At 36.8% G+C, this 214,417-nt stretch overlaps 7 protein-coding genes across 14 annotated transcripts; 4 read left to right on the forward strand and 3 right to left on the reverse strand.

Moving 5' to 3' along the window:
* Positions 1-6,635: 6,635 nt before the first annotated feature.
* On the reverse strand, positions 6,636-14,605 carry six6b (SIX homeobox 6b). 2 transcript variants are annotated; one of them, XM_058756100.1, is made up of 2 exons: positions 13,786-14,605; positions 6,636-6,719 (listed from the first exon to the last, which is right to left on the reverse strand). In XM_058756100.1, exons 1-2 carry the CDS (start codon positions 14,355-14,357, stop codon positions 6,644-6,646), a joined length of 648 nt encoding a protein of 215 aa, XP_058612083.1. In that variant the 5' UTR covers positions 14,358-14,605; the 3' UTR covers positions 6,636-6,643. The 2 variants fall into 2 exon arrangements, with proteins under 2 accessions (XP_058612083.1, XP_058612082.1); XM_058756099.1 differs by lacking the exon at positions 6,636-6,719 and adding an exon at positions 11,770-12,485.
* Positions 14,606-50,650: 36,045 nt separating this feature from the next.
* ppm1ab (protein phosphatase, Mg2+/Mn2+ dependent, 1Ab) lies at positions 50,651-57,430 on the reverse strand. The gene is given in 4 exon segments (XM_058756554.1): positions 50,651-54,977; positions 55,654-56,127; positions 56,129-56,527; positions 56,975-57,430. Coding segments are annotated over 3 exon segments (1,002 nt in total). The 5' UTR covers positions 56,513-56,527; positions 56,975-57,430; the 3' UTR covers positions 50,651-54,833.
* Positions 57,431-63,511: 6,081 nt separating this feature from the next.
* Positions 63,512-96,896, forward strand: rtn1b (reticulon 1b). Its single transcript, XM_058755739.1, is given in 10 exon segments — positions 63,512-64,212; positions 76,970-77,695; positions 78,824-79,155; positions 79,158-79,623; positions 93,087-93,294; positions 93,369-93,507; positions 94,849-94,918; positions 95,062-95,108; positions 95,201-95,259; positions 95,831-96,896. Coding segments are annotated over 10 exon segments (2,313 nt in total). The 5' UTR covers positions 63,512-63,989; the 3' UTR covers positions 95,874-96,896.
* A 130-nt stretch (positions 96,897-97,026) lies between these two features.
* Positions 97,027-114,457, forward strand: rd3l (RD3 like). Of its 4 annotated transcripts, XM_058755743.1 has the most exons (5): positions 97,027-98,037; positions 101,289-101,416; positions 111,073-111,345; positions 112,540-112,899; positions 113,207-114,457. In XM_058755743.1, exons 3-5 carry the CDS (start codon positions 111,080-111,082, stop codon positions 113,217-113,219), a joined length of 639 nt encoding a protein of 212 aa, XP_058611726.1. In that variant the 5' UTR covers positions 97,027-98,037; positions 101,289-101,416; positions 111,073-111,079; the 3' UTR covers positions 113,220-114,457. The 4 variants fall into 4 exon arrangements, with proteins under 4 accessions (XP_058611726.1, XP_058611724.1, XP_058611725.1 ...); XM_058755741.1 differs by lacking the exons at positions 97,027-98,037; positions 101,289-101,416 and adding an exon at positions 109,992-110,196; XM_058755742.1 differs by lacking the exons at positions 97,027-98,037; positions 101,289-101,416 and adding an exon at positions 109,992-110,196 and having other exon boundaries at positions 112,540-114,457.
* Positions 114,458-114,852: 395 nt separating this feature from the next.
* On the forward strand, positions 114,853-122,318 carry atp5mj (ATP synthase membrane subunit j). Its single transcript, XM_058754946.1, has 4 exons — positions 114,853-114,984; positions 115,583-115,706; positions 115,990-116,013; positions 122,174-122,318. Exons 2-4 carry the CDS (start codon positions 115,583-115,585, stop codon positions 122,185-122,187), a joined length of 162 nt encoding a protein of 53 aa, XP_058610929.1. The 5' UTR covers positions 114,853-114,984; the 3' UTR covers positions 122,188-122,318.
* A 527-nt stretch (positions 122,319-122,845) lies between these two features.
* On the forward strand, positions 122,846-182,549 carry ppp1r13bb (protein phosphatase 1, regulatory subunit 13Bb). Of its 4 annotated transcripts, XM_058755649.1 has the most exons (20): positions 122,848-123,270; positions 123,790-123,885; positions 134,039-134,103; positions 151,581-151,728; positions 153,588-153,707; positions 155,318-155,388; positions 165,855-165,956; positions 169,329-169,503; positions 170,168-170,364; positions 170,745-170,909; positions 171,099-171,288; positions 172,550-172,699; positions 174,539-174,663; positions 174,757-175,237; positions 176,526-177,262; positions 178,905-179,042; positions 179,130-179,263; positions 179,368-179,534; positions 180,703-180,902; positions 181,317-182,549. In XM_058755649.1, the coding sequence occupies exons 4-20, from the start codon at positions 151,581-151,583 to the stop codon at positions 181,356-181,358; spliced, it is 3,342 nt and encodes a 1,113-aa protein (XP_058611632.1). In that variant the 5' UTR covers positions 122,848-123,270; positions 123,790-123,885; positions 134,039-134,103; the 3' UTR covers positions 181,359-182,549. The 4 variants fall into 4 exon arrangements, with proteins under 4 accessions (XP_058611633.1, XP_058611632.1, XP_058611631.1 ...); XM_058755650.1 differs by lacking the exon at positions 134,039-134,103 and having other exon boundaries at positions 122,846-123,270; positions 170,745-170,885; XM_058755648.1 differs by lacking the exon at positions 134,039-134,103 and having other exon boundaries at positions 122,849-123,270.
* Positions 182,550-184,582: 2,033 nt separating this feature from the next.
* ckbb (creatine kinase, brain b) lies at positions 184,583-189,196 on the reverse strand. Its single transcript, XM_058755922.1, has 8 exons — positions 189,095-189,196; positions 188,119-188,323; positions 186,841-186,995; positions 186,628-186,760; positions 186,325-186,496; positions 185,338-185,461; positions 185,060-185,249; positions 184,583-184,986 (listed from the first exon to the last, which is right to left on the reverse strand). Exons 2-8 carry the CDS (start codon positions 188,309-188,311, stop codon positions 184,808-184,810), a joined length of 1,146 nt encoding a protein of 381 aa, XP_058611905.1. The 5' UTR covers positions 188,312-188,323; positions 189,095-189,196; the 3' UTR covers positions 184,583-184,807.
* Positions 189,197-214,417: the final 25,221 nt, after the last annotated feature.

Consider the following 214,417-nt stretch of genomic DNA (forward strand, 5'->3'; position numbering starts at 1 on the left):
GTCATAGTTATACTTGGTTAATAGTGAGAGTTAGACCTTAAAATAAAGTGTGTAATATATTTTCAAATATAATTTATTTCTGTGATGACAAAGCTGAATTTGCAGCAGCATTACTGCAGTCTTTAGTATCACATGAGCCTTCAGAAATTATCATAATATGCTGATTTGCTGCTCAAGAAACATTTCTTATTATTATCAATGATGCTGCCTAATATTTTTGTGGAAACTGTGTTACATTTTTGTCAATTCTTAGATGAAAAGAATGTTCAAATGAACAGTGTTTATTTCAATGATTTTATATTGATATTATTTCATAAATATTGTTATTATATCATAAACGTCACATTTGATTAATTTAATGCACTCCTGCTGAAAAGTAGTAATTTCTTGGTAAATGTATTATATATATATATATTTTGTTTTTACACACACACACACACACACACACACACACACACATGTGTGTGTGTGTGTGTGTGTGTGTGTGTGTGTTTCTGTGAATTTTGGAGACTTTCCATAGACTTCTATTACTTTTACACTCACCAAACGATATTTTTGTCCCCTAACCCAACCTAACCTTAAACCTACCTAACAGAAAACCTGTTTGCAATGTTACACTTTCAGATAAACATCATTTACAATTTTTAATATTTTTTTCCCCTCGTGGCAACCACAGGGCGGCCCTCACAATGTCAAAAATTTCAGCTTTTACTATCCTTGCGGGGACATTTGTTCCCCACAATGTAGCATAAACAAGTACACACACACACACACACACACACACACAAATACACCACCTCCACTTTGTTTCTATGCATTCTTTCCTTGTTAAAGTCACTAACATTTTCCATTCTTTTTGTCCATCCACTGGCCTGCCATCAATCGCACACCTGTGGCCCCTCTATTTCAACGTCAACAACAACCTGTGTCATATAAAACCTGCATATCTCCTATTGTACATTGTATTGACACCAATTTTAATATAATAGTTAATAGTTCATTTTTTAATACTATATTGCAGGATTACAAATGATCAATTAACATTTTTGTGCATATATGTTTGAATACATGTCAGCCCAAAAAAGTGAACTTCCTCATCTGATTTTTAGTTCCTTCTATGCCCTTTAACATCTAGGAACTGAATTAATTATAGCTATTTCCCTGCAATGTCAAAAGAATGAGACAAAGCCTTAATGCCACAGTGAGTGTTCTTCACTCAGATCCCCACGGAAGAGGCCGCTTTAGCCTCATTAGCACCCGGTCTCATCTAAAGGCCCGCCGGGTTCAGTGTGTGGGACGGGGATAATAATGAAGAGGACAGAGATTCAGCGGCTCAGTCTGCATCCGCTGCTCCTCGACCAGAATTACTGGGTTGCATGAGGGTTTAACACACCTTAACCAGGATCTGTTTCACATTGCAAGATAAGCTTCAAATTATGGATACAGGAAGAAGTACAAATGAAAAGTAGCCGAGTACCTATCTTTACAGAGACTGTAAAGAAAAGCTAGTATCAGGTCTTTCTATGATGAGCCACAATTTGCATCTCCTTTGAATATATTCATAATTTGAAAGCAGGATGATATAGAAGTGTCCTATTCAAAGAATAGATTCCATTGATAAGAATCTTTGAATATATTCAAAGATCAAATATATTAAAGTCAAAACCCACAACAAATGGTCTTAATGCACAGTCCATGAGGGACTTTACGCTTTTCAGTGGCCTTTTCTTTATAACAGGATGTTTTCTGGTCTTGGATGACTCTACAAGCTATCCAGTACACCAGGACTTGTTAGGGTTCACAGACCGTCCTCAGAGAGATGCAAGGAGCAGGAATTAACTATGGTGACAGCTGCAGAAACCAGAGACCAGAGTTATTTATAAAACCCTACTGTAACATTTCAAGTCAGCATCCCTCCTCAGACAAGCGCACTTATTAACTGGTGCCACTCATCATGTGAGGAATCTATACATTTTGCTCAGAGAAAAAAAAACTAAAATCCTGAGCATGCATGAAAGTTTGTATCATATTGGTATATTTTCAAACAAAGTATCAGAGAGAGCACAACCAAAAAATAAAAACAAAAAAGCCATTAATCTTTTTAAATAATAAAATATAGAAAACAAAAAATAAGCACTCTTGTTTCCTCATTTTCCATCAGTTCATCTGTTGTGGGATCAATTTTGTTTTCAAGACTGGTCACTGCATCATTCATGTGCTGCCATACTAACAAGAGCACTAAAGCCACATGCCATCTGGACATGCAAAAAAAGGAAGAGTTTCTGCCACTCTAAAAATTACCAGAGTCATGTTACATCTTTTCATTAAGATCAAAGAGTCAATATGCATATAGAGCTTGTTTACAGGGGAGTCATGGGATTAGCTAGTGCTGTGCATCACTTGTTTCTCATCAGCCATTCAGTGACAACCAGCCATTGTGTTTTTCATTTGTCATTTGTTCATTTTCATTCAGCCATTTGTCATTTTCATATCTGCCTTACTGTATGATTAGGTGTCGTGGTTAGTCGTTACAGTCAGTATGTGAAAAACTGTTCATTATAAAAATGCCCAGAATTTGACAAACACCTTTCAAACCATGGATATGGAACCATGGACCATACAGACTGGGAAAATGTAACAAATATAGAAGCAAAGTGTTTGTTAGTTTCCACTCCCCCATCATATCCAAATTCTTGGACTTGGCCAAATTCTCAGAAGCCAATAGTTAGCCAAATCATTGGTAGATCTCCATCTTTGGGTCATTACTGAGTATTACAATAGAGCTTAGATTTTGTTACATTTGACAATTCCAGATATGAGCAAAGTGACGCATTAGGTTGAGGTGTGTGATCAGAGTGACGCACAAACCATGCAGTTTATAAAGTATTCTGACTGAGCACTTTATTAATTATGTGAAAGTGAAATAACGTTAGAAAGAACCAGGTTTGGTAGAGAAGAAATCGTGAAAGTGCAGCATTTTGCTATATTTGTCGCTCTCTAGTGGACAGAGTTTATATAACAGTCCACATAATATGCTTAACCGCTTACAACTGTGGGAAGAGAATTAGTGATAAATCATACAACACAAGAAAGATCTGATAAAAAAAATAAATTCCAATTATATACAGAAAATAAGAACATTCATTTTATATTCATGAATAACCTAGTAAGTAATTTTAATTAAAAAATATACCGTAAAAAATAGAAATAATGTATTTTTCTATGTTCGATTAAGAGCGTATAGGCCTACTTATTTAGTAACTGTAGCTTTAATGCGTAACTGATATGTTAAATGTAAAGCAGACTGTTTCTGGATTTACCTTTGATTTAATTTTCACAGAGAGTAAGTCTGTTTTGTAGATGAATGGTGGAGACAGTAACTTTCTAGTTGCACTGATCCCTCTACTTCAGACTACACTACAACAAGAACGGTAACTAACATTACCTATATTATTGTCTTCTACACCAAGACACAATAATGTTCTGTGCACGTCCTGCAGTTAAGTTGTCTGCCACTTTAAAAGCTCGGGATCTTTAAAGCAGGATAGATTCTGATTGGCTGTCAAATTTTTTTAATCCTTCCTAAACTGGAAAAAAAAAACGTTTTGAAAGTGATTCCGACTATATCGTTCCTCTGTTTTAAAGCTGTGGTGTGGACTCTGCTATTCTTTTTAATTCAGAACGATTTTTAACGATCTTTATCGATGTAGTTATCGTCTTTTGTGTGAACGGGCCTTCAGACAAATGCACATGATTGTAAGAGCACTGTAGGAAAAAAAAAAAAAACATATGAAGATTGCACAGGCACTGGCCATGGTGCTGAAATTGTGAAATTGTACAAGACAAATGAGCTACAACAATGGGGAGAGTAGATTTAAGTAATGCGATTCTGCATTGCAGTACAAGTATGTTTGATACAAATATCTGTTATATATTTGGAACTGCACAGTCTGTGTTACTTTTTAGTCCCATCAATAATGTTCTAAAACTACATTTGTAATTCTTTAGATAGCGTTTTTCTTCTTGCATTAGGCCTACTAAGAGGACAAGGCCATCAGAGCATGAATTTAAATAAATTGCTATGTTAGTTGTAACATAAATCTGAAAATAATATAAAGATTTCCTACCTGAGGCACCTTATCCCACATCTGAATCTATAATATTCATATAGGCCTATGTAATTTCTGTTATCATTTCGAAATTGTTAATAATGTAAAATTTTAAATTAGAAATGTAACATAACAAATAAAAAGTTATATATATATATATATATATATATATACCGTGGGTACGGAAAGTATTCAGACCCCCTTAAATTTTTCACTCTTTGTTATATTGCAGCCATTTGCTAAAATCATTTAAGTTCATTTTTTCCTCATTAATGTACACACAGCACCCCATATTGACAGAAAACACAGAATTGTTGACATTTTTGCAGATTTATTAAAAAGAAAACTGAAATATCACATGGTCCTAAGTATTCAGACCCTTTGCTGTGACACTCATATATTTAACTCAGGTGCTGTCCATTTCTTCTGATCATCCTTGAGATGGTTCTACACCTTCATTTGAGTCCAGCTGTGTTTGATTATACTGATTGGACTTGATTAGGAAAGCCACACACCTGTCTATATAAGACCTTACAGCTCACAGTGCATGTCAGAGCAAATGAGAGTCATGAGGTCAAAGGAACTGCCTGAAGAGCTCAGAGACAGAATTGTGGCAAGGCACAGATCTGGCCAAGGTTACAAAAACATTTCTGCTGCACTTAAGGTTCCTAAGAGCACAGTGGCCTCCATAATCCTTAAATGGAAGACGTTTGGGACGACCAGAACCCTTCCTAGAGCTGGCCGTCTGGTCAAACTGAGCTATCGAGGGAGAAGAGCCTTGGTGAGAGAGGTAAAGAAGAACCCAAAGATCACTGTGGCTGAGCTCCAGAGATGCAGTCGGGAGATGGGAGAAAGTTGTAGAAAGTCAACCATCACTGCAGCCCTCCACCAGTCGGGGCTTTATGGCAGAGTGGCCCGACGGAAGCCTCTCCTCAGTGCAAGACACATGAAAGCCTGCATGGAGTTTGCTAAAAAACACCTGAATAAGATTCTCTGGTCTGATGAGACCAAGATAGAACTTTTTGGCCTTAATTCTAAGCGGTATGTGTGGAGAAAACCAGGCACTGCTCATCACCTGTTCAATGCAGTCCCAACAGTGAAGCATGGTGGTGGCAGCATCATGCTGTGGGGGTGTTTTTCAGCTGCAGGGACAGGACGACTGGTTGTAATTCAAGGGAAAGATGAATGCGGCTAAGTACAGGGATATCCTGGACGAAAACCTTCTCCAGAGTGCTCAGGACCTCAGACTGGGCCGAAGGTTTACCTTCCAACAAGACAATGACCCTAAGCACACAGCTAAAATAACGAAGGTGTGGCTTCACAACAACTCCGTGACTGTTCTTGAATGGCCCAGCCAGAGCCCTGACTTAAACCCAATTGAGCATCTCTGGAGAGACCTAAAAATGGCTGTGCACCAACGTTTACCATCCAACCTGACAGAACTGGAGAGGATCTGCAAGGAGGAATGGCAGAGGATCCCCAAATCCAGGTGTGAAAAACTTATTGCATCTTTCCCAAAAAGACTCATGGCTGTATTAGATCAAAAGGGTGCTTCTACTAAATACTGAGCAAAGGGTCTGAATACTTAGGACCATGTGATATTTCAGTTTTTCTTTTTAATAAATCTGCAAAATGTCAACAATTCTGTGTTTTTCTGTCAATATGGGGTGCTGTGTGTACATTAATGAGGAAAAAATGAACTTAAATGATTTTAGCAAATGGCTGCAATATAACATAGAGTGAAAAATTTAAGGGGCCTGAATACTTTCCGTACCCACTGTATATATATATATATATATATATATATATATATATATATATATTATTATTAAATCACACTTGTAACAACATGCCATTTTTATCGTTTCAAAAACATTTTTACCCCACAAATCTAAATTAACATCTGTATAAATAAATAAATCTAACAACTGTTGTGAATATAAAAAGTCGAAGAGAAGCAATAATGTGTTTATTGCGATTTAGTGCCATCTATGGCCAAGAGGGAAATTAAATATGAGGGGGACGTCTTACACCAGGGGGCGTCTTGTACAATGAATGTGCATTTAAATAAAATAAATTAAAATACATAATAAAAAGAGTATAAATCGCATACCTTGCTCGCTTCACTTAGTAATGTATGCTGCGACTTCTGGTGAAGTTGACCAATGACAGTTTTGGGAGGCCATCTGCTAATTACAAATGACAACACTAAAACTAATCAGTATCCTAATTTTTTACATTTCTTTAAAAATCCAGCTATCCATCCAGTTCCGAATACTGGGGGAAAACATGGATATAACAATGTTTGTTTACTCCAGAACTGAACATATTATTTAAACCACACTGTCATTAACAAAACGATGAGACTTTGAAGTGTTTCATTATTTTTGCTTAGGTTTAAGTTTTTGCTCACGTTTAGCTGTTTCTTCGGTTGGTCCCATAGTCATCAATGGTCTTGGACTTTATACTGACAGCTACTGGCGTGGATGCATGAAGTCTGTTTACTAACAGCGATGTAATAGTGTGTGCTGGTCCTACCCACATCTCGTATGACACCTGACTGATGCTCTGTTTATCTGCGGCTCCTGTGACTGATGTGATGAACACCTGCTGTTATTGAGAAATACAGAAGTTGATGTTTTATTGGTTAAAATGAGGCCACCATCATGGAGATCAGTGTTTGCTTTAGTTGGGCTCTGGACCCTTGACTTCCAGTCTTAGATATCTCTCTGTAGCAATGCATGTGGTGCTGTAAAGCAGAGAGATCAGTGCTATGCAGTAAGCAGATGTTAACTGTTTTCATATGATAAGATCGTGAGTTGGCCTGGTTACAATCAAAATAATTTTTTCCCCTCTTTTTTTCATTTATATGTTTAGGTTTTGCTTAATCAACTCTGTGAAACTACAGCATGCAAGCGAAGTGCTGCTCAAATAGTTATAGTGAAATCATTTTAAATCTATGTAACGCATATAAAAATTTGAACTCTTGTATTATTTAGACACACACAGACATCAAGAACCAACATATGAATCTCAACAATGGTGACAATCAACAAAATGCTTCATGCTGCAATGCATGCTGGGTAACACCATAGTAAAAACTCCCATCATGCACTGCAGTATGAAAAATGATTGTCACCACTGTTGAGGATCATATGATAACTGTGCATGTCTAAAAGCCTGAGCCTATACAGTTCTCTTTTTTTCAATATTGAAGCATTATGGTGGTATTTGTTTAATAGGACTTTTTTTTTTTTCCAGTTCAATGACAGCTGAATGTCCATCAATAAACCAAAGAGAGACCACATCATGATGTTCATTCAAATGAGTTTTCATTTTCAGAAGCTGAAAGCAAAAGTTAATCTGCTACTTCAAGGTTTGATTCAGCAATGCACAAATATTTGGGTCACACTTTATATTAGATGGCCTTAACTACTATGTACTTGCATCAAAAAATAAGTACAATGTACTTACTGTGGTCAAATTGTATTGCAAAACACTTCTGCTGGTATTGAGGTGGTATGGTTTGGTGGTATGGGTAGGTTTAAGGGTGGGTTAAGGTGTAAGGGATGAGGCAACAGTGTAATTATAAATGTAATTACAGAAATTAATTACAGATGTAATTACATATATGTATTTTTAAAAATATTAGTACAATGTAAAAACATGTATGTACACAATAAGTGCATTGTACCAAATGATTAATTTAAATGTAAGTACATAGTAGTTAAGGCCACCTAATATAAAGTGGGACCAATTGCAGTGAAACAATATTGCAATTACTTAGAAGCAAATTACTTTGAGTTACTAAAAGTCTAAAGAGCCCAACTAAAGAAAACACTGACCACAATTATGGTGGCATTGTGTTGTTGTTGTTGTTTTTTCAGTTGATTCCATCCAAGGCTGCGGCTCAAGTCATATGTTCTTGTGTTTCTCTTTTCTTTAGTGATGTTGCTTTCTTCAGTCACTTAATTATCTCATTAACTCTTCGAGGACATCGGATTTGGCTTGCTTGTGACTTGAAAGGAATGACTTGGTTCAAAACAAGTGTGAAAAACAAGTGCACTTCCATAATGTACTTAAAGTGCTCTATTTTCGCGCACTAATTTTGTACTTAATATACTAAAAATGATTCTTTAGTACTTCTTAAGATAAACTTAATATCATCTAAGTGTACTCAACTGTGCTATTTTGAGACACCATGAATATGAACTAAAATGCACTTTTAACATACTATCTCTGCATTTAAAAAATCTATTTAGTTACCACTTGTAGTACACTTGAACCCATCTTTCATTCACTAGTAACTAAATACATTTTTTAAATACAAAGATAGTATGTTAAAAGTGCATTTTAGTTCATATTCATGGTGTCTCAAAATAGCACAGTTGAGTACACTTAGATAATCTTAAATTGAATTTAAGAAGTACTAAAGGATCATTTTTAGTATATTAAGTACAAAATTAGTGCGCGAAAATAGAGCACTTTAAGTACATTATGGAAGTGTACTTGTTTTTCTGGTGAAATCAGCTGCTGAGTTCATGGGTGGAGTAAACATATGGCAGGACTTTTACTTTCTGACCCCTGGACTTTACACCTCTGCCAACCGCTGGATCAAAACAACCCAACCGCTGGGTTTGTCCCTTTTTAACCCAGCGCTGAGTTATATTTAACCCAGCATTTTTTAGAGTGTAACCTTGGAACCTTGGAATGTATTCTAAAAAATGTTAATTTCACAAGAAATGAAATCCTGCAACTGTTTTACAATAATGCATTAATATTACTTGCATATAACTTGCGCATTTATTTATTTATTTTCACATTTTCATATTAGCCTATTGTTTTGTTGTTTGTGTTTAAGGCTAACCAAATCATCAAAAACTAAAACGTGTTGAAAAACATGTTTATAGTGGTTCTGCCCAAACTGATAGCTGCTTTCAAACAGAGAGTTTCTTTTCAACTGTTCTTTAGGAATCATTCAGGGCCATGGTGTTGGCAGATTAATAAACGACTTTTAACAGCAGAGGGCGCTAAACTCTAACAAAACCAAACATAATGTATTTCCCTCGACTGTATCCTTGTTCGACAGATAATAGAATAGCCCTACATTCCCACACAAGGACCTTGTCCTTTTCAAAAAAAAATTAAAAGTGTGTGTGTGTGTGTGGGGGGTGTACATTGTCATTGATCATTTTAACAGTGAACATTGACACTGTACCCACACCGTCTGTTTTTTTTTTTTGTACCAGGGGTTAAAACGTGACATTGTAAACAATGTAATGCAAATCGAGAGGATATGTGTTATTGCAATGTTGTATTGTTTAATAGCCTACATGTCATTTGTACTGTGTTCTGCTCCACTCTTCAAAAAAAAAAAAACAATAAAGAGAATGTTGAAACGAATTAATTATGTGCAAATTTGCAGCACAGTGGTAAATTTTTAACGCCAAATGGCAAATGTAGGGCATATTCTGACAAATAATTGCAAAGAGTGGGTGTAACTATTTTTCCACAGAAACACCCGAGTCATTTTAACTGTAAAACCATCATAGCATCGTCTGTTGTGCAATTACGAGTATTACAATAAAGAAATTGCTGGACTGTACAATCAGTCCTCCAACATCTCACGAAGAATTTTGACTTAGCTACAATGTTTAAAACAGGATCGCTACATAAAAGTAGCCTACAGAAATAAATACACAACAAATTATTATTAGCCTATCCGAATTAATTATGTGAAACAAAATAAAGCACATTTTATGTGTTTATTTCACATTTATTTCACGTGTATTTATTGTGTTTTTTTTTTTTTGTTTTTTTGTAGGCTATATAATCGATTTTAAGTGAAAGTGTTGTACCCACTGTATCTAGGCCTATTGGACCATCAGTTTATGTGTTTACATGTAATCCTTAATATCTTACTCGGGCCATAGGACACTATAGGGGTGCTTGCTTTGATGCATCACATCACCCAGCCTCATTAAGGCATTTTAGTAATTACAATTGGCGGTCCTTTGTTTGGTAACCTGCAACGATAATTTATATTTTAAGACGGGATAAGATAGAACCCATACAGAGAAAGTGATAGCATTATCAAAGATACTTTTGCTGTTCCAAACATAATTTTTTTATAGGCTATCAATTGCATGTGCTCTGGCCTTGAGCACGACAAATGTATGTCATGTTCACAAAAACCCATGCCAGTTGTTAAACACCCAGGAATTCCAAATATATTCATATAGCCTCAAAGACCTCATTTTTGTTTAGTTACAGTGAATGCAAGTCCCTGCTCAGTTTTAATAGTGATATTTAGAAAATGAAAATCTCATTCGAGCCAGCTATACCAAATATTTTTGTTAAAAAATAATTGGCCATGTTTATTTAAATATAATTGTCGGTGGTGTACTTGTATCTGCTAATGATATGAATACCATAATGCTATTAACACACACATTATTTACAGTATGTTTTCTATTGTAATAAATGTGCACTGAAAAAGTATTCTAGGAGCACGTTGGGGGAGAAAGCACCCCCTTAACCCCAACAGAGCTTTGAAGAGCTCACTATTGTTCCAGTTGGGTTTGAGAACCGGTCATTACCGCTGATTAGCGCTGAAGAGTTTGACAACCTTATTGACTGTCAGAAACACTCTTTTCACCTAATCTTTCCGCTTTTGTCCCTTTGCTCACTCAATGGCGTGCTCTCCTTTCCCCTACCACATCTATGGCTCTTTTTTTCCTTCAATAACAATTTGTCAGCCAAGCATTATTAACAGACTTTAAACATACAGTTTGTCCATCCTTCCCTTAGCAAAAGTGATAGTAAAAGAATTTAACCGTGATACAAAACGAAAAATAAAAGTGGTAGGCTAAACAATGGCATAAGATGTGTTTTCATAATAATAATAATCAAAAAGTGTACACCAAAAAAAAAAAATTAGATGTTTAAATTCATAGGGGTTTGAGGTTTTGATTTGACCTTGAAAATGAAAAAGAAAGAAAAAAAAAAACGTAGCAAAACGCAGTAAACGATCACAATTCCGCAGTATTTCTGAAAGCAATTAAAGCACAAATTAACAAGTAAATTGGTCAATAGATTATAGCATTGGCTTATGCATTTTACAAAGTTTTGGATGCTTTTTCTCTCTATCTTTCTCGTTTTGAAACCAAGGCGCTTCGCCCTCTCGTTGACCTTCTCCTGTCAGAAAACATTACTGGACGGCAAAGCCAATCACACGGTGCGGTTAACGCGTCTGGACACGCAGTAAGCTATCAGGTTAAACACACCACTATAGCCTACATTTACCGATTACTGGCTGTGCGTGAACCTCACACCATTTATACCAGGAATACAGAGGCAAAAGTTCAAGTGATTTGTCTGCCTAAATGAAGGGTGAATGCAGACACAACATATGCTAATGCTATTAAGGCTAACAAAATAGAAAGCAGTCTAAAATATGATGAAAAAATCCAACACACAATAATAACTATATAGGCCTAATAATAATAATAATAATAATAGCCTAATAAATTATAGCCTAGTTTATCAACAAAATGGCTATCGGAAATAAACATGACTTTGGTTTAATATTGGTAATTGACGAGAATAAGTCTGTATGGTTACTTTGAGCATCAAAGTTTTATTAGCGGTAAGTCCTTAATTCACTAATATCTTCACTATCGGCGCACATGCTCGATCGGCACAAAGTCGATCGTTTAACACCGAAAATGACCAGACTTGAAATGACCAAGCAAATAAAAATCAGATTCTATAAGAGCAACAATTTAATGCGTAAACACCTTAGAAAACCTGGGAGGTAAAATGTTTCACCAAGAAGTCCTTTTCAAAATTAACAAAAAGTGTGAATATCATTTCCGTAGGGGCACCTATTTGCTTGAGGCAATCGGTTACAAAAGTAGTTTTAATACAGATAGTATTTTTTTTTTTTTTTCGCGCTTGCCCCCACTTTGCTCTCACAAAAAGATAAATACATTTTAAAGATAAAGCATTCCATGAATCCCACGATTCCGGGCTGATGTAACAGCCTCCAAATAAAAAATAAAATAAAATAAAAACACGGCCTCTGATACGTTAAGGCAGGCACTAATGTGCTTGTTTATCTTGCTGATTGTCTGTCTCGATTTCCTTCGTATGTGTTAATTTTCTCATAGTCTTCCCGTATAGCCCGCGGGCCGGATCGTGGTGCGATGTTAGATGTCACATTCGCTGTCACTTGAAGTGATGGAGATAGCCGACGCAGCGGCTTTGCTCGACAAGCTCGCTTCAGGGCTCGACGCGTTCCCCAGTCGGTCTACAGCACCATCCTCTCCAGTTAGGGACCGAACCGAGCCATTAGACAACACCTGCTGTTGTAACCTTTAAAAAGTAAAAGGATGAGGTTTAGATGAAGGGTTTTCTATTAAAACTATCCTAAATAAAATCGGTGATTAACAAGAGTAGATTTTTCTGCATTTTTTATAATAAAAACGTGCAATGAATGCAAGAACACGTAAACTACTTGGGAAATAAATGAAAATAGCCTACTGTAAACGTTATGTATGAAATCTATGAAGATATGAAATGATGCTCTGCTCATTCCAGGCTCCAGGTTTAGCCTACTGACGGAATGCCCCGGAAGAACACGAAATGCGAGAGCATCTGAGCCAGTGCGCGTTTAGCCTAAATCTGTTATCTAGGCTTCGTTTAATAAAATGAATGGCAATGTAAAACATGTATTCTTAGTTTATTAGTCTAAACACGTTTTAATCAAAAATAGAATGATTTTAAAAAGATTTACAGTTTTAAAATAGGCTACTACTAGCCCAATTTTAACGGTGTTACTATTAGCTTTATAATTTAAACTTAAAACGAAATATAGAACACAGTTTGACAGAGGTAAATTATTATTATTATTATTAGTATTATTATATTATTATTTGTGAGAAACGGTCCTTGTTCGCATCACTCCAGCAAACCTTGCATAGCAAAAAGCCTATTGACAACACGGTAGAATTTCTTCAATTCTCAGCTAAACTGTCGAAACCAAGCAAGATTAGTTATCGGGCTAAAATGAAAAAGGGCATAATTTATGCGATGTAGCAGTTTTTAGTCATGGTTAGCTGTTATTTGGCATATCGAAAAGGACTTTTACTCAGTGATGCAGACTAGGCCCAAGCCATAATAAACACACTAAAGCTAGCCATTGCTTCTTGGTCAAAAGTGAAGTATTTTGTACATGGGTCGACCCCTTTTGCGCTGTTTTTTCCGTCTTTTTTCTTTCTTTCTTTGTTTAAGTGAAAATGAAATAATAATAATAAAAAAAAATTCTAGCAAATGTCGGCTTTAATCAGAAGAAAAAAAACAACAACAAAAAAACGCATTGCTCCGGTTAAACTACAGCTACAAATAATAACCGGTCACATCTGTAGATTAATCGATCTATATATAGGCTATATTTTTTTTACATTTAAACAGGCTACTGTTGGTTTATTTGTTAACCTGACTTGGACATTTAACATTGACAACATGTTATAGCCTACTTTAGCCTAGCCTTTCCTTTATTAAATCTGTAGACGTTCGTTTAGATTTTATCGATATATCAGTTTGTACCCATTTTAGCTAAAACATGAAATATTTGCTCACTATAAGCTCCATGATTGAAATTGGGAAAACACACCTGTTTTTAGCGGCTGCGGCTCTGTCCCTTTGTCTTCGATTTTTAAACCAATTCCCCACTTGAGTGGGAGTGAGTCCCGTAGCTTGTGCAAGCTCTCTCTTTTTACTTGGGTTCGGATAAGGATCCTGGAGGTACCATTCTCGAAGTAAATGCCGGGTCCTTTCTTTAAAGCAGTGAGTCTTTTGTTCTCCATCCCAAATTGTTTTAGGCAGAGGGAACTTCTTCCGTACCCGGTATTTGTCCACTGGCCCCAGCGGGCGGCCTCGGAGCTTCTCTGCCTCCTGGTAGTGTGACTCCAGCCAAAGTGCTTGCAGTTTGGAATGGGACTCTTTGGTGAACTTGTGGTTCTCCAGAATGTGGTAAAGCTCACGGAAATTCCCAGTGTGGAAGGCTACGATAGCCCGAGCCCTTAGCACAGACTCATTTCTGTTGAGCACCTCGCAGGCAGCGGGTGCGACGGGCAGCGACCACAGGAATCGGCCGAGACGCTCGATGTCTCCGCTCTCTTCCAAAGTCTCGCATACCCCCGCTACCTGCTGGGGACTGAAATTCAAGATTGGCAACTGAAACATGAAGGCTTCTGTTTCCCCCTCGGAGTCCTCGCTACCTCAAGCACAGCTTCGTGCTTTCTGTGGCTTTTCTCTGTCTCCCCCAGTCGAATCCAGACAAAAAGGCAATTCCAGAGTCAGCCGATGAACGTAGACGATGCAGAGAAATAGAGATGTCGCTCTGTCGGTCTGAGGCTGCCTCGGTTGGAGACACCGAGAGTTCGAGGGCACAAGAATGAAGATGTTTTTTGAGGAGGGAAAAGACGTGCTGCCCGCTTCTGTTTTTCTATTGGACTTGGCAGATTGGTTGCGTAGTTTCCACCGACGCCTGTCAATCACTGTCAAGCGTGCCAATCACGCGGAACTGAGCTCGAGTAGATTTCAGCACCTCCCAGACCTCGACAGCGCCTTTTAGAAAGTAAACATCAGCGACCTCTGCTTTTACCGAATCCCCGCCAGTAATTATGCTCGATTGCGTGATTTACGCACATTTTAAGTGACGCTTATGCGACCTAAACTACTTTCTGAGAATTTTAAACCCTAATAATGGAAACACAGTTCGCGAAATGTTATATTTAAGCGTGACTGGCTTTTTATCGTTTCGAATGCGCGAGCGCAGACGTATCCGAAGCGTATTGCGACGCGCGAATGGTTCGGATTGAAATGACAAATGACATTAAATAAGATCATCCGTTTGTTGTGTGGATTTTCAGTGAAGAAGTCAGTCGCCAGCCTCGGAGTCTCACTTATGAATAATAACGGCCGCTGACACAAAAAGGAAACAAATTAAGAAAGATTCGTTCAGTTACGCATTCCACGATATGAGCTCGTAGACATCTGACAGCTCAGCGTAACAGTCATTGGCCTGTCAAATTTAATATCGCGCTGTTTAGAATGAAAAGAGTCTTAACTGGACAAACCATTCCGCCTTCCAGCTGCACGTGGACACGAGTCTGCTGATATTTGGTTACCAGCAGGCTAAAGACCCTATTAACAGCTTACATAAGCAGTTATAATCGACCATTTCAAATATAATCAGCAAAAACAAATATTTTAAGCAAATATTTTCGTCCTAGGTATTTTAACTGCTTTTTTATTTATTTTATTTTGATTTTCTTAAACTACAGTGTTTTCATAGCTATCACAGCCCTTTGCGTCAGTGAAATATTTTGAGCTCATTTGGGAATTGATAAGGATTTGAGAGGGGTATCAATGGACAAACCTGTCACCGCATGCGGTTTGCGGAGAAGCCATATTAATGTAAAAATTGTGGTATAGTATCAGCTACAGCTCGCAATAAATAAGAAGACGGATGGATAGCGCAGATGGTTTGAAGTGTCGGGTCAGATTATTTCACGGCTGGCTACAGTGGAAAAGTTCATTCTGACGGAAAGCCTCTGATATTATTTTCACAGACCCACACAGTTCATTTGAAGAAAACCCTTTGGGCCCTTTTTGCATGATGTATGAGCTGCCCGTAGCTCCGATTATAGAACTACCGTCTGTGTGCAGAAAGCTGCTCATTTTCATGCACTGCAGTCATGTCACGGAGACTGATCCTTCTTTACACCGTCAAGATCTAGATTTGCACCATTACCTCGGATACAAATTAACCTGCACACGATTAACAGCAAGCTACATTCGAAACAACATAATGCTGATAATAATAATAATAATAATGCAAATCAAACAATAATTTGGGCAGTATTTCATAATAAATAACATGTAAGGGCAAAATATAATAAAACTGTCATATGGACTTCTGATGCATTTATTACTTAGCCTAATTGCTAAATGGTTCATTAATGTTTAAACTTTTAAAACGGGAGAAAATAGATAAGAGAAGCCAGTTCGTTTAACATTTCAATAGTCTATATTTGTCTGGGAAACAATGAAGATTTCATCAGAGACATGTTTGCTATTTTATAGGGTTTGGATTGCCCCGTACTCCACACTGCGGGCCGTACGAGCATATGAAACAGGAAAAACGGTGTTTCAGAGGCCTGACATGTTTAAGCCTTCAAACATTTACAGGCCGTTTAATATTTTATATTCTGTCTTGTAAGTTTGAAATAGCCTCACAATTGCTTTTGTGTTGCTCCAAAGAATGAGAAAAGCGACACTGTGGCCTAGCTGAGGTTCAGTTGTGAAAAGAAGTTGCAGACGTTCCTGCAATAATTTCAAAATTGATAATATTTTCAATTGATATTTTGACTGATTCAATATTTTTTTGAAGGATTTAGGTAAATTATTAAATTAAATAAGCTCGTCATTTGCAGTCAAATTCATAAGTTCATCATTGAACGTTTTAAGGGGTGTAAAATTTATTTTACATTTTACATTTCTGTTAAGTATATCAATCACCGGAAAAATGTCATGAATTTATATAGACATAAATTAATAAATAGTCTACTTTCATACTACTGCGTGGAGTTGAGCAAGATGATTGCTTGTCATTAATAGCGTGTTTTATTAAAATACAAGAAAAAAAAATGTAATATTTGATGGGCGTTAATAAACTCTTCTCGTGGCTTTCAGTAACATATCTTTTGAATGTATTTTCTTTTTAATTTATGATGTTTATGATTACTAGCATCAGTTTTTCATGACCCTGATAATGATTAGAAAAGCAAATTGAAAATATTTTACAATTGAACATTATTATTATCATGTTGCAGTTGCTATTTTTAATGCTTTTAAATCACAAAGGTCTAATTAAAAAAAAAAAAAAAAATCTCTTCAACCTTTTTCTTGTGAGACAGTTAAAGTCATCCGTTGTGGACCACAGATTCCCACGGTGTGGGGTCACAGCATGCCCCACAGCAAAAAAAAAAAAAAAAAAAAAGGAGAGAGAGAAGGAGTGAGAGAGAGCAGGAATCGTGGGTGAGGGGCCATTAGATGCCCCAGATTCCTCTGGATGAGCTGTGCAGCCTACAGACTGTATGAGAGTATGCTCTCATTTCTCTCTCTCTCTCTCTCTCACTCTGTGTTATCTATACCTCTGTTTCCCTTTTTCTAAATCCATCATAACACTAATACTTGTTCATACACCATCCTGGCTTTACAGGCCTCCAGCTAGTGTCACAGTATCATGCTTTTGTTGTTCAAATGGCCTAGAGTACACGTCTGGCTTTGTTTAGCCAAACTAAGGATTATCGTTCATCAAACATGTTGGATCAGTGACCATTAGATTGTGAATTTTGAAATATCCATAAGGGAGCAGATTAAGCAAACACAGGCCTAATTTTGTCATGGCACCACCGAATTTTCAGAAAGCATGGCTACAATCTCAGAGGCCAGAGAGCAATTGCTCTGGCTGGATTATATTGTAATTAAGGTATCATGCCAGCAGTCATATTAACAACCCCTCTGGTGGTCTAAATATGCAATGGTTAAGCTGTAAATGGGCATTTAGAGTGACAGGGATCCCAGGATCATTTGGACAGTTGAGGATAATGTAGTGGATAAATCTGCTGCTCTGGATGGTGCCATACAGCATTAGAAGAGCTGACTTCTGTCTTTTTATAAACCATAATCTACGGATGTACAGTAACAGAGAATATCTAATATCCATAGCACAGCAGATACACATTTATAATCAGACAAAAAAAAAAAAAAAACACACACACAGGCTCACAGGAAAATTCATGGTCATCCGGCATGCCCAGTACTTTGTTTTCTACAAAAATGCACTAAAGTGGCATTTACTTTTATATACTTTTATTATATAAATAATTTTTTTAAAATATGATATTTTTAATCAACAGTCAAAATCAAAATGAAGAAATCAGCATGTCAATTAAAAAAAAGAAAAAGCCTAATCGAAAATATCAGACACAGAAAATAATATTTTTATGACAAGACAAGGTTGTAAAATGTCATGTGGTGCAACTAATAAAGAAAATAAATATTTTTGAATTACTAATTGTTTGAATTAGTAAATGTTTATGGAAAAATATTTTTTTCCTTTAAAACATAGGTATTGCCTACTTTTTTGTTTATTTATTTTTAAAATAACATTTAAGGTGTCCCAGACTAAATGAAATATATTTTACTTTATGGTTAGACGGTTGGAGTCATTAAATTAAAACGTTTTTTGAAAATAGTATAAAAATCAACATATATAAATAAAGTGTTTTAAATTACATTTTATTTGTTTGTTTGTTTTAGTCTGGCATTCTATCGCAGCGGTGAACAACAGTTATTTTATTTTATAATAATGATAATAAAGTAGTTTAGTTTAAGTTGTAGGCTATAAAAGCGTAATAAAAGTGATAATTTACCTCATATTGAAAATAAAGGAAACAACTTTAACTTCGAACTATAAACACTATTTAGGCTACATAAACTAGCCTACTCCAATGACAAAGACTCTATCAGTCTATCAGTGGTTTACTTGCAATACCTTGAAGTACTGCGAGAGCAGTGAATTTACAGAGAGCCCGCCCACACGCTATTACGATTGGTTGTGATTTGATTGACGTTGTCGCGTTTGGTGTGGACATACTAATTTTTCGTTTCTCGGTTTGGCGTCAATTACCCATAAACAGCAGCAGCTTTCGGCGTAGAAACAACTTTTAACTTAGAAATTGCTAATACATTTCGGAATTAATTACAAAGAAACGGCAAGTAGCACATTTGAATTAAATGTGAAATTTTGACATAGAAAGACTGAAATAGTAAAACGTAGCTACTCCAGTAATCTTTGTTTTGTTTGTAACTAATTTCTTTGCAGAGCTATAGATTAATACATAACCTATAGATTTAACATGAAATAAAAACTATTTTAAACAACGTTCCATAAATGTGTAGTAGCTAGATGTAGAGGGGTGGTTGTGTTGTCTTGTTTAAATGCTACTGCTAAAATTACTGTAAGCTTTGGCATCATGCATAAATCTTTCCACATGAACACACTGTTGTATATAACCTTTTCTGTCTGCACACACATACACAAACAAACAGCCCAAGGTGAGAGTGAGTGCACTTTCAGTCTGTTGAGTAGCAGGCCTTATTAGGAGGGGAGCCCAGAGGGTGGGAGGAAGGTGGGTGAGGAAGATGGGAGTTCCCAGCAGTCTGTGCGTGATGACTAAACCATGTTTAACGTTATGATACAAGACACAAGAGAGGGCAAAGCTTCCTCTGGCTAATCGGCTTATTGGGAACAAATGTAAATCGGCTCAGAAGGCGCAGTTGTAAATATGACTTGTTTGGCTGGAGGGTCAGGCTATCTTTCTGTGCGAGAGAGATTTTGTGTTTCTCTTGTAGAGGTTCTGAAGAAGTGATGATTGGATTAGTTGCAGGAAGGATGTTCCTTTGCATAAGGCTGACTTATGGTTTGGTGTTGGTTTGTGAAATTCTTCTGGTATTACAATCTGTTCTTTTCTCCGCTTATATTTATTTCTCTCTTTCTGATGATTCATTTTTGTATTTTCACACAAGAATTGCATGTGTGTTAGTTAATTCACTGAAGTTGTTTTGATGTGCAAGGCTACTGCTTGACCTGCTTCACTATATAGTCTGCCTGTTTTGTTGCCTTAACAGATCACTCATATACTGCAAAAATTAAATGTTCATCATGACTAAAAAAAATAATACAATTGCATTTTTGTATTCACTGATTGTAAAATTGAAGTTGCCATAGCTTTGTATTATTTTGCTATTATTGCATATTAAGAGTAGGAAATATAAGTTGCATTATTTTTTGCAACCTGTTATTTTTAAATATTATGTGCATCAACAATCAACAAAACAATTTTGTGCAGAGAAACAAGTTCAAAGCATTAAGCATTAAGCAAAGCTTAATGTGACAAAAGTAAAGCTGTTAACAACTGCAATTTTTAATGCAATTTTTAATTATTTACTGATATTACACACACACACACACACACACACACACATATATATATATATATATATATATATATATATGAAGAGTTTATTTGTAAAAACAGATAACTACATTTTGTAAAATTTTCAAAAAATCTTTTTTTTTTATTATGTTATCATGGTTTTATTGTGTTTTATTGTCTTAGTTAGCTGTATTTTTTAGTTATTTTTTAACTTAATCAAAATAACCCAACTGCAGTTTGATTGAGATTAATTGGAATGCACAATTAAAAAACATGATTTTTGTTTTAAATTGTTAAAATATACATATAAAACTTTCACTATTATTTATAGGACAGTAGAGTGTAGATAGCAAAGTAAGGGTGACAGCAAGGGCATGAGAAACCTCTGTGCCTGGAGCCAACTGAAAGAGCAAGAGCAGTGCCACAGCTCTGGCATATTTTGCATTTAAATTCTGTTTGTAGAATTTATGAATATCAAGTAAAAAGCCCATTCTTTAGTATAGTGTACTGTCAAGAGCACCTCAAACTGTCGTAATCACACTGAAAATTGACCTGCTCAGCAACAAATTTTTTTGCATTACACCCCAGTGAATCCAACACCATTGCTCACAGATGAGCACTTAATTGATGTTGTAGTTGTAAATGTCTAATACACTCAAGCTGTACAAAGTTGCCCTCAAGATTAATGACACACTCGCTTGACCTTGAGCCCAGGACCTTTACAGACCACTGCTATTCACACCCACGCAGACAGCTAAGTGTCCACACACAGCCCGCTCATCCAATTGGAGCCTTGAGCGTCCTGAGAGTCTGAAAGGTATTCACCAAAGTAGATCATGCTCTATTTTAAACTCCTAAAGTGCATGTTCTAAAGACGGCCCAATCTGGCAACTATAAAGAAGTGACTTCTATTAAATGCTGCAAGCAGACGAGATTAGGGTTATAACCAGCCCATGGGGATTCCAAGAACCATGATAGGTGCTATAAATAATGTTTGGAAACAGTTTGTTGTGCTTGGCCACTAATATCACCACATTTTAAATATAGAAAGGATTATTAATAGAGCATAGTAGCTCTAATGTAAGGAAAGTACTTTTATTTTAATTTTTTTAATTTTAAATGAATATTTACTTAATATTTACATTTTATACACAGTACAGACTAATCTACAAAAATTAGCTAGATTTTTAGTTCATTATTAAACAAGTTTATTAGCTTACATGGATTTTCAAGGAAAATATTTGTAATTTATATATATATATATATATATATATATATATATATATATATATATATATATATATATATATATATATATATATAGTGTATATATACTTATAGTGGCCTAGATGGATTCTCAAGGAATATATATATATATATATATATTTTTTTTAATATGTATATTTTCTATATAGGACACGTCTTATTGTTTTAATGTTTATTAAAATTGATTTCAAACATTCAAAGTTTGATTTTTAGCTTGTTTTGTTAAGCTTTTGTTATTAAGCAAGCTTTTAAATGACAGAACAGAAATAGTTTGTAATGACATATTTGCTACAGAATTATTTATCAGTGTTTGGTATATTGTAAGTGAACAGCATGAATTATAAATTAAATAGAAAATGGTAGAACAGCACTGCCTCTATAAACGGAACAGCCCAATTTCCAAGTATAGGTCAGGATTTAAGAGCCTCAGCTAGTAAGATTTAAGTAATCTATTTTAGGACTTGCCAGCTACAAATAAATCATGGGACATTTTTGAACCACCACATAACACTTTAAAACAACAGAGGATATCCTCACACTGCATTAACATGGCTTTGTGGCATTATGCACTGTAAAAAAATGACGTGATTTTAACGGTAAAAAACTGTGAAAATGCTACAGTAAAAACCTGTTAAATGGTTAACGGTAAGTTCCCCTAATATATACGGTGAAAAACTGTAATAGACATTTCAGACAATTTTACGGTGAAATACCATTTTTGGAAGTGAAAAAGAATGTAAAATTTACAGCGAAAAACCGTAAATTGATGTTCCCAGAATTCCCTGCGTTGCATTTCAAATTTTGTTTGAATTTGTTTTTTGTTTTTTATTTGAAATAACCATGTTTCTTAGTTTTTTCTTATCAGTTATGTTCATTAGGGTTGTATGTTACATCTAATGTTGTTAAATTAATGTTTATTGCATATTTAGTTTAGTGTTTGTGTGAATGACACTGTGCAACTTCTATATATATTACTATTTAAAAGCTGCTTGTGATGGGCTTTGGTTCATCATGTGACTTTCTCATCACCACCTGCATTTGGTGGTTATCAGTGTATTTCAAAGGTACAAAATAGATTTCAGTACTTCAGTAGGTTGGAATCGTAAAACCTAAAATGTTGCTACCGTATTTATTACGGTAGAATTCCGGCAACTACAGCTGCCGGTTTTTTACCGTAAATTTTACAGTGACAGTGTGGAATAAATACAAATGAAACTGGTGTCTTATTTTGGAATTTCAATAGGTTCAAATAAATCTTCTCAATAGATATCAGATGTCCTTTTTCTCAGGATCACTGGAAGCTGTGATAGTCTCAGCTCTTCCCATGCAGTGATCTGGTGTGCATGTTTAATACTAAGGAGAAAGTGCTGTCACCGAGGTGCCGTGTGTGGATATGAAGCCGTTGAATAATGAAGAGGGCCAATGGCACCCATGCAACTTTCATGATGCCTGCTCTCCATGTCCGTGCACAGGGAGCGTCGAGACCATCTCACGAGTGTCAGCTTGTCAGACCGAGAGGACAAGTGAACTTTCATTTCCGCCTCGGTGAGCAAAACTCTCTCTCTCTTTCTGCCCCCACAGAATCTCTCTTGCTCCTGCACACACACAAACACACACCACTTGACTACACTCTCTACCTGTTTCCACATTATATATATGCTTACTTGGCTCTTTTTCTGCTGCGTGTCAGTCTGAGCTCAGACTTATGAATTCAGCTTGTAAGAACAGCATCTTTCATAGGCAAAAAAAAACACAAGCTTGCATTGCATTTGCATAGACAGAGGATGCACGTAAATATTGTTTTATCATTATTACTTTATCAGTGATAAGGTAATAAGGATGCTAGAACAGCAAATGCACAGAAAACTAAAATTCTAGAAAGTTCTATTATGTGTGATTTCCCCCAAAATGGCCATCAATACGATTTCACTTGTTTCATTTGTTAAATTGCTCATTGTTTGTTCAAGCTAGTTTATATGTATTAATGTTAACAAGTGAGACATTTTTTAACTACATTAAATGAATGTAGGCTATAATTGTATAATATAATTGTTAATTTCAAATAATGAACTTTTAAGCACTATATTTGTGTAATTTATTTATTTATTTTTTCCAAATCCCATCAACATATCCAGTCATATCTTTAAGTAAAGACACATACACAATCACAAATATAGACTGCAATATATTAAACAGTACTGAACTTTTCCCAGAGTCCCCTTGTCAGGTTGTTTTAACTTTGTTTTACTTAGATGAGTAATCTGCTGTTGATCTGTGTAATCTGTACTGTATACCCAGGTGTCTTAGTAGGTGTAGTCTCTCAGGGAATAGAAATATACAGTATCTGTGTTTATGCAAATAGCCATCACGTGTTTGAGACCCTTTTGAGACCCTGAATAGATCCTGAATACGCTCCTAATAGAAAATAGTGATGTCACAAAGATGTTAAATGCTGACTGTGAATATGTACTTAAATTCCTTCTACATAAATTCTCAACATTTTTATGCAATGGCTGTTTATTTTACTTTAGTTTTAAATTAAAAGAAACACTGCTGTTGCAGAGGCCGAGCAAGTGTTTAATCAGTTGTTTTGGGTGGCTGGCTGCCCTTCTGTTACCACTGCACAGATTGACCTCATGTGTGACACATGTCCAGGCGGCCAACAGTAATGCCATCTTAGTGCTGCTGAGCCTCTTATAAACTCATAAAGTTCAGGCCTGGGGGAGATGGGAATCAGAAAGGGACCTGTAATCCACACCAGCTAAAATGACCATTTGGAAATATGGTTAAAACACTGGATATGGTCATACCTTATATATAATTCTATAAATAATTAGAAAATAAATGAATAACAAATTAAAATAAAATAGCAAAATAAAACAAAATTTGCACATTCAGAAAAATGTGGTGGCCTTTCATCCTTGCGCATAAAGATGAAAGCTTAAATGGCTTAAATCCACAAAATTAATTCCATTTCTCCAGCTTTAACTGGAGACTGTCACTTTACTACGGTGTGTACATGGGAGCATGGCTTAAGGATGGATTGCAAGGAGGGAGTGTGGACATCGCTTGCTAATATGATCAGTGAATCTTAAGCAGATGCACGAGTGGCTCGGGGCATAAGCCCATAAACGGGGCATTATTGCCTAATCACTTCTGCAGATACCTGGGTAAGCCATACACAACCGCAAGGTAAAGGTGCTATATATAGTAATGTAAGAGATTTTTATTTCTTTATTTTTATAGTTTTTTACACACACACACACAAAATAAATAAATAAACAAACAAATAAATAAAATAGCAAGCATATACTTGTCTGCTAAGCAAAGGAAACCATTACTGGTATACACTATTTTCTTGTAAAACATACTAATAATCTTTGGTTTATGTACAACTGTATTTATTTATTTAACAGTGTACCTAGTTCACTCTTAAAAATAAATGTTCTTTATTGGCATATACCATATATTATATTTCATATATTGACATATATTGGCATAATTATGAAACATTGTGGATGCACAAAAGGTTCTTTATACTGAAAAAAGGTTCTTTAGATCATGAAAAATTCTTCACACTAAGAAAAAAACGGTTATTTTAAGAACTGTTCACGGAATTGGCATTACTGCAAAAACGTCCTTTTGGAACCTTTATTTTTAAAAGTACATGCGAGTTTAAATGCTACTTAATTAATTAATTTCAAATAAATAAATGTATTTTTTTAAATAAATGTATTTATTTAATATGTATTATTTTTTATTTTATTTATTTTTAATTGTACATTTGTTGAGATTAAACCAAAAAGCTATTGTGCATCCTTTTATTTACTTATTTAATTAATTTATTTTTTTCATTTTTGTGCCAAGGAGGTCATCATGTTGATGAAATGTGTAAGATTTCACAAGCTTAACAATGAAAGAAAATGCTGAAATATGTGTTAAAACACCTCTCACGGTAGGCAGGGATTTTCTGGGCATGGAAAGGACAGATGTCACAGTGGCCTACATCATATCAGGTCACTTATAGGCACTGGTCCAGTCTTGTGTTGCTGGCTGGCACGTCAAGGTTGATTTAGCTGGTCAGATGCTTGCTGTCACCAGACCGGGTGGAGGAGCTTAGAGTCCCTCTGGAACCTGTCTTAACATGCATGTGTAACGTAAAGTGGAGCCAGTGGCGAGCACTGCTGTCCACATGCAAATACGAAGGCGAGAAGACAGTGATATGCAAGACCTAAGAAATCATCCTGACCTCTGTGATCATCAGTAACCCCACACAAAATCCTTCATGTGTCCTCAGGATGTTACATCGTATTGCACGTTATAGTGTGATTTGTCTGAAAATGATGTCTGATTTATGCATTGGGTGGACTGGGCAGAACTGATGCTCTGTATATGACAGTAGTGCTCTGAGACCTCAAACAATGCAAGCCTTAAGATTGTGATATCATGCCATGAGCTCGGCGATGGCTCCACACTGAAGAGCGTGATGTCATCCAACTAGCGACAACAGAAGCTGTTTATTTTTCTTTTTTTTCAGGATAAAGAGAGATGACTTATGATCAGATGTCAAAAATCACGTTCAACCAAATATGCTGGAGAATGAGAGCTGGCAATTGCTTTAAGCATATGACCTTTAATCAAAACTCAATGACACATTTGCAATCAAAGCATGCAAAAGAAAAGCATTCATAATTAATCATTGTAGAAACACTACGGAAACATGAACCCTTGTTTAATCTGACAGTAATCTTGACGTCTTCACAATTCTTCTTCACTTCTATGCAAAATCAAATTTCTATAACACAGTTGAACTATTGTTAAGATAATGTAATGAAATCATAATAAAATAATGATAAAAATTATCAAGAAAAATAAATTTGGGTCAAAAACAAATCTTGCAATTTGTCAATAATAATTGAAAACATTTATTTGTTTTATTGTTTATTTGTTTGTTTGTTTATTCATTCATTCATTTTTACATCATATTTAAGGAATTGACATCATAAATCATAATACATTTCTGACCACGATTCATATGTAAATTACTCTCACACTTTTGATCAATAACTGAATGAGTGAATAAATGAATGAATGCATATTGTGTAAGAAAAATTAATAAATGGACAAAACATTTGAATAAATATTACATAAAGTATTTATTATTTCAATAAATCAAAAAAGGATTTTTACAAATAAACAGCAGATATGCAATATTGTGCAGCAGTCAGTGTTTGCATTCATTAAACTGTAAAACTATATACTAAAAATATTTTAAAATTTAAACCAAAAAACATGAATTTATCATGATAATACGCTGTGCAAAGTGATAGAATATAGCAAATTTAAAAATGACAACCTTGGAGAGCATTAAGCGCACAGTTACAGCAAGCATTTGGTGCTTCATTGTGCTGAAATATTGTGTTCTATTAGTTAGCTGTATAGACAGAGTTTTTGTTCAATAGCCTTCTGAGAATCACTCTATAGGGCACAAATAGCGCAAGACAATTTTTTTCCCCTCTCTGGGAACTCTTTATTTCAGAGTAAGTGGACAGGATACTGCGAGGAAAAGAAAAAAAAAAAGCAATCTGGGAGCAGAACGGAGAATTGAACAGCGCATAAAGGAAAAGAAAAAGACGGACACGCAGCGGTTGTTAGTCACCTAGCAACAAGTCTTCCATCAACACCCCCCTCGTTCCCTCAGCCTCTCGTCCAAAGTCTTCCCACTGTGCTCCTTAATTCAGCAAATGTGCTACGGATGTACTCCACCTCCTCCCCTCGCCCCCTGCTTCCCCTCACCCCGACAAAGCACGTTCCGAGGTGCGCTGAAGGACGTGAGCCTCCACCTCACACACAACCACTCAGCCACCCCATTGACCGCTGAGGCCTTTCTCCCGGAGCACAAAGGGGCAAGGCACAAAGCCCTGAAAAGAGGGGCAGGCCCAACAGGGAAAACATTTGCTTCTAATTGTGATTGACTGCATAATTAAAATGATGTTCTTTTTTTGTGGGGGGGCTCTAAATGCCGAGGAGGGGCAGAAGGATGCTTGTTAAAGCCAACACTTTGTCACCAAGTAATGAGGAGAAAGCATTCCTGCTGGGTAGAGTGGGCAAATATTGAGATTGCGCCTGGAACAACTCAGAGCGCCTCTTCAAGTGTCTGTACAATGAGAACAGAAAAGTGCTGTGGTCTCACACATGTGCGCACTATCAGACCTGTATTTAAGCAGGCAGTGGGATAGAAATATGAACGCAGGCATAGAAAACTCACTGATACACGATACATTGGCTCTGCTCTCTTAAAAATATCTGTAAGCTATGCTTCCGCGAAGAACCTTTAACTTCCATGGTGCCTTTCCATTGCACAAAACGTTCTTTATAGTAGAAAAAGGTTCTTCATCACACTCTTAAAGGCGTAGTTCACCCCATTAATTAGTAACCATCATGTCGTTCCAAACCCGTAAGACCTTTGTTCATCTTCAGAACATAAATTAAGATATTTCTGATGAAATCCGAGAGCTTTCTGATCCTGCATAGACAGCAAGGGAACTACCACGTTCAAGGCCCAGAAAGGTAGTAAGGACATCGTTAAAATAGTCCATGTGACGTCAGTGGTTTAACTGTAATTTAATGAAGCTACGAGAATCATTTTCGTGTGCAAAGAAAACAAAAATAACGACTTTATTCAATTTCTTCTCTCCCGTATCAGTTTTTGATGTCCTTACTACCTTGAACGTGGTAGTTCCCTTGCTGTCTAAAGAGGGTCAGAAAGCTCTCAGATTTCATCCAAAAATATCTTAATTTGTGTTACGAAGATGAACGAAGGTCTTACAGGTTTGGAACGACATGAGGGTGAGTAATTAATGACAGAATTTTCATTTTTGGGTAGACTATCCCTTTAAAAATAAGGGATCTTTATTGTCGTTTATGCTTCCATGAAGAACCTCCATGGAAACTTTCCATTGCACAAAATGTTCTTTATAGTGGAAAAAGGTTCTTTAGATGTTCTTCACACTAGAACTGTTCAATGAAAGGTTCTTTCAGGAATCCAAAATGGATCTTCTATGGGCATCACACTGTTAAAAATAAAAGTTCATTGATGGTTCCATGAAGAAACTTCTTTTTGGAACCATTATTTTAAAGAAAAAGTAGCTGAAAACATAACTAATTTGTGGATCTTGACATTTTCACATTAAGTATGTTGTTAATTCTGCAAAATACATGATATTCTTCATACACGCACACACAAATAATAATTCAAGAACTGAAAGGTTCTTTGAGGAACCCGAAATCATTCTTCACTCTTAAAAATAAAGGTTCCAAAAGGGTGTTTTTGCAGTGATGCCATAGAAGAACTATTTTTGGTTCCCAAAAGAACCTTTCAGTGAACAGTTCCTAAAAGAACCATTTTGAAGAACATTTTAAATATCTAAAGAAACTGATTCAGCTATAAAGAACCTTTTCTGCATTTGAAAGGTTCCATGAATGTTCAAGGTTCTTAATGGAACCATTGATGCCAATAAAGAACCTTTATTTTTAAGAGTGTTCTATGGTGTAATTTGCGAAAACCTCCTTTTTGGAGCTTTAGTTTTACGAAGAAGTAGCCGAAAGCATCCCTCATTTGTGGATCCTGAATGTTAACGCATTGAATACAAGATGGTTTCTGTCATCAGAAAAGCCACATTGCAATTCAGACTTCTACACAGGCAAATTGGAGGGCATTTGCCATCAGAGGTCCCACCCAGGGTGCCACAATAGACATATTCAAACCGCCCCCCAAAGGTCAACTTGTTTTCATTGCTTTTGAATTTCAGAATCACCTTGGTGACCATTCTCCCCTCACCTCCATCAGTGGATTGCCTGCGCTGTCTCTTCCCTTTGTCTCCTGGCTCAGCGGGTATATGCTGGGTCATGTGCTGTAAAAAGAAACAGGAGAGTGGCAATCATGTAGGAGTCCAATAGGGAATCTTTCGAAAAATGCACAGTAAAGCGTATAGGTGCTGTATGTATTGGGCTCCTGAGTTTTCCTAAATGATCATTTTTATACCTATCTTTTGTATGTTTGTACAAAGAGATATACTTAACAAGGTTGCAAATCTCTCTAGATTAGACAGCTGTAGTTGTATGCTTACACTAATAAAATCTGAACAAAGAGAATATTAAGGAACGTATCATCGGTCCCCGATCATACTGAGATTGAAATAATTGCTTCTTGAAATAATTGAGTCTTACAATACAGAATATACATATTTATATTTTACTTATATTAATGGTTTCATCAAAGGTTTAATTTAGTAGTGTAATAGTAATTGCCACGGCAGGTAGGTCTCAGGATTCAAGGAAAGGGTCAATATTGAAGTCATTCTCAGGAGTTGGTGCCATTTGTGCCTGAATAGTTTAATTTAAAAAGGTTATTGCTGAACTATAAATCATTTCCTCACTGGAAAAAAAAAGAAGGTTGCACCGAACCTCATTTACATTAAAAAGTATTGTGCTTTTTGCCAAGGACATTTTGAAAAATTACTTTTTCACCTAAAACCACATAATGCGACAAGGGAAATATTAGTGTAATCATAATAAAATACAAATAAAAACTATAGAAATTACCTTTGTTCTTCACTTAAATCCCATGAAACATAATTTTAAAGGGATCAGAAAATGGGGCACTACGAACGTTAAAAAAACAAAGCATGAAATTGTTATTTCTATGAAGTCAAAAAATACATTCTAATTTTGCAAATAATCCATTAACATTAGAATTATAGAATTCAAATTTTCTATATAATCCATTAAAATTGAATGATACAATACTAAACAAACAAACATTTAAAAATACAAATTACGATTTGTTCTTTTTCTTTCTTTCTTTCTATATATCTATATAGAATATAGATACACACACACACACACACACACACACACACACATATATGCATTGTGGCTGATTCAGAGAGTAAGAAATAAGAAATACTTTTATCTGATCTCACCTTGATACCTTTGTTGTTGAAACAAATGTTGATTTGTTGTCTTTTTCCTTTTTTATCACTCTTGTTGAAAAGCATCTAAATTATTAATAATAACTGAATAATAATTTATTATATTCTTTTACCCTTCAGCACTAGATGTAAATTTCTCAAATAAAGTCAATGAACTGCAGTGCCCTGTTAATATGTATATAGTTGTAAGTCATGGAGATAAACATGGTACACAAATGACACTGTTTCCTCAGAATGTCCCTTCTACTGCAATATTAAAATCAGACTTTGTGTGAGGATCAGTGTTACACTAGCAAAAATCTGACAAAATAATTTAACAATCTGTTATGCAGTTCATCATATATACTATATTATATTATACCAAACAAAATGAGTTGTTTTTGTATACCATTGCACGGACAATAAGACAGTATTTTAAGTGCTTCATGAGTATATTTTGGGATTGTAGCCCAATTGTGACTGTAAATGGTCTGTCTTGAAATAATAAGCTTGACTATGTATGACTGTGTTTTCCAACACAACATGGAGGTGAGTTCCAAGGCAACAATCTAGTTTGAGGCCCTCACGTCACCTTTAATTTTTCAATGATTTGATGAAGAGCAGGGACTCATCATCCAAGGCAAATCCAAGAAAGTAAGGCCCAGTCACGGATGCCCTCTTTGCATAGCAAAAGTGGTTTGAAAAAAGGTCACGAAGACTGGCTGTCCTCCCAGAGCTCCTCGATGTGTCTCTCGGCTGCAGAGACTCTAAGCTGACACCAATTAAAGAGATTACATCTCAGTTTACGAGGAAAGCTGAAGTCCTCCATGCTGGTGATCTTATCTGACAAGGTTACCAGATGCCAGGCAGGGAGGGCATGACCTCCAAGGCTTTCAAGTGGCCTCTTAAGAGTGTTTTCACCACTCAAAACGTCAGTACCCACAGGCCAGTGGCTGAATTTTACACAGAAAATTTTGCATGTGTGAATGTCCCTTGTGGTGGTATACATTTATTTTCTGTCACATGAAACCAGCATCAAAATAAGTTTCAGATTTGTGATGATGGTATACGCCTTTACCGTCAATGCATTTCTGAAACTAACTAATATATATATAGTCTAATTACCATAAATTTAGAAAAAGGTGTAGACAAATAAAGTGCTTTGCAAAAGTATTCAGACCCTTAATCAATCCTTTCTTTGGAAAATGTGGTAATTTGAATTTGGTATAAGAAAAATAACTGAAATATACTATTTACATTGGCATGTTGTGAGTGTAACCCTCCCATGCAAGTGCTATGAAGAGCTCTCGATTGGTTCACCTTTATTCTCAAGCCAGTGAACTCTGAACTCCTTCAGAGTGATTCTTCACCTCACTGTGGCCTTACTCAGGACACTTGAGAGAGTTTTGAGGGACCAGCTTTAGTAGGAAGTGTCAGGTGGTGTTCTGAAGCTAATACTTCCTGATATGTTTGCTGTTCAACATGTTATTCCAACTACATATTATTTTTTTCTGCCATGAAGCAAAAAGACAACAACATAAATTCAGTTGCCTTATAAATGGCCTTGTGCAACATTAACACAACTTTCACACTGGATAACCCATAGGCCTAGTAATTGGAGAAGTGCACTCACAAATATAAATTTTGTTTAATTCATTTTCAATTTCCATTTTTGCCCTCATCCATTAATTTCTGTGAAATACAACATAAGACTTTAAGCAGAATGTTCAAGACTCAAAACACCTTTTTTTGTATGGAAAACAGATGCTTATGTCGTGATTCATAACGTGTGGTCAGAATGATGACAAAATATGTTTGAGCAAAATATTCCATTAACTAATGTTAAAGTTGTTTTAATGTTGTGCAAGCCGGCCAATTATAAGGCAACCAAATTTTTTCTTGTATAGCAGTTGGTTTGGTCTGCACAAGTTTTTGTATCAGTTTAAAGGACTGGGGCAAGCTATCGCACCTTTTAAAGAAATTGTTGCTGCTGTTTTAAAATTTTTTATTATGATTATTATTGTAAGCTTTATTAATTCAGTTCTGAGAGACGTCGATTGCCACATATTTGGTTCCCTGCTGTTAAAGCATGGATGATTTCCCTATAGTTGCTTTCAGATTTTTTCTTGCTTTTTTGGTTCATTTAATTTTAGTTCATTATAATTAGTTTTTATAGTTTTGTATTCTGGTAACATTCCACGTGTCTCTCTCTTTCTTTTAATATTCCATAGTTCTGTCAGATTCAGTCACACTGATGTTATTTTAACAATCTGAAAGCCACGGAAGAGACTGGTAATTGTTTTTATGGTAAGGGTTTTGTCAGAGGACTGTATACACCTTTTTCATGATATGAAAAAGGAAGTCAGGAAGTTCCTAAAATCAGGAACCAAGGGGTGAATAAAATGTTCAGTGAAAGCCTGATGATTTAGTTGAAAAGGCAGAGAGACTTCCAGTCTGTATTGTTTTAAATGAGAATTCAGAGGATGCTGTTGATTTGTTTGGATGTTTGAGGCAGCTCAGCTCTTTATCTGTCTTCCTGCCCTTAACTGAAGAGTAACTGACCAGCTGCAGAAGTCAAGCCCACCCACCAACCCCTTTTCCCCAATCACAGAGTAAAGAGTTTTTCTGCTTTACCATCAGAATCATCACGATGCCCAGATCACATGAGAAGCAGGTGCAGATGAGGTTTGTTTGTGTGTGTGTGTGTGTGTGTGTGTGTGTGTGTGTGTGACGAACAGGTGCAGAGGAACTCGTGTGGGGGCTTTGCTTTCACAGTAGCCCACTGACTTGATGTCTCTATAAGAAAAAAGTTGAAGGTTACCTATTCTATAAAAGCTGAATTTGAGGAGGCTTAAATATGACTTTGTTTGTGTGAAAATTATTAGGTCTAATTTTTCCAAGAAAATTGGATTGCAAATCTAGCTCAAATGAAATTGGTGGAAGTATGGGTATTCAATAGACCATCATTTCTTTTGCCATTATGGGCTGAAGTAGGCCTTTTTCCAATTTCTGCAGTGTTTGAAAAATAAGCAACTGACAGTCATTGCTTTAAGCAAACTCAGAGATTCCATTGCAATGGTTGAAATTGAAATCAAAGTCAAAATGTCAAAATGAATGCATTCGGCATTCAAATAGTGATAACCAATGTTAATCAAAATAATATTAAGCCTGTTAATGTCAATAAACTTTGTGTTGTATGGTGAATTACTGTACTAATTTCTCTCATCATAATGCGATTATGTATTTCCTTGGATTAATGATACTGAATTACTAGGAAGATATTGAATAATATAATTTGATACTTGCATAGAAATGTTCAGTTTATTGTTGAATGAAAGGATTGACTAAATAGATTTTAACACTAACTAAAAAGATAATAAATGTAATTGATTTACAATATTAAATACATTAGTCAATTTGAGGAAAACACAGCATAGGCTGTAGTATATTTGGAGGTCTTTACAATCAGCAAGAATCAGTGTCTATTAAATAAGATCATGGTAATTTTGTTCATGTATTCATCCAAGGTCACAGAATGTGTTAGAATCACAGCTGAGACAAATATCTGAGTCTCTCCGGCATATGGAGCAGAAAAAATAAGAATCATTGCTGACCTTGTTGCACCAACATGAAAGGAATCATGTTAATTTGGTTACTTTTTAATCACCCATGAAAAGGGGTTGGAAAATTCTTTTAATGATCATATTTTATTTTTTAAAGTCATCTCATTAATGCTTTTAGTAACCTTTGCCAAAATAGCAGTGCTTTTCTCTAAAAACTGCAAGAGTCTGTCTAATCAGCCAGTCACTTTAACTCCCATTGTGGATTTAACTGGAACATTCACCATGGCTTTGCTTCCAAACACTATGGTTTTTCAGAATAACGCTGAATGGGAACGCACTCTTGCACAGCTGTGTCCTGGTCTGTCAGTGTATGCTCTGTGTCGGTGGGTTGGTGCATGTCTTTATAAAGGGTCTCATCTAGTTCATTCAACCCTAAAGAAGAATCATTTTAATTTTTTAATGGAAACACTTGTAAACATCTACAAAAACAAAAAACAGCACCTCATTTAGTGTAGGACAACCTTGAAAATATGGTCAATGACGCAACAGACATTCAAATAAATCACTAAATCAGCTATCCCATAGCCCATTTTATTTACTTACAAGAGAAATATACCTGAAAATAATCAAATCTATCTTTGTTCAGTGAAAAGGGGGATTATGGTGTCATCTTTGTGTCTTTCAGAGTTGCTGCCACTCTTTATCAGTTCAGACGTTTAAACATCACTGTTATTGTCGCATAGCGGTCCCACTTTCCCTCATATCTAAAAAAACAAACAAAATAAAAACCCTGAAGCCACAGGTTAGGGCCTTGAGAGAAATGGTACCTCTGTTGAACCTGAACTCTCAATACAACCACAAAACAAAGACTTTGTACTGACAGTATATATATATATATATATATATATATATATATATATATATATATATATATATATATATATATATATGAAGGTTAGAGAAGGGGAAAAGTCAGCTTTTAAAAAACAAACACCAGTGGAATGGCAGGGACAAATCTAATTGTTGAAAAGAATCGATTGCAAAGTAAAAGCCAGATTCCAGAAATCAATAGCACTGTATGATACATAAAGAAAAGAGAGCATGAAATGGAGTGGCAGCAAATTTTCAGCTCAGAGACATATTTCGACAAGGACACCATTCAAATGCAACCAAAAGAATCCAGTGGCATGGCCCAATTCGAGGACAATGTACATTTATCATGTATTTGTTGTTGATTGAAACAAAGCAGCAACATTCATTTGTAAAACAATGATTGCATGACATGAGATTTAGTTTAGGCAATAATGCAGGGATTTATTTTGCGAAAAATATTGGCTTGATTTTCCCTGCTTATTATACAACTAAACATGCATACATACATACATAAATGTGGACATAATACATTTCATTTGGGTTGAAATTATTATCCTAAAGCTTTTGCTATATGTAAAAATAGTCTTACAGTATAATTATATTGAGGCTGATAAGTGAGATGAAAGATGGCAGCAGTGATTTCACGGTGTGATGCTCATGACAATGACGAATATTAGGAAATATCTGACTTCTGTGTGCTGCAATTGACAATCACAATCAAGTATTTCAGAGAGCAGAGTGATAATTAAAAAGTAAAGGTTTCGTGTAACAATCGCTAGCAGATATGTTAAGTTACACTTTATTTTAAGGTGTCCTTGTTACAGTATAATTTTACTTTTAAGTACTGAATAATATGAATGAACTATTACTTATAGGGTTAGGCTTAGGGTTGCTCGCATGTAATTATGCATAATGTATTGTTATAATAATAGTAAATGCATGTAACATGTGCAACAAGGACACCTTAAAATAAAGTGTTACCTTATTTATTTTCCTAAATCATTAATTCAGAACCCACTTGGAATCATTAAAACATAGTGTGCTTATGTACTCTTGAGTGGATGAAGGATGTTTTCAAACATTATACTAAAAACTATATCATTTTTGCATAGTCTGAGGAACACCAACAAGTGAACTCAGTTAATCAAACTAGGGCTCTCTTCACTTTTAAATTGTTGCAAATTAATTAAAAAAATTTCCCATTTCAACTTTATATAAGCATCTCTGTGGAAATCACTTTCATTCAGACAATTCTTGAATACAGAGTTCAACAAATACCTTACTTGTATTACAAAACATTACAGTTATTTAGCAAATATCAAGGCCACTATTCCTTATAGTTCAGATTTTCATCATTATTATTATTCTTAGAAAAAATATTCTAAAAAAAAAAAAAGAGAAAACATTTTTTTTCTTCTTCTTCTTTTTTGGTTGTAAGTGGTTAGCTTGGACAAACATGAGATCGTCTTTTTGTGTGGTGTGAGGACCATTCAGACTGTGCATTTAACTGGAACCAATCAGTGTTGAGTTCATGCCTGAATGGTGGAAAGCAGGAGCAGGAAACACACCAGAGCAATGCTTAATGCAGCATTGCTGTAACACTGGGGGTCAATAATTTGCCCTCTGCAGAAGAGGAGCATGAACAAATCATTTGCACCTTTAACATATATAAATTGTTAAAGGTGACAGTGATATATAAATTCAGAGATATATAAAAGATGGTGAAAGAGAAGGCAGTGACTTCAATGAAAGTGATATGGCATCCAATGAAACGGTATGGTAACCTAATTTCTCTAATCTGTTGAGATTAATTTCTTCATGTGTAAAATGCATGTGATATAAAAATAATCATTTCAAAATTAACCAGTTATTTTCCCTTTAATTATGTTCAACATTACACTCTTAAAAATAAAAGCGCTTAAAAGGTTCTTCACAGTGATGAACCATTCAGTTTCTTTAAAGAACTATCTCCTTCTTACCTTTTTATAATCTGAAGAACCTTCTTTTGCCACAAAGAACCTTTAGTGAAACAAAAAGATGTTAAAGGTTCTTTAAGGAACCATTTAGACAAAAAGGTTCTTCTGTGGCATCGTGAAGCTTTATTTTTAAGAGTGTAAGTCAAAATAAATTTGTATTTGTATTTCTTTTATATGGTATCAACACAGCTAACATTTTTTACTTTATGCCTCCAAAGAATATCAAAATGAATTTTAATCATAGAAAAGATGTATTGAAATGACTGAATTGCATTTTTCATTTACTTTGTAATAAATACATGGATTGAGCCAAAAAATAATGAGTCATAAACCTGATCTAAAAAGGACCCTCCAAGAGAATGTGAACGTTATATTCCCCATATATGTTACTCAGCATGACCTGCAGCTAACAGCAATATTTGTTGCTCATCTCCCGCTCGTCAGCGTGCTCAATAAGGCGGCCTTTAACCCTTCCGTGGCCTGTCAGTCACAGCCCGGCTCAAGCGGGCCCATGCGGGCAGAGCAGACAATGCCAGCCCAGTTCCAGATGGACCGCAGCTGTGGTTCAGTGGAGCGTGGACAAACTGCCCTCGTCAGCTGCCTGCATTGCAGCTCTGCCGCATGTTATGCAAGCCGCTCATTCGCTCTCTCTCCCTCTATCTCATGCGTGAGGAGGAGGGCTCTTATTGGCACCCCGGTGACTCGGGGGAAACACAGAGCAAGCTCTTTTACCCAGCAAGCGCTGTAACAGATTCCTCTGTTACCATCAGAGCATGGCAAGAGGCTCAAAAGCACCTCAATCGTTTCTTCTCCGACACAATGAGCAAAAGTCACATCCCTGTCAGGATTATTTCATCGCATTCGTTCACAGAAAAACTAGAAAGAGACAAAGAATTGAAGTCAAAGTGGAAACAATGTGCTTGACTACATTCAGCCACGTGTAACATGGGCCATCATCCGGAACAATAGCTGTTGCTAGCCTACAGTCAAATATTAAATAGAGAAATCATAAGCGGAGGAAGCCGAAGTGAATGTAAACGATCAGAGCGAAGACTCTAAGAAATGCAGCCTCTGTTTCTGCTAAGCAAAATGAGGTCAACTGACATTAAATATGAACTGGGCAATTTAAACAATCTGGGTGAAGCTGCAGGCTGGGATGTGGTGGTTGCATAAAAATGCCTATAAAAGAAATACATTAGCAGAACTAGAGATAGAGGCAACAATCCCCGCCAGCGATTGAAGATGTTCCATGGATATGGAGCAAGCTGCAAGTCAGTGGGTCACCACCACGTAAAGGTCACATTTGGGTGCAATCATAACATTTTCATTGTTGACCTTGAATTAGACATTGATAGTGTTTGGCTTAGAGGCGGGGTGCCAGTTGACTGTCAATAAATAGTCATACAAGCACATTCTAATAGGCAAAAGACACTGTAAATGACGCACACACATACGCATTCATCCCATTCTCCATTAAAATGATATAATGTATCCCAAGACTGGAAGTAAACTGCAGGAGAGAGGGCTGACATCAGATCCCTGGGCCTCAGGGTGGTGCAGGCTAACTGCTGCACGGTCGCGTTAGTCACACTTAATGGCCTCAGTGAGATAAACAGAGCATGATGACATGGGCTAAATAACACATGCAGCCCCAGCAAGGGCCAACGCTCTGCTGATACGGCTGGTTTTAAAGAGTGTGGTGCAGGGGAGGATCACCCCACCAAACTTTGACTTTTCCAAGCAGAAGTGCTGCCATGGCACAAGGGTTTGTTGATGTTTAATTGAAAAGAAAATGTATTTAGGTTTCTTCTAATGGAATGAAATGAATGATGAGATCTAAAGAAGTCATTGCCTGATAATCTCTGCAGAATTAGAAAAGAAATGCTCTGGAGCTCCTTTAATATGTAAAGATGCTTTATTTGTATAAGTGCAGAGAAGTTTTTCCTAACCTTTTTTTTTTTTTGACTCCCATGCCAAAACTAGGAGAGTGTCAATGGATTCATTTAAAACAGCTTTTTTTATATAATTAATTCAAAATTCCTGTTGTTGTTTGTCATTTGTGACCCTGGAGCACAAAACCAGTCATAAGTCGCAGGGGTATGTTTGTAGCAATAGCCAACAATACATTGTATCAAAATGATTGATTTTTCTTTCATGCCAAAAACATTAAGTAAAGATCATTTTTTTTGCACCCTCAGATTCCAGATTTTCAAATAGTTGTATCTCAGCCAAATATCGTCCTATTCTAACAAACCATATATCAATGGTAAGCTTGTTCAAAATGGTTTTATGACTGGTTTTGTGGTCCAGGGTAATGTTTTATAAATAATAGGCCTACCACATATAGGTCACACATCAATCAACACATTACAGTTGTCAGTTCTGTTTCAGACTGTTTAATGTGGTTATGTTCACACACATTTCGGTTATAAACGAGAGTACCAATAAACCGAATTGACGCCGCAATCTCACTGCAGATAAATTCTGTCATCTTAATCTGTATAGTTCGACTACTTAAGGAACTGTTCTGTTAATAAATTAATTTGAACAAGCAGATGATGTATTCAAAAGCGTCAAATGTGTCTCTCACAGGGAAAGAGGTAGGCTATTATCGACGCAAACTTTTCTTTTACCTGTAGTAGTTATCCTCTCAGTCTCGAGAAAACCCATAATAGGCTATTATTGTTTCAGAAGCAACAGTTTTACGCGTATGAAAAAAAAAAAAAAAAAATGGCGCCTCTGTCGAAAGCAGACTAAAGATTGACGGATATAGATCTCCGTTGTTCAGTCAAATTTCAAATCTCCATGTAGCCTAAGTTTAAAAAATGACGAGAAAAAAAAATTGTAGCTACGAAATGAGGTGTGCATAATGATAATAAGTTATAATAACCTAGTGAAAATAAGTATGATTAACTCAAATACAATAAAATACCAGTTGTGCAAAATAAAATATAAATTAAGTAAAATGAAATAAACAGTGCAGGACAATCAGAGTAAACTAAAAAAAAAAACTAAATAAAAAAAAAGAGAGAGAAGGCTAATCAGTTTTAAACTTGAGTTAAATTTAAATAAAAATATTAAAAATAAATATTAATTGAAAAAAAAAGTAAGATAAACCAAGATTATCAAAAAAGATAAGCAATGAGCATGTTTAGGGATAAAACAATTTCAGGAGAAATCTACATTTTAGTTTGAAATGTCTAAGGAGTTGGATATTTTAAGAAGAGTTGTAAAAGAATGTGGAATGTAGTTATATAGTGGTTATACAGACATTTTAAAGGGTAAACCAATAGATATATAATGGTACAGGTAGTGCAAACCATTGCAGTGGGAAAAGAAAACATGGCTAAAGTGACTGCCATTCCATACGTCCAATGGCGAAGATAAGGGAATTCCAACTTCCATTTAACCAAAATGCACTGCAGCTAATGAAGGACCTATGTGGCCTGTATAACAGCAACAGTGTAGAGTAAACATCAATTATAACGCATTAGCCTCTCTCGCCCACTCTCTTAAACAGCAGTTCAGCGTAATGAGAGTGCTAGCCTTAACTAATCTAATTTGTGTCTCTCCCTCTCAGTCCCAATGTTACCTCCAGGAAAAAGCAGTAATGTAATATCTTGATATGTATTTTTTTCCTATCTATTCTTTATGTGAAATGTAAATTGGACAAGCTTTTATTGACTTCACCCTGTCTCAGTGTACAGGTTACAGTCAACCATCTGACTCTTGTGAAATATGTGTATAGAAGGCATTGCGGTGTTATTGTAGCAGTCTTCAATAGTTCGCCTTTTAGGTTAAACAAGGCTGAACATATCTATACAAGCACATAAAACCCACCTATATTGAATCACACCAAGCCATGGAATTACTTAGAAGAAGGGCCATCTCATTTATGCAGGAAAGAAATGAAGAGAAGGGGAAAGCATGGTTTTGTTCTCAGTGGTACTCCAGAAAGAATCGTGAAATAAAACACTTTCACATGTCAAGGAGAAAGTAAAACAAATCAGAGTAGTGGCACAGAAAGAGGTAAATCAGTTTAACCAGTAAGAGCAGAGGAGAAACGGATGAGAAAAGCTCTGGTGCCCTCTAGCCACAGTAGATGGTAGCGCTGTCTGACAGTTACTGATGTGGTAGGAGAACTGTGTAGGCTATTTCTAATACTGTGGCTTAAACGTGGGCTTTAAGTCTTTAATAAAAGAAAAAATAAATACAATATGACCTGTTATGCATTCACTTTTACATATTCACTTTATTTTATTCTATCAATCTTATTTTGCCACGCGGAAGTAAGCTGTTTCCTTTGAATGTGCGAGACTTCCGATTTATTACAGTAGCGAGTAGCCCCTCACTGCAGAACAGAGATCCAGGGGGCGGAGTTAATTGGATCCACATCTAGGGGGTGGAGTTTGGTAGGTTTAGGGGTGGTTATGGGTGGGTTTAGGGATCAGGGGGTGGAGACGGGTAGGTTTTGGTATATGCAAGGTGGGAGGAGCTGGATCTGGATCCAACCTCGCCCCCTGGATCTTGTGTTCTGTAGGGAGGACCATCTCATTTATTAGTCGCTATAGGCAAACGCAGTAAACGATAAAACTATTTGCGCTACAATCCTGTGTGTTTATGATTATGTTTATGATAATGAATTAAAATAATATGATAACAAACACCAGTTTGCAATATCAAGCGGCATGAGGACTGTTTTGGGAAAATATGCCTAGTTGGAATATGCCTCAGACATTCAAAATGGCCACACCTCAAATTATAAGGTGGATAATGTATAAAATAAATTAAAATGGATTTTTGGTTATGAACATTGGTTATGTTCATACCACCATTAACTAAAAATCTGCTGATATGTAGTAATAAAATTTCAAGGCCTATAATCATATTCTTCAATGCCACCAGATGTGTTTGTGTGAGTTTGTTTGCACTGCTATGCTCGATCTCTCCCTCTCCGCTCGCTTCAGGGGAGTGCCAAGTCGAGCTAACCACCCCTCACTAGGCCGCCATATGGCCATCCAGATAGCACGGCGTATAATGCATGAGTGATTGGTGAAGCTGCTAATGCTGTAATTAGACAGGCACGTCCAGGTCAGTTGATCCGCGTGGTTGAGACTCCTGACTATCTTATCCTCATTAGTGATACTGAAAACAAAGGGGTCCTCAGAGAACAGCAGCACCACAAATATATTAACCCAGGGGCCCCATTTACATACTCTAGACAGCAAACTGGGAATAATCGAAGCTCATCAATGTCAGTTTAACTAACAGTAACATTTTTTTGTTGGGTGTCCAGTTGGCTTTGTGCTGATGAAATATGACAAGAGACACCAGGCAGAAGCGAAAGTAGGAAGCCAAACAATACATCAGGTCTTAATAAACATTGATATTCAACCTTTTCAGTCAGATTTTATTATTGTGCATGAAGTTACAAGAATAGCTGATATCGGACAAACAATTTGTCTATGGACAAACAAAATATTAAGTTAATAATAAACACTTTAGAATCAAAACTAAATTTATACGTTTTAATGCTGATTAAATATACAATTTATTGCATTTTTTAAATTGAAAATATTTTGGAGTTGAAGATTGGTGCAAAAATGGCTAATTATGTATGTGCTTTGTGACAAGAACAATAATTCAGTTAAAAATCAATCTCTATTCACCATAACAGAGCTTGATTGAGCTCGATGAGATCAGCACAAACTGTTCAAAAGTTTGGGGTTGGTAAGATTTTAAAAGTTTTGTTAAAGTTAAAGTTATGCTTACCAAGGCTGCATTTATTTAAATTAAAAATACAATTAAAACAGTAATATTGAGAACTATCATTACAATTTAAAAAACTGTTTTCTGTTTTAATATATTTAAAAAGTATCATTTATTCCTGTGATGGCAAACCTGAAGCCATTAGTCCAGTCTTCAGTGTCACATGATACATAAATCCTTCAAATATGCTGATTTGGTGCTCAATAATCAATTCTTATCCATCAGTGTTGAAAACAGTTGTGCTAATATTTTTGGAAGACCAACAAGCCCCCCTTCCCAAGATTCACTGATGAATAGAAAGCCTTTACTGTCACATTTGATCAATGTAATGCATCCTTGTTGAATTAATATATATATATATATATATATATACAGTGGGTATGGAAAGTATTCAGACCCCCTTAAATTTTTCACTCTTTGTTATATTGCAGCCATTTGCTAAAATCATTTAAGTTCATTTTTTCCTCATTAATATACACACAGCACCCCATATTGACAGAAAAACACAGAATTGTTGACATTTTTGCAGATTTAGTAAAAAAGAAAAACTGAAATATCACATGGTCCTAAGTATTCAGACCCTTTGCTGCGACACTCATATATTTAACTCAGGTGCTGTCCATTTCTTCTGATCATCCTTGAGATGGTTCTACACCTTCATTTGAGTCCAGCTGTGTTTGATTATACTGATTGGACTTGATTAGGAAAGCCACACACCTGTCTATATAAGACCTTACAGCTCACAGTGCATGTCAGAGCAAATGAGAGTCATGAGGTCAAAGGAACTGCCTGAAGAGCTCAGAGACAGAATTGTGGCAAGGCACAGATCTGGCCAAGGTTACAAAAAAAAATTCTGATGCACTTAAGATTCCTAAGAGCACAGTGGCCTCCATAATCCTTAAATGGAAGACGTTTGGGACGACCAGAACCCTTCCTAGAGCTGGCCATCTGGTCAAACTGAGCTATCGGGGGAGAAGAGCCTTGGTGAGAGAGGTAAAGAAGAAACCAAAGATCACTGTGGCTGAGCTCCAGAGATGCAGTCGGGAGATGGGAGAAAGTTGTAGAAAGTCAACCATCACTGCAGCCCTCCACCAGTCAGGGCTTTATGGCAGAGTGGCCCGACGGAAGCCTCTCCTCAGTGCAAGACACATGAAAGCCTGCATGGAGTTTGCTAAAAAACACCTGAATAAGATTCTCTGGTCTGATGAGACCAAGATAGAACTTTTGGCCTTAATTCTAAGCGGTATGTGTGGAAAACCAGGCACTGCTCATCACCTGTCCAATACAGTCCCAACAGTGAAGCATGGTGGTGGCAGCATCATGCTGTGGGGTGTTTTTCAGCTGCAGGGACAGGACGACTGGTTGCAATCGAGGGAAAGATGAATGCGGCCAAGTACAGGGATATCCTGGACGAAAACCTTCTCCAGAGTGCTCAGGACCTCAGACTGGGCCGAAGGTTTACCTTCCAACAAGACAATGACCCTAAGCACACAGCTAAAATAACGAAGGAGTGACTTCACAACAACTCCGTGACTGTTCTTGAATGGCCCTTGAATAGAAAAAAGTGTACAAGCAATAGGGATAACCGCACCCTGGAGAGGATTGTGAAACAAAACCCATTCAAAAATGTGGGGGAGATTCACAAAGAGTGGACTGCAGCTGGAGTCAGTGCTTCAAGAACCACTACGCACAGACGTATGCAAGACATGGGTTTCAGCTGTCGCATTCCTTGTGTCAAGCCACTCTTGAACAACAGACAGCGTCAGAAGCGTCTCGCCTGGGCTAAAGACAAAAAGGACTGGACTGCTGCTGAGTGGTCCAAAGTTATGTTCTCTGATGAAAGTAAATTTTGCATTTCCTTTGGAAATCAGGGTCCCAGAGTCTGGAGGAAGAGAGGAGAGGCACACAATCCACGTTGCTTGAAGTCCAGTGTGAAGTTTCCACAGTCAGTGATGGTTTGGGGTGCCATGTCATCTGCTGGTGTTGGTCCACTGTGTTTTCTGAGGTCCAAGGTCAACGCAGCCGTATACCAGGAAGTTTTAGAGCACTTCATGCTTCCTGCTGCTGACCAACTTTATGGAGATGCAGATTCTATAGATAGAAAATCTATGGGGTATTGTGAAGAGGAAGATGCGATATGCCAGACCCAACAATGCAGAAGAGCTGAAGGCCACTATCAGAGCAACCTGGGCTCTCATAACACCTGAGCAGTGCCACAGACTGATCGACTCCATGCCACGCCGCATTGCTGCAGTAATTCAGGCAAAAGGAGCCCCAACTAAGTATTGAGTGCTGTACATGCTCATACTTTTCATGTTCATACTTTTCAGTTGGCCAAGATTTCTAAAAATCCTTTCTTTGTATTGGTCTTAAGTAATATTCTAATTTTCTGATACTGAATTTGGGATTTTCCTTAGTTGTCAGTTATAATCATCAAAATTAAAAGAAATAAACATTTGAAATATATCAGTCTGTGTGTAATGAATGAATATAATATACAAGTTTCACTTTTTGAATGGAATTAGTGAAATAAATCAACTTTTTGATGATATTCTAATTATATGACCAGCACCTGTATATACTGTTGTGTAAGTGTAAAGAAATAGTGAAAACACTTTATGAGAAACTTCTTTTGACCATATGTATGTATCTGATGGCAGTATATGATGGCAGAAATATCAAAGCAGCTTAACAGACATCATGAATTTTTATAATTTTTATTCTACATAACAAATTATAATGTAATTTCATTAATTACACATAAGTTAAATCTATCAAATAATATATGAGCAAGTCAATAGTACACAAAAGCCACAAGTTACAAAGAATGACCAATGTATGTGTGCTCAGGTTTTATTAGCAGGATTTAGACGTCTAGTATTGATATCGCCTTGAAAATACTCATTTGAAACAAGCCAAACATATATGAATAGATTACAGAAAAGCATCCACAATATGATTCACTCATAATTCCCTAAATTAATTGGTTGGTTTGTTTTTCAGCAGTGTGATCCCTCATGATGACTCTTTTGTTAAGTAAATAAATAAAAAAATAAAAGAGATGTCAACGTGTAACATCCTATGATGTTTCAAACCATTTTCCACAAAATCAATGAACAAATATTTCCAAGACAAAATGCAATACATTATATATATAAAACATGGCAGTGCATGCAGAACATTTGCTTGTCAGATAAACATTTTGTTGACAGCTGATTTTGGACACCCAGTCCAAATGATATTTGTGATATTTGTCCCAGTGATATTTGCTCCCCAGTGTCAGGCTCTAAACCAGAGCTTTGCTGTGTATCTCTGTGCTCTTCTGATGGATCCAAACAAAAAATAGGCCCTACAACAGACAGCCAAATGAGGGCCAGAGCATGCCAAAACAATCTCTGGTCTGCAGTTTAACAGCCAATGCCAAATACTGTTTAGACAGTGCACCTGCAGGGAATTAATGTTACACACATGCATACACACAAAGTTTTTTTTTTTTTTTTTTGTACAATTTACTTGTACAAGCTAATTCAGAATAAATAACAATTTTAACAAAATTATTAACCTTTTTCATGTACATATTACAAATGTTTATTAGAAATATATACTATTACTTATATAATTAAAAATAATTTTAACCAAAAGGTGAATACAGTATTAAGCCTCAAACAGACATCTCCAGCACACATTCAAAGCAAAGCTGGTTCTATTTATGTTCTCTGTACCAGGGACACTTCCTTTGATCCTCAAAGCAAAAGGGTCAGCAAACAGATGCAGGATGATTCCTATGATGCTCTGAACTGACCAGCACTCAATATATCTGAAGAGGCAGCCAACAGTTACTGATCAATGTTAATAGAACTGAGAAAACAAACAATAGGAAGAGTTCTGTTGACGTAGAAATAGATGCAAGAAACATTTGATTGATTTTATAGAAATACTTTTTTATAAATTCTTGTATAGAGGATATAGACCAATTGTAATATAATATAAGATAATAACATTAATTTTTTTCAGAATAGCATAAAAAGATAAAGATAAAAAAAATCAAATTAAGTCCTCTGTATATGACCTTTTGAAAAGTTCCCATTATAAGCAAAAACAACAAAAACATTATTATGCACAAGGGGGTTCAACCTCACCTGTAACTTGTCGCAGTAAAACATTCATACACGTATATAAAGGCCATCCACTGATTCATACTGAGATTGGTAATGAATAGTCATGGCCAAAAGTATTGGCACCCTTGGTAAATATGATCAAAGGAGGCTGTGAAAATTAATCTGCATTATTAATCCTTTTAATCATTTATTTAAAAAAATATAATAATAATCACACAAATCTAACCTTTCATTGGATAATAAGAATTTTAAATGGGGGGAAATATCATTATGAAATAAATGTTTTTCTCTAATACACATTGGCCAAAATGAACGGTACCCTTTTATTCAATACTTTTTGAAACCTCCATTTGCCAGTTTAACAGCTCTAACTTTTCTCCTATAATGCCTGATGAGGTTAGAGAACACCTGACAAGAGATCAGAGACCATTCCTTCATCCAGAATCACTCCAGACCCTTTAGATTCCCAGCTCCATGTTGGTGCTTCTTCTCTTCAGTTCACCACTCATTTTCTACAGGGTTCAGGTCAGAGGACTGGAATGGCCAGCAGAAGCTTGGTTTTGTGCTCAGTGACCCATTTTTGTGTTGTTTTTGAGGTTTGTGTTTGGATTATTGTACGGTTGGAAGATCAAAACATGGCCCATTATAAGATTTCTAATGGAGTCAGTCACTTATTGATTTTTTATCTGTTGGTATTTGATAGAATCCATGATGCCATGTGTCTAAACAAGATGTCCAGGACCTCCAGCAGAAATATAGGCCCACAACATCAAAAATACAGCAGTATATTTCATTGTACACATGGGGTACTTTTTATCCCTGTGTTCACCAAACCCATCTTGAGTGTTTGCTGCTAAAAAACTCATTTTTTAGTTTCATCTGACCATAGAAGCCAGTCCCATTTGAAGTTCCAGTCATGTCTGATAACTGAATATGCTGGAGTTTGTTTTTGGATGAGCGAGGAGAATTTTTCTTGAAACCCTCCCAAACAACATGTGGTGATTGATGTAGGTGCTGTTTTTAAGGTTTTCTGACCCCGAGACGCAACTATTTTCTGCAATTCTCCAGCTGTGGTCCTTGGAGAGTCTTTAGCCACTCAAACTCTCCTTCTTACTGTGCATTAGGACGATACAGACACACGTCCTCTTCCAGGCAGTTTCGTAACATTTTATGTTGATTGGAAATTCTTAATTATTTCCCTGATGGTGGAAATGGGAATTTTCACCGCTCTAGCTCTTTTCTTAAAGCCACTTCACTAATTTGTGAAGCTCAATTATCTTTTGCAGCACATCAGAACTATATTCTTTGGTTTAATTCATTGTGATGGATGATTAAGGGAATTTGGGCTTTGTTTGCCCTCCTATTTATATTTCTGTGAAACAGGAAGATTATTATTATTTTTTTTTAATAAAACATCAAAAAGGATTAATAATGCAGATTTATTTTCAGAGCCTTCTTTGATCATATTTACTAAGGGTGTTAATACTTTTGGCCATGACTGTACCTGTGAAGTGGGATTGAATATGCGTGTCTTGGTTTCAGAATTTTTACCCTAACATTCATACAGCACACACAAATCTTATTCAGAAGGTGCAAAATACTATATAGAAACATCAGGAAGACTAAGACAGGCAGGACTCTGAAGATGTTGTGGCTATAGATTAATATCACCATGTTTCAATAAGAGGGTCAAAGTTTAAATGATTCAGCCGGTCACAATGTGCTGCATTATTAACCAACAAATGCTGCCGGAGGTTGCAGCATGAATAGGCAGGTCTAAAGGTAGTCAGTCGTTCATTTATTATTCAGTCTCTGGTTATGAATCACTGCATAATTGGTCTCTGGAAGGTCAAACAAGAAGAGCAAGGCCAGGAGTACTTTGCATTCTTTTCTCTACCACTTTTGTCTTTATCTCAACACAAACAGCCCTGAATAGAGATCTTATACTTTATTTATGAAAGATTGCATTTAACAGCTTTACATTATTTACATGTTTGTGTATCTCAATGTGCTGACTTCAGGTTTGAGCAGTGAATACAATATGGTAACAAAAAGAAAAAAGGATATACATTGCATTTGGCTAAATTTGTATAGCAACCGAGTCTCAGTAATACCAGTAATAGAGTGAATGGCATCTCTGGTTTGCTGAAGATTGTTACTGATGGTATGCAAGCTTGACAGTTTGTTTTAGTTCTCAAGCCTTATGTAACCACTTGCCAGAAATAATGCTAAACCTCATGTGGCAGAGAGCATGTCGCATTGAAGTGTTGTGAAGTGGTTGTAACGAGGTGTTAGACAATGGAAGGAAAAAGGAAGTTTTTTGCTTTATATTATTAATAAATGTTTCCCTCATGCTGATACAAAACTCAATAGCTAAGCAATCAATAAAAAATCACAAGGCACTGTACTTTTTAAATACTGTAATTACACTTTTTAAATACACTTTAATCAAAAAATCCCAGTTATATATAAGAAGTCACTGAATTATTACAAGGAATATAAAACTCAGCTCACTGTGAAGACTCCTTGATCTTGACCTTTTCAGCAAATAGTGAGTTATGACTCATAGGAAACGGAGCCATCCTCAGTGTTGGTATTATTGCATGGCTGATTGGGCGAGAATATATAGGAATAGATACACTACCATTAAGGTCTGTAAGGATTACTTAATATTTTCAAAATAAGTCTCTTATGGAAGGTTGCAATTATTTGACCAAAAATTCAATAAAAAAAAATCATAATATTGTGAAAAATTACAACTGAAATTAGCTTTTCTATTTTAAAAAAATTAAAATGTAATTTATTAATGTGTTGCCAAATGTTGAGCAGCCATTACTTCAGTTTTCAGTGTCATATGACCCTTTAGAAATCATGCTGATTTGGTGACATTTATTAATATTTATAATAAACATTAACAATTGTTATCAATGTTAAAATCAGTTGTGGAAAACAGTACATTTTCCAGGATTCTTTGATGAAAAAGTAAAAAAAAAAACAGCATTTATTTGAAATCTTAATGTAAAAGATTTCACTTGATCGATTTAATGCATGTGAGTTAGGGCAAAAATTCTTCATTTTACCAGAGCTGATATTTTCATGCCAACTCATAAGCTCTTGGTTAATATTCTTCTTAAACAAGCATCTAGTAAAATGGCATTATGGAAAATGTCAATCCCTTCAGTAAATTTTAGAAACAGAGATAATAGAGCTTTCATATCAATATTTCAGTGAGGCCAGTATTTAAAGGGGAAGAAAGAAGTATGGAAAGACAATGAAACAAAGAAACAGAAAAACAGCAAGATTCTATTATGAGAGGGAAAAGTCACATAATAAACATGGTGGAGTTACAGGCCACACATAAAAGAAGACCTGTGCGTCACCCAAACAGTCCTCCAGCAGAGAGATCTCTGAGGTAAAGCAGTTCATTCATGAATTGCAGTACTCTATCAGACAGTACAGACATTATTTCAGCATTTATACTGGAACACGTTTAATAAAACTAAGTAAACTGGAGAGATACTGACATGCTGAAGAGCGCAGAAAGCAACAGCAGCCAATGTGTGAGTCACTGCTTCTTCGTCGCAGGAAGCCTATTAAACATCCTCCATGACTCATACTCGCTGCCAAAAATAAAGCATGTTTTCATTCAGATTTTGCTGGTCTTTAAAAAAAGATCTGAAGATGTAATTTTAATGGCAAAAGACTAAAAAAACCCATTAACACCTGTTAACTGGTTAATGGTAAGTTCTTCATTATATACACGGTGAAAATCTGTAACAGATCTAATGAGACATTTATTGTAATGTAGTTAAATGTAGTTTTTAGAAGTGAAAATTAACTTTAAAAATAATTACACACATTATAAATCTGTTTACCATACATTCACTTTCTCTGAATTAAAAAAAACACACCTCACAAACAGACGTTTCCGTAAATTATTTTATTTGAATCATCTTTGACAGCCAAGAATGACAAGATCACAGTTTGTCTACATTGCTAATACCCGGGTGCTAATGTACAAAAATAAAAACTAAAGAAAGAAAATATTGGGTGCTCACCCTCTAATATTGAAATACTTTTCTATGAAACTGTAGTTGAAAAATCTTTCAAAATGAGCTTTATAAAACTGTTACCTTCTGAGAGGTAAAATTGAACAAACACAGACACAAACAGTCTGCTGGGTTAAGAAAGGACCGACCATAGATTGTAACCCTTACACATCGTCAACCTTGGACCGATCTACTCTGACAGAATAGTGAAAAGCGTGTATAGCATGTGAAGAAACTACTTTGTGTAGAGGAACCCAAGACATGATGCATTTTAACTGACATAGCTTTCAGTTCACATAGACTATTCATGACATGGATGTATAACAATAAATACAAGGAGAAAAGAATATAAGCTTTTCATTGCATTAGTAGTGCTTATTTGGCTAAAGAAAATGGAATGCATGGACAGTTTCATTCAAAAGAGGTAAAATACTATAAAGACAATAAATAATTCAAATAAATAGTGTCCTCTGTTGCTTGTCAGTTTGGACCTGAGAGGTAAAGACAAAAGTGACACACAGGGACCAACAGCATAACACATCGCAAGTATATGACAGTAAATGAGCTCGGTTTGCCCTTTTGATTAATACTCTCTGTCTAGAAGATACATTTTGAAGTTATCCAATGTGTTAGAAAGGCCTATTTTATTTGCTTCACTCGAAATCCAATGAACTTTGTAGAAGGACAGACTTGAAGTTGACATTTTCTTGCCCTGTATATATCAATTCGATGGTGCTACAGTGTTAGAATTCAAGGCAATCTCCTACAATACTTTCTGGCCTATTTAATGCCTGCTTTATTTTTCAGTAAGGCAATATTTCCACCCCATGTTTGACTCATTAGGGGTTTGGGTTGTGCTTTGTGCAGCAATAATCTCAGGTGAATGGTTTAAATTCACTCGCATGGCACTTGCTATAAGGGGCCAAATGTGCTACCGAATGCACAAGCTAAAATTATGCTTGAGTAGAATAAAGTTACAAAACGAACAAAATCACCTTACGAGACTTAGAAAGTTCATTTGAATGCTACAACTGGCCATAGACTCACTCATAGGCACAATTAAAGGCTCTCCCAGAAGAACCTCGTCGCTCTTTGTAGGTATACAAACACATGACACGTCTCATCAAAGCGTACAGATCTCAGATGTGCTATTATAGAAGAAAATAATTAAGGCTAATTTAATAAACAGTGGATTACCAAGCTATGTCAAACAGTGAGGAGATACAACAACAAACCCAAGCAAAATGAATCTGATGACCTACAATCATTTTAATCTCAAGAGTTCTCTCTTAGAGCAGGCACACTATGTTTTTCATTCAGTTAAACACATCTTAAAGCTAAAATATATCTCCTGGTAATACAAAGACATGTGAAGAACGTGTGGGATCTTTTTGTTTTAAGGGAAAATTTTGCTAAATAGAAAGAACCCCATGCTTTACTAATGCAGGCAAAAAATGTGTTTCTGTAACAAGGCGAGACTCAATAAACCGACTGTATATTTTGTCGTTTTTCTCTTGTGGTACACTGGTAGACCTTTCCACACTGAAAATTCACTAGTTTTAAAGGGATAGTTCACCCAAAAATGTAATTTACCCCATGATTTACTCACCCTCAAGCCATCCTAGCTGTATTTGACTTTATTCTTTCAGATGAATACAGTCAGAGTTATATTAAAAAATATCCTGCCTCTTCCAAGCTTTAAAATGGCAGTGAATGGGGGTTGAGAGTCCAATAAAGTGCATCCATCGATTATAAAAAGTGCTCCACGTGGCTCCAGGGTGGGTTAATAAAGGCCCTGAAGCGAATCCATGCATTTGTGCAAGAAAAATTTCCATATTTAAAACTTTATAAACCATAATCTCTAGCTTGTGCTAACTGTCGTACGCAGATACACGAGAGAGTGGCATTCCAGTAGATGACTTAGGACACAGGCGTAATGTGAGCTCCAGGGAGAATATGCTAGTCTTGCGAAACCCAAGTTTTGTTTACAGCAAAGGAAATCTAGTCTCCTCTTGGCTTATATTGAAATCCTCTGACATTTCTCTTTACAAACCCTCGTTTTGTTTCATGACTGGAGTTTTGTTTTGCTCTCTCCACTGCGCTTCTGCTACTCTCTTGTGAACACAGTTAGCAGAAGCAAAAGATTATAGTTCATAAAGTTTTAAATATGGATATTTTTCCTACACAAATGCATCAATTCGCTTCAGAAGGCCTTTATTAACCCCCCGGAGCTATGTGATGCACTTCTTATGATGGATGGACTTATTGGACTTCATAATCTCAACACCCTTTCACTGCCATTATAAAGCTTGAAAGAGCCAGGACATTTTTTAATATAACTCCGAATTTATTTGTCTGAAAGAAGAAAGTCATACTTACAGTAGTGGCTTGAGGGCGAGTAAATAATGGGGTAATTTTCATTTTTGGGTGAACTATCCCTTTAAGTACTCCTCAAGTATATCAACTTCATATATATTAAACATCAAACATGGACTATAGGAACGGATTCACACATTTTGAAACATTAGACAAATTGCTTGTCGCTAAAATCCTGTCGAGTCACGTCATGTTAGGACAAGTCTAAAGGGTTCAAAAATATGAAAAATGAAAGGCTTCCAAAATCGTACAGATACAGAAGGACAAAAAGCCAAATCCTGTTGGGTTTTACAGACACAAAAGCAGTGTACCATTGCACTATAAATGTTCAATCATTGTACCAACAAAGACCTACATCTCAAAAAAGTGCAGGCAGGCTGAATCCCACTCTATGCACCAAGAATTTCCTAACTAAATGAATTTTTCTTAATAGTTACATAGACAAACCAGAGGATTGACAAAGTGTCAGTTTGAGGCAACAAGTAGTAAACAACTCGGAGAGGATTGTAAAACATCGACACAATCTTTCAAATACTGTGTTCAGTTCACACGGAAGCTGTTCCTCAGGGGTTACAAATGCATACTGTACAAAGTATAAAACTTCTGTCAGACCAACTTAATTCTAAATAAGATCTATCCCTGTTTTTTTATTAATGTAGCGTACATGCAGGAGGTGTACACAACTTATCGTGCTATCGGTACAGTGCATGCTTTCAGTACCATGTGTCCACTGGATTTAATTGGACTCTTCCAAGCAGTTGGGGTTGGATACCAAGTGCTAACCTATCGATTCTAATCAAGGTAGTCACTGTAAATTAGGACTAAGGCAACAATGTTCCATATTACAGAACAGGAATCATGCAGATTAAAATGCTCATGGCCACTGCTGTAGACACAAAACTGCACCATCAGGCCACGTACAGCAGTGTCAGCTACAATTTCAGGTAATCAGCAGTGGAGGTCTGACATTCACACTCATTTAGAACGACTTTTCAGAAAGATGCAAATGAAACGGGTGCCAGACTTAAACACATGCTTGTACAAGTGGATGAATACAACTATCTGTAGAACACACTGTCACAAACAGAACGCAAAACTACACTTTGTATTAATTCTGTTCCAACACATAAACATATTGTATTCTAACTGAGATCTCAAATTTGGTCTCTCTCTTATTAATAGAAGATGCCTTTAAGTATAGCAGCGTTTAATGAAAAAGTGCAGAGCCAAATGTTGGGTTTTCATCATTCCTTTTTCCTAATCTACAATTGCACTTACTCACCATCACTTAGTAGCTAATAATACGCCAAGTAATATGCGCTGGAGCGGAGGATTCTCGGATGCACTAGAATAAAACCTCTGGTAAAGCTACAGGTTACCTCTAAATTGTGTAAGTGCTTTTCAATATTGGCAATAAATAATTAAAGGCCTCTAATTATCAATATAAGCTCAAATAAATTCACACTGTGGTATTTCTCTCTGGTTAAAATTGATCCTGAATAGTCCTAACTGTGCTAATACAGTACCAGTGAGTCTTTCCTCTCCAATATGGGGATTCGTTAATTGGAAACTTTACGTTAACTGTAACGTATACTTCATTGGCAAGTGGAAACTGCCATCTAAGAAACTCACCTAATTAAGTAAGAACGCTCACTTTCTATAACTCTCTCTTAGTCTTTGTAATATATTTTATTTATTCGCCTTTTTACATGCTCCACCCTCTCTGTTCTGCAGGTACTTATCTAACTCCGCCTCTCGCTTCACGGCTTCTGGGTTGATTTTTGGGGCACCAGGAAAACATACCAGCACCACACTCATGTTGTCTCGACTACCCTGTTGAGAAACAAATAAACAGTTGGAATGCTCAAGTTAGACTAATAACGGTTTACAATGTTAGAATCATCAAGTAAAAAGTATAAACATTTATTATATAATATAATATGATTTTACAAAGTAAACAATATTATTTACAAATAATAACTTAAATGTTGTCACATTTTTTAAGAGTCACCACTTGACACTTCACAATGAAAACTAACTTTGTCTTGTCATAAACAGGTCAATGTTTCTGATATTTTTAAAGAAACAGTCATGAGGGTCTGCATTGCAGTGTTCTGATATAATTTCCTTTCGTAGTTTTTTTTTTCTGTGTATGCTTCTACATGTTGGTTGCACCACATGACTTTTGTTTTGGTGGACAAAAGCTTTTCAAATATTAATAAGCAGGATTTTTCCCTGAGAAATTATTAAAAAATTATGCCAAACAACTTATTCTCTTTTCAATATTTTTTAATGAGTCTTTTCCCCCTTTATTTTGATATCAGGGATCATTTTATTTAATGAATTAATACCTCTGTCCATAATTGATTTTAATTGAGAAATCAAAAACACTTCTATATTGGTGTATTTAAGTAATTTTATGCATGAATAGAATTTTAATGTATTTTTGATCAAATTAATAGATGCAAGTAAAAATTACCCATTAGCATCCAATTCAAATTGACCTTACCTTGTACAAACATGTGTCCACGATCTCATTACACACTCTCTCCAGGTCCTCTGTCACTTCCAAGCGTGAACGCACAAAATCACACAGTTCTTCGTTGGCCATGACATCCCAAATTCCATCGCAGGCCAGCACCACAAATTCATCCTCAGCCTCAGAGCGTTCGATCTCATACACTTCTGGTTCCGGGGACACCAGCTGCTCAGTGGGGCCTTTCCCATGCACGCACTTATAGTCGAAGTCACCGAGAGCACGGGAGACGGCGAGAGAGCCGTTGACCCTCTGGATCATAACAGAACCACCTGCGTTCTGGATTCTCTCCTTTTCTAGGGGGTTACTGGGCTTGTGGTCTTGGGTGAAGAAGTGAACGCGACCCTTGCGGCTCAGCAAGGCTCTGGAGTCACCACAATTGATGAAATAAAAATGGTGAGGGGAAATCATCACACCCACCGCCGTGGAACCGCTGCGGTCTGCGCCCGTGCTTGCGTTCGGACATGGCCCGCATGTGCTCGTCGATCTGCAAGAAGCCTGTGCGGATTCCACATTTCACACTCTCCACAGAGGGCTCAGCATTAATTGAGTCCCCACCTCCTGAGCAGCCTCCCCTGAAGTCCGGGTTGCTGGTGATGTGTTCCAGAAGATGCTCACAGCAGTAACGAGCAACCTGAGAGCCTGCATGCCCATCGTAGACGGCAAAGAAAGACCACAGGCTGAGGCCGTAAGGCAGCCCTATCACAGCTGTGTGTGCATCCTCCATCTCTACACGCCAGCCCTGCATGCTGCTGAGTCCGTAGCGCAGGCAGTTCCCCTCCCCATGAGCATTGTGCTTCTCCATCTTTGGCTTGTCTAAGAACGCACCCATTCTTCTTATTTTGCTCTGACACAAACACAACCACAAAACAAAGTGAGTAAAGGTGCTCCATTAAGACATAAGTGACTCTCATTCACTCAACACTGACAAAATGACAACATATTCACGCATCTGATGGATAAGGTATTTTGATTTATAAGATAAGCCACAGGTGCGGCAGGCTTCCAGTATCAAGTAAACTGTTTAGATAAATGTTTGTTATTACGTCAATGGAGTAAACTTGTTTGCCTACAAAGCTACTTTTGTTTATATTTTAGCTTCCCTTTAAAAAAAAAAGCCTTTTAGACGCTAATGCAGCAAAATGAACAAACCTATATGACATTAGTAAACATCACTGTTTCTTTAATGAAGCCACTGCCCTTATCAGCTTATGCGAACTGGTGCACAGCCAGATAGCATTAAGAGGCTAGTTCCTATATTTAATGTACGTCAGACTGACATAATATCACTTACCCAGCTTCTTCGTGGTCTTTGCTGGAGGAAGAAACACCGAGGAACCAAAGCCGCGGGTAAGAGCCTTAATATCAGTATGCTGGGCCAGATAGCAAACACTATAAACCAGCGCTCACAGCCACAACACCCATCAATCGATGGCTAGCCAATTAGCACGCAAACTAACCTCAAAACAGGCAGAAATCGATTACGAAAATAAAATAAAAAATGTTTATAAACATATGAAAAGCATCACATGAGCCCGTTAAGGCAGTCCGCAGCTGGGCGGTGGGGCATTTCTGGCTCCGGTTTTTTGTTTTCCCGAGGGGGGGCTACCGGAGCCTCGCGCTCAGAACACCTCTCTCTCCGCGCGGATGGGTTTGTTTGGGACCCGGATGCTGCAGCGGATAGTGCGCGTTCCGCTCGCGCTATTACATCATCACCGCCACGCAATTGAGGGCTGGAAATAGATCCATTGATGAGGATGAGGGACCGTTATGTATGTTACAGCCAGCAGCGAAACTCTTGCTGTTTGTTTGACTGTGCTTAGCAGTTTTTCTGCAGATCTTTATATAGTCTTTACATGTTCACAAAAGAGCGCACTGTCGTGTAAATCCATGTAGGATCGTTACCCGACAGAAACAATGGCATTTATAAATACATTTAAACATTTTACTCATTATCATCGAGTTTGAAAACGTGACGCATGATGAAACGTATGATTCTCAAAACGCCCAAGGCACTGAATTAACATAATAATCACCATGCAACCTCGATCAATAGTTCATTGACTGACCAGTCGTTACCAGGCCTTAAAATAATAATAATAACAATAAAAATAGTTTGACACAGATAGCCTATGATCAATCATTTTCATCATATTTTTAGAATGTATGTTTTCCGTGTCGGTCGCTTCGTTAGCTATACAAAGATATTCCGTTATGCTGCTTGATATAGCAAACTTGTATTTGTTATAATAGTTAAATTTTTATTGTAATCATAAACATACTGGATTTACATAGCCTGCTGCTCTGTAGTTATTTACCTATAACAGCTAATAAATCGGAAGTCAGACATTCGCAGGAAATAGCTTAGACGTTGAGGTGTGCTGGTAGTAGCTACTTGCAGCACAAAGAGAGCACTATATTAGATTAGAATAGTGCATGTGGACTCTTTTACACAGGCATTAGAAAATAGATCTACAATATAAGCCCTTGATTTGGTTATCTGCAATTAATGGCATGTCCATGAGAAATAGTAAAGTGAATGTTTTAGGCAATGTTAACATGCCATTTGGCCACCCATGAACACTGATTCCACAGAATGCATAGTGAGTGTCACAATGTTTTTTTATCATGATATAGACCTGTACAAGGCTGCACTCACTTTAATGCTAATAACTGGAGGTAAATAATTCATGTAAGTCCAAATTAAAAGCTTCTTACATTAAATATATGCTGACTGCAGGGTGACTTAAGTGTGTTGCTCATAATGCGATGTGCACTTAGGGTAAGTAGTTTCTTGCTCTAAATGTCAAAAGCATTGTAGACCTGAATGAGGTAAGCTTCCGTTAGATTGCTGTTGTGATGCTGAATTGCACTGTTTCCAAGATATATATTGAAACTAGTGCTGGGCAAAGATTAATCTAGATTAATCTCATCCAAAATAAAAGTTTCTGTGTACATAATTCATGTATGTGTATTGTGTATATTTATTATGTATATATGAATACACACCCATGTATGTATATATTTAAGAAAAATGTGTTATGTTTATATATTAAATATATTTATATATCATATAAATTATATTAATATAAATATATACATGTAAATACATGTAAATATTTTCAAAATATATACTGTATGTGTGTCTTTATATACACATAATAAATATTCACAGTACACACAGATATATTATATAAACAAAAACTTTTATTTTGGATGAGATTAATCTAGATTAATCTTTGCCCAGCACTAATTGAAACAAATATTTCCCTAAAGCTATTATTATCAGGCTTTTCCACTACACTGTGTGTTAACAGTTATGCTGAATTGTTTTTATAGAATAATTCACTGGTTCATAACTGGTTTTTCTTCAGGACACATATTAACAGTGGACATCTGTATTTTACCAAAGCTGTGTACCATACAAAAATGAAACAAAATGCACTTACAATCAAACAGAGAGATTAATTTGACCATAAGCCCAACAATATGCAAAATTATTAACATGATATGGCTGCACAGGAGACGTGAAAAATTCAGCTTTTAAACATTCACAGAATTTCTAAATGTTCTTGGCAGCCAATAATGCACTGCACAAAAATATTTGTACTGCTATCTAGCTGCATTTTATCAGAACAGACCTGCTGCAACCCATTTTTGGGTTGCGACGGACCAGTAAAGATCCACTGGAATTAGCTATAAAAATGCCACTCTTCTTGATTCTCTGACCATGTGAAGCATGTTAGTTATGAAACTAGTATGAAAGTTATGTACAGAATGATTTGGATGAATGACTCAGAAAGAGATGAACACCAGCCACTGAATTGTCAGACTGCCTACCAAATTGCCAACCACAGGTGAAGTATCCAGAACAACGTGCCACAACAATGACGCCCTCTTTCCAAATTCCAGACAGTGTATTTGGACTCTGTTGTCTAAAGCAATAACAACAGCTGCAGTGAAAGTGGCAATGTTTGAGGCTTACCAAGTGACTCACAGTTTACTGTCATCACTCTTAAAAACATCTTCTGTCTCAGGAGATCATACAAACAGGGTAACAAATGAAAAAACTGATATAAAGACATTGGCCTAGCAAAAAAAACATAAATAAAAAAAATAAAAAAACGGTCACTACAATCTAATATTAATACTGAAGTCCTTGGGGGTCATTTTCAGTACAGTCGGTAACATGACACACAAAAACTTTATCTGTCTGTTCTTCCAAGCTCTGCTTTTCACTGAGATCATGAAAACTGCACCTGTGTTGGGCTGTTGCCTTGTTCTTTGCCAAGCCATAATTGAAATGTTATTGCCAATCTCTCCCTTTCATCTTTTCTCCTCTCCACCTTTTCTCAAGGACAAAGGAGCCACATTGCTATCCGTTTATGCACTGAAAAGCTCTCAATAAAGAGATACTGTTATTTTTTGTGAGAGAAAAAAATGACACGCTTTCTCTGTCTCATGGCCTTGTTTTTGCATTATTTTGCATTATGTATAATTATTATTTATTATTATTAAATTGTCTGCCTTTTTGCTCCTCATAAATTCACAACAAAGAATTGTTCAGTCTGTATTTAGGATCAACATTAACATGTAATAAAATGCTTTATTGTATTAAAAATTCAAAAATCCAGATGATCAGTGATAAAAACAAACAAACAATTATTTTAAAGTGTTTTGCCATTGCAAAACTAACATTAAGATTAGAGATTAATGTTCCATATTCAATCTTCACATGACCTCTCACTATTGCTCCACAATGCCTGTCATTTAAACAACAAAAGGAGACATCTAAGCTCTTTTTGTTGTTGAACCCTGACGAGACCGACCAAAATGGACATCACCCAAATGAACAACTACAATATTAGATCTTGTAGACTTAATGACATAAGATCATTTTTGGTCTTATTCCTGTGTAAAAATCCTTTCCAGTGTCCTTAATTCCAGCAAGGGATTACAATCTAAAGACACTGTGGATTATCAATACCAACTGAGCTCCGCTGTAATACGGGCCAAGTGAAATGGCACACACAAATCCATGGCCTAATTTTTACACTTGCTTATTTGCTGTAATTCTAATCTGACACAGAGAGTTCAGATGGTTTGTGCATTGCAGTGCAGCTGACCTTGCTGTTGACAGCAGCTGAGTTTATTTCTATGTGAAGATGATAACAACAAAACAATAAATTCGTTGGATTATCTCCCTTTGTTCTTGTCTTTCAATATCTTAAATTGTGGGGGGGGGGGGTTTCTGGTGGACAATACTGTGATTGCAAAAATGTCTGTCATGAACCACACACAAATTTGACTAAAATGCTTTTATATATCTACATTTTAATGTAAAATGTAATTTTACTTTATATTTAATATATATATATATATATATATATATCAATCATATTTCAGGAGTGAAAACTTAGAATACACAAAAATGTATCTATATGAAGTATGACATAAAATGAATAAAAAATAACAATAAAGTATAAACAAAAACAATTTATACTTTATACTTAGTATATTTATATATTTTATACTTAAAGTATAAAAAACAAAAACTAAATAAACTGAATAAAATGTTATTAAAATAAATAAACTGAAAATGTTTACAAAATATGATGAAATGATGATCGTAAATTCCACCTTATTTATGACAGGAATTCCCACTTTAACATCAAGAGCAGTATGTATGATTGTTAAACAATGAATTTTCCTTTTTAATGTTTCTTCTTTATAGATGTAATGTTCACACATATTCCATCCTGTCGAATAGCTCATTATCCATGCACAGGAAGGAAGTGAGAGAAAACAATAAAGGAGAGGAATAAGTAGCAATGTGTGCAGTGCTTGAGAAGTGGAGCATTGCTGCAACTGATTAAACTATTCATGCTCTTTATGTAAATTCAAATTAGTGGAAAGCAGTAGCTCAGTGTCAGCTTGGCACTGCATATGTGCAGGCATGCATATGTGAATTAATTTTAGACGCTCTCACTTGATTGGTCATCTACTACCTTCCACTGATGTGAGGCTGCATAATCAGAATGGTGAACAAATCAGGAGGCTTGACTCCTCAGACTGCAGTTTCCATAGGCAACTACTAATGCAGAAAAATGAAAGTGCACTTATTACTGAAAATGAAAGCGTAATTATTACTGATGCATATGGCTGACCTGCACATATTATTAAGTGCTGTCTGTGTGTATTAAAATCGACAGATGCTGTATTTCTGTCAGCGCATTTGTGCATGATTACATGACTACATCCATGACATTGCACATTAATTAAATTGTAGAACAAATGTGAAAATCCATCTATTTTTAGTAATAATTATTTTGACCACACTGATCATGAGGGTAGCTGATGCCACCTAGTGACAATGTGGTGGCAACTACTAAATGTAATACCTCTTAACAGTATTTTTTTTATAACTGAAATGATTGTTAATTATTATGCATAATAATAATCTTTCTAATAATAAATTATTTGAAATGCATGGTCTAAATGCCAAAAAAAAAAAAAATGCAATAAACAAAAAAACTAACAAAAACTAAATAAATATATGTTTAATATATATTAAATATCACCTATAAAAGGAATAAAAATAAAATTAATTATTAATTATTGTATGCTTTACATTGTATGCTATTTTTTCGTATTGCACTAATATTTAATTAAATAACTCTTCTAATAATTATAGAGAAAACTGATTTTTATAACAATACCACCCAATACAAAATGCAACAACATTAAATGTTCTAGCTTTAATAATAGTTCAGTCAGATATAAAGGATTGTCATTTCTTTTCTCAATAATTTAAATGTTATGTTGAGTGGTCAAGTGGATCTGGTCAGGGTCAGAAAGATGGTTTAATGAAACACAATGCAGAAAGAAAGAAATCATTGAATTAATCAGTGAAAGAGCAGTTATAATGAATAGTTGTTTCCATGGGCATTTAATCACATGAGACAAGTGAAAAAAAGCCATAATGGTCCAAGGGCAGAGCAATTCACAATCCACTTATGATTTGCTCAGAAGAGACGGAGAGGAAGGTCACTGCATGTGTGCTAGATGAGTGCAAAGCATTCTGTTGCTGCTGTTGTTTCTTCTATCCTGGTTTTCCATTCATTTGTGACCAAGCTAGCTTTCATTTTACTTCTTCTTCAGATTTAAGTCTTCTTTCATAAGTGAAATCTGCACTGTACTAATAATAGAAAACATTTTCAAGAGCAGTCAACTGTGACTAGCTGTCTATAAAATGCAATGTGACACAATGAAGAACTAGCCTATATTTACGTGACAGCAAAAATGAAGAAAAATGAAAATATCTCAGAAAAGCAATGGATAATTTCCAATGAGGAGAAATGACATCTGAGTAGGCTATCCTAGCCACATATTTCATTATACGATCATTTTAGATTTGTCACTAAAGAAGACAGATCTGTTTTCTAATTAAATAGCTATAATATCTTTGAAATGAAGCAGAAATTGGTTGTATTTCAACAACACAGTAAATGCACAGTAAATTAAATGCTCTTGGTATGTAATATATAACAGAAAATGCATGGATTATAGCGAACGCACTGTTTGTAAACTGAATAAATGAAGAGTAAATGAAAAGAGTTTCTTCATTGTAAGTAGGCTATCCATGTAATTAATTCAGTTAAGACTGTAAAAGACTGTATATTGTTTTATACAATACGTAGGGTGTTTCTTTAGCTCAAGGCACATTTATGTCTCAAAGAGGATTTTTTTTTTAACTACCAACCCTGAAAAAGATCTGCTGTAGTTACCTCTGAAACCACAAGATGACACCATTTCCTAAAAAACTAATAAGACCCATGACTACGCACTAACAGCCTAGTCGAGTGTAACTTTCAGGATAATGCTCAGATCCACCTAGTAAATTTAGTCGTGTTTGCGTTAGCTACTTAAGAATATTTGTACTGAAATTAATTTTTAATTGAATCTGAATCCAATCCATAGAGCGAGTTTATTCTGTCAAACGACTGAAACAAGTGCCCATCTTCATTTATTATCCGAAAGCTTTATTTAACGCGCAGTTCCAGCTCTGTGTGTTTAAATGCTGCGTGCCACTATGAGCTCGAGACACGGTGACGTCAGCGCCGAAACACTGAACTAAACAAGCCATTTCCAGCAGCGCGAGCCTCTGCCGGAGCGCCGGGCCTGCCCAAAACACTTCTGATAGTTACCCAGCGTCTGATCAGAGAAGTTGAACGGTGCTTTGCCAGCTTTTCTTCAGTCAGTGACCGCGTCTCTCTGAGGAGCATCGCACACAGACGGAAGGCTCAAACATGTCCGTGAAGCCGGAGGCAGACTCGGAGGGCAGCTGGTACGGGGACGATTTTGAGAAGATCGACCGCTTCGGGAGCACCTCCGCCGCCCGGCGGGATGACTTGGGAGAGGAGCGGCGGATAAGAGACTGGGAGGATGAATCAAGTGAAGAGAAACAGTTTTCCAGCCATCCCGAAAGCGACCGGCAACCGCTCCCAGTTGTCATGGAAACTGCTTCCACAGGTAATGTGATTTTAATGTACATCGTCATATATGCAACGCTTTGAAATACCTCGATGCTTAACTTCTCCGTCGACCGGGGCCTGGCTATCAGGTAGCAGTTACCTTGGCTTGCTGGCTCGCTCTGTCTGGAGTGGAAGTTTTATTGAAATTAGGGATGGACATCGTAATGAATTGAATTCTTCTCAATTCGTTTAGTATTTGTGAGGAAGGAACTCAAAAATTTAAATTTTAGCAGATCAAATTGAACAAATTAGAAATAGCCTACATTTATTTCAAAACACTTTTTAGAGGTGGCATATGGTTCTGTTCTAATTATGCATTGTATTAAAATGATTAATAGGCCTAAACAAAATATAATTATTCTAATAAATATGTATAGGCCTAAATATTTAAAAAATATTTTATACACATTATGAAAGAATGTCTCAAACATATGTGTAACAATTAGTTTGTAATTTGATATTTGTAATTGACTTAAGTGGATAAACAAGGGTAACAGTTCTTGGTTCGTTTCCAGTCTGACATGACTAAAGTAATAATTTCCGGTAAAGAAAGTACTTCAGTTTAATTTAGTGACTAATCCAGCTGAATCAAAGGTGTTTTTATATTCACGTCTGAGACCTATTGTTGAAACACTTTGGCTTTCAAAAACTACTTTTACTTACTATGATTTATAATGTTATACATACCATAAAAAACTGCAAATGCAAAATACGGTGTTAGTGAGATGTTGTATAACTTGCTTTCCCCCCTTCAGTTGCTTGTTCTTTATCTTTGTCATTTATTTCATTGTGCCTCAGCTGCTTTTCAAACCAGACACTTTACAGTAACCTTTACAGGTCCTTTACTGCATAGAGATCAATACTTGACATTGCCATTTGAACATCTCACAGGCTTGGATCGAAAATCTGTGTTATATGGCATTATGCTACTAGAGAATCCCTATGAAGGACAGGCAGAGCTGTTCAGACTAGTCTTTCGTCATGTGGTCGATTTTTTTTTTTCTCTTAGTGAAATGAGATTGTTGCTCCATTTCTATAAAACGCCAGTCCAAAATGACTCTTTACAACCAGACAGAAATATAAGAGATAAGTAATGCTAATACTATATGCAATAGGAAGCTTTTCCAGGTTTGCACGTCTCTTAAAATTGTTTTCTTTTTCAGTTGTAGCTTTAGACAAGCCTGCCTTTCTGTGTTTGATGTATCTTAATGCTGTAGACTGTTGAGTGAAAGTGATATTATGTAATAGTCTTTCATGTGGGTATCAGAAAGATGGAGAGGTAGGTTGTCATTGGATAACAAAAAAAATAAATAACCTCATTATGAGCTATAAAACATTAAGCCTAATGTGGAAATGGTATTAGGTGATAAGGGAAAAAATAAATCAAATCATCATGTATTGCAGGAGTAAAACAGCAATAAAAGTGCTTCAACCGCAGTCTAAGCTTTCTGCTTATAATTAACCAAACATAAGGACATTTGGAACATTTTCACTTAATGCATACCCTTTTTAATATCTGAGACTTCTTGCACAGATTTAGAAATACTGGATAAAAGGTTCAGTGAGGTTTTCTGTGGCCACTGTGAAATTTCCTATGCATGTCAACACTAAAGCACTGATAAATGAGCTTGAATTAGTGTCTTTAACATATGACGATTATTTTTGACATTTTCAAAAATGATGTTTTTTATTACTTTATCATGTTTTTATTGTGTTTTATCGTGTTATCTGTTTTTGCAAACAAACTCTTCATATTAAGTTTCATTATAGATGCATCATGAGTCACACAAGATTTGTAGAAGTTGTTTTGTGTGTATCTGAATCACCAGACTGACATTGACAAGTGAATGAAATTTAGAGTCCTGTATTAAAATCCTCTAATCAGACTGAATCTCTTTAGTTGAATGACAGCCTATCCCAGTGCTTATTGAACCACAGTACTGACTCTTAGAGGATGTGATACTTGGCCTTTTGGATCACATTTAGAGCACATTGTTAAACTCATTCTTAATGTTGATATTAACATGAATTCAGCCTGATTCTTTAGGTGAGAACACATAGTAACTCTATTACTTATTTGACTTTTGATAAGACTATAGATTAAAGTTTAGCAATACCATGATTTGTACATTAATACTAATTAATAATTTAGTGGACAGACATGAAACATAACCTCTGACAGAATGCAGTTAATGTGAAAACATCCTCTTTTTGATAACAGATAAGTCAGAGCAAGAGCATACATTAGTTGGTTCCACAAAGATCCATTCAGTCAAAGGTTCTTTAAAGAACTATCTCTTTCTTACCTTTTTATAATCTGAAGAACCTTCTTTCGCCACAAAGAACCTTTTGTGAAACAGAAAGTTTCTTCAGATGTTAAAGGTTCTTTCTGGAACCATTTAGACAAAAAGGTTCTTCTATGGCACCTTTATTTTTTAAGAGTGTATGTCTTTCACCATGAACATATACAAACCTGATAATTTCCTCCTGTTTTCATTAACAGTTTTTTCTCTACAAACAGTTCACCAGTATCTTGCATGGCTTCTTTGGCTTATTGGCAACACTATTTGATTTAAGACATATAATGAGCAATATATATGATGTGTATGTTGTGTACTGGAGAGACCCCACTGTGTTGTCTTTCACGGTACCCCTATCAGAAATCAGAAAGCCTTTTGAGTTGTACACAGACAGGCCGTTCATTGTTTTTAATGTCTTCGCTTCAGTGAACCGTGATTCATTAGGGACACTGGAATGCAAGTTCACTTTCTTCTTTACACACATACAGAAAGCATCGCTGGTTGCAGAATATCACATGGGCATCAGAAAGTACTAAGAACCATAACAAGATTAAAAGAATCTATTTCCCTTTGCGGTAACCCATTCGCCTCATTAGCACTGACTCAGCACTTGCTGCCATGATTTAAAAAAGCTTGTATAGTTCAGAAACTGCTTTCTATATACTGACATTCTACAATAAATTGATTAAACAATAATATATATTTTAAAAATGTTACTCTACTGCTCTGTTCACATTAATTTTTGTCAACATTTCTCTTGTTTTCTAGTGCTTTGAGAAGCAAAATGTCATCGTATTATGCGTAAAACAAGAAAAAAACATTGCCAGTGGAGTTTTTCCCCATTCAAATATACTGACATAAGGAAATGAAAAAAGGCAATAAATGTTTTTCATCATAAGTAAATGGTACTTAATTGGGTCTAGAAAGAAAAGAGACCCCAACCTCCAATATTTAGCGTATTTAAATACAATATTGTTTGTCTAGTTTTCATACTTATTCTTTAATTTTGTTTCTATCCTTTACTAAGCATTGTGGAATGTTTTCAACTTGGAGGAGAAATGCTAGAAACAAGCTTAGTGGCCAAACATAAGGTGTGTATAGCTTGTTGTGATGAATGAATCTCAATGCAGCAAGCATATTGCATCATAGACTAAAGCGATTATGTAAAAGCTGTAAACATATGCTCATTTGTCCAGCCCTATGAGGTGGACAGATTATTGTCTTCTTTTCATGACAGATTGTTCTCTATGGTAATTCACCCCAGTGACGCAGAGAAAATAATGGTTATGTTTTTTTTTTTTTTAAACTATCTCAGAGAAAATGAATTTAGAACCTAATGGATTTCAGAAGTTGCTTATTTTTAAAACCACTATGGATGGTTGGGGTCACTATATTTTTCATTTAATTTTATATAATTACTACATTGTTCTTTAAATATTGAGATTACTATTCTTTATCCTTTAAATTTTTCACCATAAACCCACAATTCCTGCAGGCATAGGCATGCTGGAACAGTTGGTTTTCAGGTACAAGAGAAGTACCTCCAACAGCTGCCTCTGGCTCTCCATCTGCATCTGTTCTGATGATGAAGTGAATCCGGTGAATTCATACACATACACATAGAGTAACCATGTGAAAGTGTGCCTGCAGTGACTTGAAGTTAGCACCAACTCCTCCTCATGTGCCACAAACTTGTCAGTGGCATCTTGATCTTCCCTTTATCTGTCTGTCAGACGTACTGTTCCGCATAGATATGTGCTGGTGGCACAGCAGAGATGAGTGTCTAAAAGGAAGCCCATCTTAGTGACTTGGAGAGCTTTTCTCTAAAAAAAACTAAAAATGAAATTATGAGATATAATTATGCCGCTTTGAAACATAACCCCTGTCATATTTTCCCTCCCAGTCACTTTTTGTCACTCTTGTTTGTTAAGGGGGGGTACAATGCTGTTTCATGCATTCAGAGTTTTTTACACTGTTCAAGAGTTGGATTCTCATGCTAAGCATGGACAAAGTTTCAACGTATAACAGAGTATTTATGTGCCAAAAATCTCACTTCGGGGTTTGTACAAGTTTCGGAGAGTTTTTTTCGATCGTGGCTCTTGCTGACGTAAACAACGGCGCAACTCCTTATATGGGCATTTCTGCCGGAAGAACGCGCCCGTGCACACATCGACCAGAGCGAGATCATCAACGCGCTTCATTTGGCGGCACTGCACGGGACTCGCTCGGGAAGAATGTCTCTAAAGAAGTGTGTTTTTGGTTGTGAGGGAAAGATAACCTTGTTCAGCTTCCCGAAGAACCCAGCGTTACGTAAACCGTGGATGCAGCTTGTTTCTCAAGTGTGTTTGTTGACAAATGTTTTATAAACAAGGCCCAGTTCGACCCTGGATTTGCACATCGTTTAATACTGAAAGATGGAGCAGTCCCGGTCATGATTCAGAAACGCAGACGGTAAGTGAAACGGCATCAAATGCCTCTGTTTTGTTGGCGTTACTCGTTAGCTCCGCCCACTCTGCCCGCGCCTCCAGGAGCTCAGTTTTTTTCAGAGAGAATCTTAAAGCTGTATCTTTCTTTTATAAATATGATAAAACTAAAGACTTTTTGGAGATATGAAGGATGCAGTACTACTCTATAGGTACTCAAGATTAACATGAGATTGGGTGAAACTGTGTGTGTTATGCCCCCTTTAAGAAAAGTCTGCAGTGTCGCTTCATCAGTGTCTTCCTGTGAAGATAGACCTGGCGCTGACCAGAAATAACACACACTAGAGGAAGGAAGTCCTCACAATGTACTGATCTTTCTAAGCTCAGTTAAAACAGTCAGAGCTACTCAGCTAAGGAAAGAGAAATTCACTTCTTGCCAAAAGTAGATTACACACTTGTGTGTCAAAGGGCCATCATAATCAAAACATCATATATAGTAGAGTACATCCAAAACAACGAGTTGTGAAAGCGCAAGATCAGAGCTAGTCTGATCTTGCTAGTTAGTCAGGACGGTAGTTCTGCCAACATTTTCTCACCCTTGAGGCATCCTAGGTGTATATGACTTTCTTCTTTCAGACGAATCCAATCGGAGTTATATTAAAAATTGTCCTGGCTACTCTAAGCGTTATCATTGCAGTCGGCGGGTGTTTCTGTTCAACAGTCCACAAGACATCAAATAAAGTGTGCGCATCCATAATAAAATGTGCCTCACACGACTCCGGGGCGTGAATAAAGGCCTCCTGTAGCGAATCCATGCTTTTTTGTAAGAAAAATATCCATATTTCAAACGTAATAAACACTTTTCTCTCACTTCATCTAACTGTGGTAAGCAGAAGCCGTTCCAGTAGATGACGTAGGACGTCAGCGTAGAGTGATGAGTGACGAACGCGGAGAGAGAACAAAACAAAACGCCGGTCACAAATTACAAGTACAAACCGAGGGTATTGTAAAATATAATGGTAAACTAGAATTTACTTTTAAAACTTGTATTAAGTTGAAATTTTGTATGTTTAAAAATGTAATGTTGAATAACACATTACAGTTAAAATGAGAAAAATTTGAAAAATTAGATTTACTGTTTCCATTTAGTATTTACTTGTAGTTTAGTATGTTAAATGTAAGCATATCAAAATAAATGTACTTGTTTAATGCACAACAAGAGATTATCAAAAAAATTATTAAAATGTACTTTAAAGTGTGTTAACACTTCAGTGTGTTAGGAAACATGAAAATGTATTCTCTAAGTACTTAAGTGGTCTTTTATTTAATTAACATTATAGTATCTGCAAATACAGTTTTATAAAAAAAAAATACTTTTAAAATGTGAAGTACATTGCACATGCACATTCAGTACAATTAAACGCACTTCTTTATCATTAGTTGGCATAAAGTAGCTAAGCTCCTCTTGTAGATTAGTATTATCTAGTTGTAAACTTGATACACATACCCATATGAGTCTTTTACTACAAGACATTATGTCTCAATCTGAGATATAGATATGCCACCATATGTCAGTAGCCCTGCTTTTATTGGCCTGTTAGGTGACTCTTCTTTCTTTCTTCTACTTTGTTATTCCATTAGCTACATGCAACACTATGCATGAGCAATAGTGACAAGTCTGAAGCTGTATAGTGTTGTATGTCTCAGATCTAATGATGAACTTATACTGTGGATCCTGCTAATTCTCCTCTGAGTTCTTTAGGTTTAAGCAGAGGAGTGATTAGTTTTAGCGCATTAGTGTTAGCGCCATGGCTGATGCATGACTCTTACCTAACACATCGCCAGAACATGAGCTTTACTCTAAACCCCAGAACCTGTGCCAACAATGCAACAAGCACACACACCCAAACACTCACACAGCCAATATGTGACCATTTTGAAATTGTGTAATTGCCAAGAGAGAAAAATATGAAGAGTTAATTTGCAGTAGCAGATAACTCTTATTTTTATTCATAAATCATGTTTGTTTGTTTGTTTGTTTGTTTTTTATTGTGCATTCCAAGTAATATCAATAATTTGCCAGTTTAACAGCTCTAAATTTTCTCCTATAATGCCTGATGAGGTTAGAGAACACCTGACAAGAGATCAGAGACCATTCCTTCATCCAGAATCACTCCAGACCCTTTAGATTCCCAGCTCCATGTTGGTGCTTCTTCTCTTCAATTCACCACTCATTTTCTACAGGGTTCAGGTCAGAGGACTGGAATGGCCAGCAGAAGCTTGGTTTTGTGATCAGTGACCCATTTTTGTGTTTTTGAGGTTTGCGTTTGGATTATTGTACGGTTGGAAGATCCAAACATGGCCCATTATAAGATTTCTAACAGAGTCAGTCATTTATTGATTTTTTTATCCATGATGTCACAGATATGTCTTTATATGTCTTAAATCAAATAGTGTTGCCAATAAGCCAAAGAAGCCATGCAAGATACTGGTGAACTGTTTGTAGAGAAAAAACTGTTAATGAAAACAGGAGGAAATTATCAGGTTTGTATATGTTCATGGTGAAAGACATACACTCTTAAAAAATAAAGGTGCCATAGAAGAACCTTTTTGTCTAAATGGTTCCAGAAAGAACCTTTAACATCTGAAGAAACTTTCTGTTTCACAAAAGGTTCCTTGTTCTCATTTTTTCTTGAAACCCTCCCGAACAACATGTGGTGATGTAGGTGCTGTTTGACAATTCTTTTTTAAGGTTTTCTGACCCCGACTCAACTATTTTCTGCAATTCTCCAGCTGTGGTCCTTGGAGAGTCTTTAGCCACTCAAACTCTCCTCCTCACCGTGTATTAGGACGATATAGACACACGTCCTCTTCCAGGCAGTTTCGTAACATTTTATGTTGATTGGAAATTCTTAATTATTGCCCTGATGGTGGAAATGGGAATTTTCACCGCTCTAGCTCTTTTCTTAAAGCCACTTCACTAATTTGTGAAGCTCAATTATCTTTTGCTGCACATCAGAAGTATATTCTTTGGTTTTTCTCATTGTGATGGATGATTAAGGGAATTTGGGCTTTGTTTTCCCTCCTATTTATATTTCTGTGAAACAGGAAGCCATGGCTGGATAATTTCATGTTCATAATCACCCTGGAGTGCTCAAAATTGTGAATATGAATGGGAATATACTTCAGAGATATTTTACTCATAATAATTTCTAGGGGTGCCAATAATTGTGTCCAATGTGTATTTGAGAAAAACATTTATTTCATAATGATATTTCCCCCCATTTTAAATTCTTATTATCCAATGAAAGGTTAGATTTTTGTGAATTTTTTTAATAAAAGATCAAAAGGATTAACAATGCAGATTAATTCACAGCCTTATTTGATCATATTTACCAAGGTTGCCAATAATTCTGACCACATATATATATATATATATATAAAATAAAGTTAGTTTTTTTAGCAAAAGCAGCTTAACTCCAACAGTCGTTTTTTTTTTTTTGCAAATACTTCGAGTTAAACAAAACACTCATTTAATCTTTGTAATCTCCTCAGCTGACAATGTAGACACATCAACAAACAGCTCAGATGGCTACAGAAAATGAACAAGGACATTTAAAACAACTCTGCAGTGACTGAATGATATGAGAAAGACAAATAACATATGAAGAGTTCCGATAAACGCCACCTTTAAAAAAAAAATGAATTGACTGCCGTGCATTATCCACATATAGCGCGATCCAGTGACGCTGAAGACATCATTTATACAAACCTAGCTTTATGGCTTAGTGTAACACTGGTTTTCCACATCATCCATATTTTGTACTGGAATGCTTGGTGTACTACTCAAATGTATGTCTTGCTGTCCTTGGCTTATTACACAAGCTTCAGTCTGGATCCAACCCTTACGAAGATCTGAGATGACCGAACACTAAAAAAGAGATGATGCCAACCCCCCAGAAGACCTCAGATGATGCTAACCCTGGAACAACATATAAAACTACCAAATTTTGCTTAATCGCAACGTTCAATCGCAATCGCCAAGTTTAATCGCAACATATAATCAGTTAATAGTGTTCACCGTCTGTTTGATTGCATGTAATTTGTAACTAACTGCATGATTGTTTTTTTTACTGTTCATTTCTACCATAGTCACCACTAATAGCCTACTCCTAAATATAATGTAGAAACTTAAAATTTTCTGCAAAGCTGCTTTGCAACAATTTATATGGTGAAAAGCACTATACAAATAAACTTGAATTGAATTGAATTAAATTGGCTTGGCTTGAATTCAGCCTTTTCTTCATTGACGTATTTCTTTTTGAAACAGGAAGCTGACTTTACATCTGCAACTTTATTTTTCATAATGTAAGTTTGTGGGTCAGTATGATTTTTTTATTAGATATTTTTACTCCGCAAGGTTGCATTACATTTATGAAAAGTGACTGTAAAGGCTTGTACATCAAATAATTCTGAGAAGAAAGTAGCACGGTTTTCACAAAAAATATTAAGCAGCACAACTGTTTTCAATATTGATAATAATAAGAAATGTTTTTGAGCAGCAAATCAGCCTAGACTGATTTCTGAAGGATCATGTGACACTGAAGACTGGAGTAGAATGGCTGCTGAAAATTCAGCTTTACCATCACAGGAATAAATTACATTTAAAATATATAACAATTTCACAATATTACAGTTTTTACTCCATTTTTGATTATGTAAATGCAGCCTTGGTGAGACTTTTTTTTAATTAAAAAAAAAAAAAAAAAACATTAACTTTTACTAACATCAAAAACTTTTGAACAATATGTGACTATTAACTTTAAATCTTACAATTAACTTTCTATTGTTTTACTCTGCCGCAGAAACCGCAATAAAAGAGAAATACAAGAGGTAGATGTATTTGTTTATAATTAAAAGTTAGTTTTAAACTAAAACTACACTGAAAGTGTAGGAGTACACTATCATATAGATGTCCAAGCTAACAGAAAAGACAAATGTCACAAAACTTCAATTTTGATTTCATGGAGTCTTTAAAAGTATAATATCCTTGTCAGAGGATCACATTAGAAAACACTGTACACGACTAGTTTAGAACGTTTTGCTTCGATTAAGTAGTTAGAGAATTACCAGTGTAATATGGTTTGGCAGAAGCAGACTTTTTTTTTTTTTTTTAAATGTCAGTTTTTCAAAATCTAAGCGCTGTCTTTGTGAAAGACATTTTAGTAACAGGTACTGTAAATGAAAGTTCAGCACTTAAGGCCATCATGTGTTCTCGCTATCACTGTGTTTTTGAGAGGATGAGTCATAGCTTGCACGCTGTTTAGATGTTGAGGGTGAGAGATGTGGGCTGGAGATTGTGTGGTACAAACTGCGAACTCATGCAAGATCGTCCGTCACATACTGAGACATTTCAGTGACAGTCGCTGAGATGATCCTATTGCTATGTGGTTGCAGGTACTTATTGTTACAATATCAGTTAACCTGATGTGTTACTTAGCAATGTTATAAAGAAGGTTGTAATATGATTTGGTTTTTGTTTTTGAGGTATCAGTGGCTCTCTTCTCACTCTGCACTTTTTTTTCATAGATCCTCACACTTCTTAGCTACTGATGGTTAAAAATAGAGTCCCAGTGGAGTCAGTTTGCCCAGTGAATGTAGGGCAGTACAGAGACAGAGGCACAGGCTCTCTGATGGAGTGGGGTCACGTTAGTATGGCGATCTACACGAGTTGTACAATTATCTGTAGTGTGGTGGGAAACACACCTGATACTGAAGTCAACAACAGAGAGGGAGGGAAAAAACTAAAATTAGCATAGTGAAAGTCATTTTCAAAACAACAAGTGGATTAAAATTAACTGAAATGAGACTGATATTGAAAACAAAATTATAAAACAAAATAATACACACTTACTCGCTCATCCATCCATCTCCTCACACTCTCTCCTCCTCTCCATCTGTTCAGTCACCCAGCATGATCAGAATCAGTGAAGCTATGAAAAACTTTAAGCTACCTTTAGGTATAATATCACATTATTTTTAACAACTTGATAATTAAATTAACCTTTTTTAAGCAAACTTTTATAGTGATATCTATAGTCTTTTTAATAAACAGTAAATATCTGTTTTAAAGGTGTATTATGTGCCACCACATGGAACCAAAAGTATAATGATTGAAACCAAAACCAGGTTTGGAATACATCTTACTCTTTCATATTAGATTATACAGTATAGCAATATGTTGATTTTGATATAATCACTGTTTCTGGTTTTGCACTTGTTGGAATTGCGTGTAAGGGCTGATTTTAGTTGTTGTTGTTTTTCTCAAGAAAAGACACTTTTTAGCTTAACATTCAACAACAATCGCTTTTTGAATCCGTGAATCTGACAGCTACGAGGCACTGTGATATCTGCTCAGTCATTAAAAACATAACTACACAGGCTAGAATGGAATATTCTAAGTAATAATATTCTGTATGATATAATTAATGTTAGATAACGGATTAAAACTCTACAGAGACCTTTCTGCTTACACATTTTTTAATATCTGGGGCGTTTATCACTTTAGTAGCATTTTTGCCTCAAGCCTGGATCATTTCTGACCCTGCACACAAAACATGTGAAAGGGATTTTTTTATTTAATTTTTTTTTTTTACATTTTATGGTGTATTTTAACATTTAAAAAAATGACACTTCACAATTAGGGAAAGATTAAGGATCCTCCAGTTTTTACAGTAATTATCACTGTATGTTTTCTTCTTGTTTTGTAGACTGAGGCAGGGAGATAACAATCTGCTCATTTTCTGATCCTTGATGTGTGAGTGTGTGTTTGTGCTTCTCAAGCCCTTTTGTGACACCATTGCCGTCGACCTTCGGATAAACATTGAACTGGAAAACTGTCATCTGCCACAAATAGCCGCAGTAATAGAGAAAAGGACAGAGAGACAAAGAGGAGTGGCCAATGTGATGAGAAGGAATTAGAGACCAGGAGAATTGGTGTGGAGGTGGTGTGGTGGTTTCGTCACTAACTGCTGATAAGAGCTGTCACTGACACACTCCAATAAAGCCCTCTTGAAGACACTTTAAAAAATATTTCCACCTGAATCACACACGCATACGTATTCTCTTTCTAGCATCCGAATTTCACAAACAACACATGCACACAGTATTTCACCTCAAGGTCACTTGATGTAAGAAGCTTTGTGAGGCACAGCATGCCTTTACAGATCAGGTCAAACTGCTGCTCTGGTGTGCAGCTCTCATCTAGGATGCTGTATTTATTTAACAATATAATACAGTTGCAACAAAACAGTACAGTGATGTATAATCATATTTATAGAAACATAAAATATGCAAACAAATAAAAATATGAAAATATTCCATTCAGAGGAAATTTTTAAATAAAAAGACAACAATTAAATTAGATATTAACTAAGTTCAACAAAAAACCTCCCATTACATGGTCATGGAAAAATATGAGATGGGAGAAAAAAATAGGCTTTAATCCTATTTTATTGCTTTTGTGTTCCTTCTCAATAGTTTTGCATTTTCCATGACAAACTTAGTTTTTTTTACAAAAATATTGCATCCCCAGAGAAGCTATGCATTCGTTTCCATTGTTGTTTTCAGTTGTTCTCCAGTTTTGTGAGTGAATGCAAAGGTTTTGCTACTTAATGCAAATTTGAAGCACATGGACGCAAAAGTATTGCATGTGAACATAAAATGTTTGCAAAAGAACATTAATCGCTTGCGAATGTTACGTTTTTCAGGGGGAATGCAACAGTTTTATGAATGAATGCACGAGCATTTATATTGATTTTTGCTACCATCTAATTTTTTTTCCCATCACCATGTCCCTTTATGGGCCATAGTGCCATATTAGAAAAGGATGTGTAGGGTTTTTTGGGGGGGCTAGATTTGAGTCAGAATAACAATACTAATTTTAATAGAATAATCCTTGTTTACACCTCGTCACTCTAAGTATGTTTAAATATGTTAAAATTATTGCTCTTGTGTCTCTTCTCTCATGCAGATAAATCAGATTTAATCTTCCAGAATAAGTCCACTGATGACAGGAATGACCTGTACACCTCCCTCTTGTCCAATCAAAGCTATGCCTCACATGAAGACACCTCCTACTTTTCTGGCAGCATGAGTACATCTGGTGACAAAAATACATCCAGCACAGAAGACTTCAACTCTGGATCCCATTTCCAGTTGACCTCGGACTCCGGCATCAAGAATCCCAGTGCAGACCAGACTGACAGCTTTCACAAGATACATGACTCTGAGAAAGCTTTTGACTCTTCTTACAACTACATGGACATCAGTCGTAAAGAGGACTCCTGTAGTTCACAGCGCCCCCTTGAGGACTGGAGGATGAGTGGCCTCTCAGAGCCCACCCAGTACACTAAACTAGAGAAGAGCCCATCACCGGTAGAAGTGGATGTGGAAGACATTGGCTCTGCTACACTTCTTGACTCTCAGACCTTCCCATATGTGGAGGAACCATCTGATGAAGAGCTGTCTGACTACCAGCCCTATCGGTCTCCAGGTACCGGCAGCAGTGCCAGCCCAGTAAAAATCACCCTGACAGAAATGCCACCTACATCTGTATCACCCACCACAGTCCAGCACAGCCCCACAGTTACTGTGTCAGAGAAGGAGAGCATTCTGAGTCTGGGGCTGGAGGGAGTGCCAACCGTCACTCTCTCAGAGCCAGAGGATGAAAGCCCTGAGTCATCTACACCCCCTACAGGTGGGCATCACCATCCCACACAAGCACTTCACTCTAATGTATCCACTACACCACCTTTAATTCCTCTGCTAGCTGACCCTTTGCTTCTGTGTAGGTGTATTTGTCAATCTGGAAACTTTCATACATTTAAATTTCTTCATTTGATTTGCTTTTATCTAAAGAGACTGAAAAATGAGCAGTTCTATGACGTAATCATAATTTTAATAATTTTTCCACCAAATCTGGTGGAAAAAGCAGCAAAACCAGTTCCAAACATTTTGGAAAAGTTCAAGTTAGGACAGAAAAAGGGTGAGGCCCAATGAAACATCAGGATAGTTAATGTTGGCAGAGTACCATTCAAAAGTTCACCACGATAAGACAAAACATCATTAAGCTACTGAGGTAGCGAAAATGAGCATTTTCAAAAACAATAAATTGGTGATTCTTCAGCTTCTGGCACTTCTTTATGCCTTAGGGATTGATGAGTTTAAAACAAACGGAATTCAGCCTTTTTTCCTTTTTATTACATGAAGCTGATATTATGCCTTCATCATTTATTTTGCAAATTTTCAAATTATTTTTAGGTTTAAATTTTTTTGTTTTAGCTTTATCCCAAGCCCAAAGTCTGCTTGAATGGTAAACATGATTTCACCAAGTACAACGTGTTCCTGAATCAACATCCTGATTGATCCTGGAACAACATCCCAGTCAACCAATCCATTTTAAGGAATAAGTTTACAGGAATTTTCAGTTTTAGGCTTGCAACAAGGGTTATTCAGCTATCATTTCCCTTTGATTTTAGGGATAAATTATGGGTAGGGTTAGGTTTAGGGGTAGGAATAGGGTTCGGTCTATATTTTTGGACCGTAATGTCATCCCAGAATCAACAAAAGATGGTGATCCAGGAACATGTCTGACTTGGCAAGTTGATCTTCTAGAAATGCACCAGGTCAGAAGTGCCCATAGTTGAGGAAACACCCAATATTTAAGAGTAGTGGCTCATTGACTATTACTGGCTGTACGTTATACCTTTTTAGTAATAAAATAACACACACATGCTTACACTGTGGGATGCCTTGGCAGACCAGATGGCCACAAGACACCTTACCTTACTCCTTGTCCTTTATCTCTCCTTCTCTTTCTAAATAGAAGAGTCTGATTCTCCTTTGGATCCAAACATCCAGGATGATGAAATTAAAATAATGAGTTCCACCCAAGACAAGACTCAGACATCTCCCATCTCACCCTCTCCACCTACTTCCAAGCAGGAGAGTTCCCCAATAGAGATGAAGTCTTCCCCCCCAAAACCCACTTTGCCTCCTTCCCCCCAGGATGTCGAGGGTAGCAGTGCCGAATCTGGAGACTCTGAGATTGAGCTGGTGTCTGAAGAGCCTAGTCCACGAGCTCCCAACACTGGCTACATGAGCTTCAGTAAGAGTCCAAGCACCACTTCATCAACCACAGTACCTTCCACAGTGCCCGCCCATCTTCTACCCTTGCGTTTGCCCCGAGTCCTGCTATGCAGTACAGCATCTTGCGGGAGGAACGTGAAGCAGAGCTGGACAGTGAACTGGCTCTGGAGTCCTGCGGAGAGGAAAGTCCCAAAAGATTGACCCATGACTCCACAAAGGGTTTCAAGGAGAGCCCACAGCCAGTCAAAAAACCCACAACCCCGACTTCGGCAACTAAAGAACCAGTCGTGACTCCCACTGCACCTACTCCGACTGTTCCGGCCCCAACCAGTGCTTCTAAAGAGAAGACATCCACCATGGAAGAGAAGCCCAAGCCCAGCAGCACAACCTTCAGTCCGGGCCTACCAGAGCTGAAGGTGGAGCATCCTGCTGGGGAGGTGCACCAGAGAGAAAGAAGACGGTCCAGTCAAGCCCGCAGGGGCTCTGAGAGAACGACTGCACCACCCGTCGTCTTCCAGGGTCTAACCAGGGAGAAAGGTAAAAGCATGTTCCCCAGTAACTTATAGTCACCTCAAAACACAAGTTCTTATGGTCACTATCTTGAGTTGTTCCATTTGATCACAGTAATGGTTGAACAACAGAGGGTTTTTGCGTAGTTGAGTTGATCCAAATACACGACACAATGCGTAATCAAACATTTGGATGATTTTACATTTGGATGATTCAAAATATAATCTTTTATGTTCCACAGAAGAAAGTCATACAGTTTTGGAACAACAGAGTAGATTAGAGTAGACATTATTTTATTTTATTTTTTTATTTTTTTTATTTTTTTTGTGAACTATCCCTTTAAGGCGAAAGACCTGTAATAGCTGAAATTAAAATAAAATCTGACTCATGCTTGTTGGCCTCACCCTGGAAACTCCCTTTGGCTTTAACAGCAGGAAAAAAACACATTTCAATGCATCAGTCCCTTGAGAATCAGTCATTACTGGGCATGCACAGGCGAGCATACATCTAATATTTTCCTAATATTATATAAAGGCAGGGTAATTGGTAATGTGGAATTTAACACAATTTCTCTTAGATATCAGTGCGTTTGCAATCACTTTTTGAATGTAATAGACTTAGATAATGTGATTGTTCAGAATTTATACAAATTAATCAAAGGTGTTGTGCACTTGCACTAAAAGGAGGTGATGAGGCTCAGATTTCAGAGGCATTTCCTGCTTAACTGTTCACTGCACATGTGTCATTGCTTTTCTTCATCATCTAACAGAAGTGGTCCAAAGAAATACAATGTTAGATAACATTTCTAATCATCCCCAGAGCTCAAGAAGGTCATGCACATGAAATATCAATTTTACAAGACACATTTCTCACACAGTCCCCTGAGCCTTTAGATGGGTGGCTAATGTTTTAGATTTTTTTCACACCTGACTGCTCCCTGCATCTGTTGTTTGTGTCTGCAGGATTCAGCAAAGCTCAGTGGAAATATCATGTGTGAAACTGTGAAAAATTATTATGGAAGATCTGGCTGACCTGCAACAATCTGTGCATTATAAAACCATATGATTTATGGAAAACATTTTCCTTCCTTCAGTGATGGGAACACATCCCAGTAATGAGTAAGGGATATAAATAATGAAAAAAATGGATGGCTGTGTTGCTATGTTTATATGAACCTAATCACTGTTTAAAAAAAAAAGAAATAAAAAATATTCCTTTAACAATTAGTTTTATAAAAATAGTGAGAAAAGTGATATATATAAAATTCTTTAATTATTAAACAATTAAACTTTTTTTAATCAGTTAGAAAATTGTTGATATTTTTTCAATTATAGTTTTGACTAAATAAATAATTATCATTTTGCATTGGTAGATGAGTGCGTCATTTGTTTGTGTCTGTTGAAGGCAGTCACCATCTTTTATTAATGCTCTGGCTTTGGGCTGGACTGTTGTTTGGAGATTTCAGAACAAAGCATCCCCCTGTGGTTCAGGTCAGTTTCTGTCTGCCACATTTGTGACCAGAGAGTGCTGCCGTCTTGTGATTACATAGCCACACCGCAACATGGGAGAAGGAAAAATTGCACAGATCATATAGTGAGATAAAAAGGCTTGGTTATTTCATTTGGGGTTCATAATTCCATTCTTGACAGATGAACATCTAATTATATCTTGGCAAGTGGCTGGGATCCTGTCGTTCAGTACTAATGCAACTGGAAATTTGACAAAAGCATTTTTCAAGTCATGTTTGTCTTATAATCAGTTAATTTTCTAATACAATCAATGTTTTATATGATGCTTGTCAGTCAATATATTTTTTTCAGTATATACTTTGAGCCATGGATAAGTGTTTGTAAAAAGAGATCAGCTCTACTGTTTTTGCTTGTGGGTCTGTGGTGCTTTGCAAATTAGGTATGGTGCCACAGTCTGTCTGGGTTGCACCCCCCCCCCCCTCCTTTCTTGAGCTCAGTGTCTCACCGAAGCCTCTAGAAATGAGATGGCATTTGTTGCAGCATGTACACATACTGAGGATGGGTATCAAGAAAAATGCAATTTTCTTCCAGCAGAGGGCTCAGTTTACCACATGCTTTCTTTGTCTTGCTGTCAGGCCAGACTGGAGAGGGGTTGTAATGCATTATTAGTATGAGTGTTTGCATAAAATAGAGATTTTTGGCTGAGCTGTAAAGGGCAAAAACTGTTTTTTTGACTGTATGTGCTTCTGTGTTCGTTAATTGTGTTTATTCTACCGCTTTCAAGTTTTAGGTTAGTAAGATACTTTTGTTTTTGAAAGAAGTCTCTTATACTCACCAAAGCTGCATATGATCAAAATTAGAATAATTTTGTGAAATATTAGTACAATATAAAATAACTGTTTTCTATCTGAATATATATATATATATATATGTGTGTATGTAAATTATTCCTGTAATGGCAAAGCTGAATTTTTTTCAACAGCCAAGTTGCATGATTCTTCAGAAATGATCCTGTTCTGTTTCATGTTTTTGTGTAAAAACAGCATTTAGAATATAGATTTTATGCAGGACTTTTTGTAAAAATATAAATGTTCCAGTTTCCTCTACAGAACAGGTTTGGATCCATCACCTTTTTTCATGAAATTATATCATTATCAGCAGTTCCCCTTAAATTCTCAAAAACATTTGATTCTAATTAATGCAATGTGTTTAGGGGTTTGGGTTTATTATGGGGTTCTGTACCCACACTAAAACAATGATTGTAGGGGGTCAATTTACCATTCAATATATAGCAAGGTCATTTCACATTTTTAGGTAAACCAATCATTAATCATTACATTGTCGTTCTCGATTTCTATTCTGCTTCATTCTGTCTCGATTAATCACTTATCTTTTAAAAGCTCCTGGCATTTCATGTGTCATGAGTTCACTGGAAGCTGAGGCAAAGACATTACACATATGCTAATTGCCAGTGTTTGGATGTGCATTTGTTTCCCTTTTTTTTTCTTTTTTGTATACATAAAAGTTTAAATGTATACAACGTCATGCAAAATGTCAAAGATAATGCATAATTCACATTGAAGTGCTGTTCTTTTGCATGATAAATTGTTGCAGTTACTGTTATCTCTGACAGTACATGACATATGGAATCTTGGTGGAGGTTCTCTGTGCACTGAAGTGTCTCATTACAGTCTGCCATCCTACCATGACTAGAATCAGAGACCATGATTAGGCGATTTATATCTGATACACTGTAGTATGAGATTTTAACGTGACTTGTAGGTAATATAAAAAATTAATAATATAATAACTATCATATTTTTTGTGGGGCAGGTCATTAAGAATGTGTAGAAGTGTGTGTGCATTTACATATTATTACACATTATATATGCCACTTTAATGGGCAGGCCTGATGATATTGTATGATATCTTTAAATTTAGTAATGTTTACTTTTTATATAGATTTAGTTTTGACTGCTTGCCCACAAGTTGGCCTGGTCAGAAAAAGTCCCACTGACGTTCATATGGCCAGTCCATTTCTGACCACTGGACAGGACTATCCGCTTGCCTGTTTGAGCTCATCCCATTTCTTTTAACCGAGAGCGCTGAGTCATTCTCTATATCTCATGAGGCTTGCCTCATGATGTCTCCTTCCTTCACACACACACACATATACACACACTCACGCTCGCTGTTATTGCAGTCTAGAGCGAAATTCGTCAGAGATGATGCATCGACTATGGAATGAGCCTTTGCACTGAACAAGCAAAATTTGTCTGCAACAATGTTTACCACCAGATTTGAACCTCCTCAAAAGGATTAGTTAGGATTAGTCTCCCATCTAAAATGAAAAAGGAAAACAAATATTCCATCCCCCCACTTTAGAGTCTATCTGCAGGGTTTTAAAGACACAGTTAACCCAATAAATTACAATTTTGTCATCTTTTTTTTTTTCTTTTTTCTTTTTTTTTTAACGTAAAACACGAAAAGAGATGTTTAGCAGTATGTTCCCGCTGCTCTTTTCCATACAATGAAAATGAATAGACTGTCAAACTCGAAAAATGTAATAACTGGGTGTATTTTATTCAGCATCCTTTTTGATTTCTTTTAAAGTTGTCAGTCATGATGCTTTGCTCCTCCCCCACACGTCTGCGTTTAACAAATCGATTCTCAATTCCTCAGTTCATCCACCAGTAGGCAGCACTATCACCACATCTAGTCCTCCTCTCCTCCATCACTGCCTCCCCTCCCTTATCTGTCTCCTCCTCCTCCTATGGGTCATTCATGCACTGGTGTGAACCGGTGAGTGAGAGAGAAAGAGAGAGAGGGAAAGCGACAGATACGGTGCAAGCGGCGGAGAGGCTGTAGCAGTAGCGTTAGCAGAAAGCGATTCGCAGTCCTTCCCCTCACCCAGCCTAGTATGCAGGCCAGCACCATGGCAGCCGCAGATTCGACCAAGATGGAAGGTTTCTGGAGCAACTGGAAGTGCCAGGGTAGGAGGAAGGGGGTCCTGGGGTACAGGGGATGCAAGATGGGGGTGAATGTCGTGGGACGGAGAGGATGCATGTGCATGTCTGGGGTTGATTTATTTTTTTTTGAGGCTGTTGGATTTTTTAGGGGAGGTGCATGTGGGATTCTGGAAGATGCTCAGACACACGCCCGCATTTTTTTTTTTTTTTTTGCATCGAGGCCACCGCCATCATGGGCATATGAGAGCCAGACTGGGGGGTTTGAGACAGCTGGGCACGCCCTTTCTCTCCTCCCTCCTCGTTGTACTTAGGGGATCCATCCTGAATTTATAGACTCTGTGTGTGTTTGATTAGAATTAATAGGCATTGATGTGCATGACTGCCTCATTTTCAGGTCAGATGCAGATAGTTCCATAAAGAGCTGTCGAATGCCTTTTCTAGTGTCTTCACGTTTGGCTTGCTTGTGTTGATCATAAAGGCCTTCAGGCTGCATTGGGAGCAGAAAGCGACAGAAGAAAAGACGAAAGAGAGATGTGTGGGGTGTGGCTACCTGACTCTACAGTCAGCTCATAGTGTTGTCTATGTCAATTGTTCATTCTGTGAAAGAACAGATGTGCATGTGTGTTTGTGTATAATCATAGTGAGTTTGATTTATTATCCACTGAAAGACATCCATCCTTTAATTAAATCCAATACCTAGACTATCACATTAGAGTACAATACCTAGATCACATTAGAGGGACTCGTGCAGGAGGAAGAAAACTAGAACGATTTAAGAGGGAGGGTTTCTGGTAATGGCTATTTATATATTGAGCATTTAACATCTCTGACAGTTCAAGGGCTTATAAACACAAATAGATCTACATCAATGAATTTTATACTTCTTTATGTGAGAGTATTTAAATATTTATGGCATTCAGTCTTTTTTCCTTTCATGTTTAAGATTTCTGGGAACATTTTACAATAAGGTTCAATTATTTAACACATTAGGTAGCCTATCATTAACTAACAATGAACTAATTTTTACAGCATTTAGGGTAATGTTAATTTATAAATTAATTATTGTTCATTTTTAATTAATCTTCACTCATAAAACCTCAAATAATGTTCATTTATAGAATCTAAAATGTGAAATTGTATTAGTATATGTACAAATGAATGTTAACCTAGATTAATGTATCATGCAAAGTATTTTTCATTGTTATCTTTCATTGTTATCTTAGTCAACGCTATATGTTGATCTATCTATCCAGTGTCATAATTATATTTTATCACTTAAATACTTATTGCCATTAATGCATACCTGAATTAAGATAATTTGAGGCCTTTCAGTTAGGATTAATTTGGGATATATTGCCTCCTTTTAGTGGAGAAGACTACTGTGTGCATTTTCTTTTAAAGTGCTCTGTTGGCACTGCAACACTAAGCCATTAAAAAAATTAAAACAGATATGAAGATGATATTTAATTTAATTTAATGCCATAAATGCCAAATATGTTTGATGAGGTTGTGCCTGTGTCAGCACAGGGTTGTGTATTCTGCTGCGATTTCTTCCTTTAGTCATGCCTGTTGGCTCAGGTTTGCTAATATCTGTGTCCTCTATGTATTGATTCAATGCTATAAAGTCAAACTGCAGCAAAGAGGCTGGCTTTTCTTAAGTCAGCAGTTTCTGTTTCTCTTTACAGTCTTCTCTCAAGTATGCGGTTTAGTCAAAACTGTGGCGTGAATCGCCACATTGGCCGTTACTGTCTTGATGGTCTTTTGGTACTAGGCCAAAATGATCTCTGCCAGTTCTTCCATTAACTGCAATTCATAAAACAGATTTGATCTCCTCACACTGACAAATGTGTTAGTCAGTTATAGTGCCATTCTTAATAATAAAAACTGGGAACCGATTGGATTAGATAATAATGGAACGATCCAACTTACATCCACATCTCATAAAAACCCTTTATAGCAGTTATTCGGTTCAGATAGTCTTATACAATGTATAAACCTACGCTGGAAATATTGAACCTAGAATTCAAGATGTGGTAAACACTAGTGGTTATTCAACAGAGGATAAGAGGCATTTGATAGCTCGGCTTAGCACAGTGTCATATGATCTTACAGATCCTGGATCCGTATCGTCTTTTAGATTGTGATCAGAGCAGGATGTTGCAGAACATCCTATTTAGTAGCCATTTTTGTTAGGTGTCACTGCAACGACAGTGTTATGTAGGTCGAAGGTCTATTTTTGAGTATTCATCCCCTTTTAACCCAATTTGCTTGGTGAAATTACAAGGCGCATCAGTATGTGGTAATTAAATTTGAGAAAGGTTGTTTGTGGTGGTCCTTGCTGTGGCTCAGAATATCCACACCAAACATACTGTCATGGCAAATCCCATAATAATATAGAACCTCATTGTAACTTACTTTCTTCTGTGAACTCAAAAAAGAAGATATTTTATAGAATGTTTCAACTGTTTTGGACCATATAATAAATGTCATTGTAACTTTCATTGTATGGGGTCCAAAATGTCACTTTTTATTACACAAAAAGACATTTTTCAAAACATCTTCAGTTGTGTTCATTGGAAACAACATGAGAGCCAGTAAATGCTGACAGAATTTTCATTTTTATATGAACCAGTTCATATCATATTCACATCCCAAATGACATGTACTTGTGGTCTTGTTGTCTTGGAAGCTTAGCGTCTATGTTTAAGTGCACAAGACTGCAAAGCATCCCATTTGACATTTTAGGTTTTAGAAAGAGTTCAGGAGCGCCCCCTTTGTGGACTCAATGTGTACTTTCTGATGCGGGCTCTGCTGCGTAATAGTCTGTGCAGGATTAGGTCAGCAAAGTGGATTCGGAGGGGGACTGTTTTGGGATAGGAAGGATCCTATGCTGCAGAGTTCTATCATGCTAGCCAGCAGTTGCTCAAGCAAGAATATATATTACATCCCTAAATTTGCCTAATATTTCAAATCTAACTTGTGTTATAATTGTATACATGTATGCCCTATAGACTTAAGCTGTCCCATATAGGGCAGTATGATGAACCAGTCTAGAGAGTGATTAAACACAGCCATTAATTACTGCTGACTTTTGAATCTCTTTCTGTCTCATTGTGGCATCCATAATGTTTTCGTCACTGTTTTACCAGGCCCATTTTGTATGTTTATCTGGGGCTGTTTGGGATGTCGCAGCATGTGACACTTCTTTGAAAGAGCTTTTATTATTGCTAGGAGAGAAATGTTATTTGCCGTCTGTCTTTCTGGAGCTCCTTGTCCCATGCCAAGATTGTTGTCATCCAGATCAGTGTGTAGTGTGTAATAATGTTAGTCATAGGCTGTCTGAAGTGATCTCTTTGTTTTAGGAGTATGATCCACTGATGTCAAGAGCAGGCCATGTGTCTACAATGGAGCATGACCTTAAAAGAACTATCCAATCTGCATTCAGACTTGTTGTATATACACATATATTGTTTATGTTTATATAAATAAATTGTTTATGCCTGTCTGTAAGTATTCTTTACTGGTAAGGTATGTATATTATACAGCATGCTTTGTTGTGTGGTCCTATTTGTGAGAAGTTATACAACACTCTCAGAATAAAAGGTACAAAAGCTGTCACTGGGGTGGTACCTATTCAAAGGGGTCCATATTGGTACCTTAAAGGTACGTATCAATACCTAAAGTGTACATATTAATACCTAAAAAGTACTAAAATGTACTTTTTGGGAAGGTACTGCCTCAGTGACAGCTTTCATACCTTTTTTCTGAGAGTGAAGTTAAGACTACATGGGTTTTATTTGAATTAGATTTAGATCACTGCCTGCTACATCTCAAACTTAATTTTAGGGGATCATGGTGACATATTTCTCATAAAGTTCTTGTTCCTATTTTCAGGCTAGTATTTGCAAGCATCTGTCTTTTTTATTACCACACTGCAGAAAAAAAATGGTATTTCAAATCCATATTTTTGTTTTCCTATAAAAACTCTTGGAGAGTTAATGTACATGACGATGTTAAAGTGTTTGGTTTTGGCGGAATCGATCTGCTATACTGCTGCTGCAGATATAGACAGGTGGAGCTGGGGAAGGTGGAGGGTTTCTGAAGCACGCTGCAACTGCTGCAGCAAGCACTAGCCAAGTATTTGAATGTTGAACCGCAAGCTCATTGGCTGCTGCTACAAAAAGAACCAATCAGCTGCACCATGTGATAATGATCAGATATTAAAATTTGTTTTGAACATCGCTAAATGTACTTTTCTTTTTTACTTATTTAACTTATTTCATTTATTTACCACACTACAAAATAATAATAATAGTGTTTTTCTTAATCAGTATTTTTTTCTTTTTACACTTATAATATCTAAACATCCTTAAAGCAACATGAATGCACATATTTTGTTTGATAATGTCTGTATTTTCAAGCTTTTTCCCAGTAAAATATCTTAACATACAACATAAAATTTAAGATAAATTTACTTGAAAAGCAAAATTGGGTAAGATATTAGATTTATTTATTTAATTTATCTACTACACTGCAAAATAAAAATAATAATGAATGAATAAATAATAACAATCAGTATTTATGTCTTTTTTCCAGTAAAAATAAGCATCCTTGAAATAAGATCAAGATAAATGTATTTAAGAAGCAAAATTGAGTAAGATATTAAGAGTTTTTTTAAGCACAACCCTGATTAAATTTACTTAAAAAAAGAAAAAATGCCAATTTACGAATACAGTATGCAAAATAAACAGAATTCACAATATATTCTCTAAAAACAAGTCTTAACATCTTACACAATTTTACTTCTCAAGTATATACTGGAAAACAAGACAAAAAAATTATTAAGGAAATTATTTGCATTGCATTCACACAGCGCTAGCTATTTTTAGCCATTCTTGCCCCCAAGGACCGGACGGTTGTTAGCGGTTGTCCTTTAGCTTGATAAAAAACGAAGGTCCTGCATGAACGAGGAGCATGTTGTAGTCAGCAGTGGAGTGTTTTAGCAAGAGGGTCTTTGCTTGTGTGTCTGTCATAGCAGTGTTACCTCCTGTTCCCCTCCCCCATCCTTTCATCAGCACCTTATTACTCCGTCTGGCAGGCAGCACTCGGTGGGTGGGGGGTGGGGGGGGCACGCTCCATCGCTATGGCAACTGCATCACTGCTCACTCCAATGCACCCATCTCTTCAGTTTCCGTGGCGACCGTACTCCCTTCATCTCAGAGCTCAACTGCCAACTTCACGCCGACACATTTTATACAAAGCTCACCATAATGACCCCATAAACAAGCATGCTGGGAAAGAGTGGGTGCAATGAGCAAGTGTCCTATTGTGTGTCGATTTCCACCTGAAAATAAATAGAGATACGTTTGTTAACCCACTCTGAAAAGGACTGAATATTGATCATTGGCTATAAGGAGCTGTAGAATTATGACGCATGAAGCTTTGCATATTGCATAAAGGAGCGTCCGCCACACCTAACACAAACAAAGAATCCCACCGAGGTGGTGTTGGGATCCATAGGAAAAGCTCTAACTTAGCACAGCCCAAAATAATGCTCTAGTTTTCAGGCAGTGAATATGACAGCACTCTGTCTAGACCATGAAGCTCCACTTAGATACAAACCTGTGATTACCGTGACATGCTGCTATCAGGTTATAATTATGAGACAGATAAGCTGCTTAATTTTTAATCTCTTGAGTTCAGTTTCTATGTTGCATCATCTTAAATTAGGTGGAAAATAAAGAGCAGAGGGAAGAGGTCTGGAATGGGTGTGGTGAAACAGTGGATTGGTGTTATGCGACTACAACGGAATCCTTGACCCTAGTTGTCTGTTGGCATGTCAGTTAGATATTGCATCAGTTAAACACATAAAGCTGTAAGAATGTGTGCAACGATACAGTAATGATGCTCACAAAAATCCTGGCAATGCTAGGAAATTTTTGTTTGAGATTTTAAGGCTCTCAGGTTTTTAATACTGGTAACATCAGTATATGTATGTATTGTCAGTAAAATACCTAAACATCCTTAAGATAAAAAGCATATGAAAAGCAAAATTGGGTCAGATATTAAGATTTGTTTTAAGCATAAGCATAAACATCTACATTTGCTTATTTTATTTTATAAAATTTTATGACATTACAAAATAATAATAATAATAAAAAATTAATCAGCATTTTTGTCTTTTTACAGTAAAAATATCTTAACACCCTTAACTCCACATTATGCTTATTTTGTTTTATGCTTATATTCAGTCTTTTTCTCAGTAAAATACCTAAAGATCCTTAAGATAAATTTACATGAGAAGAAAAATTGGGTGTGATATTAAAGATATTTATGGTCACACTTTATATTAAGGTCCAATTCTCACTATTAACAAACCATAAACTATGACTTTTGGCACATTAAACTACTAATTTGCTGCTTATTAATAGTTAGTAGGTAGTTGTTAAGTTCAGGTATTGGGTAGGATTAAGCACGTAGAATATAGTCATGAAGAATATGTGCTTTATAAGTACTATAAACAGCCAATAGGTTATTAATATGCATGCTTTTAAGCAAATAGTTAGTGAGAATTGGTCCCTATACTAAAGTGTTACCACATTTATTTACGACAGAATCCTATTGGATCTTTTGGCATGTCAGTTCCAGATCAATTAAATCACATATTGTAAATCACATGTACAACAAGACACTAATTATACTCAGAAATGTTTTTTTGACAATGCAAGAAAAGTTTTAGTTTGACTTTGTAAGGCTTTTCAGGTTTTTAACTTTAGAAACACTGAATAAGCTACTAGAAGGTAAAGGTGTTTACAAGTAGAGTAAAATTCAAATCTAGCCTATTGGGTTTAGATTAAATTATTTTAAGACCTATTCAAAATGTTTTAAAAAAGCACACTTATGCACTGTCCTTATGACCTTAAGCATTCTTCAAAGTTCACCCAAAAAATGAAACCATCAAGTTCTTCCAAACTTCTGCAGAACACAAAAGGAAATGTTTTGAAGAATGTTTTGTAACCAAACCATTTAGGTTACCAAAAGGACAAAAAAAACAACAGAGACATTTCTCAAATTATTTTCTTTTATGCTCTACAGAAGAACAAAAAGTTATATCATACATGAGGGTTAATAAACGATGACAGAATTTAAATTTTTTAGGGTGTACTTTTTCTTTAGTCCTGTTTGTTGTAAGACTGAAATTATACCAGCTTATTGGCCTGCATTAAAACCTTGCTTATTAAATGACCATTATGTACATAATACCATTCAGACATTAGGCTTCAGACACAATTATAGCATTACTGTCACATTTGGTCTGGCAAGTTAAAGATGGACATCACATTATATAACATTTGAAAAGAGGCACCACGCACTGCCAGATCTGTGCACCTGGTTCCAGTCTGTTGCCATGGCCACCATGCTGTCATTTGGCCAGAATTTAATGTTTCCGAGAATTTGTGCAGAAAGGTAGAGACAGACATGGAAAGACAGGCATCGCTCTGACAGTAGATGAAAAACCTACTATTTTCTACTTATGACTCCTACTACTATGACTGCTTTCATAGTGAATTTAAAACACGTTTGAAATGCAATTATTGTTAAATTAAAAAAAAGAAGTTATGTTGAAGGCTGGGGGTACTCCAGGACAGGTCTGAGAGCCACTGGAATAGGCTATGCATTTGTTGGAGTGTCCCTTTCAGATGCAACATTTCTGGGAGGAGAGTATTTAAATGATTCATTCAAGGTGATTTACTAAGGTTTACGGTAGTCAGTTTACTGGTATTTGCGCCATTATTTAACACCCCAAAAAAGCATGTCTTAACCCACATTGCACCTGTGTTGTTAGTAGACTGCACACACCTGATTACGATCAGCTCTGCTAGTATGCGACCCTATGCTAATTTGCACTGCTCTTGGTAGATAGTTGTGTTGGTCATAGTGGAAATGCAGAACTGTACACTCCCATTGGCACTTTTATGGGATTTCAGTCTCACACTAATTTGCCCTCTTTGGTAAATCTGGATTAAATTGTAAAATTGACTTTTTATTGTTGTTTTTGAGTTTCAAGAATTATGTTGTAATGCCAGCATAGTTGTTATATATATTTATTTTTCTTTTCTTTTCTTTTCTTATTTTATATATTCCTTTCTTTTTGACTCTTGCCTTATACACAGAGGCATAGTCATGTTAGAATAGAAAAGGGTCCTGTCCAAACTGTTCCAGTAAAATTAAAACTCCCTAGAATATCATTATATGCTTTAACATTAAGATTTGTACACATGGAAATTACTATACTATACTATATATATATGTAGATATATATATATATATATATATATATATATATACATATTAAAAGTCAATATTAATTTTTGTGGCAATCAACAATAAACAAGTACAATTTAGCCACGAGGAATAACTTTGTAATTCCAAACCTGTATGACTTTGTTCTTTAGAACATAAAACAGTTGTGGTTACCATTGACTTCCATTTATATTGACAAAAAAAAGTTTAAAAAAAAAATGTTCCACAGAAGAAAGAAAGTCATATCAGAATGACATGAGAGTGATCTATCCCTATAATCTCCTCTGCTCCCATGGTCTTATGGGATAACAAAGTATTCACTGGTTTACACTGCAGAATCTGACGCAGATACTATATTTTTGCCTGTTCTGTCACAAATAAAGAGTATTCAGACATTCTGCTCATTTGACTTCTTTTTGCATATAATGAAGCAGGGACATACACATTATTTGGACATAAGCCTTCTGTCTCATTCTGCCGGCTGAATCCAGGCATATTTTTGAATGTGCTCTTGTCTGTTTGTGTAATCATTTCTAATTGTGTTATCTCTGACTCAGCGCTGATTCAGAGTGATTCACTAGATGTTACATCATCATAGGTCATGCCATTCAGTGGATGCTGAATTGTGGATCCTAAAACAATCAATGACAAAAACGGATTTATGCCTACTGTAAACCACTACCACACATCCTATCTGCATGATTTTGACCCCACCTGATGTTCTTTCTTTCTCTCTCGGTTCATCCAGTGATGGAGTTGCTGTACTGGCGGAACCTGAAGCAGAGTGGGCTGGTGTTTGGCAGTTTACTGCTGCTGTTTTTCTCTCTGACGCAGTTCAGTGTGGTCAGCGTGGTGGCCTATCTGGCCCTGGCCACCCTCTCTGCAACCATCAGCTTCAGAGTCTACAAGTCTGTGCTGCAGGCTGTGCAGAAAACAGATGAGGGACATCCCTTCAAGTAAGCCTGCTCTGTGTGCACAGACTGTGTGTGTCATTTAATCAGTTACTAACATTGTTTTATTGCGGATGCAGAGCTTATCTGGAGGTGGAGATGTCACTGTCCCATGATCAGATGCAGAAGTACGCAGAAAACGCCCAGTATTATATCAACAGCACACTGAAAGAACTGCGCAGACTCTTTCTGGTGCAGGATCTGGTGGACTCACTAAAGGTGACACTCTGTTCAATTTAATCTACACCTGGTTTATTCAGTTAGCTGATAAATTTTCCTTAAAATGATACTTAATAAGAAAGTATAGAGATTATTTTTTTTAATTGGTTGCTCATACATAGATACAGCATGCATGACACGCATTTGCACTACTTTCCTGCTGTACACTACTGTTCAAAAGTTTGGGGTTGGTAAGATTTTTAATTTTAAGATTTTTTTTTTTCTGAACGATCACCCAGTCTGCATTTATTTGATCAAAAATACAGTAAAAACAGTAAAATTGTGAATTATTATAGTGTAATTGAAACCTAATTAATTAACATTATTTAAAATTTTAATTTACTCCTGTGATTGCAAAGCTGAATTATCAAAATCATCATCTTCAGTCACATGATCCTTCAGAATTCACTCTAATATGTGACCCTGGACCACAAAACCAGTCTTAAGTGTCAATTTTTCGACATTTCAATCATCTGAAAACTGAATAAATAAGCTTTCCATTGATATATGGTTTGTTATGATAGGACAATATTTGGCCGAGATACAACTATTTGTAAATCTGGAATCTGAGGGTGCAAAAATATCAAAATATTGAGAAAATCACCTTTAAAGTTGTCCAAATGATGTTCTTAGCAATGCATATTACTAATCAAAAATGAAGTTTTGATATATTTATGGTAATATATGTACAAAATATCTTCATGGAACATTATCTTTACTTAATATCCTAATGATTTTTGGCATAAAAGAAAAATTGATAATTTTGACTCATACATTGCATTTTTGGCTATTATTACAAATATACCCCAGCGACTTAAGACTGGTTTTGTGCTCCAGGGTCACATATGATGATTTGGTGCTGAAGTAACATTTTTCATTTTCTCTTATTATGTTGAAAACAGTTGTGCTGCTTAGTTTTATTATTTTGTGGAATACTTTTTTAAATTCTTAGATAAATAGAAATTTCAAAAGAGCATATTTTTCTAACAATGTAAATGTCTTCACAGTCACCTTTGATACATTTAAAGCATCCTTACTGAATAAGTCCTTTTTGATACAAAATTTATATCAATAAGAAATGCATCATGAGCATAGGAGTGCATAATTGTTTGCTAATTGGTGACTTTTGAGCTACATAAACAATAATAGTAGTACATTAAGAATTAGTATAGCGCAGTTTAACACTTTATGAACTTCTACAATCCTTTAGTTTAGCTTTTAGTTTGGTTTAATTTAGTTTAGTTTGTCTCAGTACTGGCACAGAAAAGCATCATAAATCATTTGATACCTGCATACAGTATTTGTGTGTATGAACTGCTGGTTGTGTTCGTTTGACTCAAGTTTGCAGTGCTGATGTGGTTGCTGACCTATGTGGGAGCCCTCTTCAATGGACTCACTCTTCTCATTATGGGTGAGCACCTTTTTTTGATTCCATATACACATGCGATTTGAATTATAGATGAATGTATGCTTTTTAAATGGCATGCTACTGCAGTTACAGATTATGCCCTCTTTTGTCCCATTTTTTTACATTTGCATTGCATCTCACTTCAGTGGTGGTGTCCATGTTCTCGATGCCTGTGGTCTATGAGAAATACCAGGTCAGAGTGGCACCATTGTTACCATGACTACAGAATCATGTATAATTCATAAGCTACAGTGACTCACTTTTTAAATCTTTCTCTGTCTCTAGGCACAGATTGATCAGTATCTGGACCTAATAAGAACCCAAGTCAACTCTGTGGTAGGAAAGTAAGTACTCGCTTTAAGCATTTATTATTATAATATAATATAGTTTTTAAAATAAAGTATATTATGCTTACCAAGGCTGTATTTATTAATAAAAATACAGTAATATTGTGAAATATTATTACAATTTAAAAGAAATGTTTTCAATTTTTTATTTATTTTAAAATGACATTTCTGTGATGGCAAAGCTGAATTTTCAGCATCATTACTCCAGTCTTCAGTGTCACATAATCCTTCTAATCATTGTAATGTAATTCTGTTCTATCATTTAATATCATTCTAATATGCTGATTTGGTGCTTCAGAAACATTTCTTATTATTGTCAGCGGTGAATGTTGTACTGTTTAATATTTTTGTGAAAACTGTGATTTTTATTTGTGATTCTTTAATAAATGGAAAGTTCAAAAGAAAAGCATTTATTTGAAAGTGTTTTTGTAGCATTATAAATGTCTTTGCTGTCACTTTTTATCAATTTAATATATCCTTACGGAATAAAAATATTAATTTAATCAAAAAGCATATAAATATATAATATAATATAATTAATATAATATGAATGTGTGTTTTGATACAGGATCCAGGAGAAGATTCCTGGGGCCAAACGAAAGGCTGAATAGGCCCCACAGGGCCCCCTGGAGGAGATTGTGAGCCCCTGAATGCCCCATTATTGGAAGAGCTGAAAGATGATCAAGGGTTCCTCTTTGTACACACATACATACACACACACACACACACACACACACACAGAAATCAGACACAAATAAACATCACTGGAACATAGTTCTACTTTGTACACATTGTGACGTCTAGAGCAACGGCTGAGCTGTGCAGGAGAAGTCCCATCCTCGCCATGTAACCATAGAAAAAAAGCAAAAAAACAAAAAAAGCGAAGCGTGCTGTCTCTCAAATCAGGATCTAGTCAGAAGTACAACTACTCAATGAATTGTAGAAGTAACCTTGAAACATATAATTCAAATCTGGCAAAAAGACTAGATGTGATTTTTTTATTTTATTTTTTTTTTTATATGTGTTGCTCATAAAGTGCATGAAGTCAAGAGTCTTAAGTGCTGATGAATTCTCTTTTTATCTTTTAAGTTTGTGTGCTTTCTCAGCTGTGCTGAAAATCTCTGTAGTATGTGAAGGATCTCTCCAGCTTTATTGCTCTCCAGTGACACTCTCTTCTTTGGAAAAAAAAATAAAAATCTTTTTTGTGTCTTAGGCGTTGGGTGGGGCTTTTCCTCTTCCATCATTATATCTGTGAACATAATTAACATAACCGTCATTGTCAGCTAAACACGTGGATCTGCTGAGGTTCATGATATCTGGGCACAAACGCAACTATTTAGCAATGTTCTGATTAGATATGGTCAGCTCACTCGTAGCATTACAGTATGTTTCTTTTTCGTAGGATTCCACTAAAGATATTCATGTTTTTAGGTGCTGTCATTGATCTTTTTTTTTAAATGATACAAAACAAAAGAGAGGGAGGAGAAGGAAGCTTCAGTGAGTGATTGCCAGCTAGAATTTGTCAATATTTGTACTATGTTAAGTGTTGTTCATTCTTTTAGCCATTGACTCTTAACTATTTGCACTTAAGATGTACTCAATACTGAATGCGAAAATAAATGTTCTTAAATGTATTTCTTTATGGCTCATCTTTCATTTTTAAATATTGTCGTAACCAATGGTGCTATGCAGGGGTGCCGTAACGAGTGGGAAGGTTAGGACGATTCCAAGGGCCCGGCGAGGGAGAGGAGGACCGGAATGTGATTTTTACCGAGGGGGACCCAGCTTCCCAAAACAAACCCACCCCAAAGGGTGGCAACACGATGTTCAGGGGGCCCGGAAGCCATAGCGGCACCCTGATGCTATGACTGTGAATTTGTAAATGATATTTAATAGCATCTTTTTACTAAGTGCTATCAGGCCAGAATCAATATTATCGATCCAACTACTGATACAAATACTCTGGATTTTTTTATCTGATTTTTAAGAATAAAATACCATTGAATATATTTGAAAGTCATCATTTAGACCAAAACTGCAAATTATCAGACTTAAATTGTTTTTGTTAAGTCATGTATTAACAACAATTAGCCTACACAACATGATCACACTTTTACTTTAAATAAAATTACAACAATCGACTGGATTTTTGACTTTAATGAGTTGTAAGCTCTAATCATCAAAATTAAAACAAAAAACTTTTGAAATGTGTTACTTTACATGTAATGAATCTAGAATATATGAAAGTTTCACTTTCTGAAATAAGTTACAAAAAAAAAACTTTTTCATTCTGATTTTTTCACCCTTGGTAAATATGATCAAAAAAGGCTGTGAAAATTAATCTGCATTGTTAATCCTTTTGATCTTTAATTTAAGCAATTCAGAGAAATCTAACCTTTCATTGTATAATAAGAATTTAAAATGGGGGAAATGTTATTATGAAATAAAAGCTTTTCTCAAATACACGTTGGACACAATTATTGGCACCCCTAGAAATTCTTATGAGGAATGTGCAGTTTGTCCTGTAAACTACATAAAAAGAAAAACTGTTAAATTCAAATCTGCGTTCGCTGGCTGGCACAGAGCCAGAGACACACAAGTTTTTAAAGCACTGCGCATTATAACCAATCACATACGATTCTGTTGAGCTTATGAATGCAAGGACCAATCAGAAGCGTTCAGATGAGTCATCGCCGAAGCGCCGCTATTTCGTCACCGCGCGCGCTCGCTGACTGAACTCTCTCCTCAGAAACAACAAAGTGAAGATGTACGAATGTAAGTAAGATATTAATTTCACAGTGTAAACAGCTTTAGAGATTATTATGGGAGTTTTTGAGAGTGCTTGAACTCGCTGGACTGAAGTGAAAATGTTCTTTGATAATGTAAACGTTCTTTGCTCTTTTTGTACAATAAAAGTGTTATGGGCTAATTAGTAACTTACAATGTTTTTATTAAATCCACATAAAATACAAAGTCAGTCGTATTATATGTTTATGGTATGACACTCATTTTATGGTATGACATCTGGTACTTAAGTAAAAAGACGGATTTTTAGTTAATATTACACTATTAGGCTAATTTGCCTATCGCCCATTATAGATCAGCTAACATAATCTATAAAGGTGCAAAATGCATTTACTTACACATATTTGAAAATCGAGATATTTCATGATATATTTTGGGAATATTTCGAATAAAAAAAATAATAATACATAAACCTATATCAGTTATACAGTGGTATTGTGGTTGCTGTGTTGTCATATGACAAACATGAGCCCCCCACCTTCACTCGTGTCCCCTCAAAAATTATGCCCCTGACATATAAATTATTTGTCAAATAAATGAAACATGATGAAATATTCATTTTACTTGAAATCGTTATAGATTACTTCTAGAGATTGCAATGATACACAGGGCTCTCAAGTTATAGCGAAAGTTTGGAGTGAGATTAGGGGAGGGGCCACACAAAGGGGAGGAGTCACTCAAAGGGGAGGGGCAAGTCAAAGGGGAGGAGCAACTCAAATATTTGCAGCACCCAATTTTTGCTAGCAGTTCAATTTTACCTATTGTTCATAATTGACCAGCACAAATAGAAGTTATAACATTTGGTAAATCTGATGAAAGACAAATTCATTCTAATAAAATAAAAAGATTTATGTATTTAAAAATAGAAATGTATCAAAAATAAAAATAAATTTTGCCTCAAACGAGCCAACTGAACAGCAGTACTCAATGTACATACTGTACACACATACATTACAGTACTTACCCTGAGCATGTATGTCAAACTGTGTGTGAGAGAGAGAGAGAGAGAGAGAGAACACATTTCAGCTTATGTTTATTTTTTTCTGTTGTAAATGTTTATTGCACATTTTGATGCCTGATGACAGGGGTAGAGGACTCCCACATAAAGCACTGTCATGATAATAGCGTTCCATCCAGAGCCAAACTGCTTCTAGATTTGGTTTTGTTCAAACCCACCATGTGGAAAACACACCGCATCTGAATTTGGGGAAGCCTCAGTGCTTTATATGGGAGCCCCCTACCCCTGTCATCAAGATGTGCAACAAACACAACAGAAAAAAATAAAATCATAAGCTGAAATGTGTTCTCTCTCTCTCTTTCTCACACACACACACACACACACAGACAGACAGAGAGAGAGCTTGACATACATGTTCAGGACAAGTTCTGTAATCCTACTGTGTGTGTACAGTATGTACATTGAGCACTGCTGTTCAGTTGGCATGTTTGGGGCCAAATTTCTTTGTATTTTTGATCCTTTTTTAAATATGTAAAACAATTTATTTTATTTGGATGAATTTGTCTGTCTTTTATCAGATTCACCAACTGTTATAACATCTCTAGTACTTTCCTTTCAGGAAGCCAAAGCTAAGTTAAAGCTTCTGGTTGCAAAGCAGTTGGAGTTGTTTTTTGACTGTATCAATAATACTTCAGCGAATTTGGCTATATTCCCCAACATCAGCTCTCACTATCTTTTCACAGGCAAGTGATTTCGTAGAGGAATCTTAAAATCGAAAAAATAAATGAAGAGGTTACCTACAGCATTCATCAGATCTTTCTCTTACAATTTACACTCCACGTGCGCGCGCATCCATGTTGCTTAGTAACGAACCCGCTTGCTGCAGAATCGCGTAATTTAAACGGAAACAACAACATCCTAATTTCTGATTGGCTGGTAGGTGGCATTTAACTCTATAGCTACAGAGTCGAGAGAGCTATGAACTCGGCAGAAAACTTACCTCAGTATTCCCTCATCTATTAATAGTAGGCTATATTAATTGTATAGTAATTGTAGCGGGACAAGTTATCCCTTCTCAGCGTGAGAAATACAAGGTGTGGCGTGAGAGCGTGTGAACTGGTTGAAATGCGTGAGTCTCACTCCGATTGCGTGAGACTTGAGAGCCCTGGATACATGACATGGTGAAAAATGACTGAATGAATAATACTTAAAGTAGGTTAGGATGAATTTTTAAATTGTGCCCCCTAAAAGCACAAGTGGCCCCTGTCTGGCATTTTTGTAAAATGTTACCAAACTGCCTGGAAGAGGACGTGTGTCTGTATCGTCCTAATGCACGGTGAGAAGGATAGTTTGAGTGGCTAAAGACTCTCCAAGGACCACAGCTGGAGAATTGCACAAAATAGTTGAGTGTCGGAGTCAGAAAACCTTAAAAACAGCACCTACATCACCACATGTTGTTTGGGAGGGTTTCAAGAAAAATTATCCTCTCATCCAAAAACAAACTCCAGCATATTCAGTTATCAGACACGACTGGAACTTCAAATGGCACTGGCTTCTATGGTCAGATGAAACTAGAAAATTAGCTTTTTAGCAGCAAACACTCAAGATGGGTTTGGTGAACACAGGGATAAAAAGTACCCCATGTGTACAATGAAATATACTGCTGTATTTTTGATGTTGTGGGCCTATATTTCTGCTGGAGGTCCTGGACATCTTGTTTAGACACATGGTATCATGGATTCTATCAAATACCAACAGATAAAAAATCAATAAATGACTGACTCCGTTAGAAATCTTATAATGGGCCATGTTTTGATCTTCCAACCGTACAATAATCCAAACACAAACCTCAAAAACAACACAAAAATGGGTCACTGATCACAAAGCCAAGCTTCTGGAGCTGGGAATCTAAAGGGTCTGGAGTGATTCTGGATGAAGGAATGGTCTCTGATCTCTTGTCAGGTGTTCTCTAACCTCATCAGGCATTATAGGAGAAATTTAGAGCTGTTAAACTGGCAAATGGAGGTTTCAAAAAGTATTGAATAAAAGGGTGCCGTTAATTGTGGCCAATGTGTATTAGAGAAAAACATTTATTTCATAATGATATCCCTCCATTTTAAATTCTTATTATCCAATGAAATGTTAGAATTTTGTGAACTTTTTAAATAAAAGATCAAAAGGATTAACAATGCAGATTAATTTACACAGCCTTCTTTGATCATATTTACCTATTTACATATGAATAACGAATCTCTTAAATTAGGACGCTGCCCATCTGTCAGCGGGCACTGTTGGGTGTGCCCAGTGTACCTGTCTATTGTCCAAATGCAGTATCTTCGCCCCAGGAACAGTTGGGACGGACTTGGACAACAGCGCTGTTTCCGCTCACAGGCATGACTTGCAACACACACGTTTGTTTCTGTGAATTGTGGGGACTTTCCATAGACTTCTATTACTTTTATACTGACCAAACAATATTTTTTATTCCCTACCCTACCCTAACCCTAAACCTACCACTTACAGAAAACATGTTTGCATTATTACATTTCTGCAGGCCGGTCCCCACAATGTCAAAAATGTCAGGTTTTACTATCCTTGTGGGGACATTTGGTCCCCAAAATGTAGCATACACAAGTACACGCACACACACACACACACACACGCATACGTTTGCTTAGGTATCTAACTGGAGACACTGCATAGTTGTTTTTATAAGCTAGTTATAAATACAGTAAGCTAACCCTAACAGAAAAATTTCTGCATTTTTACAAAAAACAAACCTTTGTCTCTGGAGAACAAAAACAGCTTATTGAATATAGATGACTATGAGGCTTTCTCTGATGAGCTCTTCTCGTCCTCTGCTGGTGAGACAGAGAACTGTGCCTCAGAGAGAGGAGAGGCAGTGTCGCACTCCAAAATACAGTCGAAACGGGAGGGAGGGAGGGAGGGAGGGTAGGACCATTGTGAAGGGACAATAGGAAATTTGCTGACAGTGGGTGCGGTGCTCAGCATCCGAAGGGCTGGTTGTGATCACCAAAACAGGAAATTATTGGTCCACTATGTGTTCTTTGTAAACAACATTCAAATTTGATAAAAACCTCTTAAAGGTTGATATGTCATCAGATGACGTTAGTGATTAGTTAATATATTTCTCTAATCATACATTTCAGTGCCTATACACTAGTTTTATGAAGCCAGACTGAAATTTAAGTTGTTTCATTTCATATAGTCTACAAGATCATTATTCTGCAAAAAGTGATTTTCTTACTTAGCATTTTTGTCTTGTTTTACCGTAGGCTACAAGTAGGCCTATCTATTCTAAAATCAAGAGGCTTTTAACTGAACCTAGGCTACTTGACAAGCAAGATGATAAGATATTAAATCTTGTTTTCTCAGTCATTTATCAAAATTAGGCCATGCAGTTCAGAAAAATAAAAACTGTCTTATTTTTAGAACAAGTTTATTATTCTGACTTGGCTGCTTTTTTTCCCTGTCTTTTAAAAGTCCTGTCGTAATTACTGAGGATAGCTGTCCACATGCATTATCGTAAAACAATCTGCCTTTTTCGCGGAATTTCGTACCGTTCGAGTGTTGGAAACAAACAGAAGCATTATTAGAAGTCAGTGTATCATCAGAATGACTTTGAAACTAATATTTGAAGGTAAAAATCTTAAAAACAGTTGCTTTAAGCAAGAACTTGAATACATAGCCTGTCAGAAAACAAGACTTCCTATTAATATGTCACACCATTTTTCTTTTCAAGTAAATGTCTAGCCTATTTATTTAAGAATGTTTAGATATTGGAGCTGAAAAACCAGGAAAGTTCATTTTGCAGTGCAGTGCTGCTGTATTTCTGGGCAAACTAGCCTACTTTAGCATACATTCAGTCAGCAATAATCAGTCAAGAGGTTGTCTTCTCATCTGAGCTCTTGGAGACACACAGCAGTCCTGTCCCACATTAGTAGGCTACAGCACTCTTTGATGTGAAACATGGATCTTATCAGTATTAGTAAAAGCATGCCAGGAGCCACATGACCTCCAACTCAGTGCTGCCCCAAATGGGTCTATTGCTCATTAATTTGAGAAATATTGAAGCCACAAGATACCACAAGGTCCTATAGATGCACACAATTGAGAAGTGAAAAGGCTAATCTGAGCAAGGGGTGCCCTCTGCTGCCAAATATGTGAAAATAATATTTATTTGTTAATAATGAAAAATCAAAATGTGGTTTGGCCTTCATTTCAAAATACAGTTTGGTGAAAAGGCCTATTTCTCACTATACATTCAACTACATGCTTTCTGAAAGTTAACCAGATGTCAAACTGACCAATTAAAGTACTAAATTCCATGGTTTTATGCATTTATTTGATAAAAAAAACAGTAAAAATAGTAATATTGTGAAAAATTATTGCAATTTAAAATAACTCTTTTTTTTTCTATTTTAATGCATTTTAAAATGTAATTTAGTCCTGTGATGTCAAATCTAAATTTTCAACAGCCATTACGCCACTCTTCAGTGTCACATTATCCTTCAGAAACCATTCTAATGTGATGATTTTCTGCTCAAGAAACATTACTTGAGTATCAATAAAAACTGCAGTTTGGTGAAAAGGTTTATTTTTTATAATACATTCAACTTACATGCTTTCAAAGAATTAACCAAATGTCAAGTCAACAAATAAAAGGTGAAATTTCTTGCGGCCTTTAGAGCTACTCTATTTTGTAAATTAATAAATGAATTATTCATGTTTGTTTTATTTCCATGTCTCTAAAATCTCAAGACCTTTCTCTCACCTTGCTCACACTCAGTGACGTTCAGCAAGATGGCCTTGAGGTGCTTGTCTATATGTTGGGAACTCACTCAAAGGTCAACTGTGCCCTCACAAACACAAACATGCCAAAAGCCCAACATGACTGACAAATGTCTCCTTGTCAAACACACCTCAAGACAGGGTGAAAAAGCCAACAGTGCCCAAAACTATTTTAAAATCTAGCAGAGTCAGAGTACAGTATTTGACATTTGCCTGTAACTGTGAAAACCCTCACAAATGACTGTCAATACCACATAATGCAAAATCTATATTTTGGTTAGTTTTTAATTAGGTTCAGAACTGTTTTTGAACAGAAATGACTAGAGAAAGGTAGAAATAAAGGGCTGTTCAAAAAACTTTTAAGTGAAATAGACTTTTGAAGAATGCTGGGCATAATGGTTAGTAATCATAAAAGAGCCAGCGGAGATGTCAGAGATAAAACTCTTAATGCACACTCTTACCTCTCTGTTCACCTGAGGACATGCGGCTGTCAGTCAGTCAGACAGGCCTAATGGATTCACTCTGTCTCCCTCACTCACACACACACACACACACACATCAGAGATCCCTCTGGCTCTCTCTGTCTAACAGACCACTGCCCATTCCAATAGCAATAAGAATAGATTTGGTTTCTTTTGTGCCTTTCACAAACCAAAAGATCTCAAAAAAGCATGAGAATAGAATAAATCAGCTGGATGTCGACCATCTATAGGCTTACCCCTATAACGCGTTACAATATTTGATAAGCAAATGTCTAAGGCCTGCAAATTATCAACATGATCAAAACTTTGCTGAAAAACCTGTTGTAGCCTATACACTATGCGCTACATGCCTTCTGATGCTTTCTGTTTTTGAGCAAGTAAAAGGCCTTTTAGTATCATTCTAGAAACATCTTCAGGTTGTGGTTCACGTGTCGTTCTGCTGTGCAGTCTTTAGTGATTTTTGTAAAATAAACACAAGAATACCTTAGTAATATTTCAAGATGAACATTCAAAGATGAAGTTTACTCGATTATCCATACATAAAAAAAAAAAAATCATGTTAAAATGAGAATATTTTTGAGGAACCTTTATACATCTTTCAATCATCATTGGATTGCACTGCATTATATGTTTTGTGTTCCACAATTAAAACTGCAAAGCTTTGATAAAAATAAACTAAGCATTTAAATATCATAAGTTAATGATTTTTAAATTTTGAATAATTTTTTTCCCCCTTCTCTGTGAGCTCCATATTCTCACTATATCATACTATATGGGCCATATAGTAAAAAATGCAACTTTTAAAAAATTTTACTTAAAGAGTCAAAAACAAACAAAAAAATCGGACTTTTATTTCAGTAATACAGAGTAATGCTCTAAACATCTTGTAACATCTAAAGCACTTTAGAAGACCTGTAGAAGTGAGTTTAGATTCCTACTATCGAGAATGAAGAAGTTAAAGTTCACTGCAAAATATTATATATGTCCTTTCTCTGATCTAAATGTTTCAATAAGACATAATTTCATGTTTTCGATATCGATCAAACTTTTACCTAATATCCCAATCAACTAACAAAAGCCAGGTCTTTCATAATTTCATCCTTCAGGAAATGACATCATTTTGGAGGGAAGACAAGAGCACAAACATTAGTAAGCGTTATCAATGGATTTAATTCATTCTGTGATGTTTTGTGTTATTAACTGGTATTGTCCCACTGTAAAACAATCACTGTTTGATAAAATAATGTAAACTTGCAGGACACCCTTTCTCTCAACCCCACACTAAGCAGTTTGTGAAAGTCAAGCTATAATTATTCCATTTTAAGTGTCTGAGCTTAACCACACACTCTCAGAAATAAAGGTGCAAAAGCTGTCACTGGGGCAGTGCCTTTTCAAAGGTACATTTTTGTACATTTTAGGTACTAATATGTACACTTTCAGTACTAATATGTACCTTTAAGGTGCCAATATGTACCCTTTAGGTACAAAGGTGTACCTTTTGAAAAGGTACGACCCCAGTGACAGCTTTTGTACCTTTTTTGTTTTCTTAGAGTGCAGCATATTTTTTATGTCATTGAGTTCAAAAGGTACTGCATAAGAGGAATGACTCAGTTACAGCATCTAAGCGTGATCTAATGAGTTTCGGCATCACTGATGCTGAGAGAGAGACGGATGCAGGGCAGACACTATTACGGCAGTGACAGAAAGAAGTTTTGATTGTGAAACAGAGAGTGGAGCCAGTGATCACATCCAGCTCGTGTTTGGTGGATGACAGCTTAAACAAAACGTCATCACTGTCTAAACACTGATTAAATTGCAATGAAAGAAGACTCGCTGCCTTTTAGCAAGACTGTTGAGTCTACAAAAGAGCAACGAGTAGCCTACACCAGAGGTTTTCAAACCTGTCCTGGAGGGCCCCCTGCCCTGCACATTTTGTATGTCTGCCTAATCAGACACCCAATTTAGTTCTTGCTGTCTCTACTAATGAGCTGATGAGTGGAATCAGGTGTGTTAGATGAGGGAGACATACAAAATGTGCAGGGCAGGGGGTCCTCCAGGACAGGTTGGAAAACCTCTGGCCTACATTACAGTACAGTACCATTCAAAGGTTTGGCATCAGTAAGATTTTAATGGCTTTGAAAGAATTCTCTTATGCTCACAGAGGCTGCATTTATTTGATTGGAAAATACAGTAAAAACAGTAATGTTATACAACAATTTCAAATAGCTGTTTTCCATTTGAATAGATTTTAAAATGTAATTTACTCCTGTGAGGCATAGCTGAATTTTCAGTCTTCAGTGTCAAACAATCAACTATCGTTCACACGTTAAATAGTTATAATTAATTTTTATGTTATGGTGTGGTTTGTAGATGCATGTTTTCACTGCAATAATGCTTGCAAATTATGAAGTAAAAAAAATGTCATAAAATATAAAAGAATATAAAGCCCCTCTTTATGTAAGCATGCACACTGCCCTCTGGTGTATCGATGTGTGCACACCAGCCACGTCCCAAATCATCACTGTCCCAGAACAGGCACCCTGCCAGTGGCAATGACATCACCCACCTCAAAACACAGACTGACACTCACAATTAGCCTCGTTCTGTGTGGGTATGTGTGACAGGGCTGCTACATTCACTCCGTCTGACGACTTGAGACTGACTGCAGTGATGGCCTGAATTACCTCTGGGTACAGAGGGTTTTTAGAGAGGGCAGTGAAAGGTCCTGTACCATTTCCAGCAAATTTCTTTCTATCTTTGTACAAAAGGAAGATACACAGCTCACAATTAAAGATGGAAATTGTTCAAAAAGTGTGGCAAATATGTCTGGAATTAGTTTTGTGTTTTGAAAGTTCATGTATAGCAAGCTATTCCCAGCTATTCCAAGTCTCTGCCCAAGTGTTTTGTTGCTAGACAGAGTAACAAAGTGAAGTGAAGAAAGACTGTGAGTCCTACACTCCTTGAAAATAATACAACATGACACAGTAGACAGAAATAATTGGACATCGGTGATGTCATGTCTTAAGGTCTGAGTCTGCAGTGGAGGAATAACTGGACATTGATCTGATGTGAAGTGTTTTGCCGACTGGTCTACCTTTTCATACTCAGGCTGTGAGGAAGAGATACAAATTGCATTGCAACTCACACATATGTACACATGCACACATCTTAGGAATGGGAAAGGAAGTATAACAGACAACACAATTTGTAGCAATGTAGGATGACCTCAAGAAAGTGTTTTAGGGACAGTTTTCTCTGCTGTATTCCCCTACAAAAATAAAAATAAACAAATAAATGATATATTGTCACACTATCACACTTTCTGGACTTTATGTTTGCACGGTCTTCACTGTCTTGTTAGTTGACATGGTTATTGATTTGATTTTGTCATTCTGTTCAGTTGTGTCTTGTTAATTATCCTCATTTGGTCTTTGTATTTAAGTTCCTGTCTGTTCAGTTTGAGTTGGTTGGGTCTTAAACGGTAATATTATGTGTCAGTAGCCTACCCTTGCTTGGAATTACCCATCTGTGGATTTCTTAAAGACTGTTTATCTTCATCTTCATCTTTGTGCGTGTTCATCGACACAGTAAGTGTGACATATATAATTATTAATAAATTGAAAATATATTTTTTAATAAATTAAATTACATAATTATAGCTGCCATACTTGTCATCATTATTATTATTATTATTATTATTATTATTATTGTGATGATGATTTATCTTCCATATCCCCCCGCATATATATTGTTACAGACCTATATATATATATATATATATATATATATATATAGGACTGTAACAATTCAGTGAACTCATGATACGATATGATTCATGATACTTTTTTTTTTTTTTCAAAAAGTTTAACAAAATGAGATTTAAGACAAATTATAAATGAAATTTCAAAACAAACCCCAAATCAAATAAATATAACAAACTGAGCCTGTGCCTGTGCTCTTTCCATTTTAAATTAGAGGCAACCACAGCATGAACAGTTTTTAATCTAAATTAGATTTTTCAAAATTTGAACCAATAAAAAAAAAAAATCTGACTTTAGTTTTGTGAAACTATACCACATAAAGCATCTGCATGAAACAAAAACAGCAGACAGGCTGAATGAGAACGCAAATCCACTCTCTGCCAGCAGGTGGCGCTTCTGGAACAGCGGCGATATGGTGTTTTCTTAGTTGCTGCTGTAAAGAAAGCAGCGCTTATGAACTCCGCTTTAATATGCATTATACAGAGGCAAGATGAAAAGAAAATGCTATCTAAACTAAGACAGTCAATTCTCCTCAGAGGTACATTCCTATGAACCCTTACCCCCAATTGTATCTCAATTCATTTTATCATCTCATCCGATTTCAGTCGTCACATATTTGTATCAATTTTCAACTGGCACGGGGTGCATTGTTACAGCCCTGATATTATTTTATAACACTGGAATAATTTCTCCTATGCATTTTCAAAGCACTTTTGATATTTTAAGTATGCAAAAGTTAGAAGGACTGTGCTTATACATGCTGCCAACAATGTTGTTTATGTTTTATATTTTTCAGTTTGAACTACTTTAGTATTACACGTGTAATCTAGATGTGTTTTGGGATTATGGCATGTTCATCGGGCAGGTGGCATGGCCAGCAGTCTGGTGCTTTACCCTGACCTGACCCAGAACCAGAACCAGGTGCTGGGCTGTGATTATGAGTCTCAGAAGACCATCCAGCCTGCAGCCTTCCCAGAGGCCTCCATATGGACACCAACTGCAATCTGTGACGAACGCTTATGAGCACAATCGCTTTTCATCCACATAAACATGAACATACCATGGTTGTACCAAATGTAGTTAATAGAGTGGGGGTTAATATGTATATTTAATTGTCTTAAGATTTTCATGGTGCTGGATAATTTATTGTTGCAAAGAAATCATATACAGGCTATTCCAGTCAAAAGTGAAGTGTAACATAAACACAAGACTTTGTTTTTAGTAGATACAAAGGATCTCTAAGACCATAAACATTGATTTATTTTACAATTACCTTCTCAGACTGAATACATGTTTGTATTCATTTGACAAATCCATGATTTCGAATCCAAGATGTGAGAATCGTTATTTTCCATCCAAGAATACAGGCTTATTCATGTGCGTGTCACATTGTTGAGCAGACCAGGAACTCTCATTTTGTTCCCTTGTATACTGACATAATTTCCCTTGGCACTGGGTCACATTACATGCTGACACAGGGTGCATTTTTTCAGATAATTTTACTCAGACTGCCACACTGCATTAAGCATTTTACTTTGGAAAACAAGAACCCCAGACTGATTTACCCTAGGCAGGTTTTGAGGCATGAAATTCAAGCTGAATAAAAGACTGTAGGATGTGTGACAGTGTATTGAAAGATGGGAAGCAGGATGCATACTTCAAACCATATCTGGCAGTGTTTGTGTTGAGTGTTATTTCTGTTATATGAGCTGAAATGGTCTGTGTATGCGTGTGTGTGTGTGTTTGTGTGTTAATGCATGTTTGAGGGTATGCGAGTCAGAGTGGGCTGGGTTATCAGAGCAGAGAGACAGAAGGCAGTTTGCGGTGGACAGGGGGAAATTTCACATTCTTCATCTCAACTTTGCTCGTCGCAGTCATCCGCACATTGCTGCGTGTCACTGGCAGCTTGATTATCATTCTTCTTGTTCAAACACTTAGTTTCTCTTACTAACTTCTACCAGAATAGTTATTTCTTTAGATTGCTTTATTAGTGTCCTTTCATTCTATATCTGACAGTCTGGCTTCGTTTACATATTTTATTTGCATAACCTAATGCAATTTGGTGGTACCAGATGGAGTCAAAGCATCATGGACCTCGACCTCAAAGACCCACAAGGTAAAAATGTCTGTCTGTCTTTCTTTTTTTCTTTTTTTTAATCATTTTTCACCTCTGTTGCCAAACTTTACTCATATCCTTTGTGGTGAATCATTTCCTTTAAATTCTGCTCCATTCATCACCTTTCTGTCTGTCTCCTCCTGTTTCTATTTTCAATTTGCCTGGCTTTTTGTCCTCTTCTGTACCCCTCCATTCCATCTTATGTCTTTTTCAAAGCACAATTTCTATCTATCTCTTTCCATTTTAACTTTTCTCCTTTAATTTAGGTCTAATTTAGGTTTTGAAACATTTGAACTGGTTAAAGCTGGTTGTTGGCCGGTCCAAGCTGATTAACTGGGACAAGATGGTGATTAGCTTGTTATTATCTAGGCTGACCGTCTTGGACCACCAACAAACCACCTACAGTTGGTCAAACCAACTTGGTTTTGGAACAAGATGCCCGGTCAATCGGCTAACCTTACTTTTTTCTAGCCTTACCAGCTTGAAACCAGCTACCATTTTCCAAAACACAACCTTATTTATTTTTAGCATGACATGATTTGAAATTTGCCTGCAATGTCTAGTGCTTTGTAATACTAAATTGACATGAAGTGCATTATACGTGTTGGTTGACAAATAAAAATACTAGCATTAGCTTGAATGGGGGTGAGTGAGTGTGCATTGCTGAATTAACTTAACTGCCAGTTCAGGATGGACTGCAGTACACAGCTTGATGTAATACAGTGTGAAAGACTGTCTACTGAAGACCAAGCTCTTTATGAACAGTCACAGTTCATTTACAGAGGATGATGATAGTAAAGAAGAAAGTCACTTTGGTATACAGCGTTTTATCCACTTGTTACACCAACACACTTTCTTATTGCCCCTACATTGCAGTCCAGCCATGCCTTTCGTAGGTTGGCCCCACACAAATGGATGTGGAGGCCCAGGTCGGATGTTGCTACGTGAGATGCTTTGGCAGCTGGAGCAAAGAGTACTTCAGGTTCAAGAGGAGGAGTTCCAGTACTGCATCTCCCGTGGCATTCTGGGATACCGTCACCCCCCAGCATACCCAAGCCTGCTTGCCCTTATACCTGCCTCTGAACACCGCCAGCTAGAGCGCCTCTGTGGCCGCATTCAACCCTCACACACTGCCATTGTACTTTCCAGGTAAAACAAGATCTCTCTCTTTTGCCTTGCTTGCTTCAATTTCTAGGTATTCTTCAAATGTTCTTAAAATGCTCTAAAATGGCTTTTAAATGCTCGAAAAATAGCTACAATATAAAAATACAAACCAATATATAGCTTTCACTATTTAAAAAATAAAAATTGAACATTCTATTCAGTTTAAAAACATAAGAGGGAGTTAAATAATGACAGAATTTTCATTTTTAAATTATGATAGAACATTCATTTTGAGATGAACTAGCCCTTTAAGTATATTACAATATGACAAAACTCTGCAGAATTATTTTCATGATTTTGTCTGTGTTTGTTTTCCAGACAGATTTGGGGATTTTTCGAGGAGCGTCTCGCTGAAGAACACAAGATCCAGGGGGCGTGGTTGGATCCAGATCCAACTCCTCCTACCTTACATATACTTAAACCTACCCGTCTCCACCCCCTGATCCCTAAACCCGCCCATCTCCACCCCTAAACCTACCAGTCTTCACCCCCTAGATGTGGATCCATCCACGCCCCCTGGATCTTGTGTTGTACAGCGAGCCCTACTTGGATTTTTCTGTGACACTTTGTGCATGTTACATGATTATGCCAATAAGTGTCGACAAGTGACTTGAACGTTATGATTTACCAAAATCCTGTCTCTGAAGTGACTGTCTTTATGAGTTAGTTATTGAATTATTCACTTGGTGAATAATGGACAGATTATTGCAATGGTTGATTTGGAACTCTCTTTTTTGACAGCAAAAAGACAAAACAGTCTAAAATTAAAGTTACTCAATATTAACCACTTGTTTATTAAACTGCTGTATAAAATTATGGAGCGCTGCGTATGTGGAAAAAATAAATATTATGGTCACAATCTAAGAATGCCATGTTTTACTAATTCATTCTCTCATTTTAGGTAAATCGTGGCCACACTGTTCTAATTAGTTCCCTTGTTTTAATTTAGTGAAATTTTGGCCATGCTTTAACTAAAACAAGAGAACAAATTAATAAAATAAGAGAACAAATTCTTAATTTTTTTTTTTCATGTCATGCAGGGCTCTGTACAAAAGCAGTACTCACTCGCAATTATGCTGTTGATCTACATATCAGCACAACTGTGATTTTCTGTGCTCCTGTGATATTGCTTTATTATTTTAATTTTTTTTTTTTTTTTTTTTATTGTGCTCCATCAAGGCTCCATGATCTTTTGTCCCACAATGACATCCCTCCCTGGGAACTGGTGGGCGTCTTCAAGCAAGTTCTTAGAGACTTCCTGAGGAGACAGGAAGACGGCATGCAGAGACGTCCAGCGCCTTCAGCTCCAACAATTCTTTCTGCTCCCAGTCCACCTACAGAGAGTAACGAGAGAAATCGCATTGTTGGAAATGCATCTAGTTCTTTATCAGAGGAGTCAGGGAAGCACAGGGAGGAAATTCCTACTATTTCTAGTTATGTTGATAAACATTTGCGTGCCGCCTGCCCCTACTCCATCCACAGAGATTGGAGTCTGCCCTTTTGCCATCCTTTTGCTTATGAGGCCTACAGCACCACATTGTGAGACACTTAATTGTAGACATTCAACATGTTCTCATTATGTTTTGGCAAATTGGTGGCTAATTTGTATGAATTTGTAGTCTCATTTCTCATTTATGTTTTTTTATGATCTCCTTCCATCCCGCTGATTGTTAGGTTTAGGGGTGGACCTTAACTTAAAGCTTTTTAAATTTACTAAAAATCATACATTTTCATACAAATCACATCCTACAAATTCATATGAAATAGCCACCTCTTAAATAATTGTTTCCTCATGAGAAAGTCATGCAACCATTTTCTATGTCTTCCCTGTTTGCAAATTCCCTAGGTCTCAGATCTAAACACAGATCTACACTTGCATTGAAAAATCAAATCCTGTGCTCAAGTTTAAGTAAATCAGACTGATTAAAAGTGATTAACATGATGATGTTTGTAATGTTAAAATTTGGAAGATGAGCTATAATCTTTTCGTAATCAATAAGACAACAAATTATTATTTAAATTGTGTCTATTTATAGCTAGACTACTTTTTGTGGTTTTATATCAGGTTTTTTTTTGTTTGTTTGTTTGTATTTTTGTTTTTGCCATTTTTGGAGTTTGGTCATTATGAATTGTTGACAAGAGTATATTCATTCTTCCAAAAAAAACAAAAAAACTTGTGTTCAATGGACAAAATAAAAGCGTCAAAAAAGCACATAGGTATGGCATGAGGGTGAGTAAATAATTACAGAATTTTCATTCTGATCATTTAATGTTCTTAGAATTATTGCTTTAATATTGCTGTATAACTTTAGAACTGCCTTTGTATTTGTGTGCATTTGTTTCTAATTACAATAACACTTTTTCTTTGTGCTGCAGCTTTCCAGGGTCTACAGCTAATGATCAAACTGAAAGTAGCACACACACATAAGCACATACACCCAGAGCAGTCAACCCAGATATCCAACCTAATCTGTCATTTTTTTTCGTAGTTATATTTCTGGATTACAGAGCAGAGATTAGCCTGAGGGGAGAGGATTGCACCACTGGCTTTGCGCATCAGTGGTCTTGTTTGCTGCATGTACCCATGAACCACCTACAGTTGCACTCTCACCTCTCCCATGCATTTTAAATCACAGTTGCAATCTTTTCTTGTATTTTATCATATAGTGACAGAACTGTGTTTGTCATGTAGCATGGACTGAAGGTGGCAGACAAAGTACAGGTTTGGTAGTTGTTCGCAGTGAGGGCTGTTCATAAAGCTATCTCACAGTAGTGTTAAACAGGGTAAAAGCAAACATGTGACAACTACTCTTGACTGCTGAATAAGTGTTGGGTCAGACAAAGTGAAGTTCTCTTCTAGAGTGGACACTGTGTTTATTACCGCAAAAACCTGCAGATGCAAAATCAAATATAGTATATTATATAAATATTGTCTTATATTTTCTGCATATACTTTTGTTGTTGACTCTTCTACAGAAAAAAGAGAAAAGATACTGATACTTTTGTGTAACGATTCATTTTATTTATTTGCTTCTGTGGACCCTGCTTTATTGTTATCCTCATGTCCATTGTCAGTGAAATGTCTGCACAATTAAATTTGAACAAAACTTAATTTGTATTTTTATAGTTATTATTTCTCACACCACTGTTGCCAAGTCAACTTTTATAAGAGACTGTTTTTCTTGTTTTTCAGACCAGGTTGCTTCTAGCATCTCACATTGGTTTTTGATAACAAATACATAATACAGTAGGCTAATACACAGTTCTATCTATCTATCTATCTATCTATCTATCTATCTATCTGTCTATCTGTCTATCTGTCTGTCTGTCTGTCTGTCTGTCTGTCTATCTATCTATCGATTGTGTGGTGCTAACATTTTTATCATTTAATTTAATTAAAATTTCATCCAATTGAAAATCCAATTTTAAGTCTGTCTAAAGAAGACACAATAAGGACAACGAAAAAATACCTTCTTTTTTTTCCACACACGCGGACTTTTATTTTGGTGCCGGTGCTTTTAATTACAAAGCGGAAATCTACAGGGGTCTTCCGCTGTCTCCTCTACTGAGCTCGCGCTGAACAGTGACCTTCTCCGAGCGGTCCAGTGCACTTATATACTAGAGGTGAGTACGTTTTCTTATAATAAATGCATATGTTTTCAGTTGGCATATTTTAAATAAGCACTGACTATTTCGAGAAGATTCCCTGTCGTTTAAAACATTATTTGTTTGGGTTATTGTACCATATATGACAAGGCCTTGCTGAGCGCCTTAAATGAATCAACATTGGTTAATGGCTCAAGCTTGACACTTGAATGGCACACATGAATCGAGGAATGTTTTTCATAATCTCTGCGATAATTTTGTTTCTATATTAGACGGTGAAAAGAGCTGTTGTTCCTTTTGTCATTCAAGTGACGCGCTATCTTTAAACTGAACTGAGCTTGGCATGAACTCGCTTTATTCTGACAGTGAAATACTGAGTGTGTTTTTGCCTTTTTTGTCACCATCTTAATGACTCCGTATATTAAAGTCTAATAGTGCTAATTTTCTCGAACTGGTCCACTAATATATGATTAATGTCCTTGAAAGTGCTGTTTGTGTCGTGTTACTCTATGGGTCGTTCTTATAACATTTGCACGCTCAAACATATGCATGGTAATGTTACATGTTTTTGAAGTCTTTTAGACAAATGTTCATGCATATTTGTTTTGATCACTAGATGGCAGGTGGTGCATTCGCTGGTTGGTGGACTAAGGTGGCCCCTTACTACACCAAAGCATACCAGGAGATGTGGGTTGGTGTAGGAATCATGACTTTCATGTACTACAAACTTTCATATGGAGGTGAGAGGTCAAGTTAGTTGAAGAGCTCTTTAGTAGTATGCATACTGTCAAAATGTCTTATTTGTTTTATGGTTCATATAACAATGTACTTTGTAAACATTGTTCTTCTCATTAAATTATTAATTTGTATGTTGTCTTGTGTCTTCTAAGCATAGCCCATGTTAATAGACAGTTTTGTTACACAATATTTTTTAGAAACTTCTAGTGTCCTGTTCAAGGTAACAGACTTGATTTTAAGAGCTTGTTAATGTTCTTATTAAATATTAACATTGCTGTTTTGCAGGAAAGAAGAAGGCAGTGCAGTCAAGTAAGTATAAGCAGGATTTTTTTTTAAGTGAAAAATGTTTAGACCAGAGGCTTTCAAACTTTGCTCCACATGGGAGTTTTAGGTGTTAGGTTGAAAAAAGTTTAGAGAAAACAGGTTAAATTATGTAAAAATAAATAATAATAAATAAGACTCATAAATAATCTATGAATAAGTATTATAGTGAGAAGTAAAAAATTAAGAAACTAAATATTTTCCAAATAATATTTTACACATTTGTAATGCAGTATATAAATGGGGGTTATGCACAGTAAACTTCTGCAAGCTGTAAAACCGGTAACGTCACTTCCGGTTCAGGTCTTTTGCATGTGCTTAGTTAAATGTGGAGCTGTTTTACTCAAGATTGCTTCAAAGCAGATTCTAAAGATGATCATAACTGATGTCCATCTATTTTTGCAGATTGATATCTAGGAGTTTGTTTTCTCTTCTTCTCACAAACATTCTGATATAAAGATTGAATAAAATGGCAACAATAAAAAAACTAGGTAGGTTAACTGATTACCTTAAAAGTCCATAGATATTACCATCAGTTCATAATGCTGTTAACACTTTCTCTAAGAAGCAGATGCAATGAGACCTGTTTTCCGGTTTGGTCAGGTGATGTTGGACACATACCCCATTGGATTTTTATACATGAAAGTAGGGGTGTGCGATATGACGATTTTTGATCATGGACGATAAAAATGTCTCCACGATCTGCTTTTGAAGAAATATCGTAGTATCGTGCTACAGCGCACATTCCATCAGCTGCAGTTCTTATTCCTCCGTCTCAATATACTGTACATTATTCGGATCCGCTTTAAAGCCTTGCCGGTGTTGTGCCGAAATTGGTGACTTAGTGAAAACTGTGACCAGGGGTCGCTGTTCAGCAAATGTTCTCGCGGGAGCGCGCACGCGTTAGATCAGACGCAGAAGCTGAATGATCAGCGTCAGAGGAGACGAGCGCTGCTGTAAAAGATGTTTCATGTCTTAAGACTAAAGAAAATTAGACAAGCATCTAAATTCTTATATAGAAAAGAAATTAAATATTAATGCTGCTGTTGTCTGCGAATGTGTTACCATACTACTAAGAATGGTTTACTTGTGATGTTATGTAAAACATATTTCTGATTATCTGATAAATGTAGGTCTTATCTTTATTCTTATTACTATGATAAAATAGTAATACGATAATAAATAAATAAATAAAACAACAGCTCATAAATCTAATTTATGTGATGTTTTTTGGGTTATCATTCACAAGGTTTGTTCCTTATTCCACCTCTAACACTGTTGAAATGTCTCAACTGTAAGTATAGTCAACTTAACTGTATAGGTAATTTCAATTTAACTTACATTAAACTGACTTAAAACTTGAGTTGAACTTCGTATAGCCTAATTTATTTAAAAAAGTTAAGAATGGCTTAACTTATTTTGATGAGTTAAAGTAATGTAAAAACATGACTTTTTCATGACTAACTGATCATACCATTTTTATTTTACATTTATGTTTGCATATTACTAAGAATTTGTTACCATTACAATTATATTTTACAGAGATTTCCTCATGAGTTTTTTTTTCTTCCTTTTAGAGTATTCCTAGAAAAGTTTTTATATCAATTTCACAAGTCAAATTAGAGATAAGTTATGATTGGGTTCAAATGTTTTTATATAATCTGAAAAAAAGTAGGATAAGAAGTGTATGAATAAATAGCCTAAATAAGACTTTTATGTAACTGTAAATAACTTAAAGTGTTGTCTGCTCACAGATCAACCTTTTACAAAACAAATACAGAAATACATTCTGTAGTATAATTATATGTTAAATGTTCACTGTCCCACATGACCTTTATGGCTTATTCATTTATTTGATTTATTTAAAAAAAAAAAAATTATTTACAACATGAACAAACAATAATTTAATTTCAATAAACTACTACTAACTATTAAGTTTTTCAGCATTACTGCACTTTCAGAAATGGAGGGGGTGAACGTTAACAAGATAAATGCATGTTGGGCAAAGGAATTCCTTCTCTATCTGCATTTTTCACATTGAATCTGTGATTCAGGGGGGAAACATCAGGAGGGAAAACCTGTAAGCCACACAATATAAATGTTTTAATTTCAATTCTGCTTTTTCTCTTGATGCCACATAATACCTTCACATATTATTTATATTTTTAATGAAGTACAGATTTTGAATAACAAAACTCATATAAAAACAAGGTTAATGTGTAGTTCTTGCTTTTTGTAAATGATTAAGCCAATTAATGGTAGGTGCATATCAAACAACTTTTGTTTAAATGAGAAAAATAAGAGGTGCTGACACATGCAGTACAGTTGAAGTCAAAACTTTACATACACCTTTCAGAATCTGCAAAATGTTAATTATTTTACCAAAATAAGAGGGATCATACAAAATGCATGTAATTGTTTATTTAATACTGACCTGAATAAGATATTTCACTTAAAAGATGTTTACATCTAGTCCACAAGAGAAAATAATAGTTGAATTTATAAAATGACCCGTTCAAAGTTTACATACACTTGATTCTTAATACTGTGTTGTTAGCTGAATGATCCACAGCTGTGTGTTTTTAGTTTAGCGATAGTTGTTTGTGAGTCCTTTGTTTGTCCTGAACAGTTAAACTGCCTGCTGTTCTTCAGAAAAATCCTTCATGTCCCACAAATTCTTTGGTTTTCCAGCATGTTTGTGTATTTGAACCCTTTCCAACAATGACTGTATGATTCTGAGATTCATCTTTCCACACTGAGGACAGCTGAGGGACTCATATGCAGCTATTGCAGAAGGTTCAAACGCTCACTGACGCTCAGAAGGAAAAACCATGCATTAAGAGCCAGTGCGTGAAAACTTTTTGAAATTGAAGATCAGGGTAAATTTAACTTAATTTGTCTTTTGGAAAACATGTAAGTGTCTTCTGTAGCTTCTGAAGGGCAGTACTAAATGAAAAAATATGATATTTAGGCAAAACAAGAAAAATGTACTCATCTTCATTCTGTTCAAAAGTTTTTCCTTCTGGAGCATCAGTGAGCGTTTGAATCTTCTGTAATAGTTACGTATGAGTCCCTCAGTTGTCCTCAGTGTGAAAATATGGATCTCAAAATCATACAGTCATTGTTGGAAAGGGTTCAAATACACAAAAATGCTGGAAAACCAAAGAATTTGTGGGATTTTTCTGAAGAACAGCAGGCAGTTTAACTGTTCAGGAGAAACAAGGGACTCACGAACAATTATCACTAAACAAACAAACAAACAAAAAACACAGCTTGGATCATTCAGGTAACAACACAGTATTAAGAATCAAGTGTATCTAAACTTTTGAACGGGGTAATTTTTATAAATGCAACCATTATTTTCTGTTGTGGACTATATGTAATCATTTTTATCTGAAATATCTTATTCAGGTCAGTACTAAATAAACAATAACATGCATTTTGTATGATCCCTCTTATTTTGGTAAAATAATTAACATTTTGCAGATTCTGAAAGATGTATGTAAAGTTTTGACTTCAACTGTAAGTCACTTTATTAAGCATTAAATAAATGGAGCTAACATTTCAGTAGCTTTAAATTTAACCTGTCAGAACCTACTGTATCTATAAATATATCAATATCTTATCAATATGCATTATTTATGTAAAATAGAAAGAAAAGGAGCTCACACATCACATGAGTCACCTTATTAAAATTGTATAGTAAGTTATTTTGAAACAGTGGTAACATTTTGATAGCTATGTGAATTTTTACTTGTCAGATTCAGTGACCCTTTCAAGTGTATAATCATATGCATTTGTAAGGAACAAACTAGATCTCCAACATTATTGGGCAATTACAGTAGTAATAAGAATAAAGATAAGACCTGCATTTATCAGATAATCAGAAATATGTTTTACATAACATCACAAGTAAACCATTCTTAGTAGTAGGGTAACACATTCGCAGACAACAGCAGCATTAATATTTAGATTATTAGATTAATATTTAGAATTTAGATGCTTGTCTAATTTTCTTTAGTCTTAAGACATGAAACATCTTTTACAGCAGCGCTCATCTCCTCTGACGCTGATCATTCGGCTTCTGCGTCTGATCTAACGCGTGCGCGCTCCCGCGAGAACATTTGCTGAACAGCGACCCCTGGTCACAGTTTTCGCTAAGTCACCAATTTCGGCACAACACCGGTTAAATGTTTTATCACGCGTCGGTCTGACGTGCGCTTTTTCTGAGCCCGTACACCCGAAGCACGCGTGCTAAAGCCTGTCAAAAAGCGCCTGATTACTGAACTAAGTTATCTTGTGCGCTAATACTGTCAAAACACACAAGGTTTATGTATAGACTCCGTTGCTTATGTCTAAAATGAGTAAGTAAACAGCTGAGAGAAACGGATGCGTGCCTCTGTATATTAGATGCGTGCATGTCTTAAAGGGGCAGTACTGAACATGCTGCCGACTGTCATTAAAGGGATAGTTCACCTTAAAATTTAATTTCTGTCATTATTTACTAACTCTCATGTTGTCCCAAATCTGTATTAATTTCTTTCTTGTGCTGAACACAAAAGAATATATTTTGAAGAATGTGGGTAACCAAATAGTATCTGGTCCACATTGACTTTTGATAGAAGGAAAAAAAAAAAAATACTATGGAATAAGTCACTGGGGACCAGCAACTGTTTGGTTTTCCACCTTCCTCAAAATAGCATTTATGTTTAGCAGAAGAAACTCATTCAGGTTTAAAGAAACTTTTGAGTGAGTAAATGATGGTATAAATATAAAACATTTATATTTAAGTTAAATTCCTTCAATGTTAATAAAACACCAAAACACAAAGAGAAAAATCACTCACTACTCTTGACTGAAAAACGTTAATACAGTTGATTTAATAGGAATCAATCTATATAGTGTTTTATTTTTATATTTGTTGATTCAATTTATTGAATGCTCCTGCTAAATACACCTATTGTACCTGAAAATAAAACACTGTTTTATTTGTATAGTATGTGTATTTGTAATGTGTATCTTTGTTCTCATTTTTTTTAATAACAAAGATAAAATAATGACAAAGATTTTTATCTTCGCCCACTTTGGCCTAAATATCCGCCATTCTTTTTTAATATTTTTGTTATCTTGAAAGGTTTTGTCTTTATAATAGGGAAATTAGTTTGGCTGTAATGCTCAGACAACTTGCAAAATAGTAAAACCAACATGACAAAGAATCGTGACTCGTGATTTTTCTTAAAAATATCGTGATATTATATTTTTGCCATATCGCCCACCCCTACATGAAAGTATATAGCCGTGTGTAGCAATCCCTTGGATCCGAGAGCTTCAACTGATGCGTGAGGTTTCCTTAAGTTCACCACGACAACGCGATGCATTCAAATGGCATCTTTATTCTGTACACCTTGAAGCGACTCGCATACAAATTACAAAATTCATAATTCAAGCATAGACTCATAAACATGTCGAATTGCATAAATAAGCATCCTAATTGATTACATTGCACAAACGTTCATGTATTTCATTAATCACAATCAACATGTCTCGCTACGCTCACCAAGGAATGCAAATGAAATATGATAATCCTTTCGTCATCATCAGACGTGTGTCGAATTCACTTCAAAATGATACAAAAATCCACATTAAAACAATCAGTGTCTCACGTTCATGTCCACCTGCTATCTTATTAAGCTTACTAGTTCACCTGATCACTACGGTGTCTGATATAGACAATTTCAGCACAAGTATTCACGATTTCCGGTTACAATACACACAAGGTACAAAGACATTCATTGCAAATTAAATTACACAAACATCTTCAGTGGTTCATAACACAATTCATACATGCTTCTTATGTTAGGAACATAAATACATTATTTCAAATGGTCAATTTACACGCTTACCAATCATGACATGATAAATACAACCTCAATAAATCACACATGATTTCAAATCTCAAGGGCCGATTAAATAATCAACCTTAAATTTTAGGATGGGGTTCCCTTGCACAAGTATGATCATATGTGGAGTATCTGAAAGATTGATAAACCCTGGTCTAAAGGATAGTTTAAGGCTTTGTTAAAAATGCTTATTTATGGGACATATAAAAAATCTTTCTGTATCTAATGTGATTTTCCTTTTCTCACAGAGCCTGCCCACTAATTGGACCACCAGAGCGTCATTCCCCATGTCCTCTCTGTAAATCTTCCCTTGAAGAACTTCCCATGGATATCTGTATTTTGTTTTATGTAAACAATAAACCGCTTGATTTGAATCACACTATGTACAATTAACTGCTTTGAAGTCTTTCAATCTGTCTTGCAGGAAATTCATATCAGCAAAAGTGAAACTGATTATTATCTTATGGAATTAAACTATTAAAGAAGTTCTGCCAAAAATTGTTTTCTTTGAGCTCATGTTAAATTCCTACCCAAAATACCTATTCACAACGATTTTCATTTAATATTTTATAAAAACACTTTAGACATTTTATGTAATGTTTAGTTAATGATATGTAGTTCATGTTATTGATCAGTAGTGGGTGTTGAAGGACCGTCCAGCACATCAGCTTCAAAACAAACGTGAAGTCCTTTAACTGTTTCTCAAATACTTACAAAAAAAAAAACATTTTGAAATGATACAATACAATATATATTTATTACTTGGAAACTACTGAGTGAAAGTGTTGAACATCTGCAATATAAGAGAGTATTTTCCATGTTGCCATGATGACCACCTGCGAGTAAAGCCATTCCTAAAATATCCATTTACTTCCTAAGCTTCCTAACAATTAATGTGACTCATTGACAAACTAAGGGCGTGTTATACCTAGCTGATTTTCGTCACTTACGGATTTTAATGACTACACACACACAAACATCCATAAGTCACTAAACGCCACATTCCTGTCATTCCAGGTCTGCGCGTGCCATCATTTAACACAACAGCGCGAGCTGCCTGTATTCGCCTCAGCCAGTACTAGTTGTTTTACTATACTTGTACTGCTTTTATTTTGGTGCTTTAAAAGATATTACACCAATATCCGACTACATTTAGAAGAATACGCGAGTTCTGGTTTGGTTTTCTCCCATTCGCTTCGCGTAACGCAGTGTTTTACCTGGCTTCGGCTAGCAGGCTAACTAATTTAGCCATCTCGCGAGTTAATCGATACTCTGCTGCTTTCACTCCGCAAGGATACTCATGTATCTTTTCTAAAAGATTATGGCATATATCTACACGTGACACGTGAGTATAATGTAGTTTTATCCACCGCCGGTGTATATTCTCAATGTTTATTAATATTTACTGCACAGCGAGATGGTTTTCTGTTCGTGCTAACTGGCTAACAGATGTGAGAACCTTGTTAAAACGAACAGGGCGGATAGATTAAAACTCATTGGAATAAACGTCTTTAAATGTGACAAACGTTCAAACCTCTTAGTTTTGATTCAAAACACGCTGTATATCGAAGTCATTCATTGTGAGGAGAGAATGAGTTACGGGCTCGCAGTAGGTGTATAGAAACATCTGCCATTTCACAGTCAGCTGTTCTTCCAGTTTAGCGAGTCTTTTAAAGCTTCTCTTTAATTCTGGTCAGCTAAAGGAGATGTTGTTTGTAACCAGTTGCTTGTTACGTTAAAGCGTTTAATTAAAGTAAAATAACACGATGCACAGAGCCGTGGCCTGTTTGGCCTGTATTTGTTGGTGTTGTGGACATTCATGTGTCAGTGATAGTGCAAATGAAGATGTTTTCCTGATGTACAGAGGGCTGTAATCTCGGGTTGGACCTTGTGGATGTTGTAAAAGGCACAGTGAAGCTGAAGACCAGATGTTCCTCTGACACAAGCAAAAATGATGCCTGTAAGTATTCATTTTCATTTATTTTGTAATCAGTGAGTCAAAACAACCGATATTGTGTCTGTCAGATTATTTCGATCGTTCACATAGTGAGGCATCAGTTTGATTATTAGCCTCATGTGTTTATAGTATTTTTTTTAAACAACTTACTACATTTTGGAAAGTACATACAGTATCTTGGTTCGTTACACTAGTGTGAAAATCTTAGTTTGACTTTTGATCATTGCTGAGAGAGGCATTGAGTGCTGCCTAGAGCCTTACCAGGGGATCCATAATAAAAAAAGCTGTGGATAGGAATATCCACAGTGCAAAAACACTATCTGGGCCTCATGCTGTGCTGTTCCACTGATCATTTAGCTTTTTTAACTACAATACCTCTGTTTGAGATGGCAAACAATGAGTTTTCATTACAGAACAGTTTCAAAATGGAACTTTATTGTGTGACAAGGCTTTAGTGAATCTCCTTTTTTTCTCTGTGCACTAATGGCAGCTATTAGTTTTAAGACGTTGATGTGCTGTTGCTCCTTAAGAGAATGTTTTTTTTTTTTCAGACTAATGGCTTAATAGTTTCAGTTATGCTAAATCATTATTGACAGTTTTGTGTCCCTCCCTCTGTTCTCAAAGGGTCTTAGTATTTGATGCTTGGCGACATTGAAAACATACAAATGCTGCATTTGATGTTTGTTCATTTGTTTTTATTGCTGCTTATTTTTATTCATATTTGTAGGAACTAAAATAGTGAAGGATGCACATCCATTTAAATATACGTGAGGGTTGTTTTAGGCAACATTTTTGAATTAATAATTGTCTACCAAAACTTTTAGTATTCATAATCTGTTTTATTTCAAAACAGCTTTACAGAAAATCTGTGTTTTCATGAGCACTTAGACCCTGTAGGCGAATTACTCTTGAGATCACACATTAACTCCGAAGGAAGTTTCATATCATTAAACATTAACCTTGTTGAGCACATTTAACCCACAGCATTTTACGTTGATCAACAAAATAGTATTTTACTGCCTCCTCTACAGATGTGGATCATCTGAGTAATTATTAGGTTATTGCAGTTTAAGTAATCACTGCCTACCAAGCTAACATTATCTAGAAGAATCCTCATGGTATTCAGGCACCAGTCAAATCTCTGGCAGGTTTTAAAGGGCTTTAACATCCTCCACCTGTTGGTTTTTGTTTATTTTTAATTCACTGACAAATCAATATACAATAATTGCATCTACCTAGTAACCCATGAACCATGTCAAATGTATGCGTATGCTCACATTTCCATTTTCCTCTGTAATGCTACTCTTATGTGTCCCCCAACTGAATTTTTCAGCAGAAAGCATGTTGCTAGTCATGATTACCATCCTTTGACGACATCTGAATAATATCCTGTTTTGTTGTAGTGTGGAAGGGATCTGATTGGTTGCAACTAAACAAAGTGAAATGTGATTGTACTGATATGGATTATGGAGAAAAAAGGTGTGTTTCAGTCTGTCCTGTAGGTTTAAATGAATTTTTGATGTGATATTGTCATTGATGGTGGGTGGGAGCCTAATCTCAGTAGTACCGTTCTATAAAGTGAAAAGAGTACACGCATTTTATTCAGCAGTAGGCAGATAATAGGAGAACTATGAGGAATGCTTCATTTTTTTGTTATTATGTCTCATGCAGTTGGGCGTGGAAGCCTTTCAAAGTATACTCCACCAACTGTGAGTACATATGGATGATTTGTTCTAGGAGACCTTTCTTTTCAAGTGTTGTAATTGCTTATGAAAAATTGGGCTGTACGTGGAACGTGCAAGCTGGAGCAGAATGTGGAAAATAATTAAGGGCTGGGCGATATGAGCAAAAATTCATATCTCTGTTTTTTTTTTTTTGGTTGATGTACGGTATATATCTCGGTATTTTGTATTTGGATTAAACAAATAAAGTGAATGTAAGCATGTAGGCATATTATGTGCAAAAAGGGTTAAAATCACATTACATTCTAACATTGTAACATTGCAATCTAAAAACAAAAATAATGCTTTTAAAGCGGAAGTTAAATTTACTAAACTAAAAATGAAAATATTTTGATTACCCCATTACACTTTACGGTTAGTGCTATCATACAAATACACTTACTTGTAGGTTTAAAATTTTACATATGTCACATTTATTGTCCAACTACAAATATTTCAGCAAAATGTATATTTTAGTCAGAGTTATTGCGCTCCGTTTTGGTGTGCGTCGTCGCTCGTTCTAAATGAAGTCTGTGAAGTTTAGAGGAGAATCACAAAGCAAAAGCTCATGTACTTCTGACAGCAAAATGGAAATATTTCCATGGTTTTCTAACATTTACAAATGGAGAATATACCTGTGAAATGTAAGTTATGCATAAGGAAAACAGCACATCTCAAACACATTAAACAGCGTTTTCTGTCATTACTCAACTCCTGTTCGCAAGGAATTTCAGCTAACAATGGTAAATGTGACTCTGCCTTAACAATGTGTGGAGTGCTACTGTTGGTGGTCTTAAATTGACTTTTTTACAATCTAGTTGTTAGAATGTTTGATTTGTTTGCTTTTATCTTAATTGCATAATGGCTTTTAGTTACCACACCATTCATTTTCTACTTATTGATTCAAACTATAGCCTTAATTGTATTCTTTTGAAAGCATGATTATCTGCATCAGCTTTCAAACAAAGGATGTTCGGTTCAGTTTCCTGCTTGCTGAAGCCCCTACACTTTCTCCCTATGCTGATGTTGGCATTGTTAAAGCTGCCTGTGCTGCAATTGGCTGACAGCCATGGAAACAGCCAAACGAGGGGTAAACGGCAAACTCACAGCAGGGTGTGGTTGAGTTCATCAAAAGGTTAGAGCTGTACATTAGATTATGGTTCTGTATTTTGCGAATTAACTTCTTGCCTCATTGACTCTTTGTATGTAAAACCATCTAGATTGCACCTCAGGCGCTACACAGGTGTGCATATAACTGCTGCACAGAGTGAGTGATTAAGAATGGCATGCATTTCTTTTCTTTTTGTTTTTTTTTTAGAATACTAAAGACATCTTCAGTCTGCTAAATGAACTGTGAGAGAGCCGTTTTTTTCCATAGTCAGCCTGCATAGGACTCTTAGTTTAAGACTGTGATGAAGAGCCTACATGCTGTTTGGATCACAAGAGACTTCCTCCATGACCTAGATTGCTCTATCATGCTGGGAATGCAGATGCATGATGGGAAATGCCTACATATGTACTGCCTAGTGGCTATTTGTATCTGAGAAGTAGAGCAATGTGTAAGCCAAGAATCTGAGTAGATGAGAAGATCTAAGAGCATACTTCATCAAACCTCAGCAGAGGTCAAAGACACACAGACTCTAGAGGCACATCCCCAAACGCTCCTGTGGTGTATATAATAAAGCGCTTAATTTGTCTACTGTTTACTGAAGCGTGCCATATGCTAGTAGTGCGCTGAAAACAGGGTCACTGATGCATTCAGAACCTGCGCCACAGTCTCTATGGATTGTCTAAGAGAGCAGGCAGAGTGCTGGTTGGCCTTGTGGATAAGTGATGAGTTTGTTTACTCCCTTTGCCTGCCACACCAGTTAATAACTCCTGTGGGTAAATTTAGCAAGCTCTGATACATCGGCGCAATGCTAGATATTAATAAAGCAATATACCGAACACACACAGCAGTTCTGATGCTGTATAGTATAAGGTTTGGTAGAGGGATTTTCAGAGAGATAGAGTGCAGATCAGTAGCACCATTTTGAACACTTAATAGTGCTCATTGATCTTGTTGTCTATTAGGAGTGTTGGATATAGCAATTGTATGGTAACTGTTTTAATGGTGTGAGCGGACATTGTCACTGCCTATAAAAATAGTTCCAAACAAAGCGGAGCAGAACCATTGTGCATCTCAGAACAGCACAAAGCGGTGTTTTGTTATAGGATGAATCTGCAGTTTTGAATAAATCGTTGAGTGGATGATTCAATGACCCATTCATTAAGATAGTCACACTTAACTTCTGAATGAGTCAGCTGGTTTAAATGAATCATTTGAATGAACAATTCAATGACTCGCTCATTTTGACAGGGACTTGCCACCGTTTGCTTGTAGATTGATTTAGTTTAATCTTTAAAAAAAATAAATAAATAAATAAATAAATATATATATATATATATATATATATATATATATATATATATATATATATATATATATATATATATATATATTTATTTATTTAAAAACAAAAACAAACATTAGTCTCATATTATTGTTAACACCCTCCCCAAAAGGGAATAAATATGAGATGGGAGGAAAATATATATTTCAATGGCCTACTTTCTCTCGCTGTTATATCATAGGGCAATTATACTGCATATAAATGGTGGGCATCAGGGAGCCGCTACTATGCCTGGCATTGAAACTGCTTTTGAATGCACAATCGCTTTTTAGGTTCACTTTCGAGATTCGCAATTGCACATGCGGTTTATGCTATGGAGCGGCAGTACTTACCACACATTTTCCAAGAATAGATGTTTCTCAGTGGTGCTCAGGATCTGCAAATCATTCGCCATCGTCCTCGGTCATCTCTCCTTACTCTGTTTATGTGGTAAGTGAAATTGTATGTACTGTAATGTAACAGGCAATCGCTATTTGTTTTCCGTGCCTTTCTGAATACGGATTCACGCTTCGCCACCCCCCCATCTCCGCCCCTCGATGTCATTGTCCATCGCGATGTTTCACTGTAGACATCGTCTGATGCCAATTTTGTAGACATGGACCTCTGAGCTGCTTTAAACCAGTGGTTCTCAACTCCAGTCCTCGGGACCCACTGCTCTGTACATTTTGTATGTTTCCCTTATTTAACACGCCTGATTCAGATCATCAACTCGTTAGGAAAGAGATCCATGAACTGAACTGAGTGTGTCAGATAAAGCCCGAGACACACTGCACGATTTTCGGCTGTCCCAGACGAAAGACTGGTATCATGAGACAACGGTGGCAATTTCTGATTCGCCAGGATTGTTTCGCGATGACAATCTTTTGTCTGGGACAGCCGAAAATCGTGCAGTGTGTCTCGGGCTTAAGAGACACTTACAAAATGTGCAGAGCAGTGGGTGCTGAGGACTGGAGTTGAGAACGACTGCTTCAGAAGGTTTGTGTAAATGCGTCTAAATGACATTTCAGATGCAGTAATGATATAGCTTTTGTTGACACTGTTTTCATTTGATAGGTAACATCCCTATAGTGTCTTATTATTTTAATGTGATGTAAGAATTTGACATAAATTGCTCCTAGAAGTAAAAATGCCCCTGGAAATCAATTTGGTGGTGGTGGTGGTGCCGTGGGGAAATAAGTTATTTATCTCACTGCTGTAAACTAATGATCACACAGAATATAAACTTTCCATGACAGGCCTCAACCAGGCAACACACACCCACACACAAAATAACATGTATAGCATGGTTTAACTTAAGGGAGTGTAAATGGGTGTGTCTGATAAGGAAGGAATGAGGATAGTCTGTTATTGCAGCATTATGTTGCATAATCAATAAGGATAAAATCCTTTAATGTTATCCTGTACTCATCCCTATTCTTTCAGGTATGACCGAAAACCCTTTTCAGAGGAAATTCTTTTATTAAAAAATGGGTAACAAACAGTCTGAAATTAATTCTACTTCAATTACCACTTTGTTTATAAATGTTTCTCAGTATATTATGATTAGAAATATATTATTTAAAATATTTAAAAATATATTTTTCTAGCCCCTTAAACACGAAGACTATAGAATACCCAAGACGTGTCACTCGTATAGTTTTGAATGGGGAAAAATGCAACACTCAATATGGCCGCTCTATCAAACGAAGCCCCGCCTTCTGAGCAAAAGGAGCCAATCCCTAATCAGTAAAGTCATCATGTCACTGCCGCTACCGTTAGAAGTCCAGGTTGCTGTAGAAACAGTCAGCGCTCTGAGACGTGCGCCTAGGACTGCGCATGTGCACTGGCTAGTCTAGCCTGAGAAATAAGCTTTTTTTTTTAAACGCGATTTGAGCAAAATAAACAACATTTATGATAGAGTTGTTGTCAGATTTCATTGGTGATTTCAAATATGAAATTTAATCGTAAGCTTGGCGACCAGTTTGGAGAATTTGAAGTTTCCCCATTCAAAGAGATAGGAGCTGCACTTGCATGCCCGAGAGGCGTTTCAAAGATGGCCGCCGAGTGACATGACTTGCCATAAAGGGACTTTGTTAAAAATTTTGTCATTAATCACTTACCCCCATGTTGTTCCAAACCCGTAAAAGCTTCTTTCATTTTCGGGAACACAATTTAAGATATTTTGGATGAAAACCGGCAGGCTTGTGACTGTCCCATTGACTGCATAGTAAATTGCGCTGCCAAGGTCCATAAAACAAAAGAAAACAAAACAACGACTTTATTCAACAATTCGTCTCCTCTGGTTCAGCGTAGAGCCATTTTGGAGAATATCTGCTGGACGCTGGCAGCGTATGCTCTTCTGTGTCAGCTTGCGTCCAGCCGATATTCTCCAAAATGGCTTTACGCTGAACCAGAGGAGACGAATTGTTGAATAAAGTCGTTGTTTTGTTTTCTTTGCGCAGAAAAAGTGTTCTCGTCGCTTCATTCAATTCAGATTGAACCACTGATGGCAGATGGACTATTCTGACAATGCTTTTCATACTTTTATGGACCTTGACAGTACAATTTACTATGCAGTCAATGGGACAGTCACAAGCCTCCCGGTTTTCATCCAAAATATCTTAAATTGTGTTCCGAAGACGAACGAAGCTTTTACGGGTTTGGAACGACATGGGGGTAAGTGATTTAATGACAATTTTCATTTTAGGGTGGAGTGGCCCTTTTAATTAAGGGCTGTATTTTTCAAGGCTTTTGTAGTGCTGAGCTCCACACCAGCTTGAGGAAATAACATACAGCAGACTGAGCAGTGTGGATGTTTGGAAGACTGCTGCGTATCGTTCAGCTATTTTTAAATGAGGTTTTGCTCTCCTTCCTTTTTCTTTTGTTTTTTCAAATTTTTTTCAGTTTTGCCTGGGGATTTTATTTTATTTTTTCATTTTTACACCTTAAAAGCATAGCTTTAGCTTCTTTGACTTTATTAGTGTAATATTTTTTTCTATATGAAGTGTAACAGGGCGCAGTCTTTATGAAAGTAATATTACAACATAAGCACACCGGCACTCAATTTTATTTTGAGTGAACATAAAAACAAGGTATGGGTAACACTTTACAATGACTTTCATTAGCAAACATTGTTAATAGATGAGAAGTTCATAAACAGTCAAATATGGATGAAACCACATGACTTTCATGCCTAAACTCACATAATGTGTTATGTAACTAATGATCTGTTTTACATAATAATCAGCATTATGTCTGTTAATTTTATGTAACAGAACAGGCATCTCAAGACATGTTTATGTTTTAAAACTGTTAAAACTATTGCCAGCTGAAAACGGCAAGTTCATGGACCGAGCTTGCATCATTCTAGAAGTTAAAATTTTTCTATTTGAATTGACAGCCTTGTTGTCCATGGCCAAACCTCAGCTGAACCCACTGTGTCTGCTCTGCTAGATAGCACTCCTATTAGGAGAAAGATTCATAACGTGTCACCTCAGTGCTCTACTCACTATGAATTCAAAGCATTGGACTGATCCACAGTTCCTCAATCTGCCGTTCTGCCTTGTGGCTCTCTCTGCATGTGTGTGTATGCACATGTCCTGGATTTGTGTTTACTGGGGGTTTGACATCTAATCTGGAGTGTTTCACACAGTAGGTGTCTGCTTTAATTAGGGTGTATTGATCATGATGCTGGTCCTGCCCCTCTGCATTCTCATTTACTGCTCTCAGATGCAGCTGTTCAGTTTCTTTTAACTTAGTACTGAGAGTTTCCAAGCTGTACAATGAATTCTGGGTCATTATAATGATTGTTAATAATTGTGCTGTTTGATCAGGCGGCCTGCAAGTTACAAAATCAAGGATGTGTATAGTCAGTTGTCAGCCAGATTGTTTTTGAAATTTGGTTTCGTGTTCTGGTATCTGGCAGTTTTCTAACAGTAATTCATTCTGATGCTGTTTGATACATAGTGTCTTATTAAATCTGGTCTTGTCCACAGCCATTTTAGGTGTTTTTAGAAGCTCTTAGAATTGTTTTGACACTTTCTGTTGGGACATGAGGACACATTCGTGACTTTTCCTTGAGCTGGACTAACCAATGCTGATCAAACAGAGGAATCGTTCTCAACCAATGAGCTTTCATGTTAGTGGCACATGAATGTGCTGTCAGAAATGTGAGGTTACCCTGTATGGCGGGTTGCCCCACAGCTCTGTAATGGCATCAGTGTCACAGCCTCAGTCAGCAAGAGAGCGTGCCCTTCTCGTCTCATCTCATCCTTTCTGTGCGTGTGACTCAGGCAGCCAATGAAGACCAGTGTATTGAGCTGCTAACACGCTGTTGTTGGGGCAATTTGTACTAGACACAACCTCATCTTCCTCTGCCTCTCGTAGCTGTAGCTTTTCACTTTATTTTTTGAAAGGCAAGTGTGAGCTAAAAACTCCCAGAATCATGTATTGAATGTTTTAGAAATGCTAGAAACTGTGCACTTATCCTAATCTTATGAGTTTTGAAATGTCTATCAAATGAGCTTTTCTTTCGAGTTGACTCTGTTAAGAATTTGTCCTAATGCTTTGTCACAGTCTCTGCAGTTTTTAATCATTTTATAGCGTAATTTAATTTCTTTAAAGAAAAACGGCAGACAAAAATACTTTTCATTTTCAGTCCATGCAAGAAAAATTTCTTGGCCTTGTTTTCTTTTAGCCTGGTGTTTACGATCAGCTTCTGGTTTCCAGAAATTTCTTTTTCTTCTCATTGGTGGACTGATCAGTTGCATACAGTCACTGATAGGTCTGGGTATCGTTCAGAAATGTTCGATACCGATACCTTGAGGTCGATACCGGTTCCTGAACGATACTTTTTTCGATACCAATTTTATGAAATCATTTTTAACAAGATTACACACTAAATTTTTTTTCAGCTTGTTGACATTTTATACAGAATCCTCTCCTGAGCCACTGCACAAAGAAACAAAATATATCCAACACAATAAATCAGTGCAAATAGTTTTAATAAAGTTCAAATAGTTTTCAGTTTACACATCTGTTAGGCTACATTTACACTAGTGCATGTTTGTTTTAAAACGCATAGCTCAGACAGAATCATCATTTCTATTAATTTATTCTAGGTTGATCAATACTTCAAAAATTTTTAAATCTTTATCCACTTTCATAATTGGATTTTATTTTCTTTCATGTTTTATTGTTATTAAATTCTGTGTTGTAGTATGTCTAATTATTTGAATGCATAAAAACAACTTTGTTAGTCACTAATATTTTAGTACTATTTTTATGCTATTGTAGGAACTATGGATATTTTGAATTGGCTTTTATTTTTTAGATTTTACTTTAACTTTTAGTAATTGTGCTTTTGTCATTTTTATTAGTTGTTTTAAATATTGCTGTTTAGCCTTTTATTTATTTTTTTCACTTTTAGATTTAGTCATTTTGGTGCTTCAGCCTTAAACCGGTTTCTTTTCAGTTGGTTGCCAGGGAAGCATTTCTACTTCGTTTAATATTTTTATTATAGTTTTTTTTAAATATTTTATTTTATTTCAGTTAATGAAAATAATTTTTGATTTTAAATCAGATTTTTAGTTTAGTAACAATGCTGGTGTGTGTAGAAATGAAATTCTCATAACATTTCAGTGCTATCTGGCTACAGGTGCCTAGGCCTGTGAGATCATGTTTGATTTTGCAGTGGTTTGAAGTACAAATATTACAAACATTATAGGGACAGACAGCTTGCACTGATTACATTTCTTTATGACTGGATTTGATTAATATTTAACAAATTTCTGACATGCAGTGTGGAACTTGACAAAGGTCTGGCCTTAAAAACAAGATGAAACAATCAGTCTGGAATTCTTCAAAAGCTGTTGTTGCTGTTTCATGTCATCCTTTTTTTTTTTTTTCTCTCTTCCTACTTCCTTTTTTCTTGCTATTGAGCTGATTACAAATTCATTCACTTTCCCTAATGCTTCCTGCTTAACTGTCATCCTTTGTATATAGGAGCTTCTCAAATATGAATGGTGACCGTCACAAGGGGTTTGAATCTGGAAGGACTGAGGAGCTAGGTACTGTATGAGAGAAACAGTCCTCTTAAAACCTCTTGAAGAAAAACCTCCTACACTTCTGTGCTTTTAAAAAGCCTTTTTTAGGAGACTGTCTATGATCTATCAAGCACTTTCTCTGGAGAGGCTGACTTTCTTTTAGCCCTCACGAAACCTGTTTCCTATTGCATAAAATTAAATCTCTTTTTTCTATGTTAAGATATTCACCAGACAATACACTTACGTTAATTACATAATTTATAATAAACTTATTTTTTTATTAAACTTCATTATTTAAGTATAATTAGGCCTACAACCGTGATTTAGACCTTATGATAAGTAACTGTTTTCATGGAAGCACTTGGTATTTCAGATTTGGGACAGAGCTGTCTTGTAGGAACATCATAATTGTAGTGAGTATTTACTGGAACTGTAATCAAAACTTTTTAATCAGTTCTGGGGGGACTTGTATAGTTACCCAGAGTCTCATAGCATTACGTCACTGTCAACAAACGTCCAAGATTTATAATCGCAACTATAACATAAAGGGAAATGATCAACATAACATATTTTATGGCATAAATTTGCAGCCGTATATACTGTTCATGCCGCCAGCAACATTGAATGCATGATGTCATGTCATCATACATTATGCATTGTCCACTTTTTTTCTTTTGAGCAGGTGTTTAGATTACTGAACATTTTAAAGGTCATATTAAACATGCACATGCAGACAAAAGAATTTTTGAATAAACCTTAAGAATGGATGGTTCTTGAAGGAGCAGTTCACCCAAAATTTAACATTCTGTCATTTACCCACCCTCATGTTGTTCCAAATTTTTAAAGAATGTTTTAACCATTTTTTGTCTATGCAATTAAAGTCAATAAAGTCCAAAAACACTATTTCAGTGTTTCCCATATGTTGATGTATTTGTGGCGGGCCGCCACAATATCCAGATTGACCGCCACAAATACCCAGCGCCCCCTGCCATCAGCTCCCACGTCTCACACACACGAGCGTGACTTTAGCACAATATTTAACTACTTTCAGACCCTTTTAGCGGCTTTTTTTTTTTCTATAAAAGGCACATACTGACAAACCTAGCTTTTTTTTTAAAAAAACCTTAGCTTTCATTCAGCTGGAAGATGTCTCCAGACCTGCCCTGCGAGTGCGTGTTCTGACTCTTCCGCAGCAGTGTCGCCTCTCTCTGCGTTCATTCTGTGCAGTAAATGAGTACAAAACAGAGTTTCCAAGCACCTGTCGCTTACTGACTGTTTGGAATTATAAATATGAGCATAATTCGTCTGTTAATATGCTCATAGTTTGTTACTCAAAGGCAGGCACTGCACTGAATGAGACAAAACCGTAATCTAGCCAAAACCCCCCCAAAAAATTATATAATTAAACAACACTGCGTCGTCAGCGTTGGTATTGTATCAGACCCTTGCACTTAACATTATATGAAAATCAAGCTCAAATGGAGTTTTGTCAATGGTGACAATGTTTTTAACCAGAGAATGACGGAGATGAGCGTTTTGTCTGTCATTAGAACGGCTGTAACTGTTATCTGAGGCAGCAAGTGCATTGCATTATATGCTTTCATAAACTTTTACAGGTTATATAATGTTGATTGTAGCTATATGGGCGCTTAGTTTTTCTTGTTGTTTAATACACTTGGCCAAAATCTCAAATGAAGCGCTTATGCACAGGATGTTTAAAACGCAGGCCTACAAAAGTATATTGGCTAGACGGCAAATAACCTAATTCTCCTCTTCTCTTCAAACCCACAAAAACATTAGCCTTTACAGACATAGTGTTTGAGTAAAGAAAATGCTGTACTATTCAGACATCAATTATTTATTTATCCTTGCATTGCGAAAAAGCGGAGATCTGTTTCCAAGCTGTGTGCGGCGCCGGGGTGAAGTTACGAGGTTTCGCTGTCAAGATCTTTTTAATGCTTATCATTGGTTAACTATTTTTAAAATCCTCTGATTTAAAATGATGATAATAACGAATTATAATAGACTCAAGTTTGGATAATTTTTCACAGCACCTGACTGGGTTAGAGTTTTTGCAACTGCCATACTCTGCCGTACGGAAACGCCATGTGAACAGCTTTATTGGGCATTTAGTTGTATTACAGAATGTGACAGTTCATAGAGTAGAACAGATCCGAAGTGCCAAAACCTTTGCACTTTTATTTACAGTCCATGGTCTGAACACAAACTTGACGCAATGACGTCATAAATATGCAAATTAATACGTGACGTCACCCGCCACTACAAGTCTCTCAAAATCCTGTGGGAAACACTGTATTCTATGGAAAAAACAATAAAAACTATTCCTTTGAACCAGATTGAAGTTAAATTGTATGCATTTCACGGAGTTATCTGCCTGCATTAAATATGTTAAGCCAATCTTTTTAGGGTTTGTAACAATGTCTGTCTCTCGAGGGCATCATATGGCTTTTGAGTTTCACAGATTTTATTCTCAAAAGAGGATAATTCCAGGAACACTTTAGCATGTATTATTAAAATTTGTCTGTCATTTCATTTTCATTCTTTTTATCTTGATGTTTCAACTCTTCCATCTTTTCATGGCTTTTTAACATGGCAGCATCAATAATAAATAAACACATTTTATATTTGAGAGTAGAAGATTGTGTCGGTGCAGCACAGACCAATGGTCCAATTGGTATGTTCATGAATTGTTAGTATTAAATTTTTTCTTGCAATATAGAGTCCTGCAAAACATTTGTATAATTCACTTTTATACTTTATCAAATTGGGCAATTGTAATCTCAAAAACTCCCACATATGTTTTATGTTAGTAAACCTGTTTAGTTTAATCATGGGGTAATCGGTGTTCTGTGCTGTTCAGTTGATTTAGTTGAACATCTCGCACTCAGTTTTTACAGGTCATGATATACTTGTCTGATCTTAGTCCCATCCTTTACGGCATGCACCCATCAACCGCCTCCAGTCTGGGGTGCAGCCATCCGCTTTCTCAAGGGAGCCTTATTCTGGAGGGGACCTGGTGACGCACCCTTCAATTCTGATGAGAGAAGCACCCTCCCTCTGTCGTCTTCCTCTGATTTTTCTTTTTCTCTCACTCACACGCTCTCTTGCTCTCAGCAGTCACACAGCTAGCGTGACTACTGAAGGCTTTTCGCTGCAGGGAACCCTTGCCTGCTACTGTTACTGAGTGGGTTTGAACGAGACACATTCAAAGGATGTGTTTGCTGTAGTGCTACGAGCGATTCCTGCAACATGAAGAAGTTTGTGACTATTGTTCTTCGAGGCCTGGTCAGCTTGTCTATCAAACCTGGAGATAAAACCTGGAGCAAGGAGCATGCCCGGCAGCTGAAGAGAGAGGCCAGGAGAAGACGGACTGCATCTAAGTGGGGAAAGGTGATGCAAATAGATGTCCTGCTTAGAGATGAGAGGGGTAAAATGTTAATACTAACCTATGCCTCTCAGATACGGCTGGACAGCAAAATCATTTAGGTGTTCTCATGAAGTCTTCATCACAAGTAGTTCAGGTAGTAAGTCAGTCAGTGCTAGTAACACGTCTGTATTTTAAATTAGTGAGAAATTTGTTAATTCTTCTCAGAAGTGATGACCATATGAGCTACTTTCTTTATTAATCCAAAATTGTTGCTGACAGTATTGTATAGTACATATAGTACAGCCTTTCAGTGAGACTATAACTCTAATCATAAAAATGTTGTCTAGTTCTCCTGCCAAAAAGTCACCAATCTCTTGCATGGTTTCATACACTCTGTGCCAAGACGGTCATTGGTTTTTGTTCTCCATCTCTGTCTGCTAGGCTTTGTCATATTGCCCTTAATAGAATTGCTTTAGCATTATGGATCTGATTGGATATATTAAGATAGCGACAGGGGAGGGAAGTTGTGGGGCCAGCAAAGATTTGGGGGTCTAGATGTTCTCATCTCTGCTGGCAGAAGCGGTCATTATTCATTTTCATTGGTCAGATTAATCAAGTAAGAGTTGACTGTCTGGACATCTGAATTATATATGCCCTCTTCCTGTGCTGAAAGGAAGAATTTGGTTTTCCGAGGTGACGTTTATTAACTTTTCAAGAGAATAAGATTGTAAACTGTGACATGCAGGTTTTTTCGTTTCCGCTTTATTTGCTGGAGTGCTGCAGCGTTGTGATATTTTTGACCCGCTCGAGCATTTCAAGTGAAATCAGCTTTAGTATTCAACATTTGAAGACATTTTTTATGAGATCTGAAACCAGTAGGCTGGATGCTTACTCGAGCAGATCTCTCCGTTACACACATGCAAGAAGGCGGCTGGCGATAATATTGCAGGACTTGGTTCTTACAGATACTCGCAGATGAATGGTTTAGATGTAGCCTAGAGCTTAAAAGTTGATGTGCTATACATAGCTTTTTAATAAAATGTTTAAATTTAGTGGTTACGAGGGTCCATATTTACATTTCTAACTGAAATAACCTCAAATGTGCCTTGGTGCACCCCTCGCCACATTTCTCTGATTAAAAATTTTGGTCTTTTGGTGCCACCAAGAGGATTTTTAAATTTAGATGATGCAAACTGATGCTTTTGGAAAAAACTAAACCAAAAGCATCTTCTTTTTAAAATGAAGCATGGTGTGTTGTGTAGCAAAACAATAGGTTGTGATTCTCTGACTGGGTATTAACACTTTTCCTGTTACTATTGTGATGCACAAGCTTTTGATTCGTCAAGGAATCAATATTGGTCAAAGCTAGTATAATGTAACACAACTAAACAAAGGAACTAAAGTTGTCCTTCATTCCAAATTAATAATATTTATGTTGTGTTTGGACCAAAAGTGGAAGGTGCTCTGAAAATGTTTATGTTCCAGGTAAATATAATTGGCAAAGTAAACCTATTATTATAAATTAATAAATACTTTTTATTAATTTAACTGACTTTAATTTGATGAGTCTGTTCAATACAGTGTTATTGTTATGCATTTCTCCCACACCTTTGGTTTCTAGCAGGCGAGGAGACTTTTCTTATGGACAGACATACAGCAGAAGAAAGGGGAGAGGAGATATATCACTGTGACCTGCTCTGTAAAAGTTACCTTCTAAGACACCATTTATTTTCAATTAGGTATGAACGGGCACAGAATTCAGACCGGACGTAATCCTGTAAAAGCAGTAAGAGATGGAGAAGTAGACAACTTTTTTTCCCCTCTGATGAAAAGCAGAAACCTGAGCTGGTGTGAGGACAAAATGCTTGAACTTTCTTTTGTGTGTCATACAGTCACTGGCCAAGAATGCCAGTGATGCTCTTCTTCACACTGACTGAGATGGGGATTTCTGCACCTCTGTTTATCTTACTTGGATAACAGATCCTATCACTTAGCTGGAAAGATCGGACTTCAGAACTCAACAGATTATTTTCATTAGAAAACCATATGAGACCATTTTTCTAATCATGATTTCAGTCCTTTTTTTCAGGAATTTTCATATCTACATCTGCGGTCACATTCAAATTGTACATGTTCATTACTTCAAACTTGGCTGTACGAAGGTTTTCATACTTCTATCCTAGACCTTTGTCATTCTGCCTGTTTTGTGCTCAGTATCCAGAAATTCAGATCCCTCTTCCAAGTCTGTCTTTTTCACTTTCTATGCGTGTTGCTTTTAAAGGGGTCATATGATGCTATTTTAAAGATCATTATTTGGTGTAACAGAATGTTGACATGCTTTAATGTTCAAAAAACACATTATTTTTCAAATACTGTACATTATTGTAGTCCCTCTATGCCCCACCTATCTCAAACGCGTTGTTTTCAACAAAGCCCCTCCTTCCAACAAGTGCAGTCTGCTCTGATTGGCCAACTGACCCAGTGTATTGTGATTGGCCGAACACCACAAGCACATGTCGGAAATGTAACGCCCCTTACCATAATCGCGAGCTTCAGCTTTCAAGTTAGTTTTATCAGTTCAAGCCTGAAAGGGGAACAGAATCGTGTGACAGACACAGTGATGATGCTAGTATGTATTTGCAGTACACAAGCCGCGGTTAAGACGATTTCTGACGGGCTGTACACTCCGCTGTGATGTGACCCTGATACACACTCACACTCACACTCACGACGCGTTACGCACAAAACTCCGCATTTGAACAGTCAATAACAAATTCTTGAACTAATAACAAAACTTACAGTCGCTGATTCAGAAGCGCCAGATTGTCATAGCAATTTTTTTTCTTTAGAAATAGCCTTCGTGCACAGCCAGCCTTGTACTCAACTAGGTTCACGAAACTGTCGTCCATAAAATGCATTTTCACAAATTCGAACATTTGGGTTGTGTTGTAAACAAATCTTAACCAGTGATTCCTAATTGCATCTACTTTCGGAAGGCTAAATAAAGTGCTTTTGGTTTTGCATAGAAACACACAGCCTCTCCCTGACATGTCTGCATCAACACTACTGCGGTTACTGAAACCACGCCGCCTTTCTTTGCGTGAACATTTGGGCGACATTACGCAAATATTTCCACATCGTGACGTAGACATGTGGGGTCGTGTTTGAATGAGCCATTTTAGGGGGGTGTGGACGAGTCTTAACTTTTATAAAGAATATCTCTTTGGGTTTGAGACTTTAGTCTTTGCAACTTTAGGGATCTCATCTATGCATGAACAGATTGAAATCGCATCATATGACCCCTTTAAAGAATTTTATTTTTTTTAATACGGTTAAACATGTTCTATGCACTGTGAGTGCTGCACTATTGTCTGTATTTTACCAAATAAATATTTAATAGACAGTGGAACGGGATATGTGTAGAACATTGTAAAGCATGTCGTTTTAAATTCTGTGGAAATCTGCTGTGTTTTATGTAGAATCCTGGGCTCCAGAGTTCTTTCAAGCCTTTTTGTGTGTTTCTCTTGCCATAGCTTCCTGAATCCGATCCATTTCATCCAATAAAACTGACTTATTCCTTTCTAGAAACCACTTTAATTGTCCTCATCCTTATTACCAATTATGTTTTAAAACAATACTTGATCTTAATGGCATTACTTTAGATCAGTGGAGCGGTTATATTAGAAGTACAAGCAAACCTCAGAACATTCATGATGAATGATGTGCGCATTTATTGTTTACTGAAATCCCTTTTGACAATATAACTCATTGGGACTTTATCTAGCACTCTGTGTGTGTATCTTCCGCAGAAGTTGGCTGTGGTTGGTGCCGGTGCTCAGATAAACGTGTCACTCTGTTTGATGCAGCAACAGTGCGTATGCTGAATGCAAAAGTGCGACCCAATGTGTTTGTCTCTTGCATTTCTCTGCACCGCTTGAGACCTTGACATAATGACTAACCTTACGTTATCTGTCAGGCATGGTGAATTTTTAAATAAGCTAAACAAAAGTGTGTTTCTCTCTCTCTCACAAGCTTTTGTAATGCCAACTTATTGCTGACAGGTGTTTTCTACATTATTGTTTTTGCAGCACCTGCACCCTCTCTCTCTTCTGTTGGTCCTTACCCTATTGTTTTTCTAAGGATTATTATTTTATTTTTATTTTTTCGACTATCCGGGGCTTTTTGGGGGCCTTAACAAAAACTCTTGAAAATTGGCACACATTGGAATCTGCTATCATTAGGACGCTGCAGAGGGTGGAACCCGGGCGTGGCACAGAGGTTCTACAGCGATCCAGTCTGAAATCTTGCTGCATAGCTCCTACATACTTGCACGTATACATATGAAACTTGGTACACACACAGATCTCATTGAGCCGAACAACTTTCGCTCTGCATGTCATAGGCTCCGCCTAATCTATTCAAGGCTGTGTGAAAAGCGCATGCTCTGGAATTTGCAACACATCCTACGATATTTCATTGATTGCAAACTCTGTCAACGTGATCTCAAGACATCGGGGATGCAAAATTTAGATTTTTGATATCTCTAATGGTTTGGCTGTGGCGAGGCGACAAAGTTATGGTGAGAAATGAGAAATAGGAAGTGTCTTAATAACTTTTACACACTTTGTCTGATTTTGTTTAAACTTCATTAGTTTGTTCGTTATATAATGCCATCACATAGCTGTGACTATTAGGAGTCAAAGTTATAGCGCCACCAACTGGCAGCAGGAAGTGTCATTTTCAAAATGCTTTGAAACCAGCCTCTTATTTTTACTCAATTTTCATCAAATTTCACCAGAAGGGATTTCTAATAACTTAAAGGCTGTTGCTTTAAGTGCCAAACTTTAACATGACAAACTTTAATATTGTTTTATGGTGTTTTTGAGGCACTTAACATGCTTAAAATTTCATGAAACTCGACACACACATCAGTATTAATGATAGTTAGACACTGGCAAAAGCTCATAAATGGACGTGGAAGAGGCACTCTATAGCGTCAACTTTTGACAAAGGTTAGGGGGTTAGTTTTAGCTACAGTCACCAAACTCTGTACATATATTGTTCTCATCAAGTCGGAAAACTTTCTAATTTACAGTCATCGGCTGCGACCAACAGGAAGTCGACTATTTTGATTTGAATGTGAGAATTTTTTGGAAAAATCAGGCTGTGGAATTTTGCATACTCTGACCAGGAGAATCAGGCAATTCACACCAAAATTTGTCAACATGATGCCAACACATCGAGGAACCTAAACTGCAAACCGATTTTGGATATCTTATATGGTGTTACCATGGCAATTTATTAAAGGTCCCATGACATGCTGCTTTTTGGATGCTTTTATATAGGCCTAAGTGGTCCCTAGTACTGTATCTGAAGTCTCTTTCCCGAAATTCAGCCTTAGTGCAGAATTTCAGCCACTACGAGCCAGTCCCACAATGAGCTTTCCTTAGGACGTGCCATTCTGTGTCTGTAGCTTTAAATGCTAATGAGGAGGAGAGAGGCGGGGCAAGGTGGAGGGTGGGTGTGTGGCCTTAACCAGCTTTTCAAAATCGAAACAGTGCAGGTGTTTTTATATCACTGTATTTCTGAAGGAAACCAACTGTTTTCAGAAAATTTGTGATGTCATTTTCATTTCATTTTGCATGCAATGTCTGATAAAGCAGCATTTGTGAGTGGAGCTCTGCTTTGTGTACAGCGTTACCGCGGAAACCGCTATCTCCGCGCTCTAAAAGCGCCTCCTGCTGGCAGAGAATGAATTTGCATATAAGCCGCCACAAATAGTCCAAGTCTGTGGGAAACACTGTACACATACTTAGGTGTTCATTTGTACATCCAAACACTGAGCAACTGTCATGCTTCGCTCGTTTGCAAGCCATGATGTCTCTCTCTCGAAAAAAAATATTGCGCTCTCCTCACATGGTAGTAGCTCATTTTCTCATGGGCGGGCAAAGCAGAGAAAGGGGAGGTAACCTTTCCCCGTATGACGACATAAAGGGAAGATTCCAGATTGGGCCAGAAGCAGGATACCCAGGGCTCGGTTTACACCTTCGCCATTTCTAGCCACTGGGGGACCATAGTCAGGCTAGGGGAACTCATATTAATGTTAAAAAACCTCATAAAGTGACATTTTCATGCCATGGGACCTTTTAAAATAACAGTAAAAAAGGAAACCGATATTTTCTCAAATCTTTAAAGTGCACAATCCAAACTCTTCAAAACTTTTTACATATGGAGAACAAGTAATTCTTTGGAAACATGCTTAGCTTCATAAATGTATCATGCTCAGGGGCCAACAAAAAATTAAAACTATCACGCATCATAGCTGACAGATGAAGACTGTAATACCAAGGTTGACCACCAGAGTCACGGGATATTAAATCTTTTAACCCTAACCTTGTTTAGCTCATTCTTAATGTATAAGAATGAAAAATAATGCATAGAATCGGTTGATATGTACTTTACGGTCAGTATACTTTTACATAATTTTACATAATTATTTTAGAAACGCTTATAGAGCTTTAAAAAAAAATTATATATATAATATAATTTTTATTTATTTATTTAAGCTAAATATTTACAAGTTTTATGTATCCTATCCTCTCTCACTGATAGGATAGGAAATATTTTAAGCCTTTACTGCTCAGTTCAGTTAGTTAGAATAACTTTAATATGGTAGTATAGTTTTATATAATTATTTCACAAATGCTTATAAATCATTAAAATACTTTTTAAAAAATGGTTGAAGACCATAAAAAGTGTTGGTAACAAAGGTCTCTATTGGTAACATTAATGCATTAAATAACATGAACTAACAATGAACAACATACACAAGTCAACATTTGAAATGAATCACAACCTTTCATCAAAGTTGTCCTAACACCAAAACAATACCCATTCTTGTCTTAGGACAACTTTTTGTACTTTTTGATCCACTTCAACTGTTGACTACTATATTTTTAGAGCAATTATTTATTTATTTTAGTTAATAAAAGTATTAATGTTCATGTTAATTTACACTGTTAACTAATGTTAACAGATACAACTTTAAATTTGAATAATGTAATGGTACATTTTGAACTTAATTTTAATTCATATTTATAAATGCTATATAATTATTGTTCATGTAAACTAATATATTTAGTTAACAAATGAAACTGCAATTTAAAGTGTTACCAAAGTTGTATATGTTGTTCTGTGTGTGTATGTGCATCTTGATCTTATAATGTAACCCTTTCATTGCTGTAACCTTTAAGTCCAGACTGCCAGAGGGTTACTGTAAATGTATGTGCCTGCTCTGCACCGTTTTCCTGATGCCACCAGGGTGGCTTTTGCTCTGATGGCTTGGGACCGTCAACGCTGCTTGCAGATTTAATTTATTATTATTTTATTTTATTTTTTTACAAACAAACTCTTGGGAATGGGAATCTTTAATTAAATTTTGTTTTGAGTGAGTCATTCATTCTGACTCCGATCAAAAGATTGTGTTTGTTAGAATTTCTGTTCAATTTATTTAAAAAAGACCGTACATAAGCACCATTTGTTTGTGAATCAGACGCTAGTGTTGTTTTTTTGCATGCAGTCAGTGAGGAAAATGCAATAGTCATGCATTTATTGTCTTTGTACCATTTTGTGACACAGTCATTTCACATTGAGCCTAGACAACAGACTCCACTCAAAATAAATTTTTGTTGTGCTGTAGATTTAGCAGCAGCATAGCATATTCGCTGAGTAACGGTACAAGGAATCATTTAGACCAAGTTAGACATTTTCTTTGTAGATTTGTTTTTAGTTAGTGTTTAAACCCACATAAAGTAGTAGTCCTGTTTGACTCTTTCTTGTGAACCCAATATCCATGTTCCCTGTTTGTGTTTGCAGTGTTTTATATCTTCTCTGAGAGGCTTTCCTCAGATTATCCAGCTTTTCCGCAGGTCATTTGGACCCATGTGCACTTGTGTGTTTTGTTCTCCCTGCGGTTTTAGTTTGCACCTTTCTTTGTCCTTCACACACACATTCTTTGTGCACAGCCTACATGTTTCCATTCTAGTGTTGCGGCACACAAAATCCATTGTTGCGTGAACACACAGAGTCATTTTGGGGTTTCAAAAAACCTTGTATGTGGGCTAAATATTTCGGTCCTAGTGTTGCTCCACACAGAGTTCATTGAAACTGACCTGATCCAATTGTTGCTTTCAACTCTATGCACAAAAGAATGTCAGTATGGGGTTTCTACATTTGACAGGTTTGCTTCAGCGCAAGAGCTCCTTCTCCTACATACCTGCGTTTTGAACTGCCTTCCATTCAAGAGAAAATAATGTAGGGTTGGCCTTCCTGGGTGCTTTGGGGGAAGAGGGGATTTACGTAGGTTTTGTAAGAATTGCACATCTCAGACACACTTAGGGTATGAAGTTAGTGTTCATTAGTGCACTAATACTGGTAGGAGTGTTCTTAACCCACCCAACTAGCAGTCATTGAGACTAAATCAATAATGTCTATGTCCACAATAAAACTTTCTTACATGTGACTTGTGAAGAAAATGAAAAGAGAAGGTAAATATATGTGAGCCGAATATTTGTGGTGTTTTCAGGCTGTAAATATTTGTCAAATTACACTAAAAGTATGAATGTGTATATTTAGGATACATGCTAGCTAGCTAGCTAGCTATAAAAATTAGCCTTGATTAGACTGACAGATTAGTCCACATATTTAAAATGTAATTTCCATTACAGTGTTATTAAAAACACTAAATCATTTGAGATGTGATGGAAATGGTATCTGACTTGGTAACCAGTAATATATTACTTATATTAAACTTTTTCAAACACACTTTACGACCTCAGGGCCAAAATGGGTATTTGTTTAGCTATGGGTGATTTATCAAGTTGTCTTGGACATACTTGCTTCTCTCTTAAGACTCAGCACCACACAAAGGTCTGGCTTATACTCCTCATTTACAATTATGCCAGGTAATGTAATATTTTAGACTTATATAACACACACAAAGGTTTCCCCAGCCACGTAATCCTGATGCCCTTTTGTCTATCTTGAGAAATGTCACGTGTGTCATACTGGCCATATCACTGATCTCTGTTGTGACCGGTCGAGATGATTGCGTGATGGTTGACGTAATGAATCTGTCTTCTACTCTCTGCCAGGCAGCACAGTGACACATTTCATGAAGTGTCCTTTTTTTGGTCCATGCTCACTCATATCAAGGATGGTAAAAGGACACTGTTTGGAATAGTGTGTTTGATTAAATACTTGTCTGAAAGTGGCAGTGCAGTACCGTATAGCACAGTGGTTCTCAACTGGTTTGGCCTTGGGACCCAAGTTTTTATATTTAATATATATATATATATATATATATATATATATATATATTTTAATATATATTACACGTTTATATATATACTGTATATGTAATATAATTTGTTAAAAAACAAAAACAAAGCAAATTCATTTCACAAAAATTAAGATAAGAAGTTAAGAATATGACTAATACTGAATAAACAGCCTATAAGGTAAGGCTATTAAATAGCAGTCCCAAATTAGTTTTTGTTAATACAGTTGGTATGAGCCACCACAGTCATTTAAACATATACAAAATGACACAAAGTGAAAATAACATTTTTGGGTTATGGAAACAGTTACCATGGTGAATATACAATACTAACATGAACTGTTAATAAAACGTGGAAAGCTCCTGAATTAAGTTAAGTCGTGACGTATTGTCAAGTATGGTGACCCATACTCGAAATGGTGCTCTGCATTTAACCCATCCAAGTGCACACACACAGCAGTGAGTAGTGAACACACACACACACACACACACACACACACACACACACACAGACACAGACACAGACACAGTGAACACACACACAGACACAGTGAACACACACACAGACACAGTGAACACACACCCGGAGCAGTGGGCAGCCTTACTCCAGCGCCCGGGGAGCAATTAGGGGTTCGGTGCCTTGCTCAAGGGCACCTTAGTCATGGTATCGAAGGTGGAGAGAGTGCTGTTCATTCACAATCCCCACCTTCAATTCCTGCAGGTGCGGGAATCGAACCAGCAATCTTCAGGTTACAAGCCCGACTCCCTAACCATTAGGCCACGACTACCCCTGAATGAATAGGGCACAGTATAACATCTGGCAGGACAGGATAGTTCGCTTTTCTGAAGTGAGAGACTTACAAAAATAATGATAGAATAATGACACTGACATTAAACCTGTCAACATCTCATCTGACCGCAGATACTGAATCGTGTGGAATGCCAATCCTGCCATAATTAGAAATAAATAAATAATTAAAGAAATAGACAAAGAAATCTAAAAAAGCAAAAATAGATAATTACATATCATTTTTATTTCCTTATTTGTTTTGTTTTTTAATTTCCACATTTATTTCTTCTCTTTTTTTTTATTTATACACTTATTTCCACTTTTATTTATTTTCACATTTACGTATTTATTTATTTATTTATTTCCACATTTATTTATTTCTATAGAGGGGTAAGCTTTGAGGCCACAGTGACACCTTGTGGTGCCCAAACGAAGTACAAGAAGTGTAGCCTACATGACGCGTAGAGCTGGGTAGTAATTGATTACATGTAATCTGGATTACGTAATCAGATTCCAAAAGTTAAGAACTTGTATTTAGAGTAAGTTACACTTTAAAATAATCGTAATCAGACTACAGTTACTTTATGGATTACATGATTACATATTATTCACATAATAGCAATAAATTATTCATAATTCATTGATTCTCCCTAATTTATCTTTTTCATCTTTTTTAAATTTTCCTTTCTAAAATAACCTACCGATTATATATGTGTATATATAGTCCAGTTTTGTGGACATTCACACAAAGATCAGTCATCATTAGTCAGGTGGTGAAAGAATTTGACCACTGGATTTACAAAAATCATTTCAGGTTTAAGAATGGTTTCAATATTGCATCAACTACTGATGAACACACATTCATTTTTATTTGAATTATTACTCTGTAGTTTTTTTTTTAACCATGTATTATTAATTATAACTAATTAAAATGCACATATTAATGTTATTTCTTAGTTACATGCAATGCAGGTATTCCAAAACTTTTTGTCATCTAAACCTTATTCACCAAATATATTAGCTTGAAGTACCCCTGAGATTTAAAAATAAATATTTCAATAATTATCACATTTGCATGTTCACGGTTTCTTTGTTGATTTAATGATCACATGGCATGCAGGTAAATAAAAATATTTCATCTTTTTTAGTAAGTGTTTTATTTACTCCTTATGAATGGGAGAAACTGCAACGCGCAATATGGAGGAATAGTCCCACATTCTAAATAAAAGAGCCAAATTTCCCATAGAAACCTAACTAGACCAGCCAATGCACATGCACAGTCTTAAGCACGTTATGACTCCACATGCACATTGGCTGGTCTAGCCTGAAAAATAAGCTTTTTAAACGCTATTTAGCATAAGAAACAACATTCATGGGGTAATTAATTTCAGATTTTTGTTGCTGATTTGACATGGCATTTAATTGTGAGTTCAACAAGTAGTTTTTGAGATGTCAGGATTCCCCCATTCATTAAGATAGGTCTTGTACGAGCTGCCCGGAAGCCTTGCAAATAGGGATACCGAGTTAAGAGACTTTCCTCGAAAGGGAGTTTGTTTTAAAATGTATTTATTTTCATTTTAATTATTTTATGATTTAATTAATTGTCAGCTTTTCATTAAACTCACAACCCCCCTGCAGTTCCTTTACAAACCCTAGTTTGGGAAACCTTGATGTAATATAATGTTGTAAATTACAATGAAGTTTTCTTACACTTTGCATTTTTTCCATCATTATGGTACAAGATAATGCTAATTAAATCAATGTGATAAACGAGTTAAATCAAAAGTAATCTGATTATATTACCTAAAATGTGTAATGTAACGTATTACGTTACTGACTACAATTTTTGTCATGTAATCTGGAATCAGTAACGGATTACAATTTGTAAGTAATCTACCCAGCTCTGAATGATGCGCCTCTTGATAGTGTGGGATGAATGACCTAGATGGGCAATATGGCCAAAATCTTATATCACGGGTTATTATTTCAGTTTCACGTGGGGGGTTGTTTCGGCTGAGAAGTGATCTTCATCTGTGATTGCGTGCATTTGCTGAAATTCGCTAAAGCCTGCAATCGCTTTCTTATGTGCGCTGTTTTTTTTTTTAGGTTTCACTTTAAACGCATACAACGCATGTTTCCAAGATTCGGAATAGGAGGCGGCATCAGTTACTGTAGAAGATTTGTCGCCTCAAGCCACTTCCCTTGTGGACAGTCACCGCATCAACTGATTATAATGGGTTCTCTTGGTGTAGACACATACGGATTAATCACATGTCTTAGGCTGGAAATATCCAGAATTAGGTCAAACAAAATGTGTCCATGAGAACGGAGCTAGTGAAACACACACGTCATGCATTGAACATACAAGCATCATGCTCATCCAAACAGCGCCTGTCGTGTGCCCTCAGCTTTTTGAGCTAACTGCATTTTTTTTTTTAATGTAACCAAAAACCAAAAACAACATTGACAGCATCAGAAACAAACCCGTAAACTGATGTCCAGGGGCATTTAAAAAAAAAACGTATTAAATGTATGCATCATGAATATGGAATGCCTCGTTCTTAATTCCAATCGATAAATTCAGTTAAAATAATAAAGGGCTGTTACTAGTAAAAATCCAATCAGTGTCAACAAAAGCCACCAGAGCCATCATTACTGAATGCATTTACACTGCAATTAGCCTACAAATGCATACAATGTTATGAAATTAATGTTTTAAATTTTGAAGGCAGAAATATGTCAATCAATTAAATAATGCGTGCAATCTGATATTAAACATTTCCCAGCCGAAACAAACCCCCACGTGAAGCTGAAATAATAACCCGTGATTTTGGCCATATTGCCCATCTAGGTCATTCATCCCACACTATCAACAGGCGCGTCATGTAGGCTACACTTCTTGTACTTCGTTTGGGCACCACAAGGTGTCACTGTGGCCTCAAAGCTTACCCCTCGACTACTCTGGCTCGATTGCTATCCCTGAGGTAAAATACGCCGCCCTCATTACCCTACGGACAAAGAAATGTAGAAATGAATAAAGAAATAAATACGTAAATACAGAAATGTGAAAATAAATAAAATTGGAAAAAAATTAAAATGCATAAATAAGGAAATACAATTTATAAATTATTTATTTTTGCTTTTTTACTTTGTATATCTATTTATATATTTATTTATTTTTGCTTTTTTACATTTCTTTGTATATCTTTTTTTAATTTATTTAATTTATTTCTAATTATGGCAGGATTGGCATTCCATAGAATCGGGACAGCGTGTTTTTCTCAGGCACTCTTTACTTAAACTGCATCAGACAGAAGTGTCAACAGCTTTCGTGCACGTCTTTTAAAATAAAAGTCTCTCATCAGAAAAACATTAACATAGAATTACGTTTTTTGTTGTTGTCGTTTCTTTGGCCGCACACTCCGCGACCCACCAGTTTAGAAACACTGGTATAGCAGACAGTAGACGATCATGCTCTCCTCTCCTCATTAGGGAGTTAATGTTTACATCACCCCTCTTCTTTATCTTCCTTTCTGCCTTTCTCGCTGTCTCTCTCCGTTTTGCATCAAACCATCCATCTCTCCTCTGTCACACTACACTTAGAGCAGCACTAACCAGCTCACCACACCTGTCAGTCACTATCAATCTGACAGGCCCAGGCTCCTCCCTCTATCAGAGTGAGTTATAGCTGAGGGGAGGGGCTAGGAATCTCATCAACATACACAATGTGCTGCATAGTTGTGCTATATCTTCCTGTATGCAACTTCTTAAGAGGTAAAGCTCATAAAAGCAATGTTTTAAATGTAGACACACTGCATGATGTTGTGTGGGGGAAAATAACTGAATAGCAAATGAATCCATGACTAATGTTGCTTGTTGTTTTTGAGCAATGACACTGCCCCCTAGTGTTCTTATGGGTGAGTGGGAATGCCTGCTTTTCAGTCTTTGGTATGAAATATTAAAAATATTCTCTTTTTGTCTTCCAGATGATTTTAACGGTGTATTTGAGTGATGGGGAGCAGGCACTGACGGAGGTGCCCATCACTCCAGAGACGACGTGTCGTGATGTGGTGGAGTTCTGTAAGGAGCCAGGAGAAAGCGGCTGCCACCTGGCCGAGGTTTGGCGTGGAAATGGTGAGTTCCCCAATTACAAAAATGTTTGTAACCCCATCCCTCTTGTCCTTATCCATTTATAGCAAGTGAACTCAGTAATTGTAGGTAATAACTGTTGCAGGATATGAATTAGTCTTTCATTGACTACAGTTCTTAAAATAAAAAGTGAAAAATATTGACAATGTGAAAGCACTCAGCTTTACTTAAAATCATTTGTACAGACTCCAATATCCTCTGATTTTCTCACCTTCCCACCCTGGCTGTTTCTTTCAGTAAAAAAACATTCAGTGCTTTTATTCTCTCAAAGACGCTCACGCTCAGTATTTTGAAGAATCTGGCTGCAAAGAAAAACATGCTCACTTAGTCCTTTCAGACATAACTGCTACTTCTGTTCTGACAGATGGGTTCCTTTTTTTTTCTTTCATTTTTCCATTTCCCTTGATGATAGTGATTTGTATAAACAGCTGTGTGCCAAAAATGTTATCTTTGCTCAGGGAGTCTCCTTTCAAAAGGCCTTCCATCAGCACTGTGTCCTTTCATCTTGAAGTGCATCTGTCATTGAAATCGTGATGAGCCCAGCTATTTTACAGCAGGTGATGGATTGCACAAGATTCGTCATTAGTGTCTGGTTACTAAGTGGATATTTTGCCTCACCAAATCTTTTATTGTGGTGCTCAGCGGTTCAGGCTTTTCTATGAGACTCTCAAAATAATTAATTTAGAATATCAGTAATTATTGATAATTAATATTTATTTAGAGTACCTTATTGATCATTAAAACATTCACAACTTGATTGAGCTGTTCATCCAAAAATCTGAATTCAGTCATTAATTACTCATTCACTCTTATGTCATTCTAAATCTGTTCAACTCAAAGTCCACACAACCAAAGCTTTAATGCTTCAAAACGTTTATTTAAAAATAAATAGATCGTAAAAGTAATCCGTATGGCAAACGGAAACTCAACCTCATTGGTTGTCACGGGTCAATCATGTATGGCTGTTTCCATTTACCATATTTGATGTGCTCTATCTGTGTGAATAGAACCCTAAATTAAATCTGTTTATCAATAAAGCAATCGTGTATCTTCAGAAAACTTTGATTTAATTACTCTATTTGTATGTTACTTTTACAATGTCTTTATGAAATATTTTGGCGCATCAAAGTTTTGGTTACATGGACTAGTAAGCATCCACCTAGCAACCACCTTAGCAACAATTTTGGAACAACCATCCACAACATCGTAGCATCATGGCTGTGGCTTTTAAACGAGTCGAAACCTAGTTATATAAAGTTCCTCTCCATATAGTTTGATTGTCAAACTTTTTTTTCTTTTTTTTTTTAAACATTTAGCTGAAGCATCTGGCTCCAGGTTTTTTAGGTTACATTTGGCTACACTCACTGTCTTTGTTAATGTCCCTGAGCCTGTGCGCTTTTCTGATATTCTCCACTTTCATACTTTCTTCTATTTTTCTGTCGTTTTATCCCATTCCCCTTTGGATGGCTGCCAGGCTTCCAGATGTCCCTCCACCTGTTAGCAATGTCCAAATTTTGTTTTTCCCCATCCATGTCTTTGTTGCCCACCCAGCCCCACCACATTCCTCTGGCTGGACGCCACTTTTGATTCAATTTCACGTCGTCTTTGTTCTCTTGAATCCCACTGTGTCTGTTCCTCTGTTCTTTCTCTTCAGGTGTGGCCTTTAAGTGTGTAACACTGGAATGAAATGCTCCTCAGCAGGAGAGGGTCTCTCTCCTACTTTCTCTGTGAACACACCATCTCATCTTTTTACAAACTTTTTTCCTGAGGAACGAAAAATTGTTTCTGACCTTTCTAAAATTAGAGTGGCTTGTTGTTTTAATGCCATGTTTTCCCCTCTCCAGAGCGAGCCATACCCTTTGACCACATGATGTATGAGCACCTTCAGAAATGGGGCCCCAGAAAGCTGGAGGTGAAGTTCTACCTACGCCACGAAGACTCGCCCACTGAAAGCAGCGATCAGGGTGAGAACACTCCCACTTGACTGGCTACAGGCCACGTCTCGCCCACTACCGCTCTCCTCTCATTGGCTGACAGTGGCTGAATGTTTTTCATTCCCTTTTCAGTGGCCTCCAACATGTGAAAGAAAGAGACAAGCACATCCTGGCCGAACAATGCAGGGTTCTGTTCCTGATTCAGTTCTGTTGTGCTTTTCACAAAACGAATGATCTCAAAGTAGCTTTGAAAGTGTCAGTGCCTTCAAATTACAGTGAGCAAGGTATTGTCACTTGGGATAAGTGTACCACAGTAAAATCATATCAAATACCATATTAAAGTGATATAGCTGAAATGAACTCAAAGCGTATCTCAAACTGAGCATGCAAGTAGAGTAAGGCTACAAAACTCTAGCAGCAATGCTGAAGTGATTTAAGTAATATGTCACTGGTTATATAATCAAGCACCTTGCTTCGCCTCTGTACCTGTCCAGTAAAGGCAAGTGTGGACAAACACACATTCAGACAAGAGCACAATACATACAGCTTATGTGTAACTAATTACTTTCAAATTGAGACTATTATATAATAATGAAACTATTGCAAAATGGTAATTTAGAGAATGTTAATTGTGCAATATTTCAGGCTCATTTTTGATCATCTGTGAATTTATTTGATTAATTGGATAAAAATGACCAAAGGTAGATAGATGAATACAGGTTATACTATTGTACATTGTTTAAAATATAAATACATGGATACATTTTAAAAATATAGTTATATTTTATTTAAAAAAATTTTATCCACTTTTTTTAAAGCAGAAGAACAGATTAAATCTAAATTATAAATGTTAATAAAAAAGGGTTACACTTTATTTTAAGGTGTCCTTGTTACAGTGTAATTATACATTTAAATACTGAGAAATATTAATTAACTACATGTTCTTACTATATGGTTAGGATTAGGGTTTGGCTTAAGGTTACTTGCATGTAATTATGCATAATTTATTGTTATTATAAATAATAAGTACATGTAACGTGTAACAAGGGCACCTTAAAATAAAGTGTTACCAAAAAAGCACAAACTAAATGTTAACTAGTAAAAAAAAAAAATTTTTGCAAGAGCTGTTTTGTTGAAACATATGCTAGACAAATAAAACTGACTGACGTCATCTTAGTGTACAGTTGTGTATAGCAGGATTTTTGACCAATGAGATTTCACCATGGGCGGGGTTGCTTGCATCCCCACTGAACGCAGTGTAATGCTGCTATATGTACATGATCCGCTTTAGTAGTGTTTTCTCCCTTTCTTTATCCCATCTTCTGTTCACATCCCAGTGAGGTTTTTCCTATCATTGTAGGCTTGTAGTGAGTGTCCGCACGGATTAAGGCATAAACCTGAAACCCCTGTGTGTGGGAGGGAAAAAAGTGGCAGTAATCTACTAAAAGCACAAGCTCTGTTCCCAGTGTCACATGGCAATAACAAATGGGCTTTTAAACTTTTCCTCCAGTCTTGTGATGATTCTGTCTCCGTTCAGCCAATGCATATAGATGCTTTTTTGTGTTCATTAATGATTATATTTCACAACTGAAAGTGCTTTTTGTTGATGGACTCATTGTATTTTATTTCTCCGCTCTTAGGGAGCCAGCAGTCTCAGGAGCAGCCCAGCAGGAGAGGAGGAAGCAGCTCAGACATGCAAAACGAGAACGGGGTTAGTTCATATCACATCCTCATCAAAATGTGGGCCTTCTTTTCTAATCTTAGCATTGTGGTTATTCCAAATGCATCCTGGGGGGTTGAATTCCACATGCTTATATTATCTTATGCTTTTCTGCTTACTGTAATGCAAAATAGCAGCTGCAAAGTTCTGGCTGAAATTGAAACTCTTCAGTACCGAAGCGTTTCGATCACGTCACATTATTCAGTTCTTCTCTCTTAACCCGAGCCAAACGCAGCCAGACCTGTCACGTCCCAGAATCACTCACCATTTCCTTTCATATAAGCATTTGTCACATCACTCATTCTTTTTGTGATCGGCTTCCTGCAAAGAGTGGTCCACTGCGCTCGTCTCCTCCAACCATCTGGCCCAGATTCCAACAGGAGAAAAGCCAGGCTCCAGAAAGCGGAACTAATTCCACCTTTAGGGATAAAGATGACTGTAGACTACCAGCGTATGGAACAAGAAGACACATGCATTTATGAGGGATAAATGCATTTATGCTTTTTTTTTATTTTATTTAATTTTTTTTGTACAGCCGTCTTAGTCTTTAGAGATGGAGTGAAGGCACAGGTAGTTGGTCGGTGTGGGAGCTGATTAGTGATGCTGTTGCCACCCAGGCATGAAGTCTCTCCAGTTTCACAGTGCTTGGCACACACTTATTTCTGACAGGTGCTGCCGTCCTTTAGGGACTATTCCACAACACACCTGTCTACCTGTCTTGTCAGGTAGCCATATGGCTCTCATTTTTACTCTTTTGTTTGTGAATCAAGAGGGTTAACTTATATAGCCGTGGCATTTGGCTAGTTTGGCCAATGATGCTGAATGTTCTCAATATAATTTGATTAAATGGTTTAGTTTGACAACTGAGGATTAATTTGCCATCTGCACTGAAGAAACAGAGGGTGAGGACAGAATAACAATTGCTTTGCCGTTATAATAGTTGACCTGAAAGAGATAGCTTCTCAATCATTACCTTTTACAATCAGCTAAGAATGCTTGCGTCACATTTCTGTTTTGAGATATTTTGGAGTGTAACAACATATATAATATACCATTTTACCGTTCCTGGAAGAAATTTTGCCTTAGCTAATGTCAAATAATTCTCTTTGAATGTGACAACGTGCTGTTGTCCACCCTCGGACAGGACTGGCTTTTGGACTGATTCCAGCTAAGTACAGCTAAGACAAAACTCCTATCATATTTCGCAACAGCTGTTTTTTTTCCCCTTTTCTTTTCTTTTTTGGGATGTTTAATGGAGTTTCTCCCACTGGCCTCATCTTAGTCTGTCTACTTCTAAACATGAACAATCCCAAAGAAGCAGCCCATCCCTGTACTTATAGTAATATCCTTACCTCCCTACCCAGGATTCAAGGCAAGTCATCACTGGCACACAAACACTGTGCTGATTCAGCAGCATGACATCTGTGTGTGTGTGTGTGTGTGTGTGAGAGAGAGAGAGACACAGACAGACAGACAGACATACAAATTCTTTAAAACCTCATAACGTTCTGTTGTGTTGTTATTCTCCCGTTACGTCTTTATTATTTTGTGGATTACACCCGTTTCATGACATAACCGCATTTAAGAGGATCATCCCCGTGGTTTTACAGCAGGGCTGTTTTCTCTGTTCTGACTTCTCTGTCTCTCTGAAGATGTTTGTCTCTCTCTCTCTCTCTCTCTCACTCTCTCTCTCTCTCACACACACACACACACACACACACACACACACACACAACCACGCCCAGTGTTCACAGAAGGGTAAATCCCTGAATGTGTGGCCAGCCTGTAAAAGGGAACATTTTTCTCCTTATGAAATAGTGGGTGGCCCCCTTTCTCTCATTTCCTCTCGCTGTCACTCCATCTGTTTTCTTTAGCGAGAGTCTCCTTTCTATCCGCGTGCCGTGTCAGAGGGTCACCGTGGCCCTGTCTGCAGTGGAGCGTGGCGGTGCATGCTGGGATCTTCAGTCCTCTTTGTCATTCCCCTCTACTTGTTCATTTTGTCTCCTCTTTCATCCCATCCCTCCATCCCTGCACACTTCGTTCATCTACACAGCCGGGGCTGACTTTGTGCCCCCAGGGACAGTCTAAAAGGTAAGGATGCCTTTGCTCTCAATGCATAACGAGACCGTCCTACGCAAGATCTCTCTTCAATAATACATTTCTGAACATTCACAAGCTCCTAATGCTTTGCTATGGTTAAATCAGCTGTTGTTGAATCTGTGTGTGGTACATTGTACTTAGAAAGTAATAAGAGCTGTCAGTCTTTCTCTTGTGTTGAGTCTTTGTGATAGATTAAGTGGGTAATAGGCTGCTCTATGGTATGTAATAGAGCTAGAGCCACTGCTTATATAGGAAGACTATGTCTGTCCATCACGCATACAGAGTTATGAGCTCCAGAACACTGAACTGTGTGGGCAGATCATGTTTTATATAGTTGAAGCTGTTCCTGTGTGTGGGCAGATACTCTCTCCAGGGCTTCATATGTTCCAGGTTTTGCTGTTTCTTGACTTATTTTCATGCTTTTCGTCATGAATTTTAAGTATTTCAAATGTATCTTGATCTTTTATTCTTTTAGTTTCTACCTTATTTTTTTCCACTGAACGTTATGCATTAAGGTGTGAACTTGAATGCAACTTTATGATTTCAGGTTTATTATGGATTGCTTGTTAGTTGTTGGCTTTTCTCATGAGTTCTCCTGTATGTATGTATGTATGTGTGTGTGTGTGTGTGTGTGTGTGTGTGTGTGTGTATATACACTATCTGATAGAAGTGAGTACACCCCTCACATTTTTGTAAATATTTTATTATATCTTTTCATGTGACAACACTGAAGAAATGACACTTTGCTACAATGTAAAGTAGTGTACAGCTTGTATAACAGTGCAAATTTTCTGTCCCCTCAAAATAACTCAACACACAGCCATTAATGTCTAAACCGCTGGCCACAAAAGTGAGTACACCCTTAAGTGAAAATGTCCAAATTGGGCCCAAAGTGTCAATATTTTGTGTGGCCACCATTATTTTCCAGCACTGCCTTAACCCTCTTGGGCATGGAGTTCGCCAGAGCTTCACAGGTTGCCACTGGAGTCCTCTTCCACTCCTCCATGACGACATCACAGAGCTGGTGGATGTTAGAGACCTTGCGCTCCTCCACCTTCCATTTGAGGATGCCCCACAGATGCTCAATAGGGTTTAGGTCTGGAGACATGCTTGGCCAGTCCATCACCTTTACCCTCAGCTTCTTTAGCAAGGCAGTGGTCTTCTTGGAGGTGTGTCTGGGGTCGTTATCATGTTGGAATACTGCCCTGCGTCCCAGTCTCCGAAGGGAGGGGATCAAGCTCTGCTTCAGTATGTCACAGTACATGTTGGCATTCATGGTTCCCTCAATGAACTACTCCCCAGTGCCGGCAGCACTCATGCAGCCCCAGACCATGACACTCCCACCACCATGCTTGACTGTAGGCAAGACATACTTGTCTTTGTACTCCTCATCTGGTTGCCGCCACACACGCTTGACACCATCTGAACTAAATAAGTTTATCTTGGTCTCATCAGACCACAGGACATGGTTCCAGTAATCCATGTCCTTAGTCTGCTTGTCTTCAGCAAACTGTTTGCGGGCTTTCTTGTGCATCATCTTTAGAAGAGGCTTCCTTCTGGGACGACAGCCATGCAGACCAATTTGAAGCAGTGTGCAGCTTATGGTCTGAGCACTGACAGGCTGACCCCCCCCCACCCCTTCAACCTCTGCAGCAATGCTGGCAGCACTCATACGTCTATTTCCCAAACACAACCTCTGGATATGACGCTGAGCACGTGCACTCAACTTCTTTGGTCGACCATGGCAAGACCTGTTCTGAGTGGAACCTGTCCTGTTAAACCGCTGTATGGTCTTGGCCACCGTGCTGCAGCTCAGTTTCAGGGCCTTGGCAATCTTCTTATAGCCTACTCCATCTTTATGTAGAGCAACAATTCTTTTTTTTCAGATCCTCAGAGTTCTTTGCCATGAGGTGCCATGTTGAACTTCCAGTGACCAGTATGAGACAGTGAGAGTGATAACACCCAATTTAACACACCTGCTCCCCATTCACACCGGAGACCTTGTAACACTCACGAGTCACTTGACACCGGGGAGAGAAAATGACTAATTGGGCCCAATGTAGACATTTTCACTTAGGGGTGTACTCACTTTTGTGGCCAGCGATTTAGACATTAATGGCTGTGTTGAGTTATTTTGAGGGGACAGCAAATTTACACTGTTATACAAGCTATACACTCACTACTTTACATTGTAGCAAAGTGTCATTTCTTCAGTGTTGTCACATGAAAAGATATAATAAAATATTTACAAAAATGTGAGGGGTGCACTCACTTCTGTGAGATACTGTGTGTATATACAGGTGCATCTCAATAAATTAGAATGTCGTGGAAAAGTTCATTTATTTCAGTAATTCAACTCAAATTGTGAAACTCGTGTATTAAATAAATTCAGTGCACACAGACTGAAGTAGTTTAAGTCTTTGGTTCTTTTAATTGTGACGATTTTGGCTCACATTTAACAAAATTTTTGAGTTTGCTGGCCAGTCAAGCACACCAACACCATGGTCATTTAACCAACTTTTGGTGCTTTTGGCAGTGTGGGCAGGTGCCAAATCCCGCTGGAAAATGAAATCAGTATCTTCAAAAAGCTGGTCAGCAGAAGGAAGCATGAAGTGCTCCAAAACTTCTTGGTAAACGGGTGCAGTGACTTTGGTTTTCAAAAAACGCAGTGGACCAACACCAGCAGATGACATTGCACCCCAAATCATCACAGACTGTGGAAACTTAACACTGGACTTCAAGCAACTTGGGCTATGAGCTTCTCCACCCTTCCTCCAGACTCTAGGACCTTGGTTTCCAAATGAAATGCAAAACTTGCTCTCATCTGAAAAGAGGACTTTGGACCACTGGGCAACAGTCCAGTTGTTCTTCTCCTTAGCCCAGGTAAGACGCCTCTGACGTTGTCTGTGGTTCAGGAGTGGCTTAACAAGAGGAATACGACAACTGTAGACAAATTCCTTGACACGTCTGTGTGTGGTGGCTCTTGATGCCTTGACCCCAGCCTCAGTCCATTCCTTGTGAAGTTCACCCAAATTCTTGAATCGATTTTGCTTGACAATCCTCATAAGGCTGCGGTTCTCTCGGTTGGTTGTGCATCTTTTTCTTCCACACGTTTTCCTTCCACTCAACCTTGTGTTAACATGCTTGGATACAGCACTCTGTGAACAGCCAGCTTCTTTGGCAATGAATGTTTGTGGCTTACCCTCCTTATGAAGGGTGTCAATGATTGTCTTCTGGACAACTGTCAGATCAGCAGTCTTCCCCATGATTGTGTAGCCTAGTGAACCAAACTGAGAGACCATTTTGAAGGCTCAGGAAACCTTTGCAGGTGTTTTGAGTTGATTAGCTGATTGGCATGTCACCATATTCTAATTTGTTGAGAGAATGAATTGGTGGGTTTTTGTTAATTGTGAGCCAAAATCATCACAATTAAAAGAACCAAAGACTTAAACTACTTCAGTCTGTGTGCATTGAATTTATTTAATACACGAGTTTCACAATTTGAGTTGAATTACTGAAATAAATGAACTTTTCCACGACATTCTAATTTATTGAGATGCACCTGTGTATATATAAAATATTGTTTATGAAGAGAGACTTTGCGAGAGGGCAGATGAGAGCAGGAGCATGACTCATCTGAACGCCTCTGATTGGCCGGTGCATTCATAAACTCAACGAAATCGTGTGTGATTGGTTGAAATGTGCAACACTAAAAACGCGTAAAAAGAAATATGATGGAACAAATAAGCCCTAATATTAATTAGATAATACTAGCCTAATAAAAATAATAATAATAACCTCTTGATATAGTCAAAGGCATCAGCTACAGGTGATATCCCTGACTTTCGTTGATACATGATACTATTGACTATCGGCACAACCCTATAGAGCAATCAGTGTCAATACCCAGTCCTGTTTAGTGTTTGTTGTTGTGGATAATGTGGTCGTAGAGTTACGTCTTCAGATTTTTGAACACAGCCCTGGAATTCTAATGTATAGCTTATCATAACATTGTTTGAATGTCTTTTACATCCTCTCTTAAGATTTGTACAGCTTTCAGGCCAGTGCCAATAAATGTGCGCCAGTCTAAATCTTAGTGTGGAAAGCGGATTATGTGTGCTTCCTCCATGCCGAGAGTCACAGCTGAACATGACTTCCATGTGGGTGCAGTCTGTGAAGTGATGAAGGATGGATACTTATATCGCTTGACTTGTTATAAAACTCCTTGGTTGTGCACCATACCAACAAAATCATATTTCTGTCAAAAGATGAGCTTATCTGATATTTCACCAGCCAGCTTTGGCTGATGTGCTTTGGCAACATTGTAACATTGCACCAAAGCGGCTTTTATTGGGAAACGCTGCCCTGCAGAGATGCAGTATTTAATGCCAAGGGTTTGTCCTGTGATTCAAGTTTGGGGCGTATGGAGAATTTCTTAAAACGAAAGTCTAAATCTCAGCAACAGTGCTGTTACTTTCAGACATTTTTTTTAAAGCACGCATAAAATGTCCCTACTGCATGGTAGGCACCACTGAAAAGGGAAACAGACACCTATTTTTAAAAGCCATAGGCATTGCAGCAGCAAAAAAGTGTCCTGCAGAAACACTCTTTCCTCCCAATTATTTTGCACTTTCAGGATTGCTGATGTTTTTAGCATTAGTGTATTTTGGAGAGTCTGGTGTTTGGTTGTTAACAAAATGTCTAAATTGGCTTTTTAGGAAATAGGACTGTCCCAGGCTTCCATCACTCCGGATTTGAAGCGTCTGAAAGCTCTGTAGCACAAGATCTATAGTACATGGCCCTAGAGTCCAAATTATTACCCACAGACCTGCTTCCTTTGTGTTCTACTGAATAAACTGCTTTGCAGAAATTGTTGTACTGCCTACCTACAAAGCAAGAAAACAGCGAGCAAAGTTTTCAGTCTTGCTCTCTTGGTGGTAATTTTATCAGAGAAAAAAGAAATTACTTCCCTTTCTTCAACTTGGCCCCAGGAAATATGAAACCTGCTCTTTAAATAAAAAACGTCTTTACTTAATTGACCTCATAGGGCTGATTATTGTTTTAACAAGCATTGAGTTTCGCCCCACAGTTGAATGATCTCTTACACCTTCCCTAGAGAGAGAGAGAGATATTTTATTATATATAATATAATATAATATAATATATTTGTACAACCGTGCTTGGTAAAAAAAAAAAAAAAAAAAGGATAAGAGCAGGCAAGATAATGCCATGCAGTCTGACTGAAGGGCTCCCTCCACAGAATATCAGAGGAGACCGAGGAGTCTTTTTCCTCCCCAGAACCACCTCAGAAATGGATAATCAAATCAGTCTGTTGTATGTCGCTCCTTGTGCCACATTGCCATGGAGATGGGCTCTTTACAACCCATGTGATGTGTCCATACGGAGTCGCTTGTGTGGGTAAACAGAGCCTGACACAATTGGCCTTTAAGCCATGAATCATTCCCTAGCAAACTGAGTCAAGTCATTTTAACTTTAATGAAATTTGGAGATCTGCCATGGAGCTCATGCTTATGGGAACTGCACAAAAATCTTTGTTGTTATTGATCAAGCCTTGAGTATTTTCTGCTGTGGGAAGCTGAACTGAAAAAAAAAATCACAGGTAAGTGTTGAGCTTACAAAGTTGTTTCAAAGTTGATCATTTACTGAAATAATGTTGTTTCTAAGCCGGTGTCTTCAGACACATTTGAGCTATAGGCAAAACCGGCGTTTGTAATGTTGTTTGATCTATCTGACATATAGCCTGTTTTAGTCTCAAGAAAAGCGATGGTAGTAGGGAAAAAGTTCAATCCCTCACCCTAATTTGAAATGACAGTTGATTTGATCCCGACCTGATTGGGCCTTCTGCTCCAGGCAAAGCCCACTTTTTTTTTTTTCTCAGCAATCGCTAATAATTAATTGAAGGGAAAGGACCATTTTGTATTGACACAGAGCACAAGCACAATCCCTTTGAACTTGAAGAACACTTCCAGTGACACAGTAACAACTTCAGCTCTATTTGATTATTTGTTTGAATTTATTTATTTATTTATATATTTTATTTTTTATTTTTTTATTTTGTGAACAAAAACAGTATCTCTTGTTTATGAGATTAAAGCACATGTAATTAGAAAGCCAAAGGTATACGTGGCAAAATAAATAGACAAATATCAATATATGTACTACCATTCAAATGTTTTTATTTTTTTTTATTATTATTAAATATGTAAGCATTTTATTATTTGGTCAAAATCAATATTATTATTAAAATATTACAATTTAAAATGACTGTTTTCTATTTGATTATATATTCAAATTTATTCCTTTTTAATCATTTAAAAAAAAAGTTTTATAATAATAATAATAATCATCATCATCATCATCATCATCATCTGTTGTTTGTACATGGTATTATGTCTGTTATGTAGTAACATGGTTCTGTGTACAAAAAAGGTGAGCTTGACAAAGAAAACTGTTTTGTATGATGTCAGATATTACTGTATTTATACCTTATTTTTCTGCCTTTTTCTAACCTCCTGTAGCTAATACCACTCTTATCTTAATCCATTTTGTAATTGTAAACAGGTGATTTAGGAGGCAATTTTCACATGTAGTAATTTAAAGCATAATCAACAAAAACAAGAAATTGTGAGACATGAGCATTGATGGACTAGGAAATAATTACAGACATGTTTTCAACCATCACATCATGGTGGAAAAAAATACTACCCATGAATTATGGAAATAGATCATGGTATTAACTTGGATAAGAATAGATGTAGCCATAGGCTGTAGGTGACCTGGCAATACCACGCCACAAACATCACCACAGTATCTTTCTCATGCTGTGTGCTCATGCATGTTAATGTTAATGCTGATAAATTGCCATTGAATTCTGTTCCATGATGCATCGACGTGGATGGCAAATTTTGTCAGTAAAGCTGCTCTTCTGTTGAACTTTGTTCATCAAAGGATCCAGAAAAAAAATTTAGCATGGTTTCCAACAAAGACATTAAGCACCGCAGTTGTTTTCAATGTTGTTAATAAAAAAAAGAAATAAATTTTTAAAAAATTGAGTACCAAATCAGCATATTAGAATGATTTCTGAAGGATCGTGTGACAAAGAAGACTGGAGTAATGTTGCTGAAAATTCAGCTTAGCATCACAGGAATAAATTACATTTGTAAAATAAAAATAATTTTTCAGTCTTACTGTTTTGTATTTTTGATCGAATAATAGCTGCCATGGAGAGCATATGAAAACATCAAAAACATTAACAGAAAATCTTACTAACCCTAAACTTTTGAAAAGTAGTGCGCAGTTTTTTTAATTTATTTATTTTTTTTTTATTGAAAATAAATTATTGGAATTAAATTATTTTGAAGAAGTGTATTTCTAAAACTTGAAATATTTAAGTTTCTAGGTTGCTAATTAAATACCAGCAAATGTGTAACTTTTGACACGTTGTACTTAAAATAGCAAAATTGATGAACGTATTTGACTCCAACTTATGTGCCTGATTGCCCCTAGTCCTTACATAACCTTAATGACTGGCCTAGCTTCAACCTTAAACAGTGTGTGAGTGCACTTGTATGGCTTTTGCTTAGGACAGCCCAGAGACAAAAGACTGAGACTGCTGGCTTTTTAGGAAATGGAAGCATTGCTATATTGCCACAGACAATAGAAGATTTGAATTTCAAGGGAACTTTTGCACAGCATGAACCAGGTTTTAAATGGTGTTCTGCTTCAGGTTTGAGTCAGTCATCTTACATGGCTTCTCTTTATTTCATAACTGTTTTATATTCCATGTTCACATCATGTACCGTGCCGCCTTGAATCGACCTCAGTACTGCTTGATTGCTCTAAATGCCAGTCTATCACGGCAATTGCCATCGGAGTATTTTGGTGCCTTTAATCTTCGCTACACGGCAGTTCTGCGCTGCTGCCATGGTGACACTCTGGCGACAGCTGCGGTGACGGACAACTTGCTCTTATCTTCCAGAATGCAGAGTGACAGAGTGGGATTCTGGGATGTATCTCCAACACAGGCCTGTTTTAGACCCTTTTGGCTAAAAGCGTTGCCATTCCTCTTCCTGATGAGCTTAGCAGGTCTACACTAACATTAGCACTCCTGCTATAATTAAGCTCCGAGTGTTTACTTGGCCACAGGTCATTTCACACCCAGCTCTCACTACAATGAGCCCTGCAGATACACACTTTTCTGTTTCTCACAGTCTTCTGTGTCATTTATGGCTGTGGAATTAAACTGGTCATCTTTGAATCCTTGTTTGTGTGCATATATTTTGTTTTTGGCCTGACTGCCCTCCCTCTCTCTCTCTCTCTCTCTCCCCTGTGTGTAGGTGGGACACCCTCGTGTGGAGCTCACTCTCTCAGAGCTGCAGGAGATGGCCACTCGTCAGCAGCAGCAAATTGAGGCCCAGCAACAGATGCTTGTCGCTAAGGTAACACACTCAGATGTGTCCTTTGATGGGCATCTTTTTATAGATCATTGTTTTCATCTGTGTGGGGACTAGACACAAATATTTCTTCCAGTTAGAATTTGCAGTTGAATCAAACAGTGCCATTCATTTATTTACTGACGTTGAAATGGCATGGTTTCTATTTTGATTTTATTGCTTTTATAGATGTTTTATTTAGCTCTTAAACAGATTGACTATTTGTTTTGACTGTATTGTGGCATTTACCAGTAATTGGCAAATCATTTTAGCTTTTTCTTTTTTCATTGGTCTACATTTATACTAGATAGAACTGAACTTGCAGTTATGAAATGTACAAGTAGCTAGGAGTTGAACGGTAGGATCATTGTACACTTTGGTGTTATTTTTCAGATAGAATGTAGTATTTAAGAGTCTAGGCTGTTAATCAAATGTCAGTAAATTTATTATTTAGAAAACGTGTTATTAGAAAACATTTTCACTAGTGGTCTCAGGCTTTTGTACCCCACTGTTTTGTCAGTTGTATTTTTGGCATAATGCAATTAACATTTTTTGCTTAACTAGTTTGACTTAAACTATAGATTTTTTTTTTCTCCAGTTGCTATTAAATCAAACATTGGCGTTAGTTCATTCATTGACATTGAATGAACTATATATAAATAAATGTTGGTGTTATTTTTCAGATAGAATGTTGAATGACATCTTTTTGCTTATAAAATGGTTTAAGTCAGTAACCATTAAAAGGGGAAGCGTAAGCCTACTTCTATTAATTTAAGACAGCAAAGGGTCTTCCGCTATTCATTCTGTAAACGTAACTGTAGATGTTCTTAAAAAAAAAAAAAAAAAGTAGACATCCTTAGGAAATGGGAAGAGCTGTTGACAAATCATTATATAATTTAGTGGTGATTTAATTCAAATTGCCATTTCTGGGTGTTTACTCATAATTGCACCTGGCAAGAGCACTTATTTTCTCAATCTTATTTTACCTGGCCGAATGTAAATAATCTTTATGTGAAAAAATACACTTGAAAATGGCAAGCAAACTGCACTACTTGTTCATATTATGATATGCAAATAACTGTAATTAAGTCATTTTCTGAGAAGAAAAAAAAGGGTATTAATGGGTTAAGTATCCCTGTAATTATTCAAAACACAGCTGCTTGTTGGGTAAGCCTCTAACTTTGTTTATGTAGCAGCTTAAGCTCTTTATTATCATTTTGCAGTGTTATTAGATGTTTTAAGTTACCGACCTCATCTTTGTTTTCCTCAGTGCCATTTATAGGTCATTACAGCAGGTTGTTCTGACCATTATAGGGGCGTTAGTCATGGGAACCACAGGCTGAGGCAGGAAGCTGAACGAGACCAAAAATGCCAATTATGTAGCAGAAAACTCTGACATGCTTTGTATGCTGTGGCAGGCATTTTTCCTCCACACTAGCGCTAAATAGCTTTGTTTCTTCATTCAACAAAGAGCAATATGTGGAATCCAAACTGGTCACACTTGCAGACTGTTCTGGGATCAGACCCAGTGAGGACACTGATCTCAGAGCTGTTTGGATTAAAATTGCTGTGAGTTGATGTGCTGTGATGACTCTGAGCCTCCAGTCATTGAAAGTCCACTATGTGCTATTTTTAGTTTTCTCACTCACTCAGACACACTGTTTCCATTTCGCTGCATCTGTTTGTGTTCCCTGCAGATAAAGAAATGACTCAAAAAAGAGCCTAATTGCTTTTATTTTCACTTAGTTACTTAATTCAGCATCTTTTCCCAAAGGTTGCTCTTAATAGCAAATGTCTCCGTCTCCATGCTTGACATTGACAGTAAATCACTCGGTTGTCTATCTTGTGCTGTATTTCGACAAAAAGACAGGATCATATCATGTGGTCCTGAATGCACTTTGCTCTGTTAGGGTACTGCAGATGCCCCGGGCTTAAAAAGGCTGTGCTCCACTAATGGCACTGACCCTACAGGCTCTTTATATATAAGCCCAGTAAGATACATGGATGCAAACTTCTCACCTTTTGGTGAAAACTCACCATTTTGAGATCAAAATAGGTCACCTGTGAGATTTGCGTAGATCCAATGAGGAAGTCTTTTTGGTGGGGGCGGGGGGGGGTCTTTTTATAGTACCATTAGTACCAATTCCTATCCGTACCCACTTGTAGTCAACCACTTTTAAACGTTCCTGTGTATTTTTGCGTGCACGCTCTTGTTTCGAATTATAAAACCACAAGTTTATTTACGTGTTTTTGTAGCGTTGAGTATTGTAGCCAATCACAGGCATCTCTGTTGAAAGCAATGGCTAGTCAGAAGTGTTTTCTGTAGGTCTAATTTTTGTTCTCGTAAGTTTACAGAGTTCTACACGCTTGCAGATCTACCTAATAATATAATCAGAGAGAGAAAAAAAACATACACGGTATAAACAAGAGATTGATTGTGTTGTTAGTCATTGATTTATCAGGAGTTTTTGCGTAAGCTTGGTCAGTTGCGCTATAAGAGCTTTGCTGTTTCTCTAGAAGCTCTACATAATCCATTGACAATTTGAAGAAAAGTTTTGTTTGTTTAAGAGGACCGAACGTCCACGTATACTGTTTCAAGAGTGACAAACACGAGTGTAAAAGATTATGCGAGTGAATCCGCTAAATTGTTCTGTCAGTCATTGCTATGATTGAAAGTGATGACTGACCTGGGTGGAACAATCTATCTGACAAACCGTTGTCAAAAATAGACCTGTGCATTAAGTGATGCAGAGTAAATTCAGAGTAACAAAACTACAACAGCAACAAGTCTGTGTTGGCTGAATACATTTAGCAGCTTCTACAGTTAAAACACTCTTTTGATGTGTCCTTTTTAAGGCAAAAAATTTAGTTTTTGAATTAAAACGGAGCTATTGAGTGATCCTCTGCTGCCATCAACTGGATGTAATGGTAATTTCATGTAATTGTCATCTCAAAAGTCTGTTTTCCACAAGGTTTTTTGGCAAATTTTTTTTCGTCATCTCCATGAATGAAAGGTGAATTTTACTGCACAATTGTTTTCACCCATGACGAGTTTGCATCCCTGAAGATAGGCTGTGAGTCTAATGGAATTGACCTTATGACAAAAATTACTTAACCACACACAACACATCTACCCAAATGTCAAGAAGTCAGACAATCAACATATCATAAATACTGACAGGAAAAATAAAAGGAAAAATGTGTAATGGACACAATATATGTAGTTTTTGCATTTAATGAAGAAAACGCATCACGGAGGTGTAAAATAAAGAGATACTGTAGATTGTTTAAATGTCCCTGAAAATTCACTGTTACTGTTTTATTTGTTTTCTCCAGATCTTTTTGTATGCTCATGTTCTGTGTGTATTCTGTCCGTAGGAGCAACGATTGCGCTATTTGAAGCAGCAGGAGCGACGGCAGCAGCAGGCTGTGTCTGAGACCGAGAAACTACAGAGGTTAAAAGAGAGGGTGGAGAGTCAGGAAGCCAAACTCAAGAAGATCCGTGCCATGAGGGGCCAAGTGGACTACAGTAAAGTCATCAATGGCAACCTGTGTATGTGCAGTACTTGCTTGACCACTGACTTCAGCAATCATCTGAGTAGAAACGCTGCTAGCGATTGTGATGTGGCTTTTTTGCACGGATGTATTAAGCCAGATTGCTTCATGTAAGCGTTTGCATGTGAGAGGGCACTGAGCTTCCAACTGCAACTGCGACCACATGCACACACAAAAAAACATGCCATAAGGTCAGGATTAGGTCTTTGCTAGTTTGTGAATTGTAATGATCTCACATAATGCCAAATTCTCCCACACACGCAACTCCAGATGGGATTGTCCACTCCGCTGGAGATGAGTCTTTTTAGGGCTGTGTTTAAAATTAGATTTTTGTGGATTGTTCTCAGTAATTTATTACAGAATGGTAAAGTTTTTTTTCAGTTTTAACCCACAGCTGGGTGGTTTATTCAGGTTGTGCCAGCATTTAGGCTGTATTATGTTGTTGACAAATGGTGAAAACGATAAAAGTAAATTTTACAGTATAGAATGTATCTGTTCAGCCTGCTAGTTTTGCATTATGCAAGAGCTCCTGTACAACATGTGCAGCCACACATTACATTTTCATTGAACATTAAATAATAATTCTATAGTAATGGAGAAAGTATGTCGGCTCATGTATGCTTGTGTGTTTGCATGTGTATAACTCAGCTGTGGTCTGTTAGCCGCAGAGATCGAGCACATCAGCGGGCTGTTCCAGGAGAAGCAGGCAGAGCTGCAGTCAGCCGTCTTGAGGGTGGATCAGCTCAGCCAGCAGCTGGAGGACCTGAGGAGAGGCAAACTAAATGGCCTGCAGACCCTCGGGGGTCAGGTCACCGGCACTGCTGCCCTGGAGCTCCGCAAACTGTACCAAGAGCTGCAGGTATGACCACACACTCAACTAAAGAGTTTAATTTCATTCAAGAGATTTGTTGTGGTGTTTTTTTTTTTTCCCCCATAAAATATTAAAAGAAGCTTGACCACTTTTAATAATGCAGTTTTTTTTAGTATGTAACAATTCTGCTGGTTTTGATGTAGTGTGCTTTCCACAAATAGGGTGTGAAATGTATAAATGACACCAGAAAAAAAAATTGGCTATTAAAATTAGTTAAAAACTTATGTTTGTGGTATAGAAACATGGTGTCAGCCGTATCCATAGATGTTGATTGTTTATTATTCTGTTTATGTCTGTGTTACTAGTATGTGCCTGTGATTTCTATCAGTGATAATATTGATTATTACTTTGTTTTTTCCCCCAATCAGATACGCAATAAGCTGAATCAGGAGCAGAACAGTAAACTTCAGCAGCAGAAAGAGCTGTTGAATAAGAGAAACATGGAGGTGACACTGATGGACAAGCGTATCAATGAGCTCAGAGATCGACTATACAAGAGAAAAGCTGAGGCACGTCAAAAAGAAAACCTTCCAGTAAGGCCAGGAGCTTGCGTCACTCACTCACGCTTCCTAGTTTAATTTGTTTAGAATCTTGTTCAGAAACCAGACATCTAGAGAGCAGACCTGGAGCTTGGGAAAGATTTTAAATTTCAACTAAGCTAATTACCTTTTTTCTTTTGTTTCCTTTTTTGCCCTTTTTTTTCTTTTTCCACGTTCCTGCAGCTGAATAGAGTAAACGGTCCTCCCTCTCCCCAGCCGGCTCCTGGAAACACCGGCCGTGTGGCTGCTGTGGGACCCTACATCCAGGTCCCAGTGCCAGGCAGGCAGGAGGGTTATGTAGTGCCCCCTGAACCTCTCAAACCTCAGTCACTGGGTGTTAACACACCAGTCAACCATGCCCGCTCCAAATCAGGTCAGTCCATAAACACTGACGTCTGCATGAGAACGTCAAACATTTATTTGGAATGAAATGGTGCCAAATTAATTTTTGTCTATGTATTTGAATCCTACATTGTGAATCAGCATACACAATTTGCAGTATATTAACACTTTATCCGCAATTATCATTGCTTTGAGCAGTCTGTGTTCAGGTCTACATTTAGTCTTGCACATCCAGACTAGCTCACTTAGCCATTTAAAGCAAACAACCACATTTTATTTTGTTCTCACTTAAGTTCAGTCGATTATGTTAATAGGCCCAGCAAGCAATGAAGTGTATTCAAATAATGCATTTTGATCACCCAAAAGTAACAAGCACCAGGCAGTAAATCAGTTTGAAAGCGTGATTTGTGTCTAAAGCCCAAAGGATACTTAAGTTTTGATGTGAACACTGATGTGTATGCGTACATCTAAAGGCCATATCCTTTCGCAGTACATATAGCTTGCATGACCATAGGCACTTGACACATACACACTAGAAAGTTTCATCTTTGTCTGCCCTGTTTCTCTCTAGAAGTTATGACTGATAAAATGTCTTTGTACACTGTTAAACTAAAATTGCAGGTTTCTCTTAGCCCCCTCAGATAAGCGTTCATCAACACGGCATCTGTTATTGTTGCGGTCTCAAGTATATTGTTGTTGTCCTGACTCTTTCATTTCTGTTTTGACTGTGAAACAATGGCCAAGGCTAGTGTTGCCATCTTGTGGACTAAGTAAAAAAGTGTATTTGGAAGTATGCACATACTATGCTGATAACGAAATTTCCGTCATGCACGTTACCTTGTGTAGGAGTTGAAACCAAAGTATAATTTGGGCTTAATAAGACTGAGACTAGCTCCTACAATGGTGTTCTGTTAAGTGCTACAGCATTCCTATTGCTCAAACAGTAGAGAATGTTGCTAACAACTCCAAGGTCATGGATTCGATTCCCAAGGAATGCATAAGCTAATTAAATATATACCTAGAAAGAAAGTCACATAGGAAAAAAGCATCTGCTGGATGCATAAATGTAAATAAAGTGGTTTGGTACTTCTCTTAAAGACCACAGCATGTATCCCATCACTTCCTGCTGTGAGTTCCCTCTCCTCAATTGCTGTTTATGAAGTTGATTTCTCGTTTTCTTCACTTCTAACCTCTTGTGTCATTTCTGCTCTGTGCTGTTCGTATGTCTATGTGTGTCTCTTCTCTTTCCTGTCCCTGTACTTTGATGTTGTGGGATTTGTGGGGGGGGTTAGATGGAGTGAGAAAGCCTCCCGGCCCCTGGAAGGTCTCTGATTTAGACATCATAGTGGACCCGATTGCTCCACCCCCTCCAGAGCCCCGCCCAGGCCCTGGGGCTCCACCCCCAGTCACCTGCTCTGCAGCAGGGTCGGACGGCGCTTCTCGTGAGTGGGAAGGTGTCTGATAGAGGGCAGGAGGAACGGCCTATGAACCTTATTCAGTGTATTGAGCAGGATCAAAGCAGTCTACCAAGTCTTATTGTGACTTTCCCCATATGACTCTTGCTTCCATTGAAGTTCAAAATGCTCCTTAGGTCATCTCAAATCATGCTGGAGAACATGATCATCAGGTTTAACACAAAATTGTGGAGTTCATGCAGCTTGATTGCTGCTATCATTGATGCAAAAGGAGGACAAACCAGACATTTTGAAATTCATGTTTCTTTTATTTATTTAATTTTTTACTCCATTGTTATGCTGATAATATGCACTACCGTTCAGAAGTTTGGGTTGGTAAAAAAAAAATGTATGCTCACCGTGCTGCGTTTATTTAATCAAAAATACAACAAAACCAGTAATATTGTAAATATTAAAAAAATACTGTTTTCCATTTAAATATATTTTAACGTAATTATTTCTGTAATGGCAAAGCTGAAATTTCAGCAGCCTTTTCTCCAGTTTTCAGTATCACATGATCCTTCAGAAATCATTCTGATATGCTGATTTGGTGCTAAGAAATATTATTATTATTATTATTATTATTATTAACTGTTTTATACCACTTTTGTCCTTTTTTTTTTTTTTTTTTTTTTGAGGAAACCATAATACTTTTCATTATTAAACCATAATAGGTTTCATTAATTTAATATTCAAAAGAGCAGCTTTTATCTGAAATGGAAATATTTTGTAACGTTGTAAAAGTCTTTACTTTTACCTTTTCAGTTTAATATGTGCTTGCTGAATCAATATATTAATCTCTTTTTTTTTTTAAATCTTAGAAAGGTAGTAATTCGTAATGAAAAGTTTACTAAAATTTCCACTGATCTCAGACTTTGGTCTCCAATGTATCTTGTTCTAAGCAAACTGAATATTGTTGTGGGTCTCTTACAGAGATTATTTAACTAACTTTATTTAACAAAGGAGTAGGAGTAATTCTGTTAAAGTTCCTATCCACTTTTAAAAATTGCAGTGGGGCAATGTTCCAGACAAAACATGGCTTAAGGCAGAAGTCAAAATTACACGTTTTTCATGAGCAACAGAACCTTAATGATATACTAGATCCCTCTGTCTGGGCAATTACATTCACCCTTGTTTATTTGCTCTTTACTGCAATTCAATACGAGTCAAAAGCTGCTGATCCTGTCTTTTGGGAGTATGTGTGTGTGTATGATTGTGCGTTTAAGAATGTAATTGGGTAGATTGTGCGAGGTCTCATGAGTGCGAGTGAATGTGTGTGCTGGGATGAGAAACTCTACCCTGATAAGGTTCACTAGGCTCTCTACCTCTTCCTCTGTACATTTAAACTCACTAAATTACTGGCTCCATTTCATCATTCTCTAATATTCAGCTAACTTGTTGACTTAACACAAAATGCACACACATAATAGACAGAGAAGTTAAGTCTGTAGAGTGGTGGCTCAATCAGTTTGCTTTAATCAGTATTTCTCTTTGTTTGGCTTGTTTCATATGGACTGACTTTTAAGCTCTGAAGTCGTCAAGATTTCATGCAGTTGACTGAGCTTACATTTAAAGTAAAATATAGAAGTCATCTGAGCTTTTCTTGTAGATGTGAGGAGCCCCTCTCTTTTCTATTCCAGACAAATTTGTTTTTCATATGCAAGACTGTTATACTTCATGTCTCCTTACTCAAGAACATACCTAGACATCTTTAGAAGTCATGTCTAGTTTATTAGCAATGCAGTTCATCACAGTTCTAATAATAAATGCGCTTGTGAGGGGTTCGGTCATGTCTGATCTTAATGCTTCCTTTCTTTCCATTTTCAGAAAATGATGCCGGTTGGCCCACCCTCAACAAGAGCAACACATCAGTCAAAGCACTTGACTGGAAGGAGTCTGGAACAGACACGACCAGTAAAACAGCATCACCTGCAGGCACTCCTGGAGATAAGGTAACTTAGACCCGCGCACACAAATAAATTGCTGTCTTATAATTTTACATTTTTATTTTTATTTTTTTTTTACTGTGTCTGTTTTAAATTCAGGATTCCAGTAAAATGGGCTCAGCTCCTCCTCTCAATAAGCCCCAGCCTCCCCCATATGGAGCCCATACCAGCAACCACCCCCTCTCGTCTGCCAACTCGGGTTCCACCAGCTCTTTGGACCGACGCAAGGATGTTCCTCTCAGACCGGTGCCCAGCCTACCCACCAACCCGCCGCCGCAGCCGGCCTGGCCCCGTGTTCCCCCTGCACCCACCGGCTCTTCCTCTCAGCAGATCCAGCAGCGCATTTCTGTGCCCCCCAGTCCCACCTTCCAGCCCAGTCCACCCTTTTTCCCCCCCAGTGAGAGGCCAGACCCTCCTCTGGCTGTAGCGGTAAGGCCGTTCATCCCAGATAAGGGCTCCAGACCGCAGTCACCCAGAAAAGGCCCAGCCACTATGAATTCAAGCTCCATCTACCATATGTACCTACAACAAGCAGCTCCCAAGAACTACCCTCTGAACATCAAGCCCGCAGTCAAAGCAGGTGCACATCAGAAAATGATTTAATATTAAACTTCAAATTTCTACTTATCCTGACAGTATAAGCTCACCTTTAAGTTAAAAGAACCTTCCGCCTTTTGTTACAGGGAGTTAACATCAGGATTGGGTACTGATACAGATCTTAAGTGTAAAATTATACAGGGAGACATCTGATTTGATACTTAGTAAAAATATTAGCTAACACCTTATTTTAAAGACCAATTCTCACTATTAGCTAGTTGCTTATTAGCATGCATATTGGCTGTTTATAAGTACTTATAAAGCTCATATTACTGCCTTATTCTGTATGACCTTGTTCTAGATTCCTTAATTCTACCCCAACAAAAACTTTAAAACTAAACTAACTATTAATAAGCAGCAAATTAGGAGTTTAATGAGGGAAAACTTAATTGATATTTAATAGTTATTAGTGAATGTGTTCGCTAATTTAAAGTGTTCCCAAATATAATATTAATAAAATTAATAATCTTTGAAATATTTAAATTAATTATATAATAATTTATATTTTAAGCGTTTAAATAAATATATATTTTAATTTAATTGCAAATGAATGTAGATTTTTATCTTAAAATATAATATTAATTAAAAATATATCATTCTATATTTATGTAATTACAAATATATAATTGTGAAACCAAAAAAGGAAATAACGGTGCAGTTCAACAGATTAAGTCCTCAACATAAGCAGAAACAGCTCTGTAGATGACAAATGAAGTAAATTTTAAGTGCGTTTAAAACTGTTTATAATAATGTGTAAAATTGTTGTAAAATTATAAATAAACTTATAAAATTATAAATTAAAATTAAACACACATGAAACTATAGTAGAGAAAAGGTCTGGATGCACCTATAAATAAATATGCATAGAGTAAAAGGTCGCTCTTGGGATTCTAAGAAAGTATTATTCGTGCAGTAATTAAATATTTTTTTAAAATCTACGTTTTTACACAGGCAATGTTCATTTTGGACCCGTCTTGTGTTTTTAAAAAAGGCTAGATACAGTGTGACAGAATGGAGCAGAATGCTGGTGTCTCACAGCACATTTTAACTTGACACAACGTCTTTAAAAATGCACCACTCACAGCAAGAAAGATTGAAAAAACAGCTAGAAACATTGCCAACAATGCCCTTGTAGCAAAAATAATTGAAAACTGCACAGGCAGATGCAATAGAGTGTACTATAGTATGTGAATGAAGTGGTTTATTTCTTAAGTGTGTTTTATTTGTGAGTGCAATGTAATAGACTATTTTGTTCTTCTTTTTCTCTCCAGTATATGGTAAGCCACTCCTGCCTCCCAGCTCTACGCCCCCCTCTCCCTTACTTTTTGGGGGCTCTGGGGCCTTTCCCGCACTGCAGGGTCCAGGAGGAGACATGTTGGATGTTGAGCTGGACCTTGATGGTCAAATTATGGGTCTTCCTGAGCCACCCCCACCCAACGTGGACCACATCCCGCGACCTCTCAGCCCCACTAAACTCACACCCATGGTGCACTCCCCTATGCGCTACCAGAGCGATGCTGAGCTGGAGGCCTTGCGCAAGAAACTGGCCAATGCTCCACGACCGCTTAAGAAGCGCAGCTCGATTACGGAACCAGAGGGTCCCAATGGGCCCAACATCCAGAAACTTCTCTATCAGCGGTTCAACACCCTGGCTGGAGGGATGGAAGGAGGAATAGGTGGTGTGAGTGGAGGTGGAGGAGGGACTCCATTCTACCAGCCCTCCATGGCTACAGGTGAAATGCTCTTTGATGCAGACAATGGGAATCCACCTTCAGAAGCACCCATCGTGCCCTCTGAGGGCGCTGTTGCTGAGGATGTTGTCCCACAAGGTGATGCCAATGATAATGAGCCCCCAGAGCAAGTGGCTGAGACGTTGACACCACCAGAACCAGAACTGTCAGAAGACAGTAACAATAATCCTGCAGAAACATTAGTGATTTTGCCGAGTCCTGTAGCTGAGGCCAGCACACCTGAAGAAGCAGACACTTGTCCCTCATCCCAGCCCACGGTCAGTTTACTGATACACAGCCTCACACAAACTCAACCTTGTTTATGAATCATTTTTAGTTCTAAATCCATTTAGATTTCATTTCCTGCACTGCAGTTTTTGCCTTTTGGCAATATTTACTGTTTAAAATGTAATAATAATCATCATTATTGCAGAATAATGTGTGACCCTGGAGCACAAAACCAGTCTTGAGTCGCTGGGGTATATTTGTAGCAATAGCCAAAAATCATTAGGATATTAAGTAAAGATCATCTTCCATGAAAATATTTTGTAAATTTCTTACCGTAAATATAACAAAACTTCATTTTTGATTAGTAATATGCATTGCTAAGAACTTCATTTGGACAACTTTAAAGGCGATTTTCTCAGTATTTTGATTTTTTTGCACCCTCAGATTCCAGATTTTGTATCTTGGCCAAATATTGTCCTTTTCCTAACAAACCATACATCAATGGAAATATTATTTATTCAGCTTTCATGTGATGTATAAATCTCAATTTCGAAAAATTGACACTTAAGACTGGTTTTGTGGTCCAGGGTCACATATATTGTTTATTTATTTAGATAGTATGCTACAATTCAATCTAAAAGTTTAGTATTAATATATATGTTTATTTAACTTTGGTGACTTAAAATTTAAATCAAATTTCCACCTTTTTCTTATCTCTTAAGTCTGCAATTATTACATCAGTTGTTTTTAAATCTTTTTTTTTTTTAAAAATCTCTCTTTTGTGTAAAAGCGACATTAAAACCGCTATATATACCGTGAAATATATTTCAGTCACATTGAGTAGTTTTCTCGTCATTCAGGTAACAACATATATGTAACAGATTCCCCTAATAATAAATTAATGTTTAAAATGTTTATCTCATACTAAGTATAGTTAAGATCTATTATTTACTGACACATCGCTCGAGAATTACTGAGAATTATCTATAAAAACTTTTGCACTACTTGCACTACTTTTGCACAATGCACATTTCTTAATATTAACCCTAAAATGTGTTTTAATGTCGTTATTTATGAGGATTGTATGATCTTTGAATAATATCGGTCTTTAAAAGCAAGATATTTAGTATACCTAAAGTATACTTGCAATAGTTCCATTTTAGCACAATCAAGTATAATTCAGTAGGCTATATCTTTAGTTGGACTTTAGCACTACTTCTGCACAATTAAAGTGCATTAAGCACACAATTATTTGTTCCAATTTAGCAGACTTTAAGCATACCAGATTAGTATAAAAGTACCATTGCAGGTTATTTTTAGTAAGCAAATAAATATGTAAATGTATTTGCAGTATACTTGGCATAAATGAATGAATAATACATAATACATACAAATACATAAATAAATGTATTTCAAATACATTTTAGTGTATTTATTTTTCACTTGGCACTACACTACTGTTCAAAAGTTTGGGGTCAGTAACAGAAAATAATACTTTTAATCAGCTAGTATACATTAAATTGAGCAAAATTAGCAGTAAAGACATTTATAATCTTACAAAAGATTTCTATTTCATTTAGATTATGTTGCTTGCAAAAGTGTGGAGGACAATCAGTCCTAAAGACCAGATTTGAAAAACAAATCAGATTGTGTGCTGTGTGGACATAGCCTAATGATCCATGTCCTCAACAGGGCAAACGCACGAACCTAAAGAAACCCGACTCGGAGCGGACGGGTCACGGCCTTAGAGTGAAGTTCAACCCACTTGCTCTGCTACTGGATTCCTCACTGGAGGGCGAGTTTGACCTTGTACAAAGGATAATCTATGAGGTATGCCATGTGAACACGCTTTACACGCTGCTTTATTTTGCCCATTTTTAATTAACAAATTCTTATTTAATTCCTCTCATTTTAAAGGTTGACAATCCCAGCACCCCTAATGATGAGGGGATCACACCCCTCCATAACGCGGTGTGTGCCGGACACCACCACATCGTCAAGTTCCTGCTGGACTTTGGTGTTAATGTAAATGCAGCTGACAGTGATGGCTGGTGAGGACACGTTGTTGGGTTTGTTAGTGTGAAAGAGATTGATCAGTCTGTTCAAGCTAACTGGGTTTGAGTTGACACCCACTGACGTGTGTCTGTATGTGTAGGACTCCCTTGCATTGTGCCGCCTCCTGTAACAGCGTGCACCTGTGTAAGATACTGGTGGAGTCTGGTGCTGCCATCTTTGCCACCACTATCAGTGATGTGGAGACGGCAGCAGACAAATGTGAGGAGATGGAAGAGGGTTACATACAGTGCTCACAGTTTCTCTATGGTAAGAGTGCCTTTCTTTTCCTCTGTGGGGCTCAGAATGATTATTTGTCCTCTCATGCCATCCATTTTGAGAACTCTGTTGAATCTAATGTGAAAGCGGAGGCAGTTTTTAGGATTAAATCTAAATGTAAGTTACTCTACAAAATTTTGAGAGACTCAAGTTTCACTTAATGTATGAAAATCTCTGTATAAGTTGACAATTTCAAACCAAATAGCTTATATAAAGAAATAAGGAACAAAAATGCTTTTTTACAAACACAAATAAAGCTACAAATGAATAGAAGGCTACATATGCAGATAATTTCTGTTTGATATTTGGTGATATTATAGATTTGTTTGTAGAAAATGTCATTGAAAGTTCTCATTGTATTTATACTGCTTTAACCAGCAGATGTCCTCAGAGTACAGAGTTTAGAGTGTTTAGAAAGCCTCACTTCCCCCATCACTACTTAATCATTGTCAAGCTTTTAGGCATGATCCATGTACTGTAAGAATTCTATAAAAGTCTCATTAACATATTAAGTACACTACCATTCAGAAGTCTTGGGGGAAAAAAAACAAAAAAAACATATCTTACTGACCCATTTCTTTTATTCAGCAAGGACACATGAAATTTATAAAAAGTGACAGTAAAGACATTCATAATATTACAAAATATTTCTACTTCAAATTAATTTCTTTTGAACTTTCTATTCTGAAAATCAGATTTTCTACATAAATATTAAGCAGCACAACTGTTTTCACTGATAATAAGAAATTTTTCTTGAGCAGCAAATCAACATATTAGAATGATTTCTGAAGGATCATGTGACACTGAAGACTGGCGTTCAAAATTCAGATTTACCATCACAGGAATAAATGACATTTAAAAATATATTAAGATAGAAAACAGCTATTTTAATATTTCACAATATTACTGTTTTTACTATATTTTTGATCAGATAAATGCAGACTTGATGAGCATAAGATACTACTTTTTATAAATATCAAAAAATCTTACCAACCCAGACTTTTAAAAAGTAGTTTCTGTTGATCAATGGTATTACTCAGTATTCACTAATATAATTAGATGTAACAATTTTTTTGTGTGGTGCTCATGTTAATGCTGTATCATACGGAATGAGATATTTCCATGCCTTAAGACCTTTTTCTCTGTGTGTGTTTCACAGGTGTGCAGGAGAAGTTGGGCGTGATGAATAAGGGAGTCGTGTACGCGCTGTGGGATTATGAGGCTCAGAGCGCAGATGAGCTTTCCTTTCAGGAGGGTGACGCCATTACTGTCCTACGCAAGAAGGACGATACCGAGACAGAGTGGTGGTGGAGTAAACTCAATGACAAAGAGGGCTATGTGCCACGGAACCTATTAGGGGTAGGTGCACACACAGTATATAGCAGTAGAGTTAAAATGTAATTCATTCCTGTGATGCAAACCTAAGTTTTCAGCAGCCATTATTCCAGTTTTCAGTGTCACATGATCCTTTGGAAATAGTTCTAATATGCTGATTTGCTGCTCAAGAAACATTTATTATTATTATCAGTGTTGAAAACAGTTGTGCTGCTAAATATTTTTGTGGAAACCCAAAGCTTTATTGATAAATAAAATAAAATTCCAAAGAACAGCATTTATTTGAAATAGAAATCTTTTTTTTACGTCATAAATATCTTTGTGTTGATCAATTAAACGCATCCTTCCTGAATAAAAGTATTCATTTCTTTCACCCTTTTGACAGGTTGTGCATATGAAATGGTATTAATACTTATGTGTCTTTTTGTTTCTCCGTAGCTTTACCCCAGAATAAAACCACGTCAGAGGTCTCTGGCGTAACTCTCTCGTGGGTGACCGACCGGACTGATGTCTCGAGGTGTTGAACCTCCGTCTTTCACCTCTATGTGCCACTTGGACCACCGAAGGGGTGAAGCTGCTAAACCCTGAACCTGGAGGCACTATTAACCGCACTACTCAAACACACTCTCCAGCGAATACCAGGCCAAACAAGCAGCCTCAGGTTTCTCGGTCTGCCCCCATCAGCTCAGCCACCAGGCCTCCTTATCTCCCACTCCACTCCTCACACGCTCTCTTGTATCCATGTAAAATGTATTATAGCTGTACATCACACCTTGGGGATCAAGCACTAATCACTTTGACAAGAGCTTTTCTTTATTTGTAGTTGCTTACCCATGATGCTTTGCTGAGAAGACCAGGGCAGACAGTGCTCTTTGTCAGAGAGAGATTCTGTATACTTGGAATTGAACTGGATGAATGAGAGCTGAGCTTATGTAAGCTTAAAACAAAAGACTTGTGTGTGTGAATTTTATAGCTCATCTACAAAAACGAGTGTATAAACTGGAAGTATATGAGAGCAGAGAACAAATATACATAGTTCGCGATTATTCTGATCTATGACTGAGGAATCCCATATAATGATGGGCTTGTGTAGGATTCATAAAGGTGCATATAAGTGAGAGTGTATGGTTGTGTTATGAGTGTGAATATTTTTTTTTTCACTGCAGTGAGCATTATACAGAAGTGTGAAGTGCTGAGAAGAGTTTTTCACTGCATAAGAGTGCTTTGAAGAGTGTGTGTGAAGTGTTAGGAAGATTGAGATGAACCATCATTATAAAATCAGTAAGTATTTAGCTTACAGTGACTGACACTATACATTTTTGTCAGTTTGTTGGCTGCAGAGGGTTTGGCTAGAGTGCCACAGCTTCGATGAATTGAGCTGAAAATTTTTCTGCTTTTTTTTTTTTTTAAATGTTTCTTTATATTATACCAGCCCATTCCACTCCACTCCAGTTTTTAGTCATGTGAAATGATTTTTATATTCTGCCGTTAAGGCAGTGAAGAGCTTTATTGTGGAGTTTAACCTTGTAAATACTGTGATGAGGACAGGAGAGGAGACATGCTTGACTCGATGCTGTTAGACTAAACTGCCCGTGTGGGCTTCTGTGAAATACAGTGACTCGCACCTTGTGTTCTATACATGCACAATAAAAAGAAATGAGTCGTAGCAAGAAATCGTCTCACTTTGTGTTATGCTCATTGCTCAGTTTCTCTCTGTTTTTGCTTTAGAAATTGATTTTAGCATCTCTTTTTTTTTTGCTCTTAGTGGCCTAAAATGGCCAATGTTGTAGTCATACCTGGTTACTAGAAGCAACACCTATTGGCTGATTGCCAACAGCTGATGGAAAGTATATATTGAGGTAAGATGAGATAAAAGTTCTCTAGGTAAAAGCAAAGCACTGTATTTGGGGCACATCAAATTCAGCCCTGCACTCAAACTCAAATAAAAAAGTTACTGTGGTAACACTTTAGAATGGTAACCCTTGTTAACTATTAACTATGACTTTTCCCTAAATAAATTAATTTGTTGGTTATTAATAGTTAGTAAGGTAGTTGTTAAGTTTAGGTATTGGGTAGGATTAGGAATGTAGAATAAGGCATTAATATGTGCTTAATTAGCACTAATACATGCCTAATATTCTAGTAATATGCATGCTAATAAGCAACTAATAGGTGTAACTGTAAAATAAATTGTTAACGTTACTATACAGTAGAACTTGCAACCGTAGTTAACAATGCTTTTGGGAAATGCAACCCAGATCTCATATAGAGTATGGGAGGAGTAACAACATCATGCTGTAGGTCAGGGGTGCCCAATCCTGTTCCTGGAGATCTACCAACTGAAGAGTTGAGTTTCAACCCTTATCCAACTCACCCATCTGTAATTATCAAGTGCTCCTGAATATGTTTATTAGCTGGTTAAGTGGTGTTTGATCAGGGTTGGAGCTGAACATTGCAGGAAGGTAGGTCTCCGTGAACTGTATTAGGCACCCCTGCTGAAGGTTGTTTTCATGAGGGGTCACAAGTCAAAATCCTAGAGAACCAAATAGAGATGCATTTAGAGCAAAGATTAATTTGCTGGCATGGCAGACTCGAGATCAGAATAATCATGATGACGATTATCATTTTAGAATGCAGTCTTGAAACACAGTTCATCTTAACTATCTAATCCTGCAGAATTTGAGCAAATGTGCAGCATAGAATTAGAAGTGATTTGGGCCAGGATGTTGTCTTTAATTAGATTCAGTAGGTCTAAAAATAACTATACTATTAAGATTATTCAGTGTTTTTTTTTAAAGATATATTAAATAGATAAAGATTTGTGTGTGTGCTATCGTTCAGCTAATATATATATATATATATTTTTTTTTTTTTTTGACGGGGGCTGAAGTTATGTCGGTGTTGTCACATGGTGCGTATTTTCTCTGCGCGGTCAGTCTGGCCAATCACAGTAGTGTATTACTGGATACGGTTAATTTGAGAGATTATTGGGCGGTTTTTCGATTTTGGCGTTACCTGACGTTAACTACTTAAAATGTATATATATATAGAATTAAAATATCGAAGAGTTTACCTTCGTTGTACAAACGTCTCAGATACAAAAATTGGATATTCTTCGTCGTATATGGGAAGACTGCAGTAATGAATGTTTGTAAGGTAAGCCTCATTTAATGGTTTCTGCAAAATGGTTTTCCCCTCAACTCGGAACAAAAACATTAAAAGCGATCAAAACAAGCGCAATAAATACTTATACAAGTATAGTTCTTTTGGATGTGTATCCCATTATGGACACTAGGTGGCAGTACAAGACCGTTTTGACAGCGTTGAAAAGAAACAATTTGAAGGGTGGAATCTTTATAAATAAATTCATAAAATGCTTTTATAAAGATAGAAAATTCAAAATGTAAAAACAAACAAACAAAAAAGCCTTGAGATTATGGTTTTTCAAAAGCAAATAATGACCTTGTTAGTCCACCTATAAAATAACCTTAAAGTGCAGGGATTATCCCACAGGTTATAAACACATTTAAAATCTATGTAAATACAAAATAAGCCTCCAAAACAACAACTACAACACCACCTAAACAGTGCCTTTGTTGCTGGCAACTGGACACATGCCGAACCAAAGTAAATGAAGTGATGAATTGAAAACTACAGCAAACAAATTTAGTTGATTTTAGCAATAACACATGCACACAAGAAACTCCATGGGCCAAAGAGACTTTATTTCTGGTGTTAAGCTCCATCTTCAACATTGCAGGACGTTTGAGATACAAAATCCTTCACACTGATGGAAGACTCGTCTAACTTTAGTGCCACTACCGTTTGGGTGGAGTGTATGTTCCTTGATGTAGTTAAGATTATTGGTACTGGAGGAAGGAAGGACTGGTGGAGGCAGGGAAGGAGTTAAGTTAGGAGTCATGAAGTGTTCACTTCTGCTCAGGCATAAGGTCATCAATTGACTGGCCTGCCTCCAAGCGTTTCTCCATCTCTATAAGCAGCTTAACTCCATCCACTACCATCTGAACCAGCTCAACCTCGGAGAAGCCCAGACGGTCTGCGTTGGAGATGTCAAAGACACCACCTACTGCAGCAGTGTCAACTCCACCTGGAGACGAGAGCAAGTTTAGCATTTCAGATTACATCTTGTACAGGTAACAGAACTGCAGGTGAACGTGTACCTGTTCCACGCTTTTGGAGCCTCAGTCGCTTGAGAATCTCGCCAAACTTCTCATGCTTGCTGACGTTAGGAAGTTTGACATGAACGCCACCACGCAACCCTGTTCCCAGGTTGGAGGGGCAGGTTAGGACGTAGCCCAAGTGCTCGTTCCACATGAACTCGTGGGACTTCTCTTTGAACAGCTCCTCAATCTGCAGGACAAACAAGTTCAGATTTAACAATGTGCCAACACCGGAGATGCTGGCAATGCTGAAGAGCTCGGATTGATTTAAAACCAACCTTTGTGAGGCCTGTGCAGAAGCGATTGAAGACTTCCTTCATGTTGCCACCTTTCTGCATGGAAATAACACGAAGGTGGTCTTCCTCATTCACCCAGACCAGGAATGTCTTGTTGTCGTTGTGCCTACAAAGCATTATGAAAAATCATTTTAGTCAACTAAAGAATACTAGTCAACATTTGAAGTGGATCAAAACCTTTTATCAAAGTTGTCCTAAAACCAAAATGCGTTCTTGTCTTAGGACAACTTTGATTAACTTTTTTTTTTTATACACTTCAAATGTTGACTGTACTAAAATATATATATCTCTTAGCACCAAAAATTTAGTGTGGAGTTGAAATCACTCATTAAATTGTTGGTAGTAGTAAATAAAATGGCAAAAACCAAATAATCTTTATACTGAATAAGTAAATTCTTCAATGTTATATTATATTAAGATGGCACCCAAACGTATACATTTTTATAATAAGTCGTAATACAAACCATAAAATATTTTAGCACCAACATGGCTGTTTTCTTATCAATATCTTATCAAAAAATTGTTATTATTAAATTCTAAATAAATAAGTTACTACAAACCAAATAATCTTAATAAAAGGTAAATGAAAAAGAAATAAAAGGGATACAATGTATATAATAAATATAAAAAGGGATAAAATGTATATAAATTTTGTAATAATAAATATTAAAAAAAAAAAAAAAAAAAAAAAAAGTACAAAATGTCAACATTACTTTTCATATCAAGCTGGAATTACCCATTAAAAATATTTATTATTATTATTATTATTATTATTATTATTATTACTACTACTACTACTACTACTACTACTACTATTATTAAATCTCCATACGAGAAAAAAATACTTATAATTAAGTATTAAAGTATTAAGACGGCACCTAAATGTATCCATTTAGTAAGTAAGGAAAACTTCAGTATTCCTTTTAATGAAGAGAAGTGTAATGGACCCAGAAGGCCGGTCTCACTCACCAGATCCCTCTGGCATCGGGCCAGTCACGGGCCATCCCAGAGGCCAGCAGCAGTGGGGACACAGGCTTATCAAATAGGAAGTGGTCATCAATCAGCTGCTGCTGCTCCTCCTCTGTCATGTCCTTGAGGGCATAGTACTTTCCTTTAAGATCGCCATCAAGGGATCCCAAAGCTGTGAAAACCACAACACAACTGCATCATTACAAAGTGGATGCTTAAGTCACTCGTTTCCGCCCACTCCTCTTGAACGATCAATTATGAATCATGTGGATCCTATGAAAACGGATGCCAAGACAAGCTCACCCTCAACGGACAGACCCTCGATGGCCCGTCTCTCCCCGCGGCTGCAGTGAGGAGGGAGGCAGAAGCCACGGATGCTCCTGCCAGTTCGCACTCTGGAGCTCAAGACGTAGTTGGGGTCAAGGTCGTCTCCACCCTATTAAAAACACCACCAAATTAACAGGCGACTATTTTAAAACGTTAAACCCAATTAGATGCACCAGACAGTCGGTGTACCTGGAGGTTGTCTGGGTTCAGGTCAGTCTTGTGTTTGTCTGCGGGTTTGTATCCCCCGTGGCGGTCCTCAATGACGGGGTCCAGGAGCTCTTTGAACACTTCATATGTCTCCTCATCTCCAGCAACACAGCCCACCGTCATGATGAAAGGATGACCTGGAGCACAAAAGATCAGCATGGTGGTGACAATTTTTGGAAACCGTCACACCAACAGCAAACAGATCGTCACAGGCAACGGCTTAATATAGCCAGATGTCATGTTTATTATCGCATGGTTGGTCTTGCAGCAATCATGAGATTCAAGAAGACAATTCCTCTTTTGTTGAACTTCACAAATAGAACACCTTAGACTGTCATTGCAACTTTCTCCCCCATTTTGGGGGTAAAAATAATGTTTTAAATAAACTCGCATTAGCCATCAGGATAACGCCAGGAGGCATGAGGAAGCAGCAGAGGATGCAAATCAAAGATGCAAATCAGAATATTAGTACAGTAGAGGCAGAGTGCAATTGGGTTCAGTGTCTGAACATTTTGGACACATCAGGCCAAAGAAAGCTTTGAATAGGACTCTTACGTGCGTACTAAATGTAGGTTTTTTGAAAGCACTTAGCCTAAATGTGCAAGAGTCCCAGGACTCCATAGTAGAGATGCAGAACTGATATTCAAGCTTATATTTGTCCTGCTTTTAACATCTAATTATTAAGCTATGCACTTATCACATGACGATGAATGTTGTCATGACATTTAGTCATTTAGCAGACACTCTAGCAAAGTATTTCGAGACCCACTTAATTATGCCTATTATTAGCAAACTGCTTCATTACAGCACAGCCAGGAACCATGATTTTACCTTCTCAATTTAATTTTTAAAGACCAGCGAGCTAGAAACACATTCAAGCCATTTAATCTCAAAAGAACTTGAAAGTGTAACCTGTGCCGCCTTCTTAAATTTACTTTGATAACTAGTAATGAAAAGCACTAATTATAATGTACGTTACTATATTGGAGTCTGAAAATTGCATTTGTTCGTTATTCACGGTAGGTTTGCGATAGCTTGGCGATCACAAAATAAAACATGCTAGTTGGCTGCAGGTGGTATTAGGGGGCGGGACAGTCTCAATCGAGTGCATATGATTGGTCAAAAACAGTAGTGCAGGATGAGTCATCAAATTTACACCCCACTTTTCGAACTCAAATTTGCAAGTCAAATCCTCCGATATTGGGTCACCCTGCACCCAAGGGTAACGTTACACGGGCATTTTGAAGACGGGTCGTTTACCTGGGTTGTCCACCCCGGTTTGAATGACGTCATCCAGGGTAAATCCGCTGGGGGTTTGTTTGTCCCGAAGGTTTCCGTACATCTCGAGCGACAGCACCTTCGCCATGTGGTTGTTGTGCTTGCTGAGGTCGGGATACTCCTGCTCAGCGGTGAAGTTCATCTTCAGCTGATTGTGAGTGTTACCGAAAGGCATGGTTGCGTCTACCTGGTGCAAATATTTGGAAACAAGGACGCGTTAAAGGAGAATTCAAATCCGATTCAAGTACAAGGACAAAGCCAGCCCCTCAGCTGCATTAACAGTGACGCAACAGCATTAAAGCGCATTTTCTAAAACGCAGGAATTGGTTTAAATTCGCTAAAACCGTTACAGCAACAAACGGTCGTGGGATGACGACAGATGTGCTCGGTGACGCGTTCTGTCACGCAGGGCAGTAAATATGAAGGAATGCGGAGCGCGCGTCCGATAAACGACGCGTCCTTACAAAATGCATTCAAATGCATGCAGATCTCGCACGTTATGTAATGCCTTCTGTGCATTACGAAGGTCTCGTACGGGAATAATTTATTATTCTTTGAAGCATGCGAATGCGTAATGCGCAACGTCTCCAAAGACCTTGCAGAGAAGGAGGCTGACAGCAAGGTCGTTGCTGATGTTTGGGACAAAAGCACCTTGCCATGCACGCATCCGCATTCTTTTTGGCCAGCATATCATTTAAAGCGTTTAAATTGACATTACTAAGCTCTCTACACGTTTACAGAGTTTAGGAAAACATAAACAGCGCATTGCAAATTGCCAACAGAGCTTAAATACGCGACTTCCCTTTGAACATCGATGCATTCCTGATCATACTTTAATCATTAATACAGCTCACAGATGTATGTTTTTGTAAATTGATCTGGTAGCGTTATTAAATCATATTTTCTGAATATTATAATAATAAAGGCTTGATTTAATGATCTCAAACAAAATCCATACCTTATTCTGATTTTCTTTGGGAAAGCGGAATTAATCCTTCCTAAAGTCCACCAGAACCCACACAAAGACTGATAATGGTGTCCAGAAATAAGCGGCTTTGTGGGGTTTTTATATCAAGCCCGAGCTCTCCTCTGATTGGACGCTATTTGAGTCCATTCATTCTATTGGACACGGCGTCGCATCACATCCACAGCATCCAGTATTTGCTTACATTGGTCACATGATGTTTTTCCTTGACGGTTCTCCTTGTCATGATTGACAACAAAATTGAACAATGTGGAATTCGATCACATGCATTTATCAGACTCTCTTGTCTAGCATATTAATAACTGCGTGATCATAAAAATGTCTAACCTGTAGCCTACTAACTAAGAGTCCCCAATATAAGCTAGGTTTTTAAAGTCAGTTAGATTTATTTAGCCTATTAATTTTTATTAAGAGAATCAACTTATATTAGTACATTATTAAATGCTTATCAGCTTGTGTGAGTATTTATGTATTGCTATAGTCTTCACAGAATACTTTGAGGGACCCCCGTAATCTGGTTTATTATTCTGACTGAATAATTCATGCCACACTATGTTTTAAAGTCTTTCTATCTGTCTGTCTGTTTGTGTAGCTTTTCATATACACCACTGTAATGCACCATTACTTTGATGTAGTGTTGAAGTGATTTTGTTTTCCCAGGAAATGAATTTTGGTTAGCATTTGTTTCTGGTTTCATGTTGTCGTCTTGTATATTGCTTAATGGTGCAGATCAGTGTTCATATGCTTCTGTCTCCTTTTAAGCAGTCTCCAATTTTGCTCTGTTACATGATACATTTGGCAGTATCTGTATACAAATGAATATGAATTAACAAAACGCTTTAGTCTCTAAGCAAAGTCATCAATCTGCTGTGCATTAAATTTCAGTGTAACTCAACCCTAAATCAAATCTTTCAGTAACATATTATTCTCTTCAGTTCATTGTATCATTGGGATTACTGTTTTAAATTTTTGTTGTTGTTGTTGAAAGAAACACTTTTATTCAACAGGGACACATTAAATTGATCAAAATAGACAGAAAAGGCATTTATAGTGTGTTATATTTGTAATATACTCTGTAGACTGCAGTAATGGCTGCAGAAAATTCAGCTTTGCCATCACAGGAATAAATTACTTCTTAACATATTAAAATTGAAAATTTAAATTATTACAATATTTTATAACAGTACTGTTTTTACTGTGTTTTTATTTAAATAAATGCAGCCAATGGTGAGCATAAGATACTTCTTTCAAAAGTCTTACTGACCCCACACTTTTAAACAATAGTTTGTGTTATCTACCCTATAGTTATAGTATTGTGTAAGGATTTTGCATGACTATGTTACCATAATTTGGACCTTTGCTGTTTGTTTTAGACAGACTTTGCTTCAGTTTTCTCTATATATTGCTAATGAGAACCTTCTGGACTTCCTGGATTTAAGGGACCACCAGCTACGAAGGAAATGATATACTGCTCCTGTAAGTGTGAGGTTGTTGCCATTGTGAGTCTGAGCTGTGTTTTTACTAGACACAGTTTTAACTATAGCCTCCTGTGTACAATAAGCTCACCTAGGAGATTAACCGTGGGCTCATGGAGAGACATCCATGCTGAGAAGATAATGCCATCTCCACAGCGCTTGACTTCTAGTGTAGTTCAATGCTGTTAGTGCTGCCTCTACCTCATGATTTGTCAGAAATCACATAACGTACTGCTATTTGTGTCATGTTAACCTATATCTTTTTGTTTGTCTGTAGTATCCCAGAAGGCCAAACCCAACCACACCCCTTTTTTGTGAACGATCGAATGCTTTACTAAAGGTACGACACACATGCACACATTTCATGATGTCTAGTTTTCAACTTAGCATTAGCATTAGCATAACAACTGGTATGCTGGCAAATGAAGACACTGTGAAATTTTCTTTTAATTCTTTTACAAAGAAAGTTTGATTTGTGAAAGAGAGAACATGTCTTCGAATGAAGCCTAAGTCTGCATCTGATGAGTATTCATGATGGCAGTGTTTTCCCCCCTCAACCCCGTGGACTGGTTTTTTTCCTCCCCGGTTCAGGGAGTGCACCGACCGTAGTGTGCAGCAATCACATTTTGGCAGGGTGAGACAAACGCTAATGTCATGGAGGGTCTAGGGCAGAATATTTTGCCTTTAGCTCGTTTTTATAGATGCAAAGCATTGGGCAGAATACTGATGAACGAAAACAACACCACATGTATGCTAAAGCAGAACAAAAGAGCAGCTATAACAGCATGTCATGCTAATTGTCACCTTGAGAAGCTCACAAAGCACTACTAGAATAATGAAGTCCTTTTCTCAGATCATTTTATCTTACACAGAAGGCTAACAGCCTACAAAGTCTCTCCCCATAGCCCGTTGTCTGTCAAGCCCTCCTGACAGGGAGCTGTCAAAATCACCCCTTCCCTCTCTTCAAATGTTTCATTTGCATCGCTCTTGAGAGCATTTAATCCGTTCTTTCTCCCCTCCTCCTCTTCCTCAGTCACCTCTCTGAAGCTCTGTGTAGAGGCCAAATCAGCACTATTTAATGATCGCAGACAGGAAACCTAAAAATATTCAAATGTATTCAAATCTATTACTTATTCAAAACTCCTTTGGAAGGTGATTTTAATATAACCGCTCCTCAGTGCTAAGCTTATGTACACTACCATTAAAAACTCTGAGGTCAGCAAGATATGAAAAGAAATTAATACTTTTATTTAGCAAGAACACATTAAAGACATTTATAATGTAACAAATCTTGAAAAAAAAATGTATCAAGGTTTCGACAAATGTTAAGCTTCCCAGTTGTTTTCAATATTGATAATAGTAACAAATGTTTGAGCACCAAATCAGCATGCTAGAATGATTAGGATACTGAAGAGTAAGCTTTGCCATCACAGGAATGAATTACATTTGAAAAAAATATATTCAAAAATGAAACGTTTACTTTAAATTGTAATAATATTTCACAGTATTACTCAGTTGTTTTAAAACTAACAAATAAACAAACAAGAGTTCCCGCAGGTACTTTAAAGAGTCTTAAAGGTCCCATGAAATCATAATTGAAGTTTTTTGGGTGTTAGTATCAATATGTTAGTCTTAAGGTTATCTGTATGCCAGTGTGCTCCAAAACAGTGACAAAATTGGCATGTAGAAAATATAAGCATTCAAAGCTTACAGTTCGTCACTTTCGGCAAAACGGCTTAACGATTTTTTTGACGTCACGTCACATCATACTTCATCTTCTCATCAAACTTTCTGTCCAATCAAATGCTCTCTAGAATTCGAAGCGCCCGCCCCCTACACTATAAATAGACGCTGAAGCCGTGGCTGAAATAGGTCACTTGTTCACAGAATTAGTATTTTCTGTAAGGTGAATGGCACGTAGTGCACTATATAGGGGACAGGGAACGATTCAGACAGTGTAAATATTCTTTTCATTGAGGAAAAAAAGAAGTCTGGTTTCGCGCTGTGTCATTCTAACGCACACACACTCAGTTATATTTCTGATGTTTCGAAAGCTACACCTGCTGGCAGAGAATGAATATATTGTTTTCGTTTGTTCAGACCAATGCAAAAATCGACCCATGTTTTTACCTTGCAAACACGCAGAGCTGTAAATGTGAACTGGTGGATCGATAAGAAGGTAATGCATTATAAAAATCTAAACAGTAAAATGTATTTGTTATTTAAATAATATAATAATTTATTGATAATAATTGTTTAAATTAATATAGTAATTAATACTTTTAATACTTTTCTTAAAAATGGTTTAAAGGCTGAATTGTGAAGTGTATCATTTTATAAAACATTTTGTTTTTGTGAAAACTTTAAATGCTTTTTATCGTCATTTTACAGTTTAATATGTTACTATAGACATTGCTTTACCCGCTCACATGGCATTAATTTTATTTGTCTTAAAAAGCCTTAAATTTGAGCTCAAAAACCTGCTGAAACCTTGATTACTCTGTATTTACTGTATTTTTGATTAAACAAACACAGCCTTGTTGAACATAAAGGACTTTTTCATAAACATTAAAACATCTTATTATTTTGCATAATTTTTGCATATACACACTGCCAGGCCTGAATGAGAAAGAAATAAGAGAAATGAGAGAAGTCAGTGCAGAACATCATACATTACATATCCCCTTCAAATGATGATATGCTCAAGCCATTTCTATCTGGCCTGCCTCCGAATACTCATGCGTGCAGTGACATTGAGCTGAAGGTCAACAGGATTCCTCAGCTTGGCTGTTTTCCACGCTTTCGGCTGACGCATCCCAGCCAGGTAGATTAAAGATATCTATTGCACCCCGTCTGCCTTAAAAAAAAACCTGATTACATTGCTTTCTGTTAACTGACACTTACATTGACAAATCGGGAGCCATATGTTCTCTGTTGCCCAATCCAAAATCATCACTCAGATAGTTTTTGAACCAATGAGCGATGTGTCTATATAGGTCCCTGAGGGTGTTTGCAGCATTAAACCTAGAGCCATACGTCTGTACAAAACTGCACTAGAATGGATATTCATATTATAGTTATTAGTCGCATTAATAGTCGAGTACAGCACTTTTAGAGACTTTTGTTAAGCTGAACTACTTCACAATGAAAAGACACTGTATATGGAATAATAAATCATTAAAGATGTGCAGAACTAGTGCATGACGTAATGTAATACTGGAAAACAACTGTACAACCATGGCAGATTGCCCAAATCTTTCGAGCAAAATGGCAGGCGCTATTGTACGCAACAGCTTGACGCAACCAATTTTCCAGCTCCTCCATTCAGCACCCAGTAAAGATTGGCTTTGCCATTGCTCTAGACGTATTGTGGTCACAGGGGCTGGCAGTGGTAGAGGCCATTTAAATTTTAACCAGTCAAATGAATTTAGGTCAGCATCGGCTTTCATAAGAGCTCAATTATCTTGAATAATAAATCTAGACTGCTGTCCCTCCTGCAGTGACAAAGCCCATCCATGAGTGGAGAGCCTGCCCTTCAGACGCTGCACCAAACAACAGTGTATTCAGCTGAGAGACTGAAGCTGGACAAGAACACACTGTAGAGTTCAACACTTAACCGTTTATGGGGTTGTTTTAAACTGCCTCATGGGGGTTGTTTCAGAACTGTAGGTATATGGTATGGCTGTTCAAAGGCTTTGCATGATTGTTAACACACTTGCTGGTGTGATCTTGAAGGAATATTTATGGTTATGAAATGTATATATTTATCTCTCATTTTATGAGTATATAATTTGTTTGTTGTCATATTTTCGACTTATGTCATAATTATGATTTATTTAGTCATAATTTTTACATTTTAGCTCATAGTTGTAATTTTGCTTCTCATGTCATAATTATGATTTTTTTTCCAACATAATTTGTACTTTATCTAATAATTATGACTTTATCTCATTATTTTGATTTATCATAATTTTGACTTATCTTAATTTTGACATTTTGTCACAATAATTTTTTAAATCTTTTTTACTTTTGTCATAATTGTTTCCCCCCCCTAATTTTAACTTTTTATCTCATAAATATGACTTAGTATTTCATAATTTTGACTTTGTCATAATTTGACTTATAATAATAACAAGTTTTATTTATATAGCGCCTTTCCAGAACTCAAGGACACTTTACAATAAACATCAGAAATGTTAGGAAAATAGTAAAACAGAAAGAAAAAAGAACATCAGACATCCAGAGAGTAATATACAACATAAGACAGAATAAACAGAAGTTAACTAAGAAAGGTGAGTTTTGAGCAGCGATTTGAATCCAGACAGACTATTGGCAAGACAGAGTGCTCTGGGTAGATGACTTATGTCATTATTATGATTAGACTTAGTATCTCATAATTTTGACTTTATTTATTTGTTTGTTTGTGCATCCCTGGTGAATTTTTTTTTATCAAATATTATTAGTTTCTTTAGAGATAACATTTTTAAAGATGAAAAACCTGGAATATTCCTCACAGATGGGACTGATTAAAGCACAGTGCAACAACATGCTTTGCTGGATGTTGGTCTCTTTAGTACCAGACTCGCATATTAAACCATTAAGCGCATATTAAACTCAGAAGCACTCTTATAATGGATCTCAAGTGAAAGTAAGACTTTCAGCCTTTCTATATCATGCTTGAAAGGGATTATGCTTAGTGCTTGTGAAGAGCTCTGTGGTAATGTTTCCTTGTTCCAAAGTTAATAACATGTACGTTTTTTAGTGTTATAGAAAGACATGTTTTGCTTAATGTAGTGCACTTAGCTGACTCACTGAAAAACAGCTCTCAGCTGCAGATGGGATGGAGCATGCAACAAACACACTGCATTACATAACACACTCACATATTGTCTAATTCACTAACATTACACACACACACACACACTGTTTCTCACTGAGTCACACAGCATGCGACGTCACAGTGATGTGCATGGGCTATGCAGCGGGATTGGTGTGTGTATCAGAGAATATAATGTCTGTAGCAGGTTTATACACAGATGAAAGGGAACAATCGCTCTACCCCAGATCCATATCGATCACACTGATCATGTTTTACTGCAAGATGTGAAATATTATCTGAATTTCATAAGGAGTGGAGTGGGTGGGGTCTTTCTCTCTCTCTGTCGTTTGCTGGTGTCTGTGCTGGTCACATGTGGAGGCATGCATATGATGCTGCATGACAGCTCAGCTGACTTGCTCTACTGTTCTGCCATTATATACAGCAGACCTCATCTCAAGCTGCAACCTTTTTTTTCTAGAGTTGATATTGTATTTTTATTTTGCAATGTTCTGTTTTTTGTTATTTTAAATTGTTTATTCAAAAAAAAAAATCTGTTATTTTGAATTTAAATAGTTATTGTAAATATTTTTAAAAAAATTTTAACATTTGTGTAAATATTGAACATTTTTACATTTAGGTCATTTTTTGCTGTTGTCTAACACTTAATGAAAAATAAATCGGTAACACTTTACAATGAAGTGTGATTAGTTAACATTAGTTAATGCATTAACATTAACAATGAGCAATGCATTTGTTGCAGTATTTTTTTAATCTCTGTTAATAGTTCAGATTAGCTCAGGTCCATTAAATAATATTTACAACTATAATAATAATAGTAACCTTTGAGTTTTAACAATGTATTAGTAAATGTTGAAAAAAACTAACTAAAATGAGTGCGTACTAGAATTTTCATTCTTAGCTCACATGAACTAATGACTTAATAAAATTTATTATAAAGTGTATATTTTAAAAAATAAACATTTAATAGCACCATTAAATGTAATCTTTATCAAATCTCAAAATGAGTACCCAGTATTTCAAACTGAACATTATGTTGTGATGCATAAATTCACTTAATAGTATAGAATTAAAATTTCTGCAATTTATCAGATTTATCAATGAATAACATGCAAATAATAATGAGTTTATCTTTATTGTTTCTTTATTCTGTTCTATTCTCTAATGGCTGCAATGTTTCTGGCGTTTTTTCAGTTCATCATTGTGATGGAGCACGTCTAACATTGGTCCCTCCTCTATATCTCTCTCGTCTCTCTCTCTCCCCCTCCTCCAGCTCCAGTGGTTTTGTCTAATCTGGAGTGGGTGAAAGGGAAAGGCTCATTTCTCCCTTAATTCATCTTTAAACACTGTCTACAGCAGTGTTTATGCGTTCAATTCTTGTTCCCCAAAACCATTTATTAGAGAGAATGATGGAGAGGGAAGAACCCAGTCACCTTCATCTGTCCGCTCCTCGTTTGGTTTGCCCCGCGGCCATGTGGCCCTGTCAAGACTGCAGAGCTATTTTTCCTCCGTTCTCTGCGCTGTAATTGATTTTTGCGCTAGGAGACAAAATTGGACCTTGTGCCTGTGGCCTACATGTCATCGTGCAGACGAGCTATCATTAGACCAGTGCAGAATAGCTCTCTCCTCCCTTTTCCACCGGCTGGACATTCATTCACAGACGCCCATTTGCATATGAACGCCATGGCTACTGTATTAATGAAACATTGCCTCCATTGTTGCCATGAGAACAAAAGTGGCGATGATGTCATGGCGCTCCTTTCACCTCTCCATGCTGGAAGATTAGCTGAGAGGACACAGCAGGCTGTGTGGAGTGGCTCATTATGAGTGAAGGCATGGTTCCCAGCCTCTGCACTGACTGGATGCCCACGCAGTCTCCCTGCCAACCGTACAGCAGAATGGAGGAAAACGCCACATTAAACCGATTCATTTCATTGTTCAAAAGGTCTTGAAAAGGCATGCGATATAGAAGCTTTTTGGCTTGGTTGCCCTGTTGATTGCCCTGCTTAGATGTTTTCATTTCTGTATTGAGTTTTCTTGCAGTTGTACTAGACTGAAATGCTTTTGGAGGTTGCAACTTTATGCAAATGAGGGATACTGGTAGCAAATTGGTTATTTGCTGTTATTAGATGTTTGTATTATTGTTGTTTTATTTATGTAGGTCTATTTATTTATTTTATTTAATCTAATTTTATTTAATTTTATTGGTTATTGGATCTGATATTTGATTTTTCATGTATGTTTCAACTATTTAGATTACCTTTATCATCTAACACTTAAATTCTTGAGTGTCATTTTTGAGACTTTAACTCACTAAATGAATAAAGAATCAAGAAGAATATCCATTTTTCATACTGTATATAATAATGTTAAGAATTTTAGATTTTAGTATGCAGTGTATCATTTTTAATTTATTTAGATGAAACCCTGGAGGTTTGTGAAGGCATTATACATTTGCGTATTTTCCAACATTTTTATGGAGAGAAGTTTACAGCATTTTGCCAAGATTTGAAATGGCATAAGCTCACGTGTTTGAATGAAAGGAAAGAATTTAAGACAAACAGTAGTGTTGTGAATTGCAAAATAAATTATTGTTAAAATGAATATAGTTTTTTCTACTTTGCAGTACAATTGTGATTTTCAACAGTAATATATTTCGGTCTTCAGTTTTTATAATTAGTGAAAAAATGAAATAATAATAATAATAATAATTTCACTTAAATGTTTTTGTAATAAAAATACAGAAAAATAAAACGCATACTATTTTAACAGTTTACTTGTATATTATGTGGCCATAATCCATCATCAGAGAACCGTGAATGTGTCGTTAATTTACTTAAACATCAACTCAAAATCTCAAAGGTGCTTCAAGTAAATATTTTATGGTCACACTTTTTTAAGGCCCAATTCTCGCTATTAACAAACCATTAACTACGACTTTTGCCTCAATAATTTTTGCCTCATTTGCTGGTTATTAATAGTTAGTAAGGTAGTTGTTAAGTTTATGTATTAGGTGGGATTGGGGATGTAGAATAAGGTCATGTAGAATATATGCTTTATAAGTACTAATAAACAACCTGTATGTTAATAATAGGCATGCTAATTAGCAAGTAGTTAATAGTGAGAATTGGTCTCTATACTAAAGTGTAACCTGTTTTATGTCTAAAGGGCTTAGCTGACAAAAAAGTTTGGGATTCCCTGATTTAGACTGAGTAGTATGTGTTAATGTTATATAAATATACTGGCCAATTATCAGTTACTGACTGGCTACATTAAATATAATTATAAGAATTTTGTTATTGGTGCATTTATAGATGCAGAAAACTGCATGAGAGCAGACCATACCGAAGACAGCCACACTGGCTTTACAAAAGCAGCACATCTCTGGGATTTTGTGCAGTATTGAGCAGATTTCTTCCACATCAGTGAATGTGCAGTGTAAAGCTTGCCTTTATCTCTTACTTATTCTGTCATTCTCTCCATTCCCCTCTCTCATCCCATCATGCAGTGAATTTCACATCCATAAGAGTGTTATATAATCATGTTTAATGCCAGTGTCCTTCATCTCGGTACTGAACGAGCTCAGAGCTCTTTGCCAACCCAATGCTAAAATGCTAACAGCAGATAATCTGCTTGAGCATAACATGCAAACAGCCCCAAAATGTTTCTTTTCATCTGTATTTTATGATACATTGGTGTACAGAAAGTTGTTTAAAAGATAAAAAAGGTAATTCTTTAGGCTCTAAGATGTTTTTATGTGTATCTTTTGAAGGGCAGGACAATATGTCAAAACCCCCACCATCACCTCCATCATTCCCTTCATGTCCTCAATCAATCTCTTCTTGTCTAACAACTTCTAGGACATTTATTACCCAGAATCTATCACTATCAGAAGCATCCTCCTCCTAAACATCCTCCTATTAAAAAATACAACTTGATTGGCTCTCTGGTGTACCTTCATTTATTTTCACAGCAGTGTGAATTATGTATCTTGTCTCTGTGAAAATCAAATTAAAATTTACAAGTTGGCTTAAACTACTGTTCAAAAGTTTGGGGTCAGTAAGTGTCCCATGCTCAAAAATACAGTAAAATTCTTATTAAAAATACAGTAAAAACTGTAACATTCAGAAATATTATTACAACTTAAAATAACTGTTTTTGGTTTTAATATATTTTAAAATGTAATTTATTCCTGTGATGCAAAGCAGTCTTCAGTGTCACATGATCCTTCAGAAATCATAAGCTAATTTTCTGCTCAAGAAACATTTCTTATTATCATTTTGATACATGTTTAAATGAAAAATTACATTTTTCAGGATTCTTTGATGAATACAAAGTCCAAAAGAAGATCATTTACTTGAAATAGAAATCTTAAAAAACTTTACTATTAGTGCATCTTATATGTATTCATCTCGGGTCTGGGGTCAATTACTGACCCCAGACTTTTAAAATACTTTTTCTTTCAAAATGGTAATTTTATATTGACCTAAGCTTCTCATATTGGAGTTAACTTTTCATCCTAGCCAACATCACCATGGCTTAATTCATTGTAATGCATCATCTTGATTGGGTTATGATCATGATTTATGGTATTATAAATTAATAAAGGCATGGGCATCTAGCCAAACAATTACACTTGATCAACATTGTTTGGCTTGGCACCTGCCTTTGGTTTTCAGAGACCTCTGGACCTCCCGCTGCCCCTGTTGACATTGCTTAACACACGGGAACGTGGTAGTGGCTTTCATGCCCACATCAACAGTCTATGTGACAATGCCGTCCTGTGTTCTTCTCAAAGCAAGATGCACATCAAAACACTCTCATCTGACACCTGTGTCTGCCACTGAGCCATGGGAAATGCAGAGGATTTCAAAGCACCGTTGACAAGATGCATTCACAAAGGCTTGCAAAGTGTTTCAGGGACATGGGGAGCAATGTCTGCTGACTGTAATTATCTTCTTGCATGATAGTTTGGACTTGCCTGGTCTTAGCTGTTTGGTGCTTGTGCTCAAACCTGCACACTCTCACCTCTCTCTCTCTCTCTCTCTGGATAATAGGCCATGAGGATGGAGGGAACTGAGGAACTGGGACAGAGAAGGGGAGGTTGCAGCCCACCTGAGTGTCTGAAAGATTGAGTGTCTTCCACCTACAAGCACTCTCACAGCTTAAACTGTAAGCTTTGCTGCATTACGTACTGTTTTTAATGCATTACAGCAGTGTAAGAATTACATCCGTAAGGTAACAGAAACAGTACTGGTAGCTCATTACCGGGACATTATCCATTAAGTTTACAGACATTCCTGTTAACTCTAAAACACAACGCAATCCAGTGTGAGATTCAAAATACATGTAAAATGGCTGTAAAACATAAATATGGAAAATATGGCAAAAAAAAGTTTTCACATGTATTTTAAAATATATTTCAAAATATATAAACAATAACCAAAAATATATGCTAATATATATTTTGTTATTTTAGTATTTTTATATAGATTATAGTATTTATATAGTATATGTATACTGTATAGTTTTTAAATAGACTTTTATCTTGCAATAATTTCACATTCAATCTTTAAATTAATGTATAAACAACATAAATACAGTATATATTTTTAATATATTTGTTTATTTGTGCATCTTTTTTAATGACTGAAGGCGAGTATCACTGATACCAATACTACTGATGTCTCTAGGAAATTCTTTCTTTTCTAATATTTAACCATTGACTAGAGCCATTCAACATTACAGAATGCTTGAGAGCTATCAATTTTAACATTTATTAGACTTTAAAAAAATAACAACTTCTAATATAAGTCAACTAATATAAATCTTCACATAAACCCATTATAATAAATGTCATATTTACCTGTGCCCTTCAGCAAGTAGGAAATATATAGAAATTGAATAACGTTATCAAACACTAAATTCTAAATTACATATTGATGAATCTTTAAAGCTACAAAAGGTATTGATTTCCTCTTTTTTCTTTTGTTCTTTTATTCAGCAGCTGGGTTATTAGGTTATTTGGCTGCTATTACTTTAAGAGCTGCCGCTGCTGAATGTTACGCGGTTCTGACACACATGATCGTAATTTCATTTGTTTCATGTGGTCGACGTTCTGCATCTAAATAAACGCAATTCATGTCAAGAAAAAAAGAGACAGAAGCAGCAGTTGTGCATGGGGTTATGCCTCTCCGTTAAACTGGTGCTAATTTTGTCAGCACTAATACATATAAATATATATATATATATATATATATATATATGTATGTTTGTGTGTGTGTGTGTGTATGTGTATATATATATATATATATATATATATATATATATATATATTATTTACTATTCATATTTATTTTTAGTATTTTTATTAATTTTATGGTTAGAAATTGGGGTTAGGATTAGGTTTTAACTTATCTTAAATTTATTTCGTTTTTAAGACAACATTTCAAATTTTCATTTAAGTTTTAGTTTTTCATCTAAAAGTTTCATCAAATTTATTATTATTATTTTTTTTTAAATTTCAGCTTTATTTCAACTACCAAAAATGTTTAAATTACAGTTAGAAATATTAACACTGATTTAAATAAATATATTTTTGATTATTCTTTTTTGATTATACATATTCCTCATATATTTAGATTGACCACAATATTTATTTAAAAAAATAAGCTAATTGCATTATATTCTAACACACACCAAGTACTTTTGTTAAACTGAATAAGATTTAATTTTTTTTTTTTTATCAATACTTTTTAGTAATGAATGAAATTAGACCCTATTAGTCTACATTCCTAATGACTCTGTCTCTTGGATATTTTTTATTTTTTTTCTCTCTCTCACTGAGCATGTCACAGTGCTGTCCTAAAATGTTCAATAGGTTTTGGAATGGAGCTAAAGGCTCTCTTTTTCATTCAGTTTTATCTCTGATAGCTCTATTTGCTGAATGGGTTGAGGCACTGCATGACACAGAAGGCTTTTTTCTTCAGAACAGCAATTAGGCGCAGTCTGCCTTGAGTTATGAATGATTTAATGTCTCATCTACTAGGCTGCATGTGGGATTTGTACATTAAGAGTGTGTCCACTCATGCTTGTTCCACGTGCCTTTGAGACTCCTCCTCCTGTGATGTTTTCTCCTCCTTGTGAATGTGCAAAGCTGATAAGGTGAGTGCATATGTGCGAATCTTTGTGTGTGTGTGTGTGTGTGTGTGTGTGTAAAACACTAGGAGGAGGAGCCACTGCAGTTACCACTGCAGTGCTGCAGTCTCCCATGATGCACCTGGGCATCTCACACTCCTGTTATGACTTTTATTTACCTGTCCTTTATCGTCTTCTCCTTTCTTCAAACAGTTGTTCTGTCACTCCACACACTGTTCCACTGCAGATGAAGGAAGATGCTTGTTGCCATATGGTGTCCTTATATAACCTTGGGAGTGTTCAGACAATCTGTCTGAAAACAGCTGTTTTTTTCCCATTTGGTGACATTAGCAGAAATTAACAGACTTCACGTTAAAAATAAAAAAAAGAGATAAACCACAATTCTCAGGATATATGTGGAAAGCTTTTTCCAGTCTGAATAGTTCAGGGTCAAAACAACCTTGTTACATTCTAAGGAGGCACTGGATGCAAGTCAGCATTAAAGAGGAACAGAGAGAGTGAAAGAGGAGACATGGTGTCATTTTTCCTCTGCTATACCTTTTCCTGTATTACTCCATTTTATCAGTCTCATCTCTGATGCATGCCTGGGTCTAAGGCCATTCACTGCCAGCCATGCCACTCTGATTACATTAAAGTTTAATAGCAATGTGACAAGCACGAGAAGTACTGCAGCCACTATCCCGTTACACATATAACCCCTCCTCCAGCATCCTCTTCTCTTCACCTGCTGCGGCGCTCTTCAGCAACTCACATCTGCTCATCTTTGGCTCTGTCTTAAATCTCTCCCTCTTGCATTATCAGGTGATCTATTCCTTTAAAGGGAAATTCTGTCATCATTTACCCACCCTCATGTCATTCCAAATCTGTATGGATTTCTATCTTCTGCTGAACTCTAAGGAAGATATTGTGAGGAATGTTGAAAATCTTAACAGTTTTGGTTCCCATTGACTTCTATTCTATTTTTGTCCATACAATGGAAGTCAATGGGAACTGAAACTGTCTGGTTATAAAATAACCCACGACAGCAGATGTGGTGTTATACAGTGGCTGATATTACATTAAACTTCATAACCACTGGCAAATCTACCCCTAAAGCTTGAATCCTTAGTCTCAAAAAGATACTTTTTAATTATGTTGCACAAATGAGCACAGGAAATAACCTTAACAAGACATTATCTTCCTTGGCCTTCCTTTCATTTAACATATCTTCAAATAGAAATACAGAGTGCATTTAAAGATAAAGGTTAGATTCAATCCAGTTCAGCCAGTTTTTACAGTGATGCTGGATCTGAGTCAAGTTTGTTAATTGAAATGTAGGATGTAGTTTATGGGTGTAACTGAATTGCTGTCAGGTTGCGGCAGGACTCTGAGAGTCATTGCAGCACATTGTGGCCTCACTGCCGCACTGCAAGGCTCATTAATTCATGAGAAACAGCCTCAGCAGCAAAATGGAGGCATGTGGATGGAGCAGCACACCCAGAGCGGGAGGGGTGTGTGCTCCACACGGCCTCACCTCAGTCGAGGGGTCACCCACCCAGCTCTGAATTACCTCACATACATTAAAAAAAACTGAACAGGAACGACTTGTGCTCAGAGGAGCTTTACTAGCCTTGTAAAAACAGATTGTGATTATATTGTTAGTGCAGCATATGTGTATGCTTGTGTGTGTGTGTGTGTGTGTGTGTGTGTTCTTGTATGGTACATTTAAGATAAAAGTACACAGTACAAATTTCTATTTTTATATTTCGTGTATTTTCTGGTGCCGAGGGAGGGACTGTCTCATTGTAGAGAGCATCTGATTGGGCAAAAATCTGTGTATTGCACTGTATATCTGTATATTGAGTCATTCATTTTTTTTACCTAAAAGAAAAAGATACATTTCAAATGTTTATTTGAAACAAGTGAATACTGTCAAGCTGAAACTATTAGGGTGTTTACATGACACTGTTTTCAACTAAAAACGAGTTTCAAAGTGAGTTTTTTTTTTTTTTTAATGATACGTTATCGTCTCAGTATAATGTACGCTGATATCATGAGTACATTTTTAGTATAAAGGTAATATATGTAAAATACATTTATTTCATATAGTTCAAATCTATTAACATATTTGCTGACATATGCATACAAAAATTATAATTAAACTTTATTTGGAGTACTACTTATGCACAATGCACATTTCTTAATTTTAAGCCTAAAATGTGTTTTAATGTCACTATTGATTAGGATTGTATGATCTTTGAATAATATAGGTCTTTGCGAGATATTTAAAGTGTACCTGAAGTGTACTTGTAATGCAATAGTTCCACTTTAGCACAATCAAATATACTTAAGTATATATTTATTTGGACTTCAGCACTATTTTCACACAATTAAAGTGCATTAAGTACAATTTAGCAGACTTTAAGTATATCAGTTTAGTATACTAAAAGTTGCAGGGCATTTTTATTAGGCACATAAATATTTAATGTATTTGTTTAGTGTACTTAGCATGAAATAAATGAAAATTTAAAAAATTTAAATACATTTTAGTATATTTATTTTTCACTAGGGCAAATACTGACATAATACATGGGATTAATAAATATAACATCATAAATGGGGATTGTTTTGACAAATTCTGTATGTGAAACTTCTCAAAAACACAAAGGAAAAACTTGTTTGTTTTTAGTACAATTATTGCTTGTAAACATACCCTACAGACATGGAATAAAATCCACAAAATGCTAATTTTCTTTGATAAAATATAAGTATAAAAAAGGCTAGGTTTGTTGTTTTCATTTGTTTTTGGTAGGAATTAAATGAGTTTCTGCCTTGATCTCAATGCCCAGAGAATGTTTTCTGTACGTTAAATGCTTTTGCTCCCTCCTTGCTGAGGCGCCGGTGTATCTGAAGAGAACTCAGGGTCTCGCCAGGTCTCCCCATACTTTAGGGCCTGTTGCAAAGCGACGTGCAGCCCATGGCTATGCCTGCATTGAGTAAGCTGTCAGTCCCCTTTTCAAAAGCTGCCCTGTTACCGCAGCAACAGGCTCAGTGTCTCCGTCACTGCCATTCAAGATTTCACAGCCTCTGAAAACGGCGGAAGCAGGTCCCACACCAGCGTCATTTCTCATCTTACAGCCTTTAACACCAGACAGGTTGTGTTGTGCTGCGAGGACTCGTTGGCCAGTGTTTCAGATAAAGCTGCTTCGTTTCCTGTGCTGTAAGTCTGTTTAGTTCATTTAGTATCTTTTCTGCAAATAGGCTACCGATTTATAAAGCATAAAGAGATATTCTGCATGTATTTTGCAGTGACTTGAGTATGAATGTTCTTAAGTTCAACCAAAAATGAAAAAATTCTGAAAATTTACTCACCCTCAGGCCATCCAAGATGTAGATGAGTTTGTTTCTTAATTGGAACAGATTCGGAAAAATGTAGCATTACATCACTTGCTCATCAGCTGATTCTTTGCAGTTGAATGGGTGCCGTCAGAATGGGAGGCCAAACAGCCGATAAAAACATCGCAATAATCCAAAAGTAATCCACACAACTCCAGTCCATCAAATAATGTCTTATGAAGGAAAAAGCTGTCTGTTAAAAAAAAGGGGTTAAGGGTCTTAAGGGTCACCCGTTCATGTTGCATATTTTTTTCACCCAAAAATGAAAATTCTGTCATTAATTACTCACCCTCATGTTGTTCCAAACTCGTAAGACCTCCGTTCATCTTCAGAACACAAATTAAGATATTTTCGATGGAATCTGAGAGCTCTCAGACCCTCCATAGACAACAAGGGTCCTTGACCCGAGAATACTTTTTGTGTGCAAAACTTTATTCAAATTCTTTTTTTTTTTTTTTTTTTTGCGCACAAAAAGTATTCTTGCAGTTTTGTAAAATTACGGTTGAACCCCTGATGTCACATGGATTATTTTACCGATCTCCTTGCTACGTTTCTGGACCTTGATCGTGTAAGGACCCTTGTTGTCTATGGAGGGTCTGAGAGCTCTCAGATTCCATCGAAAATATCTTAATTTGTGTTCCGAAGATGAATGGAGGTCTTACGAGTTTGGAACAACATGAGAGTGAGTAATTAATGACAGAATTTTCATTTTTGGGTGAACTATCCCTTTAAACCTATACTCCATGAATGTGCTGTGCAGCTTGATGCTGTCACAGTCCTCTGCCCTCCACCTGCTTGTCTATAAACCGATCTCACCAAAACAATTTAATCCCAGGGAAAATTTACTGTAAAACATAATTGAAATTCACAAGATAATATTCTGAAATATTCAATATTAATCTAATAAAAGCAAATGTGCCTCATACTATGAGGCCTGCAGTAAAAATAGCCTAACGAAGACAAATCAGTAATTATGCTCTTATGCCATTACTGTAAATACCAGTATGTTCAAATCCTCCCATCAAGGCTCCTGCTGTTTTATTTCCAGCCTACTCATTTCCTTTCTAGTTTTTCAAAGTGCTTTGTCAGAGACTTTGATTTATTGACTGCTGTGTGTGTGTTTCCCACTTAACGGACATACAATCCTTTAGAGGGGAAAGATTATCAATAGCATTGCAATCATCATGCAACAACATTTCTCTATCAGATATGCTGATATATGAAAATGCATGTTTGTGACAGAATGCATGCTTTTGATCATATATCTATCTCTGCATATGTGTTAACATATTTCTATTATGACAACTCTCTGAAGATTTTAGCATGGTAATGGATATGGCAATTTTTTATGTATTTGGTCTATAAATCTGTTACACCGCTGCTGCTGAATTTCTGCTGTTGGTTATTGATGTTGTTGTAGATTATTGCTGCTGCAATGCAAGTACAGGAACTTGCTACTGCTAATACATACGCTGATATGGTGCTATGAGTATTAAGACATACAGCTGCTGCACATATAATAACCCGTATCAGATCTATACAGGTGGAGCTGCGGAAGTTGGAGGATTTCAGATTTACTCTCATTGGCTGCATATGCAACATGAACCAATCAGCTTGTGCCGAGTAGTTTAACACTGTAAATATCATCAGTTTGCGCTAACAACCCATCAGCCTGCGTCATCTAGAGTTTCATGACAGAACTTGACATTCATTAGGGCTTTCAGGTGTGCATGTTTCATACCAGTGGAACAGAGACCTGATCTCATGTTGCAGTAACGGGATTAAGGGTCTGGAAATGAATGTGTTACATCTGTCTAATGCTGACTCTTAGCCTCACTCAGCACCTACCTTTTTCACTTCCCTGTCTGTCTGAGAGACACTTCCTGTCTAAATGGAGATGATAGCAATTGATCAGCATCTTAAAGCTGCACATAGTGTCTTTAACTGTGTGTGTGTGTGTGTGTGTGTAATTGTGCTGGCAGACAAAAACAGTGGTCTTGAGCTATAAACTGACACTTAGAGTTGTGAATGCAGCATCACGCAAAAGTTTTCATTACTAATGACATTGTGGAAATGCACTATATGATGCATTTATTCTGTGAGAAAAATTGTTAGATAACCGTGTTAGTGTTATTCATTAGTGTTTATTCATGTTTTGAATTAGCTTTTATTTTTTTTAGATATTTTCATTTTTAAATTTTAGTTTAGGTTTTAGCAATTTTGATATGCTTTTTCCATTTTTATTAGTTTTACTTTTGTTTTAAATATTTGTATTTAGCTTTAATTTATGTTTAATTTCTGTTCATTTTATTAATTTTAGTACTTAAACCCATGGCAGCCATCGCAACATTTCTAATTTTTGTTTTCTAAGAAAGTTCGCATTTGTATATTAAGTTTAAATTGTTCATCTAATCTTTATATTTTATTTTAGTTCAGATTTATTTCAATTACCAAAAACATTTTAGTTCAGGTCAATGATAACAACATTGCCTCCATGAGGTGACTTGATCTATCTAAAAAAAAAAAAAAAAAAAAATTATTACTGTATATATAGTGTCTAATGGATTATCGAAAAAGAAAACAATTTAGTTCAGGGGCTATGGAGCAGGGTTTAAGCAAACTAAATGATTTTAAAATTCCTTCTTGTATCACCAGAGTGAGGGCTTAGTGAAAAAATCTATAATAGTTAGTGATGACAGCTTCAAGATGCCTCCTGTATGGAGAAACTAGTCGTATGCATTGCTCAGGTGTAATTTTGGCCCATTCTTCCACACAAACAGTCTTCAAATCTTGATGGTTCCATGGGCCTCTTCTATGAACTCTGATCTTTAGTTCTTTCCATAAATTTTCTATTGGATTCAAGTCAGGTGATTGGCTGGCCATTCTAGCAGCTTTACTTTCTTTCTCTGAAACCAATTGAGAGTTTCCTTGGCTGTGTGTTTGGGATCATTGTCTCTCTGAAATGTCCACCCTCATTTCATCTTCATCATCCTGGTAGATGGCAGCAGATTTTTATCAAGAATGTCTCTGTACATTTTTCCATTCATCCTTTGTTCAACTATATGAATTTTGCCAGTACTACACCATGATGTTTTGGGGTGATGTGCAGTGCCATTTGACCTGGTCATTGCCGGTTTATGGTGAAATGATGCTTTCCACTTCCGGATTATGGCCCCAACAGTGCTCACTGTAACATTCAGAAGTATAGAAATCCTTCTGTAATCAATGCCACCAGTATGTTTTGCAACAAAAACGTTGCAAAGGTCTTGAGAAAGCTCTTTGCTTTTACCCATCATGAAATGTTTCTTGTGTGACATGTTGGTCATGAGACACCTTTTTATAGGCCATCAATTGGGACTGAACCAACTAATATTAATTTCCACTGTCTAGGGGCTGGATTGCTTTCTAATTACAGATAGATTTCAGCTCCCTTTCTTCATGTGTTCAATACTTTTTCCCTGTGTCATACCACTTTATTACACAGAACTTAATTTCTGAACTTATTTGTTTTGCTTTCTTTGTATTCAAGGATTACTTGGATTGTTACCGACATCTGGTGAAAATTTCATGTCAAAAGCACCTTAAGAAATATATTTACTGAGAAAAATGGTGACGTGGTCAATACTTATTTTACCCGCTGTAGATTTTCATTTATTGTTGACTTTAGGACAGGGCATCTCTTTTAACGTACATCTCTTTAAACGTATGTCGTTAGTATTTAACTGCCGATTACCTTGCATCAAGCTGTTTGGTCATGGAATTAGAAGGAATGCAATCACACCACTTCTCTTTCCTACACACTTACTCACAACGATGTAAACAACCTCTCAGTCACACATCATGGCTAATCCACGGATGGCGTGTGGCAAGTTGGGCACACCTGATCTTAGTAACTTTGATATGTGACACGGTAGTGTTCAGGTGAGAGTAAAGTGGATTGGGATGTCTGCAGTGCAGCCAGGAGACAAAACACTGGTCTGTCAGGCCACTCTGCACCCGCTCACCTTGCCTTATCTTCTTACATAAAGCCTTGCTCCATCAGTGGATACACACATTCTAAAACTGCACAACATGCTATATATGAAAACTGCATATATTTCAGATGCTTGCCGAGTAATGACATGACCACTCTGATTATTTTCTTGGCCTACAGTGTTTTTGTTTTAAGACACACAGTGTTTTGTCACACAGAGTTCATGTCACATGACAGTGCACAGCTTTCGCTGTAATCCATAAGCTGCTTTTGTGGAGGGTGCAGGGGGAGGTGCAGGGATTCGACTGTTGGCACAAATGTGGCTTGCCGTCAGGCACGCGATGAAAGGTGACTCTGCACTCTGTTCAGGTTAATGTATGAGCTGAATTATGTCATGACTGGAAATATCATCTTTAATTATGCATTAGTTTTATTCATGTCTGCCTCTCTCTCGCTCTCCCTCTCTCTCTCTCTCTCTCTCTCTTTTCACTTTAATTGCGTAGAAAAGGACCTATACATTGATATTAGCGAAAAATTACTGAACCTAAACATAGCAGCCTAATAAAAATGCTAATTTTAGAAGAAAATTTCAGATGGCATTTAGAGGCTTTTGCATCTGAACTCTTCATATATATATATATATATATATATATATATATATACAGTATCTCACAGAAGTGAGTACACCCCTCACATTTTTGTAAATATTTTATTATATCTTTTCATGTGACAACACTGAAGAAATGACACTTTGCTACAATGTAAAGTAGTGAGTGTACAGCTTATATAACAGTATAAATTTGCTGTCCCCTCAAAATAACTAAACACACAGCCATTAATGTCTAAACCGCTGGCCACAAAAGTAAGTACACCCCTAAGTGAAAATGTCTAAATTGGGCCCAATTAGCCATTTTCTCTCCCCGGTGTCATGTGACTCGTTAGTGTTACAAAGTCTCAGGTGTGAATGGGGAGCAGGTGTGTTAAATTGGGTGTTATCACTCTCACTCTCTCATACTGGTCACTGGAAGTTCAACATGGCAACTCATGGCAAAGAACTCTCTGAGGATCTGAAAAAAAGAATTGTTGCTCTATATAAAGATGGTGTAGGCTATAAGAAGATTGCCAAGACCCTGAAACTGAGCTGTAGCATGGTGGCCAAGACCATACAGCGGTTTAACAGGACAGGTTCCACTCAGAATAGGCCTCGCCATGGTCGACCAAAGAAGTTGAGTGCACGTGCTCAGCATCATATCCAGAGGTTGTGTTTGGGAAATAGACGTATGAGTGCTGCCAGCATTGCTGCAGAGGTTGAAGGGGTGGGGTGGGGGGTCAGCCTGTCAGTGCTCAGACCATACGCTGCACACTGCATCAAATTGGTCTGCATGGCTGTCATCCCAGAAGGAAGCCTCTTCTAAAGATGATGCACAAGAAAGCCAGCAAACAGTTTGCTGAAGACAAGCAGACTAAGGACATGGATTACTGGAACCATGTCCTGTGGTCTGATGAGACCAAGATAAACTTATTTGGTTCAGATGGTGTCAAGCGTGTGTGGCGGCAACCAGGTGGAGTACAAAGACAAGCGTGTCTTGCCTACAGTCAAGCATGGTGGTCTGGGGCTGCATGAGTGCTGCCAGCACTGGGGAGCTACAGTTCATTGAGGGAACCATGAATGCCAATATGTACTGTGACATACTAAAGCAGAGCATGATCCCCTCCCTTCGGAGACTGTGCCGCAGGGCAGTATTCCAACATGATAACGAACCCAAACACACCTCCAAGACGACCACTGCCTTGCTAAAGAAGCTGAGGGTAAAGGTGATGGACTGGCCAAGCATGTCTCCAGACCTAAACCCTATTGAGCATCTGTGGGGCATCCTCAAACGGAAGGTGGAGGAGCGCAAGGTCTCTAACATCCACCAGCTCCGTGTTGTCATCATGGAGGAGTGGAAGAGGACTCCAGTGGCAACCTATGAAGCTCTGGTGAACTCCATGCTAAGGCAGTGCTGGAAAATAATGGTGGCCACACAAAATATTGACACTTTGGGCCCAATTTGGACATTTTCACTTAGGTGTGTACTCACTTTTGTGGCCAGTGGTTTAGACATTAATGGCTGTGTGTTGAGTTATTTTGAGGGCACAGCAAATTTACACTGTTATACAAGCTGTACACTCACTACTTTACATTGTAGCAAAGTGTCATTTCTTCAGTGTTGTCACATGAAACGATATAATAAAATATTTACAAAAATGTGAGGGGTGTACTCACTTCTGTGAGATACTGTGTGTGTGTGTGTATATATATATATATATACTGTATATATACTGAACAAAATTATAAACGCAACACTTTTGTTTTTGCCCCCATTTTTCATGAGCTGAACTCAAAGATCTAAGACTTTTTCTATGTACACAAAAGGCCTATTTCTCTCAAATATTGTTCACAAATCTGTCTAAATCTGTGTTAGTGAGCACTTCTCCTTTGCCAAGATACTCCATCCACCTCACAGGTGTGGCATATCAAGATGCTGATTAGACAGCATGATTATTGCACAGGTGTGCCTTAGGCTGGCCACAATAAAAGGCCACTCTAAAATGTGCAGTTTTACTGTATTGGGGGGGTCCGAAAACCAGTGAGTATCTGGTGTGACCACCATTTGCCTCACGCAGTGCAACACATCTCCTTCGCATAGAGTTGATCAGGTTGTTGATTGTGGCCTGTGGAATGTTAGTCCACTCCTCTTCAATGGCTGTGCGAAGTTGCTGGATATTGGCAGGAACTGGAACACGCTTTCGTATATGCCGATCCAGAGCATCCCAAACATGCTCAATGGGTGGCATGTCTGGTGAGTATGCTGGCCATGCAAGAACTGCGATGTTTTCAGCTTCTAGAAATTGTGTACAGATCCTTGCAACGTGGGGCCGTGCATTATCATGCTGCAACATGAGGTGATGGTCGTGGATGAATGGCACAACAATGGGCCTCAGGATCTCGTCACGGTATCTCTGTGCATTCAAAATGCCATCAATAAAATGCACCTGTGTTAGTTGTCCATAACATACGCCTGCCCATACCATAACCCCACCGCCACCATGGGCATCCGCAACATTGACATCAGCAAACCGCTTACCCACACGACGCCATACACGTTGTCTGCCATCTGCCCTGTACAGTGAAAACTGGGATTCATCCGTGAAGAGAACACCTCTCCAAAGTGCCAGACACCGTCGAATGTGAGCATTTGCCCACTCAAGTCGGTTACGACGACGAACTGCAGTCAGGTCGAGACCCCTACGAGGACGACAAGCATGCAGATGAGCTATCCCTGAGATGGTTTCTGACAGTTTGTGCAGAAATTCTTGCTTGCAAATTGTTGCAGCAGCTGTCCGGGTGGCTGGTCTCAGACGATCTTGGAGGTGAAGATGCTGGATGTGGAGGTCCTGGGCTGGTGTGATTACACGTGGTCTGCGGTTGTGAGGCCAGTTGGATGTACTGCCAAATTCTCTGAAACGCCTTTGCAGACGGCTTATGGTAGACAAATGAACATTCAATTCAAGGGCAACAGCTCTGGTGGACATTCCTGCAGTCAGCATGCCAGTTGCACACTCCCTCAAAACTTGCGACATCTGTGGCATTGTGCTGTGTGATAAAACTGCACATTTTAGAGTGGCCTTTTATTGTGGCCAGCCTAAGGCACACCTGTGCAATAATCGTGCTGTCTAATCAGCATCTTGATATGCCACACCTGTGAGGTGGATGGAGTATCTCGGCAAAGGAGAAGTGCTCACTAACACAGATTTAGACAGATTTGTGAACAATATTTGAGAGAAATAGGCCTTTTGTGTACATAGAAAAAGTCTTAGATCTTTGAGTTCAGCTCATGAAAAATGGGGGCAAAAACAAAAGTGTTGCGTTTATAATTTATAATTTTGTTCAGTATATATGTATGTGTATATGTGTGTGTGTGTATAGGTAATTTAAAGCCATTATTGTCTATATACATATATAATGGGTATATATATATATATATGTATAGGCTGTATATTAAACATATATGCAGTATGATTTTTTTTATAGATATCTCATGTTCAAGCTATATGTATATAATATCAAGCTATAAAAGCCTTAATATGTTTATTATGCGCTTTTCTTTAGGCTATTTGATAGAATAGAATAGAAAAGAATAGTGACACCTGCCTTTTCTTCCTTTAAAGACTAAGATTCAGAAAGCTTCCTGGAAAGGGCTAAGTGACAGGACATATTAAAGAGTCATCAGCGATGCGCTTTAGCAAGGCATGCCAGAAATAGCTCCCTGGATGCAGCGCTGTGAAGCTCGCCTTAGTTTCCAGCCAGCTGAAACCGCACATTCATCCACAGAGAGACAAGGCTCTTCTTTAATGGTACAGATGGATACTACACACGCTTCTATAGACTTCAAGGGCTTTTATAACACTATAGTTCTCTTCTACACACAAAATGG

Source organism: Onychostoma macrolepis, chromosome 20 (assembly GCF_012432095.1).
Source record: "Onychostoma macrolepis isolate SWU-2019 chromosome 20, ASM1243209v1, whole genome shotgun sequence".
Classification (NCBI taxonomy): Eukaryota; Metazoa; Chordata; class Actinopteri; order Cypriniformes; family Cyprinidae; genus Onychostoma; species Onychostoma macrolepis.

Bases quoted from the DNA above. Each gene is read 5' to 3' on its own strand.
- six6b (XM_058756099.1), bottom strand. From the start codon at position 14,357: ATGTTTCAGTTGCCAATCTTGAATTTCAGTCCCCAGCAGGTAGCGGGG. The intron at 12,486-13,785 runs GTGTGTTTTCCC...TACTTTTTAAAG, and splicing joins GCCGCAGCCGCTAAAAACAG to GTTACAACAGCAGGTGTTGT.
- rd3l (XM_058755740.1), top strand. From the start codon at position 110,954: ATGAACAGTCACAGTTCATTTACAGAGGATGATGATAGTAAAGAAGAA. The intron at 111,346-112,539 runs GTAAAACAAGAT...TGCTCCATCAAG, and splicing joins ACTGCCATTGTACTTTCCAG to GCTCCATGATCTTTTGTCCC.
- atp5mj (XM_058754946.1), top strand. From the start codon at position 115,583: ATGGCAGGTGGTGCATTCGCTGGTTGGTGGACTAAGGTGGCCCCTTAC. The intron at 115,707-115,989 runs GTGAGAGGTCAA...GCTGTTTTGCAG, and splicing joins CTACAAACTTTCATATGGAG to GAAAGAAGAAGGCAGTGCAG.
- ppp1r13bb (XM_058755648.1), top strand. The intron at 170,365-170,744 runs GTATGACCACAC...TCCCCCAATCAG, and splicing joins AACTGTACCAAGAGCTGCAG to ATACGCAATAAGCTGAATCA. The intron at 172,700-174,538 runs GTGAGTGGGAAG...TTCCATTTTCAG, and splicing joins AGGGTCGGACGGCGCTTCTC to AAAATGATGCCGGTTGGCCC.
- ckbb (XM_058755922.1), bottom strand. From the start codon at position 188,311: ATGCCTTTCGGTAACACTCACAATCAGCTGAAGATGAACTTCACCGCT. The intron at 186,761-186,840 runs GTACACCGACTG...TGTTTTTAATAG, and splicing joins TGAACCCAGACAACCTCCAG to GGTGGAGACGACCTTGACCC. The intron at 185,462-186,324 runs GTGAGTGAGACC...AATGCTTTGTAG, and splicing joins CCCGATGCCAGAGGGATCTG to GCACAACGACAACAAGACAT.